The sequence below is a fragment of the Dysidea avara genome, chromosome 3 (assembly GCF_963678975.1).
Source record: "Dysidea avara chromosome 3, odDysAvar1.4, whole genome shotgun sequence".
Classification (NCBI taxonomy): domain Eukaryota; kingdom Metazoa; phylum Porifera; class Demospongiae; order Dictyoceratida; family Dysideidae; genus Dysidea; species Dysidea avara.
Window position 1 is genome coordinate 38265960 of NC_089274.1, and position 273170 is coordinate 38539129.

Genomic DNA, 273170 nt, shown 5'->3' on the forward strand with positions numbered 1-273170 from the left:
TCTACAGGGTGATTTGTTGTAGTAGAATTCTCTACAAGGTGGTTTGTATGAGGCTGAACTCTCTACATGGCGGTTTCTTTGTAGCTGAACTCTCTACAGAGTGATTTGTTTGCAGCTGAACTCTCTACATGATGGTTTCTTTGTAACTGAACACTCTACAAGGTGACTTCTTCTAGCTGATCTTTCTACAGGGTGAATTGTTGTAGCTGAACTATCTACAAGGTGACTTCTTCTAGCTGATCTCTATACAGAGTGATTTGTTTGTAGTTGAATTCTGTACAGGTGGTTTCTTTGTAGCTAAACTCTTTACAAGGTGACTTCTTCTAGCTGAACTCTCTACGGGGTAATTTCTTTGTAGCTGAACTCTCTATATGATGGTTTCTTTGTAAATAAACTCTCTACAAGGTGAATTCTTCTACCTGATCTCTCTACAGGGTGATTTGTTTGTAACTGAACTCTGTACAAGTGCGTTTTTGTGGGTGATCTCACTGCAGGTTGATTTGTTTGTAGCTGAACTCACTAAAGGGTGATTTTGCTTGTAGCTGAACTCCTTGCATTGTATCTAGTTTCTAGCTGATCTCTCTACAGGGTGATTTGTTTGTAGCTGATCTCTCTACAAGTTGATTTGTGTGTAGCTGATCTCTCTGCAGGTTGATTAATTTGCAGCCGATCTCTCTACAAGGTAATTTGTTTGTAGCTGAACTGTCTATAAAGTGATTTATTTGTAGCTGATCTCTCTGCAGGTTGATTTGTTTTAGCTGAACTCTCTACAGGGTGATTTACTTGTAGCTGAACTCCTTACATTGTGACTAGTTTCTAGCTGATCTCTCTACAGGGTGATTTGTTTGTAGCTGATCTCTCTACAAGTTGATTTGTGTGTAGCTGATCTTTCTACTGGTTGATTTGTTTGTAGCCGATCTCTCTACAGGGTAATTTGTTTGTAGCTGAACTCTGTACAAGGTGCTTTTTTGTAGGTGATCTCACTGCAGGTTGATTTGTTTGTAGCTGAACTCACTAAAGGGTAATTTGTTTGTAGCTGAACTCTGTACAAGGTGCTTTTTTGTAGGTGATCTCACTGCAGGTTGATTTGTTTGTAGCTGAACTCACTAAAGGGTGATTTGCTTGTAGCTGAACTCCTTACATTGTGTCCAGTTTCTAGCTGATCTCTCTACAGGGTGATTTGTTTGTAGCTGAACTCTCTATATGGTGATTTATTTGTAGCTGAACTCCTTACATTGCGTGTAGTTTCTAGCTGATCTCTCTACAGGGTGATTTGTTTGTAATTGATCTCTCTACAAGTTGATTTGTGTGTAGCTGATCTCTCTCCAGGTTGATTTGTTTGTAGCCGATCTCTCTATAGGGTAATTTGTTTGTAGCTGAACTCTCTACAAGTTGATTTGTGTGTAGCTGATCTCTCTGCCGGTTGATTTGTTTGTAGCCGATCTCTCTACAGGGCAATTTGTTAGTAGCTGATCTCTCTACAGAGTGATTTTTTTGTAGCTGACCTCTCTTCAGGGTGATTTGTTTCTAGCTGATTGCTCTACAGGTTGATTTGTTTGTAGATGAACTCTCTACAGGGTAATTTGCTTGTAGCTGAACTCCTTACTTTGTGTCTAGTTTGTAGCTGATCTCTCTACAGGGTGATTTGTTTGTAGCTGAACTCCTTACATTGTGTGTAGTTTCTAGCTGATCTCTCTACAGGGTGATTTGTTTGTAGCTGATCTCTCTACAAGTTGATTTGTGTGTATATAGCTGATCTCTCTGCAGGTTGATTTGTTTGTAGCCGATCTCTCTACAGGTAATCTGTTTGTAGCTGAACTCTCTATAAGGTGATTTGTTTGTAGCTGATCTCTCTGCAGGTTGATTTGTTTTAGCTGAACACTCTACAGGGTGATTGCTTGTAGCTGAACTCCTTACATTGTGTCTAGTTTCTAGCTGATGTCTCTACAGGGTGATTTTTTGTAGCTGAACTCTCTTCAGGGTGATTTGTTTCTAGCTGATCTCTCTACAGGTAGATTTGTGTTGATTTGTTCATTGCTGATCGCTCTAAAGGTAATTGATTTGTTGCAGTTGAACACCCTGCAAAGTGTTTTGTTTGTAGCTGATCACTCTAAAGGGTAATTTGTTTGTAGCTGAACTCTCTCCACAGTGACTTGTGTGTAGCTGAATTCTGTGTAACTGAATTCTCTAGAGAGTGACTTAATTGTAGCTGAATTTTCTACACAGTGCATGACTTGTTTATAGCTGAACTTTCTTCAGTGTGACTTGTAATGTTCTTTTTATTTTATTTTTTATTTTAACTGCTTTTTAATGCAGGCAAGGCCTGCATTAATGGTCTGTGGGCAACTGGTGTCCACAGCCAGAAAAAGTATACGTACAACTTACAATTACAATTGAATGTATAAAATTACAATCAAATTAAGTTAGCTGGCTAAGGTTATTACATACATTTACATTTGGTATATAGTTGAACTATCCTATAATTTTAAAACTTACATGTGTATTTAATAATAAACTTACTTATATAGCTAAGTACTTATTTTAAGAGAGAGCAAGAAGAAGAAAAAAAAAAAAAAGATTAATTACTGCTGAAGTTTGGTGGGCGAGGAGACTTGGAGCAGGTACTACAAGGGCAAACAAAGTGCATACTGTGGGGATTGTCAGAGTTAAAATTGTTTATAAAATGCTGCCAGAAGATCTTGAGTAACTGTGATTTAATGGTGGGAAAAGGTTGATTTAAGTCAAGTACTGGTAGACTGTTGTAGGTTCTTGGTAATCTGTTAAAGTAGAAGTTACTTTGTTTGTTGGTTGATGTAAAATTGTGTTGAAGCTTGTTACTGGTGGAGGATCTGGTAGGATTGCGGCAAAAGTTGACATAGTTACTGATATTGAAATGATTAGATGGATGCTGGATTGATTTTACGAAGAAGAGTATGTCATAAAGATCATAGGTGTACATCAGTGGTAGTATGTTAAGTTTGATAAGACGTGTTTTGTAATCGGTTACATAGTCATTAAGAATAAATTTGGTTGCCCGGCGTTGGATTCTTTCTAAAGCAGAGATGTCGCAAATAAGGTAGGGGTGCCATAAAAGAGAACAGTAAAGTAATTGTGATCGAACTAATGCTAAATATAAAGTTTTCTTGGTTGGAATGTCAACTGAGTGGCTGAAGGTACGTCTCAGTAGTCCAAGGGTTCTATAGGCTTTAGCTGATATATGGTTATAATGATTTTTCCAAGATAAATCAGTTGATAAAATGACACCGAGGTCATGGTGAGTACTACTAGTTTTGATTATAGTGTCGTCTATGAAGTAGGATGTAGGGAATTTTGTATTAAATGATAGATGTATAAACTTGCTGGTATTAAAAAATTGGTTCCAATCTCTAGACCAGTTTGCCATTGAATCAAGGTCTTGTTGAAGTTGTATGGAGTCTAGATGTTCAAGAATTTGTTTATAGCATTTTGTGTCGTCTGCAAAGGAGAGAGCATTAGAGGAACGGACAGATAAAAATAAGTCATTGATGTAGATAAGAAATAAAAGTGGTCCTAGAATACTCCCTTGAGGCACACCTGATAGGACTGGTAAGAAAGTGGAATATGTACCATTAAGGCGAACGCATTGCTGTCTGTTGTTGAGGTAAGATCTAAACCACCACCAAAGATTACCAGTGATACCGATTTTCCAGAGTTTTAAAAGTAATTCATTGTGGGGAACTCTGTCAAATGCTTTTGCAAAGTCTAAGTATATTACATCTGTTTGAATTTTACAGTGTTCATGAATACTGTTTAAAAATATGAGAAGTTGTTGTAAAGTTGAACAGCCTTTCATAAATCCGAATTGACACATAGAGATGACATTGGAAATGGAGGCTATAACTTTGTTGTATATTAATCGTTCAAGTACTTTTGATGCAACACAAAGCAGAGATATAGGTCTGTAGTTGGTGGCACTGTTTTTGTCACCAGATTTAAAGATAGGAGTAATACAGTGAATTTGCCATTCAGAAGGTAGTGAGTAGTAGTGGATAGCATATGAAAACAAATAGTGTAGAGGTTTGACTAGAACAGATGTACAGTGTTTTAGAATTGCTGGACTGATTCCATCGATACCAGTTGCCTTGTGAGGATCCAGAGATAATAATACATCGTAAACGTCTTCTTCAGAGATGTAAATTGAGTCGAGGGACACACTTGCTCGGGGCATATTTTCAAAATTAGGAAGGGAATAAGTACTTCGAGAGAACACTGAGTAGAAGTATTTGTTAAATAAATTAGCTTTGTCAAGGTCTTGAGAGGCAGAAGTATTGTCATAAAATATTGTGGAAGGGATGGAAGCAGATTTGGTAAGGTTTCTCACATACTGGAATATTTTAGAGTCATTGCTGAAAGCAAAATTGCTCACCAGTTTTGCTTCAAAGTTGGCCTTAGCTTGTTGGATGCTAGCCTGTAGGGTTTCTTCAGCTGTTTTGATACGGAGCAGATTGTGTTCAGTAGGACGAGACTTGTACTTCTTTCTTAAAGTGCGAAGACACTTAATCTGGTGCCGTATGTTGGATGTAAACCATTTAGGAGATTGTGAGGACTTTAATTTGAATTTCGGCACAAATATATGCATTCCTCTAATGATACTGTTCTTAATAAAATGCCATATGGAATCAATGTCTGGTAAGTGTTCACAAATAGAGAAATCAATGTGTGACAAAAAGTTAATAAGTCCAGGGTAATTAGCTTTGGAGCAATCAAAAATGACTTGTGAAGTGTTAGAAAAGTTGATATGTTCCATTGGAAACATAATAGTGAATGAAATGACAAAATGGTCAGTTGGTATAGGTTTGTAATGTTGAGGGTGAACATTCAAATTATCGATGATATCTTCATTGTTGGTAATTATCAAGTCAAGTATGTTTCCAAGGTTATGTGTGGGTTCATTTACTGTCTGGGTGAGATTAAGTTGAAACAGCAGGTCACAGAATTTGTTGGATCTCGAGGAAGAGCCACTGAGGGTGGTCCAATCAACATCAGGGAAATTGAAATCACCTAACAGAATTATTGGGTTTGTGTTGTTGTTTATCAAGTCTGTAAGGTAGTTGTATAGTAATTCATGATAGGTGTCATTTGAGTTTGGTGGAATGTAGACTACACAAATGATAAATGGGTTGTGAGAGGAAATGAAAACTGTGACAACTTCTACATCAGGTGGTGATGGCAATTTATTGCTAGTAATGTTATCTTTAATTGCTATGAGAACACCCCCACCTCTAGAATCTCTGTCATTACGATAGATACTATAACAATTAGGAAGAATCTCATTATCAAAAATGTCACTAGATAACCAAGTTTCAGTGATACATAGAATACTGTAACTAGAGGAATAGACAAATCCTTGGAATTTTGATAGTTTATGTACCAGACTTCTGGTATTCAAAAGACAGACATGTAGGCCAAGGGTTGTATAATCATTAGAAATAGTTGAAGGATCACTGTGTGTGCAATCTGGTGATTGGGAAAGTAGTCAATTGTTGGAGGTATCCATATCAGCTCTAGCTTGTGGTGATTGAGATGGAACAAATATTGAATTAGTGACTTCTCCAAACAACTTATTCTGAACAAAAAGTTTATTGCTACGTATTTTGATGGTTTTATGATCTGTTCCCTTTTGAATTAAGTGCCATCTTTCTTTTAAGAGAAGTGATTCGATATGTCTTTCTTCATGAGACATATCTGGTTTGACCCTTATATCTTTAGGTAACTTACTGGCTTTGGATAATAATAATGATGTGTCAATAGCTCGGTTAAATCTAATAAGTATAGGCCGAGGTTTCTTGGATTGCTCGCGATATTTACCCAGTCTTATAAGATCTCGTATGGATAGTGGGTTTATACTGCTTTCAGCTTCAGTGACTATGGTGGTAACTTTATCTAAATCATGATCAAGTCGCTCACGCCTAGGTGTTCCCTTACTACATTCATCTATGCCATATATTACCACATTGAACTTACGGTCTCCATCACTGGGTCTGTTGGTCAAATTGGTGGTAGTAGGTGGTTGGGTTTGTTTGCTTGTAGTAGAGGTAGCATTGTTAGAAGCCATTTGTATTTCCTTTTGAGGTTGCTGTTGAGAAGTTGAAGATCGAACTGGTTGATGATCAGATACTGAAGCTTTAAGTGAGACCACTTCTTTAGATAGGTCCTCCACCATGGTCTTCAACTCCCGCAGCTGTTTGTCTTGTGTGATCAGGCGGCAATGGGGACAGTAAAAAGGTTCTTCACTTTCCTCTAGTTTTTTGAATAGAGCTTGAGATAATCCAGCACATTGCCGGTGGATCCAGGAGTTACAAATACTTTCACAGAAAATTGCTTCCTGACCATCTGAATCTTCAGTGGCGTCTATTATGCAGTCCAAACAGACTGGGCATATTATTGAGGTTTCACCAGGTGAGCTCTGCAGTGGCCTTTTCCTTTTGGAGCGTGGCTGAGGAGTAGTGGTTGTCATGGTAACTCGTGCTCTTCAGTATTCTGGTAGGAGCAAAACGAGAACAGACAAAACGAACAGAACGAATTGTCTGACCTTTACTTGTACCGTTAAATGAGTTTGGCCACGGTACCACAGCGTAAACGTGTGAACTCCAAGTCAGGGCGATGGGCAGCCAACTAGCCCCAGGGTAGACTCCAGGTAGCGTCCTCGGGATTTCTTAGACACCTTAGAAGACCAAAACAAAGTAAGACCAGTCCAAACAAGGCGAGCGACACGAAGAATCACAGAGGACGAAACATAGCAACCTCCTCCGATCCCGCTTTTCTGAATCTCTATAGTGGTATATTTGCTTAACTCTCCACATGGTGACTGTCTTCTTGCTGAACTGTCTATAAGATTAACTGTTTGCAGCTGAACTCCCTACAGAATAACTTGTGATGTAATAAGATTCTATAATGGAGTAAATAAATTAGCCGAATGCTCTATTAAGGTGACTGTTCTATTAGAGTATCTCGATCTCGCATTTGCTACACGGAGTTGGCTTTCGAATCATAACTCAGTGGTTTGTAATCCGATTCTTCTGTACTACTGCAAGGACTTTCTATGAAGATTATTCCAGCTATACACCGATTTTCAGCTCATTGCTCTAAGCGGTTTGCCTAGTAGGCGTGAAAACTAATACTTTTTTATTCATAAAAATCGATCGCGTAGTTGTGACACAGGTTGGGTTTTGTGTCATATCTCCGTGGTCTTTATCTTGATTCCTTTCAAATCACCAAAAGGCACTCCTACGATGGTTACTCCATCTACATAGCAATTTTCAACTCATTCCATGAAGCGGTTTACCCTGTAGGCGTGACAACAAATCGATCTTGTTTTACGCGAATAATCGGTCATAACTCCTGAACCATTCATCGGATTTGTACCAAATTTGATGCTAGGATTCGCCTTTGGACTCCCTTTCTGTGTGCCAAATTTCAAGGCGATCGGAGTACGCGTTTGCTTGTTATAGCAATTTTTGCAAGTGTGCAAAAAGACGAAGAAGAAGAAAAAAAAAACGAAGAAAAAAAACGAAACTTTGGCAGCTCGTATCTTGGAAATGGCTGGAGCGATTTCCTTCAAATTTGGAATGTAGACTCCCTTGGCTGGCGGGCAACTGTGTAGCAAATTTGGTTCCAATCAGATAAGTGATCACCGAGATACAAAGGTGTGAAAATGACGTTTTCGTTCTTCCTGTCAATATACTCACGGTGTGGCGCGCCGGCTTCTTGGGCCGCACGACACACTACCGTGTGTCTTGATATAGCTACTAAGTTAGATAGATAATAATCCTCAAAGACTTGAAGTAGATACACTGGTATAAGATGTACAAGTTTCAGAATTGCAGATAATCATGCAGTTAAATCCCTGATGCTGGTTGCAGATTATTAACATGAAATGATCTGACTGCTCTATTAGAGTATTTGAGCGTTCTATTAGAGTATATCGATCTTTTAGAGGTTTTTCAGCTCCTTTCAGCCAGCACTCCTGTCAGCTTTATATCATTTGTAGTAGCTCAACTCTTTCTTCTAAGTAATCAAGAACAGACACGCCCCCTAATTCCACCGATTATTCCCGTGGTCGTCCGATTATTCTAAAATTATGCCTGTAATCATCCTATTATTCCGGAATTATTCTCACGAAATTGATGACCTATTATTCCCACGATTATGCCGGCATAATAGGCGCAGGCCTACAAGTCATGCACTGTGTAGAGAATTCAGCTACAATTAAGTCACTCTCTAGAGAATTCAGTTACACAGAATTCAGCTACACACAAGTCACTGTGGAGAGAGTTCAGCTACAAACAAATTACCCTTTAGAGTGATCAGCTACAAACAAAACACTTTGCAGGGTGTTCAGCTGCAACAAATCAATTACTTTTAGAGCGATCAGCAATGAACAAATCAACACAAATCTACCTGTAGAGAGATAAGCTAGAAACAAATCGCCCTGTAGAGAGTTCAGCTACAAAAAATCACCCTGTAGAGACATCAGCTAGAAACTAGACACAATGTAAGGAGTTCAGCTACAAGCAATCACCCTGTAGAGAGTTCAGCTAAAACAAATCAACCTGCAGAGAAATCAGCTACAGACATATCACCTTATAGAGAGTTCCGCTACAAACAGATTACATGTAGAGAGATCGGCTACAAACAAATCAACCTGCAGAGAGATCAGCTACACACAAATCAACTTGTAGAGAGATCAGCTACAAACAAATCACCCTGTAGAGAGATCAGCTAGAAACTACACACAATGTAAGGAGTTCAGCTAAAAACAAATCACCCTGAAGAGAGGTCAGCTACAAAAAATCACCCTGTAGAGATATCAGCTAGAAACAAATCACCCTGAAGAGAGGTCAGCTATAAAATAAAACCTTGTAGAGAAATCAACTACAAAAAAAACATTTTGCAGAGAGTTCAGCTACAAACAAATCAACCTTTAGAGCGATCAGCAACAAACAAATCAACCTGTAGAGAGATAAGCTAGAAACAAATCACCCTGTAGAGAGTTCAGCTAAAACAAATCAATCTGCAGAGAGATCAGCTACAAACAAATCACCTTTTAGACAGTTCAGCTACAAACAAATTACCCTATAGAGAGATCAGCTACAGACAAATCACCTTATAGAGAGTTCCGCTACAAACAGATTACATGTAGAGAGATCAGCTACACACAAATCAACTTGTAGAGAGATCAGCTACAAACAAATCACCCTGTAGGGAGATCAGCTAGAAACTACACACAATGTAAGGAGTTCAGCTAAAAACAAATCACCCTGTAGAGAGTTCAGCTAAAACAAATCAACCTGCAGAGAGATCAGCTACAAACAAATCACCCTATAGATAGTTCAGCTACAAACAAATTACCTTGTAGAGAGATCGGCCACAAACAAATCAACTTTCAGAGAGATCAGCTACACACAATTCAACTTGTAGAGAGATCAGCTACATACAAATCACCCTGTAGAGAGATCAGCTAGAAACTAGACACAATGTAAGGAGTTCAGCTACAAGCAAATCACCCTGTAGAGAGTTCAGCTACAAACAAACCAACCTGTAGAGCGATCAGCTAGAAACAAATTACCATGAAGAGAGGTTAGCTACAAAAAATCACCCTGTAGAGATATCAGCTAGAAACAAATCACCCTGAAGAGAGGTCAGCTACAAAAAATCACCTTGTAGAGAAATCAACTACAAACAAAACATTTTTCAGAGAGTTCAGCTACAAACAAATCAACCTTTAGAGCGATCAGCAACAAACAAATTACCTTGTAGAGAGATCGGCTACAAACAAATCACCCTGCAGAGAGAACAGCTACAAACTAGACACAAAGTAAGGAGTTCAGCTACAAGCAAATTACCCTGTAGAGAGTTCATCTACAAACAAATCAACCTGTAGAGCAATCAGCTAGAATCAAATCACCCTGAAGAGAGGTCAGCTACAAAAAATTACCCTGTAGAGAGATCAGCTAGAAACAAATCACCCTGAAGAGAGGTCAGCTACAAAAAAATCACCCTGTAGAGAGATCGGCTACAAACAAATCAACCTGCAGAGAGATCAGCTACACAGAAATCAACTTGTAGAGAGTTCAGCTACAAACAAATTACCCTGTAGAGAGATCGGCTACAAACAAATCAGCCTGTAGAGAGTTCAGCTAAAACAAATCAACCTGCAGAGAGATCAACTACAAACAAATCACCTTATAGAGAGTTCAGCTACAAACAAATTACCCTATAGAGAGATCGGCTACAAACAAATCAACCTGCAGAGAGATCAGCTACACACAAATCAACTTGTAGAGAGATCAGCTACAAACAAATCACCCTGTAGAGAGATCAGCTAGAAACTACACACAATGTAAGGAGTTCAGCTACAAATAAATCACCCTGTAGAGAGTTCAGCTAAAACAAATCAACCTGCAGAGAGATTAGCTACAAACAAATCACCTTTTAGACAGTTCAGCTACAAACAAATTACCCTGTAGAGAGATCGGCCACAAACAAATCAACCTGCAGAGAGATCAGCTACACACAATTCAACTTGTAGAGAGATCAGCTAGAAACAAATCACCCTGTAGAGAGTTCAGCTACAAACAAATCACCCTGTAGATAGATCAGCTAGAAACTAGACACAATGTAAGGAGTTCAGCTACAAGCAAATCACCGTGTAGAGAGTTCAGCTACAAACAAACCAACCTGTAGAGCGATCAGCTAGAAACAAATCACCCTGAAGAGAGGTCAGCTACAAAACATCACCCTGTAGAGAGATCAGCTAGAAACAAATCACCCTGAAGAGAGGTCAGCTACAAAAAAAATCACCCTGTAGAGAGATCAGCTAGAAACAAATCACCCTGAAGAGAGGTCAGCTACAAACAAGACACTTTGCAGAGAATTCAGCTACAAACAAATCAGCTTGTAGAGAGATCAGTTACACACAAATCAACCTGTAGAGAGATAAACTAGAAACAAATCACCCTGTAGAGAGTTCAGCTACAAGCAAAACACCCTGTAGAGAGTTCAGCAACAAAGAAACCACCTTGTAGAGAGTTCAGCTGTAAACAAATCACCTTATAGAGAGTTCAGCTACAAACAAATCACCCTGTAGAGAGATCAGCTAGAAACTAGACACAATGTAAGGAGTTCAGCTACAAGCAAATTACCCTTTAGTGAGTTCAGTTACAAACAAATCAACCTGCAGTGAGATCACCTACAAAAAAGCACCTTGTACAGAGTTCAGCTACAAACAAATTACCCTGTAGAGAGATCGGCTACAAACAAATCAACCTGTAGAATGATCAGCTACACACAAATCAACTTGTAGAGAGATCAGCTACAAACAAATCACCCTGTAGAGAGATCAGCTAGAAACTAGACACAATGTAAGGAGTTCAGCTACAAAGAAACCATCATGTAGACAGTTCAGCTGCAAACAAATCACCCTGCTGAGAGTTCAGCTACAAAAAAATCACCCTGTAGAGAGTTCAGCTAGACGAAGTCACCTTATAGAGAGTTCAGCTACAAAGAAACCATCATGTAGAGAGTTCGGCTACAAAGACACCACCATGTAGAGAGTTTAGCTGCAAACAAATCACCTCTAGAGAGTTCAGCTAGAAACAAAATACCCTGTAGAGAGACCAGCTAGAAGAGGTTACCTTGTAGAGAGTTCAGCTACAAAGAAACCATCCTGAATATAGTTCAGCTACATTTCAAGTCACTCAGTAGAGAGATCAGCTGCAAAAAAATATCCTGTGGGCATAATGGGCATGTAATAAATATATGTATATAATTTGTATAATTACTAATAAAATCAAAAATAATTGAAATACTAAAATTCTTCTTTAAGTTCTTTTCTTCTTCCTGTAGTAAAGAAAAAAACACATGGGTTAAAAAAGCCCCAAAGCCAGCCATAGGCCGGCTTTGCAGTATACAAATACAAAAAGAAGTGATATCTAATCAAAAACAGCCAAGCTGTAAAAAAAGGTGCGGCCTCCAAAAAGGCCATGGTGAAAAAAGATGTGAAATCCAAGGTGGCAGCCAAGAAATGGCTGTGATGGTAGGTTAATGGTTACATTTTAATAACGACAATTCAGGTGAATTTTGTGCCGCTTGGTCTTGGCAACAAATTCACCTGAATTGTTGTTATTAAAATGTAACCATTAACCTACCATCACAGCCATTTCTTGGCCGCCACCTTGGATTTCACATCTTTTTTCACCATGGCCTTTTTGGAGGCCGCACCTTTTTTTACAGCTTGGCTGTTTTTGATTAGATTATAACTTACAGGTATGAATACAGTAGAAATATATAAACTATGAACCTGAACAGTAAAAAGCCTAGCTGAAAACGGAGCTTTTTGAATGCTAAACTAGTTACTGCTATGCAATCACAGGATAAATAATGAATAAAATGTTCAGTTGACAGCAATAATGAATAACCCTGCGGGAAGAGAATCTGCATGCAGGCGGGAAATGGGAAACAATGAATTTTCTTGGAGTGGCCCAAGTCAACAAAGGGACGTACAGCTAGCTAGCTAGACCAATAAGGAATGAGGTCATCTTGTTTACTGTTACATAAATAGCTAGATTGTTAAGAGGTGTGGTCTCCGTACTCTATCACCTTTAGCTTAGGGTTCCACCGATACAGAAAAATACCTATTGATCCGATACCTAGTAGTAAATATTCACCGATACAGATACCGAAACCGATAATTGCCATACAATTTACACACCTCTCAAGTTAACTTGTGTGACTGCTCTATTAGAATATTTTATTGTGCAGTGACTGTTCTATTAGAGTATTTCAATCAAACATAGCAGTTGCTCAATGTTTTAAAAAGCAATTCCTGCACCTTCCTGCTAGAATAATGCTCAACACTATTTTCAGCTTGTTATATCTCATGTTTTGCTAGCATAGCATTTATGATGATAGTTATGATGAAAATTGGCGCAAGTAGCTATTAGTCGGTATCAGAATACCTAAATAACCAATACCGATCAATACCCAAAAACCCAATATCGGCTCTGATACCAATGTGATTATCTGTGGAACACTACTTTAGTCCACCTAGATCTTTATTTGATGGGTGTGGTCACGAACCTATCGCGAACGGGATCACAATGAGCGATATCCACAATGACATTTCTTTATTTTGCGGTTACGAAATTTGATGTCATAATTGACAAAATGGTCGTGTTAGTGCTGGGGCTTTAAAGACTTGGTGCACAATATTTGAAATGAATGTTGTCTATAGTGTTTTACACATAGATTAATGAGATAATAGGTAAGAAGTAGTTCACGTGCTGTAACAGTGCAAAACACGCTCCAACAAGGAAAGCAGACCGAAATTGTAAATTCGGACACAAATAGCCTTGCATTATATACTATATGCCTCACCTTCGCCCTTTTTAGAATTTATAAATGCTATCATAGGGAAACACTATCTCGCCCAATACCTCCCTGTACAAAGTCCCCACACTACAGCGGCCATTTTGTTTTGTGACATCATAGATATACATGAAATGTAACCGAAATTTCATTGTGGATATCGCTCATCACGAAGTTGCAAATATCTAGTAGTGCCGTGACTGAAGCGCTTCTGAAATCCAGCTGTAAAATAATTCTGTGGTGTCTAAATATGCTTCTGAAAGAAAGTGTTGATACAGAAAATTAACGCCTTGATATGGTTTTGTTGGATGCAGAAAAAGGCAAGCAGCCTGATTGAAAATAAAAGAAATGACAAGGCGCAGAGGGCCTACACTCATCAGATCCCCAAAAGGCACATCCCACTGGTGAGTTTATTATTGTGATGTAAAATGGTGGCCGTGTGCTTCTTCGTTTGGTCTCTAAGTTTTTGACTGTGGTGAATTAGTGAGTGTGTGGGTGGGTGGGTGGGTGAGTGAGTGGGTGGGTGGGTGGGTGAGTGAGTGAGTGGGTAAGGCAGACCAAATTTCAGGCTCTGGTGATTTAAAAAAATTCTGTATCCAGTCCGGTAAGTGTTTTCTTGTTTTTAGTGCTGTATTTCATATTAGATGGACTAATATTATTTTGTAAAGGTGATTTTTGTGGCATAAGATGTCTCTAGGATGATTTTTGAAGGTAGCATTTTAGGCGGCTCGCATCATTTTCTGGGGATTCCTACTTAAAAACAGTACTACCGTACTGTTTGATAATGAACAACTCCATGTTACTGTTACTTTAATTAAATATACTTTTAAATTCACAGCTCAATTAATAATGTGTCTTAAGAAAGATCCCACAAAGTGGAAATATACTATTATTGTACAAAAACTGGAATCCTACAGATTCCACTCTAATTTTTGTGTTATTGTACATACAGTTTCAATTGGTCAACAAGGACAGCTTCGTCAGTGCTATAATTTTCATCAGTACAGATCCTAACTTCAATGTCATCATTTTGAGCAATAGGAAACTCTCTGATGGACCATGGTAATCCAACGTTGGTACAACAATTGTTGTTAGGGTGAACACATCCGGCACCAGCTGAATCCTACAACAAGTGTGATATCAATGTTGAAGAATGAAAACAGTACATTTTTGAGTGAATATATTAGAGATCAGTTATCCGGTTATGAGAAAAAATAACTGATAACTGAATTTATAAATATAACTGGTCGATTAATCAGTTAACTAGTTCTCTATAAAAATGTGTAGTCAAAAGAACTGACATTTTGAAGTACCACTTTCAGAGGCCATTTTCTGTTTCATAGGTGATCTTTTACTTGCCAGAGTAGCACACAAAACTAACAGCAAGCAAAACTTACCACATGGGATGGCTACAAAAAATGGACATGGATACACATGGACACAATGTAACAGCTCTAAGACAAATTACAAAAATGATCAAACAAATCACACGAAAAAAACAATGGTCATTAATAGCAGCAGTAAAATTTTCTTATTACGTAAACCATTCCACCATTGTGAGGTCTTGTATCTGAAATGTCTTTGTGAAAATATTAGATGTAGTAGTACCCTAGGCACATTACCAAAGAAAGGAGTATCATGACAGTGATACCTACCAAACAAAATAGGTGATTGTAGTGGTATACACCACGATTCATGGAACTGGCAATGCATCATAGTATTAAAGACTCAAATGGAAGCCACCAAAAATGCTGGTAGTGCTCTGAGACATTGTGTATGATATACTGCCTTATTCTTCATCCTCTTGAGTCTCTGTAAAGATTGAATATGTAATGAAGTACCCCACACAGGAAGAGAATAATGAGAGGACAGAAACCATTGAACCTCTCCCAGAACCACACCTGAGTGTACTGCTACAGGAAACTGACATATGATCCCCAGTCGAGCTTAAAAATCCTATTTTTTTCATTGTACTTGAAAATAATGAAATGATAGGATACATGTTTATCATTTGTTTGAGCATCCTGTACTATTTAAAAAAAAAGTGTATCTCCGTGTTACCAAGAGTTAATAATTAACTCTTGATGTTACTGTTAACTCTCTGTTTACCTATTTTTGATTGTAAATTCACAGCTCAATCAATAATGTGTCTAAGAAAGATATCACAAAACATTACTATTATATGTGTTGTTCAAATGTGAAGTGAAAATATGCTATTATTACACAAAAAACTAGATGCCATTCTATAATGTTTGTGTTATTGTATATACAATTTCAATTGGTCAACAAGGACAGCTTCATTGTTGTTATATCCTGAATTAGTGCAGATCCTAACTTCAATGTCATCATCTTGAGCAATAGGAAACTCTCTGATGAACCATGGTAATCCAACATTAGTACAACAATTGTTATTAGGATGGACACATCCAGCACCATCCCATAATATGTCATCAGTGTAGTAAACATTCTCATATCCTCCAGTATTACCAGACTCACAATAATAGTGTTCACCTACAAATGAAGGAGGAGTTGTACCAGGGACAGCAGCACATGGGCAATTATAGTCTGGGTAATTTCCATCATCACTCAATCCTGCAACATAAGTCCACACATGCCTGCGAGGGTTGTCGATAGTGATAGATATTCCATCAACATATGCATCATTGATGCTAGTGCTCTTACTATTATGGAAACCATCTGTAGAATACTTTTGATATCCTCTCAGTTTAACACGTATCTTACGATAATTTGTTCCATTTACAGAGAAAGTTGTAGAATAACAACCACCTGTATCACTTGAGGATCGACACATATGAATATTATTCACTGTGATATCAGTTCATCCAGTGGGACACTTATCTCCTCTGCTAGAATCAAAATCAGCAACTTTCATCCAACCATTATCTTCCTTATCACAATGAGCAAGGAACAAGTGATCAGTTTTGATGAGGTAGTAGCCAGACTGGTCCTGAATGCTGGGGTTCTTTTTATATATGTCACTACAAGAAGTTCCAGGTTGATCAATGTCTAATCCATATCTCATACAGGTATCATCTACAGCAGCTGTAGTCAGTGTAGCCAGTAGAACTATACTTGTTACAGCACAGAGGGTCATCATCATTCTTGATCTTGAGTGATAACCATCTCGTAATAACTGCTCAAACAAAACTTATGCTTTTTATATGTTGTTATATTGTGGAGCTATGACCATATTTGGTGAAGTAACACATTGACTAACATCTACTGAGAAGATAATGTTTGTTCTGTGGATACATTATTAACATATGCTATAGTGGAGCTAACACTGCATGACCATATTTGGATATGTAACTCAACAGAAGTGAAGACCATGTAATGCACAATCTATTTAGTAATGTGCACATAACTGTGACAGAAGTCTGAAGAAGTCACTAACATGTATTGATTAGAAAGTATCCCTGTTCTATTGTTATAATACTAAGTAAATAAATAATTATTACAAAGCCACAAGCTATGGATATACCCATACATGTAGTTGGTATATTGGGCTTACCAGTTGGTAGGTATTTAGGTCAGGCAATTTGGTGCCACATCCAAGCTTTTTACCTGTAGTAACAGTAAGTACATTGTATATATATATATATTTTTTTTACTTGGTTAAATGCTACACCTTCAAATAGTAGCCACATTGAGTGGTGTAACGATCGATTTTGAAAATAAGGTCTTCAACTTTGTTTTTGAGCATCGAGTGGTAATTCGATTAGTCACTGCGTAATAAACACTGCGGTGTTTAACCAAGTAAATTGAGTTGTGATGATATGCTAGAAGAGTGTTAATACTGGTGTCTTCTTCTGTGGTTCATTTCCTAGATCTCTTTTGGGCATTGTGATCTTTGCTTTGCTCTCTCTTCTTCTTGACTCAGCTTTCATCTCATCTTTTCTTTTGTGTTCTTCTTTTCTCTTGTTTCTTTTCTTTTTTCAAGTTAAGACTTACAACACTTGTGAGCACTCTAGCCATACTTGCTGAAGTTTTATTCCACTTTTTTTCATTCAAGCTCTGTCACAAATATTCTAGTATTCGCTAAACTTGCTGAAAGACTGTAAGAAGGCACATTGTTAATTGACACTACTTAATTTAAAAGATTTGTCATATCTTAATTGTTACAGTTAGGTGGTGGTTCATTATGCTTCTCATCTACCAATGCCAAATCCTCAGGAAGGTAATCTGGGTGTTGTCGTTGTTGTTGTAGCCATGTCACATTCATTCACTCTTCACAGTGTTGTAGAATTTGCTGCTTTTGGTCCTCAGACTAAAACAGCTGATAGTCCTGCCTGGACACCTTTCTTAACCAGAAACCAGCCTCACAATACCTTCATTGCACCTTTGCAGTATTGGTTAGGTATAACCAAGCCCAAAAGTGCCTTCAGCACAAGCTGAAATGCTTTCAATAGGTTGCTATGATTTTTTTTTGTTTTATTCAGTGGAATTTTCCACTGACTGACAAACTGCTTGCCAACCTGATGCCTTCAAACAAGCGTAACTCTATAAATAGCTAAGATTACAGATAATTTTTTGCACTGTGACGATCAATTTGTAAAACTCATGAAAATATGCACTTTTCACCAGCATTTAGTACAAATTTACCTGAAACCAAAGTGAACCAAAGTGAGACTAGCTGTGAAATTCTAACCCAGCACCTTAGTGCGTACTAAGCGCCTCTAAAAATAATTATTGTGTTTGTTGTTTAAGACATTCATAGCAGCTTTTAAGACTTCACAACCATCTGCAAGGCCAAAATGGCAATAATTAACAGTGAGACACTACTAAGAGGTGATTATTTGCTGCTTCAAAACTGCAACAACTAAAAAGAATCTGGCTCTCCCCAACTACCTACATGCAACTTAGCCTGTTTGTGCCCCTCCCCTTGTCAGCTCCTGGATCTGCCCCTGCAGTAAGGAATTTCACTGATATCAATATCAATGTTTGCCATATTTTTTGCTTGTTAGTTGACTATAATTATTGTATTATACTACCTGTATTTACTAAATGCCTTCCAAGTTAGCTATGCGTGGTTGTTATTGTTGGGATAATTTATTTTGCAGTGACTGTTCTATTAGAATATCTCGATCTTTTACATGCAAATGGAGTTAGTCAACAGCACGTAGGTACACACTGTAGGTAGGCTTGTGAGCGCTGTCAAAATTTGTTTTGACCCACCAAACTTTTTGCTGTGTCCTGTGACCAAGAGACTTTTTCAATCTGTGATCTGTTAGTTATAGTATTCCCCTTTATTTAGTAGTAGCTAGTTATGTAGTTATATCATTAGTCTTTTGTAGCTATTTACATATCATTATACTTTTGTTGAATGTTGTACTATTAAAGCTTGGACACAAGGTATAAAAGTAAAAAATATTTGACCTGTGACTTAGCGATGATATTTCAGAACTTTGGATATCATTACCCTTGGCCACTGACTCGGCACAAATTTGGTGGCCTTGACCTTTGACTTAGAGTTTGACTGCAGTTGCAGATCTAAGTGCCTGTGTGTCACCCCCTTGGTCAATATTTTAACGAAGCTAGTCCTGCACCTTGTATGCTTGAATAATGCTCAACGTGATTTCCAGCCTGTTATGCCACAAGTTTACTATCATAGCATTTATGTAGATTTATGATGATGATGATGATGACAATTAGTGTGAGTGGTTATTGAATAGCTTTAAATGGCTGATATCAATTGATACCAAAATGGCAAATATTCGATACCGATCTGATTATCACTGAAACACTAATGGTTATGATTTATGATTCTTTTAGAAATGACGAAATATTAAAATTTGTTGACTTTCACATCTTTGCAGTCATTTTGACTCAAGTCACAACTTTTTGACATGGACACTAGATAATTGTGAACTCGAAAGTAGTATGTTGCGTGCCCTAAAGAAATCAGTATGAGGTACATAAAACGTGAACAGGTTATACTACTAGACAATTATGAAGCTTAGTTCAACAGGTTAGAGACACTTCCTGATATCATATACTAAATTTCAACTTCAGTGACCATAAATATCTCACCTGTGTATGTGTGTAATAAGCTGTACATGTGCTATGTTATTTGTACATAATGTACATACTAGTGTTGTGGAGACAGAAGAAATGTCGTTGAGCTATTTCTGCAGCCATAGTGAACTACTTGACTGTTACATGTCATGGCAGAAGCAACGATTAAGATGGTGGAGGAAGGTGTGTAAAAGCACACTAAAGTGTTCTAGTAGTAGATAGTGGTTTGTGGTGCAATAAGTACGAGAAGCACACAAAATTCAAATTTAGGAGGAGGAGGGTATATTATGTGATCGCATTCTGAAACAATAATGTGTAGCAAGTTATTTTCGAGGGTAAAATTTTCATGGATTGCCGCTATCCAGAAGTTTGAGATTTTGAGAGAGGAGGGATATAACACTTTTTATTGTTTTACTGTGATTTAATATCATGCACTACTCCAGCTTGTTTCAGTACTTTTTATTGATGTGCTATGGTCCCTACTCTGGTTGAAAATTCCAAAATTTTTGCATACCACATCAAAAGAAAGAAATGGTGCCGCGCGCCCCAGCTATCAACTATCGTCTTATCCACTACACTTCATTGTCAGCTATTTTCATCCAGTTACACAGCATTACAAATCAAGAACTGTTCGAAAAGTACCTCTGCAATCAAAGTAGCCACTATGAAAAATACAGACAATTTCTGTTACAAAGGGAAGCCATCACGTGCTACCACCTAATCGACACCATTCACTGTATCAGCAAAGATGAATGGGAGGACACTGGTAAGTCCATGAAGAATGCATTGTACGTGTGGTATGCCAAAAGGCACATGTCCGGCTGAAGCAACGTCAAACAGTGAAAAATCAAGCCCATAGTCTTAGCCGTTATCGAGTTACGCTTGTCTGAAGGCATTAGTCAGTCAGTCAGTTACTAGAAAATTCTGTTTAATAATTTTTTCATAGCAACTTATTGAAAGCATTTTGGGTCATCTCAAGGCTTGTTTGGGCTTACTTTTACCTAAGCAATACTGCTTCGTAGTCAGGGAAAAGTGAGGCTGGTTTTTGGGTGATGTTTTTTCATGAGCCGCGCCCAAACCTTTGTGGTCCCTACTATACAGTACTTGTGATTCATTCATTTTGTCCTACTTATATAATTTTATGGAAACTAAAGCAGAAGTGGGAGACTATTAGAGAAGATACAAAGTCTATTGCTGTATGGGAGTGTATAAGGAAGAGAATATTAGTAGCTGAAGCAGCTAAAGGTATTTTAGCTGAGATAACTGCGAAAGGAAAAGTTTGATTGTTTTTTTTTGTGAGTATAGAAGTAACACCTAGCTATTAAATTGAAGGTAGCAGGTTATAACTATGGTTGACATTTTAATTGAATGTTATGATGGAATACTGATAATTAGTAGGCACAACAGCAAACATGATTTCTTTTTTTATCGGGACAAGTTCACGACTTGTGCATGGATACCAGTAGGTGGGTAATAGTCAACTGAAATACTTTTAATGCATGATTTTCACAATAATGCATAAACAAACCTTGTAACAGAAGTAACTCAATGTGCACAATGTACAAAGAGACTCGTGACATTTTGTTTAAACTGTTTGTGTTCACAGATTGTTATCAGTGCACATGATACAATAGTCATTATTAATATGTAACAGTATTGCTTGTTAAAGTTTGGCAGTTCTTAGCACATGTTTGAAACTTTAATAAGAATTGTGTGTGGAGCTGTGGTGCAGCAGTAAGTACATTTAGCCAAATGTATCTATTTCAAATGTTGTTTATAATATCTGAAAATGTCCCACAATTATTGAGTAAATTTAATCATGTCATGTTGCAAGAAGATGTCATTCTGCAATCTTGATTTGAAGGAGTTCTACACATTGTGGAAAAAACTATGAGTATGTAGCAACATATATTGGTAGACACTAACACCTTAGCTGTAGCGAATGCATTATGCCCTCCATGTTAGTGAGCCATTAGATATGACTGCATAAAGATGGAATGTGGGTGGCTGAATTGAATTGCATGGAGTTGGATGCCAATGAAGTGCTTTACCAACTAGAGATAGTAGACCTCATGAATTGTAGATTATTGCTTTCATTCTTGGGGTATGCTGAGAAGCTTAATGTGGCCAAGGAAAGCCAATTCATTTGGGCATGTGACAAACAAGTGTGTATTTTACAGGAACCAAGAAAATTCGGTTTTCACGCGTTCGTACCTCTACAATGAAATAGCCTGTTGTTTTTTTCTATGCAACATCCCTCAAGGTGGGACATCGTTCATATCAAATTTGAGTTAAATCAGTGCTGCCATCTTTGAAATATTCTCCCTCAAAATTTGTCTTATTTTCTTCATATATTTCTTTGTCTTCTGCATTAATTTTGCACCACCTACAAATATTTCCATAATTCACACAAGTTAGATTGAATTCTTTTCAAATTTGGAAGGTATAAAGAGCATATTTGTCTTTCAATTTGTGAACAGATTGGTGAAAAGTTATGAGTGATTTTCAAAATTCCCAAGTGCAATTTTTTTGTCACGTCTGCAGGGTAAACTACTGACAGAAACAAGTTAAAACTTGGTGTGCACATAGGCTGACCATCATAGCACAAACCTTTTGTAATTTTGAAAGCATTGAGAGTATTAGCTAAAGAAATATAAAGAAAAAACCGAACATGTGAAAGAAACGCGATTGAGATACTTTAATAGAACAGTCACCTGGAATAAAAAACGTGTGCTAAAAACATTGTTCAAGGTTCAAACCACAACTAGTTGCTTAAACCCTTTACCATCAGCTGTCAGTTGTTCACCTCACTTACTTTCTACCTTATAAACAGAAGTTACAACAGAATACAATTTCATAGATCTATGAAAACTCTAGATTGTTAGAACATTTGTGTACATTTTATAAGTGCTCAGAAAAAAATGTGTGCTGTATTAGAGTACTACAAAAAATAGTCTAATGAAATAGGCTATATACCAAACATAAGAATCACGTGATTGAGATACTCTAATAGAGCAGTTGACCTTGATGCAATAAAATTTTGTTGTTTTAATCTGAGACAATTCAGGATTACTTTGCCACCAGTCATTTACTACTTTGTAATGCTGTGTAAGTAGCCTAGCTCACAGTAAAGAAGATAGCTCACAAGCTAGCTCAAGATGGTCATGCCATTGTCCGTAATATCAAGAAGCATCAGCTCTTTTATGACATTCACACTGATCACAAAGAAGTGCTGATTGATTGATTGATTGATTGTAACTGGGATAAGCAGCTTGTTGCTGATGGTATCCCAGGGAACTGAAACATCACAGCTCCAGTAATACAATGTACAATAACTTAGTAGGTACAAGTATACATAATTACATAAAATAACAAGTAGGTCCAGCCTTGGTTTGTCAGCAAAAATGTAAGTAATCAGAAAATTCATTGAGTGAATGCTTTTAGGTTTTGATGATACTGCAGACAATATGCTTGTGAATAGCTTCATCATGAACATAATTTGTGGTTGCTCTATTCATTTTATATGCTCTGTAGTGCATGTGGCTAAAGTGGTCAGCTCATCAATACTCGCGGTGCCAGCTATAAGTTGTTTATGGAAATGTCAAAGATGATTCCAGATGAGCCATCAGCAGAGTGTGGTGATGGAGACTTTTAATTTTACATTGCAAAAAATCTCATTCCTTAGCATTTTCACTACATGTCATATATACTGTGTAATGTAGACAGAAACAGGCAAGTGAACTGGTGGTTGAAATGACTACTGAGCACAAGACATTTAACAGCTTCTATGATGATGATGAATGGGAATACTCAACCAATCAGTGAACTATCACAGCATTCCAGGGAAAGTATATAACTATGTCTCTAAATCCATTATTTTAGCACTTTAGCTAGTAGACAAGCAAAATGGGCCAGATGCGACTCAATTATTATTTATTACAGGTAATTTATAAGGCTAAACAGCCTGTTACACCTGATCAACAGGTAAAAAAAGTACAAGTAGACTAATTACATACATTTATACATAGTGTTAGATGAATATTGGTCAATCAATTTCTTAAAATCATCAACTGATGCTGCACATGCTACTTCTTGGGGTAAATTATTCCATGGTTCAACAACTCTTCTTGTAAAAAAATATTTCCTGGCATCTGTTCTTGAAAAATATTTAAATAGCTTAAATGTATGACCTCTGGTATGGGTAATGGGTGAAAAAGTAAAAAAATCAGAATGGTCTATATCATACTTATCATGTAGCATATTGTAGACAGCAATCATGTCACCTCTATAACGTCTATAATGTAATGATGGCAAGTTAAGTACTTTCAATCGTTCCTCGTAGTCAAGATTTCTTATAGATTTGATCATTCTAGTTGCTTTCCGTTGGATTTTTTCTAATTTTTGGATGTCTGTTTTATAGTAAGGTCCCCAAACCAAGTTACCATATTCTAAAATAGGACGTACTATTGATTTGTATAAACATGTAAATGAATCTACAGAAATATCCGAAAAGGTCTGTTTAATAAGGCCAAGAAGTCTATTAGCCTTATTAACCACTGCCGAACACTGACTATGAAACTTGAGATTGCAATCAATCAACACCCCCAAATCCTTTTCCTCATTTACCTTAACAATATCCATCCCATCCATCTTATAACAATATCTTGCATTAAACTGACCTATATGTAGTATTTTACATTTAGAAATGTTGAAAGGCAACTGCCACATTACTGACCATTCAATGCAAGCATTAATATCATCTTGCAGGGAGGATATTGGGTTAGCACGACTAATGCTGGAATATATTTTTGTGTCATCTGCAAATAAAAGAACTTTATTCCTTAATAATGATGGCAGATCATTGATGAAAATTGCAAAGAAGAGAGGACCCAAGACTGATCCTGAGGTATTCCACTTATTACATCACTCCAACCAGACATTGAACCATTCACAGAAACTCTTTGTCTGCGTCCTTTCAAAAAGTCTTGTATCCAATTAAACAGATCACCTCTAAAACCATATGCATAAATCTTTTTGAGCAACCTTTCATGAGGAACAGAGTCAAAAGCCTTCTTAAAGTCAAGGTACAAAACATCTACTGAATTACCACTGTCCAAAGTCTCTGTCCAATCATCAAGTGCACACAGTAACTGTGTCATACAAGACTTGCGAGGGAGGAATCCGTGTTGACATGGTGACATCAAATTGTTGTTAAACAAATGCTCTAACATTCCCTCACGAATAATAGATTCGAAAACTTTGGAAACAACAGATGTTAAACTTACAGGACGGTAATTACAGGGTGAAGATTTGTTTCCTTTCTTGAAAATTGGGATAATAGTTGCTACTTTCCAGTCTGGGGGTAGTCTACCCTCGCTTAATGACTTCTTAAAAATTATAGACAGAGGTATGCTTATTTCAGCAGCAGCTTCCTTCAACACTCTGGGGGGGAGCTCATCAGGTCCAGTAGCTTTGCTAGAATTTAAATCACACAACTTTTCTTTTACATGCCTACATCAATTGCTATGCCATCGAGACTAGTTACAAAGTCACGGTCTTGAAACTCAGGGATGTTATCCATGGATTCTCTGGTAAATGTGCTGGTAAAAAAACTTGTTCAACATTTCCGCTTTACCTTCATCAGTTGCTGCTTCAGTATCATTAAGTGACTCATCAACCAGGGTAGGAATGGAGGGTTTAACTCTGACCTTAGAATTTACATATCGCCAAAAAGCTTTAGGGTTGGTCTTCACTTCCTTAGCAATTCTCATCTCGAACTTAGATCTCAAGTCACGTGTAAGGCGTCTAAGCGAATTTCTTACTTCAGTAAACCTAAGATGATCCAAATGATTTCCAGTTCTACGGAACCTTTTTCATAATGTTTCCTTCTTATGTTTAAGATCAATTACTTTATGATTAGTATATGGTAATTTTCTACATTGGGGTTTATGGTACCTTGGGATAGAGCATTCCATAGCAGATTTAAAACATTGCATAAAAAAATTCCAAGACTGACATACATTTAGATCCTGTAATTCCGTCAACCAGGCAGTTTTGTTAAGGAGGCTTTTAAGCTTCATATAATCCCCTTTATTAAAATTGTAAGATAGTACATCACTGGACTGGTTGATAGTTATTGGAGAACATGAAAGAGAAATATTCAAACACAAATGATCACTCAACCCCAGCCCAGAAGAATATTTGATGGATTTTACTATGTTCTCTTCATTGGTAAGTACTAGGTCTAGTACATGGGGGGATGAACCTGGTCTGAAACGTGTTGGCTCATTAACATGCTGAAATAAAACACATTCTTGTACTGTATCATAGAATTCCTGCTCATACGAATTGCCAGAAAAATTATCATCACTCCAATCAATGCCAGGCAAATTAAAGTCACCAGCTATCAATAAATATGGTGGTCTTGACTCTAAAACCTCCTTAAATACACAACACAATTTGGATATGCTAACATTGGGATCAGTAGATGGTGAACGATAAATAGTACCAATTAGTAAATAGCTGTAGTTTAATAACTCTATTTTAACCCACAACTGCTCTTGAAATTCAGTAGTAAATGATACCTCCTTAGAATTGAGTGAATCAGTAATATAAATGATTATTCCTCTAGGGCTGTTTTGTAAAGGTACATCAGGATTAAAATTAGTATAGGAAGTGTAGTTGGGAATTTGAAGTCTAAGAGATAGGATTGGGGCCTTTAATGCTTTAGGTATGACTTCAACTAACAGTATGATATCAGGTTTATCTAAATCAATAGTTGAATTTAGCTCATCAAATTTATTTAATAATTGATCACAATTAGTATAGAGTACTTTTAGGTTTCTTGACGCATTGAAGGAACTATCCTGAAGTCATTTTTGAGTGCCGCCCACCAAACGTGGTGGACGTGGCACTATCCTTCCAAACTTAATGTACAAGTCTTTTTCTCCTGATGCTTTCCTGGCTCTCAACTCTTCACGCAGTTGTTTGCTTTGCTCACGTTCTTTTAGTGTTAAGTCAGGTGAAACATACACATTACTCCACTTAGAGCTAGCACGAAGCTTGGTAGCATTTCTAAGTATTTCTCTTTTAGCAGCTAGGTCCCCAATTTCTACTCTCAATAGGCGGGGCTTGTTGGCTTTAGGTGCCCCCAGCCTAGTTGGCTTTGATGCAACATTCTCAGGCACTCCAAATTCAGAAGTTAACAAGCTGGAAACTTGTTGAAGATCATTAGTTAAGCGTTGAGTATCAGGACAATCTGAAGGCTCAGGGAGATTATGGATAATGAGATTCTTTTTGCGCCTTTCCCTGTCCACATACTCATCAACTGCTGCAACAACACTTCAGTGAGCTGGAATTGGAGCCGGAGCTGAGCCGGATGGAACATCAGAAGCATCCATAGCTTCCACAGTAGGTATAGACGTCTGAATAGCTTGTTGAAATTGTTTTGTTTTCTCTGTTAGGACTTCGATAAACTGGCCCATGGCTTTGTCCAGTGATTTATGAATGGCAGAATCAATAACATCGCCAATGGAGCCACTGCCAGTGGACTTACTAATAATACCCATTACAGAGCCATCACAGCCAGTACAAAACCAGTGGAGGCTCTTGATACCAGAGATACCATTAAAGAGATCCTCAGGGATATCACAACATACATTGCAGAACCACGAACAACAACATTCACACTGTAGGACATACTCACTAGAACCCTTGCACTTATCACATGTATATAACTCATCCTGATCAGCGTCCTTCTGAGAGACGGAAGGCCTTGGTGTAGGAACCTCGTAGGGTTTACCCGGGGCCTTCTTGTTCTTCTCTCCCGTTTCCCTTCGTCTTGGGCATTCCAAATAGTGCTTCCCATTGGTGATATCCTTAAATCCAACTGTCTTCAACGAGTAGATTCTACTGTGTGATGTTAGATAATTCAGAAAATCACTAGTAACGCAAATCCCTAGTCTCAGACTCTTCTTTTACGGAGAGAGAAAGACCCTAGCCAAGCGTGGCGTCACGTGAAGGGGGGTATTCTGAGGTTTGCAGACACTGGTCAAATAGAGCAGTCACCCAATCATGTAGCAATATAATATCACTGTCAAGGGGTCTAACTTTCAAGAATTTTCATGGGGGAATGTCCCCAAACTCTCTAGCTTGATATGCTTCACATGCTAGTCTGCTTGCCACACTTCAGTATGTCTTCCTTTCTACATAATTTTAGCTATAATGCTATGTAGCCAAGTTCTGGCATAGCAAAAATCTGGATTGGAATTCATTCATCAAAATTTCTCCATGTGGGTGCTCAACAGGTAGTACGTAGTGCCTATCTCTATGTCGTGAGAAAGCAAAAAGGTCATTCCATGTCAAATCAACAAGGGAATGGTAGGGTAACCACTCGGATTTTGATGAAACTTAGTGCTTTTGTAGTACCTATGGTGCTCATCACCCATACCAATTTTTAGCTCCATACACTACATGGTTTCTGATTTATGACCACAAATATTTTAATATTTCATGAAAAATTGGTCCATTTTGAGTTACAAAATCAACTGTAGATCATCACTGTGTTAATATTTTAAAATAAAAAGTTCAGTGATTAAAGACTGTTATTGATCTTTCAAGTAATCAATAAATTATGTGATATCAACTTAATTAAGGTTTTAAAATGCTTCATGAAAACTTTAATCTTTAATATTTCAAAAAGTGCTGCTTCAAATTGTTTGAACTTTTTAGTGGATAATAATTGGGTCATGGTCTATTGTTGATAAAATTGTTGTGGTGGGGTTACGATGGGCTCAAGAGATATAATTAAATATGTTGTGGTATATAGTGGAATTTTGTAGTCTATTATTGCTATATGGGAGTGTACACCTCTAATAACCACTCCTGATAACAACTTTGTCTTCCACAATGAAGGTGTCCAAGTACAGTTCAACCTGTATTAGTGACCACCTTTATTGAAAGACCACCTTTGTGCTGCAATGTATAGTTTTCAAATGTAGCCAGCTTATATACCTTGCAAAGGCAGTGTGATGATCAGTTAATGACACCACATCAGTTGTTAAATTGAGCTTGACTGTTACTTTGGGTATTGTAGCAATGAAGATTATGTGAGAGAACAGTAATTTGGAACGTCGCTTTCAACTCTTATGTACAATCCCCGGTATGACTCTTTTGTGCCAATCTCAGGTAGCACAGTGGAAGTAAAATTTTACTCATCATCTGATGTTTCTAGGGAAGAGAGAGTTGCTCTAGCAAAGAATGAAGTTCCACCAGAATTGACTGCTGGGTTTGTTACTGGTTTATATGAAAAGAATCGGTAGTTAGCTTGTGTGCTTGAAGTTTGCAGTGACACTAGTAAGGAAGTGAAGCTGACGTTTCTACATCCGCATGGTCCATCAAACTCATTCAAGTACCCAGAGCCCCAGAATATCCACACTATACCAATGGATGACATTCTAACTCTCATAGAAACCCAAGGACAAGAAGTGGTTGTGTGTACTCTTTGACAAAAAAAGAAATGACTTGCTACCAAACAGCATCACACTGTATCACCACGATAATAAACTTGTATTACATGCCTTTGTCACAACTTGTTTATGCGTGCATTTAACTTGCAGTTGAATCAAAGGATTTTGTGTGTCTACAAACCTAAATCAGCAGTATGGGCTTCAAGGTGTGCAATACTGCATGGCAATAATACCGTACACACCGCTACCTATCTAATCCCATAGAGACCCCAAGTTGAAAATTTTGCAAGTAACAGTTGAATGTCTGACAAGTATCCACACAAATTCTAATCAGTACTTTTGGTAGGCCAAAGGTCAAAGATTAGGAGACGTGGCTATCAACTTTGTCAAATTAAGCTGTTAAATATACTGAATGAAAGCTTATTCTTTTAGCTTTAAAGTGGTGCAATTCATTTTTAAAAATGCCCAAGTTATGATGCTTAGAATACATCAAAATATTAAAAAGTAGAATACTTGATGAATGGGCTATTTCTGTGAACCCATACAAGCAATGGGGTGAAATTCCTATGGGACACATGACCATTTGAGCTACCCACACACCGAATTTCATCCAATTCTGAGGCCATAAGCAAAACTTTGGTGAACTGATATGGAATTACCTGTACAGTAAATAAATTGCAGGTCTTTCAATACAGGTGGTCACTAATACAGGTTGCACTGTACTTGGACACCTTGGAGACAAAGTTGGCATGGCCTTATCAGGAGTGGTTATTAGAGGTGTACACTCCCATATAGCAATAATAGACTATAAAATTCCACTACGTATATACCATAACATATTAAAGTATATCTCTTGAACACACTGTGACCCCACCACAAAATTTTAGTAACAATAGACCATGACCAAATTCTTATTCAAAATTCAAAGAATTTGAAGCAGCACTTTTTGAAATATCAAGGATTAAAGTTTTTAATGGAGCTTTTTAAAACCTTAGTTAAGTTGATATCCCATAATTTATGGATTACTTGAAAGGTCAATTAACAGTTTTTGATCCCTGCAAGTTCTATTTTAAAATATTAACAGAGTGATGAGCTACAGTTGATTCTGTAACTCAAGGTGGACCAATTTTTCATGAAATATTCAAAGTATTTGTGGTCATAAATCATGTAGAAACCATGTAGTGTATGGAGCTAAAAAATTGTATAGGTGATGATCACCATAAGTACTACAAACACACCAAATTTCATCAAAATCCGAGAGGTGACCCTACAATTCCTTGGTGATTTGACATGGAATGACCCAATTAAGTGAAGTAGAAGAGCTCCCAACGACTTGAGAAAGTTATCCAGTTGCTACTAACTGCCAAAAAATTACAAGGGGAAGCACCCTGGTGCATTCCTTGTCGAATCTTTGAACCACTTTTGATATTGGCATTGAAATAAGACATCAACTATTAATTCAAAATTTTATAATGCTTTTGCAGCATGTACAGTAGACAGTAGTGGTAGAATACTGATAATTTATGTAATGTTATTGACAGTTTGCGAATAAGCCAGAAAATTTTCAATTGATTGATCAAAACAAAAGCTCATCAAGTAAATTTATTAACCATGAAAGTACTATAGAGGTGAGTACAGTTTGTGTTTTGTGTTAGTTTGTTCGTTTGGGTATGTGCGTATGTGGAGGTATGATTGTCTGTGCTGTTATGTGTAGTGCATGTGCATAGTTTAAATACATGTGTAGTGTGTGGGTGTAATGTGCATACCCGCATATATTCACATGTACACATAGTCTCTCTATATCACACTGTACCTTTTACTGACAGTTACTGTGTTTCTTTGTATAGTATCAGTTTCCCTGGGGTAAGGGAGAAGTTGAAAAGATCATCTGCTCTTCTGAAAATATCTATCATCAGGTAATGATTGTGTAAATTATTACACCATCCAAACTTATTACTAAAGTTTGCATGTGGTTACGTAAGTATGTAGTTAAACAATAACATGTTTACTTGTGTAGTTAACAATAACAGTGTAAGCCTCTCCCTTGAGCTGAATAGAGCATTCTACCCTATGGCTGTGCTAAGGTTGAAATGGTTAATTGTATCTAGTTTCTTGAGAATACCTAAATGCCATGTGTCATTCAGGTGACCAAATAGGCTTAGGATATTCACCTACTCCAGGGTCATTTGACATATGTGGCCCAAAAGTCGTTCTAAAATGAGCTGTAACAACAGTTATGGTTTTCTTTTTATCTGTGATTTCCTCCCCAGCAGTTAAACTCTACTGAAGATATTAGGATTCCTTCCCTAGTACAGGCTTCTGCTCAGCTTGATAAAGGTGAGTATCACATGTGTGTATTCAGGCTTTAGAATTTGTTCGTAAATTACTCTGTGTCATGTAGGTATACAGGCTTATTTGTTTGATGGCTACAAAGAAATGGAAAGAGAAGAACAAGGAAAGCTGGTCACAGTAAGTGAATGATGTATGTATAGTGAAGACTGCATACTAATATATCTTTCTATAACACTCTCCATATGCTCTGCTGTAGCACTGATCAAGGCACACGGTAGTATGTCATGCAGCCCAGAAGCTGGCACACCACGCCGTGGGTAAATTGACAGGAAGAAAGGAAACATAAGTTTCATACATTTGTAGCTCTGTGATCCTTTTTCTGAATGGAATGAATTTTGTAGTAGAGTTGCCCACCTGGTATGGCAGTCCACATCCCAAATTTGAAGGGAATCGCCTTAGCTAATCCCAAGATAGGAACAATCAAAGTTTTGGTTGTTTATCTTCTTTTTTCATCTACTTGTGCTTCTTCTTTTTGCACACTTTTATCACTATAAAACACAAAGGCGTAATTTTGATCAAGCTGAAATTTGGCACACTTAAAGTGGCTATAAATGCAAATCCTAGTACCACATATCCAATGAGGATATGACCTTGAAAGATTGAACTTCTATTATATGCAGGGTAAACTGCTTCATGGAATAAGTTGAAAATCAGTTTATGGGTGGATTAACCACTGTGGGAGTACTTTTTGGTGGTTTTGGTGGCTTTCCATTGGTATAGATTAAACGTAGTGCATATATCAGTGTATACTCATTCGTTCAATGATTCAAAGGATGCATCATTCGAATGGCATAAGCGATGTTCAAATAAGCATATATACAAACTGGCTCACATTGGTAATTGAGTTTACCACAGAAGATTGTGAGAATCTGGCAATTCATCATGAGGTGACCATTTTCACCTTAAAAGTTATGCTTGAAGCTAGCAGTATGCAAAGCCACTGGTTGTCTGACACAGGCGGTGAAACAGACCAAGGAGTGAGGCAGCTGTAAGCTTGACCAAAAAAAAGGTAACTACTTGCTTACAATAGCTGCCCTCCACCAACTATATCTTCTTATTTATAACTACACATAGCAAAATAGCTTGCTTCACTGTTCTGAATACTGTGACTGTTCTATTAGAGTATCTAGATCTTTTCTTACAAACTTTGTCCCACAAAAGTGGGAGGGGCCATGCCTCCCCGTCTCCACTGCCTATTGGTCTGACAAGCTAATTAGCTTGCACCATGAGTGGACCACTAATGGCAAAATGCAGTTGTACATACTGCCAAACAAGCTGTATAGGAAGAATTCTTGTCACTACAGTTGTACTTGAGTAAGGTCTTGTAGCAGCAAGTATACATCTTGTGTTTGTGCTTTCTCCAGCTGCCAATGTTGTTAGATACACAGACAAATTATAGTGCGAAATTGGCAAATTTAGTTGCCAATGGGATGAGTTTATTTACCAACAGAATCCTAAACAACAAATTAAATTGTCAAAACCTATAACTCTTGTTTTGTTAAATTATGTAATTACCAACTGAATAACTGTAGCTACATGCAATACTCATCAAAGCTTTGAAGATTGCATCCAAACCTTTGAAGTTTGAGGTCAATGTTTGTTTATGCACTAATTAAAATCCAAAAAGTTATAATGTGAAAACCAAGTACGTGTAGTAAGTGTATGATCGAGACTCTAATAGTACAGTCACCCATTCAGCTACACTGGTGAGTTACTCTATTTGAGCATTCAGCAATGTAACAGGTCACCCTGTAGATTATATCACCATGGAATTCAGCTACATAACAATACCAAAACAGCCTAACTGTAAAAAAGTATGCAGCCCCCAAATGCTAGGGTAAAAGAAAGGTGTGAAGTCAAAGGTGGCAGCCAAGAAATGGTTGTGGTGATTGGTTAATGGGGAAAATTTTAATAATGACAATTCATTTAATAATGACAATAGACTCTTTCCAAAAATACGTCACTGCTTAGCAACACCTTTCCAACATTTTGATTGGGGCCACTGTCAATAATCACGATTGCGCTACATAAAATACGGTGGTGAAAACAGCTCGAGCAGAGTAGTATTGTTGAAGGACAGGCTATAGAAGTCTTTGAGGTTGCAAATTAGTGTTCTGGTTAGAGGCAGGTGGTTATCAGGGCTGAACAACACTAAATTTCTTGTCCGCTGGTACAAGAAGCTGTTAAATAGCATGTGGGAGGTCAGCCACTGTTACAGTTACTATCACCAATACAGTACTAATGATTACCCAGACTAAAATGCTATATAATAGCTTCTTGTACAGGCAGGCAAGGAAATTAGTGTTGTCGATGTTTCGCACCTTGTTCAGCCCTGTTATAACCACCTGCCTCTAACTAGAACACTAATTTGCAACCTCGAAGACTTCCATGGCCTGTCCTTTAACAATACTACTCTGCTCGAGCTGTTTTCACCACTGTATTTCTATGTAGCGCAATCGTGATTGTTGACAGTGGCCCCAATCAAAATGTTGGAAAGGTGTTGCTAAGCAGTGACTTTGGAAAGAGTGTATTCTGGTGAATTTGATGCCAAATCCGTGAAGGAGGCAACACAAATTCGCCTGAATTGTCATTAATAAAATTTAGCTATTAACCTACCATCACAGTCATTTCTTAGTCGCCACCTTTGATTCCCAACTTCTTTTACCTTAGGGGTAACATGCTTTTTTACAGCTCGACAAATCAATTTAAGCACCTACTTAGAAAGGGTCTATACTGAGCTGCTAGCACAAGCAGCTCAACCACACTCAATGTGGTACCTAAAACTCCTTTGGCACAGATTGTGGTCAAAGACTTGTTTGGTATTTTGATTTGTGCTTGCCACTCATATTTACAACCAGTGGTATTGTGATAGAAAAAAGTGGTTCTCCCGTCAACCTATGGATATAAAAAGTGTTTAAACATCATGAAGTCAAAAGTCCTAGATGCTTTCATGTCACTGGTCCTTGCATGGTCCCCAAGTCCATTGTTTGTACCCATTCTGAGGGCTCATATTGTATAGAATTTCTAGCAATGTTTTACTCAAGCTTAGTATGTGTACTATTGAAGGTGGACAGCCTTTGCACTCTTCTTGTTTAAAGAAGGAAGTACAGAGCTTCATAAACTTATGTATGAAAATTATACATACTTTTGTTCTTCCTGTTAACAATAGACTGGTGTGGTACACCAACTTTCCTGGTCACACTATATACTAACATGTGTCTCTTGATGTAGGTAAAGGATCTTGCTTATCTAAACATGTAAATACTATTTGCCAATGTTCAGAGTTACAATATTTAAATCACTGATGCAATTTTAATTAGCTTGCATCTGCTATCTACATGTACATATGTTACATTACAGGTGATGTGTATATATCCTTTGTTGGCACCTGTCAAGGTTGCTGTTATTCCATCTACACCATCTGAGCACAAGCTATGTGTGGTATGTAGCTGTATCAATGGTTGTCCATTAGTAAATGATTTGGTTCATCCTCAGTTTGGGCAGTACTTGGCTGAAGAGCTGAGACAACACAGAATGAAGACTGTGTTTTGTGAAGATGTGAACAAATCACTCAATGAGAACTACAAAGAGTATTTTATAACTTGCTGTATGTAACTTAATTGATTGGTAGACTGTGGTTTTGTTTAACTAGCAGTTCCTTCCACTGTGCTTACTGAACCTGTATAACTGGCTTGTAATTTTTTACAAGTGTATTACATTGCAGGTCAGATGAGGTTGGTGTACCCTATTGTATTGTAGTTGATCCTGTTACACTGGAAAATGGAGTGGTAGCTGTTAGAAGTAGAGATACCACTTTGCTGGTGAGCCAAACACATATACTCCAGTAACATGTGGTGTGACAGTGTTTCCTTTATAGGAATATGTAAAGAGCTCTGAAGTGTGTCGAACATTAAAACCACTTCTACGGATGTTATGAGTTTGATTACACTTTGTTTCTTGCAAAATTGTACATTACTTTTCATCAAAAGTGCATGCCTTTCATAAATAACAAATATGATATGTGGTCAGAATCACACTACATCATCAGAAAAGTGTAAAATATAAACATTTTGAGTTTCGTGTGTTGTTCATTATGATATCCTCTGAGTACATGTTGTGATTATCTGGTAGTCATATTCCTAAGTTGGCGGAAAGGAATTTTTGATAGATGGCACTAGACTTATAGTCCTCATAGGATGACTGGTTATCAAACTTAATTGTTAAAAACTTTGAATAGAGTAAACTCATGGAAATATTCTGCATGTGGTATGGTATTTTACCAATCTTCAAAAATTGTTTCAGTCATTGCATGATGACAGTAAGAGGTGATATGGTCTAAGACATCATGTGTACATATATGAAATTAAACTGAAATCTTGAACTACTTTCCATTATAAACCACAGGATAAGACAGATGGTTTGACTGATAGAGCAAGTGACTATAGTCTCCAAGGATTGTGTCTATACAAATTATATCATAATATGGTTTAATGGTTTTAAATGTAGTATGAATGTACCAATTGGTAGAAAACACTTGTGAGCGTTTGTGTATAAGGATGCATAAGTAAAGTTCCAAGAAAAATTAATAGACTATATAGCATTATTATATATGTCACCATGGGATCTGGCTTCACAGAAAATTGAAATTGACACGGCCTTGATAATCGTCCCAGGCTCCCAGCTGTCAACTGCTGAGACTATTTTTTTCACAGTAACAGTTAACTTAGACAGTATATTCTACATACCATACTATCTATGGAATAGCGGCGCAATGTGAAGATTGTGCACTTTCTTATAAAATCATGACACTTTCCACACAAATAGTACTCCTCATGACATAATTTTTTTAATATAATGCCATCGCAGATTTGCCAGAAATTTGATCATTTTTGTCTTTATCTCCCTGAGGCATTAATCAACTTGTTAAAACATGGTACCAAAATAAAGATCTTGTTGAACAAAACAACTTATTAGTTTTTATTTGAAGTTAATAGGTGATTTCATTCCAAAGTTATGATTATTTGTATTACCTATAAATTTTGAGATTTGAGACAATTTACCTCCCCATGGGTACAGTAATTTGCATCCCAAGGGCAGGTAAACTCTGAGAATTTTGCAGCTAATAAAAGCAATCGTTACTTTAAAATGGAATCACCTTATTAACTTAAATTAAAATTCAAGTTGTTTTTTCAACAAGACTTTTACTTTGGTACCACATTTTACCACATCAATTATAAAGACAGAAATGATAAAATTTCTGAGCAAAAATGGCCATAAAGATCATCAAAGGTCAAATTTGTGATGGAATTATATCAAAAAATGCATGTCATGAGGAATCAAGACACACGGTAGTGTGTCGTGCGGCCCAAGAAGCCGGCGCGCCACACCGTGAGTATATTGACAGGAAGAACGAAAACGTCATTTTCACACCTTTGTATCTCGGTGATCACTTATCTGATTGGAACCAAATTTGCTACACAGTTGCCCGCCAGCCAAGGGAGTCTACATTCCAAATTTGAAGGAAATCGCTCCAGCCATTTCCGAGATACGAGCTGCCAAAGTTTCGTTTTTTTTCTTCGTTTTTTTTTTCTTCTTATTCTTCTTCTTCGTCTTTTCGCACACTTGCAAAAATTGCTATAACAAGCAAACGCGTACTCCGATCGCCTTGAAATTTGGCACACAGAAAGGGAGTCCAAAGGCGAATCCTAGCATCAAATTTGGTACAAATCCGATGAATGGTTCAGGAGTTATGACCGATTATTCGCATAAAACAAGATCGATTTGTTGTCACGCCTACAGGGTAAACCGCTTCATGGAATGAGTTGAAAATTGCTATGTAGATGGAGTAACCATCGTAGGAGTGCCTTTTGGTGGTTTGAAAAGAATCGAGATAAAGACCACGGAGATATGACACAAAACCCAACCTGTGTCACAATTACGCGATCAATTTTTATGAATAAAAAAGTATTAATTTTCACGCCTACTAGGCAAACCGCTTAGAGCAATGAGCTGAAAATCGGTGTATAGCTGGAATAATCTTCATAGAAAGTCCTTGCAGTAGTATAGAAGAATCGGATTACAAACCACTGAGTTATGATTCGAAAGCCAACTCCGTGTAGCAAATGCGAGATCGAGATACTCTAATAGAACAGTCACCCTAATAGAGCATTCGGCTAATTTATTTACTCCATTATAGAATTTTATTACAACACAAGTTATTCTGTAGGGAGTTCAGCTGCAAACAGTTAATCTTATAGACAGTTCAGCAAGAAGACAGTCACCATGTGGAGAGTTAAGCAAATATACCACTATAGAGATTCAGAACATTACAAGTCACACTGAAGAAAGTTCAGCTATAAACAAGTCATGCACTGTGTAGAGAATTCAGCTACAATTAAGTCACTCTCTAGAGAATTCAGTTACACAGAATTCAGCTACACACAAGTCACTGTGGAGAGAGTTCTGCTACAAACAAATTACCCTTTAGAGTGATCAGCTACAAACAAAACACTTTGCAGGGTGTTCAACTGCAACAAATCAATTACCTTTAGAGCGATCAGCAATGAACAAATCAACACAAATCTACCTGTAGAGAGATCAGCTAGAAACAAATCATCCTGAAGAGAGTTCAGCTACAAAAATCACCCTGTAGAGACATCAGCTAGAAACTAGACACAATGTAAGGAGTTCAGCTACAAGCAATCACCTTGTAGAGAGTTCAGCTAAAACAAATCAACCTGCAGAGAGATCAGCTACAAACAAATCACCTTATAGAGAGTTCAGCTACAAACAGATTACCTGTAGAGAGATCGGCTACAAACAAATCAACCTGCAGAGAGATCAGCTATATACACACAAATCAACTTGTAGAGAGATCAGCTACAAACAAATCACCCTGTAGAGAGATCAGCTAGAAACTACACACAATGTAAGGAGTTCAGCTACAAACAAATCACCCTGTAGAGAGATCAGCTACAAACTAGACACAAAGTAAGGAGTTCAGCTACAAGCAAATTACCCTGTAGAGAGTTCATCTACAAACAAATCAACCTGTAGAGCAATCAGCTAGAAACAAATCACCCTGAAGAGAGGTCAGCTACAAAAAATCACCCTGTAGAGAGATCAGCTAGAAACAAATCACCCTGAAGAGAGGTCAGCTACAAAAAATCACCCTGTAGAGAGATCAGCTACAAACAAATTGCCCTGTAGAGAGATCGGCTACAAACAAATCAACCTGCAGAGAGATCAGCTACACACAAATCAACTTGTAGAGAGTTCAGCTACAAACAAATTACCCTGTAGAGAGATCGGCTACAAACAAATCAGCCTGTAGAGAGTTCAGCTAAAACAATTCAACCTGCAGAGAGATCAACTACAAACAAATCACCTTATAGAGAGTTCAGCTACAAACAAATTACCCTATAGGGAGATTGGCTACAAACAAATCAACCTGCAGAGAGATCAGCTACACACAAATCAACTTGTAGAGAGATCAATTACAAACAAATCACCCTGTAGAGAGATCAGCTAGAAACTACACACAATGTAAGGAGTTCAGCTACAAATAAATCACCTTATAGAGAGTTCAGCTACAAACAAATCACTCTGTAGAGAGATCAGCTAGAAACTGGACACAATGTAAGGAGTTCAGCTACAAGCAAATCACCCTTTAGTGAGTTCAGCTACAAACAAATCAACCTGCAGTGAGATCACCTACAAAAAAGCACCTTGTACAGAGTTCAGCTACAAACAAATTACCCTGTAGAGAGATCAGCTACAAACAAATCAACCAGTAGAAAGATCAGCTACACACAAATCAACTTGTAGAGAGATCAGCTACAAACAAATCACCCTGTAGAGAGATCAGCTAGAAACTAGTCACAATGTAAGGAGTTCAGCTACAAGTAAATCACCCTGTAGAGAGTTCAGCTAAAACAAATCAACCTGCAGAGAGATCAGCTACAAATAAATCACTTTATAGACAGTTTAGCTACAAACAAATTACCTTGTAGAGATATCGGCTGCAAATTAATCAACCTGCAGAGAGATCAGCTACACACAAATCAACTTGAGAGATCAGCTACAAACAAATCACCCTGTAGAGAGATCAGCTAGAAATTAGATACAATGCAAGGAGTTCAGCTACAAGCAAAATCACCCTTTAGTGAGTTCAGTTACAAACAAATCAACCTGCAGTGAGATCACCCACAAAAACGCACTTGTACAGAGTTCAGTTACAAACAAATCTCCCTGTAGAGAGATCAGGTAGAAGAATTCACCTTGTAGAGAGTTCATTTACAAAGAAACCATCATATAGAGAGTTCAGCTACAAAGAAATTACCCCGTAGAGAGTTCAGCTAGAAGAAGTCACCTTGTAAAGAGTTTAGCTACAAAGAAACCATCATGTACAGAGTTCAGCTACAAAGAAACCACCTGTACAGAATTCAACTACAAACAAATCACCCTGTATAGAGATCAGCTAGAAGAAGTTACCTTGTAGATAGTTCAGCTACAACAATTCACCCTGTAGAAAGATCAGCTAGAAGAAGTCACCTTGTAGAGTGTTCAGTTACAAAGAAACCATCATGTAGAGAGTTCAGCTGCAAACAAATCACTCTGTAGAGAGTTCAGCTACAAAGAAACCGCCATGTAGAGAGTTCAGCCTCATACAAACCACCTTGTAGAGAATTCAACTACAACAAATCACCCTGTAGAGAAGAAGTTACCTTGTAGAGAGTTCAGCTACAAAGAAACCACCATGTAGAGAGTTTAGCTGCAAACAATTCACCTGTAGAGAGTTCAGCTAGAAACAAATCACCCCGTACAGAGATCAACTGGACGAAGTCACCTTGTAGAGAGTTCAGCTACAAAGAAACCATCATGTAGAGAGTTCAGCTGCAAACAAATCACCTTGCAGAGAGTTCAGCTACAAAAAAATCTCCCTGTAGAGAGTTCAGCTAGACAAAGTCACCTTATAGAGAGTTCAGCTACAAAGAAACCATCATGTAGAGAGTTCGGCTATAAAGACACCACCATGTAGAGAGTTTAGCTGCAAACAAATCACCTGTTACAGAGAGTTCAGCTACAAAGAAACCATCCTGTATATAGTTCAGCTACATTTCAAGTCACCCAGTAGAGAGATCAGCTGCAAAAAAATCCTGTGGGGAATAATGAGCATGTAATAAATATATGTATATAATTTGTATAATTACTAATAAAATCAAAAATAATTAAAGTACTAAAATTCTTCTTTAAGTTCTTTTCTTCTTCCTGTGGTAAAGATAAAAACACATGGGTTAAAAAAGCCCCAAAGCCAGCCATAGGCCGGCTTTGCAGTATACAAATACAAAAAGAAGTGATATCTAATCAAAAACAGCCAAGCTGTAAAAAAAGGTGCGGCCCCCATAAAGGCCAAGTGGCACAAAATTCACCTGAATTGCCGTTATTAAAATGTAACCATTAACCTACCATCACAGCCATTTCTTGGCCGCCACCTTAGATTTCACATCTTTTTTCACCATGGCCTTTATGGGGGCCGCACCTTTTTTTACAGCTTGGCTGTTTTTGATTAGATACTATTTATGTGGAAAGTTTCCTGCTTTTATGAAAAAGTGCACAATTTGGTTAATGTAGTTTGCTCACCTCTAACATACTTGTCACCAATCTTTCTCCCACACAGGCTATACTGGTTGGTTTATCCACCACCATCATCTGATGGTCTGGTGGTGGTGGGTTTGGTAGTTGTACAAGGACTCTGTCTGCCGTGGGAAAGCCTAACCAAAACTTTAAGCTGGGACTTAAATCAGGAAGTTATATGCATATTAGATGGCTTGGTAAGTACTCTTGAATGGCAAAGGGGATTTTCAGACTTTTGACATAGCTTGGGTGTATCAGGCATCATGCACTTAGTATACAGGGAGGCAGACCCTATTAGAGTCCTCGTACTATCACATCCCAACTAGTCAGGATGGAGATGCTGAATCATGGGCAGGCACACACCTGCCACCTTGTATTCAGCCATGCCTATACTCACACTTAACTCTGACACAGGATACTGTTCGGGCATATAGGGAAGTATTAGCACTGACAGGCTCCTGCCAGACTGTACATAACACTGCAGCACTGCTTCTGTGACTTTGGGTAGCATTAGCACTAACAAGCTATTGCCAAAATTCACATCACACTGCTAGTACCCACTTATGTGGATATGGCTGACTCACATGACACCTGCAGTGAATATAAACTAATTTTGTAATTTCTAATTTTTCCTTATACTTATGATACTAAATTTTGACCATGCCTCCTTGATGTCATGCTGAAAAACAATGTATAATCAATAGAAACACACACACACAAAAACATGTTAATGTACACTATCAAAGAAAAGCAATAGTATATTACACCTTGTTTTGTTATACAGTCATCATTGTTCTGATGTGGGTGCTATTGTACATAGAGTTCCAGCTGGTCAACAAGGACAGCTTCATTGCTATAATCTGAATTAGTACAGATCCTAACTTCAATATCATCATCTTGAGCAATAGGAAACTCTCTGATGAACCATGGTAATCCAACGTTAGTACAGCAATTGTTGTTGGGATGAACACAACCGGCACCATCCCATAATGGGTCACTTGTGTAGATAGTGTCCTCATATGGTCCAGTGTTACCAGACTCACAATAATAGTGTTCACCTACAAATGAAGGAGGAGCTGATTTAGGATTAGCAGCACATGGGCAAACATTCCCTGGATTATCTTGATCATCACTTATTCCTACAGCAAAAGTCCACACATGCTTACGTGGGTTACCGATAGTGATGGATACTCCATCAACATATGCAGCATTGATGCTAATGGCACCATTAAAACCATCAGTAGTATACTTTTGGTAACCTCTGAGTTTACCACGTATCTTACGATAGCTTGTTCCATGTACAGGGAATGTTCTAGAATAGCAACCTGCTGTGTTACTTGGAGATCGACACATACGAATATTATTCACTGTGATATCAGTCCATCCAGTGGGACACTTATCTCCTCTGCTAGCATCAAAATCAGCAACTTTCATCCAACCATTATCTCCCATTTCACAATGAGCAAGGAACAAGTGATCAGTTTTGATGAGGTAGTAGCCAGACTGGTCCTGAATGCTGGGGTTCTTTTGATATATGTCACTACAAGAAGCTCCAGGTTGATCAATGTCTAATCCATATCTCATACAGGTATCATCTACAGCAGCTGTAGTCAGTGTAGCCAGTAGAACTATACTTGTTACAGCACAGAGAATCATCATCATTCTTGATCTTGAGTGACAACCATCTCGTAATAACTGCTCAAGCAAAACTTATGCTTTTTATATGCTGTTATATTATGGAGTTATGACCATATTTGGTGAAGTAACACATTGACAACATCTGCTGAGAAGATGGTGTTTTGTTCTGTGGCTACATTGTAGAGCTAACATCGCATGTCCAATTGTCCATATTTGGATACGTAACTCCAACACAAGTGAAGACCATGAAATGCACAATATATTTATATAGTAATGTACACATAACTGTGACAAAAGTCTGAAGTAAGTGACCAACTTGTATTGATTAGAAAGTATCCTTGTCCTGTGGCTATGATTAAGTTGATTACTAATTCAATAAATTAATAGTACAAAGCCACAAGCTATGGATATACCCAAATTTGGTATATTGGGATTACCGGGTGATAGGTATTTAGGTCAAGCAATTTGGTGCCACAACCAACCCTTGCTGATACCAGTATGCTTTTTTTACTTGTGGTAACAGTACTACATTGTATATACTGTATTACTTAATTAAATGCTGCACCTTCAATAGTAGCTGTGCTTGAGTGGTGCAATGATCAATTTTGAAAATAAGGGCATTTTTGAGCATTGAGTGGTAATTCGAATAGTCACCACATAATATATATATACACACTGCAGCATTTAATTTAATTGAGTTATATAGGATCTTCAATGCTGGCTTGTCAAAATTGTGGGATCGTACGGAACTTTTAACTGTTTTTAGTTAATGTTGTAATTGTGTATGTGTGTTGTAGCTTTTGTCTTTCCAGGGATCCAGCTATCTGTGTTTCAGGTAGTTGTGCACCCCTGAATCTAGTTACCTTACCTTGTAGCTATTCTGGTATGTTGTTATTATTATGACGTTCATTATTATTATTGTATGTACACTGTTTCCAATTGGTAGAACTGTGCTAAAGTTAGTTTGCTTTTACTTATGGGCATGCTATGCTTACCCTGTGGTATTTAAAAATCTACGAAGTTCCATTTAATCCTGACGTGGAAGTATGAGAGGTAGGTAACAAGCCACTACCCTTAGTTCATCTTTCAAGACAAGTTTCAGTTCAAATATTTCCATATTCAGTAAATTCAAAATTACTTCCATCAGTTCCCTTTGAGTCTGTGTCAGGCCCTGCTTCAGTTTCAATTTCAGTACCATCTACAAGTTCAAGTGAGACAAGTTTAAGCTCTACTTCATCAACTGCAGTTGCCACTACATGCCAACAAATGGCACGCAAGAAATGTGGTAATGATATGACACCAGTGCAATTGCATGTGGTTGCATATTTTTCGAAACATCTTCAACAACAACATGACAAAGTCAAAGACAAAGACAAGAAAAGAGTGAAGCCCAGTTACTATGGGGAGGCCTTAACAAAAGACGAAATAGTTACTAGAATTGAAGAAGAGGAAGAAATGAAACAAGCCAAACAAAAAGCCAAAGGAAAAAAAGAAAGCGTACCAACGAACAAGGTAGCCATATCACTTGTAAAACCAATGTACATATTGATGTGATATACTGATCAATTCTGCACATACATATAGATGCAGAACCACAGACAAGTTCCCTGCCAAAAAAGTCTAAGAGAAAGGATGATGATACTCAAGGCATGCAAATAAAACACTGCATAGTGACAAAATATGATTGTTTCTGTTTAAACACATAGGTGCAGGGAATAGTTCATCAACAAAAGGAAGAAAAAAGAAGACTCATGGTAATTTGTGCATAATCATAAACACAACGTACATGCAATACACATGCAGATGTAGAAGTGAATGCTGTGAACTACGCACAACAGCAGCCCAAGCCAAAAAGAACAAGAAAAAGAAAGGCAGATGAATCTCAAGGTAAGCCTTTGTTCAAAAAGAAAAAAATTAAATGTGATGGTTAAAATTGCAAATAAATATACTTTATTTATAGGTCTGGAGGCAGACAAGGATAATGAAAACACTTGTCAAGGATGTGGAGGCAACTATGATGATGAGGCTGAAGATTCCCAGAGAGCATGGATAGGATGAGATCACCCTGGTTGCTGGAGGTGGTACCATTACTGGTGTGCAGGGTACAAAAGGAAGCCTCAGAAGAAAGCCAAGTTGTACCAAATGTTTATAGCATGTATATCAACACTGACAGTGATAAAATAAGACCCATGATCAAATATACTAGTTACACTATTTCAACTCACTATTTGATTATCCGATCCATACAAATTGTTCTCTAACTTGTCTTCAATTCTATCGGCGTAGAAAAGTACGGGGAACAAGCTAAGCATTGTGTGCAACTTCTTTCTGACAACAATAGTGGACTCTATAGGGAGAAACACGAGAATACGTAAATTCACGAAGTTACCCCTGAACGCGTTTTTTGACACCACCAGATGTTTAGTGCTATATCTCTTCAGCAATAAGCTCAAATCTCTTGTAAGTTGGTATGCTGAGAGTACATATGTGCGTGCTAAACATAACGAACATTGGTTAAAATCGATTCAGTAGATAGAAAGTTATAAACGAAAAAGCAAAGTATTCACGAAGTTACTCCCGCCTACCTTACAGGGAATTGTCAGTGAATGGAATTGTGCCTATACCAAGAAAGATGTTTTGGCATCTTTTAGGCTTGTTGGAAGGTTACATTTAGAGTCCGATTGGACAGAAGATGAGGTGAAAGACGAAGTTAAATCAACTTTCCATGATGCGATTATTGAAGACACTCCCTTTACATTCAAGTTTCTGCAGTTAACAGGTGCAGGGAAAAGTCACTCATGGTACCAGTGCGAGTACCAGTGATATTGAGTTCTTACTCTTACAAATGGACACCCAAGGAGGTGGTAGGGCATGCAGATAAAACTGTTTATATACTTTTAGAGAAACAACTCAGAGATGAGGTAAGCATGCATGCATGGCTTATTGTTATATGGTTGGTACACATTACCATAAATCAATGTAAAATATATTGCTACTTGCTTTGGTTGTCTATCATTGACGTACGATTACTTTTTATTCCTGTAATTAATTTTCTCAAAATGACGACTTAAATCCTAAGGCAAAACGCATTCTGTGGCTTCTTCATTGTCAACTTACCAGAAACAATAAGCGTGTTGTGACCCATATGCGTATTTGTCCCATACACGTATGGGATATCCCATACGCGTATACCTATACGCGTATGGGACATCCCGTATGTATCCCATACGTGTATGGGTCACTAGCTTAAATTGATACATTAACTAAATCCTTCATCCAAGGAGATGATTAAAAACCTTCTGGTTAACCAACTAGCTAGCTAGCTGACTCTAGTCAGCTACAGAGCTACTCAAGTCCTGACAGTTTCAGGCAGTGGCGAATCTAGATGGGTTTCTTTGGTTTCGACATAATCCCTTTCAAACTTAGCTAAGTACGTAGCTATAGCAATTCTAGTAGAGACTGAGCTGTGCTAGCAATTTATCATGGAAACACTACTGCTATACTAAACAGTATTTCAAAGCTATATGCATTCAATTACATTTAACTAGTATCCATTATAGCTATATTCAACCCCCATCAAAACTTTACTTTTGATTTTATAGAAAGTGATCAAGATACTCTAATAGAACAGTCACTCTAATAGAGCAGTCAGGAAGTACAACTCTCGCCCTACAGTTAGTTTATTTCACAGTCTAAACTGTTTACTTTTATTAAAACTTCACAACATAAAAGCTGAAGGTCTACAGGACTCGATGCATGGTCCTATATAGCCTGCATGAAAACAAAGTGAACTACATGTAGTTTTGCATACAGTGTGTGCATGAGTTAATTACAAGTAAATCGTGTTGAGTCACTGATCCGACTTAATTGTGTTAAAAGTATGGAAATTAGAATGGCTGAGCATTGATAACAAGGTTAGATAGTATGAAAGTTGCAGGGTAAATCAGGTTATGGATTCTTCCTGGAGATAGTTTATAAATGTTACTCAAATTGATGTACTAAAGAGACGTGTCAATTACAGGTAGAATGCTGCTTAGGGCACTTTACTGAAACATTAGTCATTGAGTTCATACTGTGTAGTAGTAGTAGTATGTGTACATTAGTGGTAGCAATTATAGCTGCTCAAGTTGAGTTTTAAATTCATAGTTATTTACACAGCAAAATAGTGCTCCAATACTACCTATGCATGTGAATCCCATCTTTAGTCAGAATTGAAACAACTATTTTAAAACACTCTTTATAACAAGACAAAGTAGACCTCAAATCTATAAATGACTCTAATGTTATTTACTATAATTGTAGGCTGTGGTCTGCTTTTGGTTGAGCCAGGAGTTGAACTTATGTAAAATATTTGAATTATTAATTCCATGCAACACCAAAACATAGATGGAATAAATACAGTCAGTATTTTTTTATAAATTATGTTGTGTTATAAATGATTTAATATGAATTTTGCCCTTGGTTAACTGTGGACTCCATAGCTGAAAACTATAGAGCAACTGAGATCTGACTAAGGAAATGTATAATTGTTTCTCACTAGGACAGTGTTTGTCCCTAAAGTACGATGGAGAAGTCCCAGGATTTGTTAGGCTTTTCCTGCAATGATTTTAAAGCTAGTGCCCTAACCATTGCATGGGGGTTGTCAGTAAAAGTAATACCAAGGTCTTTGTGCAATGTTTTGTTTAGAGAGTTGAAGTTCTTGGCCAGAATTTTAGATGATTAGCTAAATTCAGCTTTGTTGAAAAGAATAATAGTGTTGCAGCTCCAGAATGAGATGATGTTAATGTCCTCTGGAAGTTGGTTTATGTCATACGAATTGATAATCAGCAGTCATTTAGTATCATCAGCAAACAGAAAAGGAATTGCATGAAGAGTGAATACTCTCTGGAAGACCACTGATAAAAATGGCGACCAATGGACAGTACCTTGTAGTACTCCTGAGAGAACATTGCATAGCATTTTGACACGCTGAGACCAGGCCTGTGATAATAGAGCATGTGGGCACATGATTTTTGCCTACTTTTTCACACTTTCATCACTCATACCTCTTTGTACCATTATGTTATGGCATTGCAATTTTCGGCTCTTAGTAAGGATTTAATTGGCATCATGATGCAGGTTACAGAATGGAAATATACTTTTCTAGTACTGAGATATGACCTGTGGAGTGATGGGATGTAGTTTGTGCCACCATGCCCTGTTTTCGCAGGCCCGGTCACATATACTTTAATTAAGATTTGAGCCATTGCTACATTAAGTGCTCAGTAGTTGAGGTAGCCTAAGCTTTTCTAGGAATGCGTGTTTCCCTGACAAAAGCGCTAGTGATATTTGTTTCCCTGCCAGTTTATCAGGTTTTTTTTATAGCTAACATGTCCAACACCAGCGTTTATATGCCTTTCTGCTGCTGATATACTATGGCTATATAGTATATCAGCAGCAGATCTAGAATAGCTATATGGCTATATATCTTTTGTGTGCATCAGTTATTTACATTGAGCTAATACTAGCATACACATAGCTAATTATACTATTACATAAGTTCAAACTCGAGTAATATTTAACTATACAAGTCGAACAAAAAATTAGGAATATTCAATATGAGTAGGGATCAAAGTAATAAAAAGTACTGAAACAAGAGAGATTATCTACCACCTGAAGTCATGCTAGTACACACGTAATCGCTACTTCAGTTGCCAAGATTTAAGATATAATGGCACTGAAGTAGGGATTACGTGTGTACTAGCATGACTTCAGGTGGTAGATAATCTCTCTTGTTTCAGTACTTTTTATTACTTTGATCCCTACTCATATTGAATATTCCTAATTTTTTGTTCGACTTGTTTGTGTACTTTTTACAAACATTGCATGAATCTTATCTTTTATGTGCATGCAGTTTCTATTACACAGGACACTAAAGTTACTATTTCTTCAATGTCCATGGTTTGCTAGCTATGTTATAGACAACATTACCTGTGTTTAGATTCTTTGCACAGTTTCTCAATATTAGAAAAGTAGTACTTGCTGGTTGAGGATCTAGTAGCAGCACGGGATTTGGCAACATCCTTGCGGTAATGTTCTTTAGTGCTCTCTGCAGAATCCACACGAGACTTTTCCAAGTCTTGATGGTAGTGTTCCCTTTTCTTTTTTGCAACTTCAGTGCGAGACTTTTCCAAGTCTTGATGGTAGTATTCCCTTTGCCTTTCCGCTGACTCAATGCGAGACTTTGCCAAATCTTTGTTAAATGATGTTTTGGTGGCTTCAGCTGATTTCTCACGCGACGCTGTTACATTTTTGTAGTACTCATTAGCATGACGCTGTGATTGGCATTCACTGCTGTACTTGTCCTCTCTCTCTGAGAGTATAGACTCTCTATGAGCTTCATAGTACGCCCTGTTATTCTCCTTCTTTCTACTCTTCCGCGCCACTTCCTTTGAAGGCATTGCCGCACCCAATATTGCCTCAGAGAAAACACACAAAGCAATAATAACCACAATACCCTTAGCTAATGCTATTTTGCTACGAATTATTTCTAATATCGCTCAAATACTTGAGGTAGATACGTTGTTTACAGCAAAGAAATGCGTTTACAAATGCAAGCAATATTAATTTTGCCGCTTAACTTTGCCAGAAACAAAAGATATAAGTCGCTAAATATATTCACTTACACGTACAAAGCTTCCCGATTGTGAACAGCTCGCTCTTCCTGCTCAAAATCAACTTCGAACTTTCAACCACGTGTATTCGAATATTTTACAGCGAAGATTATGATTACTCTATTTAGCGAGCACTCTTATTGAAACGGACGGCACCGTACATTGAAGCCATTTTGTGGAGTTATTAACACTACCTGTAGTGAATCCAGGACGATGGCGACATTAAAGAACGATGAAAGGTAAGACCCTAGCACAAGGATTGTATTTCTATCGGTGTAGGAAAGGTTTAATCTATAGGCAAAGCGAGCCGTTTTCATGCAAGAAGTAGGACTGTAGCTGTTGCCATCTTCCCGCTAGGCCTGGCTGAAGGCATCAGTTAGGGAGTCAGTCACTAGAAAATTTGATCAGATAGAATTTTTTTTAAAATTCGTGGAAACTCATAGGATGCATTTCGTGCCGTTTTGAAGGCGAAATCGTGCTTCACTTTTGTAATACAATACTGCTGAATCGCCGAGATGGTTTTGCAAGTCTGCTTTTGGTGCGTAATTTTTTGGCGGGAAATCGTGAACCTTGACGATCCCTACCATTAAGTACTACCGTACTTAATGATACTTAAAAGAGATTTTCATCAGACAGGTTTTGCACTACTATAGGGTGCTTATATATAAATTGAGATTCCTTGAGTGATTTTGGACAACTCAAGAGATGTTTTACTTTCAACTGATAATGACAGTGAGACTTTCAAGTATTTATTTAGTTACTCAAACTGCTTGAGAGTCAGTTATGTACGGTGCAGGTAGTCCGAAATCCATCGCAAGATATCTGGATAAGATAATAATTATGTGTAGAGCATGCAGGAGATGAAAGTTTAAGTCATCCATACTATTGTGATTGGGTATGTAAGCATAATGTGAGTGTTTGATTTAGCAGTAGTTATGTTTTTATTGATTTCTCTTCGCAGGTGAAATGTTACAGAAGTAAAGCATGGGCAAACATGCTATTTGGAAATAGCTGAAGCCAAATTCTATACTGTTTATAAAATGTCATTAAACTATAGCATTAGACACTTTACTGCATAGTACTATATACTAGCTAACTTAAATTTTATTATTGTATGTGCGTTAGTTCTCTACTTCCATTCTCATACAGATTTGTCTTCACTTACTAGCTAATGAAATAATCATTTTTTTGCATCTTGCATGACTTTAACACAGCAGATAGCTTTATGTATCTGCAGCTGCATGTTCTCAGTTAAACATGTTCTTTGGCTCAATATTTAGTTAGCAATAGAGGGTTCAGTTTAGCTGCAGAGCAGTAGAAATAGCAAAAAAGCATGCAGGAGGTAGCTAGTAGTAGTAGCATGCAGGTATGGTTGCTATTAAAGTAGTAGCAGCAAGTATAGTAGCAAGTATGGTATAGCTGTACTAGCAAGTAGTTATAGTATAGCAGCAAATGTATAGCTGGTATATATAGTAGCAAGTAGTATAGCTATAGTGGTAGCAGCAAGTATAGTAATAATTTTCCCCTCAAAAATTACTACACATGAGTTGATTGCTGTTACCATTCCTTATATGGACATGTAGAACAACATTTGTCGGTCAAATAAAGAAGCCATATGGAGCTTAACTTTTGGATTTTATCTCTCAAGAAGATGTAAAACCCCTAGCCTGTGAAGATGAATGTTGTGATACTCGCAATTTATAGTGTGTTGAAGAAAGAAGAATCATCTTTTTGCCTTTTTCACAATCATGGCCTATGGATAGTAATCAGGATGTCAGATTGCTTCTGGTGAATTTTCATAACTGAGAATGACTAGTTGAATATTATGACAAAATAAGTGACATGTGCATGTGTTTTATTGTATTACAGTTTTTGTTGGAGTAACATGGGGACTAAAGCAACAAAATTAAGTTTACTGCAACTTGAGTTTGGTGAATCAGCTTGTGAAATAAGTTGGCAGATGACAGTTTGGCAAATAAACCGTACAGCCAATAGTGAACAGTATAAAGTACAGTAGCTAATTAGTAAATAAAATTTGGTGCATTTCCTTTGATTTGTCAAATTCGCCAAACTAGTTATGCAAAACTTCTGTCAGTTATGCTAGTTGGCAAATGCAAACACCTTGAGTCAACCCCCCACCTCTGTGGACCAATGTACCAATGTGCATGCAAGTTTTGGTTACAAATGTAAGTTTCTATAAATCATTTCTTTGTTCTTTTCGCAGTCTAGCAATGTAAATGCAAAATAATGTAGTTTGGCTATGAATACTGGTTGTATTTTTCATTGCATCTGCATGTTATGTGTACATGTACAACACACATACTTGTACCCAGATATGGATAGTCAGTTACCTAAAACTTAAAATCTATTTTAACTGTTATTATTAGTGACAAAAATTGTAATGTTTGTTTATATAGGATGATATTAAGCGTAAAATATTGGGAAACAGTATAGAAGTTGCTGAGGATTGGGTACCTCCACCTTCTCCATGTATACCATGCCATGAGTCATCCTACACTGAAACCCGTAGCAATTCAATTTCACAAAATTTGAATTCAAACTCATGACTTGAGTTGTCTATGGAACAGAACAATATCCCATCTCAAACAGATCCATACAAGTAATAATATATGGTGTTATATTGGGTTTTCTTTGTAGGGACTTTATCAACTTATTAAGTGACAATGACAGTGAGGATGCTATGGATGCAGAAACACAAGAGACTATTCAAGCAAGTGGACAACATTGCTGTCACTAGTCAGTCATCCTTTGGAGGAAGGTGCGTGAAAAATATTTGTTTGGTCAAATAGTATTAAAATGGACAGTTAATGTACCTTCATAATATACCGGTACCACTTAGCCAGAGGAGTTAGGAAGCGTAATAAGCGCTACGATTTTTTTTTTCGTGTTAATTACATTCTTGAGATTATACAATGGAACGTAGCATTGAAGAAGGGTTAACAGCATTGAAGAAGGGTCAATAGCATTGATTGGTGGCTGTAATACTCCTCCTCTAACCTTTTTTCATAGAGGACTATTGCTGGTTTTGTTTCTTGTGAGCTTTCTTCATCCTTTCAGTCTTGCATAATCTTGTAACAAGGTGCACGCCACTACAGCCTTCATAGAGTATGCCTTGTAGAGTCTACGATGACTTTTTGAGTGTCTATTCATACTATTTTCTTGAGTGGGACTCCTCTCCTCGCCTTCCTCGCTCATTAACAAAGACATTTACTGCATCTGTGGCCTTGCGCAAGATCTTGCGTGATTTCTAGGTTGTCAAAGTTTTAAAAACTACCCTTTTATGGTGGGGTTTAACAGGGTTTAACGTGCCATTCCGATTTACTCATTGTATTTCATCAATTAAGAGATATTTCAGTACCCAGAACGGTCCAGTACGCTTTTCAATACAAAACCATTGGGTTCACGTGCACTCTTCTGACCTCCTCTGCCACTTTAGCATGGGCATTCAAAGGCACCGCTCAGGGTTTAACTGGCATATTGCCTGGGCAATATCATGTTTGCTCTAGGCCAGAGGAGGTTGGACATGATACAAGCGCTCCTGAAATTTATTTCTGTTAATTGTATATTTCTAATATGTGACGAGGAGTAAGTGATAGAAGAAATGTTTAGCAATATCCACACCACGTTACCTTGTGCTTCTTAAGATGAACAGCAAATTCTTATTGCAAGGTGGGTGTGCGACTTTCTAATTCTCTTTTCAATTCTCTGTGAGGCCAAACTAGTGGTGTCCGCTCTTCTTTTTCAATACCCTGAGAGGCTTTTTTAGCATACTCATTGCTTTCTTTGACAATTATTGTGCTTAAATACACGTCCATAGGGCGTCCCTATAGTATTACACATGGATTCCACCCAGCAAACGCTTACACATGTGATCCCCATAGATTTCAAGAGCAATTTACTTGCCTGGAGTAGTGGGGTTGAATGTGTAGGTTCTTTTCTGTAGGTTATAAATTAATTTTTCAAATATTTTCTTAGCATTCTATAGAGATGTGTAAATATAAGACACCTTTAACACTACAGTAGCGTTTGTTATAGTTTTTTTTTTGTTTTTTTTTATCCTCCGGCCCTAATGGCACTCCCTTCCTCCCAAGATAGGGTTCTAAAAGACCGCAAAATAAATTAGCAATTAGCGTAGGCGACGTTATTGACCCTATGAGAAATTAACTCATCACTTCCCAGGAAAAACGGCAGGTCATAATTGAGTGAAACTACTCCATATGTTTAATTACATATCAAGATTGTCCCATGAAGTGCAAGAGTGAATGAATCAGAGTCTAACTTTGAGAAAATCGCTTATGGTGGCGGCTCTTGCAAGAGAGGTGGAGTTCCATGATTTGTACTGAAGAAACTTAATTATCCAAAGAACTTGTGATAGCAAATCCAAGGCTGTGTCACTATCACAGTATAAGATACAAGAGTTTTAAAAATGGGCGGCTCACGCTAACGAGTATGCAAAGAAGAATATGACTTTTTAGCAAAATTTCATGCAGTTTTACTAAATATAACAGGGATTACTTACTTGGTAATACGCTTATATAACAATATACCAAAGGTTTTGTTGTATACAGTGGCGAAGCCAGGAAAAATTTTTACCAAGGCAAAGTTTATAGCTACATTGGCATAGCTAATTGAGAGGGCCTGCTTCTGACTCAACTGATTCACAAACACTTTCAAGTTTGGGTGGTACAGCATTTGTAGGTTGACTCTCTGGTTGGATGGAAAAAAAACTGTTTCAGAGTGTTTTTTCTACATGTCAAAAGTACTGAATGCTCCAGCTTAGTTAATTGTTACAGTATACCATACTTCAATTATTAGACTATTAAACTCAACACAAAAACCTGACTTAATTACTCCATAGATATTTTGAGTGGTCAGGCCATCCATGGAGGTCATAGTCATGCACACTATAATTTTATTGATCGGCTGCTGTGATATTTAAGTCAAAGATTGTCTCTTTCATGTGATGCTCAACTGCACGTCAAGCTAGGGAGTACGGGGAAATGCTCCCTCAAGAATATTTTTGAAAATATAAGCAGTGTAACGAGAACCCTACATGCATGGCTATAATCTGTACTGAATGCTCTATTAGAGTATCATGATCTTTTTTATACAAATTTCAAGTAGCTGAAAAGTGGTCCAGCCATTGCCGGATCTTGTCATAGTGGGCTCCGGCCCTGCTACGGTACTACATCCATATAGACCTATTATGTGTGATGTAGTACTGAATGCTGTAGTAGTAACATTTGAGTAGAAAATTCAGGGTGCCACTAAAACTAACCATTAGAGACAGGACATTATCCATAACATGGATATAATATACTATATAGTATACTGAACAGCTTTATATAATGCCCACCAAAGTCTCAGTTGTTACTACTTCTCTACTGTCACAGCTATCACCACTGTCACTGCTGTCACTGCATGCTGCCACTACTGTCACTACTATCTTTCCTGTCACAGCTGTCACAATTGTTACTAATTTCACAGCTGTCACCACTAACACTACTGTTGCAGCTGTCACTGCTGTCTCTACTATCTCAGCTGTCAATAGTATCATGGCTGTTCCCACTGTCACTGCTGTCTCACTTATCTCTGCAGCGTAGTGTCAAGGCTGTCACAACTGTCTACATTGCCTGTGTTTATTGCTACATAGTTTAAACTTTTCAGTGCCTTTTACTTACTTATCATAATGGACTGTCATTCAATTATTAACATATGTGACTGGATCTGTAAAATGGAGTCTTCCTCACATGTCCAATTATACCAACTTTACAGACCATGACTTTACGCCACACAAACATACAAATTAAAAAAAATTCTTATTTATTTATCTATGTTGTTGCACCAATTTCAGGTTGATAGTAATCTTAGGTTATGAATCATCAAAGAGGGCATATTTGATGTGCTCTTTTCGTGAATCCAGTTACATATACAGCAGTTATATGCAGGTTCCTATTACTGACTCAAGCCTATAGTCTATGTATAGCCTTTCAATCATGATAACAATATTAATTGTGACTGGGCTTGCAAAAATAGGGCAAGTGGGCACATGATTTTTGCCTACTTTTTCAAACTTCCATCACTCAACTTTTTATACCATTATGCTATGGCAATGCAATTTTTAACTCTTAATCAGCATGTAATTGGCTTTATGTTGAAATTTACAGAATGCAAATATTCTGTTTCAGTGCTGAGATATGACCTTTAGTGTGATGGGATGTAGTTTGTGCCCACATGCCCTGTTTTCACAGGCCCAGTCACAATTAAGTTTAAAATTTTACAGCATTGCCAGGCATGTGAACTGAGCAACTACATGTGAACATGTTTTGTGTAGTATTCACGTGTACCTAGCATGGAATTTATTTTCGAAGAGAAGGGCCTCTTCGAAATATACGAAAATAAAAACCTTTTGAAAATTACCAGCTATACGGTAATGGCTAATATTATCTCCATATCCAATTTAACTCTGATACAAAACACTTCTGAAAAAATGCTAAGTGTTGCATTTTAGGGCTTCCAAAAGATTGCCATAATTTGTACAATTTTTTGGTAAAGACCTCTGTTCAATGTAACCACACACATGCACTAATTGATATAATCCAACTTACATACACATGGCTATACAATTATATAACTGTATAGCCATGTATATAATACGTATATTGTGTATCAGGGTACTTTTAAATTGCAGTGTTTTATATAATGTTTTTGAAGTAGTGAAAGCTTGTAAAATTTTTGCCACCTGCCTGAAATGATGTGTAACAATAATAACAAGTACAAGGAAAAATTAGGAATTCGATTAGGGATCATACATAAAAAGTAAAGAAACAAGGGAGACTGCCTACACCTGCAGTTATAATAGTGGACATTTAATCCATAATTCAGTTGATAGATCGGTCTATAGCTACCCATGACTAAATTAGGAATTAAATACCTGCTAGTATATCTGCAGGTATAGGTGGTCTCCCTTGTTTCTTTATGTTTTATTAGTATGACAGTTGCAAATCTAGGATTTCTAACAAGGGGTTTACAGTGGTAGTAGGACTCAGATACAGGGGTCTGTGGGCGCAGCCCCCAGACACTGGCAAATCTTTAATTTTATGCTGCTTGAAATCAATTTATGGCTTAAAACTACAATACACATTAGTTTTGGTTTACTGATCCTCACTATACTATCATCTCGTACCATCACTTTCTGAGTGTTTCTTGGAACTTCTGCATGGCAGAAATACAATGGTGTCTTGACTATATAGCTTGTCAATTTTACCAGGATCTTGGAAAGTGTACAATACTTACAGTACTTATATACACTCTATCTGGCTATGTGTTGGAAGTATGCAATCCATTCACACTCTCATTAAACCATGTTCAGGTAAAAGACTAGTGCCTTCCACTGATATTCTATATAACTAATCTTGTAGGAAACTATAAAAGACTAGGTAAAATACAATGGGACTTAATTTTGTTTTTTTCATCGGAGTTGAAGTCTCCTTCCAATAAAATTACTGATAGAAGTTATTTACTGAACCTACAAAATAAATTGCAGCTGGCTACTATAGCTAGTGCTAGCTGACTAACAGTTAATAGATTATGGATAGGTCAAGAATTCTTATATTGATAGTTTATTTAGCTAGCAATAGCTCACTAGACTAGCAAAATTATCTTGGAACATTTTAATCAGTAAATGCTCTATTAGAGTACTTCATTACAAAGTGACTGTTCTATTAGAGAGTGTTGATCTAAGGAGCTAATATTGACAGCAGTGATAGTAGTGACAGCAGTTGACAGTGGTGACAGCAGTTGACAGTAGTGATAGCTGTGACAGTAGTGGCAGCATGCAGTGACAGGAGTGACAGTGGTGACAGCAGTAACAGTGGTGACAGCTGTGATAGTAGTGACAGTAGAGAAGTAGTAACAACTGAGACTTTGGTGGGCATTAAATAAAGTACTATATAGTATATTATCTCCGTGTTATGGATAATGTCCTGTCTCTAATGGTTAGTCCACTAAAAATTCAGCGGGCCTGCTCAGCCTGAGTTGTTGAGCATTTTTAGTTGCCTCGGTTGCCTCAATGGTAGCTACGCCACTGGTATCACGAGGTTTTTTTTTACAAAAGAATAGTTTTAAAGGTAGGTTTTAGGTGTGCGTTCTATTAGAGTTAGTCGTTCATGTAAATAACTCACAGTAGTCGCGTGCCCTACTTTCCTTAGCCGCATGATTCACTACCGTGAGTCTTGATCCTCAATATAGTAAATCATGATCCTCGATTTAGTAAATCGTTGTGTAGATTTAGTACATAGTGATAAATCAGTGTATAATTTCATAAATCATACATTTTTATTGAGCAAAAATTTATGCCTAATTTTGGCACAAATGGCACCCCATAGTATTACAGTAGCCTGAGGTTCAGAACAATTATACTCACGTACATGCTTCCAACCTCCTCTGCATGAATCTGCAGAACTGTATAAGGACATAAGCCACACTTTCCAGATTACTTTGTAACTAGTGTAAATGAATTCTTAAGAGTAGATAGTTTTTCATGTACATGTATATTTCAGTAACACATTATACAGTCCAATATTTTATTTTACTATGAATTTTTGTTTGTAATTTTGTGTGATAAGGTAATGTTTGTCCATACAAAAAATTTAAATCACTGTGCGCATATATGTATATATATATATCTAATCCAAAACAGCCAAGCTGTAAAAAAAAGTGTGCGGCCCTCAGAAAGGCTATGGTGAAAAAAGATATGAAATCCAAGGTGGCGGCCAAGAAATGGCTGTGATGGTAGGTTAATGGTAAAAATTTTAATAATGACAATTCAGGTAAAGTTTGTGAAGCGGCACAAAAATTCACCTGAATTGTCGTTATTAAAATTTTTACCATTAACCTACCATCACAGCCATTTCTTGGCCGCCACCTTGGATTTCACATCTTTTTTCACCATAGCCTTTCTGAGGGCCGCACACTTTTTTTACAGCTTGGCTGTTTTGGATTAGATTTCATTTCTTTTTGTATTTGTATACCCCAAAGCTGGCCTATGGCCAGCTTTGGGACTATTTTAACCTATGTTTTTTTTCTTTACTACAGGAAGAAGAAAAGATGAAGTAGATGTACTTTAAATATTTTATCAGTAAATGTACAAATTATATATATAATACATATGTGACCGGATTTGCGAAAAAGGGGCCTTCCACACACATCCAATTTGCCAACTTTGACAATTGATAACTTCAGGTTGGAAGGAGCTATTGCCTTGAAATTTGGGCAGTGGTGATTTCTTTGCAGCTGAACTCTCTACATGATGGTTTCTTTGTAGCTGAACTCTCTACAAGGTAATTTCTTCTAGCTGATCTCTCTACAGGGAGATTTGTTTGTAGCTGAACTATCTACAAGGTAACTTCTTCTAGCTGATCTCTCTACAGGGTGATTTGTTCGTAGCTGAATTCTGTACAGGTGATTTGTTTGCAGCTGAGTTCTTTACAAAATGGTTTCTTTGTAGCTGAATTCTCTACAAGGTAACTTCTTCTAACTGATCTTTCTACAGGGCAATTTGTTTGTGGCAGAATTTTATACAGGGTGATTTCTTTGCAGCTGAACTCTCTACATGGTGGTTTCTTTGTAGCTGAACTCTCTACAAGGTAACTTCTTCTAGCTGATCTGTCTACAGGGTGATTTGTTTGTAGCTGAACGGTCTACAAGGTAACTTCTTCTAACTGATCTCTCTACAGGGTGATTTGTTTGTAGCTGAATTCTGTACAGGTGATTTGTTTGCAGCTGAGCTCTTTACAGAATGGTTTCTTTGTAGCTGAACTCTCTAAAAGGTAACTTCTTCTAACTGATCTTTCTACAGGGCAATTTGTTTGTGGCTGAATTTTCTACAGGGTGATTTCTTTGCAGCTGAACTCTCTACTTGGTGGTTTCTTTGTAGCTGAACTATGTACAAGGTAATTTCTTCTAGCTGACCTCTCTACAGGGTGATTTGTTTGTAGCTGAATTCTGTACAGGTGATTTGTTAGCAGCTGAGCTCTAAACAGAATGGTTTCTTTGTAGCTGAACTCTCTCAAGGTAACTTCTTCTAGCTGGTGTCTTTACAGGGTCACTAGTTTGTAGCTGAATTCTCTACATGGTGGTTTCTTTGTAACTGAACTCTCTACAAGGTAACTTTATCTAGCTCATCTTTCTACAGGGTGATTTATTTGTAGCTGAATTCTGTACAGGTCATTTGTTTGCAGCTGAGCTCTTTAAAGAATGGTTTCTTTGTAGCTGAACTCTCTACAAGGTAACTTCTTCTAGCTGATGTCTCTACAAGGTCAGTAGCTTGTAGCTGAGCTCTCTACATGGTGGTTTCTTTGTAACTGAACTCTCTACAAGGTGACCTCTTCTAGCTGATCTTTCTACAGGGTGATTTGTTTGAAGCTGAACTCTCTACAAGGTAACTTCTTCTAGCTGATCTCTCTACAGGGAGATTTGTTTGTAGCTGAACTCTTTACATGATGGTTGCTTTGTAGCTGAACTCTCTACAAGGTAACTTCTTCTAGCTAATCTCTCTACAGGGAGATTTGTTTGTAGCTGAACTCTCTACATGATGGTTTCTTTGTAGCTGAACTCTACAAGGTGATTTTTTCTAGCTGAACTATCTCTTTCCATAGTTGCATGAACTCCCTACAAGGTAACTTCTTCTAGCTGATCTCTCTACAGGGTGACTTGTATGTAGCTGATCTCTATACAGGTTTCTTATTTCTAGCTGATCTCTTGAATTCTCTTCAGGGTGACTGCTCTATTAGAGTATCTCGATCTCGCACTTGCTGTTGCAAGTTGGATTTCGTGTTATAACTCCGTGGCTTTAAGTCTGATTCTTCTACACCATTGATGAGCCTTTCTAAGATGATTACTCCATCTGTACAACGATTTTCAAAGCATTACCCTAAGCGGTTTATCTGATAGGCGTGGCAAGCAGTCGTTTTTTTTTTTATTAGCTAATCTCGATTGCGTATTTGTTACACACTGTTGGTTTTTTCGTTGTATCTTCCTGTTTTTTAGCTCGATTTCTTTCAAACCACAAAAGGTTTGAGGTTCAATAGTTAACCTATTCACCCACCGATTTTCAGCTTCTTCCCATACGCGGTTTACCCTGTAGGCGTGACAACATATTGGTGTTATTTTTCGTGAATAATCGCTCATAACTCTTTGCCTGTTTATCGTATTCCAGCCAAAGTTGGTACCGAGATGCACCTTTATATCCCCCTTCTGTGTGCCAAATTTCAAGGCAATCGGATATGGCGTTCGAGTTTTATAGCAGTTTTTGTAGGTGTGCGACAAGAAAAAGAAAAATAAGAAAAAAAAAACGAAGAAACTGAGCCAATTTTTGAAGTCGCATATCTCGGGAACGCGCTAAGTGATTTCGCTTAAATTTGGAATGTAGAGTGCTGCAGTTGGAGGGCATGTTCACAGCAAAAATCGTCTTGTTTCATCAAGGAAGCACAGAGCTACGGAGGTGCGAAAATTGCATTTTCTTTCTTCCTGTCAATATGCTCACGGGTGTTACGCGCCGGCTTCTTGGGCCGCACGACACACTACCGTGTGTCTTGATATATATATATATATCTATTCCAAAACAGCCAAGCTGTAAAAAAAGAGTGCGGCCCTGAGAAAGGCTATGGTGAAAAAAGATGTGAAATCCAAGGTGGCGGCCAAGAAATGGCTGTGATGGTAGGTTAATGGTAAAAATTTTAATAACGACAATTCAGGTGAATTTTGTGCCAAGACCAAGCGGCACCAAATTCACTGAATTGTTGTTATTAAAATTTTTACCATTAACCTACCATCACAGCCATTTCTTGGCCGCCACCTTGGAGTTCACATCTTTTTTCACCATAGCCTTTCTCAAGGCCGCACTCTTTTTTTACAGCTTGGCTGTTTTGGAATAGATTTCACTTCTTTTTGTATTTGTATACCCCAAAGCCGGCCTATGGCTGGCTTTAGGGATTTTTAACCTGTCATTTTTTTCTTTACTACAGGAAGAAGAAAAGATGAAGCAGGGTGATTTCTTTGTAGCTGACCTCTCTGCAAGGTGATCCTTCTAGCTGATCTCTTTACCGGATGACTTGTTTGCAGCTGAACTCTCTACAGGGTGATTTGTTTGTAGCTGAACTCTCTACCAGGTCACTTCTTCTAGCTGATCTTTCTACAGGGTGATTTTTTTGTAGCTGAATTCTCTACAGGGCGATTTGTTTTCAGCTAAACTGCTGAACTCTCTACAATGTAACTTCTTCTAGCTGAACTCTCTACGGGTGGCTAGTTTCTAGTTGATCTCTCTGCAGGGTGACTTGTTTCAAGCTGAACTCTCTACAGGGTGATTTGTTTGTAGCTGAACTCTCTACAAGGTAACTTCTTTTAGCTGATATTTCTACAGGGTAATTTGTTTGTAGCTGAATTCTCTACAGGGAGATTTGTTTGCAGCTGAACTCTCTACATGGTAGTTTCTTTGTAGCTGAACTCTCTACAGTGTAACTTCTTCTAGCTGAACTCTCTACAGGTGGCTTGCTTGTAGCTGAACTCTCTACAATGTAACTTCTTCTAGCTGAACTCTCTACAGGGTGACTTGTTTGTAGTTGAACCCTCTACAGGGTGATTTGTTTGCAGCTGAACTCTCTGCATGGTAGTTTCTTTTAGCTGAACTCTCTACAATGTGACTTCTTCTAGCTGAACTCTCTACAGGGTGACTTGTTTCTAGCTGATCTCTCTACAGTGTAACTTATTTCTAGCTGAACTCTCTACAGGGTGATTTGTTTGTAGCTGAATTCTCTACAAGGTAACTTCTTCTAGCTGATCTTTCTACAGGGTGATTTGTTTGTAGCTGAATTCTCTACAGGGCAACTTGTTTGCAGCTGAACTCTCTACATGGTAGTTTCTTTGTAGCTGAACTCTCTACAATGTAACTTCTTCTAGGTGAACTCTCTACAGGGTGACTTGTTTGTAGTTGAACCCTTTACAGGGTGATTTGTTTGTAGCTGAACTCTCTACAAGGTAACTTCTTCTAGCTGATCTTTCTACAGGGTGATGTGTTTGTCTCTACAGGGAAATTTGTTTGCAGCTGAACTCTCTACATGGTAGTTTCTTTGTAGCTGAACTCTCTACAATGTAACTTCTTCTAGTTGAACTCTCTACAGGGTGACTTGTTTGTAGCTGAATCCTCTACAGGGTGATGTGCTTGTAGCTGAATCCTCTACAGGGTGAATTGCTTGTAGCTGAACTCTCTACAAGGTAACTTCTTCTAGCTGATCTTTCTACAGGGTGATTTGTTTGTAGCTTAATTCTCTACAAGACGATTTGTTTGCTGTTGAACTCTCTACATGGTAGTTTCTTTGTAGCTGAACTCTCTACAATGTAACTTCTTCTAGCTGAACTCTCTACGGGTGACTTGTTTCTAACTGATCTCTCTACAGGGTGACTTGTTTCTAGCTGAACTCTCTACAGGGTGATTTGTTTGTAGCTGAACTCTCTACAAGGTAACTTCTTCTAGCTGATCTTTCTACAGGGTGATTTGTTTGTAGCTGAATTCTCTACAGGGCGATTTGTTTGCAGCTGAACTCTCTACATGGTAGTTTCTTTGTAGCTGAACTCTCTACAATGTAACTTCTTCCAGCTGAACTCTCTACAGGATGACTTGTTTCTAGCTGATCTCTGTACAGGGTGATTTGTTCCTAGCTGAACTCTCTACAGGTGATTTGTTTGCAGCTGAACTCTCTTACATGGTGGTTTCTTTGTAACTGAACTCTCTACAATGTAACTTCTTCTAGCTGAACTCTCTACAGTATGACTTGTTTCTAGCTGATCTCTCTACAGGGTGATCTGTTCGTAGTTGAACTCTGTACAGAGTGGTTTGTTTGCAGCTGAACTCTCTTACATGGTGGTTTCTTTGTAGCTGAACTCTCTACAAAGTGACTTCTTCTAGCTGATCTATCTACAGGATGACTTGTTTCTAACTGAACTCTTTACAGTGTGATCTGTTCATAGCGGAACTTTCTACTGGGTGATTTGTTTGCAGCTAAACTCTTTGCATGATTGTTTCTTTGTAACTGAACTCTCTACAAGGTAACTTCTTCTAGCTGATCTCTTTACAGGATGACTTGTTTCTAACTGAACTCTCTACAGTGTGATCTGTTCATAGCGGAACTTTCTACTGGGTGATTTGTTTGCAGCTAAACTCTTTGTATGATTGTTTCTTTGTAACTGAACTCTCTACAAGGTAACTTCTTCTAGCTGATCTCTCTACAGGATGACTTGTTTCTAACTGAACTCTCTATAGTGTGATCTGTTCATAGCGGAACTTTCTACTGGGTGATTTGTTTGCAGCTAAACTCTTTGCATGATTGTTTCTTTGTAACTAAACTCTCTACAAGGTAACTTCTAGCTGATCTCTCTACAGGGCAATTTGTTTGTAGCTAAATTTTCTACAGAGTGATTTATTTGAGCTGAACTCTCTACATGATGGCTTCTTTGTAGCTGAACTCTCTATTAGGTACCTTCTTCTAGTTGATCTGACTGCAGGGTGACTTGTTTGTAGCTGAATTCCCTACAGAATAACTTGCAATGTATACATGCAGCTGAATGCTTTATTAGGGTGACTGTTCTATTAGAGTATCTCGATCTCGCATTTGCTGCACGTCGTTGCCTTTCGAATCATAACTCAGTGATTTGTAATCCGATTCTACTGTACTACTGCAAGGACTTTCTATGATGATTATTCCAGCTACATACTGATTTTCAGCTCGTTGCTCTAAGCGGTTTGCCTGGTAGATACGAAAACTAATAGTTTTTTTATTCATAAAAATCGATCGCGTAATTTTGACACAGGTTGGGTTTCGTGTCATATCTCCATGGTCTTTATCCCGATTCCTTTCAAACCACAAAAAGGCACTCCTACGATGGTTGCTCCATCTACATATCAATTTTCAACTGATTCCTCCAAGAGGTTTACCCTGTAGGCGTGACAGACCTTCGACCTTATTTTACGCAAATAATCGGTCATAACTCCGTGAATGTTCATCGGATTCTTACCAAAGTTGGTATGGAGATCCGCCTTAATGAGTCCTTTAAGTGTGCCAAATTTCAGCCCAATCCAAGCACGCATTCGTGTTTTATGGCGAATTTTGCGAAGTGTGCGAAATGAAGAAGATGACGAAGAAATTAAAACGAAATTTTGTTCGCTCGTATCTCGGAAATGGGTGGAGCGATTATCTTCACATTTGGTATGTAGACTCCCTTAACTGGGCGGCACGTATCCAGTAAATTTGGTTCCAATCGGATAAGGGATCACAGAGCTACATAGGTGTGAAAATTGCGTTTTCTTTCTTCCTGTTAATATACTCACGGTGTGGCGCGCCGGCTTCTTGGGCCGCACGACACACTATCGTGTGTCTTGATATATATATCCAGGCCTGCCAACCTGGAAAGTAAAAAAATCTTGAGATTTCTGTACCTTTATTGTAGTATTGCAGTGTGTAGTAAAAAAAAACTGGTAGATGCTATGCTGAGACCAAAAAAAAAAAAAAAAAAAGGTCTCGACTTTTTAAACTTGAAATCCGTGACATTCGCGCTACAAACCGTGAGAGTTAGCAGGCCTCAAAACCCGTGAGATTCGATCTGCTGCCCTTGAGCAGGGTAGTGAAACCGTGAGACTCACGGTAAACCCGTGAGAGTTGGCAGGCCTGTATATCTAATCAAAAAACAGCCAAGCTGTAAAAAAAGGTGCGGCCCCCATAAAGGCCATGGTGAAAAAAGATGTGAAATCCAAGGTGGCGGCCAAGAAATGGCTGTGATGGTAGGTTAATGGTTACATTTTAATAACAACAATTCAGGTGAATTTTGTGCCGCTTGGTCTTGGCACCAAATTCACCTGAATTGTTGTTATTAAAATGTAACCATTAACCTACCATCACAGCCATTTCTTGGCCGCCACCTTGGATTTCACATCTTTTTTCACCATGGCCTTTATGGGGGCCGCACCTTTTTTTACAGCTTGGCTGTTTTTTGATTAGATATCACTTCTTTTTGTATTTGTATACTGCAAAGCCGGCCTATGGCTGGCTTTGGTGCTTTTTTAACCCATGTGTTTGTTTTTTTTTACCACAGGAAGAAGAAAAGAACTTAAAGAAGAATTTTAGTGCTTCAATTATTTTTGATTTTATTAGTAATTATATACATATATTTATTACATGCTCATTATTCCCCACAGGATTTTTTTTGCAGCTGATCTCTCTACTGGGTGATTTGAAATGTAGCTGAACTATATACAGGATGGTTTCTTTGTAGCTGAACTCTCTACAGGTGATTTGTTTGCAGCTAAACTCTCTACATGGTGATGTCTTTATAGCCGAACTCTCTACATGATGGTTTCTTTGTAGCTGAGCTCTCTATAAGGTGACTTCGTCTAGCTGAACTCTCTACAGGGTGATTTTTTTTGTAGCTGAACTCTCTGCAGGGTGATTTGTTTGCAGCTGAACTCTCTACATGATGGTTTCTTTGTAGCTGAACTCTCTACAAGGTGACTTCGTCCAGCTGATCTCTCTACGGGGTGATTTGTTTCTAGCTGAACTCTCTACAGGTGAATTGTTTGCAGCTAAACTCTCTACATGGTGGTTTCTTTGTAGCTGAACTCTCTACAAGGTAACTTCTTCTCTACAGGGTGATTTGTTGTAGTTGAATTCTCTACAAGGTGGTTTGTATGAGGCTGAACTCTCTACATGGCGGTTTCTTTGTAGCTGAACTCTCTACAGAGTGATTTGTTTGCAGCTGAACTCTCTACATGATGGTTTCTTTGTAACTGAACACTCTACAAGGTGACTTCTTCTAGCTGATCTTTCTACAGGGTGAATTGTTGTAGCTGAACTATCTACAAGGTAACTTCTTCTAGCTGATCTCTATACAGGGTGATTTGTTTGTAGTTGAATTCTGTACAGATGGTTTCTTTGTAGCTGAACTCTGTACATGATGGTTTCTTTGTAGCTAAACTCTTTACAAGGTGACTTCTTCTAGCTGAACTCTCTACGGGGTAATTTCTTTGTAGCTGAACTCTCTATATGATGGTTTCTTTGTAAATGAACTCTCTACAAGGTAACTTCTTCTAGCTGATCTTTCTACTGGGTGATTTGTTTGCAGCTAAACTCTCTACATGGTGGTTTCTTTGTTGCTGAACTCTCTACAAGGTGAATTCTTCTACCTGATCTCTCTACAGGGTGATTTGTTTGTAACTGAACTCTGTACAAGTGCGTTTTTGTGGGTGATCTCACTGCAGGTTGATTTGTTTGTAGCTGAACTCACTAAAGGGTGATTTTGCTTGTAGCCTAAATACCTTGCATTGTATCTAGTTTCTAGCTGATCTCTCTACAGGGTGATTTGTTTGTACAGTAGCTGATCTCTCTACAAGTTGATTTGTGTGTAGCTGATCTCTCTGCAGGTTGATTAATCTGCAGCCGATATCTCTACAAGGTAATTTGTTTGTAGCTGAACTGTCTATAAAGTGATTTATTTGTAGCTGATCTCTCTGCAGGTTGATTTGTTTTAGCTGAACTCTCTACAGGGTGATTTACTTGTAGCTGAACTCCTTACATTGTGACTAGTTTCTAGCTGATCTCTCTACAGGGTGATTTGTTTGTAGCTGATCTCTCTACAAGTTGATTTGTGTGTAGCTGATCTTTCTACTGGTTGATTTGTTTGTAGCCGATCTCTCTACAGGGTAATTTGTTTGTAGCTGAACTCTGTACAAGGTGCTTTTTTGTAGGTGATCTCACTGCAGGTTGATTTGTTTGTAGCTGAACTCACTAAAGGGTGATTTGCTTGTAGCTGAACTCCTTACATTGTGTCCAGTTTCTAGCTGATCTCTCTACAGAGTGATTTGTTTGTAGCTGAACTCTCTATAAGGTGATTTATTTGTAGCTGAACTCCTTACATTGTGTGTAGTTTCTAGCTGATCTCTCTACAGGGTGATTTGTTTGTAATTGATCTCTCTACAAGTTGATTTGTGTGTAGCTGATCTCTCTGCATGTTGATTTGTTTGTAGCCGATCTCTCTATAGGGTAATTTGTTTGTAGCTGAACTCTCTATAAGGTGATTTGTTTGTAGTTGATCTCTCTGCAGGTTGATTTGTTTTAGCTGAACTCTCTACAGGCTGATTTGTTTGTAGCCGATCTCTCTACAGGGTAATTTGTTTGTAGCTGAACTCTCTACAAGTTGATTTCTGTGTAGCTGATCTCTCTGCAGGTTGATTTGTTTGTAGCCGATCTCTCTACAGGGCAATTTGTTTGTAACTGATCTCTCTACAGGGTGATTTTTTTGTAGCTGACCTCTCTTCAGGGTAATTTGTTTCTAGCTGATTGCTCTACAGGTTGATTTGTTTGTAGATGAACTCTCTACAGGGTAATTTGCTTGTAGCTGAACTCCTTACTTTGTGTCTAGTTTGTAGCTGATCTCTCTACAGGGTGATTTGTTTGTAGCTGAACTCCTTACATTGTGTGTAGTTTCTAGCTGATTTCTCTACAGGGTGATTTGTTTGTAGCTGATCTCTCTACAAGTTGATTTGTGTGTATATAGCTGATCTCTCTGCAGGTTGATTTGTTTGTAGCCGATCTCTCTACAGGTAATCTGTTTGTAGCTGAACTCTCTATAAGGTGATTTGTTTGTAGCTGATCTCTCTGCAGGTTGATTTGTTTTAGCTGAACTCTCTACAGGGTGATTGCTTGTAGCTGAACTCCTTACATTGTGTCTAGTTTCTAACTGATGTCTCTACAGGGTGATTTTTTGTAGCTGAACTCTCTTCAGGGTGATTTGTTTCTAGCTGATCTCTCTACAGGTAGATTTGTGTTGATTTGTTCATTGCTGATCGCTCTAAAGGTAATTGATTTGTTGCAGTTGAACACCCTGCAAAGTGTTTTGTTTGTAGCTGATCACTCTAAAGGGTAATTTGTTTGTAGCAGAACTCTCTCCACAGTGACTTGTGTGTAGCTGAATTCTGTGTAACTGAAATCTCTAGAGAGTGACTTAATTGTAGCTGAATTCTCTACACAGTGCATGACTTGTTTATAGCTGAACTTTCTTCAGTGTGACTTGTAATGATCTGAATCTCTATAGTGGTATATTTGCTTAACTCTCCACATGGTGACTGTCTTCTTGCTGAACTGTCTATAAGATTAACTGTTTGCAGCTGAACTCCCTACAGAATAACTTGTGATGTAATAAAATTCTATAATGAAGTAAATAAATTAGCCGAATGCTCTATTAGGGTGACTGTTCTATTAGAGTATCTCGATCTCGCATTTGCTACACGGAGTTGGCTTTCGAATCATAACTCAGTGGTTTGTAATCCGATTCTTCTGTACTACTGCAAGGACTTTCTATGAAGATTATTCCAGCTATACACCGATTTTCAGCTCATTGCTCTAAGCGGTTTGCCTAGTAGGCGTGAAAACTAATATTTTTTTATTCATAAAAATCGATCGCGTAATTGTGACACAGGTTGGGTTTTGTGTCATATCTCCGTGGTCTTTATCTCGATTCTTTTCAAACCACCAAAAGGCACTCCTACGATGGTTACTCCATCTACATAGCAATTTTCAACTCATTCCATGAAACGGTTTACCCTGTAGGCGTGACAACAAATCGATCTTGTTTTACGCGAATAATCGGTCATAACTCCTGAACCATTCATCGGATTTGTACCAAATTTGATGCTAGGATTCGCCTTTGGACTCCCTTTCTGTGTGCCAAATTGCAAGGCGATCGGAGTACGCGTTTGCTTGTTATAGCAATTTTTGCAAGTGTGCGAAAAGACGAAGAAAAAAAAAACGAAGAAAAAAAAACGAAACTTTGGCAGCTCGTATCTCGGAAATGGCTGGAGCGATTTCCTTCAAATTTGGAATGTAGACTCCCTTGGCTGGCGGGCAACTGTGTAGCAAATTTGATTCCAATCAGATAAGTGATCACCGAGATACAAAGGTGTGAAAATGACGTTTTCGTTCTTCCTGTCAATATACTCACGGTGTGGCGCGCCGGCTTCTTGGGCCGCACGACACACTACCGTGTGTCTTGATATATATGTGGTAAATTGTACTAGGCATGCATTCAACCATGCAGTAACAATATTTTTACACTTGATGTACCCTGGCAAATATGATTAACATAGCCAAGTGTGTAATCTTACTAAGTACACCGCATATAGCCTAAATATTTCAAGGGACAAAATTTTCGAGGTTGAGCAATGTTGCTAAAAATAAAGAATAAAGTTTTTGCGGATTTGCAAAGATTCCCAAGACTATATGAAGATTTAAATATTTCAAGGATAAAAATTTTGTTGGTAACCCCTAAAACCACAAAATCAACAAAAATTTTCCACCTTGAAATGTTTAGTCTATATGGTAGCAGGTCACCATGCAATACTATCCCTGTTTATCTACCAACTCAATGGTTGTGACCCATCTTTTATATGCTACTCAAATGTATCTACGCGTAAGTAACATCTGTACCCAAGTACCTATAATTTCAAGGAGTGCATGCAACCTTCGTGAGTGCTCTGAAGATGTCAATCCATGGCATACAGAAGCCTGGTGCATCCAATCTTCTTGTTTGAACACTCATATAACCAGTATATGGGACCCTTAATTGGACAAGAACATTCAGCGGGCTGCCTGTTGCATTGTGTCTCATAGCAGTACTATATAGCAGTGTGTCTGCCATGCTGAACCATCTAATTTAGCCAATTGTCATCTTTTTTTGACTATCAACATCTTACAAAACCGTTTATCATGAGCATACAATTGGTTAGTAGAAACTGGAATAATTAGAGGGAGGCGTAAACAGCATTGTTTATACTGACATACTTGTTTCAAGTCTGAGTTGCATGTAATCAGTAAAATGATGAGCTGTGGTGACTGTGAAACACCATATTCTATGGAATTTACAGGGATGAGGATATATAGTAACTGGATTATATCCAAATTCTTCAAATAAAATTTCAAAAACTGCTGATTTAGGTACTAAATGTTTTAAGTGTCAAGCCAGTTATGATTTTTAACTATGAAATTTGGATACATAATTTACTACACTATCCAGCGTAACTGTAACACTATACCCTGAAGTGTGCCTCATACCTGTTTATTTACTGCTGCGTATTCGTACTGGTCTGATACTGGGTCGATTGACAACTATGTAGTACAGCTACGTCTCAGTTACATGAATTATTTTAATGGGCGCATACAAGCATTACAAAATTCGTGCTTTAAATATTTGCACGACTTTGCAAACCAAGTCGATTTTGATTAAAATTGAGTCGGTTTATTTCAAAACTGAGTCGGTTTTAACCGAGGCTCTTTGCTTGAAATCGAGTCAGTTAGATTCAGAATCGAGTTGGTTCTAACTTGAAATTGAGTTGGTTTTCTTCAGAACCGTGTCGGTTTATTTTAGGACCGACTCGATTTGCAATCAAACCGAGTTGATATTATCACCATTGCCAGTGCATAATTTTGAAATGAATGGCACACCATACCAATTACACTCCCACTAACATTTTTATACTCTGAATACTATACAGTAGATGATCAACTGACTATTATCTCATGTAGCATAGCAAACATTATCTATATATTGTGGCAAAAACTGGGAGAGAGCTACAAGCAAATAATGCACAAAAGTAACTATGTAAAACAATAACAACAATAGTAACAAAGGAGTAAATGTCACTATTAAATACACAGAGCTAATGATACAATGGTTCAGTGGATTAAACTAATTCACATAAGCATACTGATTTACTTTTTAGCTTTCACACTCCCATAAGCTGGATTAGGAGTAATGGTAACATCAGAGCCTGGAGTAGTTTTGGTGCTAGTTCCCATCCTTGTGGCTACTCCATATGATGGGTTAGGCTCAATGGTAACATTACAACCCATACCCTCTCCTCTGATTACTCCATATGATGGGTTAGACTCCATAGTGACATCACCTTCTCTATCATCACGTGAAGGGTGTTTAGTTAATTCAGTGGGTCGGGCATAATCATACTGATCTTCAGATATTTTATTATTCTGTTTGTTCACACCATAGGATGGGTTAGGTTGTATAGCAATATTAGAACCCTGTCCTGTGTATGACCCATATGACGGATTAGAATCCATCTTGATAATATCATCTCGATGTAATTGAGGTAACATTATCTCACTGTATTGTTCTTCCCTCTGTTTCTTTTCTGTGGAACTTGCACTACCTGTAGTACATAACTCAACTTGTGAACATCACTAATGTTTACTAAAAGACACAAACTACACTATAGCAGTCTACCAAAGTATCATGCAAGTTAGTGCCAGTATATAAAATGATCACAGCAAGGACAGAGAAATTAAGACAATATATAACAATTAGAAAACTCACTGGTATTAGAAATCCCAGCCATAACAGAATTTGATTTCTTCTGATGTAAGTGTCTCATATAAATCAATACAAGTAGCACCACTATAATGATGACTACAATAACTACAACTCCTCCTACTGCTCCACCAATAACAGCACCAGATGATCCTCCACTGTCACTTGCTTCTGATCCTTATTGATTATGTAATAAACAAAATTAAAATTCACAAAAATGTACTATATACACATTGGTATATACTTACATTGAATTAGCTCAATCATGGTTATAAAAAGTAATCTTAAGAGATCATAGGGAGGTCACCTAAACCTGAACATAATTATACTAGTGGACATTTAATCTGCACAAAAATAGCCAAGCTGTGAAAAAAATGTGCGGCCTTAAAAAGCCTGTTGTGAAATCAAAGGTGACAGTCAACAAATGGCTGCAATGATGTTGCAGATATTATTTCTGCAAGTTCCAAAGCCAGCCTATGGTTGACCTCAGGGGCAGTTCTACAACTGGTTTCCAACTTTATGGTAGGGACGGGGTCCTTACAGTGACATTGGAATTAGAATTTAATATATACTGTAGTTTATTTAGTTAATGATGAGTGAAAAATCACTCTAAAATGTTGAATCTGCTCATTCTAAGCCTGTATCAAGTAGTTACAGAAGTTCTGAAATCAAGAATGATAAAAATTTTAGAGGTGCTTAATGCACTTGTTTCTGTACAAAAACTATTTTGGATCGTTTTGTGGTGGAGAAAGTAAATTTGGTCACTTGATAAACTACCCAAGTAGTTAAATGTTATTTTAGCCTTAAAATTCGTTGAGTGTTTTTTCGATCTCAAAAAGCTGACTGGTTTACAGAAACCAGTGAAACCCCCTTAGAACCACAACTGGTAGACCTTGATATTAATCGTCGAAGACTGTGTTGTAATATGAAGAACTTAAATAAGATGAATTTTGAAGGTATGCATACCCCAATGATAGCCTTGTGTGGCCGTTTTTTTCTCTTTGTCATTGGGTAGGGAGAAAAAAAGGATCTGATTCAGTTTTGTCTTGACACTACCCAGATAATTGGGTGGTGTTAACCAAGGAAAAGTGATGCATCTGTAAATAGTAGCTGCTCATGTCTTTGATGTATCACATTTCTTTGGTAAACACTACCCGATTATCCGGGTAGTGTCAAGACGAGTGTGGGATTCAAACCGGACCAGACCATTTTTCTCCCTACCCAATGACAAAGAGAAAAAAAGCGGTCTGGCCATGTGAGACTACCCCAATGATAGCTAGGCAGATTCAACTCAAATTAGGAAAGGGAGATGCCCTACCCTGAGGAAGCTTCCACAGCAGAAATGGTTAATTATACCATTAAAATACTATGGAGCTACGGATATATGAAAAGTTTAAAGATTTTTAAATTCAAAGTACATTGCTATTGTTCTGGCAGCCAAAAATGGAAATATTTTGCCAGGGCTATTGTTCCGGCAGTCCACCAGATTTCTCTCACTATTAAACACATACATGAGCTAGGAGTTGACATGTATCTAGTTGTATGCCCCAAGTATTCAACTTTAGGACATGAGACCAGTAGTTTGCCTGGGGCTTGTGTACTTTAGAGCACGTAACCAGCTAGTTTGCCTCAGGTCTTGTACTTACTGCACACAAAAGTAGTTCACAGGAAAATGTCACGTTAGGGTCAGGGTTAGGGTTGGGTTTACCTTTGGTTTCTTCTTCACCTTTAGTGCCTGCAATGCAGCCATGACACCACAGAGCTAAATGACAACTCCTTCTGAAAAGAGACAAGGAAAGGCAAGTCTTCTGTAAAATACAGCAGCAGCATGACCCATACGACTTGAAAATACAAGTGGGGTAAAAGAACCCATCTCAATTTCCTTAATACATTGTTAATACCTCCATTGTTTCTCATGTTCTAAACATGGCCATGTGTGAGGTATGCAATTTGTAAATATTAATCAGATAATACAATATTATTGTTAAAGTATTAATGAGAACTATGTGATGCTGCCAGTCTTTAAGTGTGTGAGCATCTTCTTAAATGCCACTCAAATTTTGATTCTCAAGAAAGCAGAGTGTATAGATTATCTGATAGAAATAAATAGTTTGAGTTTGGCCGCCTTTCCTAATTAATACTTTAACAATAGTATTGTATTATCTGATTAATATTTGCAACTTGCATACCTCACACATGGCCACACTATAATATCATCACTTTTTGTTGCAGTTAACTCTGCCTTACTTGGATGCGCACTTTTTTGACAGCTATAAGCTGTTTTGGATGGGATTTCAAACCTTTTTGTTAGAATAAGCATACGTTCACTGTTGAAAACAGTAGGTGAGTTTCATGGTTTGCACAGAAACCCCTTTTAATTTAGATTACAGTGACAGAATATTAAAATACAATTGTAATTTTAGTGGCATGCAACTGCAGTCAACTAACATCCGTTTTAACTAGTAAACCCTTAGTAACACTTTACCTTTCATCTCGCATGGCTGCCTGGAATTAAAGCGATCAAGATACTCTTATAGAGCAGTCACAAAACAGCTCTAATACAGCAATCAAAATTACAGCATAGTTACAACTTCTGTGTAGCATTGCATTGTGTAGTTAAAATGCTAGCTACTTACAGACTTTACAATATAAAAATACAACACTTGTAGAAACGTGACTGTTATATTAGAGTGATTGACTGCTCTATTAGAGTATCTCGATCTACTTCAAGCATTGACTAATTAAGATGGAGAAGCCATGCCCCTGCCATATTAGTACGAGCTCTTGTGAAAATGAAATGAGAATGGTAGAGAAATAGTGAGTATGTCCAGAGACAATAGAGAGGTGCATAATTATGTCCTATTGTAAATAAACACCTTTAAAATTTATATTACTAATAAATAGGTGCACCAGAATAGGCTGCGATCTTTGCAAGAATGTTAAGACTGTTGTCTCATCGCACGAAGGTTGTCTTTCTGTGTTTAAGAGATTGACAATATTGGTGAGTTTAACTGTACATGCATGTGTTGTAAAACTTAATTGTAAAAGGCGTAATTAGTGTATACCACGATAATATTAGTCTCGCGTGGCCAGACCGCTTTTTTTTCTTTTTCATTTGGTCGGGAAAAAGAAAAAGAAAAAAAAAGCGGTCTGGCCATGCGAGACTACGATAACATGTATTAGTGGCTAAAAAAACTATTTTATACAACTAGTCCAAACCTGAGGGGGAGGGGGGTAGTAGTACGTATAAACAAATCTTCTTTTGTTACATTATTTTATATTTTGCAATTGTGTTCTATAGTGTCACAATTGTTACGTAGCAAAATGTTAGTGAAGAGAATGAATGAAGCAGGGATTTCAGGAATTTTAAAGCAATTAATAGTGGACTGTGAAAATGACCATAACTATAGGTTACAATTTTAGTGGACCACAATTGGAAAAATTTTGAAAATGGCAATCTCAAGACTGGATCTTGAGGTACTTTTAGTCAAATCCCTGTAAACATGCACAGCAAATGTATGTAATTTTTGACTTTATTCTTTTTGTGGTGCAGCTTGCTAGTTAGTCTGACTTTTACGACTAGCCAAATCACCATTTATGACTAGCCTAAAGTTATTTACAACTAGCTTTTAGGCCACAACTGGCCCCCTTTTTAGCCCCTGACATGTATTTTGTACAGTGGAATCTCTATCATGACAGTATACAATTATTAGATATTGGATCAGGTGAAAATTTTACTGCTATATTTGGAGGTTGTCCGGAGATGACTTTGTAGCATATGTATCTCAGTATCATGATAATTAATCCTTCACTAATAGTACAGTGAAAACCGGTCATTATTTTAGGGAAAAATTTCTGACCTAGCGTATTAAGGAGGTGGCTGCAGTTTACAGCTGTAAGCAATTGGTATGTAAAGAAGCATCTGCAATGTAGCGTAACTGGCTATAGAGATGGATTTAGTGTGCGACAGTGTGTGAGACAGTGAATGCTGGCAGCAAGGGGGTAACCAATCTGTTAGAGTGCCAAAGGCACTGCTGATTTAGGTTATAGGATCACAGATGGGACATTTCCAAGTTGGGTGTTTACCCAAAGTGTAAGAATTTTCACTTTTGGTCCTTATAAGCTCCTGATGAAGAAAGTGACGAAGTCATTATCCATAGGATATATTTTAGAATATCCATTTCAGTTCAGGCACAAGACAAAAAAACAACATTCCAGTGGTTTAGTGGTGACCACAACACTACCTGAGTAAACTGTGGTGAGATTTCAGACTACCAGAAGCCCTGGAATGCCTTCAACACATGAAATACCAAATATCAAATGCCTGGCTTTCATCCACAGTGGACCTGCGGCCACTTGTACAGAAGGCTGCTTCTCTAAGAAGGCCAACTTTAAAATTCTCCTGTGAGACATCTATATGGTTAAATCAGTACCTTGCTAAAGCAGCTACCTGCTTTAACTGTATGTACTTATATGCATTTTTTACTTATCGTAACTTATTCTCTTCAGGTTTACTGATGGCACTATGCAGTATTGTTGACTGGTCTGTGCATAATGTGGTGATTTGGAATGCTAAAATGGTACGTAGCATTTCTTATCTGCACATGTTGTAATGTGTTGTAATGTGTCCACACATCTTAGAAATAAATATAATTGAAGGGGCCAGCGGCAAAAGGGGACAAGTGTCATTTGAAAGATTAGGTGACCACGTAATGGGCATTAAAAAGAATTTTGGGACATAATCGAGTTTTTGGAATATTTGCTAAAAGTTATATTAAGACTGCCATGAACTTTAAACTCTGTTGTTTACTTAGTGACAATATTATTCACATGTTTAAACTTTAAACCAAGCCATTCTAATTTTAGCACATGTCCCCTTTTCCCACTGACCCCTTCAACTATATATATACTCAGTTCCATTGTGCCACTGGGTCATAAGTGGGTTGAGTTTGGATCATCCAAGACATTTGGGTCACATTTTGTCCTGGCCAAGTGGATCTCATTCACTGACAGAAGGTACAGGATCAGATCATGTGAATAAATTACAGTGGACCTTGTCTATTGCCACCTTCGCTCAATAAGCAGGTAGCAGTGTATACATTCTCACTTTGGAATTGGCTTTTCGAGAGAGGTTGTCTTTCTATACTGGTGGCCATTAAGACACATTTCATTGATTGTACTGATGGAGTGTACATACTAGAGATGCAACAATATCCTCCACTTAGTGTCGTTTGATAGTGATCCAATGGAAACTATGTATCATTTTACTTAAATATTATACTGTAGCAACTCTAGTGCATATTACTGCAGTTGTGATCTGCATCACTCTTTAAATTCTTAAGCTGCGCCCCCTTAGAGAGTAAATTATGTGGGGGCGACTAAATTCAAATTTCAAACTAGCCATTCCTGAAAACAAATGTAACAATCTCAACAAAACTTTTAGAACAGTTTAAAGACACATTGCCCTACATGCCAATGTGAAAAACAACAATATGTGTTTTGTATATGGCCTCTAGGCCGACTGAGGATGACTGAAACTTTGTTTGGTACTGAAATTACGACTATAGGGTAATGATGCATGGTGAAATCAATGATGTGAAACTTGAGGTGATTGAGAGAATATGGAAGCGATAGCAGGGCAATCAATGTTCGGACTGCACAAAAGAATGCAGGGAATACACCTGCGGTTGTGTCTAACTGCATGCGGAAAAAAAACAAAAAAAAAAAACGAAACCTCCCCTTTGATGTCGGCAATCTCAATCTCGAAAGAGTCAACATAGATTTGCTCCACTGCTTATGTGGTAGTTACTAGTGACACGATGAGTTTAACTCCAGAGTTTCAGAGGGATAGCGTAAATGATGGGTGAGTTACAGGCAAGCCGAATTTGTCAATGTTCGTTCCTGTAAAATCCTCACATGTAGCGATCGCGTCATTTATTGTCTGTGGCACACGTTTCTGCTTTACTGGCACTACTGTGACTTGATCTCTTCTAAAACAAAAATTTTACAGTATGAATATGCACTTTGTTCACAATCTTAAGTTTCAAGGTAGCTAGTTTCATCCATTTGATCACATCTTACAAAGTGCTAACAAATTTTCGAATAGCATGTTAACGAATCAAATAATGCCATGAGGGTGCCGACCACACAGTCAAATATCCGAATAATCGTTTCAGTACTAGTCTTTATTATCCCAAGACTGAATTCAATATCCAAGTGTAGGTGACCACCCTTGTTTCACTACTTTTTCTTCTATGACCCCTAACTAAACTTCAAACTCCTAAATTTTCCTTGCTCTTGTTTATTTACTTATTTTTTTACTTTTTTGTAACATAATAATTATGACTGGTGAAAACGTGATACCACATCAAAAAAAGGCTCAAGATTTATTGCTTTTGTCTAAACACATGCGCTGACAATCAATTATTGGAAAGCGCTAAGTGGTCATTACATTTTTTGTTTTCAGCTGTGTTCCTGTTACACAGTAGTACAGGAATTTTACCAAGAATATTGGGTCAACCTCACACTAATTGCAACAAAAGCAAATTCAACAGATTTAGTTTCCATATTATGTCTTCAATGACAGAAAAAAAGTCCTAGGGAATCCTCATGGGGGAACAGTGTGAAAATCATTAAAATAAAAATCCACTTTTTTGCTCCTTAATGGTTTGATGTTTTTACAGCGTTTATAGTCATATCTCAGCTACGGTACTGCGTATATCAAAACTTACAGGTTTTTGCAATTGAATTCGGCGACTTTGCAAATGAATTCGTCTCGTTTGCAATTGAGTTCGTCGCTTTTGTAATTGAATTCGTCCCATTTGCAATTGAATTCGTCGGTTTTGCAATTGAATTCGTCCCATTTGCAATTGAATTCGTCGGTTTTGCAATTGAATTCGTTGCTTTTGCAGTTAAATTCGTCCATAACAAGAATGGCAGCTGGAGCAAACACGAAAACATGATGTAGCAGCTGCTACAATAACTTGTTCAAGTACAACAGTAGTAAACAACTCTTTACAAGGCAATGATTCTTCCTCTACAGCCTCTCCAGCAACATTCCAAACTCTACTATGCCATTCGCGATGGGTGTGGTCACTCGCGAGCAAGCTAATTAACTTGTCAGACAGCTATCAGCTTCGCGTACTACCAGCTTCAATTACCTTCTAGTATCTCAAGTGTAACTCTTCAAGGCATAAATAGTTCATCTCTTAATGAACGGGTTGGTTTCTTGGAGCCGTTTTGTTTATGACGAATTGTAATGCAAACACGACGAATTCAATTGCAAAACCGACGAATTCAATTGCAAATGGGACGAATTCAATTGCAATACCAACGAATTCAATTGCAAATGGGATGAATTCAATTGCAAAGGCGATGAATTCAATTGCAAAAACCTGTATTATACCATTAAAAAGCTCTCGCAAAGATGAATCTTTTGGTACTAAAATTATCACCTTAGGAAAATGTGTTAATGAGTTATGATTAAATATATCCTGATTTGCTTACTCTTTGTACATGTACATGTTTTGCAACTGTAACTACTGTAGTAATTCCTTTATGCATGTTTTTGCATGCTACAGAGTAGTATAGTGAGCTTGAGAGTTTTCAACCAGCAGGAGAAAGGTTATGTTGTGGATGCGCAAAACATTGCATCTACCAATGAGAATGATCAGGCCCAACATTGTATGGTATATAAGGCAGAGTAGTTGTAGTGGTTTTTTAATGCTGGTGATAGCATGAGAAGAGTACTTACTAACTAACTGAACAAGCCAGAGCAAACTTTGTGAATCTTGACATTAGGTGCTGAAACCCTGGAATCAACCAGGGACCTTTAGATAAAGGCAAGTTGATCATTCAGTACTCCAGCTCACTCAAATATTCTCAATTCTTCTTCTAGCAATGGATGCACAACCTGTATTGTGCACCTTCTACAAGACGTCTGCAGATACAGGTGTCCCATCTTCTACTCTAACAGCAAAGGGTAGTTCAAACATCAACCAGGTCAGTATTTCCAGCAATGGCAGGCCTGTACTTTTGTCATCTAAGGAGAGATTTTTGGTCAATCTTTGGTCATCTTCGAAGGGATTCAGGTTGATCCACTGCATCAAGCAATGGCAAGCAATGGTTGATCCACTACATCAAGCAATGGCAGGCCTGTACTTTTGTCATCTAAGGAGAGATTTTTGGTCATCTTTGGTCATCTTCAGGTTGATCCACTGCTCCTCTATCAGATTAGAGACTTACTACTGTCATGTAATCATCAGATGATCTGGAGTTAGCCTTCAAACATGAGCTGTGTAGAAGTTAGCCAGCACTTGCTGATGCAATATAGAAGATTTGTGAAAGTGGTGTCCTAGCAGATATCCCAGATGATAGCATCAGTATATCCTGGATGGTGGAACACTTCTACAATGCATCCCATGCATGGTCTCACAGTTCTACATATGGAGATATCTGCCACCAGTACACAGAATATGTAGCAAGAAAGTACAAGGATGCCATAGTTGTATTTGATAGCTATGAAAATATGAACACAAAAGATATGACACATCAGGCGCAATCAGAAGGAAAGGCTGGTGCAACTGTGACAGTTTCTGCTAACATGACCACCACGATGAAGAAGGACCCCAACTGAACAAATGAGCAGCAATGCTGAGCACAAAATAACTACAAAACTTACCATGCACCAGGAGATGCTGATCTTTTGATTGTTTAGAAGGGTGTTCAATCTGCTACCACCAGTACCACTGTGCTAGTTGGTAAAGACACTGACCTCATTGTTCTGCTCTGCTACCACACAAGTCTCGACTACCATGACATATTCTTTTGTATTGAGCCAAAGAATAACACAAAAAAGCTTCATGTCTGGAACATCAGAGCCACAAAATAAAAGCTTGGTCAAGACATCTGTAACAACATCCTCTTCATCCATGCTATTCTTGGGATCATCACGTCTCTATGGGATTGGAAAAACAGACATCCCTTATCAAGTTCATAGCAAGCAGAATGTTGTGTGAACAAGCAAAGGTGTTCCATTCTGATTCAGCCTCCACGAATGATGTGATAGATGCAGGAGAGAAAGCTCTAGCACTAGTCTACAATGGAATGCACTAGATTCCCTCTGATATAAATGGTTCTGTGAAAAGGTGGATTCAAAAACATCCCACATAAAACCACAATCCTTATCACCAACTTCAGCAGCAGCAAAGTACCACATCCTTCACGTGTACCTTCAAGTTCAAGAATGAAAAAGATCAGCTGTAGAACTTCATCCCAGAGACTGGGGATGGCAAGAGTGTGAAGAGGGGTTTGTGCCACTTCAAACATTGCTACCTCCTGGTCCTGAACATCTGCTACGGGTGATGAGATGCAACTGCCAGACTAACTGCAGTACACTAAGATGCTTGTGCAAGAAGCACAATGAGTGCACTCCCACTTGCGGTAACTACAAGGGAACTGGCTGTAGAAACATATCTCACGACAATGGTATTGACACACTTGAGTAGTCATACAAGGGCATTTGCTACAGTCTCTTTGATAGCACTGTATATTATTGATTATAACTCGTTAACACATTGTTCTAAGGTGATAATTTTAGTACCAAACGATTCATCTTTGCAACAACTTTTTAATGGTATAATAAGTTTTGATATATGCAGTACCCTAGCTGAGATATGACTATAAACACTGTAAAAACATCAAACCATTAAGGAGCAAAAAAGTGGGTTTTTATTTTAATGATTTTCACACTGTTCCCCCATGAGGATTCCTTAGGACTTTTTTTCTGTCATTGAGGACATAATAAGGAAACAAAATCTGTTGAGTTTACTTTTGTTGCAATTAGTGTGAGGTTGACTCACATAATGACTGTACTACAGCATTATAAAAGAAGAACAGCATGAGAAGCACCTCTGCAACACTACAGAAAATACGGATGATTCCCGTTACAAATGAGGGATCCCGTGCAACCATGAATTCACGCCTTGAGCTGTCAACAAAGATAATGTGATACCAAGAGATGTCATCAAAGAGAACTGGGACACAATGGGGGACAAAGGTGAGTCCATGATGAGTGCATTGTACATACTGCAGTATGCCAAAAGGTACCTGTTGGGCTGAAGCAACGTCGAACAGTCAAGTCCATAGCCCTGCCTGTTATGAAGTACTTTTGTCTGAAGGACTCAGTGAGTGAGCGAGTGAGTGAGTGAGTCAGTGAGTGAGTGAGTGAGTGAGTAAGTGAGTGAGTGAGTGAGTGAGTGAGTGAGTGAGTGAGTTTATATACTGTTAAATTTGTAGCAACTAATTGGAAGCATTTCAGGTTGTATTGAAGGCACTTTTAGGCTTGGTTATACTTGGCCAATTCTGCCAAGGTATTGTGAGACTGGTTTCTGGTCAATATTGTTAACCTTCTATGTGATATTAAAAACCCAAAACAAAGCTTAAGGTTTTTAAAGCTACAAAGATCAGAGTGGGCAGTCTCTAACTGACTTAGAAAATGGTGGGGATATAGAGATAAATAGTGGAATAGGTATAACATTATCATGTCAGCACAAAACGTAAACCCACAATCACTTTTCACGCTGTTTTTATTTAATGCTTTACAGCACAAGTGCTGAAGGTCTGTAGGACACCTGGTCCTACAGCCTGCTCAAAGACTTTAGCTACATAAGGTGTGTTTGAAAAGTTGGAGAAAGGAGAAAAAATCCATGACTGGACCTAGGTAGCCTCTGTTATCTATAAAAGAAAGCTCACTGATGTGCTATGCCTTTCTCAGTGAGATCTACAATGCTACACAGCACATCATCAGAGATCATTAGTGAGGTGTGCTGTGTGGCGCAACTCCCTTAACTGCTATCTACCATATACGTAGGAGATCTCTATCCATTTTAGAAAACCTTTCCAGAGGTCCCTTAGGGGTTTTAAACACCTCATTATCTCCCAAAAATCAAAGGATTTTATGCATACCATTTTCTAACATACAGTTACTACCATACTATATGTATATGTTAAAGCATAGCCGCGAGTGCTATATGAAAAATAAAGTACGAGGCACGCGGCCGAGTACTTTATTTTTCATATAGCACGAGCAAGGCTATGCTTTAAATGATTTATGGAACTTTCTAGTCGTGTAGCTTCACCATACACTAGGACTCGTAATTAACAAGCGTTGCACAAACTATTAGCAGCCTGAACGCACACAAACTAGTTTAACAAAGTAACTCACGCGTATTTCACCATAGTTTGGCATAGTAGACATTCATTGCGTCTTTTGGCAGGTTTTGCTCACAACCCACAATCGATTCTATTGCGAGTCACATGGTGAAGTATTTCCGTGATATCTCCAGGACTTGTCCGTTTACATTAACAAACGTAACAGCAACGTTATCTTCTCCCACCCATCATCAAAGCATTTAGGTATGTCTATAAAAGCAATCCAGTGGTGGAACTCATATCGGCTGGGGTGATTGATCACTCAGCGCGGCGAAGCTATCAGCATTCACCAGCTTGGGTGATTAGTCGTACTGGCGCGAGCCCCGTAGGCTATTAGCCTACACTAAGGCACGTGGGCAACTGTGCTTTATTGCCCACAAAGAGTGCTTTATTGCACCGCAAAGAGTGCTTTATTGAACGAATAAAGCACTCTTTGCGGTGCAATAAAGCACTCTTTGTGGTCGATGAAGCAGTTGGCCGGTTGAGAGTGTACTTTATGAAATTTAAAGTACACCTTTTCCTTTGATCTCACCCACGTAAAGTTCTATAAAATAATTTAATGCATGCAGTACATTAAAAAAGATTAGGAATAACGTTTCTATGCCTCTTTCTCAAAAAACCTCATTACACACTTGGTCAATCCAATAAAATACATGTTTTAGGATGCAGTCATACTAAGCTATTACCTCCACTTTGTCGACCACAGACTATCTCACTACCACTCCAGTTCCCATCACTCTGACAGTTCCTAGTGCCACTACCAGTTAGCTCATAACCAGTGTTACATGTGAAACTACAAATATCTTCATAGGAAAGAACTCCATCATCTCCCAGTGAACAAGTCATCACTCCATTATTAGGATTGGTAAGTGATGGACAAAGAACTAAGTCATACAATTAAGACACAATTATAATGACAACTTATGTGCAAGGATAATAACTTTAAGTACAAGCCTATCAAAATTTAATATGAATTATAGTAATCACATCATTTATGAGACAACTAGAATAACTATTCTGTTACTTACATGCTAGGTGCAGTATAAAATTTGCAGAAAAAGTTATTCAATTCAGTTAACTAACAGTTATGATCTAGTCACTAACCGATTATGATATTCTGTCCGGTTTTATAAAGGTGATGTGATAAATATCCAACCATGTTAAAAGTTAGGATGGAAAACATCAGCAGGAAATACCATGAAGCTTGCTGCTTTTAAAAACACCGGCATAGTCTTGTGAAAGGGTACTGAAATGATGCTAACCTGAACAAATTCTCATTGAGCCATGAGAACAGCCTAACACATTGTCACCAAATCTATCAATAGTAGAAAGCCAAGTGCATAAAGGAGAAAGAAGATGCAAAGAAATTCTTAACCATATGTGGTCCAATAACAAATATGGCTAGGAATGGCCAAGCCTCAGGTCATATCTTCACTGTTTGCACAAGAAGGATGCGCCAGAGCAGTTAAATGAGCTTGATCCCAAATGCTAAAAATTAGGTCATTAAATAAACATTGGTGTAATATAGCTAGGAGATCTTGCTGAGAGGCTGATAAAATGAACTGATTGCTGGAAACATCACAAGGGGAGATTTAGGATGGATGTATGGGGGCTGAACACCCCCTTTAAAATTAACAATGTGTTACCTAGAAAGATAATAGAAGCTATGGTACAGGTGCAGTTGCAACTAAAGCAAACATGGGCAATGAAAACATAAAAAGAATGAAAAGAGAAGAGCTAGTCTCTTCTAGGAATCAACAAGAGGGGATCAAAGGGGTAAAACTGCTGCTAAACATCAAAATACTCTAATAGAACAGTCAACTAAACCCCTTGAACTAACTCAAACCATACTGCAGCATTTGCTGTACCTTTTGTTATTGTTATTAGAACTTTACAGTGGCCAGCACTGAAGGTCTGACAGCAACATGTGCTGAAGCCTTAGAATTACCTAACCTAACAAACAGGAACTAGTGACTTAAACATTACTTAACCTACAGCAGCTACAGTAAAGTGAAACAGAAAATGGGCCAAAGAAAGGAAAAATTCCTCTTACGCCAAGGATTTGAACTGCAGGCCATCCGATTTCTATTCGAGCTCCACACTCAGCTTCCTCCAGAAGAGATGGATTTTCTTCCTTTAAACCCAAGTATATATTGTTACTATAACTTTGCAGTGGCCAACATTGAAGGTCTGACAGCAAAATGCGCTTCAGCCTTAGGATTACCTAACCTAACAAACAGGAATTAGAGACTTAAACATCACTTAACCTACAGTAGCTAGTTACTTAACATATGTGACCAGATTTGCGAAAAGGGGTCTTCCACACACAACCAATTCTATACATTTGGAAGACTATAACTTTGCATTCAAGAAACATATAAGTCTGACATTTTCTCCATTTATTAAGCTATGTTAGTGCTCACTACTTCCCAAATTTGAAAACCAATAGCTGCTTCTAATATGAAGTTATGAATTGTCAAAGTTGGTAATCTGGTTGTGTGTGGAAGACCCCTTTTTGCAAATCCGGTCACATATATGAAAGCTAAGTAGTTACCACTGTTAGAAAACGATGGTCTCACTTAGTTAAAGTGGCCCACAATGCTTAGTGCTTAATCAATAAGGTTCAGTCAATATTATTGCCAAATTCGGTATCATAAAGCTAAATTTGCAAAGTTTTCTTGTAAGGGCATGCCCATAGATTCCCTAGATAAAGCATGCTGCTGAGTGTGCTCACACTGCCGTACTAGTTGTATCAACCTGCCACATTTTCTAGCCCTCACTATAGATGCCCCTAGCTTACCACCCCCTTGGGGAATCCTAGACCTGAAGAAAAATATCAGCATCAGCCTCTTCATCAGGAATACTTAGCTGGTCAGCATCAATAGAAAGAAAGGTGGCCACAGACTCCATTAAATGAACCTAAATGGCAGCTGAAGCAGAAAAAACAGTTTCACATAAACCTAAGCCCCAAGGTGAAAAAGTAAAGAAGCTTGGCACCACGAAGACTTGCAAAGTCTACACTACATGATATGACCAAAGCAAGTACAAAGGCTACCATCAAATTGGTAAAGAAATGGCTTCAAGATGAAAAAAGGAACAGTGCGAAGTAGGTGAATAATTTAGAGACAGCTACGTAAAAGATGAAGTTCTACTTGAGGGTCATCCTATACAGTAAGTTTGTCCTACCTTGTCCGTGCAGGAAGAAAGAAACTCCCATAAGAGACTGTCATCACCCCATTGTGGAGAACCCAATAGTTCCAAACCAGTGACTTGTATGATGTCAGGGGAGAATTGGGGAAGGAGTAGTCAGAAGGCTAAAACAGATCACACTTAGACAGGTCCAGATGAAGTCCAAGGTCAGATTCTCAAGTTGAACCAAGTTTGGTTTGAATACAATAACCAGTCACAGAGTATTCAAGGAAAATTACACCGATATGTTGTCACACCTAGAGGCAAATCGATTACGAGAAGAAGTTGAAAATCAGTAGGCAGATTATAAATTAACTATTGAACCTCAAACCTTTTGTGATTTGGGAAGAAATCAAGTTAAGGATCACAAAGATACAGTGTGAAAGCCAATAGTGTAATATTACATGATCACGTTTTGCTAAGAAAAAAAACAAATACTTGTCATGCCTACCAACTAAGGAAATATAAGCAAAAATTAAGCTTCAAACAAGTCATTCTGTAGAGAGCTCAGCTACAAACAATACATGTGCACGTTGTATAGAGTTCTGCTACATTACAAGTTACTCTGTAGCTAGTTCACCTATAAACAAGTCAATCTGTAGAGAGATCATGTGATAATTTTATAGTAACAATTGCAAAATTGTTGTAACTGTAAATGACAAAATAGTTTAAATGTACATATGTATATACTACAAATAAAACAATAAAACTCTGCTCATTCTTGCAGTAAAGAAAAAGGACAAACAAAAGGGAAGCCCTAAAGTTGGCCATAGGCCAGCTTTGGAGTGCGCAATCATAAAAAGAAGTGATATCTATACCTAAACAGCCAAGTTGTATAAAAGTGTGTTGCCATCAAAAAAGCCTGGATGACAAAAAGATGTGAAGTCCAAGGTAGTACATGCATGGCCAAGAAATGGCTGTGATGGCAAAAATTCTAACAGCAATTTGGATGAACTTGGTACAAATTCTAGTGAAATTTTGAGAAGGAAACACGAATACACCTGAATTGTCATTATTTTGCCATTAACTTACATGCCATCACAGATATTTCTAGGCTGTAATTTAGGATTTCACATATTCCCCCAGGCTTATTTTAGCCGGGTTGCACTCTTTTTTTTACAACTTGGCTGTTTTGGCACAGATTTAGGTTTACAGCTAGCTTGTTTGAATCCACGCTGACTTTTAAACATATTGCTTTGGAGAAAACTGCTCTGTTATGGCACTGTAATTACTAGGGCTGAGCAATAATATCGATAGTTCGATACTCGCGATCAAAAAATCATAATCGCGATATGATTATTACAACTTACTATCGCGATATTGCTGTAAGATTACTAGAAACATTGCTACCAAGTTTATTTAAAGTAACTCTTCAAGCTTGTATATTCGCGAAATGTTTGGTTGCAAGGCTATAACAAGCTGTGTATATTTATCGGCCGCCCACGCAATTAGTCGATTGCTTCGCGAAGGGTCTAGAATTCCACTAAAAATGCTACTTGAGAAGCTGGCTTAGCTGTTTTATAACTACTTGGCTTGCTTTATCATGGAAAAGTTTGGCTGCAAGGCTGTAACAAAAATTGTAGAAAAATCGGGTGCCCACGCAATTAATTACCTAATTGATGCACTTACAAGAAAACCAAGCAAATAATAATCTGTGATGGTGTTAATTATGCTTAACATGCATTGAATACTTGAAACTTGACTGAAGATCATTCAAAGTGTAATTATCGTGATATTATCGTATCGTGAACAATTTTCTATCGTTCAGCTCTAGTAATTACACACATTTATTTTTAGATTATAACGATTTCACTGTACATTAAAACTGTTTGTATCTTGATAACTAGTTTACCAAGTTATTAACTTGTTTCTCTAAGTGGTTAACAATGTCATGCTGATTTGTGCATTTACTTTAGAGCACCATGTTTGTTTGTCAAATTCTGTTGCATAAAATATGAGCATAATGACTACTTACCTCCTCTACACATGGTGTCACTACCACTCCAGTTACCATCACTCTGACAGGTCCTAGTGTCACTACCAGTTAGCTCATAACCAGTGTTACATGTGACACTACAAGTGTCTCCCTCATAACCCACTCCCATACTACCAGAACTACACGATGTTATCACTCCATTGGATGGAGATGTGAGGTCAAAACATTGAGTATCTGTAAAGAAAAAGTAAGGTATCTGATATCACTGCTTATGTGCAATTTCATGCTCTCATATAAAATGCATATTTATTTATTGCTACTTCAACAGTGTATTATGGGCAATAAATAAATTATTTATTGGAGTATTGCAAATAAAACTGATCCACAGTAACAATCCCACAATTATCAGCACCCATCTTCTACCAACACTAGTGTCCATACTTACATATCAGCAGGCAATTTACATTTTATTAGTGCAAGTTATCCTCTAATTAGCTAAGCAATTGTAGAATGTGGCTTGTTGTACTGATGTGAATGCCCGGCATGTATAGCTAAATTGAACATGTCATCATTGTCACAAATGGCAAGCTTTGGTTGTGTAGATACCACTTCTTTTAAACAGGTCAGTACTTTAAACATCTTGCAGCAAGTGAACAGTCTTTTAGTGCTGACGAATACCATTCTGTGGAGTTATAAGCACATTATAAACATATTTTGTGGTTTACATAAGGTGGAGCATTAGTACTTCTTAAGAGAATTTTAAAATCACAACACCATTCTATATTGTTTTCTAGTCATTGAATTTCATTTCTGATGTGTTGTTGAATTATTTCATTGGCATGGTAACTATTGTTGCATTACAGTTAAGTAGTGCTAAGTAATAACATTGATCTTACAACAGTATTGATACCAGATTTGGTAAACTTTAGGCTTGAGCCAATTATGCTTTGAAAATAGCCTACTGTGCTTTCGAACAGTGCTCAAAAATCCAGCCTATTAAGCTAAAAATTATACTTTCAAAATCAAGATTGTGTTCTAGTGTTGGCATAGGCAGCAGAAGGGGGGACTAGGGGGCTGAAGCCCCCCTCAGAATGATATCACGCTGAAATTATCCTTCTTGGAGTGGGGCTGAAAACTGTGATCAAGATCGAGATACTCTAATAGAGCAGTCACTCTAATAAAGCAGTCACAGTACTAGAGTAGTGTGTAGTGAGCTATGTAAGGATTTTTATGTAGTTTATCAGCTATAAATGCGTAGATGGTGAGGTGGGCAGCTATTGTAAGCTGGCTGTGACCTTTTTTTTTTGGTCTCACCTTATCAAACCAGAAACAATGTAGTGCCTCAGTTCATTTTGACCCCCCCTTTCCATTAGTCTGGATCCGCCCCTGGTCAGCCCCCCTCATATCAACTAAGTAGCTAGAGAGAAGAACTGACATGAACACCAAAATTAGTATTCAAATAGTTTGATGAGCAAATAATTCAAACAATTTGAGTATGATATTTTGTTGATATTTATGTAAATTTATAGAATTCTCTATTAAGAATTCCACTTCAAATACATTAGAACCAACTTTTACTATAACAACTTGAAATACACACAGAAATGTGCTAAATTATCAATACATTGCAGTATCAGTACCATGATATTTTGTTATTAACTATCATGATATTATGTCTGTACATTAGTGGCATTAAAAACATTTGTTTTGCAGTTTAGGTCAATAATTGGCTAGGAATCCTTGTAACTGACTAAGCACACCTACCTGGTTAACCATAAGGTTATGTTGTGATTTTAAGCATCACTACATAACCTTAAAGTATGTGTCACATACAATAGCTGTTACTGCAAACAAGGATAATATATTATAGTGGCAGTTATGTAGTACCTATAAAGGCTTCCTGTATGGGAATACTGAAGAATAGAAATGTAGGACCAGCAGTGAGTGACTATGTGTACGTATCATGAATAGTTGGTTTAGTATCTATTGTGATACTAAAATGGCAGCCCCATTACAAATTTAATTCCAATCACAAATACCAAAATTGATGTTAAAAGCTTAATTGCTAAATACTTACTAAGGTATTTGCATCAACTCAACTGAGCAAATATCCGAGCAAATATGGATGTTTGTTTTTTACATCTATAAGTGTATTCCATTCTTAAAACATATCCTACTGATCACTGAGCTGCATCTTGCTAACAGGTCCATGGATTAGACTATTAATTTTACACATTCTTCTGCTTAATATTTTTCATTCGCTTTCTGAAATTGCTGTTGTGACAGTTACTTCTGTCAGATATTAAAGACTGATCTAGCTACATCTGCTATACCATAATCCACTGCATACAGTCATATCACAAGGTTCCTGGTACAGATTTTAACACTAGTAAAAAGCAGAGGCTGAATATGCTATAACTACCTTATCAGATTGTTGATTACCAAAGCTACAGTTTTGTTACATATACAATAGAGATCTAGTACAAAATGTCACTTGCTATCATGACTCTCCCCAAATTAAGACAGCCAACATTTTGAAACCATACAATTCACTAAATTAAACGAAGCCATATAAAGATATTCTTGAGGATAAAGGAGCAGCCCTCTTCTAGAATAGTGTTAAGCAATAGGTATAGACATCATATTATTGTATTTTATTTTATTGTTTTATTTAGGCTTTACAGCACAAGGACACCTGGTCCTACAGCCTATCCAGAGTTGTTACATAAAGTGTAAGGTGGAGAAAGGAGAAAAAAAAAACCAGCCTCGAACCTGCAGCCATTCGATTAATGCTCGAATGCTTACAGGAGTCTGCCAGGCGGTCAGGATGTTTTCTCCTTGTAAATTTCAAGTATATATATCCATAGGAACTCTAGAGAGTGACTTATTATCCAAAGTACTCCTTGTGGAACCACATGGACATCAGTTTATTTATTAAAGGCTTTACAGCAAAAGTGCTGAAGGTCTGTAGGACACTTGGTCCTACAGCCTATCCAGAGTTGTTACATAAAGTGTGTTTGAAAAGGTGGAGAAAGGAGAAAAAAATCCATGACTGGACCTGGGAAGCCTTGAACCTGCAGCCATCCGATTAATGCTTGAATGCTTACAGGAGTCTGCCAGGCGGTCAGGAACGCTTACAGAACGCTTACAGGAGTCTGCTGTATACTTACTGACTTTCCACGATTTTGTGTTACTATGGCCAGATATTGGTTAATAGTTGAAAGGAAATGGGTGGGGGAGCTACAGCCTCTTTAGTACCCTTCACCACCTATTACCTCTGGCACCAAATTTCACAGGTTATTAACACGAATCAGAAGACATAAAGGAATAGTAGTATGTATTTTAAAAGCCATCATAGTTTTGTATTGTTACCTAAAGTATTGTATTGTGATATGCAAACTTCAGTTAGTATTGCACAGTACTACCAATGGTCTGCTGATAATAGCTGTATAATGCAGATACTGTAATAGTACTTACAATAAATTTATGTTACCATACGAATATGATTGGTTGTGAGGCTTAATAGATGATGAATGTCTTATCTCTAGACTTTCCTGCCAGTATCAATGCTAACTACTGTGAGCTACAATTGAACAATGTAAAGAAACCATGTCAAAAAGTTTTAGGACATTAGCAACACATTACCATTGAAAGTACACACACCCTAAATTGCGTAAAATGCATAAAATGGTGCAAAAGGATAGTGATTTCGTGTACTTTCGAAATGCTAGCAACATAACATGATAGTACCCACAAAAAAAACAGTCTTTTAATTACTCACATACCTCTAAGGAATACTCCAACTTGTTTTCATGGCTCTAGCCGTAGAGCATATAACCATAAGCCACAATGTAGTGTATATTATAGACATGCATACTTGTCCCTAAAGTATCCTAATAAAATGGTCACCATAAAAAACTGTGCCCATTGTTCATCATCTGGTCCCACTATTAAGTTTCAGTATTTTCATTAAATTCCACAACATAGATGCATGTTTTTGCTTCCCTATCACAATGTTGTCATGTGGTTTACCACATAATAATTTCTTTTTACCATTACTGTGCAATATATGTGAATATAAATGGTGTGTTGTGTGTATTGTATTTGTGTGAGTTGTATTTGTGTGAGTGTATTGTGTTTGTAGTGATGGTGTTAATTAAATTAGTGATGCATGTACTTTCAATTACACCAGGCTTGACTCATTGTGTGTGTGTGCGTGTGTGTGTGTGCGTGTGTGTGTGTGCGTGTAATGTGTGTGTGTAGTGATGGTGTTAATTAAATTAGTAATGCATGTACCTTCAATTACAACGGACTTGACGTATGTTGTGTGTGTGTGCATGCATGCGTGCGTGCTAACGTTCATTCATTCTTTGATAATTGATCAAAGTAATGTTTCTTTCCGTAGATGATCTCTGGACAGATAACATGATAGGCCGTATCTGGAGATAGCATAAAAGCTGAATATATATATTTAAAAAATAATTACTGCTAATCTATAATGTAATCATGCATTTCTTGTTGTTATCATGTACACAATGATTTATTCACTTGCCAGTTCCAACAAAATTAATAACGAGACCACGTGATCTGGCCTGCCTTATCAATTCCATCACACTTCCTATCTACTACCTGTTGGGTAGCATGGCTAATACGAGAGATGGTAAATGCAATGTAGCACTGGGAATATACTCATCTCCACCCCATGCGTATAATTACTGCATCACGTGATTTACACATTCCACTAGCTTGCAGTTTGCCATTACTCCGATTGATTGCTTAGTACCTTGTTTCTTTATTCTTTCTTAAAAAAAAGAAGTTTTTTGACGGTAGAATGAGCTAGCTACCCTTTGAATTCCATCATACACTAACATCCCCAAACAGCTATCATTTGCTGGATCGAGCTTTCATTTCCATGCCAGAAATTTATAAAATTGCATGTGCATCGTTATTAATGATAGTTCAGCCGGCCCACTAATGTAGTGTTCGATTGTGGTGTACCATTATACATGTGTTTACATCCAAGAAGTAAGCAGCTGGCCGCCACAAGAAGACTTGTAGATGACTTATTGTTGCTCTAAATGAGTCTACCGAAGTTAAGAAAATGCGAGGTGAATGCGGTACATTTGTTCGTACCATGTGACAGTATTGCAGGGTGCAAAAGCCTATCCTACATGTACTTTAGTAAGATACTTAGTTGGCGGTACATGGAAGGATATAATCCTACCATCCAGGGTACCAAAACCTCACTGGTGGCGTGTATTACTCCACCAGAGATGCGCATTTGTACTAGCATGGCTGTCCTTTGTGTGCTCAATTGGGCTCTGTACTTACAAATGATTAATGCTGCTTAATGCCATGTTGCTTAATAGTTGGGTATGACTGCCTTTTCATGATTTCTGCCACTGGTTCAGCTTTTCTCCCAATGCGTAATGTATTGTGGGATTCAGCAGTTACCAAGGAATTCACCCTACACCAATCAGTTTAATTAGAATATACATTCTGGAATACCGTATATATGAATTATTTCGAACGAATTGGACCAAGAGTCGCCGGGTTAGTATCCACCTTTGTAGTTTGAAGACAAAATATACAGAGCGTCACTTCAAGAAATGATTCACGTGAGTGATTTTGTTTGTATAAGTCTATATAAACAAAAACAGTGTTTCCCAGTCCTCAGTTTAGTGGGATTCGAGCCTACCGTGTCAGCTGAAATGCGGAATTCTGTTAAAATCTATAAAAATTAATTTTACTTTTTTAGATACCGAATCCAATGGACTATTTTTGATATGCAAAAACACAAAGTGGCTTACTAGTGCATCTCACTACCTTTTTGTCATACAAAAATTTATCACTCAAGCACCACATGTCTTGTAAAACATGTAATTTGCGAGACTCCTGTAATTGCAATGCTAATTATAGTGATGATGAGGGACACTCCATGATGGTACAGGACACTGGTGATCCGCTCCAACTACCATCAAACCAACATGTTCTCTGAGGACTACCAGTTAGCTCATAACCAGTGTTACATGTGAAACTACAAGTGTCTTCATATGAAAGAACTCCATCATCTCCAAGGGAACAAGTGATCATTCCATTATCAGGATTAGTAAGTGATGGACAAGAAACTATAAAGTAGCATTTTATATTGTTTCATAGAATAATGAGTGAGTGGATAAAATGTATTGCCTGCATATCAAGCACACTTTAACTAGTAGTATCTATAGCAGGATATTGCCATATGGGTGCATTGGTAATTTACAGTAAATGGAATTTAACAGTTTATTAGTGTATGGTAACTCACTATTCTCAGCAGCTATATATCAATGATGGAGTTATTCATGTCCTTCATGTGTATATAGTGCTAAAGGGAATGCCTATAAAGTTTCCTACTATTTTTCCTGAGGTTAGCTCTATCATAAATCAATCATCACATCCAGTTCAAATCTGGGTGGTGGGTGGCTTGCAGTTTGAATCCTGGGGTAAGAGGGATTGTTTACTTTTGCTTGTTTGTGGTTATGGTATACAGCTGATAAAGACCGTATAAAAGGAGGCCATAATGCTACCACAAGAATTCATCTAGTTGCATTGCATAATAGAGTTTATGGTATGGCCACACTGTGTGTCACAGCTGTGACCTTATACACAGTGTGGTAAGAAGAAACTTATTACTGATTTGTATAGTGAAGAATACATTCATAACTGTATATAAGTAGAGACAAAAGGGAATTCATAGCTTGGCACAAATCTTTGGCAGCAAGGATAATAAATGGACTTAGTATATATGGTATCCATAATGGCGAATACAACAAGCATCAGTTTTCTCTTGTATACTAGTGAGTAAGATGTCTGTATTTGTGCTAGGTTGGTTAATATATGTACTTGTGTGACCAGTGGTATAAGGAGACAGCATCATCATAGCAAATGGTACACACAATGTTTCCAACTTTAAGGATGCCTTGAAAATTAAGGAAATTAATAATTTCATTGTGCTGAAAGCTTCTGTGTTACCAGTTACTAACTGTAGCAGCCCTTTTTAATATACAGCATTGCTACTATGGCTTAATAAATGCACTAGCTAACATGTAGGGTCTGTGTGTGCTAGAACTGTAGTTTGCATTTATCCACACAACAACAGCCAAGTTGTGAAGAAGGGTGCAGCCTTCAATAGACTGGATGAAAAACTAAAATTTATTAGCATTAATATTATTGCAGCCACATTTCTTGGCTGCAAACTTTAATTTCACAACTTTTTCACCCGGCTATTGAAGGCTGCACCTTTTTTCATAGCTTGGCTGTTTTTGTGCTCTTTTTGTACTCTATATGACCCCAACCATACGCTTGCTTTGGAATTAATTTTTACCTGCATTTCTTCTTATCTTCAAACACACAATGATGATTATCAAATACAGAAATTATTTGATTTTTTGGCAATATTATTGTAATACTCTAATAGAGTATACATTATGTTGAGGAATTCTAATAGAACATACATAGAATTCCATTGGTAGATCTATGAAATTAATTTAGAATTGTATTTTGAAGTTATTCCCAATAGCGGTTTACCCTGTAGCTGTATCAAACGTTTGATCTTTTCATGTGAATAAATGTTCATAGCAACATGGACTCTTTTCAGATTCCTTGCAAAATTAATTTACTTTTATATGCTCTTTATCTGTACCAAATTTCAAGGTCAGTAATCAAATTGCACATATGCGTTTTATAACAACTCACGAATGGCTGGAGTGAATCAATCAGATTTGCTGTGTGGCCTACCCTAAATGGCGGACAGCTATAATGCAAAAGCAAAAGTGGTGTGCTTTGGAGAAGGGAGCATGGAGCTATGTAGGCATGAAATCATGTTTTCTTTCCTCCAGTCAATAAATACACACAATGTGATGTGCCAGCTTGCTTGGCTGCACGACACACTACTGTGTGTCTTGATGAAACACCCATGACTAAACTTTACATCTGTATTGTGGTAGATCTGAGAGCATGCAAATTACACAAAAATCAAACGGGTGTGTTTTGTGATGTTGGCATTTAGGCTATCCAAAGTTGCCTATTTGAGGGAGAAGTTTTAGTATAAAATTTTAAACTGCCACAGTGGCTGAACCAGGGAGGCACATGCCCCACTCCCCCCCCACCCCATAAAAGAAAACATTTAAGATTTTGATACTCTAATAGAGCAGTCAGTCAAATGCTCTAATAGAACAGTCACCACATAATTATAACACTATTGAGAATATTCTCCATAGTTGCTAAGCATGAGAACTAATATCTGTAGCACTATCCCATTCATGGGCACACTTAGCCTGCTAAGAATATTTTGTAAATAAAGTACACATGGTCTTGCATGTGTAGCTATGCCATTCATTCTAGCTATAATATAGCTATCTGCACTTCTCATGGTTGTCACTTAATTATCCTTATACAATTCTTGATCAACGTAGTCCACTTAGAAAGTAGAAATCTGTGCGTGAAACCACTTTACATCAAATTTTCAGTCTGAAACATATGAAATAGCTTTAGCTTCCGAGGGACTACGTCCTGCTCCATACACCTATACTACCCTGGTGCACCCCCCTTACCAAACCCTGGATCCACCTCTGTGCCATTAGTATACATTTTAACCTGGTGGTAGTGCATACTCTACATGTTAACCACAATAGGTTAGTTATCATACGGTACGGTAGTATACTGTATATTAGGGATCCGGATCATGTATAACCCTGGGCTTTTCCAGCCAAAAATATCACCCTAAAACCAGCCTCAATTTCCCTTCATGACAACTTGGCGATATTGGTTAGGTACAGCCAAGCCCAAAAATGTCTTCAGACCAATCCCAAACCCTTCCAAAATGTTTCTATGGAATTATAAAAGTTTTCTATTTAACAGAATTTTATTCTCACTAACTGATGCGTTCAGCTGCCTGTATATAGCTACGGGCTTGATTTCTTCACTGTTTGACATTGCTTCATCCCGAGGTGTGCCTTTTCACCAACTGCAGTACATACAATGCACGCATCATGGACTTGCCTTTGTCCTCCTTTGTGTTCCAGTTGATTCACGATAGCGCATTGCGGCTTCCCTGTGGCTGTGTTGGTATCTCGCTCATATTTTCCATAGTGACTGGATTGATTGCAGAGACACTTCTCATACTGTCATTTGTAATGCTGTGTAATGAACTGAAATAGGTGAAAGTGAAGTGTAATGGCCACCGTTCAATCTCAAGTAGTTAGGGCTCGCGAATCGTCTGTATTTTCATGGTGACTGGATTGACTGCAGAGGTGCTTTTCCTACTGTATAATGGAGTGAACATAGCTGATAGCGAAACGTATGGCTACGAGTCAGTAATTGACACCTGCAGACGAAAACATCCACTCTGGTACCATCCTTTCTTTTGATGCGGTATGCGTGGGTTCATCAGTTATAACAAGAGTTCATATTATATACCCTGTAGAAGGGCGTATCATGAAGTTATGATGTAACGACAAGATGTTGTGCTTTGTGATGTACGAGCAGCCTTAAAAGTAGGGCCGCCCACAGGGGGGCAACTGGGGCATTTTCCCTGGGCCCCAGCCTGAAAGGGGTCCCAGGAGGCCCTATAAAGGGCCCTTTGAATATCTGTTTAAAAGATCGATATACTCTAATAGAGCAGTCACAGTATTTTTCAGAGGAGCAGTGTAGCAAGCTTATAAATAAGGAGATATGGTTAGTGGGGGGTAGCTATTGTCATTGTCATCATGTAATAATGACCTTTTTTTTTTGGTCTTCAACTTACAGCTTGGGTGAAGTTGTGATTCAGAATGGAAACCTCCTTGCTCCTGGGGCCCCACTTTAACTCTTTGCCCTGGGCCTCTTAATTTCTCTGGACGGCCCTGCTTAAAAGTGTAAGAATTGTTAGTACCATTCCGCACTTGCAATGCTCAGGATAGCCGTATTCTCAAATGGCTTAGCAAGAAATGCCCACGAAGCGGTCTGAACCCATGAAGGAACGATTGTAGTTCGGTGAGAAACACTTACAGCTGGAGTTAATGTGGTTGCTAGCGATGTTGTTAGGCACGCGTTCAGTCGATATCATGTTCAACTAATGACATCATTAATTATACAAAGAAAAACGGGCAAACTCAGAAGTGCTACATCATAACTTCACAATACACCCTTCTACAGGGGCATATGAGAGTAGGATACTCTCCTCAGTATATTATTATGAACACTTGGTCATAATAATGTTACAAAAAAAGTAAACAAAACAATTAAGGGAATTTTAAGTTTGATTAGGGATCATAGAAATAAAAAAGTTGGGAAACAAGGGAAGTCACCTACACCTACCGATATATCAGTGGACATTTAATCCCTAATTCAGTCATGGGTATAGGCTGAAGTAGTAATGTCCACTAGTATATGTGGAGGTGTAGGCGACCTCTCAACTTTTTATTTCTATGATCACTAATCAAACTTAAAATTCCTCGACGTTAGTTACCATGTGAGTGCACAGTGATGGATCCTCTTACAGAGCGGTAGCTATGTATCATGAACCATGGTAGTGGTTCATAATAGAGATTGCTTATCTTTTCCAAAATCCTAATAAAACACTCACCTCAGTGCCACCTTAGCAACCTCTTCCAAACTCAACAGAAACCTTAGAATTTAATTTGGAAGAAATTTAGGTTCACTAGCAAATATGAAGTCAAAAGGAACTGATAAAGTACTTTTTAAAAAAACCAAAATCTGCTCATCTTATTCTTGTTTTTTTCCACAGGCCTACAGCAATTTAAATTATTTTTACACTAGTTCAATTTGACATATAGTACTTATAGTTAATCTATCTAGCTATTTGTAGAGTGTGATAGCTCAGCATTGTTTTTTTTGTCAATCAAAGTCTTACATGGCTATGTCAGTAAAAAGCTACAAGAGTTTAGCATTCACAAAATCATTATATTATTTTAAAGACACATAGAAGGTGCTGGTAAGGCAATATCAAGTGATGGTGTATGATTTAGTTACACACGTACAAGGAAACATTAGGAATTTTAAGTTCGATCAAGGATCACAGAAATAAAAGTAGTGAAACAAGGGAGGTTGCCTACATAATACACCTGCAGATATGCTAATGGGTATTTCTTCAGTCTATACCCATAACTGAATTAAGGATTAAGATGTCCACTAGCATATCTCCAGGTGTAGGTGACCTCCCTTGTTTCACCACTTTTTATTTTTATGATCTCTAATTGAACTTACAATCCCTAATTTTTCCTTGTACTTCTCTGTTTAATTTACTTTACTTTATGACTGGTGAACCTGCGCATACTGTATCAAAAGAAACAATGGCACCATATAGACATATCACAAAAAATTAATTTTATGTCTATAAAATTGCATCTCAACTATCAACTATTAAAAAGTGAAGAGGTTATTATACTTCTTCTCTGCTTTGTTCAACCCATTACATACCATTCCAAACAAAGAACAGCACGATAAGTACCTCTACAATCAATCCAGTTACTATGGAAAATATGCAAATGGAAGCCATTACACTTTAGCATGAATTGACACACATTTTGCTATCAGCAAAGGAAATGGGAGGACAAAGTCTTTGATGCATGTATATACTGCAGTATGCCAAAAGGCACCTGCTGGGCTGTGACATCTAACAGTGATAAATCAAGCTCATAACCTTGGCTGTTATTGAGTTACGCTTGTCTGAAATCTGAAAGCATATTATTAAGTTAGTAAGTCAGTCAGTAAGCAGAAAAATCAAAATTTCATAGTAACCGATTGGAATCATTTCAGGTCACACTGAAGGCACTTTTGGACTTGATTACACCTAATCAACAATGCCAAACTGTAATGAAGGTATTGTGAGGCTGGTTTCTGGTCAATATCCTTTTGTGAGAAGGTGCAAACCTCCATGAACCCTAATATACAGTACTATTGTACTGTATGATAGGCTTTTTGTGCACATCATGTCCAGCACATGACTACTTCATTTTAGCTTCAACAAACGGCATAGCATGCACAAAAACAAAACAAAAAGGGATGGTGTATAGGAAGTATCCTTGAGAAGGTTTAGATACTACAAGGTTTATTTCCATGGGTGAATTACATGACAGAAACACACCTCACTTGTATTGAGTAGGCTGAGTGTTTATCAAGACACACGGTCATATCAAAACTTGTGTAAGATATTCCGGATTTCCGAATGGGTTACGCCCGTTTCGTATAAAATAACACCGTCCTCTAAACAAGGCGCCATAACTTCCACGTACTCTGGTTGACAGACACGAAGTTTGGTTTATCAGATTCCTTGATGAAAGGTTTGGTTTATCAATTTGTTTGCAGCTGAACTCTCTACATGGTGGTTTCTTTGTAGCTGAACTCTCTACAAGGTAACTTCTTCTAGCTGATCTTTCTACGGGGTGATTTGTTTGCAGCTGAATTCTTTGCATGATTGTTTCTTTGTAACTGAACTCTCTACAAGGTGACTTCTTCTAGCTGATCTCTCTACAGGGCAATTTGTTTGAGCTGAACTCTCTACATGATGGTTTCTTTGTAGCTGAACTCTCTATTAGATACCTTCTTCTGGCTGATCTGACTACAGGGTGACTTGTTTGTAGCTGAATTCCCTACAGAATAACTTGCAATGTAATATAATTGAGTAAATTACAAATGCAGCTGAATGCTTTATTAGGGTGACTGTTCTATTAGAGTATCTCGATCTCACATTTGTTACACGTAGTTGTCTTTCGAAACATAACTCAGTGGTTTGTAATCCGATTCTTCTGTACTACTGCAAGGACTTTCTACGATGATTATTCCAGCTACATACTGATTTTCAGCTCGTTGCTCTACGCGGTTTGCCTGGTAGACACGAAAACTAATAGTTTTTTATTCATAAAAATCGATCGCGTAATTTTGTCACAGGTCGGGTTTTGTGTCATATTATTATTATTATTGTTAATTAGCAAAGCCCACTAGGGGCAACACGCTAATGAGCATTACAATCACATATTATATTATATTACTTACAGCGTTCTTAATTATTTCAAGATCTATTGTGTCGATGTTAGGAATTTGAAGGGAGTTCCATTGAATAATTGTTCGAGGGAGGAAGGAGTATTTGTACACATCAACTCTTGTTTGCAATTGAGTTAGCTTGAGAGGATGTTGAGCACGGGTGGAGGACACTGGAGTTGGTGACGGTAAGCAATGATCAGGTATTGCTAGTAAGTTCCTGACAATCTTGAATAGGAAGGTGAGTCTAGCAATTGTTCTTCTGTTTTGAAGTGTAGGCCATTCAAGACTGGTTAACATGTCTGTGATGCTATCATGGTTTTGGTTAGATCTGTGCCAGGGTTTGTTCAAAACGAAACGAGCAGCGCGGTGTTGAATCATTTCTAGTTTACTAATACTAGTGTGATGATAGGGGTCCCAGATGGTTGAGCAGTATTCAAATGATGGTAATAGCAATTGTTTGTAGACGTGTTCTTTAATTTCTGATGGTGCATTGTGAAGATTTCTTTTTAAGAATCCAAGGAGTCGATTTGCCTTGTTACAGATGTAATTGATGTGAGGATCCCATGATAATTTGTGGTGGAGACGGATTCCAAGGTAATTGTGTTCTAATACTGTAGCCAGTGGAATGTCGGACATTTTGTATGTGAAAGTACTCTTGTTATGGTGTGTTGTTATCTGTAAAATTTTACATTTGGAGATGTTGAATTCCATCATCCAGTCAGTTGCCCATCTTGTCAGTGAGTTTAAATCATCTTGAAGTATTTTATGGTCTTGTGGTGTTTTAATGGTTTTGTAAATAAGGATATCATCTGCAAAAAGACGGATCTCACTTTGGATGTTGGCAATGATGTCATTGATATAAATCAAGAATAGAACTGGTCCAAGAACAGACCCTTGGGGAACACCAGATGTTACATCACAAGTGGATGATTTAGAACCTTCTACTATAACTTGCTGTGTGCGACCATGAAGAAAGGATTCAAGCCAGTGTAATATATACCCTCTTATTCCATAGTGCCTTAGTTTGTAGAGGAGTCTTGAGTGAGATACTTTATCAAAAGCTTTAGAAAAATCTAGTATTGCAGCATCAACTTGTAAATTTGTGTCTATTTGTTTGGCAATGTCGTTGATGGTGATAAATAATTGTGACTCACAGGAGTGCTTAGACCTAAATCCGAACTGTCTGTCAGAAAGAATATTTTGATCTTCCAGATGCTTCATTATTTGACTTACTATAATGTGTTCCATTGATTTGCATATTACTGATGTTAATGAGATGGGGCGATAGTTTTTTGGGTCAGATTTTTGGCCTTTCTTGAATATTGGACTGACATAGGCATGTTTCCATTGGGATGGTACAGTTCCAGTTTCTAGCGATTGTTTAAATATGTGAGTAAGCATAGGAGAAATTTCAGCTGCTGTTGTCTTTAGTACAAGTGGATGTATGGAGTCTGGACCAGGAGATTTTGATGGATCACAGTTGGTTAGAATGTTGTAAACTCCTTGTTCAGTGATTTCAAATGCTGGTAGAGATGGACGTAATGAAGGACCTTTGTCAGGAATGGCACTGCTGTCGTCATCAGTTGTGAATACAGATTTGAAATGATCATTTAAAACAGTTGCCTTTTCAATTGGGTGTATTAAAGCATTGCCATTTTCGGGATGTATCAATGTACCAATGCCATTGTTATCTTGCTTACGGGTTTTCAGGTAGTGCCAAAGAGATTTTCTGTTGTGTGATGATGATACAAGATTTGTCACATATGTTTTGTGCTGGTGTTTAAGTCTAAAGTTTACCTCTTTCTGCAGCAATTTGTATTCGGACCAATCAGTGTCACGATGATAGCGCCTGGCTCGATTATACAGTCTTTGCTTCTTTCGGATTAGCCGTTTCAAAGTGTTAGACATCCATGGTAAGTGAGTTCTAGTACTTGATGTTTTGGTAGGAGTGTGGTCTTCAATAATTTGCTGAAGATTCTGCATAAAAAAGGTCCAGTTTTCTTCCAAGCTTGGAGATGACATGCGATTTAATTCAAAATAGGTATGAGAAAGGTTGCATAGTTTTTCTCTGATTGTGTCCCAATCTGCCAATTTGTAAAGGTAGATTGTTCGAGAAGGTTTCTTCGAAATATGATAGGGAATTTGAATGGTTGCTAATACTGCATCATGATCACTTAACCCTGGTGCTGGATGACAGGATAGTACAGAGTCAGGATGAGTAGTAAACAATAGGTCTAATGTATTATGGGCTCTTGTAGGAAAGGTGACTAGCTGTGACATCTGGGTATCATGTGCTAGTGTAATAAGTTTTTGACGGAAATGACATGAAATATATGATTCAGTTAGAGTACCATGTTCCCAATCAATACCAGGGCAGTTAAAATCACCACCGAGGATGATACGGGCATGAGGATATTTCTGCTTTATGGACACTACGGAAGATTGCAAGTCCTCAAGAACTGTGTCAGTTGAGTGGGGAGGACAATAAAAGCATCCAACAATGACATCACTGTTTTTACCGACATTTAGATATGTCCAGATAATTTCAATAGATGAATCGGTATCTATTTTTAAATATCTCCATGGTCTTTATCCCGATTCCTTTCAAACTACAAAAAGGCACTCCTACGATGGTTGCTCCATCTACATATCAATTTTCAACTGATTCTTCAAAGGAGTTTACCCTGTAGGCGTGACAGACCTTCGACCTTATTTTACGCAAATAATCGGTCATAACTCCGTGAATGTTCATCGGATTCCTACCAATGTTGGTACAGGGATCCGCCTTAATGAGCCCTTTAAGTGTGCCACATTTCAGCCCGATCCGAGCACACATTCGTGTTTTATGGTGGATTTTGCGAAGTGTGCGAAATGAAGAAGTAGAAGAAGAAAACGAAGAAATTAAAACGAAATTTTGTTCGCTTGTATCTCGGAAATAGCTGGAGCGATTTTCTTCAAATTTGGTGTGTAGACTCCCCTAGCTGGCCAGCACATCTGTAGCAACTTTGGTTCCAATCGGATAAGGGATCACAGAGTTACATAGGTGTGCAAATTGCGTTTTCTTTCTTCCTGTTAATATAGTCAAGGGTGGCACGCCGGCTTCTTGGTCCGCACGACACACTACCGTGTGTCTTGATAGAGCATTCAGCTAATATATTTACTCCATTATAGACTTTTATTACATTGCAAGTTATTCTGTAGGGAGTTCAGCTGCAAACAGTTAATCTTATAGACAGTTCAGCAAGAAGCAAGTTGTAGCTGAACTCTCTACAGGGTGATCTGATCTCTCTACAAGGGGTGATTTGTTTGTAACTGATACCTCTATGGGTAGATTTGTTTGTAAGTGAACTCTCTACAAGGTGATTTGTTTGTAGCTGATTTCTCTACAGGGTAATTTGTTTATAGCTTAACTTTCTACTAGGTGATTTGTTTGTAGCTGAACTCCCTATAGGTTGATGTGTTTCTAGCTGATCTCTCTACAGGATGATTTTTTTGTAGCTGAACTCTCTACAGGGTGATTTGTTTGTAGCTGATCTCTCTACAGGGTGATGTGTTTGTAACTGAAGTCTCTACAGGGTGATTTGCTTGTAACTGAATTCCCTATATTGTGTCTAGTGTCTATATAGCTGGTCTCTCTACAGGGTGATTGTTTGTAGCTGATCTCTCTACAGGGTGATTGTTTGTAGCTGATCTCTCTACAGTGGGTGATTTGTTTGTAACTGAAATCTCTACAGGGTAATTTGTTTGTAGCTGAACTCTCTACAAGGTGATTTGTTTGTAGCTGAACTCTCTACAGGATGATGTGTTTCTAGTTGATCTCTCTACAGGGTGATTTTTTTGTAGCTGAACTCTCTACAGGGTGATTTGTTTGTAGCTGATCTCTCTACAGGGTGATTTAGGTTGTAGCTGCTCTCTCTACAGTGGGTGATTTGTTTGTAACTGAAATATCTACAGGTTGATTTGTTTGTAGCTGAAGTCTCTACAAGGTGTTTTGTTTGTAGCTGATCTCTCTACAGGGTGATTGTTTGTAGCTGATCTCTCTACAGGGCGATTTGGTTGTAGCTGATCTCTCTACAGTGGGTGATTTGTTTGTAACTGAAATCTCTACAGGGTAATTTGTTTGTAGCTGAACTCTCTACAAGGTGATTTGTTTGTAGCTGAACTCTCTACAGGATGATGTGTTTCTAGCTGATCTCTCTACAGGGTGATTTTTTTTTGTAGCTGAACTCTCTACAGGGTGATTTGTTTGTAGCTGATCTCTCTACAGGGTGATTTAGGTTGTAGCTGCTCTCTCTACAGTGGGTGATTTGTTTGTAGCTGAAGTCTCTACAAGGTGTTTTGTTTGTAGCTGATCTCTCTACAGGGTAATTTGTTTGTAGCTGAACTCACTGCAAGGTGATTTGTTTGTAGCTGATCTCTCTACAGGGTGATGTGTTTGTAGCTGAACTCTCTACAGGGTGATTTGCTTGTAACCAAATTCCTTATAATATTGTGTCTAGTGTCTATATAGCTGATCTCTCTACAGGTTGATTTGTTTGTAGCTGAACTCTCTACAGGGTGATTTGTTTGTAGCTGCACTCTCTACAGGGTGATTTGTTTGTAGCTGATCTCTCTACAGGGTGATTTGGTTGTAGCTGATCTCTCTACAGTGGGTGATTGGTTTGTAATTGAAATCTCTACAGGTTGATTTGTTTGTAGCTGAACTTACTGCAAGGTGCTTTGCTTGTAGTTGATCTCTCTACAGGGTAATTTGTTTGTAGCTGAACTCACTGCAAGGTGATTTGTTTGTATAGCTGATCTCTCTACAGGGTGATTTGCTTGTAACCGAATTCCCTATAATATTGTGTCTATAGTGTCTATATAGCTGATCTCTCTACAGATTGATTTTTTTGTAGCCGAACTCTCTACAGGATTGTTTCTTTGTCACTGAACTCTCTACAAGGTGACTTGCTTCTAGCTGATCTCTCTACAGGGTGACTTGTATAGCTGAACTCTCTACAGGGTGATCTGTTTATAGCTGAATTTCCTACAGGGTGATTTGTTTGTAGCTGAAATCTCTTGTTTCAAACTGATTTCACTGTAGGGTAATTTGTTTGTAGCTGAACTCTCTACAGGATGGTTTCTTTGTAGCTGAACTCTCTACAGAGTGATTGCTTTTTGTAGCTGAACTCTACATAGGGTGATTTGTATGTACCTGAACTTTCTACAGGGTGATTTGTTTATAGCTGAACACTCTGCAGGGTGATTTGTTTGTAGTTGATCTCTCTACAAGGTTTCTTTGTAGCTGAGATCTCTACAGGGCAAATTCTTCTAACTGAGCTCTCTCTTGTTTCTAGCTGTTCTATCTACACAGTAACTTGTTTGTATAGCTGAACTCTTTACAGGTGGCTTTTTGGTTGCTGAACTCTCTACACTGTGACTTGTTTGTAGCAAAATTCTCTACAGAGCGACTTGTATGTAGCTGAATTCTCTACAGAGTGACTTACTTGTAGCTCAACATTGTATAAACTATAAAGTGACTTGTCTGTAGCTGAAATCTCTACAGGGTTACTTGTTTGCAGCTGGTCTCTATAGGTTAACTTGTTTGTATAGATGAACTCTCTACAGGGTAGTTTCTTTGTAGCTGAACTCTCTCTACAGTGTCTTGTTTGTAGCTGAACTCTCTAGAGAGTGTATAGCCGAACTCTCCACAGGGCGCATGACTTGTTTATAGCTGAACTCTCTTCAGTGTGACTTGTAATGTTCTGATTCTTCTGAATCTCTACAGCGATATATCTGTAGCTGAACTCTCTATAGGGTGAACAAATCACCCTGTAGAAAGTTCAGGTATAAAAAAATCACCCTATAGATAGTTTTGATACAAACAAATCATCCTGTAGAGCGTTCAGCAAGGTAAACGTCACCGTGCAGAGACATCAGGTTACCCTATAGAGAGGTCAGCTAGAAGAAGTCACCTTGTAGAGAGTTCAGCAACAAAGAACCCACTCTGTAGAGAGTTCAACTAGAAACTAGTTATCCTATACAGAGATCAGTTATATGTGTAGAAACAAGTCATCCAGTAGAGAATTCAGTTACAAACAAATCACCCTGTAGAGATATCAGCTACAAACAGATCATCATTCTGTAGATAGTTCAGCTACAGATACAAGTCACCCTGTAGTAGGAGAAGTCACCTTGTAGAGAGATCAGCTAGAAACAAGTCACCTTGTAGAGACCAGCTACAAAGAAACCATCCTGTAGATACAAACAAATCACCCTGCATAGAGTTCAGCTGCAAATAAATTACCCTTTAGAGAGTTCAGCTACAAACAAATCACCCTGTAGAGTGTTCAGCTAGATAAAAGCCACCCTACAGAGAGATCAGGTCACCCTATAGAGAGATTAGCTAGAAGAAGTGATCTTGTAGAGAGTTCAGCTACAAAGAACCCACTCTGTAGAGAGATCAGCTAGAAACAAGTCACCCTGTAGAGATTTCAGTTACAAATAGATCATCCTGTAGATAGTTGAGCTAGATACAAGTCACCTTGTAGAGAAATCAGCTAGAGGAAGTCATCTTGTCTTGTAGAGAGTCAGCTAGAAACAAGTCACCTTGTAGAGAGTTCAGTGACAAAGAAACTATCCTGTAGAGAGTTCAGATGCAAACAAATCACCCTGTAGAGAGTGCAGCTACAAACAAACCAACCTGTGAGAGTTTAGCTACATTTCAAGTCCCTTAGTAGAAAGATCAGCTGCGAACAAGTTATCCAGTAGGGAATAATAGACATGTAATAAATATATTTATATAATTACTAATAAAATCAAAAACAGTTGAAGTATTAAAAATCTGCTCTGTCTTTTTATTCTTCCTGTGGTAAAGAAAAAGAATAGGTTAAAAAAGCCCCAAAGCCAAGCCCCAAAGCCGGCCTATGGCCAGCTTTGGGGTATATATACAAATACAAAAAGAAGTGATATCTAATCAAAAACAGCCAAGCTGTAAAAAAAGGTGCGGCCCCTAAAAAGGCCATGGTGAAAAAAGATGTGAAATCCAAGGTGGCGGCCAAGAAATGGCTGTGATGGTAGGTTAATGGTAAAAATTTTAATAACGACAATTCAGGTGAATTTGGTGCCGCTTGGTCTTGGCACAAAATTTACCTGAATTGTCATTATTAAAATTTTTACCATTAACCTACCATCACAGCCATTTCTTGGCCGCCACCTTGGATTTCACATCTTTTTTTACCATGGCCTTTTTAGGGGCCGCACCTTTTTTTACAGCTTGGCTGTTTTTGATTAGATACTTTGTATCCTGGACTTACTGTTACTTTGCGAAATTGATATATGAGTACAAAAGCCAGAAATGCCAGCACCTGTACTGCATGTCTATCAGACCAACCATTTCCAAAGTAATCTGGACAGGTCTCCTTATCTATACCGAAACCAAATCTTACCATCTGATTTTTAATCAAGAGCCATGGGATAGATGCTTTCCATTCTAAACTAACTGTGTATTAACTATATGTGATTTTACCTCTTTCACAAACATTATCACTACCACTCCAGCTCCCATTACTCTGACAGGTCCTAGTGTCACTACCAGTTAGCTCATAACCAGTGTTACATGTAAAATTACAAGTGTCTTCATAGGAAGGAACTCCATCATCTTCCAGTGAACAATTGATCATTCCATTATCTGGATTAGCAAGTGATGAACAAAGAACTAAAGAATATACAATAAATCCTTTAATGATGAAATAAATAGACAACTAACAAAAACGTTAATTGTCGTTACAAGTGCCAATGTACAACACACCTCTTCTACATACATCGTCACCACCACTCCAGCTCTGATCACTCTGACAGGTCCTACTACCATTACTACTTAGAACATAACCAGTGTTACATGTGAAACTACAAGTGTCTTCATAGGAAGGAACTCCATCATCTCCCAGTAAACACATTGTTAATACTGCACCATCAGGAATAGGGCAACGGACTGACAAAAACAAATTAAATAAATTGCCATCAAACACAATAGACATACCTCTCCTACAAATGGCTTCACTACCACTCCAGCTCCCATTACTCTGACAGGTCCTAGTCTCACTACCAGTTAGCTCATATCCAGTGCTACATGTGAAACTACAAGTGTTTTCATAGGAAGGAACTCCATCATCTCCCAGTGAACAAGTCATCATTCCATTATTAGGGTCAGTAAGTGGTGGACAAGGAACTGCAACAGTTTATAATTGATTACTGTAACAAATTATTATAATTACTTACTTCTACAAATGGTCTCAGTACCACTCCAGCTCCCATTACTCTGACAGGTCCTAGTGTCACTACCAGTTAGCTCATAACCAGTGTTACATGTAAAACTACAAGTGTCTCCCTCATAACCCACTCCCATACCACCAGAACTACACAGTGTTATCACTCCATCAGATGGTGGTGTTAAAGTATCACATTGAATGTCTAAAGTATTCATGAGTATGCTAAACACTTGCTATGTACAGATAATAGGCAATTTCAGATACAAATTGTTACTAGAGCATTAAAGAGTTATATAGTAGGAATCATCATGGCATGCCCAAACAAAAGCCGAAACTATTGAACCCTCACTAGCAGGGCTTCATTACAATTACTTGAATAAATGATACAATTCAATTTTAATTCATTAATAAATTATCTGTCCCACACAATAATATGGTATTAAAGCCTGGTTAAAATCTCTTATGATTTAAAGAAAACACAATTTGAGCAGATTAAAGCAACACAGTATAGGCGTTTCCTTAGTCCAGTATAGGTACGTATAGGTCTTTCTTTATAAGCTTCCTCAATATAAGCCTTTCTTCATATCCACTTAAGAAAATTAACCACCGTATTGGTCCTTGGTATACTGTCATTATCAACAACAAGCTATTTTGCAACCTTAAAAGTAATGAACGTATCAACCTGTTTCACTATACAAATTAATAAAACAGTAGGGCTGCACCAATTCTAATACTGGCATCAGGATATTTCATGAAGTATTGACATTGGCTATTGTATTGCAGAATGTAAGTAGCCCATCATGTGTGAAAGCAAAATGGTCCCCATTTGTAATTTTTGTACCTACTTAGTATGCTGTCATAATGAGTGCCCAATAGCATCAAGCATAAATCTAGTACCGTAGACAAAAATAACTTTTTACATATGCACTCAGCATAGCACTCAGCAGCAAAAACTTCTCTGTATAAATACATATCAGAGATCTTGTATTATTGTATTGTATTAATGCTTTACAGTGACCAGCACTGAAGGTCTGCAGCAACATGTGCTGCAGCCTTAGGATTACCTAACCTAATTTCAAGGACTTAGACTTAGTGGCTTATAACTGAAAAGGTGTAACAGAAAAGGGGCCAAAGTAAGGAAAAAAAATCCCTCCAGCCCCAGGAATCGAACTGCAGGTCACCCAATGTCTAGTCGGGGCCACACTCAGTCTCCTCCAGGAGGGATGGATTTTCTTCCTTAATCCTAAAGTATTTATTGTATTAATGCTTGATCTGCATACTAACATTGCTAATAATTAAGTTTCCATTTAGGAAAATTAGCATAAATACTTTTACTAACAGATACTTCCCAGATGAGTACTTTGTACATGAAGTGCAATAAGAAGTACATACGTATAATCTGTGTAGCCCTAATGAATGAACTATGATTATAAAGGCTGACAGATGTACAGTCCCATGTACAGTTTCTTCTGAACATTTTATTTTGCATGGGATAGTCAAAGTGTAGATGTATACTTTATTTCCATACCATAGCAAGGGTTCTATACGGAAAATATAGTACAGTTATGCAGTAGATACAGCACAACTATGAAAACAAGTTAACGTATTTATGAAAAAGCAACACAATTATGAAAAGTACATACAGAAAAATACACTATGGTTAATTACATGTGTGGCATTACAAAATGCTAAAACTAGCCAGACTAATCCTAGCTATATTATGTGTACATGGAAACTTATCTGGCAGCAGAAAAGTGAAGTGGTTTGTGTACTTGAGATTAGGGATGCTGAAAAGCTTCCAGTATAATGAAGAGGTAACAGAATTTTCCAGCATTTTGAAGCTCATCTATAGCACAGTAACTAAGCAGTATGGTAATCAAGACACATGGTAGTGTGTCGTGCGGCCAAGAAAGCCGGCGACCACACCGTGAGTATATTTACAGGAAGAAAGAAAACAGCTTTTTCACGCATGTATAGCTCCATGGCCCCTTCTCCAAAGCACACTATTTTTGCATTATAGCTGTCTCCCAGGTAGTGTACGCCACACAGCAAATTTGATTAAATTCGCAACAGCCATTTGCGAGATATGGGCGTCCAAATTTTCGTTTTAATTTCTTCGTTTTTTTCTTCTTATGCCGTACGGGGGGCTTCGATTTATTTTCGCACACTTTGCAAAAATTGCTATAAAATGCAAACGTGTAACTCGATTCAGTGCCTCGATCTTTGGCACAAATGAAGAACGTGTAACGATGGATTCACGTACCAAGTTTGTTGTAAATCTGAATAATATTCAAGGAGTTATGGACGTTTATTCACGTAAAAATACAGGGGCGAATCCAGAGACTGAAGAGGGGAGGGGCACAGAAAAGTTCAGATTCACACCATTTAAAAGGGAAATAAACTACTAGCTGCAATCTGATAATTATACACATATATAGCAACAACGAATAATCACCTCTCAGCATTGTTTCACTGTTGAATTGTGCCATTTAGGCCATTGAAGAAGATTGTGAAGTCTTAAGAACTACAAAAGCTAAAACACATGTCACACGGTAATTATTTTTAGAGGCGCTTAATACGCACGAAGGTGCTGGATGACTGTTTTGTAGTAAAGAGAGGTAATATATCTGCCTTTTAAGCCAAAAAGTATTCATTTATTGAGTAATAGACTGATGTTGGCCTCATCAAAGTGATAGCTATAGCTAGCTATTCTTCCTAAAAGGAAAGGGCATGCAATGGAGGCGGGGGGGCATTTGTCCCAAATGCCCCATCCTGGATCCGCCATTGAAATAAATCAAACTTCTGTCACGGCTACAGGGTAAACCAAGTATAGAAATAACTTGAAAATTGGTGTGTAGATAGGTTGATCATCGTAGCAGTGTAGTTTGAATAGCAATAGAGTTACAGCGACAAAGTTATAAAGCAAAAACTAGGTAAGTGTAAAATAGCGGGATCGAGATACTCTAATAGAGCAGTCACCACGGGGTAAAAAAGGTGTGCAAAAAATGTCGAAAAAAAAACTTACCAAGAGTTCGAACCAGGGACCTCCATACCTAACACCTGCATCCTTACCACTGAACCACTGCTACCTTGACTGACCACCTCACTTAATTTCTGCTTTATAAATGAAATTTCTAGTTGAAATCTGCTTATAATCAAACGTTTGTAATTTTCATAGATCTACCAATAGAAGTACTAGATAGTTCTAGAACATTCTGTGTATGTTCTATTAGAAGTCCTCGAAAAAATGTGCACTCTATTAGAGTATTACAATAATATTATCAAGTATTGAATTAAATCATGCAATGAAATACATTTATAAGTCTGTCTTCAATAATCATCATTGTATCTACATAGAAAAGAAGAAATGTGAGTAAAAACAAACCTCAAAGTCAGCCATAGGCTGGTTTTGGGGCCTTATAAGTACAAAAAGGAGTGAAATCCACACAAAAACAGCCAAGCTGTGAAAAAATGGTGCAGCCTTAAAAAGCCTGGGTGAAAAAAGTTGTGAAATCAAAGGTGATGGCCAAGAAATGGCTGCAATGATGTTAATGCTAAAAAATTTTAATAATGGCTGTGTGCATTGTTAAAATTTATTAGCATTAACATCATTGCAGCCATTTCTTGGCCACCACCTTTGATTTCACAACTTTTTTCATCCAGGCTTTTTAAGGCCGCACCATTTTTTCACAGCTTGGCTGTTTTTGTGTGGTACTGTATAACAAGGGTCATGAAGGTTTGGGCTATCCTGCTCTAATACATCACCCCAAAACTAACCGCAATATTCCCTTCACGATAGCTTGGCAGACATAATCAAACCCAAATAAGGAAACCATTATGCACTATGTGCAAATCAATATGTGCGTGGTAGTGGAGAAAGAAGTGGGACACAAAGGAAGACAAAGATAAGTCCATGATGCATGCATCCAGTAGACACATAACAACATTGAACAGTAAAGAAATCATGCTTGCAGCATTGACCATATTTGAGTTGTGCTTGGCTGAAGGCATCAGTTAGTTAGTTAGTCACTTAGTAGAACATATAGTATTAAAGTGTAATGTCCACTTTTATGAAATCAGTGACTGAAATTTTGACATCTAGGTGGAATTTGAAACCTTGATGATAATGAGTTTGTATCATTTGCTAAGGTTACTGCCCTTTGTAAATTCTTCTACTTCCGCTCTAGTAGATATGTATGCCTTTACTAAATGCAACTGTTGAATCCTTCAATATATAAGGATGAGCTCTTTAAGCTGTCCCCACCTAGCTGTGAAGTGCACCACCTGTTAAACAGTAATTTTCATCCTAAGACAAAAAGAAAGGCAAGACAAGAAAATAGACAAGAAAAGACACCTTTAGACAAGAAAATTCCATAGTTTCAGCTCACAAAATCATTGAAATATCAACTTGTTGGTATCCTGAAGATAGAAAAAGGTGGAAGACTGAGCTCTAAACAACACCCAGTATACAGTCTTATGGGACAGTGAAAAGCAAGCTATGAGGTGATGATACAGTATCATGGAGAGCAACAACAAGACATACATATGCAAGCATCATCTTCACATTTGACTTGAACCTCATCATCTGACTTTCTCTTCTTTCTGCTTTCTTCCTGGCAAACTTCCAGTTTTTGTTACTATATTGAATTAGCAAAAGTGTTACATACATTTGTAGACTACAGACATTACAAGACTTAGGCATGGTCTGTCACATCATAGATGGTGCATGCTGCAAGTGGTCTGGCCGGACAAATTACAGTGTCTCAAACTGACCGGCTAAACCACATAACGTTGCTGCAGTTGGTCTCCTTTTGCTACAGATGGTCTCCCCACTTACTCGCATAAAATATAGAATGACACAAACCAAATAGCCATACATCAGTGGAGATTTTATGCAGACAGGATATGTATCTCTTGAGATACTCTAACAAAGCAGTCAACAGACTACTCTAATAGAATTTTCAGTGGAAATCTACTACAGTATGTAGATATGGACCTTCAAAGTCATCTTACTTTCTTCATGCATTCATCATCTTCTTCCGCTTCTTTTTTTGCAACACTTGGAAAAATTGCTACAACTTGCACATGCTTTAGTTGATATACTTCAAATGTGCAGAGCAATAAGAACGTAATGCAGCATATTAAAAGTCAAATTTTCATACACATCAGATAAAGAACAAGATAGTTAGGGAAATAAAGATTGTTGAAAAAAGTAAAGAAACAATAGTCAAACAAGCCAGCATGTTAAACAAACAGATCTTTGTTTATACTTAAATAAATATTTACATAACACTTTGTGTGGGCAGATCAAAGGAAACTGCTGTAGTACATATCTCATGGCCAGGGCATTATCTGTATAATGCCCTGTGGGTAGGGCATTAATTTACAGTTGAAGGGTGGAAGTGGTACACGTGATGCTCATACAACAATACAAATTTCTATATCAAAATATTTGTGACAAACAAATAATGTCAATGAATCCTTTGATTGATACTTAATGTACAACTGTAGTGATCATCAGTGATCATGATCATTTTCATACACAAGCAGCCTCCAAGAAACAGAGAGGTCATGTAAGACTCCACACAATGGCGGACAATTGCGCGAGATCTCCAATGGAGAGTAACTCAAGATTCAAGCCTTCTCTGGTGTCTGGAAGCAAAGTGCTGAGGATGTGGAGTGGCTGTTTAGTCAGAGTGTGATAGACTGGATGAAAGTGAAGAGGTATCAGTGAGGCAGAATACATCCAATGCATACGCAACTGGAGGCGTGCTTGTGACGAGAGAAGCCTGACAGATGACCAAAGGAGTAAGTTCAATAAGGAGCTGATGGATTATATGTTGGATGATCTATTTCCATGGTATAGTGAGATTTGAGCTTGCTTGAAGTTAACCGGTATGCATTATTTTCAGAGTTAGCTAGAGTTTGTAAATTGTGTGTTTTATTGGTCTGTTTAACCATTTACAGGAGCATTAGTGGAGTCAGGAGGTTCGACAGACATAGCTCTTCCAGCTAACATTGAATCAAGAGAATGGAGGAGAAATTATAACCATGAGCTCAATATCCCTGTTGAGCACCCTCAAGCTAGTTCCACTGATGATGTGGGAATGCTTTTTTAGTGTCCATAGGAAAGGATTTTACATTGAAGCAGGTATTTACAAGGCTAATATAATCAGTCATATAGATTGATGATTGGCAAACGTATATTATGGTTGGAGAAAAGTTACAGAGATTAAAAGAATGGATCCTGAACTACCCTTCTACTATCACACCACTAAGCAGGGCCAGTGTTATGAAGATTTAATGTCTGAGTTTAATGCTAAGCCTAAAATGGTAAAGACAACAAAATTACAAAGATATGAGTTACTTGGAACCAATTAAAGAGTTTCATTTTCTGTTCATGGTGACACGTCTATTCGTGCAAAGTTCCACAATGTTCCTAACAAAATAATAGTTACATACAGTATGACTTAATTAGACGAAGCATGATTTCTCATCACTGTATAGGACCATTCACCATGATTACGTGTGATATGTATTGCAGCATTCCAGGCAGGAATCTTAAAAGGAATTTGTATTTTATCCATTCGAATGATAATGCTAATATTTTGTTACTGCAGATAGCTTCAGCAGAGGCCTCTCTTACAATGTACTCAATCCTCTCCCAGCCAGAATCAGCTTGACATATGAAAGCAACAGCCTTGTTATCACATCTGTTGTTTGGCTCAGGCTCAAGTTTCACGGATACATTTATACCTTTGCCATGCTTCTTGGTTGCCAAGCACAACACTTCTTGATATCCTTGCTCCTTATCGGCACCTATACACTTGATACGATGGTATGTGTGATGGTTGGTATGGAACCATCATCTAACTCTAATGTGTCATCCAAAAGTTGTTGAGGGGAGTTGTTAGCTGCAAGTTGTTGGTTGTGGTGAACTGCTCACAGATAAGTTATCGAGAGTCCCAGAGCTTGAATTTTCTGTCAAGTCTTCAACCCATTCCCACAGCACAAACACTTTGAACACTTTATTCCCATTATGCAAGTGGTACTTCTCAATGTTACTACAGGAATTCCTGAATTCTGTTCTCTGTAGGCACAAATAAGCTACATTAATTCAAGTTTGTATATTATTAATAGTAATATTTACTATGTAGCTACACATTTATTTAAAATCCAGCACACCTCAATTACAAAAGCATGTTGAAAGCTGTACAAGATGATGAGATCAGCAGGAAGAGCATGGTTTAAGGCAGTGCAATAGCAAGCAAAGCTGTCAAATGCTTCCACCTCCCCCTGGCTATTCACCCACTCCAATTTCACCTCCACTAGTCTTGCCTTAACCATGGGGAAACTAGGAATAACATAATCGATAGTATTGCCCTTCACTGGAACAGATACCCTTGTCATCACATTATAATCAGTTCTTCCTCATCTTCACTCTGGGCTTCACCCAGGTCTTGACTCCTCATGTCTGCCATATTCTCTCTCTGAAAACTATTTTAAAAATGCTATTAACTATTAATAATTTTGGTAGCACTTTTATTGCTTCCACCCTCCTTTGCCTCTAACTCATGAGCAGACTCAGAGGAGGTTGGTCATGTGTCATAGTCCTATATATGACATACTACTATGTGTGATTACACAATAAAACATGGCACCTGAAATTAGCATTGTTATTATGAAGTTCTTTGTCACATTCACAAGGAGTATGCATAATGTAGTGTTTGTTTCTTGGTTATAAAAGCTACACAAAGTGTTGGACAGCTGAAAGAAGGGTCCTGGGAACTGTAATTTATCAATATCAATTTGCGCATTAGAATACTTTATGTCGATACTGAGTTGCCGGGTTGAACTTTTCTTTGAGATAACAAGATATTTGATGATGCGTGACTAACCTCCTCTGACTCATGAGGTAACGGTACCACCATGTTTGTTTTATGAAAGCTCAGACTGAAATCAATTATGGGAATAAATTAATGCTTACGTGACTATTATCACAAGTTGGAGTTTGGCCATAAGAAGCACTCAGATGGAGGTGTTTCAGTATCCTTTCCATTCTACAAATTGGGAAACATTAGTTGAAGGTGAGAACTAGTCTACTGTGCATACACACACATTTTTGAATACAGAGTACACCCATGTTACAGATAGCACGAGTTAACCATGCTACAATGAAGTTTACCCCTTTAGGCCTTTAGTATATGTTGTAACTAGTATTTTTTAAAAATCATCAATTTGAAAAAATGAAGTAGGGATCTATGCAATAAAAAGTAATGAAACAAGAGATGAATGATGGTATTACAGCACAACTCAGTTGGAAAGTCCCTACTTTGGCAGTGAACAAAATAATTGTTACAGCTAATGTGCCAAAGTAGGAACTTTCCCACCGAGTTATGCTGTAATACCATCATTCATCTCTTGTTTCATTACTTTTTATTGTATAGGTCCCTACTTCACTTTTGTTAATTGCCAATTTGTTTAAATACTAGTTTGTTCAGTTTTTGTTGTAGCTAGGGACTGTTCTATTAGAATATCATAAATGCATAACTGCTGTATTAGAGTGACTGTTGTATTAGAGTATCTCGAGTCGGACAAGAGTTGTATAGCTAGCTACACCAAGAGTTTTCTGTTTAGCAAATAGCTAGATTGTGAAGAGGTGTGGTCTCTGTACTCTATCGTGATTAGTCAACTTAGATGGGTGTAGTCGCAAAACTATCGCGAATTAGTCTGGCGGCGCTTGCTCTTTTGCATGGTGCATATCCCAATAGTGAAGTTGCAGATATCTAGCTAGTGTACCTCTTATAGTAGCACCAGGACTGAAGTGCTTCAAAAATCCAACTCTGTAATAATTCTGCGGCGTCTAATGTGCTACTGAAAGGAAGTGTTGACACAGAAAATTAATGCCTTGATATGGTTTCATTGGATGAAGAAGACAAGCAGCCTGATTGAAGATAAAAGAAAAGACAAGGTGAAGAAGGCCTACACTCCTCGGAACCCCAAACGGTACATCCCACTGGTGAGTTTGTTACTATGGCGTAAAATGGTGACTATGCGCTGCTTCATTTGGCCTCTAGCCTTGCAACTGTGATCAGGCAGTGAGGCAATGAGTCTAAAATTCTAATTTTGGCATTTTTTAAAAAAATTCCATATCCAGCCACCTGTAAGCATTCTGTTATATTTTATGCTGTCATATGAACTAGTACTATTCTGTAAAGTTGATTTTCATCACATAAGATGTTTCTAGGGTGCTTTTCAAAGGCAGAATTTTGGGTGGCAAGCAAACTTTTCACCCCGATCCCTATTTAAATGATACTACCATACCGTTTGATTAGCCTTTAAACAACTCGATAGCATTAAAATGCTTCTAAATTCCCCACAATTTGTAAAAACTCTAATTTTCCATGATATCTTCAGGACTCGTCTGTTTATTATAACAAACGTAGCTGCAACGTTACCTGCTGCCAAGCCACTATCAAATCTTTCAGGCATGTATATAAAATGAATCCAGTGGTTACACTCGTATTGGCATGGTTGGTAATCACCCAGCAAGTGTTACATAATAGTTGTAACACAGGCACTCGTGGTCTGCCTGATACAGTATGTCCACCCTCAACCCTCACGCCTGTGGCCCCCATGCTTCAGGTGGACATATCAGGCAGACCACTCATGCCCATGTTACAACTATAAAACACAAAGCATTCTCGGTACTTTTCTACTCCTGATTTATGTAAGCTATTGCTTTTTTCCTTAGTCTCCATCCTCTACCCATATCCATTGAGTCTGAATAGATATCTCTGTGCATTTAACATTCTGGCTTGTTTGACTCTTGTTTCTTCCATCTTTATTTCCATATTTAAATTTTTTAATACAGTAATGCATTAATGACTTTGTGCAAAAGAGTGTCAGAATTGTTTATGCCATGTCTGCAGATTGATGGTCGGCTATCTGTCTGTAAGGCTGTGTAATGGGCAGAACTTAATTAGTCAAAAACTACACAAATGGCTATGTTTGCTTATGCATGTGTTTCATTGTATGACTGGTGCCATTTTTTTTCCTTTGGTACAATAGAAGTTCTATATTACAACATTATATAGCTATGAACAAGCAAGCACAAAATTATATTGGCTTTGGTATAGGTATTTTCTGTATTGGTAGAACAATAGTTTGTCTTATATCATCTTCATTGCACTTGTATATAGGAAGAACTATCATACACTACAATAGTAGTGTATAGTAGGGACCACAAAGGAGTAGGCATGACCCATGAAATAATATCACCCAAAAAACAGCTCAATTTCCCCTAATGATGATCAGGTAGTATTAGTTAGGTGAAACTAAGCCCAAACAAGCTTTCAGATTGATCCGAAATGCTTTCAACAAGTTGCTACGGAATTTTAAAAATAATTTATTTAACGGAATTTTCTACTGACTGAGTAAGTAAGTAAGTAACTGACTTACTGATGCCTTCAGACAAGCGTAACTCGATAATGGCTAAGGCTACGGGCTTGATTTTTTCACTGTTTGACGTTGCTTCGGCCCGACAGGTGCCTTTTGGCATACCGCAGTATGTACAATGCATTCTTCATGGACTCACCAGTGTCCTCCTTTGTGTCCCATTCATCTTTGCTGACAGCGAAAAGTGTCAATTTGGCGATAGCATGTGATGGCTTCCCTTCCTAACGGAAATTATCCATATTTGTCATAGTGGTTATTTTGATATCAGAGGTGCTTTTTGAACAGTTCTTGATTCGAAATGCTGCGTAACGGGTTGAACATAGCTGACAATGAAGCGTAATGGATACTTCACTTTTCAGACAATAATTGGGGCATGCGGCACCATTTCAGATGTGGTATGCGTGGGTTCACCAGTCATAATTATTATTTACAAAAAAAAGTTTACAAACAAGTACACAGAAAAATTTGGAATTTTCAAATAGAGTAGGGACCACAACACATCGATAAAAAGTACTGGAGTAGTGCACGATATTAATTCACAGTAAAACAATAATCAATAGTTATACCATGGCTACAAAGGATTTGCCTGATATATAAGCCCAAGCCCGAGGGCGCAGGCATATATATCAGGCAAATCCCGAGTGGCCATGGTATAAATAATATATACTACTCTGGTATGCTCACCTAATAGGTGAAGGAAGACAAACCTGCATTCAACACATTACTTTTATAAAGAGGTTTGCAAACATTGATTGTGGGTTTAAATTGTGGGCACAAAAAAGAAATGATTGTGGGTTTCACTGGTTGTAGTGATATTAAACCAAATAACCACTTCATGGATGAATAAAGTAACCTAAGGTGCTAAAATAAGCACTTAGACATATAGGTTGTGAATGTTTGAGGCATCTTTTCATGCAGTTGGAATGTACTCTGTAGAAAAACAATCCCCACATTGCAAAAATGATTGTTTAGTGATGCCTAGTAGCTAACTAACTATGCAATGCTGACTCACTCAATTCTTTTTGCTTCACAACAATGCCCCTAACTAAACCAACATGTTTAATTCAAACCCACAATGCAAAACTTTAAGCAGCTCTAATTCAATGCAAAACTTTAAGCAGCTCTATATAAGTAATCAAAGGGAACTGATGCTTTGTAACTGCCTCAGCATCAAAGGTAGTTGTGGTCAGGGCTATATCATGATATCGCCCCAACCACAGGGCGATATCTAGATATCACCCTGTGGTCAGAGCAATATGTGATTTATAACCCTGAGGTTTCCTTTGATCTGAGGTATCAAAGTGATATATGAAGTGTTATATCCCTACTGTGCTCAAGATACCATAATGGAAATGCACAGTAGGGATATAACACTTCTAACTGTTTTACTGTGAATTAATATCGTGCACTACTCCAGCTTGTTTCAGTACTTTTTATCGATGTGTTATGGTCCCTACTCTAGTTGAAAATTCCAAATATTTCTGTGTACTTGTTATTTATGTAAAAACAAACCTCAAAGCTAGTTTATGGTTTGCTTTGGGTATACATGTAAACTACAAAAAGAAGTAAAATCCATGCAAAAACAGCCAGGCTGTATAAAAGAGTGCGGCTTTCAAAAATACTGGGTGAAAAAGTTGTGATCAAAGATGACAGCCATGAAATGGCTGCAATGACGTTGATCATAATAAATTTTATTAATGAACAAAGTCGTTATTATCATCCACATCACATTTGTTTTTTCACCCAGGCTTTTTGAAGGTCACATCCTTTTTATACAGCTTGGCTGTTTTGTGTGGATGTTGTATACAAAAAATTCAACAAACAAATGTAAGGAAACTTGGAAATTTTATACTGTATACTAGCAGAGATCATTACAATGAAGATACTTAAACAAGAGAGATCAAAATTACTACCTAATTCAAATGTGCAAATTTAACCCTATATGTGACCTGGTCTGACAAAACCGGACTTTCGCCTATTTGCAAGTATTGAAGTATGCCGGTTTTAAGTTTTCAAAGTGTCGTATCTTGCCAATGGCTTTAGTTATGTGATGAAAGAAAATGGAAAAGGAAGGTGAAGGGATGAATAAGACCAAGTTATAGGCCATTCAGGGCTCAAACCTGGCTAAAATGAAAGTAAATGAACAGTACTAGTCTTTATCCAACACCACGAAGTTGTACAGCCACACATAGCCATACCTGTTGGCCAGAGCTCCATTTAGGCCTCACACCGCTCATACAGCTTGCCACTAGGCTTGTGACAGTGAAATCTGATAATGTATTCATGTAGCTTTGTGCTTGTGACAAAAAATCAAACTTGCGTGGGTGATAAGGCCAGTTTTTCCAGACCGAGTCACATATTAGCCATGCTGGTTTATTGCTAATCATATAGGGTTTAATTTGCACTTCAAACAATGATCCCAATTATTTAAGCACTTTTTATTGCAATGATACCTACTAGTTTATAAAATTTTCATTACACTTGTGTCCTTACACTAGAGAACCATGTAATATTCTGCCCTTATTCTTCATACAGTAAAACATGCATGTAAAATACATTATGTTAGTTCACCAAATATCACTTGAATCAATGGTTGTCTGTTTGCAGTACCAGTACCAGAAATTGTAACTGTACTATCTGGAGAAGATCTACCAGAAACATAAGAAGCATATCCTTCTGTTTCAATATTCCAGACATTATATCGTGGGGTAGAAGGGATATGATACCCGATGATGTCTCCTGGCTGAAACCCAATTCTTTCATTTCCAGTAAAAGACACATTAGCCAAGTGATAAGTTCCCATGTCAGTTATGTCATTTTCTTGCAACAAGTATTCATGTACCGCCATGTATGATGATGAGCTTGTAGGACGGAATACTTGAATAGTAGGATTACCACTCTCACCACTGTCAAACTCTAGACTTATCAGATAACCAGTTATTCTACCATTACAGGAAAAAGCAGTCATTGGAACTATTACTTGTCTACGATCATCCAATGTATCAGATCCTTGTTGTTGAGTATTAACAATATCAACACAACTCTGCCCATCTACACAAGAACACATGCATCGATGAAACATTTGGAGACTTTATTTTTATGCCATTCAATTAAAGACTACAATTGCATTACCTCGAGCTCTTCTGCAAATGGTCTCAGTACCACTCCAGCTCCCATCACTCTGACAAGTCCTAGTTTCACTATCAGTTAGTTCAAAACCAGTGTTACATGTGAAACTACAAATGTCTCCCACTCCCCTACTACCAGAATTACACGATGTTATCTCTCCATTGAATGGTGTGACACACCCTAAAACTAAACATATCTGTATTATATGCACTGCAAGTATTAACTAGTGTATAGTTACATGTACATATGTACAAAATTACTACAATGGCATGCTATCGTAATCTGCCATAGTAGGGATTTAGTTATGTTGTAATACTGTCATTCATATCCCTTGTTTCACTACTTTTTATTGCTCGGATCCCTACTTAATTTTAAAATGATAGTTAGACATCAAAACACAGGGTTCTACGGAATTTAGAAACCTGAAAGGCCCTGTGTTGTGGTGCATGAGCAAAGCAAGGTCACTACTACAGGGCCTGAGGGTTACTAAATTCCACAGAACCCTGTGTTTCAATGTCTAAACTCTCTTTTACAGTAGCATCAGCACTTCAAACAACTTTTAGCATCAAAGAATGCATGCCTCTAAAGAAAGTGTCAATTTGACAGTCAGAAGATGGCAACTAGGAAGATCAGGTAATAGTATAGTAGGGATCCCCAGAAAAATATAGTTCATAAAATGTTGCCATTAAGCTTTATCATATACAGTAAATATTCTACACAATGAAACACACCTTCACAGACCTTTACTTTTCATCCTTAATTCTTCTGTCACCATAATTTTCATGCAAGGGAGTCATCTCAAGATGTTCATTTTCTGTTTTGATACTTTCTTCACACATAGACACCGCAAAATTATTCGAAGTGTTTACATTATTTTGGGAAACGCATATGCTTACAGGATGTGTGAACATTGATAATTTGTGGGTCACTAAACTCATAATGAATTTGGCATTATATAGTCTGAATTGGCCAATGAAAACAAGCATGTTATTAACATATCCATAACCCTATTCACAAGAAAGTATTAAAAAGTGTGATTTATTCTACTATCAAGCTTCTCATACAATGTTATTATTCCCCAATTTTGTCAGTAAATTTTTCGAATACTATGCTAGTAAAAACAATGGGCAAAATACGTGAATATTTGGAAAAATGCACATTGAGGAATAGCAATTGAGTACATCTTGCATTAATAAGATCAAGAATTAATTTGATTTATAATTCAAACTCAAACCAGTAGGCTAATAGAACAGTCATATGCAGAATAGATCAACAGTATGCTTTTATAGGAAGGGTATAACTAGAGATCAAGATACTCTAAAAGAACAGTAGCTATTTATGAAATATAGACACACATGCTGAGATACTACAATAAATCAAACACAGTGCGGTCCAAGAAAACTGGCATTCCACACCATGGATATTTTGACAGGAAGTAAGAAACATGATGTTGGCATTTTCACAGACCCATGATCCCTTATCCAAATGGAACAAATTTTACAGTGAAGTTTCCACCTGGCATGCCAGTCAACATACCAAATTTGAAGGAATTGTCTCAGTTCATGCTGAGATACAAGCAACCAAAATTTCATTTTTGCACACTTTGAAAAAATCACTATAAAACACAAATGCATAATCCAGTCAAGCTGAAATTTGGCACATTGAAGAAAATCTAAATATAGATACCAATATCATTTTTTTACAAATCCAATGAATATTCAGAGTTATGACCAATTTTTGTGTAATATACATTGAATTTCTGCCATGCTTACAGGCCTCAAGGAATGAGTTGAAAAAGTGGTTTGTAGATAGATTAACTGGAAACATGAAATATGTATTGCATGTATTTCACTGCATGGGAGTTACAGTTATAATTCACAGATTTCATTTTAGTATCTTGGCCAGCATTACCAACTTTGAGTGTACAACAAGGGACATGGTTAAAGGCTTACAAAAGACTCTAATATAGCGCACGGTTCTGCATAATCATTAACTGTGTGTCTCTTTCTAATTTTTGCTGTTATTATTGTCATGTCTGGTGCCTTCAGTATTGATGGAATATACAATTAGCCATGAGTTTAATTAATTAATTAATTCATTACTTAATTAATCTATTTATTTCCTTGTATGCTGACAACTGTATTGCTTTTGCAGTACGTGCTGCTCTGTGCTGTGCTGTGCTGTGCTGTACTGTACTGTGATGTTATGCACTGTGCATGCGTGTGTGCGTGCGTGTGTGCATACGTGTTCATGTGCCTGCATGCATGTATTAGTGTAATAATGTTTTAAAGTATCATATTTTGACTTTTTTATAGGGCAAGATATTGAAGAAAAAAAAACTACTGATGACTGAACTATTAATACAATGTGTTTAATCGGAAAAAAATTTATTACATAGTCACGTGATCTCACGTGATCTGTATGAAATGACACTTGTGGGTTGGGGGAGGGGCTGATGTGGGGTGGGTGGCACAATGCCTGATGGGTGGCACATTGTCTGGTAATGCTACCCAGCTAGCTGATGGTATGGCTACATCCTCTCTATATGTAACAGGGCATTAACAGTGTTATAAAAATTAATGTTTCCTCCTTTTTTAAAAAATCAAAAAAGGCATGGGTTTCACCTAACTACCTTAACAATTCTTTTATACTCAAACAGTCCAGAATAACTGTACTTAGTTTGATTGAGCTCTGGAAGGTTTTCTGATTTTTTCCCGCTTTAATCCTTTGTAATAATCACTGAAACCGATTCTGTGTAGATCTTCATGATCTATGGGTTATGTTACAAGGCGAGGATACCATTCACCATACCAAGAAGCCATATAAGTGTCAGTAAAAGCGAAAAGATTGGTGAACTAGATTGTGCGTATTACCAGCAGTGGCAAGTTTAATACTTAAACAGTGTGTGTGTGTGTGTGTGTGTGTGTGTGTGTGTGTGTGTGTGTGTGTGTGTGTGTGTGTGTGTGTGTGTGTGTGTGTGTGTGTGTGTGTGTGTGTGTGTGTGTGTGTGTGTGTGTGTGTGAGTGAGGGTTTGTCTGTCTTGTAACATGTAAACTGTAACATATTGTGTTGTAAGCTATGTGTATTATAATGTATGCCTGTTGTTGTAGCCTCTATATGTATGGTGTGCTTTAATTGTAATGATAATCACGTGATCGACCACGCTATTCTACATGGTGTCAGAAGTGACTGTCGTTTCGTAATGTCTACAGTAAACCTACAGCCTCCAGCTCCGTTTTGCTTCCACAAGACAGATGAGTGGCCTAAATGGAAACGTCGTTTTGAGCAGTACCGCCAGGCGTCGGGGCTAGCAGACAAGGGAGACGAGCGTCAAGTAAGCACTTTTCTTTACTGCCTGGGGGACGATGCGGAAGACATATTGGACACTACAAGGATTACATCGGAAGATAAGAAGAAGTACAACAAAGTTGTGGACGCATTTGACGATTACTTCAAGTTTCGAAAGAACATCATCTTCGAACTGGCGCACTTTAATAAGAGATGCCAGCTGCCCAACGAGTCTGTCGAGCAATTTATTACTGATGTACACCGTCTGGCAGATAACTGTGAATATGGAGTAATGAAAAAGGAACTCGTGAGAGATCGTTTAGTAGTGGGGATTCGAGACCATGCCCTATCAGAACGGCTGCAGATGGAAGCAGAGCTCATGTTAGACAAAGCCAAAAGGTTAATCCATCAGCGTGAAGCAGTGAAAGAGCAACAAGAAGAGCTGAAACAACCAAGTAAAGGGGACACATCTCTAGATGCAGTAGCTAAAATGGGTCCCAGAAGGAAACTACCAGCGATACCAATGAAACAACCCTTATCTCAACAGATTTGCAGAAGATGTGGGAAAAACTCCCATCCACGACAATTGTGCCCGGCGAAAGAAGTGCTATGTTACCACTGCAACAGAAAAGGGCATTATAGCAGTCAGTGTTTATCCAACACAGTTGCTCCTCAGACTAGGGGCGTACACGAACTCTCCAGTCAGTCAGATCACTCACAACTGGAAACACCGGACAACTATCTGGACACTGTGGAAGGCAGCAAAAAGAACAAGTGGGCTATAACAATTCTAATGCAAGGAAAACCAATGATTGTCAAAGTCGATACTGGTGCTGAGGTTACTGCCATATCGGATTCTACTTGGAAGTCTTTAAACCTCACCAAGCCTTTAGAAAAGACAGGTGTGTCACTTTATGGTCCAGACCAGACCCATTTGAAGATCCTTGGCAAGATAAACCTGACCCTCACCCACCATGAGAGGTACTGCACACAAGACGTGTATGTTATCAAAGACCTGAAGAGTGATTGCCAGCAATTAAGGAACTGGAATTATTGTTGAATGTATGCTCTGTTGGAAATGGAAAAAGTATCATTTCACAGTATCCATTGTTGTTTACAGGGTTGGGAACGTTTGCATGTGAGTACACTATCAAACTAAAACCGAACAGCCAGCCATTTGCTTTAAATGCTCCACGAAATATCCCTCTCCCACTGCGATCAAAGGTACAAAATGAATTATAATGGATGGAAACTTTGGGGGTAATCTCACCTGTCCAAGAACCAACTCCCTGGTGTGCAGCAATGGTGGTGGTACCTAAGGACTCTGGGGCAGTCCGGATCTGTGTCGATCTTAAGCCACTAAACGAAAGCGTATTAAGAGAAGTACACCCTATGCCTAAAGTGGATACCACACTTGCACAGTTATCAGGAGCGACAGTTTTCAGCAAGTTGGATGCCAATAGTGGAATCTGGCAGCTCTCACTAACCAAGGAATCCAAATTGTTGACTACCTTCATAACTCCTTTTGGAAGGTTTTGCTTTAATAAGCTACCCTTCGGAATTTCTAGTGCTCCAGAAATCTTTCAATGCCATATGAACAATGTGCTTTCAGGTCTTCCAGGAGTACTTTGCCATGTTGATGACATTTTGGTGTATGGTAAAGATTTGACAGAACACGAATCCAGACTACATGCTACACTTAAAAGGATCCAGGCAGCTGGTATCACCTTGAATCAAAGTAAATGTTGCTTTAATCAGTCTCGTGCATCTTTCCTAGGTCATGTAATAGACAAGGATGGAATCTTACCTGACCCAAAGAAGACCACTGCTATACTTGAGATGGCACCACCATCCTCTGTTACAGAACTCAGAAGGTTCATGGGGATGATTAACCAGATGAACAAATTTTCCCCAAATATTTCACACATCTCAAAGCCACTCCGGGAATTGTTGAGCTCAAAGATTTCATGGACATAGGCAGCAGTCTAAGAAGAGGCATTTACTAAGTTAAAAAGGGAGATATCTTCGCCCCGGATACTTGCTCTCCATGACGTAGAGGCAAAGACTAAAGTCAGTGCTGGTGCCTCAGCTTATGGAATTGGAGCTGTCTTGATGCAACAACAAGGAGCATGGCGACCAGTGGAATTTGCTTCACGCACACTCAACGAAGCGGAAACTTGTTATGCTCAGATTGAAAAAGAGACACTGGCTTTGACATGGGCTCTTGAGAAGTTTGCTGAATATGTTCTTGGCAAATGCGTTATATTAGAGACCGACCACAAGCCTCTAGTGCCTATCTTAGGCAGGAAGAGCCTAGACATGCTTCCACCTCGAGTACTCCGATTCAGACTCCGCTTGATGCGTTTCCAATATTTCATTCAACATGTGCCTGGGAAAACTCTCTACACTGCTGATACCTTGTCAAGAGCACCACTTAAAGAAATCCCAGATGCTTGCAGTTCTTCATCATCTGAAGAAATTGAACAATTTATACAAGCAATCACTGCTGCTTTCCCCGCAAGCCCTGACCGTTTGGACAGTTATCGCAAGGCACAAGCTGAGGACAGTATCTGTTCAAGACTAATTGAGTATTGTACGTCAGGCTGGCCTAGTAGAAACAAATTGTCCAGGGAGTTGAAAGACTTCTGGAGATTTCATGGTGAACTTACACTTAGTGGAACTCTATTACTGTACCAATCTAGGATTGTAATCCCAGAAAGCCTGAGACAAGCTACTTTAGAAAAGATTCACCATGGACATCAGGGAATCCTACGTTGTAGGATGCGTGTTTCTACTTCTGTTTGGTGGCCAGGGGTATCTAAGGAAATGGAAACCTTTATAAAATCTTGTCCTGTCTGTCAGAAAACTACAGCTCCTAACAAAGAGCCCCTGATTAGTACACCACTACCCAGCTATCCCTGGGAACGTATTGCTTCAGATCTGTTTGAACTTAAGAATTCTACTTATCTGTTGACAGTTGACTATTACTCCAGGTTTGCAGAAGTACAGAAACTGAGTTCGACAACATCATCCAGTGTCATCACACATTTAAAATCTATTTTTGCAAGGTTTGGTATACCAGCTGAAATGGTATCAGATAATGGGCCACAATTTAGCTCACAGGACATGAAGGAGTTCTCAGAGACCTATGGATTCAGACATATAACAGCAAGTCCGCATTATCCACAAGCCAATGGGCTGGCGGAAAGAACAGTAAAGATGGTCAAAAGTCTGCTTGAGAACTCTTCAGACCCTTACAAGGCTCTCCTCAGCTATAGGGCAACACCTATGCCCTGGTGTGCACTTAGCCCTGCAGAATTGTTGATGGGAAGAAGAATACGGACAGACATTCCCCAGGTGAACAGGGGCGTAGCCAGGGGGGGTTCAAAGGGTTCCGATGAACCCCTTTTCAGAGTTAAGTTTTTTAAATCGTGATACTGGTTAACTAGAACTGAATTAACTTACACAAATCCACTGAAATGGGTAGCTACAGGTCTTCAGGCAGAGGAATTCAAGTACCTCTACTCGCTATTGCGAATGAATTTATAAGAATACACGTGTACACGTGTTTACATGTGCACACCTACGAAATAAATGAAGCATAAAAGTGCTACCTCAGGTGGCATTCTAAAGTTTTTTTCGAAAAGAACCCCCCTTTTGGAAATCCTGCCTACGCCCCTGAAGGAGAGCTATGTACCTGAATGGTCTCACATTACAAACTTTAGAAGACTAGATGAGAGATACAAACAATCACAAAAAGAACACTATGACAAACGCCACCGAGTAAGAACACTACCACCATTGCCAGAAGATCAGCCAGTCTGGGTAGGAACAAGAGGACTTCAAACACCGGGGCGAGTTTCACATGCAGCTGATGCACCAAGATCATATGTAGTCGAAACAGCTTCGGGCCAAGTAAGAAGGAACCATGCCAATTTAAGAACTCGCTCTGAAATTGAACAGGCTGTTATTCCTGCTGAGTCCATTGCTGGCCCAAGTAGACCAGTCACCCAATCCCAAACTGGAACTGTTGTAAACCCACCTGATCGTCTCAGGTATTGACCTAAGAGGGGAGATGTAACATGTAAACTGTAACATATTGTGTTGTAAGCTATGTGTATTATAATGTATGCTTGTTGTTGTAGCCTCTATATGTATGGTGTGCTTTAATTGTAATGATAATCACGTGATCGACCACGCTATTCTACATGTCTGTGTGTGTGAGTGTATGTGTGTGTGAGTGTGTGTGTTTGTGTGTGTGTGTTGTGTGAGAGAGAGAGATAGACATAGAGAGTAAGAAAGCTAAGTACTGTGTGTGAGTGTTTGGTCATATGAAGGGAATTCCCCTGGTTATGAGCAGAGAATTCCTGTGATTATGTGGTGTGTCAATGGATTATGACTTTGTTCCTGACAGAACAATCCTGTAGTAGTCCTTCAAGGCTTCATTATGTTGTCAATTGAAAATCGTAGCTTTCAAAATTCAGGTAACTAAAATTTGCCAGCCTATGTCAATATCAAATTAGCTAAAGTCAGGTATAATTTTGATGTTGAGGTGGCCACAGTTCAGATTGGATGCTATTCGTAGCTTGAAATGTTTTTACCTGTATGCAATGCAGTAGTATTACTTCAGCCCATACAAATTGTATAGGAAATATAATATTTTTTATTAATTAAATTGCCAGGCTTAAACAGCAGAACTTTTCTAATTTTCTAATGCTAAATGAGATATTATTAGGTGGCTGATAACTTTTGATGCTATTCAGCAGTAGCACTGTATTCGCTGCTGCGCTATGTTGCCTTATATTTACATTCCCATATGTCTTCAATACATTTTTTTGTGTCTTGAATAACAGCCTGATGACCACTGAAAGTTGGCAATGCCACTGTAGGAGTGGCTTTTGGTGGCGTAAAAGGAATCAACATGGAAATAATATTATCTGTAACACAAAAGCAAATGTGTGTAACAATTGTGTGATCAAGTTTCAGGGACATATCCAGGATATTTCAAGGGGGTTTCCAACAGCAACACTAAGTTACAAGCAGTGGAGGTCTGGGGGCACAACCCCATGTGAGAATTCAAATTTTTTTAATTGTCTAAAACTCCTATATTTGCTTGTGGAATTATACACACATAAATCCACAGAATAACTTGCAAACAATCAAAACGTTATTTTGATTTCTAATGACAATGAAGTGTATCAAGGATGTGTCTTGTACACCCAATTGTGTGATATTAATGCAGGAGGTCCATCTACATATTCCCATGGCTAAAATGCAAACTAGTAGTATAAGATCACACTCAGTTTTGCATCACCCACATCTACAATGCTACAGTGTCTGCTACAAAGTCTGGTCTAGCCTTATTTAATAAAAATACTGAAATTCAACACAGTACATAATTTCCAACAATAAAGTTCCTTCTCACATTAATAATCTGTTAATACATGGACATTTGTGTGAATGCTCTATTAGAGTACCTCGATCTTTTACAAGTTTCAAGAGGACTCATATTGATTGTCCCATCTGTAGATCCTTGATAAACGTAAGTTTCATGTTTCTGTTACTCATTCACTTTTGTGCTGCCAAACTTAACTTAGTGTGTGAGGTTCCTGCTGAAAACTTAAGAGTATAAATTTCAAACGAAGAGGAACCCTTGAAAACCCCCTCCTTGTGTGCCCCTGAGCTTCACAAATAAAATAAATCATTAGTTTTCTTGCCTATCAGACAAACCACTTAGGGAATTGAGGGGTATGTAGATGGATTAATCATCATATGTGGTATAGAAGAATCGGATTAAAAACCACTGAGAATGCAAAAACCAACTACATATAGCAAGTATGCAATCAAGATACTCTAATAGTACAGTTGCCCTATTAGAGCATTCAGCTACCATACTAAGTTACTCCATCACAACGTTCAACTATGTAAGATGCCACCCTCTAAGAAGTTCAGCTGCATAACAAGTCATCCTTCAGCTACATAGCAATCATCCTGTAGAGAGTTCAGCTACAAACAAGTCACCATGTAGAGAGTTCAGCTATATTACAGTTCACCTGTAAAGAGTTCAGCTACATTAAAAGTCATCCTGTAGAGAATTCAGTTACAGACAGATCTCTCTGTTGAGAGTTCAGCTACATTACAAGTCATCCAGTAGAGAGTTCAGCTACATAACAAGTCACCCACTAGTGAGTTCACCTAAAAACAAGAATCACCCTGCAGTATCTGAAAATCAACCATATCAATCTCAGCAACAACTTCAGCAAGAAACACAGATGACTTCCAACAATTTTACTTCTACTTTAAGCAAACAAACCCAGCCATCTACTACCACCAAGGTGACAAACAGACCCAATGAAGGCGACCGTAAGTTCAATGTGGTAATTTATGGCACAGATGAATGTAGCAAGGGAATACCTAGGCGTGAGTGATTTAGTCATGACTTAGATAAAGTTACCACTACAGTCACTGAAACTGAAAGCAGTATAAATCCTCTATTTATAAGTGACAATTTAAGACTGGGTAAATACCATGATCACTCTCTCAGAAATCTCGGCCAATACTTGTCATTCAACAGAGCTATTGATACATCACTGTTATCATCTAAAGCCAGTAAGTTGCCTAGAGACATAAGGGTTAAACCAGCAAGAAGAACGGCATATTGAGTCAGTTCTTTAAAAAGAAATATGGCATTTGATTCAAAAGGGAATGCAACATAAAACAATCAAAATACACAGCAATAAACTTTTAATTCAGAACAAATTGTATGGAGAAGTTATTAATTCAGTCTTTGTCCATTCTCAATCTTCACAAGCTAGAGGTGAGATGGATACCTCCAACAATTGACTAGCCTCTCAATTGCTAGATTGCACACATTAACAGCTAATAATATTTGCACACATATTTATTACGTATGTTTACACTCGCTTGTTGAGTTCTGTACATTACATATAATATATAGCAAGTGCATGATCAAGATACTCTAATAGAGCAGTCATCCTAATAGAGCAGTCATCCTAATAGAGCAGTCACCCTGAAAAGAAATCAGCTACCCCTGTATAGAGATCAACTATGTACAAACAAATCACCCTGTAGAGAGATCAGCTTGATCAAGTCACCCTGTAGATACATTTCAAGTCACTCTGTAGAAATTTCAACTAGAAACAAGTCACCCTGTAGAGAGATCAGCTTGATCAAGTCACCCTGTAGATACATTTCAAGTCACCCTGTAGAAATTCCAACTAGAAACAAGTCACCCTGTAGAGAGATCAGCTTGATCAAGTCACCCTCTGTAGAGAGATCAGCTGGAAACAAATCACCCTGTAGAGAGATCAAATCACCCTGTAGAGAGTTCAGCTAGAAACAAGTCATCCTGTAGAGAGATCAGTAAACAAGTCGCTCTGTAGAGAGATCAGCTGGAAACAAATCCCCCTGTAGAAAGATCTGCTAGAAACAAGTCACACTGCAGAGTTCAGCTAGAAAATCAAGTCACCCTGTAGAGAGATCAACTGGAAACAAATTACCCTGTAGAGAGATCAGCTTGATCATGTCACCCAGTAGAGAGTTTAACTACATTTCAAGTCACCTGAAGAGAGTTCAGCTAGAAACAAGTCATCCTGTCAGCTGGAAACAAATCACCTTGTAGAGAGATCAGCAGTAAACAAGTTGCTCTGTAGAGAGATCAGCTAGAAACAAATCACTCTGTAGAGAGATCAGCAGGAAACAAGTCATCTTGTCGAGAGTTCAGCTACAGTTCATTTATGTAACAAGTCACCTCATTACTTATGTGATAATTGTTCATTTTATTCAGTGTTAAATATACAAATATTTAATCAAACAAAAAGCTATGCACACATTAATATGATGGCTTCTCTTGTTCAACAATTCTTGTAGTAAAGAAAAAAAAACGTTTGAAGGAAACACCAAAGCCAATTTATGGCCAGCTTTGTGGCTTGTAATTAGAGTTGTACCGATACACACTTTTTGGCTTCTACCGATAGCCGATGTATTTAATCACCCGATGTATTTAATCACCTTACAAGCCGATATAGCAAGCTGATATCGATTGTCAAGTTATAAAATCTCTACAGATATAGATGCTGTGAAGACACACAATGATGACAGCAAATTGTTTGTAATTAACATTGTACAAAGTTATAAAAAATGTGTCAACTCTTGTACATGGTCATGATAAAGTGATAAGAGTTACTCTGTGACTTGTAAGTAATAATCAACAGCAATTACAAAAGGTACATTTTTACCTACTGCTTACAAGTTAAAGTTGTTTTTGATGAACAAAAGTATTTCGGCCTTTTCAGCATTTAGACGACTACGTTTTTCATCATAAATGTCACTAGCCCCAGAAAAAACTTGTTCTGATGGTACTGAGGTAGGTGGTGCTAGGAAGCGTCAAGCCATCTTGGCTAGTAGTGGGAATCTAGATTTAGTACTACTACACCAGGTAAGGCAGTTGTTTGACCGAAACTCAAGCAAGGGCACTGACAAGTATTGCTCTACACTGTTATCATTGCTCAGACCTTCAGCTGAGCTCCACTCTCTTCTAACATTTCATTAAAGCTTTGCCAAAGTTCAGTGGTCTCTCTATTTGCATGCTTTGACGATGGCTCATGTATTTTTTCAGTATCTGACCTAGCCTGCTCTTCTTCCAACTTTTCATTAGCATCTTTCTAGCTTCAGCCTGTTGACTTGTGCTGCTGAAAAATCTATCTTTAAAGCGAGGGTCAAGTAAACATGCGATCACCAAAGGAATGTTCTGCTCTATATCTTTAAATCTATGTGTCAATGATGCCAGCATTGCATTCTTCATTGTTCTAACGCCTAAATCATCATGGTGCTTTTTCAGCGTTCTGTCAAACATACTTACAAATGGTATAATAACAGATACAGAAGCACTAGAGGAGGAAACTAAGTTAGTTATTTCATCAATGAGTGACAGAGCAGCTATTATTTTCTCTGCAAGCTCAAGCTGTCTGGCATTCAAAGCAGGCAAGTCCGATTCAGTTGAGTATGCTGCCAAAGCCATTTTTTGTTCAGAAATAGATTTCACCATGTGTAATGACGAGTTCCATCTAGTCTGTACATCCTGTTGTAAACGGTGCTGAGGAACACCTAGACGCTCTTGTACGGACTTCAATCGATCATAAGCGACTACTGAGTGCTTACAATGTCCAATTATTTTTCTACATATAGCAAGAAAATCAGTTACAGCCTGCTGTGATAAAACGCCATCCTCCACAACTAATTGCAGTGAGTGTGCAAAGTACCCAAAAGAACAAAGTGAAGCTTCTTGCATTGCTTTAGCCATATTAGCTGCATTATCTCGCAGCACTAAATGAACTTTTTCATCACTAATACCCCACCCTTCTAACATTTTCTTATATACCCCACCCATAAATGGTTGTACCTGTAAAATAGCAGTTATTCTAGTAAAATCATCCGTTAGCCAGTGGGCAGTAAGACTAAGCAATGATGAAGTACCAGCACATTGCACTCCATGCATCTGTTGTGAAACTAAAGTAGTCCACATTTTCTATCTTTTCCCTTACTTTAGACATCACATCATAATGAACCGCAGGGAGGACTTTTTCGATGAGATATTTCCTACTAGGGACAGTATATCTAGGCTCCAGTGCTTTAACTAGCCAAATAAATCCCATATCTTCAACCACAGAAAAGGGCTGCATGTCAAAAGCTATCATCTCAACAATAAGTCAATGAATTTGCTGAGCTCGAACATCATTGATATCCCAAGGATGCAGTTTATCCTCTTCTCAAATAATGCTTGTTGTTTACTAGTAGTAGGCTTCTTTGCTCATTCCTCTTCAAGATATTTCTCGTGCTTATCTTCGCATTCCTTGTATAATTCTTTATGTAGAGACTTGAAGTGATTCACGAGATTTGGTGTAGTGTACACTTTCGTAGAATTTCCACCACAAGACACAGATTTATCACATTTGTTACAAACTGCAAACTTTGTGTCCTCTGCTATGGTAAAATAATCCCAAATAGTAGACTGCTTTCTCGACGATTTGTCAGCCATATTGAACAACATATCAAACATGGATAATTTCATTAACTTGTATTGCACTTATGCACATTAATTACTATCGGTTGTTTTGTGTGCAGAAACACCGATTACCGATTCTAGGAAAATAGCCAATTTATCAGCTGTTACTGATCACTGATCCCATTATCAGTACAACTCTACTTGCAATATAAAAAGAAGTGACAAAACAGCCAAGCTGTAAAAAAGAGTGCAGCCCCCAAAAAGCCAGGGTGAAAAAGTTGTGAAATCAAAAGTGGTAGTCAAGAAATGGCTGTGATGTACTGTAGCAAAAAAGTTTAATAATGACAATTTAGGTAAATTTGCATTGCCTCCTCCAAGTTTCCAAGGATTTGACCCAAAATTCACCTGAATTGTCATTATTAAAATTTTTGCTATTAACCTACCATCACAGCCATTTCTTGGCTTCCACTTTTGATTTCCCAACTTATTCACCCTGGCCTTTTTGGGGACCACACTTATTAATGCTTGTATCAACTGTACATATCATTCATTGCTGTTGTTGTGAACTAACAGCTGTTGTTAATTGTAGGCCTAGTACATTCATGGCCACCCCTCTTGGGTTGTAAGAAATGTAGTGTCTCCTAGCAACCAAGTGGTAGCCATAAACCAAATTGGTAAACTAGATTCCATCCTTTCCCTTTTGATAGCTAGGACATTATATCTGAGCAAACTGATTTATGGTCAGACATAGAGGTATTTGGACAGCAATGTCCAGCAACTGACTGTTATATCAAGAAACACGGTAGTATGTCGTGCGGCCCAAGAAGCCGGCGCATAACACCCGTGAGTATATTGACAGGAAGAAAGAAAACGCAATTTTCGCACCTCCGTAGCTCTGTGCTACCTTGATGAAACAAGACGATTTTTGCTATGGACATGCCCTCCAACTTCAGTACTCCACATTCCAAATTTGAGCGAAATCGCTTCACGAGTTCCCGAGATATGCGACTTCAAAAATTGGCTGAGTTTCTTCGTTTTTTTTTCTTATTATTTTTCTTCTTCTTGTCGCACACTTACAAAAACTGCTATAAAACGCGAACGCCATATCCGATTGCCTTGAAATTTGGCACACATAAGGGGGGTATAAAGGCGCATCTCTGTACCAACTTTGGCTGGAATACGATAAACAGACAAAGAGTTATGAGCGATTATTCACGAAAAATAACACCAATATGTTGTCACGCCTACAGGGTAAACCGCGTATGGGAAGAAGCTGAAAATCGGTGGGTGAATAGGTTAACTATTGAACCTCAAACCTTTTGTGGTTTAAAAGAAATCGAACTAAAAACCAGGAAGATACAACGAAAAAACTAACAGTGTGTAACAATTAAGCAATCAAGATTAGCTAATAAAAAAAACGACTGCTTGCCACGCCTACCAGATAAACCGCTTGGGGTAATGCTTTGAAAATCGTTGTACTGATGGAGTAATCATCTTAGAAAGGCTCATCAATGGTGTAGAAGAATCAGACTTAAAGCCACGGAGTTATAACACGAAATTCAACTTGGTGCAGCAAGTGCGAGATCGAGATACTCTAATAGAGCAGTCATCCTAATAGAGCAGTCACCCTGAAGAGAATTCAAGAGATCAGCTAGAAACAAGAAACCTGTATAGAGATCAGCTACACACAACTCATCCTGTAGAGAGATCAGCTAGAAGAAGTTACCTTGTAGGGAGTTCATGCAACTATGGAAAGAGATAGTTCAGCTAGAGGAAATCACCTTGTAGAGTTCAGCTACAAAGACACCACCATGTAGAGAGTTCAGCTACAAACAAATCGCCCTGTAGAGAAATCAATAGAAGAAGTTACCTTGCAGAGAGTTCAGCTACAAAGAAACCATCATGTAGAGAGTTCAGCTACAAACAAATCTCCCTGTACAGAGATTAGCTAGAAGAAGTTACCTTGTAGAGAGTTCAGCTACAAAGAAACCATCATGTAGAGAGTTCAGCTACAAACAAATCTCCCTGTAGAGAGATCAGCTAGAAAAAGTTACCTTGTAGAGAGTTCAGCTTCAAACAAATCACCGTGTAGAAAGATCAGCTAGAAGAAGTCACCTTGTAGAGAGTTCAGTTACAAAGAAACCACCATGTAGAGAGCTCAGCTACAAACTAGTGACCTTGTAGAGACATCAGCTAGAAGAAGTTATCTTGTAGAGAGTTCAGCTACAAAGAAACCATTCTTTAAAGAGCTCAGCTGCAAACAAATCACCTGTACAGAATTCAGCTACAGCTAGAAGAAATTACCTTGTAGATAGTTCAGCTACAAACAAATCACCCTGTAGAAAGATCAGTTAGAAGAAGTTACCTTGTAGAGAGTTCAGCTACAAAGAAACCACCATGTAGAGAGTTCAGCTGCAAAGAAATCACCCTGTATAAAATTCTGCCACAAACAAATTGCCCTGTAGAAAGATCAGTTAGAAGAAGTTATCTTGTAGAGAGTTCAGCTACAAAGAAACCATTCTGTAAAGAGCTCAGCTGCAAACAAATCACCTGTACAGAATTCAGCTACAAACAAATCACCCTGTAGAGAGATCAGCTAGAAGAAATTACCTTGTAGATAGTTCAGCTACAAACAAATCACCCTGTAGAAAGATCAGTTAGAAGAAGTTACCTTGTAGAGAGTTCAGCTACAAAGAAACCATTTTGTAAAGAGTTCAGCTGCACACAAATCACCTGTACAGAATTCAGCTATGAACAAATCACCCTGTAGAGAGATCAGCTAGAAGAAGTTACCTTGTAGATAGTTCAGCTACAAACAATCTCCCTGTAGAGAGATTAGCTAGAAGAAGTTACCTTGTAGAGAGTTCAGCTACAAAGAAACCATTCTGTAAAGAGCTCAGCTGCAAACAAATCACCTGTACAGAATTCACTCAATTCAGCTACAAACAAATCACCCTGTAGAGAGATCAGCTAGAAGAAGTTACCTTGTAGAGAGTTCAGCTACAATGTACAAAGAAACCACCATGTAGATAGTTCAGCTGCAAAGAAATCACCCTGTATAAAATTCTGCCACAAACAAATTGCCCTGTAGAAAGATCAGTTAGAAGAAGTTACCTTGTAGAGAGTTCAGCTACAAAGAAACCATTCTGTAAAGAGCTCAGCTGCAAATAAATCACCTGTACAGAATTCAGGTACAAACAAATCACCCTGTAGAGAGATCAGCTAGAAGAAGTTACCTTGTAGATTGTTCAGCTACAAACAATTCTCCCTGTAGAGAGAGCATCTAGAAGAAGTCACCCTGTAGAGTGTTCAGTTACAAAGAAACCACCATGGAGATTTCTGTAATCAATATTATGTATTATATAATTGTATATAATTTGTACATTTACTGATAAAATATTTAAAGTACATCTACTCATCTTTTCTTCTTCCTGTGGTAAAGAAAAAAAGATAGGTTGAAAAAGTCCCAAAGCCGGCCTATGGCCAGCTTTGGGGTATATAAATACAAAAAGAAATGAAATCTAATCCAAAACAGCCAAGCTGTAAAAAAAAGTGTGCGGCCCTCAAAAAGGCTATGGTGAAAAAAGATGTGAAATCCAAGGTGGCAGCCAAGAAATGGCTGTGATGGTAGGTTAATGGTAAAAATTTTAATAATGACAATTCAGGTGAATTTTGTGCCAAGACCAAGCGACCAAGCGGCACAAAAATTTACCTGAATTGTCATTATTAAAATTTTTACCATTAATCTACCATCACAGCCATTTCTTGGCCGCCACCTTGGATTTCACATCTTTTTTCACCATAGCCTTTTTGAGGGCCGCACACTTTTTTACAGCTTGGCTGTTTTGGATTAGATTAATTTGTCTCTGAAGCAATCATAGAATATCTTAGTTATTGACACCCCTCCCCTCTGCTTCTCCTCAGACTAGTGTCCATAATTAAGGTATTCTACTCCTCCTGTGATAGAACTATAACTTACAACTATTTTAACAACATACAGATCAGGACTATAGCCTTTTTGTTTCTAATCACAATCATGTTAATTATATAACTAAGAGATTATTACATCATAAAACAATGAATGGATGAATAATGAATAAATGAATGAACAAAACCAACAGTTAATAACACTGGAGGCCCTCCACTATTATTAACTCTTGACGAAACAGTATAGTAGAAATCTTAACTAAGGCCAATTATATGACCAGGTCAAACCTACGTATGTTATTTAAATAGTAGTGTGATTTCAATCTACATACATTATATCAAATTTCTATTAGGTACATACAAGTGTAAGAAAATATTTTGGAATTGCACAAGCTAGTATTTATTTATTTATGTATTACTGTGTAGAAACTATACAGAGCATGACACACAGATACAAAGTGGTTACTTAATGCTAAATCTACAAGTGACTATACAATAATTCTTTAAAATCAGAGAAATTGTTCCATAATTTAATAGTTGAAGGCAAGAAAGAGAGAAGATAAGTGTTAATCCTGGCATGTGGTGCTCTAAAACGTTGAGAGTGACCCCTGGACATTGGAGTTAATGATATAGATGGGACAACAATGAGATCATTAATTATTTTGTAAAACATAATTAGCTCGATATAGTGAATCAAGAGAAGGCCAATTAAGTGGGTTGATCATAGCAGTAATTACCACTGTGAGTTAATCAGGGATCATTATCTTAACAAGGGGGTCATCACTTAAAGATATCTTAGCCCATATTGATAATTAGCAATGAACATGCATAACTAAAGTAGGCATTAAATTTGGACCTCAGATATTTAAATTTATCATCATTCACACCATTGTAGCCATTTCTTGGCCGCCACCTTTGACTTCACAACTTTATTCACCCAGGTTTTTTGAAGGCTGCACCTTTTTTATACAGCTTAGCTGCTTTTGCGTGGATTATAACACACTACACTTTGGTTACTAACATTATTTTTATTTTTGGGTGTTTGGTAGAGAAAAGTGTTTTTGCTACATTTTTGGTTTATCTGTTAAAGGTGATAACCCTACTGAACTGCCACACAGCTTCAGTAAACTCTACTATGGTTTCACTGATATACAAATAATGTATTTTGTTTCTCATGTTTTACTTGATCTTGCCTCCACAGCATTGTGTTCCAGCCATTAATAAAAGTGTATTCAAGTTGATGCTGTGCTACTTCTAAACAACAGGCACCCAGTAAAGAATTTAACTCTCTTTATAAATTAATCCACAGCATGCTATTAATTTATTTCTCTCCCTTTTTGTAGCAATACAGACAATACATTAAAATTCAACATACGCATTTTGTAATTCACCAATTACTTGGTAATTCATCAATTACATTGCTATGTATTGCCATAGATAATAGAGTAAAGGGATAGGAAACGCAAGCAATTTCCGGTTTGATTTCCGTTACGCGTGACTTGAAAGGACAAGACAGTTTTGTGAGAATTAGTGTTCTAAGCAGCGTAAATAGTAATCCAACAGACTACAGTAAGTATTTAGGCCTATGTGAGAGATTTTGGCGAGAGAATTCAGACCGTAGATTTTGTAACAAAGCGTATCGCATTAACCGTGATTGTTACACGCTGTCACACTTTCGCTCATCGTACCTACATGCCTCGTCCATACCGCTTCTTTTATAGCCGGTTCCACTTTCGAATCTTGTGGTAAGCTAGGCGTGTCACCAACACAGTCTTTTAGCGTTGCGTTGTACTGCAAGGTGGTTAAAACTTTTGGTTAAAAATGGAAGATACTTAGTCGTTTCTTCAAGCAACAGTTCCTGTTTTGCTCCGATATTTCCTCTGGTTCCCTCTGTTAAATGGTAAGGAATAGGTTTATCACAGTTAAAAGGATAGAATATATTTACGAAGAAAGTAAAGTGGTTTAAAGTAATTTTTGGGCCGTTTTTTTCACTTTCAATCTCCTTTAATTTTGCGTATAACTTCCTTGAGGGTCGGTACCATCCTATTTCCCTCGATTACTTACTTGAGTTCACTGTAGCGAAGTTTCACAGTCGTTGGTTACAAAATTCTGTCGTTACAACAATTTGTTTCTCTTTGATACAAGCGCAGCAAGCGTAACGAGTATGTTCGTGACGTACTACATGGAATTCCAATAGAAATGTACGTATTTTGTGACGTCACGTTATTGCGTTTCCTATCCCTTTACTCTATTATCTATGGTATTGCTAAAGAAGTGTAACTCAAGCAAACCACTTTAAATCACAAAATACGCAAAGAAGTATGTTTATAGTTTGTCTATCATGTTTTTACACACAAATTCTCAACACAAAGCCTCATGGCTACTGCTAATTTTTGTTTGCATACAAAGGGGATACGCTCCCTTTCAACTCAAGAAGATACACCATTCCTGGTAATTTATGAGGCCTGTTACATTATTTTTCAGTTGTTATATGCATATCATGTTACAACACGTAGGCTAGCCCCTACTAAACTGTTTCACCTGGTTTCAGTTATCCACCACACCCCCTTCAAGTAAACATGATGAAAACAGAAAGTTAAGCTTTAATACAGTACACAAACAGCCTGTATTCATTGAATGAAGGTTTATTTTCTGTAGCTCAAAGCCTGTTTGCTTACGTGGGCGTTGGACAGACATACCTCCACACAGACACGTAGACACTCGGTTTTAGCCAAACCAAATTTCAACAAACCAGGTACGTGACCATAGCCGGCCTTCGGCCAGCTGTGGGCATACGCCAGTTTAAAAATGAATCAGGTATCCAAGTTGTATAAAGTAGTGAAAAAGAAATATGGATGATGGTAATCCAACATAGCTATGTGAGAAAATTAGCATGTTTTTTGTTCAACACCAAAGTAGGAATTTTCACACATAACTATATTGCAATACCATCATTCATGTCTCTTGTTTCACTACTTTTATTGCTTGGATCTCTACTTCATTTTTATTCTTTATAAGTATGCTACTTTTTTGTTATAGCATAGCTATGATTTCTGGCTCTCTGCATTCACAGGCTTAGCCTTCTCACAAGTCCCTAGTATGTAGGATAGCATCACCCACTTGTTGGTGAGAAAACAATGTACATACAAGTTAAATGCAGAGTAGGTTCCAGATCCCAGCTGTTGTGGCTCCTTTGGAGCATGCCTAGATTGCAAGTTGCTGGGGATCAAGTTGTTACTGCATGGGTCTGGGACTTTTTTTGCATTTCACAGACTCAGTTTTAGTTACATGTTTCTGACTCCCTGTATTAATCTTACAACAGCCATGCATAATAATATTATTCCAATAGAACAGTCAGTCACTCATGTTTATCTTGAGATACAGGGACCTGTGAGAAGGCTAAACCTGTTATGACTTGTTACATAGCTGAATTCTCTACAGGGTGACTTGTTACATCTACAGGGTGACTTGTAATGTAGCTGAACTCTGACTTGTTTCCTCTACATTATGTTATTGAATTCTATACAGGGTCACTTGTTACGTGGCTGAACTCTAGCTACATGGTGGCTTGTTACAGAGCTGAGTTCTCTACAACGTGACTTGTAATGTAGCTGAACTATCGACAAGGTGACTTATTTGTAGCTAAACCCTCTGCAGGGTGACTTGATACATAGTTGAACTGTTCAAGGAGACTTGTTATAGCTGAACTCTCTACAGGGTGACTTGTTACATAGCTGAATGTGAGACCACCTCCTTAGATAGGTCCTCTACCATAGTCTTCAACTCCTGCAGCTGTTTATCCTGTGTGATCAGGTGGCAATGGGGACAGTAAAAGGGATCTTCACTTTCCCATAGTATTTTGAATAGAGCTTGAGATAATCCAGCACATTGCCATATACACCAAGTTGGATTTCATGTTATAACTCTGTGGCTTTAAATCTCATTCTTCTAAACAATTGAAGGACCTTTCTAAGGTGATTAATCCATCTGTACACCAATTTTCAAATCATTCCACTGAGTGGTTTGTTTGGTAGACATGGCAAGTATTCGTTTTTTATTATAGCTAATCTCGATTGCATAATTGTTACACACTTGATTGTTTCACTGTATCTTTATGGTCTTTAGCTGGATTTCTTTCAAACTACAAAAGGTTTGAGGTTCAATAGTTAACCTATCCATGTACTGATTTTCAGCTTCTTCCCATACGCGGTTTACCCTGTAAGTGTGACAACATATTGGTGTTATTTTTCGTGAATAATCGCTAATAACTCCAAGTCTATTGTACTTGCCATAGACAAAGTCTACTGTACTTGCTTATATCACGGGATAGCTCAAGGATAGCTCTACCAATCACTACCACACAATTGCATATAAGTTGCATGGAAAGGGTAGAGATGGAGTAGTCTGAACGAACATTACTTTGTCAGAGTATTGATTTTTTTGGACAGTTGCTTTTGAACATCACTGCAGCCACACAATACAACTAAATCCTTTCAAATTTTATACATGGAGGTTATAGTCATAGGCCTTCATAATAGTGCCATAAATGATTGCTCTTCTAGGAAATATCACGTCCGAAAACTCATGGTGGTTGATAATATCTGAGTTGCTCTACTAGTAAGACCTACTCGCGCCAATCGTCATCATCATAATCATCATAATAAGTGCTATGCTAATAAAACTTGTGACAACAGGCTGTAAATTGTGTATTCTAGCATAAAAGGTGCTGGATTTGCTTTGTAAAAATTGAGCAACTGCAAATTATTACATTTTGCATGAAAAAAATCAAGATACTCTAATAGAAGAGTCACTGCAAAATCTTAATAGACAAATAGTACATCATGTATACCTAACTTGGGAAGGAATTTACTTGTTATAAAACACTATTGCAAATAAATACAGACACTACATATATATATATATATATATATTATCTAGCAGACCACATACAGTTACTTCAGATGTCTTGCAAGGGACGGTACTAGCTATTTCTACTATACATCAATAACATAACTACCTCTGTAAATAGTACAATCAGACTGTATGCGGACGATGACCTAATATATAGAGTTATCAATTCGAAAAACAACTGCCTCATCTTGTAAAATGACATCAACACACTAGAACATTGGGCTGACTTATAGTTAATAAAATTTAATCCTACCAAATGTGTGCACTTAACAATAATGAACAAGAGAACTTTCTTTAAACACAGTTACAGTATTTATGACCAACAGCTACAACAAGTTTCATTAGCCGGGAATTACTATTGACAGACATCTCACTTGGAAAGATCATATCAATGAAATCTGTTCCAAAGCTAACTCTGCAAAAGCATTTCTACAGAAAAATATATACCAGTTCCCAGAAGCCATTAAATCAAATTGCTATAAATCATTAGTCAGGCCATATATGCTGCACCAGTGTGGTGTCCCTTTCTACAATGCCAAATCTATCAAATAGAGAAGATACAGCACAGTATGGCATGCTTTGTAATGAACGATAATTCTCGATATATGTAGCAGTGTCACAAATATGATAAATCGTCTATCTTGGCCCACATTAGCCAGTAGACGAAATTACCTGAAACTAATTCTGTTCTACAAAATTAAAAAGAATTTGTTGAAACTACTGTAAACTTGATGCTGCTGACTACAGTTACACGAGGACAACCCTGTCATTACACCATTCCTCCATCAGAACTGAGACTTTTGCCAACTCCTTCCTACCCTCCACTACCAAACTGTGCAATAAACTACCTGAGCCACTAGTTATGATAGACAACCTAACTTTAAGGATCAGCTATATTGACATAGCATGTTTTGTCATGACTAGCACTAGTGTGTTTATACTCCCTGTGAGGTTTTACACAGTAATAATAATTATACAACCAAGTACTAAGAATAATAAGAAATGCGGTTAAAATTACATCATAAATAATAATGAATAAACAATGCTTGAGAAAACTACAAGGCCTAAGGCTTCGCACTCACCGGAAATAGAATCCATGTTGTATGAAAAGACAATCGTATAATGGGCAGGTGTTTTCATGGAGGTGATACAAACGTTATGACAATTCTATTTAATGCTGATCAAAACACCTTAGCACGTGACCTGTGTTCCACTGTGGGTACATGTTTGCTGCTCATTGATCAGAGAGAGATGACGGATCCTAGAGAGATGACGGGTTGGAAAGCAGATGAACAATGAGTTATGTTAATTAATCAGGTCACACGTATTTTATCAGAAATGGTTGTTTACAAGCGACTTATTAAATACCACTGATGGTAGGTTTCATCAGCCTGTTAGAGAAATGGCACTTGCAAGATAGTGGCTGGAAATAAGTCTCTTATACAATACTGTACAATCAAGATACTCTAATAGAGCAGTCACTTTAGCACACACACTTTTAATTACCGTGTTTGATTAGCTACCTTATAGTTCTACAAGAAATTAAATCACTAAAGTAGCTAAGTTGTGCGTGTTCATCTTGCTTGCAGACGTGCTTAGATTGAATATACTCTAATAGAGCAGTCACTTACCCTAATATAGTAGTCTACTTCTAACTTTTAATTCTGTTGTAGTAGTCACATTTATGGTTAATTACCAGCTTAGAAAACCATGCTGGTGCCATGTAATTACATAATACTGTTATATGACTGGTGTTTACATTGCACCACTGGGAGTAGCTTATTCTCCTGACCACAGTGTGTTAGCTACATACATAGTATATGCCTTTCCCTGTTGTTAGTTTGTCCCGTTTGTACATGTACTTGGTTGTATGTGACCCGGTCCTAGTTATACAACCAAGTACTAAAGATAATATGAAATGCGGTTAAAATCACATCATTAATAATGAAGAAATTAATTAATTAATTAATTAATAAATGATAAATAATGTTTGAGAAAACTACAAGGCCTAAGGCTTTGCACTCACCGGAAATAGAATCCATGTTGTATGAAGAGACAATCGTATAATGTGTGGCTGTTTTTGTGGAGGTGATAGAAACGTATGACGATTGTATTTAACGCCAATCAAAACATTTAGCACATGACGCCCACTAGACAAGCAAACTACTGCTGTTCATTTGTGTTTGAAAGTGGGTGACAGCGACTATTTCAATTGGAAGACGAGTGGTTGCTACGCCTGCTTAATAAACAGCATGATTGGAAGTTGCTACTAATCGCTGGAGGTTAGTTTGTGTTGGTTAAAACACTTTGATAGTTTTGTTTCTTTAGTCTCACGTAACTAGGGTACCTTCACTCATGTATGGGATGGGAGAAAGCCTCACCTGGCAGGTCATTGTGCGAAGAAGGTGCAGTTTCCAGCTGGTAAGTTTGTGTGATGATGCATAGCTCTCCACCTGAAGCCTTTTAGTGCCAGGAGTTCCCAGACTGATCACTGATATGGGTCCTGAGAAAACATACACAAAATGTGCCCTTAGCTGATAATTGCTGTGTGCATGGTTGTACTTGCTATTAACTACTATTATTATCTAATCCAAAACAGCCAGCTGTAAAAAAAGTGTGCGGCCCTCAAAAAGGCTATGGTGAAAAAAGATGTGAAATCCAAGGTGGCGGCCAAGAAATGGCTGTGATGGTAGGTTAATGGTAAAAATTTTAATAACAACAATTCAGGTGAATTTTTGTGCCGCTTGGTCTTGGCAAAAAATTCACCTAAATTGCCGTTATTAAAATTTTTACCATTAACCTACCATCACAGCCATTTCTTGGCCGCCACCTTGGATTTCACATCTTTTTTCACCATAGCCTTTTTGAGGGCCGCACAGTTTTTTTACAGCTGGCTGTTTTGGATTATATTTCACTTCTTTTTGTATTTGTATACCTCAAAGCCGGCCATAGGCCGGCTTTGGGACTTTTTTAACCTGTCTTATTTCTTTTCCACAGGAAGAAGAAAAGATGAAGCAGATGTACTTTAAATATTTCTGATTTCATCAGTAAATGTACAAATTATATATATAATACATATATTTATTACAGAAACCTCCATGGTGGTTTCTTTGTAACTGAACACTCTACAAAGTGACTTCTTCTTGCTGCTCTCTCTACAGGGTGAATTGTTTGTAGCTGAGCAATATACAAGTAACTTCTTCTAGCTGATCTCTCTACAGGGTGGTTTATTTGTAGCTGAATTCTGTGCAGGTGATTTATTTGCAGCTGAGCTCTTTACATAATGGTTTCTTTGTAGCTGAACTCGCTACAAGGTAACTTCTTCTAACTGATCTTTCTACAGGGCAATTTGTTTGTGGCTGAATTTTCTACAGGGTGATTTCTTTGCAGCTGAACTCTCTACATGGTGGTTTCTTTGTAACTGAACTCTCTACAAGGTAATTTCTTCTAGCTGATCTCTCTACAGGGAGATTTGTTTGTAGCTGAACTATCTACAGGTGATTTGTTTGCAGCTGAACTCTTTACATGATGGTTTCTTTGTAGCTGAACTCTCTACAAGGTAACTTCTTCTAGCTGATCTCTCTACAGAGAGATTTGTTTGTAGCTGAACTCTCTACAGGTGATTTGTTTGCAGCTGAACTCTCTACATGATGGTTTCTTTGTAGCTGAACTCTCCACAAGGTAACTTCCTCTAGCTGATCTTTCTACAGGGTGATTTGTTGTAGCTGAACTCTCTACAAGGAAACTTCTTCTAGCTGATCTCTCTACAGGGAGATTTGTTTGTAGCTGAACTCTATACAGGTGATTTGTTTGCAGCTGAACTCTCTACAGGTGATTTGTTTGAAGCTGAACTCTCTACATGATGGTTTCTTTGTAGCTGAACTCTCCACAAGGTAACTTCTTCTACCTGATCTTTCTACAGGGTGATTTGTTGTAGCTGAACTCTCTACAAGGAAACTTCTTCCAGCTGATCTCTCTACAGGGAGATTTGTTTGTAGCTGACCTCTATACAGGTGATTTGTTTGCAGCTGAACTCTCTACATGATGGTTCTTTGTAGCTGAACTCTCTACAAGGTGACTTCTTCTAGCTGACCTTTCTACAGGGAGATTTGTTTGTAGCTGAACTCTCTACAGGTGATTTGTTTGCAGCTGAACTCTCTACATGATGGTTTCTTTGTAGCTGAACTCTCTATAAGGTGACTTCGTCTAGCTGAACTCTCTACAGGGTGATTTTTTTGTAGCTGAACTCTCTACAGGGTGATTTGTTTGCAGCTGAACTCTCTACATGATGGTTTCTTTGTAGCTGAACTCTCTACAAGGTGACCTCTTCTAGCTGGTCTATCTACACGGTGATTTGTTTGCAGCTAAACTCTCTACATGGTGCTTTCTTTGTAGCTGAACTCTCTACATGATGGTTTCTTTGTAGCTGAACTCTCTATAAGGTGACTTCGTCTAGCTGAACTCTCTACAGGGTGATTTTTTTGTAGCTGAACTCTCTACAGGGTGATTTGTTTGCAGCTGAACTCTCTACATGATGGTTTCTTTGTAGTTGAACTCTCTACAAGGTGACTTCGTCCAGCTGATCTCTCCCAGCTGCAAACAAATCACTCTGTAGAGAGTTCAGCTACAAAGAAACCACCATGTAGAGAGTTCAGCCTCACCTTGTAGAGAATTCAACTGCAACAAATCACCCTGTAGAGAAGAAGTTACCTTGTAGAGAGTTCAGCTACAAAGAAACCACCATGTAGAGAGTTTAGCTGCAAACAAATCACCTGTTGAACTCTCTACGTGATGGTTTCTTTGTAACTGAACACTCTACAAGGTGAATTCTTCTAGCTGATCTTTCTACAGGGTGAATTGTTTGTAGTTGAACTATCTACAAGGTAACTTCTTCTAGCTGATCTCTCTACAGGGTGATTTGTTTGTAACTGAACTCTCTACATGATGGTTTCTTTGTAGCTGAACTCTCTACAAGGTGACTTTTTCTAGCTGATCCCTCTACAGGGGGATTTATTTGTAGCTGAACTCTCTACAAGTGATTTATTTGCAGCTGAACTCTTTATGTGGTGGTTTCTTTGTAGCTGAACTCTCTACAAGGTGACCTCTTCTAGCTGATCTCTCTACAGGGTGATTTGTTTCTAGCTGAACTCTCTACAGGTGATTTTTTGCAGCTAAACACTCTACATGGTGGTTTCTTTGTAGCTGAATTCTGTACATGATGGTTTCTTTGTAGCTGAATTCTTTACAAGGTGACTTCTTCTAGCTGATCTTTCTACTGGGTGATTTTTTTGCAGCTGAACTCTCTACATGGTGGTTTCTTTGTTGCTGAACTCTCTACAAGGTGAATTCTTTTACCTGATCTCTCTACAGGGTAGTTTGTTTGTAACTGAACTCTGTACAAGGTGCGTTTTTGTGGATGATCTTACTGCAGGTTGATTTGTTTGTAGCTGAACTCACTAAAGGGTGATTTGCTTGTAGCTGAACTCCTTGCATTGTGTCTAGTTTCTAGCTGATCTCTCTACAGGGTGATTTGTTTGTAGCTGATCTCTCTACAAGTTGATTTGTGTGTAGCTGATCTCTCTGCAGGTTGATTAATTTGTAGCCGATCTCTCTACAGTGTAATTTGTTTGTAGCTGAACTGTCTATAAGGTGATTTGTTTGTAGCTGATCTCTCTGCAGATTGATTTGTTTTAGCTGAACTCTCTACATGGTGATTTGTTTCTAGCTTATCTCTCTACAGGTTGATTTGTGTGTATTACTAACTGATCTCTCTACAAGCTGATTTGTTTGTAGCTGATCACTCTGCAGGTTGATTTGTTTCTAGATGATCTCTCTACAGGTTGATTTGTTTGTTGCTGATCGCTCTAAAGGTTGATTTGTTTGTAGCTGAACTCTCTGCAAAGTGTTTTTTTGTAGTTGATCTCTCTACAAGATGATTCTTTGTAGCTGACCTCTCTTCAGGGTGATTTGTTTCTAGCTGATATCTCTACAGGGTGATTTGTTTCTAGCTGATTGCTCTACAGGTTGGTTTGTTTGTAGCTGAACTCCTTACATTGTGTCTAGTTTCTAGCTGATCTCTCTACAGGGTGATTTGTTTGTAGCTGATCTCTCTACAAGTTGATTTGTGTGTAGCTGATCTCTCTGCAGGTTGATTTGTTTTAGCTGAACTCTCTACAGGGTGATTTGCTTGTAGTTGAACTCCTTACATTGTGTCTAGTTTCTAGCTGATCTCTCTACAGGGTAATTTGTTTGTAGCTGAACTCTATATAAGGTGATTTGTTTGTAGCTGATCTCTCTGCAGGTTGATTTGTTTTAGCTGAACTCTCTACAGGGTGATTGCTTGTAGCTGAACTCCTTACATTGTGTCTAGTTTCTAGCTGATGTCTCTACAGGGTGATTTTTTTTTATAGCTGATCTCTCTACAAGTTGATTTGTGTGTAGCTGATCTCTCTGCAGGTTGATTTGTTTGTAGCTGATCTCTCTACAAGGTAATTTGTTTGTAGCTGAACCCTCTATAAGGTGATTTGTTTGTAGCTGATCTCTTTACAGGGTAATTTGTTTGTAGCTGAACTCTCTCCACAGTGACTTGTGTGTAGCTGAATTCTCTAGAGAGTGACTTAATTGTAGCTGAATTCTCTACAGGGTGCATGACTTGTTTATAGCTGAACTTTCTTCAGTGTAACTTGTAATGTTCTGAATCTCTATAGTGATATATTTGCTTAACTCTCCACATGGTGACTTGTTTCTTGCTGCACTGTCTATAAGATTAACTGTTTGCAGCTGAACTCCCCACAGAATAACTTGTGATGCAATAAAATTCTATAATGAAGTAAATAAATTAGCCGAATGCTCTATTAGGGTGACTGTTCTATTAGAGTATCTCGATCTCGCATTTGCTACACGTAGTTGGCTTTAGAATCATAACTCAGTGGTTTGTAATCCGATCCTTCTGTACTACTGCAAGGACTTTCTATGAATATTATTCCAGCTATACACCGATTTTCAGCTCATTGCTCTAAGCGGTTTGCCTAGTAGGCGTGAAAACTAATACTTTTTTATTCGTAAAAATCGATCGCGTAATTGTGACACAGGTTGGGTTTTGTGTCATATCTCCATGGTCTTTATCTCGATTCCTTTCAAACCACCAAAAGGCACTCCTACGATGGTTATTCCATCTACATAGCAATTTTCAACTCATTCCATGAAGCGGTTTACCCTGTAGGCGTGACAACAAATCGATCTTGTTTTACGTGAATAATCGGTCATAACTCCTGAACCATTCATCGGATTTGTACCAAATTTGATGCTAGGATTCGCCTTTGGACTCCCTTTCTGTGTGCCAACTTTCATGGCGATCGGAGTACGCGTTTGCTTGTTATAGCAATTTTTGCAAGTGTGCGAAAAGACGAAGAAGAAGAAAAAAAAACGAAGAAAAAAAAACGAAACTTTGGCAGCTCGTATCTCGGAAATGGCTGGAGCGATTTCCTTCAAATTTGGAATGTAGACCCCCTGGCTGGCGGGCAACTGTGTAGCAAATTTGGTTCCAATCGGATAAGTGATCACTGAGATACAAAGGTGTGAAAATGACGTTTTCGTTCTTCCTGTCAATATACTCACGGGTGTGGCGCGCCGGCTCCTTGGGCCGCACGACACACTACCGTGTGTCTTGATATTACAACTTTATATAGCCATGAACAAGCAAGCACAAAATTATAGCACTATAAATTGGCTTTGGTATCGGATCAGTATATATAGGGCACTAGTTTGTCTAATATCATCTCATCTGTAGATAAGAACAATGATTTGTGTAAAAGCAAACCTCAAAACCAGTTTATGGTTGGCTTTGAGTATATATTTAAAATACAAAAAGAAGTGAAATCCAACACACAAAAAAACAGCCAAGCTGTATAAAAAGGTGCAGCCCTGGGTGAAAAAAGTTGTGAAATCAAAAGGTGGCGGCTAAGAAATGGCTGCAATAATGTAGAGGATAATAAATTTTAATAGTGGCATTGCGCATTGGTGACCTTCTTGTTTAATATAATGATCCCTACTAGCTTGCAAAGTTCCTAATTTTTCTTTACATTGTTTTGTGAAGTTGTTTGCATCATGTGTGAACTCCTATAGCAGTTACACTGGAAGGCATTATATTGGATACATGAGATTATAATGAAAGAATTGAATCATGATTTTCTGATTGATTGTATAACAAACACGCACCCATACTAAGTACTAATATGCAATGTAGCCGTTTTGCATAGTTTTTTATTTATCCAGCCCTTTCCACAGCCCTACTCAAGGAAAACGATACATGAAGCTAAATCCAATCTGCTTACTTTGACTGGCAGGGGCCTGTTGTGAAAATTATAGATAATTTTCAACATAAAACCATGGGTGTGTCACTGCAAATCAACACCTTGCACTGTCTGTAAAATGACATAGAACACAAAGGAGGACAAAGGTAAGTCCACTGTACATACAGTCAGAAGTGTAGCTAAGGTGGGGACTGGTAGGGCACAGGCCCAATCAATCAACTTTAGTGCCCTACCAACTCAATTTGCAGAAACTATTCAAGCGCGATCGAAATACCCTAATAGAGCAGTCACCCTAATACAAGAGTCAAGCATTATTAGTATGATAATGAATGATCAACTGTTTAAATTGCTCTAAAAGTCAACTTTAGAGGGTTTGACTTAAAACAATTTCCCCTAGCAATAAGGTGTCGACTTTTTATTTTTTTATTTTTTTTGGTCTTCACCTAAAATCCAACCAATCCTTCAGGGATAGCTACGCCACTGCATACAGTGGTATGTTAAAGACACCTGTCAGGCTAGAGTATTGTCTGATAGTGAAAAATCAAGCCCATAGCCTTGGCCATTGTTGAGTTACACTGGTGTGAAGTAATCAGTCGGTCGGTCGGTCGGTCGGTCAGTCGGTCGGTCGGTCGGTCGGTCGGTCGGTCGGATGGTCGGTCGGTCGGTCGGTCGGTCGGTCGGACGGTCGGTCGGTCGGTCGGTCGGTTGGTCAGTCAATCATTTCAGTATAAAATTCCACTAAATAATTTTTTATGAAAATTTCGTAGCAACCTATTGGAAGTATTTTGGGGGCAGATTTGGACTTGATTACATAAACCTAACCAATACTGCTTCAAGGTATTGTGAAGTTGGTTTCTGGTCAATGTTTTTTGAGGGAAGGTACAAACAAGCCTTCATGATCTCTACTATAGTAGAGCGGCACAGTGCAATAGTTGTGCACTTTTTAATACAATTATGAAACTTCAATATAAGTTGTACTCCTTGTGACATTCTTTTTTGACATAGTGCCATTGCATATTTGACCTTTGGTGACCTTTACAGCCATTTTTGTATTAGAAAATTCATTGTCGTTGTCTTCCCTGAGGCATCATTTTGCACAGTTTCAAATTAAAGGTGTTGCTAAAACGAAATACTCGGCTTTTATTTGAAGTCAATAGGTGATTGCAAATGCTCATTTTTTGGTGCTATGCCACTCTACCATATACAGACAGTATGGTAGTACTGTATCAAACCATTTATAGTTTGCCTTCTCAGACATATCTTTTCACACCCAACTTAAAGATATTCTTCATACGTATACCAGGCTTTGCAAGTGCAAGAGCAACTCATGGAAAAATATTACTTGTTCTAAATTTTGCCATCATGAAAATACTTACCTTTGAAGCCATACCTTGTATGCAGCCTATAGTTTCAAGTTAGCTACATAATTAATGCTCTATTTTTTTCAATTACTTGCATGTAAACTGGTGTGCTTAAGTACATAAGCTAGTAACTATTCAGTAATAATGATTCATAAATTTGTTTAGTCTACAAGATAAGATATTCAAGCAAACTCCCCTTAAAAACTATGCATGCACATGCAGTCACAACCATAATAAGTACAGTACCATAGTGTGGTAAGACTCTGTTAATTAAGGCACATTATTAGAAACATGATATCCTTATCATGACATCACAAATAACATTACCAAATATCAGTTGAATCAATGGTTGTCTGTTTGTAGTACCAGTACCAGAAATTGTAACTGCACTATCTGGAGAAGATCTACCAGAAACATAAGAAGCATATCCTTCTGTTTCAATATTCCAGACATTATATCGTGGGGTAGAAGGGATATGATACCCGATGATGTCTCCTGGCTGAATCTCAATTCTGTCATTTCCAGTAAAAGATACATTAGCCAAGTGATAAGTTCCCATGTCAGTTATGTCATTTTCTTGCAACAAGTATTCATGTACCGCAATGTATGATGACGAGCTTGTAGGACGGAATACTTGAATAGTAGGATTACCACTCTCACCACTGTCAAACTCCAGACTTATCAGATAACCAGTTATTCTACCATTACAGGAGAAAGCAGTCATTGGAACTATTACTTGTCTACCATCATCCAATGTATGAGATCCTTGTTGTTGAGCATTAACAATATCAACACAACTCTGCCCATCTGCATAAAAACAGTTGTACATGAAATTATACATAGCTGGAATCAGTGATCCATAATAATAATAACTAATGCAATTAAAAATAAAGTAGGGTTCCAGCAATAAAAAGAAGTGAATAAATGATGGTAACTATTACAGCATAGCTATGTGTGAAAATCCCTATAATATTGGCATGCTACCACCATCTGTTCAATGCCAAAGTAGGGATTTTCCCACATATAGCTATGTTGTAATAGCTAGCATCAGTCATATATCTTGTTTTAGTACTTCGTATCTTACTAGAACCCTATATACTTTATTTTTAAATTTGTAGCTTTTAATTGCACCAGTTTGTTAACTTTTTGTTATAGCATAGCTACGTTATACAAGTGTGGTAGCGTATCTCAATCTTGCTGCCTATCTCAAGTGAGCCATGCAGTAGATTAAGAGGCATGGCTGCCATATCTTGTTTTCGACAGCAAAACTGTGTAGGTGATTGCAGCTAGATCATTAAGAGATGTAGCAATGTGTTTAGATCATTTAAGGGAGTGGTCATACCATGCAATCATTTTACGTATAAGTGCAACTATACATGTATCTACTCCCTCTTACAGTAGCGTAAGCACTTCAAATAGGGTAATTCCATGTCAAATCAACAAGGAAATTAGGATCATCTCTTGGATTTTGATGAAACATGGTGTGTTTGTTGTACCTATGGTGTTCATCACCTTTACAAACCTTTAGTCCCTGGCTTCTGATTTACGTTTGTGTTTTGCTCTCTTGAAATAGTTATCTTTTTTATTAAGTCAAATTCTACCACAATGCACTTACATACGTAGTTCCTTTCCATGCTATTTCAGTTGTGTACATGAAATACATAAGTATGGTGGAACTCTATTGATCAAAAGAACACCTTGTAATGTGAACACCTTGATAACTAGGATACTTGTTCATGTCCTATGTTAATGGTGCAAGTACTTCTGGAACTTCTACAATATCAATATGCTATTATTTGATCCCAGGGTTTCACGTAGAATTATCATAACAATAGGTTTTTAATTCTAAATTAAACACCTCCAGGGACTAGTGTATGTCAGTTCTCTGCCAATTCAATGCAGTTCTTTAATGCCCACCTAGTGCTGTATTCTGTGTTTGCTGACACTATATTATACTCCTTTCATTGCTCTGTTCATTTCTTCTTCAGTGCACAGTATTGTAATTCTAGTAATTCTACTATGATTTGGTACCTTACACAGTGGCTTTCTTTTCTTATCTTCTTGAGGCTTAGCTAACTATTTCTGTTCTGTGTTTCACTGTTTCAAAGTTCAGTATTGTTTAATCTGCATGGTTACTAGATGCATGCGCTTATAGGGATTATTAAATTTACTATGCATACACATGCACTTATATAAGATGGTAAGGTGTTTTGCTAGGAAGGCACTATTCGTGCACACCACGGTTTTTGGATACCAGCATTCAGTCAAATAGTTTGCTTCAGTCATGGTAAAAGCAATCCTGAGCAGTTGAATGCAGCTGTTGTTATTACAAGCAGTACACTGTAAATTCAAATTGATACAAATGACCCAAATTTTTGGGTTGCTTTACCTGCAATTCAAATGACCGATTTTCAATTTTTTGGCAGTAATGACCCAAGGATGTACTTGTTTATTTTAAATTTGTAAGATATGGTCATATTACCCAGATGTCCCATGGTCTCTTCAACCTCTAGCTAAGTGGTTGAAATAATCATGCTCATTAATTTTGATCTTATAAAGTTTTCATATTGTATATAAAACCTATGTTCTCCATGTTCACTTTTGATTGTGGGATGTGTTATAATGACCAGTGTACCAATGTAAATTTAACTATGTAGCTGGTCATCTAAACTTTACTATAGTAGACTTGACAATATACACTGAAATTACCAAAATATGTTAATTCAACATCCTAAGTGAACAGTTATATTGATTTCCCTAGTTATTTTGACTGATTTAGTTCAAATGCCTACCCCGCGGCCGGTTACAACCACCTTTTAGATAGTCATTTTAACCAAATTTTTTGTAGTTTAAATTTACCCATGGAGGTCAAATTGATCCATTTGAATTTACTGTTAAGTAATAATCTAGACATGTGCCTGGTAAGGCATCAAGTGTGCTGTGAAACTTCTACTTTGTTCAAACAACAATTCTATGTTACATAAGGTTGCAGCAACAACTTCAAGTATATGTGCTTATAGTGTCCAGCACAATTATACCATATGCACTTAACAGCCTATATGTACTTATAACAACCATGTGCGCCTAATAACTGGAGTCTCAGTATGGTATATGTACTTGCTTTCAAAACATTCATGCAACAACATATCAGTATTGCCTAAAAGTCTGCATGTTCTAGCTCATTAGTTACACCAGCACCATTTAATTCTGTGTCATGTGAGCTATCTGTATAATTGATAAAAAATCTTTTGCATTGCTATCTACTTTAACTAATGAAGAATATGCATTACAATTATTGCAAATTCACCAGAAACCAAAGTCAAAATATATAGCTGTAAAACTGTTACCCAACATCTTTGTGTGTACTAAGCACCTCTAAAAACCATGTTCCTGGTGTTTAAAACATTCATAGCCTTTTAAACAGCTTTTAAGACTTCAATGCAAAGGCCAAAATTGCAAAAATCAACAGTGAGACAATACTAAGAGGTGATTATTTGCATACAGCAACTAACAAGAGTCCAATCACCTACAACTTAGCCTATTTTTGTTCCTCCCCTTACTAACTCCTGGATCCACCCGATACTAGTCATTGTTCCAGAATATGCCAACCAATTCTAAGATGGCTGGTAAGAAAAATGGATCCATATCTACAAACATGCCTGTATACATGCATCTACATTTGAATTAAATTTTAGTTGCATTCAATTGAGTGCATCCAGTACTGCTATTACAAGTATACTTAGGATATACCTGCTTTTATCAGAGTATATGATTTACATTATTTAAAAGCATCACTTTATAATATGCAGCATATAATATATACATACGTATGTGCTATACAAGACATACCACAGTGTATATTCCAACATGATGACAGCACCACAAAAACAATGATTTTCAGCACAATATTGCTCATAGTTTCCTTCTCAACAAATACCTATTCAAATATGCACAGCATACCATACCAATTACAAGACTGTACGCACAAACTAATTGTAAAAGTACATAAAAACTATACAGAAGCAGGGAGTTTACTAGAACAACATGCATGCCTTATAGCCATTGGCACAAACTGTTGCAAGTTACACATGTATGCCTTTTTTTCATATCCCCATAGTGACGCCTTGTAATTTTTACATACATTAATTAATTTATTTCCTTTTTTGGGATGCAACCTTGACCACATTTCCAATTCATAGTAATAGATTGTATTATAATTAAAAGCAAAGCATGTACTAGTTTCAACCCCTTGTAGAACAGAGTACAATAATCAACTTGTTTGCTTGAAATCTTACAGTGTCTTTGCTGCTCAAACAGTTGCTTCTGCAAGAAGACATATACAAAATGATATGTTAAAATGGATAAATATACCCTAATAGAGCTGCCAGCCAGTGACAAGTTTCACTCATTTTTGTGGTTTGTTGTCGACCACATGCATCTGAATTAAAATTAATAAGTTTATGCGGCAATGTAAAGTGAAGTAACCTTGAAGCTTACTGTGTTACAGCCATAAGAAGCAGCAAGTTATATGTGACTTGTTTGCAAACTTTCTTTTTTTAAATAGATCACACTGAAATACACTGAGTAAAAAATGTGTGCTGCAACAATAATTTTATAGACATTTTAATTGTCTCAGTAAACAGTGAAACAAGACTCATATTAATATAACCAATATAACTGATGCACCATCCGATAGTATAGTGATGGGCAGTGTACCACTGTTCATGACATTATATGATATTCAGCAAGACGATATTGACTATCAAGCCACAAACAGAACCAGTGTAAAAATAATTTTAAATACAAGAATAGAGATCACTGCATGAAAAAAAAACAAGAGTCAACATTTTAAACCATTCTAGAACTACGATGGACCACGTCAAACCCATTAAATCCTAACACTTGAAACTCTCACACATAGATCTGTATTCAGATATAAGTTCTGTAAGTTGGCAATGGATAAGCACTACAATTGCTCTGGTATAAAATTGTATACTGTATTTTATTCTAGCAAGCAATAGCCAATATGGGATTATTGTGTAGCAGCATACTCCTTAAAGTTTATCAGTACAAGTACACAGAAAAATTTGGAATTTTCAACTAGAGTAGGGACCATAGCACATCAATAAAAAGTACTGAAACAAGTTGGAATAGTGCACGATATTAAATCACAGTAAAACAATAAGAAGTCTACTGTGCCCAAGATACCATAATGGAAATTCACAGTAGGGATATAACACTTCTCAATGTTTTACTGTGATTTACTATCGTGCACTATACTCCAACTTGTTTCAGTACTTTTTATTGATGTGCTATGGTCCCTACTCTAGTTGAAAATTCCAAATTTTTATGTGTACTTGTTTGTTAACTTTTTTTGTAAATAATTATTATGACTGGTGAACCCACGCATGCCGCATCTGAATGGTGCCGCACACCCCAGCTATGTTAATTATCGTCTGAAAAGTGAAGTATCTATTACGCTTCGTTGTCAGCTATGTTCAACCCATCACACAGCATTTCAAATCAAGAACAGCACCTCTGCAATCCATGCACACCGAAAGAAATGGTGCCGCACGCCCCAGTTATATTAATTATTGTCTGAAAAGTGAAGTATCCATTATGCTTCATTGTCTGCTATGTTCAACCCGCTACACAGCAGTACGAATCAAGAATTGTTCAAAAAGCTCCTCTGCAATCAAAATAGCCACTACAAAAAATATGGACGATATCCGTTACGAAGGGAAGCCATCACATGCTACCACCAAATCGACACTTTTCGCTGTCAGCAAAGATGAATGGGACACAAAGGAGGACACTGGGTAAGTCCATGAAGAATGCACTGTACGTACTGTGGTATGCCAAAAGGCACCAGTCAGGCCGAAGTGATGTCGAACAGTGAAAAAAATCAAGCCCGTAGCCTTGGCCGTTATCGAGTTATGCTTGTCTGAAGGCATTAGTCAGTCAGTCAGTCAGTCAGTCAGTCAGTCAGTAGAAAATTCCGTTAAATACATAATTTTTAAAATTCCGTAGCAACTTGTTGAAAGTGTTTCAGGTCGATCTGAAAGCTTTTTTGGGCTTAGTTTCACCTATATTACTGCCTCATCGTCGTCAGGGAAAATTGTGGCATTTGAGAAAATTGAGGCAATTGAGGAATAATATCACCCAAAACATTTGGGTGATATTATTCCGTAAGCCACACCTACTCTTTTGTGGTCCCTACTATACAGTTACTATCGTACTGTATGATAGTTTCTAAGCCTCATGCTTGAAAGCATGGGTGGATATACGTAGGCTAAACACTGTACCATGATAAATTCCCCAGTTCATGGTGAATACAATGAGACAAGTCCCAACCATATAGACTGTTGCCTTGGTGACTTATGATCAATTTAATTAATGCTAATTTCCACCCATTGGTTTTGATACAAAAAAGCTCAATAAAATGCAGGTTTCACTCAGCTTATTAGGCTTGCACTAAAATATGCAATACGTGCACAAAAAAATATAGTGAAGCATAAGCACACTACGCATTATTGCTGCATTTCATATCAAGAAAATGTGCAATGTTATTATTTTTATTGTTTCTTGGCTCAATATTCACACTTTGCAGAAATAAGATTGCTATACTCTAATAGAACAGTCACTTACGCATATTATGTGAATATTTCAAACCATGGAGCTTAATTCCTTGAAAATAGATCGATACTTCCTAATAGAGCAGTCAGTGGAAAATGTAAACTGCAATAGAGCACTCAAATGTATTATACATAGCTCCTTAGATCAATACTCTACAATAGAACAGTCACTTTGCAGTGAAATATTCCAATAGAACATTCAGTGATTAAAATGTATCAAGATCATTGTAGGATAGATACATATGGAAATTGCCATACCATATATATTAGTCAGGCAGGCAGTCAATCAGTTGGCAGAAAATTCAGTTTTCTTTTTTTAACTTCATAGAAATTTGTTAGAAGGGTTTTGTGGGCTTGGTCATGCCAACCAATCTTGCCAAGCAGTTATGAAGGAAATAGAGGCTGTACATGTTTTTTTGGGATATATTCTTGGGAAAAAATCCCAGACCTTTGTTACTATGTATAGGTTAGGAACCCAGACCAAGGCTTTTCATGGATTTTGAGACCAAGGAAAGCGTGGTTTATAAACCATGAGGGCGTGGTTCCTAACCAACTTAGATAATGGGATCATTTTATATGTGTATATAGGTGGAGTCATTATGGGATTAGATATATCATTTTAAAGTCATCATACAATGTTAAAATACAGTAAGTACAGAAGACTGAACATGTATTTGTTGAAGAGCTGGAGAAATCGAAGCTTGCACCTTATTGCTGCTTCTTTAGTAAATTTAGTAGTGGAACTGAGAGCAGTGCTTTAGCAAAATACGTGGTTAAGTGTCAACAGGAAAGGTCATGAGTTGTAGAGTGTCCATAATGTCACAGTAGTGTACAGAACAGGTGTATAGAAACTGTTACAGTTTAAAGATGAGGCTTCAGTGGATAATGTTGGCGAACAGTTGTTGGCACAGTTTTGATTATGGACCACACCCACATTACAGATAACACAAAATAACTATTCCACAAGGAAGCTGACCCATCAAGGTCTTTGTTAATAGTTTAACAGAAAACAAAACACTTACAAAAACACATGCACTCTAAACAGAATTTCTGTGATATCTCTCCATTCATCATAAATGTAGATACAACAATAGACTCTACTTCCCATATTCAAATTCTTTTAGGCATCCTTATAAAGGAATCAAGTTGTTAAACTCATATTGACTTGGGAAACTGGTCGCCTGCTGTGGGCTATTAACATGCAATATTCTTGGACGAACATAGCAGATCAATGATAAAAAGTGAGATTTGCAATGCTCGAGGGTTTTTTGCTGGCAGGTTTCTAACCACTTTAAGGACCTGCTAGCAGGTCTCTTAATGGTTTTTAAAGAGCTCATTATCTTCTAAAGATCAAAGCACATTATGCTTGTATGATGAAAAGTGCAAGGAAAAATTAGGGATTTTAAGTTTGATAGCAAAAAATGTAGTAAAACAAGGAAGGTCGCCTACATCTGCAGATATACTAGTGGAAATTCAATCCATAATTTGATGGATTAGGGATTGAATGTCCTCTAGTATATCTCAGGTGTAGGCAACCTTCCTTGTATCACTACTTTTTTGTTAAACGATCACTAAGTGAACTTAAAATTCCTTAAGTTTGTACTTGTTTGTTTACTATTTTGTAACATTATCAAACGGTACGGTCGTACCGTTTAAGTAGGGATCGTGATGAATGTTTCGTGCGCCGCCCAAAATTCTGCCTTTAAAAGTCATCCTACAGACATTTTACGCAGCGAAAATCACCTTTATAATACATAAAATACAACAAAACACTTACAGGTGGCTGGATATAAAAATTATAAAATCGCCAAAAGCTCCAATTATAGTCTCACTGCCTCACTCACTGCCTCACTCACTGCCTCACTCACTGCCTCACTGCCTGACCACAGTCGCAAGCCTAGAGCCCAAACAAAGGAGCACACAGTCACCATTTTACGCCACAACAACAAACTCACCAGTGGGATGTGCCTTTTGGGGTTCCGACAAGTGTACACCCTGTGCACCTCATCTTTCCTTTTATCTTCAATAAGGTTGGTTGTCTTCTTCTTCAAGCATCGAAACCATACCGAGGCGTTAATTTTCCGTATCAACACTTTTCTGTAGACACCACAAAATTATTTCAGAAAACGCTTATACTGCTAAAAGAGTGAGGCGCTTATAATTTCAAGTGTTGCACGTGAAACATTGAGGCTGTTGAGTTGTCACTTCGACTTTTGCCAACGTCTGGACTGTAATCGACGAAGAGGTTTGAGACGGACAGGTACTCGACGGCTTGTTCCCCTGAACACACTGACTCAGCCACTCAGTGCCAGATGGCAAGATCAGCGAGTCAGTGATTCATGTGATTGGATAGTACTCGAGTGGAAATTGCATTACTTCATCCTGTTAGTTGAGACTAAGCTCCAGACAACTGAAAGGGCCTGTTTGTTCGAACAACTTCCGGCCGGGGTGAATAGAACGCGGACTATCGTACTGAGACAGGTCATAGATCTGAACGCCACTGCTACTACAATCAAAGGTAAGCTATGCACACTACTACAGGCCTATGTGCTTCCAATTTTGGCACAGGACATACTTTAATAAGCTGTAACTAGCTAGCTGTGCTACAACAAAAAACTAAACAAACTAGTATTTTAAAAATTGTTAATTAAAAATGAAGTAGAGATCTATGCAATAAAAAGTAGTGAAACAAGATATGAATGATGGTATTACAGCATAGCTTGATGGGAAAGTCCCTACTTTGGAACATTAGCTATAATTTTGCTCAATGTCAAAGTAGGGACTTTCCCATTGAGCTATGCTGTAATACCATCACTCATCTCTTGTTTCACTACTTTTTATTGCATAGATCCCTACTTCATTTTAAAATTAACAATTATTAGAATACTAGTTATACTGGTGAATCCATTTTTGCTGCATCAATAGAAAGAATGGTGCCAGATTTATTATTGTATAAATGTGCACCCCAACTATCAATTACCAGCTGAAAAGTGAAGTAGACATTACCTTTGCTTTCAGATATGTTCAGCCTGTTACACAGCATTATACATGAAGAACACTTTGAGAAGTGCATCTGCAATCACTACAGAAAATATGGATAATTTCCATTAGAAATGTAGAGAAGCTAACACGCACTAGCTACCATGAATTGACACCTTTGCGCTGTCAGCAAAAAGATAAATGAGACACAAAGGAGGACACAAGTAAGTCCAAAATGCATACATTGTACATACTGCAGTATGACAAAAGGTACCTGTCAGGTTGAAGCAATGTCAGACAGTGAAAAATCAAGCCCATAACTTAGTTGCTATCAAGTTACGCTTGTCTGAAGGCAATAGTAAGTAAGTAAGTAAGTAAGTAAGTGAGTGAGTGAGTGAGTAAGTAAGTAAGTAAGTAAGTGAGTGAATGAGTGAGTAAGTAAGTAAGTAAGTGAGTGAGTGAGTGAGTAAGTAAGTAAGTAAGTGAGTGAATGAGTGAGTAAGTAAGTAAGTAAGTAAGTGAGTGAGTGAGTAAGTAAGTAAGTAAGTAAGTGAGTAAGTAAGTAAGTAAGTAAGTTAGTGAGTAAGTAAGTAAGTGAGTGAGTGAGTAAGTTAGTGAGTAAGTAAGTAAGTAAGTTAGTAAGTAAGTAAGTAAGTGAGTAAGTAAGTAAGTGAGTGAGTAAGTTAGTAAGTAAGTAAGTAAGTAAGTAAGTTAGTGAGTAAGTAAGTAAGTAAGTTAGTGAGTGAGTGAGTGAGTGAGTGAGTGAGTGAGTGAGTGAGTGAGTGAGTGAGTGAGTGAGTGAGTGAGTGAGTGAGTGAGTGAGTGAGTGAGTGAGTCAGTAAGTAAGTAAGTAAGTCAGTGAGTGAGTGAGTGAGTGAGTGAGTGAGTGAGTGAGTGAGTGAGTGAGTGAGTGAGTGAGTGAGTGAGTGAGTGAGTGAGTGAGTGAGTGAGTGAGTGAGTGAGTGAGTGAGTGAGTGAGTGAGTGAGTGAGTCAGTAAGTAAGTGGTAAGAGAAAATCCTCTAAATAAATATATTCTTAATTTTGCATCAACCTATTGGAAATGTTGTGGGTCATACAGAAGGCACTTTTGAGCTTTGTTGTACCTAACCAATCAAGGTGCCATGAAGGCATGTGAGACTGGTTTCTGGTCAAATGTTTTTGTGAGAAATGCAAACCTTAATACAGCTACAGTTACTACCATACTGTATGATGTATCCACAATCTGAAAAAAAATTGACTTTTACAAATCGATCCCCCTACCATGGTGGGATGTTCATTGCAGTATCCCAGTGATCCACTGTGAAACTGAAGGCATGATTGTTGTCTTTACAGAAGTATCGCAATTAGTGTCTCACGAGGTGCAAAATTTATTTTAAACTTTCATGCTCCACACAAAGGACCAGATGAAACTTGCTACCATATCCAGAATTGTTGTAGTTTAAAAGTATGCACAGCAATAAGCAAATGATTTGCTGGGTACCTGGCACAGGGTTGCTTTCTTTGAAAAAACAGACAAACAAATGCAAAACAGACAAACAAATGCAAATTTTTGATTTCAAACTGCCCTAGGCAGGAGGAACCAACTCTTCCTGATAGTGTTTCGATACGGATGCATAGTCTGTCTATGCTGTTAGTCTGTAAACTTCTCCACATCTGGGTGATGAGCATCAAACGCTTTCTAGTCATTTCCAGTGCTTCTGCAGCCACAACAGTCATCAATTATTGGCTATAATTATGGCAAAAGATGTCCCTGGACATTTGGTTATTTTGGTACCAGTGGTTGTCAAGTATTATTTCATCCACAGCTTCCATGTGTCATTCTAAATTCTGCATCACGGGAGGCAACTCACCTCTAAAGCTTCACAACAACTTCAAATCTTTACTAGATCACCCTGCAACACCATCATGTTGCAAAATATCCAAAAACAAACCCAAAAAAGCATAAATTTCCTTTGTTTTCGATTCGAGCTAGGTGGAGCTTCTGGCGAGCTGCTGGTATACCACATCATATGAATCACAGAAACACCAACTGCTACTACTACTACCAAACATTTTGGAACATCAATTATCATCGTTATAAACAAATTTGGTGACCAATGTGGCATCAGAATTATTGGAATGGACTTTGGCCCCAATGAGAAAGTCCTGTGGAACTGATGACACACAAAAATTTTGATGCTCTCCAAATGGTGAGAAGTGTCAGATCCTTTCCAGACTAACAGATAGACTATGCATCCAACCTTATCATATAATTATGAGGAAGAGTTGGCTTTTGTTGCCTTGGCTGGAATTCAAAAATTCACTTTCCATTTCCTGATGTTTATGCACCATATCAATGTCATGCCCCACCCTGAGTAGGGTGGGGCCTACAGGGAATTTGAACAAATTTTGTAGTGTAAAATTTTCCAGTACTGGGGCTAAGAAGCTTGTCAAAACCCTACTATGTCCCTACCTCAAAACAGGGGGATTTGATTTAGTTTAATAATTTTTGGTTTAGCAAACTGCCGTCATCAAAAGCCCCAGGTGTAGATGTCAAATCCCCAGTAGGAGGGGTTGACATTGATAGGTGCATTAAAAGAAAGTAACCCTGTACCAGGAACTGACTGTATCATTTGCTTATTATTATGCATACTTTTAACTACAATAACTCCACATAAGATCTAGCTAAGTCAGTAGCAGTAAGTTTCATCCAGTCCTAGAGCACGAAATTTTAAAAATAAATTCTGTGTCTTGTGAGATACTAAAATTGATATTTCTGTGAAGATGACAATTGTGCCTCCGGTTTCATGGTGGATCTAATGGGATACTACAATCAACATCCCATAATAGGGGAATTGATTTGTAAAAGCTGATTTTCAGATTGCGACCCTAGTGTGTAACTGACTGATCGACAAAACAAACAAAAAAATTGAACTATAGACCTCTATGTAGAGTGGCTGTGGTAATTAAAAGTCACTTAAGTTAAAAGCACCGCTATCACCTAATACAGTGACCACACTAGCTTAAGCAACCTATTATCGAACGGTACCTATTATCGAACAGTACCTATTATCGAACGGTACCTATTATCGAACGGTACCTATTATCGAACAGTACCTATTATCGAACGGTACCTATTATCGAACATTAAAATCACGTAATGTATTTGGAAGTTTACAATATTATTCCACATACTCGTAAGGTGTTTATAATTATGGAGAATTCCAATAGTGTAGCCTATTCTTAATGAGCTTCCATCCTTTAGAGTTTTATGTGTGGACATTACAGCAGTCTTGATACTCATCACCACCAACGAAGAAATGAAGAGAAAGAACACAGGAATCATCATGAAAGGACTACAATTTGAGTGTGACTTTGGTGACAGGATTAGCCAACTGTTTATTGTTTTCCCGAGTGTAAGATGTATCTACGAAGACTGTACAGAAGGGGTTGTTGTAAACAAGGATGATAAAACTGTGTTATTGTTTGTAATGTGCTGATTTTTACTGTACGCATTTAACACTAAATGATTTGCCGTTGTAACTCACAAGTACATGCTTGTATCAAAACTATACTTCAGTTACAGTATCATGGTACTTCAGTTAACACGTTGATATAATAATTAAGGTTGCACTGAGGTCACCAGAGTAGAAAAGGTGCAAAACGTTTGATAATGGAAATTAATGGGTATTCAATAATAGGTACCGGTGTTCAATAATTTGTATTATACAGAATGCAGAAATCTGCTCATAACACGAAAGGCGCTACCTCCTGGTGAAAATTTGAGGTTGACACTGCTTTCTTGGAGATATTTATGAAGTCAAGTATAAACCTTGTTCAATAATCGGTCACTTACGCTATACTTGTAGGAAAAGGTGTAATCATATGCTAAATTATCCTAACATTTGTTTCTTTTGCTGAAGCCATGTAAGTGTTGGTATATTATGAGTCATATGGGGTATTATGAGTCACTATGTTCATAAAGTCATCATTTCATGTCGAATTATGGTAAATGTTATGGAAACATTTGCAGGAACTTTAAAGATTGTCAAAACACCTTAGTTAACTTATTACGTACACTTCATATCTTTGTGCAGCTTACTACATGGTAAGGAGTACAGGAAGCTAATCTGGAATGGTATTTCTATAGTAACATAGTTTAAAGCCATGTGTAACCTCTTGATTAGATTTGTGCGGGTTAGCTTATGATCGCTGACTTTTTGTGTGTGTGGTAACATCCCTTTCATCTTAAATCTGCATGATTCAACCTATTAAAATTTATATTTTAAGCTATGTGACCCACAATACCCCCTGACCCATAATATCAGCATCTATACTCTATATCAGCGTTGAAACCGGGTCGGGTCACCCGGGTTATATTTTGTCCGGGTCAGACCCGCTTTAAAAATTATCCGCCGGATTGGATCACGTACTAAGCAAATTGTTTAACTGGATGGTACGGAAGTGTATAAACGCGTCATAGTCAAGTCTTGATGCAACTCAACTTCTTTTGTGAGCCACGCCCACCTATCGGACGACTACCTGCAACCATACGTGCAGCCACGCCCATTTATCGGTGAATATAAAGTCTACAGGTATGCACGAAACCATAGATCCTTTATACCCTGGGATAGGAATCTCCGCATACTTGCTGTACTTACTTGTTGGACTATCCGCACCGTTAATTAATTGGTGTTGACTGGAAGGAGAAAACTCTGATCCATTGTTCTGTAGTGAATTTCGTGTTGTTTGATACAGTAATCTTGTTCTTTACTTCGAATAAGGTGGAAAGGTGATTGTGGATGCAAAAACAGTGACGAAACTCATTGACAGACCCAAGCGATTAAAACTTTGGCTAGCTGTAACTCTGGAATTATTCACTCTATGAGCGTCAAATTCAGTCCGTAAGTATAACTTGGGATAAGGAATCGAACCAGCGAAGTCATTAGTCCATATCTCCGTGTTCAAATTTTGCCGTTAGAATGGTGGCGACAAAAGTTGGCTAGCTCTACCCACCTGAAACAATGTCTTCTTAACTTACAATTTGTTTTGTGTACTTATCCATCCTTTGTTAATCGAACTGAAGTAAACTCATTACCCGTACTGTCCACTAAACAGAAAATTAATACGCTAAAGTCGAGTTACTGATGCATCAATTCATAGCCTTTGTAGAAAGGTGTCGACGGAGGTGCGGATGGAAGTGTTAAAAACAGAAGATTCCAATCCCGGGGTATAAAGGATCTATGACGAAACCATGCTTATAGCTGCCTGCTAGCTTATGGAAACATTTGATACAGTAGTAAGACACCAACTCTTAAAGTAAGAGGTACCAAAAAGAGGTATTTTGGTGTTTTTGTAACTTCAAAATTGAACTGGTCCGACCATTGCAAATATTGTGTGCATAAGGCTACGGTTTGTTTCAATCATCTTCGTCGTATTATGTTTGGTGCTTCATTTTCGGCTAAGAACATTGCGTATAAGTGCCTTGTGAGACCCCATCTTGAATATGCCTGTCCTGTTTGGTCTCCCTTTACTTCTTCTAACATTAAATTGATTGAATCAGTGCAGCGCAGAGCAGCACGCTGGATCTGTAGCACCTGGAATCCACGATCATATCAGTGGTCCAAATCATTGGATGACTGTATTAGTGAATTGCAATGGCCATCCCTGCAGTCTAGACAGCAATTCTTGTCACTGTCAATTTTGTATGATATTTGGAAGGGGCGTACTGGAATTACTTTTAGTGATTACTTTGAGTTTAATACACTGTGTACAAGGTCGCACTCCTTAACTTTAAAAGTGTTTTCTTCTACCATCAATGCTTTTCGTTATTGTTTTTTTTGTATCCGTGGCATTCTTGTGGAACACTATTCCTGAGGACATTTTGGCACGAAGCCAGGTTAAACATTTCAGATCCAGATTGAAACAGTTTATTTTAATATGATTGTTTAATTCTGTACTTGTATTGTGTATGTTGTTCTGTTTTTGTAATTGTATTTTTGTAACAGTAAAGATTGTATGTAAGGGTATCACCTTGTACAGGCATATGCCTTTTGTGTATCCCTTTAAACAATTTGATAATAATAATAATAATACCTGGTTCGATTCCCGCTGTAGGCAACTAAGGCCAAGGCTAGTTTCTTTCGTGAGCCACGCCCACTTTATATCGGGAATGTGTCATACTCTTTAAAGTATGGTTTATTTATTTTTTATTTAATAATGCTTTACAGCCCAAGTGCTGAAGGTCTGTAGGACACCTGGTCCTACAGCCTGCTAGTACTTAAGCCCCCTATTTGGTGATTATTAGTTTCTCATCCACCGCCCGCATCCTTCTTAAGCTACCACATGGTAAGCCATTATTTACTCTGTGCATGCTCAGAAGAACACGTGATACCAAACTGTTATAATTTTTTGTTGATGAATGCTAAAATGCGCTATGTATCGCCAGGAGAACTGTTGTTTCCTTAGCAAATTGCTGCGGTGCCAGTTGCAATCGTGCTCTATCGACTTCATCAAAGCAGGCTTTCAGTTGACTGTCTAAAAACAGTTGGCGATCACGAAAAGTAGAATCAGCTGGTGAAGGAAATGTTTGTAGTAAGAAAGAAAGACAATTTGGACAAGGTCTGTACATCAGTGTGTTAATATTATAAAATAATGGCATAATGGTATTACCCTCCCGCCCGCATCATAATAATTAGAAAGGCTGGATGAGAAACTAATAATCACCGAATAGGGGCCTAAGGTGTGTTTGAAAAGTTGGAGTGTGTTGCGGGAAACGTATCTTGCTTTTTTGCAAACTTACATGGAATCATTCCCACTGACTACCATAGTTAATTATGGACACCGTCGTGCTTAACGCGCTAGTCGACACTCAAAACGCAGCAGTTGGCGCACGCCTCACTTTAAATTAATCCGCTGGTCAGTGGGGACCCGGTTTCAACGCTGCACTATATTATTATCTGCCAGACCGCTTTTTTCTGGGGGATACATTAAGTGTACCAGACCCTTTTTTTCCCGCCAAAGGGAGCTACACGAGACTATAATGTGTGTGGTCACTTCAATGCTACTTACGTACGAGTTCTCAGGTCTGGCGTTCTAGGGCTTCCTGGGTTGGCTAATCTTCAACAACTACTTACGGTGGTACAACCTCAGATTTCTGCACGCACAAAGAACCAGGCACGGATGACGAAACCAGCACTTCTAATGAGAGTGCGGTAATGCACATGACCGGCACCTCCCTATTCGGAAGTGCACGATCCTCCGCTCTCCTCCCACATAACTGCATGCATGTGGTCCATACATGACCATAAAATATGGTAAAAATATTTGAATCTTGCCGGTCAGTATCAAAATAGCGGAACTTGTAGCTATAATTCTATCAGTTCAAGTAGCTAGTTTTGCATTTCAGCTATCTATACTATAGATAGCTGAAGGACAATATAGCTAGCTGGTAAAGGTGTTTAGTGAACAATGAACTCTTCACCCAGTGTGGTGGAAGGAGAAGCCTTTCCTTTGGGCTCAAAGAGGCTTACAGTGAGACATATGCAGCAGCTGGCAAGTTGCCTTATATACCAACAAAATTCTTAGACTACTCCAGCTCCCCCTGAAGTGTGGTGGACCATAATGAAGGCTGCAGATATTAAGAAACCTCACAACTATCTTATTTAATTAGCTGTTGTGTATATATTTAGCTGCTGCATATGTCTCACTGTAAGCCTCTCTGAGCCCAAAGGAAAGGCTTCTCCTTCCACCACACTGGGTGAAGAGTTCATCGTTCACTAAACACCTTTACCAGCTAGCTACATTGTCCTTGTAAATGTAAGTTGTGCTTATACATTTTCTGGCGGTGGGCACTAGTTGCCCACAAACCCTTAATGCAGGCCTTGTGGCCTGAATCAAGAAGCAGTTAAAATTAAAAAAGAATAAAAATATGCAGTATAGCTATGAAGAGTCACTTAGAGATTATGATCAATGTAAAGCTAACAGAAATGTTTTGTCATCCTAAATGTACTCAAGTAATTTTCACTGAGGTGAAATTGTTAGGGAGAGGGTGTTTATGTGGATGGAATATTCTTGGTCATTCTACTATTGTTGAAGATAGCAAGTAAGTCACCTACTCCTAGTAAGGGCAACTGGGGTCAGGAAGAGATGGACTTGACTGTTGTACTTACTAAGTTATGCAACTTACCACAAGACTTGGAAGAGGAGAAAATGTAGAGTTAGAGTCAACCACATGACAATGCTGTAACGGAGCATAGTTGAAGTTCCTGATGCAGCTAGTTGCATGGCTACTTGAGAGGAGGACCAGCACAGGAATGCAAGCTGTTGCAACCAGAATCTGTTTCAAGTTGATTAGAACAAGCTGTTTCAGGTCGATTAGAGCAACTGTTTCAGGCAGGATTTGTGCATGAACGATGACTATCCATTGAGACCAGAGAGATGCCTCTTTATGGCCAATTAAAAGAAGGGCTACTTTTAAATTACAATTAAAGGATGGAGTTACCTGCTGTTTTGGTGCTCAGAATTTGTTTAGCAGCACAAGAGAAAAGAAGATCGAATGAACTCAATAAGAAGCAGCAATACTTAATGAAAGCTGAGAAAGCACAGACCAGCTTACCCTACCAAGTCTTTTTCAATAGAACATACAGGAACCTTAGAGTAGGAGAGGACCCACTAGAAGCAGAAATAGCTGAGCGATGACAGAGAGTGGAGGTGGGAAATCAAGATCTCTAAAACTTCTGGACCTGGTGCTTTTGTGATCAGAGATAATTCTCACAGCAATGTTAAGGGTGGATCGATCCTGTTGTGTGGAAGTAAATATGGAGGGCGTTCCTATAACTGGTACTATTGATACCAGATCTGATATCACAATTTTTGAGGGGAGATGTGTTCTACATAATAGTTTCAAATTCTGATCTCAATGTACAGAATCTCAAAGCTGCAGAGCAACTTAAAGCTTGTACCTGTTTTTGGTGAGAAGGTATAATCACCACTACTGTTAACATCAGGCTAATTGCACTGGATAAGTTATTGTTATAGAGAAAGTGTGTCACCAGTTAGTTATCATCCCAGTGTAAAGTCTGTTGATAAATGTAAGCCAGTTGTTGATGCGAGTTGAGCTAAACAGCAACAGAAATCTATATCTTGTAAAGCATCAGTGCAGTGAGTCGACTGATCACAAAGTACCGGCCAAGGATAGAAATAATTCTGATACTTCCGTTGTTGAGAGTGTACTATCAACTGAGGCAGTCAAGTAGTGATGGACAAGCTTCAAATTTCTTCAATGTGTCAAACAAGGGTATTAGTGTTAATCAGTCTGCAGTAGTAAGTTTAATTTTAGAACAATACGTTTACCTGCATATCACTCAGCAGTTGTACCAGTGAAGGTTAAAAGATTTGTTTTGGTAGAGACAGACAAATCCCTTGATGATTGTCTTCAATTTGATCACTCATTAGGAACAGTTTATCAATTGGCTTCTAATTATAGGGCAGTAACAAAGCCTAATCTGTTTCACTTCCCAGAATAAATGACCTGTTAAACCAACTTGGGAAATCAAAGTTCTTCAGTAGCTACACGTGATCTAAAGCCAGAATAATGGCAAAAAAAGGGTCAATGCTGATAGCCAGGAGAAACAGCTCTTATCACTTACAAGGGTTCACATCACTCTAGAGTAATGCCATTTGGGTGCATTCCAGAAGTTAATGCTACGAGCTTTGACTGGATTACAGGCTTTGTCTGGAGTCTGGGGCTGATTTTGTGTCTGTCCACCTGGATATTGTGATAGCATTTTCAGAGACTTTACAAGACCACATTGAATGCCTTAGAGCTGCTTTTTACTGATTTAGAAGACCAGGATTAAAGGTAAATGTAAGATATTGTGTGAAGTAATGGAGTATCTAGTGGTACTGCATAGACTCCAACCAAATGACTGTAATTGGAAGCTGTAATAAGTTTTCCTCAATGTTCAACCTAAACAGTTGCATCAATTTCTAGGCTTGACATTATATTATTGCAGATTTATTCCAGGGTACATGTCTTTACTAGGGAAGGAGCAGTGTAGAATGTGAGATTGCTCTTGATACATTAAGAGACAAATCATCAACATCACCAATAAGGACTTCACACTAGAGACTGGTGCATGGAATGGGAGCAATATTGTCTCAATATCAGGAAGATCAGAAGCTTCACCCAGCAATCAGATCTATTTCTAGTGCTGAAACCAACTATGACTTGGAAACTCTGGCTGTGGTGTGGGCAGTTAACACACCTTCAGATATTATCTTTATAGCCACAATGTCACCATCATTATTGATCATGCCACAGTTAAGAGCACCAAACCTGACCGGAAGGCACGTGAGGTGGTGGAGCAGGTACTTTCACAGGAAGTCTGTGCTATCTGAACTTCAGTATTGGGGTTGCTAGAAAGACAATCAGCATCTCACTTTTCAAGTTCTAAGCTTTTGGTGCGAAGCTGGCGGTGGCCATGAATGTATTCTGATGCTTTAGATTATGCTAACAATTGCTCTCAATGTGCCATAGTACAAGGTACAGGGAGACGACACAAGCCACCACTACATTCCATTGTTACTGAGAGTCTTTATCAGATAGTCGGGGTGGACATAATGGAATTACCCAGAAGTAACCATTATGTAATTGTATTTCAAGACTTTTTTGCAAAATGGATTTCCCTATACCAGACCAAAACTAGTATGTATATAGCTCAGTTATTATTTGAACGTTGTACCTACCTTTGAGGCATTGTTATAGGCTAACCTTTCATCGTTTTTGATGAAGGGCATTGTTAAGATGTTTGGAATTGAGAATTTAAACACCACCACTAATCATCCCCAATGTAATGGAGTAGCTGAGAGATTTAACAGAACTCTTTAAGGTAATGCTAGGGAAACATGCAGCAAAGTTTGGGACCAGTATATCAGTGGTGTTTTGTGGGTTTAATTTATCAAAACACCTTACAGCTGAACTAGTGTAAAACCATCATTTTTTGCTACTTGGCTTTGATTGTCACTCGCCAACAGAAGCAGCCTTGCTACCAACCATATCACTACTGACATCAATGACTGCTGAGAGCAGGTATATAGTCTTATCCCTTTCATCAGTAAGACATTTAACAGAGCAAACTTGCAAAGTAATACAAGTACCAATAGCAACAACAACTAACTATAAGATTGGGGACTGGGGACTAGTTTACTTTTCACAAGACTGGCAAGAACAGGAAGTTGTCCCAGCCTTGGTGTGGACCATTTTCCCATAGTGATATTAATCCAGATGCTGTAGTGACTAACATCTATTTTCCTGAACACCAACAGATTCAGGTGCACCAGTCAAGAATTCAACATTAATATTTCCCACCATCATTCCCATCTGGTATGGCAATAAGAGAACTATAAACCTAGCAGGCCAACCAACATGTCCTCAACCAATTGGCTGCTATACAAGCAGACATGCACCAGTCAGTCAGCAAAGGCTGAGACTGTGCTACAGAACAAAAGTAAAAGTGACCCCTTCAAGCAGAATCAATACCAGTTACAACACAACAAGATAATACATGCCCCTACTATTCAAGAAGTAATGTTACCTCAGATGAAGCTTGAGACGAGCTTTCTCTGAGGGGGGGGAGAGATGTAAATACTAATCAAGTGAAATGCATAATGTTGATTATAGAAGCCTTATAAATTAACCAAGAAGGGCATAATTACAAATAATATTATATTACACAGCACCGGTACCATTGTAACCACAGAAGTAGCTGTATAAAATTAAATGATATTATGCAGCATCAAACACTCACATGTATATTTCAAAGTATTAAACTCAAGTATTGACAAGCATGATATTAATTTGATCTGTTGTAGTACAATTACCAGAAATAAATATCTTCATAACATTAATTCACATAATAAAAATTTCATTTTAAAAATAAACCCGAGCACATCTTTCAGCATACTCATCCCTGGCCAATATGGGAGGGTGTTTATTTGACCCATCAACACACTCTACTAGAGTATCACCATCAGGATGGACAAACAGTGGGATGGATAGACGAGCATCATTCTGTGTACCATCATCTGGCACAACCACTTTGTGTAGCTGTAGGACGAAACCAAAGAATATATAAATATTGTAATATTAGTTTGTTTGTTAGTTTGTTAGTAAGAATACAATTCTGTATATGCACACTAATTTTATAGGTTAGTTTTTTTTTTTACAATGATTCAAAAGCCTGTGACTGAATTTTGGAAATATGTTTCAAATCGCACATTAGAAGTTTTGAGATAAATGGTTTTAAAGAATGCAAGTCAGCATAACTTGTCAAGGATGGCAAACACGCATATGAAATTTACACAAAATGTGTATCAATCTATTACCTCAATCTATTACCTTTCAGACCTCTTCCAGTACTTGTAACTGCTTGTAGAGTTTCCCACCAAGTAAGATAGAAATATTATCACATAGGCAATATTTATCGCATTTTGTAATAATTATCGCACCTATCATCTAATTTGTGTCTATTCTGACCCTCGTATATGATGCAGTTTGTGCACACTATCACTGACCATGTCAGTTGGTTAACCTTTTAGCAAAGAAGTTCTGTTAGTAAACTAATTCGCATTAGAAACAATCACTTATATTGACATTGCAGACTTTTCAAGCTATGTGGATAATACATCATGCAATAATCGCAAGTTACAAAAAAATATATCACCCAACCCTAGTAGGATCATGCAGTTCTTTTTCCCAGTAAATTCTACTTTCCAGCACAACAATGCACTTTTAGAGACATACAAATGATAAAATAGATGTAGTGTTTAACATTTTTACTCAAAGCTGCATTTTGAAATGTGTACACAATTACAGTGTAAACAATAGTTACTGTGTCCCACTTACTGGAGCAATATACTGATCAGCAGTCCAACGCTGCATAACAGCTCCAATGTTCACCTGGACCGCCTCTGGCAAGTGGGGAACTGTTATGTACTGACCACTGCTATTTTTAACCTACACAGTAAGAATATACATATATTGTATATACAAACAATCAAAAGAAGTCACATGTACTACTGTGACAGCACAATAATAGAGAGAGCACAAAAACAAAACATAGGTTACCTGTAATCCACCAGGACAATCAGCAAACAACAATGTGATGCTTCCAAAGTCAATGTGTTCACCACACCTCAGCTGGCCTGGCTTCACGGTGCCTGGGGCTACCGCAGGATAATTGTGCACACGCATCGACCCATTGTTCTTCTTAATGTCTCTAGCAAGTTGATGACGTTTTACAAAGTAGAGTGGGTCCTATAATAGAGGATGCAGAGAAGTTATTGCCATACATGTGGCCATGTGAAGTTTTAAAAAGCAAAATTAATAAATTTTCAATTCAAAAATCAAATATTTGTGTGATTTGACAATAGCTGACATACGTAGTGACCATGTATTTCCTTGTAAAACCACAGTGTGTTACTTGAAAATACATCTTCACAAAATCACAAAAACTTTTCATACAGTGTCATACTACACTTCTTACTTATGCACATGATATATATTAAAGTTTTCCCTGTTGTACTTGTGTATCAACCAAACTTGATGAAGAAGCATCATACTCAGTTGGGATGCATCACTAAGGAAGCGTATACCCTAAATCTTTATCCCAATAATATTATTATTGTGTACTATCACATGTGAGCCTACTGCTACATATGCTTGCAATCATAAAAAAAAACAACGCAATTAGGGAAATGCTCAATTATCAGTGACAATGATTTATGCATGTGTGTCATTATGTCCTATTAGAGCAATCACAAGTGCTTGCTATAAAAACAACATCACACAAAATACTGCAACTTTAAAAATACCCCAACTTTAAAAATACCCCACAACTATTGAAGTACATAATTGTGGAGACATCTACCAGGAGGCTAAGCACATCATTGTTGTTACTAGGTCATCTATACCTGCAGCTATACTATAGTGGATATTGAATCTCTCCTTCAGTCATATCACAGGTTGTACGTGACTGAAGTGGGAACACACAAATATAGATGACCTCCCTTGTATCATTGCTTTTATTTCTATGATCCCTACATAAAATTAATTCTTCCTTACATTTGTATGATTAGTTTACAATGGTAATTCCCATAATTCATGCTTTTCCTTATGGAGACTGTAGGCTTATTATACCATGACATAACCAAATCGAACAAAGTGCTCACTACAACTAAACACGCATACCTCCAGTTTTAATGCTCTAGCCATACATTCAAGAATGATGAATGCTACTTGGTGCATAGATGAGTATAGTTCTTGCATAGCAGTCTTGAATGGAGCATGATTGGCTGGCCATACCTGTGTGGTGTAAAGCAACATATGTTGTACAGATGAGTTGTGAAATGCATGTACACACACACGCGCGCATGCAGCACGCACACACACAAAAGTAGTATGTATGTTCCACAACACGTACACCCACAAACATACTTGTGTTGACGAGTCATCAGTAATGTGGAAGAACTCCTTCAAATCACCAACGTCAGGTCTCATCCTGCAGTATAAATTGGTATCCTCATTAATTAGACCACTTATTCTCTATGGGACCAAAATATATAATGAGGTGATCTTATTAATGAGTACACCTTATATAAGGTGGCCACCATGATAATGAGGTGGTCTTTTTAAAGAGGTGGCCACTAAGTGAGGTTTAACTATATGGCACTATACTTTATATTTAAATAAACACAAATATACATATGTAAACTACATACACTGGCACATGACAACAAATTAAATATTTATGACTACATAAACTTCTTTGTTAGTTTCTCATCCCAACTTGCATCACTGTTTTCTTAGGATTTTTAGTAGCATTGGTACCTAATAGTAGCTACAGCATTAAACAACATTTTAAGCTAGTAACCAGCTAGAGCAAAATAAGACTAAACTCTCAGCTATCTTGTTAATAAAAAGTAAAATTTAAATCTGCCATCCACATTGTTCATTGATTAATGAGAAACTAATGTTTATGTGGCCTAACTACATGATACTAACTTTTCTTGTTCAACACGACCGTATCCAGTAGTGTTTGTTTCTTTAGTGACTTGTACTTTGACCTTTTCTTCCACTGGTTGATCAAAGAATTTTCTACAAACACTGAAGGCTGTCCTAGCCTGTATAACAACACAATCAACCATAACACTACACTTCTGCAGGACAGGAAGGCTTTGTGTATGAACATGTTACTGATGGCACTCCATTCTACATGTTAGTAGGATGGTTTTGTGATGGTGTACACTATTGAAGATTCTGGTAATGTTTATGAAATAAAGTATAAAATTTATTCAATAATAAGTTGTTTACTCAACTTAGTTAACCTAGTAGTTAGCTAATGTTGCTTATAGGAAAGTCACATCAACTTCAGTCTTCACGTACCTTCCTTGTAGAATATTTCACGTAACTTTGAGCATATGATTCCTCTTACTTTCCATGTTATGAACAGATTTCTGTACACTGTAATTTTACTAATTAGTAAAACACCAGTACCTATTATTGAGACCAATTATCGAATGGTTTGTATATACCTTTATACTCTGGTGACCTCAGTGAAATTTGTACAAACTTCATTATAGTGGATCCTCACTAATCCAAACACAGCTCTGTTCTCAAGTTGACATGTCCATTCAGATTAGTGAATTTGTTTAGATTAGTGGACCCATTGATTATATACAGAACCTAGTTCAATTACCCTAATAGAACATACACTTGTTTGCAAAATACTCTAATAGAACAGTCATTTGTACTATTCAGATTAACAAGTGTTCAGATTACTGGAGTTCGGATTAGTGAGGATCCACTGTATTATACCAACATGGTAACTGAGGTATCATGATATTGCAACTGAAGTATGGTTATGATACAATCATGCACTACGAGTTACAATGGCGAATATTTAGTCTTACACGTATACAGTACAGTATGAATTATTAGCTAATTCTACCAAGCAAAGTCATGCTCAAGTTGTAGTTTTTCATACCAATCCTATGGTGTTTTTCTTTATTTTATTGTCAGTGGTCATAAGTATCAACATTTCTGTAATGTCTGCACATGAACTCTAAAGTTCGCTTAGAAAAGGCTGCACAATTGGAATTCTCCATATAAGCACCTTAGGAATATATTGTAAATTTCTGAACTTGAATGGTTTACTAGCTTAATGTTTACCATTCAATAATATGTAGGTCATTTATGCTAACACAATTCCCACTGTACAAATACTATTTCCATGTGAGACTTTCTGTCTAAAGTATTGGGCTAGTCTTGCATGATCAGACCACTTTGTGATTGGGTAGGTCTGGTCTAGTTCAAATTAGTAGTTTGGTGCTGCCAACCCTTTTACACCACTCGCTTTGGATGGAACTTACTGCAAAAGGGTCTGGTCATAACCGCATACTGGGCTTGTGCAACTGGAATTTAAGTAACATGGGATTTTGTCATGGCAATACCATAGAATTATGGGTCTCACTCTGAGGTTCACAAAGTGGTGAAGAACAAAATTCATTTGCTGAGGTTTCAGTATCAAGCTTTTATATTGGTACACTTCATCCTCCTCCAGTAAGACCATGCATAGTTATCCTAGATATAGTGGCAGTGTGCACAAGTCCAATATGCAGTTGTGACCATCCACTATAGCATAGCAAATGAACATTATAGTGGTAAGATGTCACATGCCTTACTGCAGCTGTTATGTGGTTACAGTACACTAGAGGGTTGGCATTGGTACATTTGTGGTCACTCCTTTGGGTTGTAAGAATATATACTATCTCCTGGCAACCAAGTGACTGTTATTGTTGATGCATGCCAGCTCAGCCCTTAGGCTCCTTCCTTGTGCTTTGATGGGACACAGTGTCCGGACAAATTGCATTATGGTCAGACATCTATGCAATTTGACCGGATTTTGACCGGATTTTGTCCGGTGTCCGGACGTTATCATAAGCTCTGATACTTGTATTGGACCACCTCCAAATGTGATGTCATTGCTTCTGTGTATACTACCAAAGGAGGTTGGCCACGTGTCATCAACATCTTGTGATCTCAAAGAAATGTTCAACCCATTCACCTCAGTATTGATATAAAGTATTCTAATGTATGAATTGATATTGATAAATTACGGTTCCCAGAGCCCTTCTTTCAGCTGACCAACACTTTGTGTGGCTTTTATAGACATGTTTAACGAAGAGGTGTGGTCATAAGAATTTTTGTAGGGCAAAGAAATGTGATGTCAACTGGAATTAATCAATCAAGCAACGATAAAAACGGGTAGTTTGAGGACTAAAACCATTAATAAACTGAGGCATGGTAAGGGGTCATCCATTATTTTCAGCCTTTACGCAAGAGTACAAAGAGTATACTAGGGGGGAGGGGGTTAAATCACACGTACGCTTATAAAATGATGAATAATCATTGTGTATATACTGTACATAGTATCAACATTTATACAGTATGCTTTGTGAAGGAGGGAGGGGGTTAGAAAAAAGAGTACTCTTTGTATGCTTGCATAAAGACTGAAAATTATGGATGGTCTCTAAAATAAGTTACTTTTCAGACATTAAAGTAAGTTTTTAGGAGGAAATTTAAATTTCAGCTTCATAAACCACCTGTACAGAAAAGTCACCCCATTATTCTTTTTCAGCAAATCCTGAGTATTGATAAAGTATGACTACAAGGTAGTGATTACTTGATGCAGTATTGCAGTGCTCAGAAATACTTTGAAAATGTTTGTCCTACATTGATTTTCCCTATCTTTTTGCCCTACACAAATCTGGATTACATTATGCAAAAATGATGTAATATAGTGCCACACCTTCTTGTTAAACCTGTCTATTACCAAGAAACAAATGCTGCATTATGCATAATTCTTGTGAATGTGACAAAGGACTTCATAATAATGATGCTAATTTCAGGTGCCATGTTTTATTGTGTAATCACACATAGTAGTACGTCATAGGATTATGATGTGTGACCAACCTCCTCTGGTACGCTACCGTAAACCTCACAACCACAACCAAGATAGTAGAACAAGAGTGGGTATATTCAAATCAGACCAGACCCTATCTCCCTAACCAATGACAAGGCCCAGTCACATGAGGTTAATTGCCCAGCAATTGGGCCAGTATTACTTTACAGGGCGCCTATATACCCCACTAATAGCTCTGGCCCAAATCGAAAACCTACTGAAGGTAAAACAAACAGTCAACCAAAGGTGGTTATAATACAATGCCATCATCATTTAAATGGTAACACCACAGTATGTGAATACAGTAAATATGCACGATGACCCTGACCTTTTCTTCTACTCCATGATTCGTGATGATCACGAACCCGATGGTGGTGAACGCTTCGTGTAACTGATCTATCACAGCTGGAGTGATGTCTGCAGCTGTTCTGATGCCAGAAAAATCCACTACCTTAATGTCCATTATTCTTTGCTGATTTGGATTTAAAAATTTAGAGGCGTTCCGGTGGTAGTATAAATGCGGGCGCCGCCAAATGTAATCAATACCGAGGATACTGATTCGAGATGCTATACATTATACTAAGGTTTTTTTCTCTGTACTGGCCAAAAATAGCTAAAATTTAAGCCAAAGTTCTTTGTGGTGGTGCCACATTGCTAAACTGACTTGATAAAGTATTGAGCCATAAAGCCATACAAGTGATGAAGACTCAGACTCATTATTGTGCTGCAATCCATAATCCATACAATACTTCATACCACAATATTTTAATCCAATCCATATACCACCTTACTAATATGCAGCCACTGTACTCATCACTTCAAAGTACCATCAGCCAGATTACAACCATGCAAATTGTCATTTTCCCCTCGCTACATAAAATAGGTCAACTATTGTAATATGTGTACGTATGTGATATATACTCATCTTGAGTTTGTACATTATTGATAAATAACAATACATTAAGTGAATCACATGTATTCAATGCACTTCTATTATAGCCAAAATAGCTATTGCCAAAGTATCATCATATCACAGCAGTGCTACATTTTTGTAATTGCATCTACAGTGGAACCTTTCTTAACAAACTCCCCAAATTAAGTACACAATAGAAAAAACCTCCATAATAAGGACAAAAGTTTTAGTCCCAACAAGTCTGGTCAATACATTTTTTACCTCTGAAAGAGGAAAACCTCTATATTACAAAAATTCTTGGTCCCAAAATGTCTACAATAGAGAGGTTCCACTGCATACAGCAGTAAATAACATAAATATTTATCATACATAAATAGGCATTAACATACAGAGCACGCAACTTATTACAAATGTCAAACAAGATGTAGCAGTCCTTTCAATCTTCCCAAGCAATCTTAGGCTGACCAGGATGCCAGTACCTTGCAGTTTCCATCTCCATATCAATGGCCATCTCTTGTATGTCATCATCCAGCTCAGCCGCATCATTACAGCTTTTACTCATTTGGTAGATCTTGTTGGATCTTCTTGTCCTTGGAATCCAATCTTGTAAGCTGCTTAAATAGACTGGCAGGGACTTGATGCAGTATGGGCAGTGCTTGTTGATGTGGCTGCGGTAGTTGGCACTGCTGTACATTAGGATCAGAGGACTCACTGCTGGTAGGATGGCAATGCAGATGAATACTGACTCATAAATCGGTTGTGACTCCTTGGTGATGATGGAGATCATATTGTACATCATCGTGTAGCTTCCCCAGAGGCAGGCAAACATTGTGCAAATAAACTGCATCAGGAAAATTGGCAGAATGGACTTCACCCTTTCCCTATCATGCCCGGTGTTGTTAACAAGCAACATACAAGTATTGTTGGAGTCTCTATTCTGGACAGGATCGTCATACAGGACCTTGAAGTAGTTGTAGAGTGTGGTGATAAGTATACCAGAAAGTGTTATCACCACAATGACACCATAGATAAGGAAGATGGCTTCTTTGTCGGGATTATTGATGATGATGGGGGAGCACAAGTTGAGGTTGTCACTCTTCTCAGTATCAAAGTAAAGGGCTTCAATGATGCTGAGACTGACTGCTACAACAATCCAGGAAAACACAATGTGGAGTACGACACGCTTGAGGTTGGTCTTGTACTGGCAAGGCATTGTGGCCATCTTGCGTATTTCCTTGCTAAGAAACAGGTGTATTACAGGTGTGACAATAACCACTGTAGCCAGAATCTGCTTTTGTAGCAAACATAAGAATTCTCCATACATCCAACCACCTCTAGCCAGTGTAGACACAGTAGTACACATCATCAGCATTTCACACAAGTAGGAGATCTCAAATCCGGCAAGGAAAGTGTTGACTGTGGTCTGAACTTTCCTGTTCTTGTGAATCATGGCAATCAGGATCACATTGCCAATCAATGAGGCCACAAACTCCAACACGAGGACCACAATAAAGATGGCAGCCTGGTAACCCTTGATAGAGTAGCTGGTATCAGTAGTAATATTATCCATCACACAGAGCAGATGTAACAAACCACTGCTATGAGAACTAGCACAAAACTGAAGAGTCACTGAGCAATGATAGTGCAAAGTAGCAGCTTGCCACTGAAGTGCACACCCACACACTCAACACTTCAATTCAGTGAAGCTTCCAATGCCTTTCATCTGGAATAGCTGTCAGTGATGACAGCTTTAAATATCCTTTGTTCATTAAATTTAAAATTATTGTGATTAGCAGCAAATTCTCATCATGAGCATCTGTATAAATGATGATATAATCACCTTTCTCCCAGTCAATCCACGTTTTTAAAGCAAAATCCAACTTGTATATTGACATGATAGCATTTTCTGTTGGTCACTCCCATTCTCACTTTCCGTTCCCACCTATTAGAATTACACTTTACTGTCTTATAAGCCAGTTATATCACAGCAGTGGTAGATATTAACAGTAGTCCTTGGCAGTATATGAAACTATATACATCAAAGTAGCGACAGTCGTTTTACTTGGAAATAAGCCAGTTATATCACAGCAGTCCTAGAATATTAACACACCTCTGACTCATGTCAATAACTAAGACATTCTACTCCTGCTGTGATATGATAACTATGACTTAAAAATATTGTTTATGATAAAGCACAGTATCAATGTAGCGTTGTAGTTATTACCAACTGATATAGATGGTAGTTTACTGGACTCATCAACACTACCAATATCCACATGTAAAAGAGTCATTTCAAAATCAACATAACAATATGGTAGTGTTTAAAATTTAATGTTAAAACTTATTAGCTATGCATACCCAAAAAGGTTAATGCATTCTGCTAATGTGCATGTAAAGTTTATCAGAAAATTTATAGTACAACTTTAGTGGGACCACAATGTATCAAGCAGCCACTTACTCGTAAAATTATATCTAATCCAAAACAGCCAAGCTGTAAAAAAAGAGTGCGGCCCTGAGAAAGGCTATGGTGAAAAAAGATGTGAAATCCAAGGTGGCGGCCAAGAAATGGCTGTGATGGTAGGTTAATGGTAAAAATTTTAATAACGACAATTCAAGTGAATTTTGTGCCAAGACCAAGCGGCACCAAATTCACTGAATTGTTGTTATTAAAATTTTTACCATTAACCTACCATCACAGCCATTTCTTGGCCGCCACCTTGGATTTCACATCTTTTTTCACCATAGCCTTTCTCAGGACCGCACTCTTTTTTTACAGCTTGGCTGTTTTGGATTAGATTTCACTTCTTTTTGCATTTGTATGGCCGGCTTTAGGGCTTTTTAACCTGTCATTTTTTTTCTTTACTACAGGAAGAAGAAAAGATGAAGCAGAGTGATTTCTTTGTAGCTGACCTCTCTGCAAGGTGATCCTTCTAGCTGATCCCTCTACCGGATGACTTGTCTGTAGCTGAACTCTCTACAGGATGATTTGTTTGTAGCTGAACTCTCTACAAGGTAACTTCTTCTAGCTGATCTTTCTACAGGGTGATTTGTCTGTACCTGAATTCTCTACAGGGCGATTTGTTTGCAGCTAAACTGCTGAACTCTCTACAATGTAACTTCTTCTAGCTAAACTCTCTACGGGTGGCTTGTTTCTAGCTGATCTCTCTACAGGGTGACTTGTTTGTAGCTGAACTCTCTACAAGGTAACTTCTTCTAGCTGACCTTTCTACAGGGTGATTTGTTTGTAGCTGAATTCTCTACAGGGCAATTTGTTTGCAGCTGAACTCTCTACATGGTAGTTTCTTTGTAGCTTAACTCTCTACAATGTAACTTCTTCTAGCTGAACTCTCTTCAGGATGACTTGTTTCTAGCTGAGATCTCTACAGGGTGACTTGTTTGTAGCTGAACTCTCTACAGGGTGATTTGTTTGTAGCTGAACTCTCTACAAGGTAACTTCTTCTAGCTGAACTCTCTACAGGATGACTTGTTTCTAGCTGATCTCTCTACAGGGTGACTTGTTTGTAGCTGAACTCTCTACAATGTAACTTCTTCTAGCTGAACTCTCTACAGGATGACTTGTTTCTAGCTGAGATCTCTACAGGGTGACTTGTTTGTAGCTGAACTCTCTACAGGGTGATTTGTTTGTAGCTGAACTCTCTACAAGGTAACTTCTTCTAGCTGAACTCTCTACATGGTGACTTGTTTGTAGCTGAACTCTCTACAATGTAACTTCTTCTAGCTGAACTCTCTATGGGTGGCTTGTTTCTAGCTGATCTCTCTACAGGGTGACTTGTTTCTAACTGAACTCTCTACAGGGTGATTTGTTTGTAGCTGAACTCTCTACAAGGTAACTTCTTCTAGCTGACCTTTCTACAGGGTGATTTGTTTGTAGCTGAATTCTCTACATGGTAGTTTCTTTGTAGCTGAACTCTCTACAATGTAACTTCTTCAAGCTGAACTCTCTACAGGATGACTTGTTTCTAGCTGATCTCTCTACAAGGTAACTTCTTCTAGCTGAACTCTCTACAGGATTACTTGTTTCTAGCTGATCTCTCTACAGGGTGACTTGTTTGTAGCTGAACTCTCTACAGGGTGATTTGTTTGTAGCTGAACTCTCTACAAGGTAACTTCTTCTAGCTGATCTTTCTACAGGGTGATTTGTTTGTAGCTGAATTCTCTACAGGGCAATTTGTTTGCAGCTGAACTCTCTACATGGTAGCTTCTTTGTAGCTGAACTCTCTACAATGTAACTTCTTCTAGCTGAACTCTCGACGGGTGGCTTGTTTCTAGCTGATCTCTCTACAGGGTGACTTGTTTCTAGCTGAACTCTCTACAGGGTGATTTGTTTGTAGCTGAACTCTCTACAAGGTAACTTCTTCTAGCTGACCTTTCTACAGGGTAATTTGTTTGTAGCTGAATTCTCTACAGGGCGATTTGTTTGCAGCTGAACTCTCTATATGGTAGTTTCTTTGTAGCTGAACTCTCTACAGGGTGATTTGTTTGTAGCTGAACTCTCTACAAGGTAACTTCTTCTAGCTGATCTACTTTTCTACAGGGTGATTTGTTTGTAGCTGAATTCTCTACAGGGCGATTTGTTTGCAGCTGAACTCTCTATATGGTAGTTTCTTTGTAGCTGAACTCTCTACAGGGTGATTTGTTTGTAGCTGAACTCTCTACAAGGTAACTTCTTCTAGCTGATCTTTTTACAGGGTAATTTGTTTGTAGCTGAATTCTCTACAGGGCGATTTGTTTGCAGCTGAACTCTCTACATGGTAGTTTCTTTGTAGCTGAACTCTCTACAATGTAACTTCTTCTAGCTGAACTCTCTACATGGTGACTTGTTTGTAGCTGAACTCTCTACAGGGTGATTTGTTTGTAGCTGAACTCTCTACAAGGTAACTTCTTCTAGCTGATCTACTTTTCTACAGGGTGATTTGTTTGTAGCTGAATTCTCTACAGGGCGATTTGTTTGCAGCTGAACTCTCTATATGGTAGTTTCTTTGTAGCTGAACTCTCTACAGGGTGATTTGTTTGTAGCTGAACTCTCTACCAGGTAACTTCTTCTAGCTGATCTTTCTACAGGGTGATTTGTTTGTAGCTGAATTCTCTACAGGGCAATTTATTTGCAGCTGAACTCTCTACATGGTAGTTTCTTTGTAGCTGAACTCTGTACAACGTAACTTCTTCTAGCTGAACTCTCTACAGGATGACTTGTTTCTAGCTGATCTCTCTACAGGGTGACTTGTTTGTAGCTGAACTTTCTACAGGGTGATTTGTTTGTAGCTGAACTCTCTACAAGGTAACTTCTTCTAGTTGATCTTTCTACAGGGTGATTTGTTTGTAGTTGAATTCTCTACAGGTGATTTGTTTGCAGCTGAACTCTTTTACATGGTGGTTTCTTTGTAGCTGAACTCTCTACAAAGTGACTTCTTCTAGCTGATCTATCTACAGGATGACTTGTTTCTAACTGAACTCTCTACAGTGTGATCTGTTAATAGCGGAACTTTCTACTGGGTGATTTGTTTGCAGCTAAACTCTTTGCATGATTGTTTCTTTGTAACTGAACTCTCTACAAGGTGACTTCTTCTAGCTGATCTCTCTACAGGATGACTTGTTTCTAACTGAACTCTCTACAGTGTGATCTGTTCATAGCGGAACTTTTTACTGGGTGATTTGTTTGTAGCTAAACTCTTTGCATGATTGTTTCTTTGTAACTGAACTCTCTACAAGGTAACTTCTTCTAGCTGATCTCTCTACAGGGCAATTTGTTTGTAGCTGAATTCTCTACAGGGTGATTTATTTGAGCTGAACTCTCTACATGATGGCTTATTTGTAGCTGAACTCTCTATTAGGTACCTTCTTCTAGCTGATCTGACTACAGGGTGACTTGTTTGTAGCTGAATTCCCTACAGAATAACTTACAATGTAATATAACTGAGTAAATTATAAATGCAGCTGAATGCTTTATTAGGTGACTGTTCTATTAGAGTATCTTGATCTCGCATTTGCTGCACCTAGTTGCCTTTCGAATCATAACTCAGTGATTTGTAATCCGATTTTTCTGTACTACTGCAAGGACTTTCTATGATGATTATTCCAGCTACATACTGATTTTCAGCTCGTTGCTCTAAGTGGTTTGCCTGGTAGATTCGAAAACTAATAGTTTTTTTATTCATAAAAATCGATCGCGTAATTTTGACACAGGTTGTCATATCTCCATGGTCTTTATCCCGATTCCTTTCAAACCACAAAAAGGCACTCCTACGATGATTGCTCCATCTACATATCAATTTTCAACTGATTCCTCCAAGGCGTTTACCCTGTAGGTGTGACAGACCTTCGACCTTATTTTACGCAAATAATCGGTCATAACTCCGTGAATGTTCATCGGATTCCTACCAAAGTTGGTACGGAGATCCGCCTTAATGAGCCCTTTAAGTGTGCCAAATTTCAGCCAAATCCGAGCACGCATTCGTGTTTTATGGCGAATTTTGCGAAGTGTGCGAAATGAAGAAGATGAAGAAGAAGAAAAAAACGAAGAAATTAAAACGAAATTTTGTTCGCTCGTATCTCGGAAATGGCTGGAGCGATTTTCTTCAAATTTGGTATGTAGACTACCCTAACTGGGCGACACGTCTCCAGCAAATTTGGTTCCAATCGAATAAGGGATCACAGAGCTACATAGGTGTGAAAATTGCGTTTTCTTTCTTCCTGTTAATATACTCACGGTGTGGCGCGCCGGCTTCTTGGGCCGCACGACACACTATCGTGTGTCTTGATATGTAGTGAATGGTAAATAGGGACCTTAAAAAGGTAGCTATACTCTAAAGAAGTGTTTCTATTAACAAGGTGGTAGCTTCATGCACTGTACAAACACACACACACACACACACACACACACACGTAGCTGATGCATACAGACACTAAACTGACCACAGCTCTGTATCATTGACCTGTCCAATGTTTGTACCTCTAACGTTAACATGCAGCTCCTGGTATACATGTGGAACTGGTACATACAAATTTCTCATCTAATATCTTCACCTAACAACACATAAGAGTACTATTTGTGACTTTGAGACCAAATTTCCTAGAATCAATTGCCCAGTTTCCACTGCTATCATGCACTCTGCATCTGTTTTGTGTACTTCTAGAGGCCTGCAATACCATCAGTGATGACCTGCATATGGTACCCTAATTTAAAGACTATTTTCCCTGCAATATGGCCATAAAGGTCACCAAGGGTCAAATCTGTCTCAAAATACAGAGTAACATATAATTATTTGCGTTGCTATACTAAATTGTCATGCCTTAATGTATCACTAAGCACAAAATAGATTTTATAACATTTCAAAATACCAGAATCCCAGAACATACATAATAATATGTTGTACCAATGTGCAATACAATGCTAATCTTTGCCATGCAACAATTTCTAGTACTTACTAACCCCATTATGAACTTTTTGAATGTAAAAAAATACATGCTCTGTGCATGTTGGTGTTACTACATGACACTGCAGTAATTGCACTTATCACATTCAATTGGTCACCTTATTGCAACAATCACAAGTAGAAAATACCAGTACTGCTCAAGGATCAACATATAGGTACTCTAATGCTATAGTTTCACATAGCCATATACTTTCTTACTGCATAATAGACTGGTGCCTAATAATGCTCTACTTTATTTTATTGCCTCAATAATAAAAGCTGGAAGACTGCAAAGGTTGATGGGAAGGACGAACATAATTATATTGCAGCTGATTTCATGGAAATACACTTTGTACAAATTAGTGCTGCTAGCATTGTAAGTAGGGTTGACAGGCGGCTTTTTTCAGTATGGCAAAATCTATCCATTATGCTATAGCATTATGTTTGCCCAGTGTTACATTTGACTTACAGGATACATGAAGCTTTATTTTAATAGCTTAAAGTGCCTGTTTTCCTGTTGTATTACCTATTACCATGGTGTATGGATCAGACTAGATCAGGTTGGATAACTATTTACAATTGTCATAAGTGTAGTGAACCATACAAGTGCACAACACAGTACGAACATTGTAAATCATGGGTTTGCATTGCATGCAGTATGTTGTTTCGCAAAATTGACAGGGTCATAAGTATTGACTGGTTGTGTGCCAGCTGGTTGTGGGTTATACCTTTTCTATTAGTTCGGTAAATGATATTATTAATTTGCTATTACAAAACACTCGGTATAGTGCCATGGGTCAGCTCATTAAAGTTCTGACTGACACTTTAAAAATTGCCCACACCTCATGATCATAATTATATTCCATCCCACCACTAGTTTTGAAATGCATGATATGGCTATACAGATGAGTTAAGCTTTTGTTAAGATTCACCATTGTAATAAATAAATAAATAAAATAAATTCAATATTCCTTATGATAAAACACAGTATCCATGTAGTGTTTGTAGATATCACCAGCTGGTATAGATGGCAGTTTACTGGAGTCATCAATACTTGTTATAATAGTGTCAACATCCACATGAACAAACAGTGGAATACTCAATCGACCTCGTCTCTGTTGTCCATCATCAGGTAGAACAACTTTGTGGGGCTGAAATCAAGAACACACTTTAAAAATTAGTTGCAGTACAAAACTATTAAGAGGCTGATGCAATTACCAACAATTTGACACTCATTGTCCAGAGCTAACAGCTAAATAATCAAGTGAAATAAATATAGAGTAAAAGAAAATTGCAAAACTAACGACAGTGCATGGAGAGGTACGTATTAGTTACAAAATTGAATTGCATTTTTCTGTCTAACAGTCTTAGGCCATTGTGTCCATGTGTAGTTGTAAAATAATCTATAGCAAGCTTTACGCTCATCACTTTAATTATGAACAGGTCAACAGTGTGTTGTGCATTAGAAGGAACAATATCAACTAGTGTTAGAATGTGTGCAAAAAGATGGCAAGTGGTGACCTTCTGAGAAAAAACCCAACTAGTTTACGAGTCATTCCATACCAAATCAACAAAAAAAAATCTGGACCCCTTTTGAAATTTGGCACAAACATGGACCCTATCAAGAAACCTTCTCACGTGAAAATTTGGCCCATTTCATTGGTCTCCCTTTAAGTTATGACCACTTAAAGTTTCTGTTGAAAATTTCATTTTACTTACATGTCTTCAATAAAATGGCCATAACTTAGCTTGTGATTGACGTAGACACTTCCTGTAATAGCTAAACAAGAAGCCGATGCAGTGCTGCATATACAACAATGTGTAACTATCTCCTGTATGTTGTGCATGGCTGTATGCATAATATTATAGACTGTGATCACTGTGCCAATGCCACACCACTGATATACAGGTACACTTACCAGTAAAGTGGCGCCTGGCCTCTCCGCGGACGATTACTAATTTTCTCGTTCGAGCAATCTGTAATTAAACAAGGGCGTGGTGCCGGGCGTTATATAGAACTACACGTACGGTAAGGTCATCAGCACGAACAGGTGTACTTATTATACGGTTGTGCCTTCATTCACAGGCGGATCTATCCCCGCTTAGTTTATGTCTCTAGGCCTCGTAGTTTTCTCAAACATTATTTATTATTTATTTATTTATTTATTTATTTATTTATTTATTCATTATTAATGACGTAATGTTAACCGCATTTCGTATTATTCTTACTACTTGGTTGTATAATATAATTAGCGCTTTACAGTGACCAGCACTGAAGGTCTGACAGCAACATGTGCTGCAGCCTTAGGATTACCTAACCTACAATGTAATAGAATTCTATAATGGAGTAAATAAATTAGCCGAATGCTCTAGTAGGGTGATTGTTCTATTAGAGTATCTCGATCTCGCATTTGCTACACGGAGTTGGCTTTCGAATCATAACTCGGTGGTTTGTAATCCAATTCTTCTATACTACTGCATGGACTTCCTATGACGATTATTCCAGCTATACACCGATTTTCAGCTCATTGCTCTTAGCGGTTTGCCTAGTAGGCGTAAAAACTAATACTTTTTTATTACTAAAAATCGATCGCGTAATTGTGACACAGGTTGGGTTTTGTGTCATATCTCCGTGGTCTTAATCTCGATTCCTTTCAAACCACCAAAAGGCACTCCTACGATGGTTACTCCATCTACATAGCAATTTTCAACTCGTTCCATGAAGCGGTTTACCCTGTAGGTGTGACAATAAATCGATCTTGTCTTACGCGAATAATCGGTCATAACTACTGAACCATTCATCGGATTTGCATCAAATTTGATACTAGGATTCGCCTTTGGACTCCCTTTCTGTGTGCCAAAGTTCAAGATGATCGGAGCACACGTTTGCGTTTTATAGCAATTTTTGCAAGTGTGCGAAAAAACGAGGAAAAAAAAACGAAGAAAAGAACGAAACTCTGGCCACTCATATCTCGGAAATGGCTTGGGTGATTTCCTTCAAATTTGGAATGTAGACTCCCCTAGCTGGCGGGAAACTGTGCAGCAAATTTGGTTTCAATTGGATAAGGTATCACCGAGATACAAAAGTGTGAAAATGACGTTTTCTTTCTTCCTGTCAATATACTCACGGTGTGGCGCGCCAGCTTCTTGGGCTGCATGACACACTACTGTGTGTCTTGATATTTATATACACATATAAGACCAATTTAAAAGTATCATCATAATCTGTGGCAGCATAATTATTATGCAAAAAGACTGAAAGAATAGATTGGAATATCATTAGTTGCACAGTAAGTCCTCTATAAATATAGGTACCTCTATAATAAGACCACCTTGTTATAGTGACCACCTATATTATATAGGACACTGAACTTACAGCAAAATATATTAACTGATTCCTATATTAGGCAGCCTTATTATTGCACTATCTTTATTAGCTTTAAGAGTGGATTTGTTAGTGTGGTTTCACTGTAGCGGGCCTTTGTCAATACAAACCCTAACTATTTCAATGGATAAAATGATTTGTGACATACTAATAATTATAAGGTAACTTGCAATTGGTATTGGAAACTACTATATGCACATAATTATTTATACCATACAAACAGCAGTGATTACAAGGCTACACATTAACACTTATAACTCATGATCTACTATTGGTCCCAACCTGAGCAATTATAAAACATAATATATCACCTGAAAGAGAATTTAATAAGCATTTCAAAAACCTAAACCAGAAGTGTCTACATCACTCACATGCAAAGTCATGCCCATTTTATTGAAGACACATAAGCATAATAAAATTTTCAACAGAAATTTTGAGTGGTCATAACTTAAGGGGAGACTAATGAAATGAGCCAAATTTTGGTGTGAGAAAGTTTCTTGATAGGATCTATGTTTGTGCCAAATTTCATGAAAATCGAAAGGGGTCTGGATTATTTTTTGTTGATTTGGTATGGAATGACCCTTACATAATTTTGTCAAATCTTTATCTATTCTGTACCATGAAGTAATCGTGAGTTATGTATGTTTGATGATGTACTTTGTGATAAAGTTTAACTACACTGTTGCCATTTTTAAGCTTGAAACAGCCTTACTGTTTGAAGTGGACTGTTGCCATTTCTAATCTTGAAACATCCTTACTGTATGAAGTGGATATAGGCAAAAACACTGTACCTTGATGAACTAGTTCATGGTGGACACAATTAGACAAGTCCCAATTCCACAGCCTGTTGCACTTGAGACTCGTGATTGGTTAAATGAGCAACTGTAATTTAATATAGTCATTCTTCCTAGCTGCAGTCAATATTCAACAGATAAGGTTAAAACTTAAATATCCCATTGGTTTTTCCCTCTAGGCAAAAAAAAAAGACCAAGAAAATGCACACTTGTTGGGTTTTCACTCAGCAGGCCACATATTACATTCTTGTGGACGTTGCTATGTATAAACATTATCAAATTCTTTACACAATAGCAAACAGATTTAGGAAATTTCATGCTTTAACGTGTGATACTATATATGTTGGACAACCTACCATCTTAAAATAATATTAAAATATAGTTGGGTACGTATATGTACGTAGTACACCTTAGCAACACTTGGGACCTACTTTAAGTATAAAAATTGGTACAGTGGATCCTCAGTTATCCAAACAGCTTTGTTCTTATAGTTAGACAAAAGTGTTCAGATAAGTGAAATTGTTCAGATAACTATAAAGCCCATTGATTTGTATACAGAGCTTCGTTCGACTACTCTAATAGAACAGTCATTTACTCTAATGGAATACACTCTGATGACAAAATACTCTAATAGAACAGTCACATTTGGCATTCAGATAATAGAGGTGTTTGGATAGCTGAGGTTCGGATAAGCAAGGATCCACTGTACTAGCAACTACATGGTCAGGTTGCACACCTATGTAGTTGATACACTATACTGACCACAGCTCTGTATCGATGACCAGTCCAATACTCCATGGTACCTCCAACGTTAACATATACAGCTCCTGGTACACGTGGAACTGGTAGAAATTGGCCATCCCTTGTCTTAACCTAATAATGAATGTAACAAGGTTACAAGTAGTTCATAAAGTACAGAACATCTATTAACAAACTAATAAACATTTGAGAAGCTTAAAGGTGTAAAAGAGCTTTACCATCACCACTATCAAGGGAGGAAACGCATACACGTACACATGCACTCACACACATATGCACTAACCTGTAAACCATCAACACATTCTGGAAACAGTAATGTGATACTGCCAAAGTCAACATGTTCTCCACATCTGATCTGACCAGGTCTAATATTATAATCATCTGGGAGGGCTGGATAATGAAGTAACCTCAACGAACTCTTGTTCTTGTCTAAGTTTGTTATGTATTTTATATTCTTAGTGAAAAAGCACGGGTCCTGCATGAAATGAACAAAAGTACAATACAAATTATGTACACACTCACGTCTAACTTCAAAGCCATTGCCATACACCCAAGTATGGTAAATGCTAGTTCAAATGAAGATGAGTACAATTCCTTGACAGTTTGCTGGAATGATGGAAACTTCTCAGGCCAAATCTGCACAAGTAAAACCAAGAGTTTTAAATTTCATGAACTCTTGGTAAAGTACAGCCAACTATCAATATGTAAGTGTGTACATTGAGAGGTGCTCAATTTGATATAGACAGAGCATTTGTGTACAGTGGAACTTTAAGCTTTTAGGATAGTGGCAATGCTCAATCAGTTAGTTTGAGTATCGTTCAACTCCTTACCATTCATATTTCTTACTGTTTGTAACAGTGATACTAGTACTATATAGTATGGATACCCCAAATATGATGCATCTTCCACAAATTCCACTCATAAAATTATTATAGAAACATCTTATGCAACAAAGAGCACCTTTACGAAGAACCTTAGTGTTAGCAAGGTACTGAATTTTAAAAAACCCGCTTAAACCCACATTTCAGTCTGCCTGCCAGCCTGCCTTCTTGCCTGCCTGACCATAGTCACAAAACTAGAGGCTACACAATGCATCATATGACCACTATAATAACAAATTCTCCCATGGCATGTGCCTTTTGGGGTTTTGACAAGCTGTGCCTTCCTTCCTTTGATATTCAATCATCATCATCTTCATGCAATGAAACCATATCGAGGTGTTAATTTTCCATAGCAACACTTTCTGTATTTGGATGCAAAGCACTCATGTTGCTGAAAGAGGTATTATTAGTTAATGGACTGTAGTTGCTATGATCTAGCAGAACCAATAATGGTAGATCATATCAACCACACTTCTTGCTAGTAGCATGGTGGAAAAGATGCATGACAGACCACACCCTTGAAATATTGCATAGACCAGATACTCTAATAAAACAGTCACCCCTAATACAACAACCATGAACAGGTATACATACAAATCATAGCTACTGTATATGAAAAAAATATTAATATAAAATGATCTAAGCGATAAAACCTCGGGCATGCCAAGCTTTCAGTAAACTTTAACTGCTTCACTGCCAAGAAACAATCTTTTGCCAAAAAATTCTTGTCCTTGTGATTTGTACAGTATAGACAACTAAAAGCTAGCCTTCACTGAAGCCGCAAGATCTATTACCTAATCTGTTGTAACTTCTCATGATATGAAAAAGTGTACTCGAGTCAAAGAACTTGTGTACTGTTACTATACACATAACACTCACTTGGGCTGGACAATTTGATATGTGAAAATATTCTTTGAGGTCACCATGATCAGGAGATGTCCTAAAAGGCAACAGTTTTCATGTTCTCCAAATGACATAAACTTTTGGAACTTATAGCCTTACACATGTCATGAAATTTCTGCTTTTATTTGTTTAGAGGAATTATCTAAGAATCTGATCACTAAAATAAAATTAACAAAAATAAGAAAGAAAAAAAGAAAAAAAAGAGAAAACATGCATTTTAAGCCCATTAGTATAATCAAGAGTATATAGTACATGATTAATTAATATAGCACATGATTAATTAATATAGCACATGATTTTTTGAACAGTTCAGACCACTTTCATGTTTCAGATCCCCCACCTGTATTGCCATACCTAAATTTGGTCACTATTATGACATCATGCAAGTACCCACAATTATTTCACTACCACAATATCTGATGATTGTAAGGAAGTAACTAACTTGTTTACGTAGGCATGGAGGAAGGGAGGCTGGATGGAACCCACCATAATGTCAGGTAGGGGACATTAGATATTCTAATAGAACATTCAACTTACTTTAATAAAACAGTCTAAGAGCTAATTAACTGCTCCCCCTAGGTTAACTTTAAGCATATAATTAAAAACAACTGGCCTTGTATTTCTGAAATAATAACACTTTAAATTTTCCTAGAAGAAAGAAGGGATTATGTGTGGTACAGTAAAACACACACACACACACACACACACACACACACACACACACACACACACACACACACACACACACACACACACACACAACACACATTCTATTATTAGAAGGGTAGTTAATATATACATGTTAATTGTCTTACTTTTCTCTCTCAAGGTAGCTGTAGCCACTAGTGTTGGATGTTTCTCTGATCAAATATTTCAACTTCTCCTCCAGTGGATAAGCAAAGAACTCCTTGCACACTTTAAACACATCATCAACCTGTAATAAAGAATACATGATATTATTATCTACTAGATTAATGTAGGAAAAAGCATCCTTATTTAGTGCCATTACACTATGTGTATTTATACAGAATCCAGCAAGAGCAGACTTGGTTGCTGCCAGTCAATTTTCTGCAGTACCTTAATAATTTAGTGCAATAAGTCTTGCAAACATTGATCTTCCTTACAATAATGTAGGGAAGATTTAGTGCTTGTTGCATCAGTGTACAAAAGCTAGTCTCGCAAACATATTACTACACAAAAGAAGCTCAGAGTGACACAAAACTAGCATTAATCATGAACTATTGTCCTTCAGGACCAAGTAATAACCTCACAAATCATACTACGGCAATCATGTGAATTTTCAAATCAAGTTTCAAATCACAAATCAGATTTTAACAGTGGCATAGCTAGACTTTTAGTGATCTAGGTGGGGCATACCTTCGCATCAAGTCCACCCATGCAATTATAAATACATGAGATACGAGTCCATCTTACTGTGGACTCTTTATACATTTACATAAAAGCTTGTTAAAGTGCATGGTTGTGCCTAGCTAGCTAAATATACTGCTACACTGCTGTTTAATTATACCCGATTTCTTCTTCCACAACCCTATTCTTGATCAAATTCTTAATCAGCTAGCCACTTGTATTATCAACTCTACATTATTGACAATCCGCTAAACCATAGTGGGCATTAAAAGGAATGTGTACAGTGCACGTGCCTCATCACCTTGACTATCGCCTTAGTATTATTTACCCAATCTCAGCAAATTTTTATTCGTATCATTAGGCATTAGCATCACTTCTCAAAAGGAAACTTGATAAGTATGATTTATGCTAAAACGTATTATACGGAGTTGGGGTAGTTACTCTAAAAATGTAACTCGTTACATATTACTAGCTACTTCTATACAATGTAACGCGTTACAGTTATATATTACTCCCAGAAAAAAAGTAATGAGTTAGATATTACACACTACTCTGAGGGCTGTAACTAGTAATAATATTATTATATTTTACATTTGTTTGTTACAAGCTTTAATAACCTTCTAAATACAGGCTCCCAGCCTACAACTACACTCGTGTTTCTCTGGTGTAGTTCAGCCTCAAAAACATACTTTGTTGTAGTATCTTGGTCTCAAGGGCACTCCCCATACACTATCAATCTTTGTTCTTGCCTGTACAGTTGTTTTCAGTGCTGTCAGGGCCCAAAATGCAGGCAATCACGCTAGATACAATGCACAATAAAAAGAAGTAATGTGTTACAATTTCCGGATGTAATATTACTCGTTACTTTGTCATGTAATGTGTTATATTACTTTACAACATAATAATTATTATGTAACATGTTACAAATGTAACTCGTTACCCCAACTCTGAACATATAGCCTTAAATGGGTTGAATGCCATGATTTGTTCTACAAGTTGGAGATTCCTTACACAGTACCACTATGAATCTGTTACGTGTGCTTGGTCCATTTGCATTGTTCACTTTCGAGATGCTAATACAATGCCCCATACTTTGGATGCCCAACATAGTCCGGACACTCAGTTGTTTCACAGATAGTATGTGTTTTAGTATATGGCTTTTAGTAAATTCCTGGAATCCCCTATACAATACACAAAATGAAAATTACAAAAACGCGCAATAATTACTAACAAAACAATCGTTTAAAGGCCTTGAACAATCAAAGCCCACCTATTCTTAGGGACGGACGTCACTGGCTAGCTGATCTCCATTTTGTACCAATTGCTATTAGGGCTCATAAGACGAATAGTTTGAAGCTGTTCAGTTCACTAGATTTGGATGCTGCTTACCCTTTGAAAGCTTTGTTACCATGCATACTGATATGATTAATCAACTGCACAACTACTGTTACGTCTTGTAGTAGTAACACTATTGGTGAGTTACAGTATAAGCCTTGCCAAAGTGTAGGGACCTATACTACAGCATACACCCTAAATCATTAATATAGCGAACTTCAAAGTGATAGTGTGAAATAGCTATCCTTTAAGCAAGAATAATATTCAATGGCCTCACAGTATATGGAAGGGGATTACCCCCAGAGCAGGATTTCTATAGATTTGTTCTTGGGGATAAAACTTTCTCTACTTGCATAGATAATATGATAACAGTAGTTATAAATTTCTATTTTTGTTTTTATATGCTTTACCAGTTAGGGCGAACACTAGAAGCAAAGCCTGTACAAGGTGCATACCACGAGCCAGGGAATCTAAGGCCACTCCAAATAAATTCTCAGTTTTCCATCCACCACCCGCATCTGGTTACTGTCAGCTCTAAATATTCCATTATTCTGTATTCTTCCAGTTATTCTTGCATACTCACAGGCTCAGTAAAAGCCATCTTGTAACAGTGTCAGCAATGCTATCAACTCGGCACAAATGCACGTTTTTGTTATTTTTGCAACTTAAAAAGGAAGGAACAAGCTTAAGCATGCCTTTATGCAGCTTTGTAATGTTGTGCCAGGCTAATGGCTTGAAAAGCTACTAATTTACGCACTTGTCAATTTCATGTCCCACCCCCAGGGAGGGTGGGGAATACAGGGGATTTGACAAATTGTGGTGTCAAATTCCCCACTACTGGGGTAAAATCGGCTGTCAAATCCCCATCCCCATAGTAGGGGATTTGACAACACCTCAAGGATGACTAAGCGCATATTTCATGCATGCGACTAGTAATAAACCTGCCCTGTAGCTAGCAAAATTACAGCAAGTGCGATTTTATTGTTTAGAAATGCAACTACCGAAAATTGGTCAGTGAATTGGACAACTGTCAATTGCCCCAGGGGTGGGGACGAGAAGCAATGTCAAATCCCCACCTTGGGTGTGGGGATTCCCGGGGGTGGGGCATGAAATTGACAAGTGCATTATAATGAAATAATGGAAATGGCCAGACCTCCCGCCCGCACGCAGATATGCCTGAGTCCAGGACGGGAAACAGAGAATCTATTTGGAGTGGCCTAAGCTAAAATCGTTGACTAAAGTTATTAAAGTGCATACCTTTCCCTCTAATCCATGGGCTTTGATTATGACGAAGCCCAGAGTAGTAAACGCTTCGTGTAGTTCATTGATCACGGCAGAGCTCGCATCATTAGCACTCTTAACTCCTGTAAAATCCACCACCCTAATGCAATCCGTGTCCATTTTAATAGCAGTTATAGCTCCACTAGACTGTAGAGACCTCTACACAATAGTTCCGTAATCTTTCGTGCATTATCGACAATTAGGTATTGTTTTAAAAGTCTAGCGCCGCCCGCCCTTTCGAAGGCGAATCCTGTAAATCGCGGGGTAGGTAACGACCACAAATTTCGTAGATCATCTCTGAAATTATTTCTGAAAGATAAAATATTACCTGAAACTTGTGCAGTTTGAAAGATGAAATTAATGACGATCGAAGATGTAACGAAATTTACGGAATTTTACGGAGTCGAAAATTTATGGATTTACTAATTTTAAAATTACTGAATTTTACGGAGACGTTTGGACTGAAATTTGTTTTGAAAGTTGAAATATTGGCAGTCATCTTTTAAATATTTCGTAGATGATTTTGGCTCGTTACCTACCCCTCACTGTAAATCAATTATGTTGTCATAGAATGTGTTAACTAACTAATGAAAAAGAACAAATACTATAATGTCTAAATCAACTAGGTCAACTAGGAGAATTCAATGAGATTTCCAGTCCATGTGATTCCATTATTTCTCATCATCAGAATCTTCAACAGTACGCTAAAATTAGAAAAATAAAACACATGGCAACAGTATACCAAATTATTACCTTAGAAGTGGCCTGCTTGCGATTTGAGGCCCGCATTTTAGTTATGGTAGAATTAAGATTTGCAATGGTTTCCTCTGCATCACTAACTTCTCCCTGGAGCTTACGAATACGAGTACGCAGTCCCTCAGAATCACTCTCCTACAGTAGAGAACTCATAATGACAATGTCTACAAAATAATGAAGCTCTTACAGAATCATCAAGATTTCTCTTCAATGTCCTGTTCTTAGAATTCAGGGTGTTCACTTGATCTTGTAAGCGACTACTGTTACTCTTTTCTTCATCGTACATCATCTGACATTCCTTGTAGCGACGATCAGATCTGAGGGGGGAGGGGCATACATCGTAAGTAACATTTCTTATTAAGGTAGGGAAATCTTACCTCCTGAGATTCCTTTGGGCATCAGCTTTACCCTTTGTTTCAGTTTCCAATTCACCTTCTAACTCTGTGATCTAGATATGTGATATGTGGTGATATTCTAATATATTCATTACAGTTTGCTTACCCTTGATTGCAGTTTCAACACCTCTTTCTTCAAAGCCTTGCCTCCCTTCTCAATTTCCTCATCAAGCTTAGTCTGCAAATCTTTGCATTGACGATCAAGGGCAGACTATATGGATAAGATGTTTAGCATGGAGTCAGATTAAGGTACCACCCAACCTTGGCTTTCTCAGCAGTGGTCAAGTTCTCTTGTAAAGACATGCCATCTGACTGCAACCGGGCAACCTAAACAAAGAGAAGAAAAGCAAGACATCCACAATTGTTCATTTATAACCTTACCTGTTCCATGCTCTTACGCAGCTTCTCAGCATTTTCTTTGGACTCTCCTTCCATCTCATCATACTCTTCCTACAGTGCACATGTACCAAAGGGATCACACACATAAGTATCAGCTACCTGTAGGGTTGAGAACATTTGCTCTGCCTTTCTCTTGGCTGATTGTAATGATGAGTTCTGAGCGGTAAGCTCATTAACACGATCAGCTTGATCATTACGCTCAGCATCAGCTGCCTTCAGTGCTCGTTGCACCTATACACAGATGTGAAGATGAGTGAACCAAAAAGTTGTGATCACTTAAGGAACAACAAACCTGTTCCAACTGAGCACGGATCTCTTCAATTTCTAGTTGAAGGTCGTTAGCCCTCTTCTCAGCCTTCGTAGCAAGATCATGCTGTTCATCACGTAATTTTTGCTCATCATTGTATAGCCCTGTCAATTCCTAAAATATAAGAGGCAGACATTGTTAATAAGTCACAGACATGATGTGCAGTAGTCTTACCTTGACTTGAGCTTGTAGTTTTTTGTTAGTCTTGGCTTGATCGGCAGCAGCTTTTTCTTTAGCCTCCACTGCACCTTCCAAATCACTGATCTGTCCTTCAATGAGCTTGCGTTGACGTGACTGTTCATTCTTAGCCTTGGTCTCCTCATCCAAGCTTTGCTGCAAAGCATCCAACTGACGCTGGAGGTTCTTTCTACAATCGCATACGTGTTGTATTATATTTGCATTCTACAATGTGCAAGAGTTGCAGACCTTTGTGCTTCCATTTCTTCATCCTTCTCAGCAAGACGACGTTCAGTATCTTGTTTCAGCTGAGTCAGCTCTAGCTGCATGCGCAACACACGAGCCTCTTCACTCTCCAGTTGATTTTCAGCTTCCTAACATTAAAACGAATCATTGGTTATTCACCCTTTGTTTTACGATGGGTAGCTTACTTCAAGTGCCTGGTTGAGCTCTTCTTTCTCCATTTCCAATTTCTTCTTAGCCTTCTCTAAGTCATGAGCAGACAGGCCTCCCTCGCTCAACTGCTTTTCAAGGTCTTTCATCTCCTCTGTGAATTATAAGAGACCAATTATTTGTTTGTATTGTGCGTGTACAGCAGCACATACCTTGGAGATGTTTATTATCACGACGCAGGCCATCACTCTGGTCAGTGAGTTCTTCAAACAGAGATTTCAGTTTCAAGAGCTGTGGAGAATTTTGTGCATAAGTATTTTTAAAGATACTATCATACACACCTCTGTGTTGTAGTTACGAGCCTCTCTACGAGCATCCTCCAATTCACCCTCCTTTGCCTCATATTTGCTCTTGGCTTCAGCAATTTGTTGATCAATTTTCTTTTGCTTCTTCTCCAAACTGGCAGCATCATTACGACTCTACAACACATCAATATTTTTCAGGTCTAAAACATCCCACCAGAACATGGTAATTAACCTTCTCCAAATCAAGGTTGATATCCTCAAGTTCAGCAGCAATACGGGCCTTGGTCTTTTCCAAACTTGAATACTTGCTTTCTGTGGTGCCTAGAGTTTCTTCTGCTTCAGTAAGCCTCTGTTGGAGCTTGCGCCTAACAAAAGGACCAAAACATAAACGTAACATTGTTGTTACCCCCAGCAAAGATGTATGATGGCACACAAGACAAAACTTGCGTACTTTGCATCTTCAAGTTCCTCAATACGTGGTGTGGCCTCAGAGTCAAATTTATTCTTCCATGAGGCAGCCTCACTCTTAGCATTCACCAATTGTTTCTGCAGTTCAGCCTTGCTATCCTGTTCTTCTTCAATTGATTCTTGAGCATTGGCCAAATCTGCCTCTACTTGCTTCAGCTTTGCAACAGCATCCAACTTGCCCTAAACCACCAGACACATTTGATAGTGTTTAATGTACATCTTCTTTACTTTGTTTTCTATGTCCAGCTCATTTTTGGCTTCATCTAGCTGTGCTTGAAGACCATTTTTGGCTTTAGTCAAGGAACTGATCTTGCTTTCTGCTTCTTCTAATTGTGCAGCAAGTTCTGTGTTCTCTGATTGAGACTTGGTTTTAAAGGCACTCAACTCAGTCACAGCAGCATCACTGTCACGAAGCTACATTATATCAATAGAGAAAAGCATTACTACACATACAGCAGGCTTTCCAAATACCTTTGCAGTAGCATCACCCAATTGCTCTTCAGCAGCTCTTAATTTCTTTTCCAAAATACTCTTAGCCTTATTCAACTCTTCCAATTGAGCAGACAATTCTTCTTGATCTGAAGACAATGAACCACGTTCTTTCTCTAGTCTACACAATAGAACATATTACAGAACACATAGTTTTGCCATTATCTTTTAGTGTGTATGTACCTGGACTTTGTCTTTTGAAGGCTGTCAACCTTTTCCTCAAGTTCTGTGACTGCTTGAGCATGTTTCTTCCTCAGGTCACCTACTGTCTTCTCATTTTCTTCTGCCTGTGTCTCAAAGTCATTACGAAGTTGTGTCAATTCATTCTCTCTCTTGCGGTTCATCTCAACCTAGGAGATACACGGCAACATCAGATGGGTTAAGAATGCACAGATAACGAACCTGGGCACTGGCCATGCCTCCCTGTTCTTCAAGTCTATCAGTTAAATCTTCTAATTCCTTTTGTAAATCTGTTTTTTGCTTCTCAATCTAAATAAAGCACAAAACTGTTGAGAGAGATGTAACACAGGATAGTGCCATACCCTCTTTCTCATAGAACGCTCATTTTCAAGATCCTCTTCAAGTTCTTCAATCTTTGCCTCTAATTCTCTTATTCTACGCTGGAGGCTAGCTATCGTAGTTTGGTCCTCTTCAATCGTTTGTTGTAGACCAGTGATCTCCTTCTCTTTGCTGCACGCACAACACACAATGTGAGACATTTTCTCCACAAGTGTAAGTGTTGTACACTTCACCTTGCAATGTTTTTCTCCAGTTCCCGTTTATGGTTGGTTAGTTCTTCACAACTATTCTGTGCATTCTTATAGTCACCCTCCAACTTTCGTTTAGCCTTTTCTACTTCAGCACGACTCTGTTTCTCCTTAGACAAGTCATCTTGCGTCTACAACACAGATGAAAAACAATTCAGTGGCTTTATACACACAATTATCATACTTCTTGTAATGATCCCTCCAACTTGATTTTAACTTTTGAAAGATGGTTAGCTTTGTCTTCTTGTGTTTGAAGAGAATTTGATGTATCCTATCAGAAATAAACAAATACTAATGTTTGACTTTGTGTAAAAATATATACGCACTTGTAGCTTTTCCTCCAATAATTTGCGTTCCTTGCTGAGCTTGCCATAAGCATCGTTGATTTTTTCAATTTCAGTGTCCAAAACTAGATTGTCCTTCTCTTTTTGAGCCTTCTCTTGTTCAACCTACAGACACATTGCATACAATAGCCAGCAAAAGTTGATATCACTGCGTACCATTTGTATTTGTTGTTTGATATTTTCTAGCTGCTCTTCAGCATGTTCCAGAGCAGCTTCGACCTTCCTCTTTGCTGCCCCAATATTAGCATTATTGTCTACCTCTTCTTCAAGTCTTTCCTCAAGTTCCTAATTAAATAAAATTGAACAAGATCCCATTGTGAAAACACATAATAACCTGTATGTTACTCTCCAGATCTGATTTCTTGGTCAGTAAACGTTCAACATTGTCTTGTGATTCGGCTGCCACGTCTTGTTCCCTTTGTAACTGCATAAACAGTTGCTGTTTCTCAGCCAACAACTTTGATTGATGTTCTTCCAGCTGTTTGCGATTCTGTTCCTCCTTGGTGACCTTCTCTCGAAGTTTGTTCAACTACGTAAGCATAACGATGTATTTATATAATTTTCATAATCAGAATTATAAATACCTCTTCCTCTTTCTGTCGCAGTTCGTCCTCAGTACGGGCAACGTTCAACAGTGGCTTCACCTGTACACAAGCAAGACAAAATAAAATAAACAAAGGCACAGTAAATCAAGGTACCCCACCTTGGTGTAAAGCTTCCACCACTTCCAGTCACGAAGGAAGAGATGCTTGCGCACATTCCTCTGGATCACAGCAATGGCCAGTCTCTGGTCTTGCAGCTTGCGATATTGTCTTCTCATCAAGAAACCACGCAAGTAGGCTTGGAATTCAGTGATGATTTTAGACAGCCGTTCATCACGTAGATCTTCAAGACGACCAAGTACTCCAGTTCTGAAGAACACCTTGCTGAAACCAAGACGGTATTCACTGGACTCCAATTGAAGAGCTTCCAACAACAGTTCAACTGCCTTTCGGCCATCCATGAATCCAGCTGGAATAGCTTTGGGTGCTAAAATAGCATACCTACATATGGATAGGACAGCATGTCAAATCTAATATGAAAAAGATATGAAAACTATTACCTTTGCCTGAACTCCTGGTACAGAAGTCTGTTGGGGAATCCTTTACGGCAGATACGAATACCCTCAAGGACACCATTGCAGCGCAGTTGGTGCAGCACAAGCTGAGCATCGATCACTCCAGGACGCTTCACCTCGTTGGGGATGATGCACCGCACAAAGTGAGGTGTGGTGTTGCGAAGGTTGACCATCAAGCGATTCAGAGATTCCTGCATTAAACACACAAGCTTGTAAACCAGATGTTCTTTTTGTATTGTTAAGTTGAGTGATGAAGCAAATACACACCTTGTGACGTTGGCCCACAGTGATAAACTGAGATCCCTTTCCACGAGGACGTTCTCCTATAAACATAGCAATGAACACACTGTACACCAGTTTAATATCTTACATAGCCACTACATGATCCCAAAATTCACATGCAAATTTCATTACTGACTGAACACGTACCTTCACCAAGGTAGTCAGACCATATTGATGAGATGAATGCTTCAGATGATTTCTTCAAAAGCTCCACAACCGAATCATTGAGTGGGTCCTTGTTCTTGTCCAACCATCCTTCAACAGTGTAACCAACCTAAGTATTTATAGAAGTGAGTAACATATGATACATCTAAACTCCATGCACTTACAGTTCCAGCATAGTGAGCAACCTCAAAGTTATGTTTGGCCTTGAACGTTGGCTTGCTATAGTTAGGAGACTTGTTGTGATGGTTAGCATTCAGTTTGTTGAGGAATGAAGTGTCCGTAGCTTTGGGGAACAAACACTCTTCATCCAGCAAAGACAGTATACCCAATTGCTACAATATACAAGCACGCAACATTACCACAATCACCTTACTAACAACTTTGATGATCCACCTTCTCAATCAGATCAATACATGGTTGTAGATCAAGACCAAAGTCAATGAAGTCCCATTTGATACCCTCCTTCTTGTACTCCTCTTGTTCCAACACAAACATGTGATGATTGAAGAATTGTTGCAGTTTCTCATTTGTGTAGTTAATGCACAATTGTTCAAATGAGTTATACTGGAATATCTCAAACCCAGCAATGTCCAGCACACCAATGAAGTAGGACTTCCTCTCCTACCAAATAACACCATACTTCACTATGCGATATACATATACATATATATATACAGTCGTATACCTTGGTATCCAGTGTTTTGTTAACACGACTAACCAGCCACTTGAACATACGCTCATACAAACTCTTGGCCAGAGCCCCAATGGAGTACTCCACCTAATGACACACAAAACAAGTGGTGACGTATGTAACATTGCCCATAAAAGTGGTTACCTGTTGGAGGTTCCTGCCTTTCATCACATACTCACTGCCAACCTTGATACGAGGCCGCAACAAGGAACGCACCAAATCGGTAGAGTTGATACCAAGCAAGTAAGCAACCTTCTCTGCTTCTATAATGACCAATCATACAAAGAGTAAAACTGCATTCACTTTGTAACTACTGTGTACCTGAAGTACTAGGGATCTCAGCTTGTTCTTCACGTGGCCTCTGCTTCGCTACAATGTTGCCAAAGTGAAGGACAGCAGCAACCGTCTTGAAAAGTGAGAGCTTCTCATCATCAGTGAAACCCAATACATTCATTGCATCCTACAATAAACATAATTAGTAGTTGTATGTGTATGGTGTGTGTGCGTGTGTGCGTGTAGGCAAGTGGTTACCCGTGTCACTCCAAACATGTAAGCATCATCAACTCCATCAACCTGTGTCTCTCCATTGGACAAGAACTTGAACTGCTTCACTTGACGTGTCAACAACAAGTCATCTGAACAACACAATGACACTACTTGATAAACAGTTGTTAATGATCTGCTTCATGGGCATAAGGATCACGCAATCAATAGTGAGTAGTGTACTCTGTGTTATGTGCGTTTAGCGTGCCATGTGTGCAAGCGTTGTGCATGCATACTTGCACATTGGAGCAACACACAATGTTACTGCAAAACAACTCACTCAGCATATCTTGTGGTGCTCCAGCCAACAACTGATAGAACATGTGATAACATCTCTCCCCACTTTGTTGTCTGATCACACGAGACTTCTCCAACAAGTCTAATGTGTCAAGCATATTGTAGTAAACCATGTTTATGTAGTAATTCAACACCAGCTTGTATTTCCACACAGTAATTCAACAAGTACAGTATTTCAACCACATTGTACTACACTTGTGTATCCTCCATGAAAATATGCTAGTCAATTATAAACATTGACCTCAGGTATGTCTATATAAACAACATCAACTTCTACAGTACAAGGAAACAATGTGTAGGCAGCATTGGGAGTAAGTGTAAGTTAGTATATATACACTATAAGTGACCAGTGTACCATAACTACTAGGAATAACATTGAGGAAATGTACAGTGTAGTATATACGTGTTGTATATACATACAGTATTCAATATCAGCTCCAGCAATCTTGCCAGTGTTTCCAAAATGGATACGAATGAACTTTCCCTGTTAGTGAGGAACATGGTGATTATAAATTGTGCTCAATCTGAATACTTACAAAACGTGACGAGTTGTCATTTCTGATCGTCTTGGCATTACCAAATGCCTCAAGAACAGGGTTAGCTTGGATTACTTGATCTTCCAAGTTGCCAGTCTGTAAATAAGCATGCATGCATAATCAGCTTAGTATCTATTCCTAATATGTGTATTCACAGTAATATCTGATCATACTTTGATGACATACATTTGATAACCAGAAGCCACACAAGAAACAAAACAGAAGCCATACAAACTGTCATTGTACATAGCTGTGGCTACATATTGGGTCAACCATGGCGACCACATTCTAACATCATGGCTATACAGCTGTTTAATCATCAGTCAATCATTCAAGCAATGTATGCAACACATGCCTTGAGCATGCGTACCTTTTTCTGTGTGCTGCCTCTTGGAGCAATGTAGGCAAAGTACTGGATGACTTTCTTTGTGTTCTCTGTCTTGCCAGCTCCAGACTCCCCACTGTCCAGGTAATGCAAGGAATGTAATTGACAACAACATAACTAAGTAATTGGAATTTTTGTGACAATTACAGGAAATGTGATAACTACACAATGAATATACAGTAAATCCAGCAAAGGACTTCTAAGTGAAACCATTTAACACCCTCGCAACATGTATGTATGTGTGTATGTACACACGTGTGTAACTGTTTGACTGTGTAACTGTTTGACTCACGTGATCAATATTGACTGGTTCTCGCGGTCTGTTGCACAAAAAAGAACACAGGTATAAAATACATGCTTAAATTAACACTGTTAAATTTACACACAAAACTTGTAGGCAGATACTAGACAGATCTACAATTCATAGCTACAACATTCAACAAGGCATATCATTGGATAATTCCTTCCTACACAGTACAGCAATCACAGTAGACAAACATTACACTCCCGTGGTATAAACGTTATCAATCCATGGTCTAACCTTGCAGCATGTCAACGTAAGCATTGTCCGCCACTGCAAAGATATGCGGAGGCATCTCAGTACGTCTCTTGCCACGATACATGTTCACAACTTGCTCAGTATAAATCGGGAGGTTCCGGTATGGATTGATAACCACACAAAACAGGCCAGAATAGGTCTAACACAAAAACACAAAATCTACTGTCAATATTTGCTGCTAAATATTTCAATCATTATTGAACCACAGTGTAAATTAATGTGGCTATAATCAAGCAAGCTTTAGTAGTTGCAGATAGCACAAATTACACACTGGATTGTCAATACTCACATAGATTAGGCTAGAGTAGTAACGCTGTCGGAGATTGTGCAGTACACTAGCTTCATTTAGGTAGGTCAGGCTGGCCATGTCCTCGACCTTCTCAAACTTTGGTGGATTCATCTGTTGTGTGTTGTTGATGTCCACCTCAATGTCCTGTGAAGTAAACAAACTCAATTCATGTTTGATTTCAATAAACAGTTTTTTGTAAAATGCATCGAATTAGCCTGTTATCTTGCATAGCTAGTGGAGAGTGGATGCTAAATTTCCTTACACTTCCATCCACCAGTTCCAAGAGGATTTTGTCGCCTTTCTTTGACTTCACACAGGCCGACTTGAAGGCTTCCTCTTCGTCGGGGATCCACAGCCACTTTTTAGAGTCGAACATCCTCGTGTGCTCCATCAGCTGCAGGTTGTCCTGCTTGCGCAGGTACATACTTGGGTCTGAGTCAGACATTTTGTCTAATCGACAAGGTCAGATCGTCTTCAATCTGCTCGAGGAGATAAAATAAAGCATCTGCAAACTACAAAAGATGGATACGAGTATGTTTTACCTTTTCTCTTCGGTTTCCTCAAAAGCGGTGCTGGAGAAGAACCACAAACGTACACACTGCGGTGTGGGTGAGCCAGTAACCTCAAAGATAACCTTATATAGGTCTCGCAAACACGTATGGTATGTGCGCGAAAATGTTTGCATACAACAATTTCCGGTGGTAACCTATCAAGCGCCTTGAAAATAATAAAATGCTGTAGCGCGCTATTTCTCATAATGCTTTCTGTGAGCGTTAGGATTTGAGATTGTAGCGAAAGTGGTGTAGAGTTTACAGGTCGAAGGGAGTCCGCTATGTCGCAGTATTCGGATTACGAACAGTACGATGACAGTTTTTCCGACTCGGACAATGAAATTCTTCAGTCTGGCGAAGTTAAGAACCGCAACATGAAGGCAGGATACAGCTCTTTCGCCGACCAAGAAGATTTAATGGAAAGTCTGAGCAATGCTCTTGAGTACGTATGATTTATAACATGTAGTACGTGTATTTCTCCTCCACAAACACAAAGTTACAACATTTTACTTTTGTTTTATGAAGTTCCAAGTCGGACAGCCCTAAGCAACAGAGTAAAAAATTGAAGAAACTTTTAAAACAAGACAAGCCTAAAAGCAAAGCTAAAGCAGAGCATAAAGGAGGTGGATTCAAGTTGAAGAAATCTACGAAAGGCAACAAGAAAAGCAAGCCTAAAGGTATGCCAAGTTTTACGTATTATTTACAAACCAGGCTTCAACACCTGTGTGTAGTGTCATACGATTAGACCTCCTGTTAGTTCTGAAATAACATACAACAACTGAAATGACATACAATGACAAGTCTCGTATACAAGTGCACACACTTTGTAGAGCTTGATGGAATTTTTTTCAATAATGGATGTCTATTTATGCTTGCCCTAAATAATGCAATCTACAATTCTAAGTAGCAGCCCTGTATTCCCTATATGGGGAAGACCATAGGTATAGTATCTATGGGCAGATCTTATAGCACAACCCTGCCAGAAACAAGGTGCACAGGCACATGTAATCTCTTTCCCAACTATCATTGAAGCCCTGGTATATATGGTAGTGTAATTACAGCTCTTTTAATTTTACGTGTACCAGCACAAGGAGGTACCTGAAGCTTTACACTAGCGTACATTGATTGTCTCTGTTGGTTTAGCTTAGTACATCACATAGTAAACATTGTATCTATAAATCTGTATATCAATTAAGCTTTAGCAGGTGATTTGATTTGTAATTTGTCAGAGGTGGTAAATAATAAATAACCTTGTTATCTTACCAACATTGCTTGTCTTGCTCCTATAGAAGACAATATTGTGTTTGGAGTTAGTTTGTTGACTGCTGTACAGCGGAGCAAACTAGCTGCAGATGGTATTGAACTTCCTACAGTTTTTAGAGAATGCATCAATATCCTTGAAGATCGAGGTACGTAATTGTACATGCACATGTACGGTGTATATACTAAAACCTTTATGAAACCACCCTCAGAATGAATCAATATGTACATATAGCAACATTGTTGTAAAAGACCCTCTGAGACCTCTACCAATATAGTTTGACCTCTGAAAAATCCAAATTTTCTTTATAACTTAAAAAATTTTCATTATTAACCTTTGCCTCCATAATGAAGACATTATTATGAAGTGTTCCAATGTACACACATCCTGTGCTGTATGTTACGCATAGTTTAGTATGTCCCCGGCTTCTTTGTTTTGGAACTAAACACAATTATATAGCAGCCATCCAGTGATGCTAGGGTATATTTTGTAACATGATGTTGGCTGTTTGGCTTACAACTGTAGCTTTATTGGCTCCCTCCTGGTCTGTTTAGTGTGGCTTTGTGGTGATAGGCTTGTTTGTAGCTACACTTCACCCTTCTTGTTGTTGATGTAGGGCTAGAGCAAGAGGGTATCTACCGATTGTCTGGAATGAAGTCTAAAATTGATGAAATCAAGGCTGCCTATGATAGAGGTGTGTGTATGTGTGGTGTAGTGTGTGCATTTGTGCATGCATGTGCTGTAGTGTGTACTTGTCTGTATATACTTTTGGTGTGTGCCAACAGAATTTTAGTTAGCAGGATATTCATTTACAGACAAAAGCAAATATAGCAAATTTACAACCTATCTGTTGAAAGGTTTTGTAGCATAGTAACCTGCAGCCTGTACACGGCACTTGAGCATTTGCATTCTTGTTACCAGTAAATTTAAGAGGTAGTAGAGATGAAAGCATGTATGAATTTACCTAATAATATTACAGTATGTTTTTAATTCACGCATACAATAATAACAGTATGCTGTTGGTTAAGTGGGAAGCCAGAGATGTACATGTTGTATGTGACATGTTACAACTAAACTATGTGCACATTCACCGCTGGAATAAAATATTTAAATGGCTGTAGACATGCATACTCTCAATAGGGAAAGCTCTACAGTGAATACTAGAAAATGAGGAGACCTCTGTAATTTGGACACTTACATACGTAGTAGGCTCAAATTATCCCTTTAATCAGGACACGTTGATGATCAAGGCACTTTTGGTTGGTCCTAAAGTTTTCATGCAGGCTCCAGTGTATGTTATTTTACTACTTAGCCAGGTTAGTTGATAGTACAATGTTGAAAACAAGACATGCAACAATATGTTTAGTGCTAAAGACGTAAATATTGTGGTGTAGTGATGTTATCAATATTTGGCTTGGTACACATCCATGTGGCACTGTTTGTTACAGCCCAGTGAGTTTTAGTTTACCAAATTTAAAAACTTGTTTATAAAAGCTCACAAGTTATGCATATAATACCCACTACCTTCTTCAAGCAGCAAAGTTGTTTACTGTTCCTTGGTTATTGAATTATGGGAAGAAACAGAACGGTTAATCCACCTACTTAAAATGATGACTAAAGTACAGTGTGCATTGTCTCATCTATTCCTTACATCTCATTTTAATGTTTCATCTACTGCTGCTATGAAACCATTCAAGGTATATTTCAATGAATACAATAGGTATTGCTAGGATGCGAGCCTTCCATAGAGCAGTTGCTTGATATTGTATTCATTTCTCTATTTTCAATACCAAATGTGTACACACTATATAATAAGAATTGAAGTGTGTATACATGTACATGGGAAATTTTGACGAAGGAAAAATTTGACAAATCCATACTCATCAAAATGTTGCAAGAAATCTTAACACCTAGTTTTACAGGTGCTTGTGAATGTTTGACAACTTAAAATTTAACAACTAAAAGTTTGACAAATTAACTGATTCATCAACCTTTTCTTTTGTCAAAATTTCTTGTTGTACAGTACTGCAGTTTTTCAATGTCCTTTTCTATAATAATTTGTCCCATGTGGTGTTATTTCATGCACAGGGTAGTAATTTAAAAGTGCTTGCATATAATTAATAAAATTTTTACTTGCAATAGTGAAGCACACACGTAACACACAGTATATCCAGACTCTCTACTCCAGTGTTTAATTTAGATTAGGCTTTAGCACCCTGGTGTTTTTAAACGTATCATTTTGTACCTTGTAGTGAAATACTCGGCCAGCTCATGTGTGTACTTCAGCCTGGCTTTAGTCGGATTAATATTATAAAAGTTTAGTATTTGAAATAATAGCGACCTCTATAATAAGACTACCCATCATTGTGGCTACATCAAGTGGTCCCAAACAGTGCTGAGGTATAATTTATCACCCCTTTAATAAGGTCACTTCAAGTGTATTTCGTGACCTCATTAATAAGACCACCTCATTATAAATAACAGTGTCAAATAGGTAAGAACACAGCTAAAGTGTATTTCGTGACCTCATTAATAAGACCACCTCATTATAAATAACAGTGTCAAATAGGTCAGAACACAGCCAAAGTGTATTTGGTGACCTCATTAATGAGACCACTATCAAATGCATATTGATGGCCTGAATTTTGGCTATGGCCTGCTATTAGTAAAGAACAGTATACAGCAGGTTTGAATGTCCAGCACACTAGCAATACAGATAATTCTGCATTGCATCTTGTCTTCAATTGCCATATGGCAGGGACATTTATTTCTTTTTTAAACATCTTATTATACCGGCCACTGAACAAGACTGGCAACTATATGAGATTGACAGTTATATACAAGATTAGCAATCACGTATTCTTTAGAATGCATACCTCCAAGTTGTACTCTCCTGGATGTATTCCAGAAAGGCTAATAAATAGTCTCCACTTGAATCACTTCATTGTTAATTTCATCATTTTTGTCTTTACGACACTGTACAGAATTGTCTGCATTAGGCTTTTTTTTGACTCTGATTTAAGACCCAGTGTTTATTCTCAAAAGTCAGTATTATTTCTGTTGAAAATATCCCCGGGTGATTAATCATTTATATGGATTGATGATAATATCATTATATATGAATAGTGGTTATAGCTACATTCAACTGTTGTGTTCAATATACATAATATATAAGTATTCGTAGACTCCACTGAACTAGGAAGGTAACAATGTGGTTGTAAACAAATATTTATATTATGTACGAATGTGTGGCATCATGCAAGAACATTTGAGCTTGTATCGGCTTTTAATCACATAAGTTATTACCATTAAATGCTCAAGTGTTTGGTTTTATGCTCGGTTAAACACAGTTATGAAGCTATGTGTGTCTTTATCAAGTAGGTGATGATGGTTGGCCAGTAATTGGTTTGTTTATCTTGTGGAATTCTGAGCTTACTGACCATAAATCCTTACGATAAATATACTATGTAAACAACAATTCTTGAAATATCTTATCTACCACAAACTGAAATGATAGTTGATATGTTCTGCTGATCTCAACCCAAATTAGTACTTGAATTCCTCAATTTAGTGATACCATTGATCCCTCTATACTAGCCCAATGGATATTAGTCTATTGATAGTGGAAACCTTCCATGGAGTAATTTGTTGTGTGTACACTACTCTATCCCAGTACATCACCATACAAGGTCTGTACTAGTCTTGTAACTGGATTAATTAGGACACACGATGGTCTTCTAATTCACTTATTATAAAAATGACGGAAGTATAATTAGAGACCTTGTGTGGAGTGAAGTTGTTTTTCATTCGTTTAATATATGTATGGTTTCCTTCTTCATAAAATGTTATGCATATGTGGACATAATATTATGTATATTGAAGTACTGCAGTCTAATGGATTATGCATGATGTATATTAATGTGTTTCTGTAGGTGAAGAGGTGGATTTGGAGAGTGCTGATGCTAATGTAGTGGCCAGTCTATTAAAGCAATACCTCAGGGAGTTACCTGACTCCCTACTAACTAGTAGACTACAGGATAGATTTGAAATGATCACCAGTGAGTATCCCGGCCTGTGCTTGATATTGAATAAATTACATGTGCATGTGTGTTTAGTATAGTTTCATGACATACATACAGACAGACAGATACATATAATATAAGTCCATGGCATCCACAGTGATTAGGCACCAGCCTATTATGCTGGAATAATTTTGAGCATAATAGGTGCCTGAAAGCATCAAGCATTATGCTAGCATATGCAAAATAATTATGTCATACTGTAAGCAAAAATGCACGCCATTGAAAAAGGTGGACAGTACAGTTGATGCCGCAGTGGAGCATAGTTATTTGACGTGACTATTATTATAGTTTACAATGCAGCCAAATTCTTAATGCACAACGAGTGTTAACTTTCACATTTAACCAGTTGTTCATAAGCTAAAGTTTATCATTATCCATTGGAAAGTAACAAAACATGGGAACTGCAGAAAATTTTGAGCAAAATTATGAGCATAATAGGCAAAAATTTTGAGCACTGCAACATAGCATAATAGGCAAAATTAAAAGCATAATAGGCTGGTGCCTAACAGTGATAATGCAAATTTTATCAGTTTACAATATACTGGTACATTTATTGGTACACACTATACTGAAGCACCTACATGCATATATTCACAGATGGGTATGGCCATTGCCATAGAGATGGTTTAAATTGCTATTAGTACTCATATATAATGTTCAAGGGGTCACACAAGTGCACATACCAATGGTTGCTATATGATGCACAGCACTACTGCACTATACACACTACACTCACGTACACACTAGATACATGACACACCCATGTACTGAGAATCTACCAATGCTGTGAAACCATTACATGTACGCACGCGCGCACACACATACACACACACAATTGTTATTAAAATTTTGTTCTCTATCCCATAGAAAAGTCCAACAGTATACAACAGATCATAGCAATGAGAGAAGTACTGGCTGACATGCCATCTCACAATAGACTAATGTTAGGATGGTTGATGGTGCACATGAGCCACATTGTGAAACATGTGAGTACCTGTTGTATTGTTGGGTGTGCTTACATGTGCAACTGTCACTATTAATATGGGGAGAAATATTTGCACTGTTTCCTACCGTTAGTTATTTAATACAAAGCAACTGGCATCAATACAATGGTAACAGCTCTTAGAACCAGGATAATTTATCAACACATTTAGCAAGTATAGTGTATCTGTGAGTACTTGAGCTGGCAAGGTCCAAATGAATTACTTTAGTGACCATCTATAGTACACAGACGGTATGTAGACTCTTTTCCTAAAGGAGAGTCTATTAAATATCACTCTGGGACCAATACTGCCTTTATTAAGGAGAGAAGTACCACACATAGGCTGATTGAATAGATTAACTTTACTATAGTATAAGGTCTTTGTTAGAGCTTTCAATAGTACGTAAATTCAATAATATGTCAATATTATCTTTCCTTAGGTATCTGTTAACAAGATGGGAATACCAAACATCATAATAGTGCTCAGCCCCACACTACAAACATCTCCAGCAGTACTGGCCATCATGTTGAACAATGTCAAGGAGATATTTAGTGATGTCACAATCACTAAGTTAGTGGCCTGCATAATATCATCACATACCAGTCATACACGATAAGCTATATACTTAATGTGATGCTATTTCTGTCATTATTATTACTGTAATAGGCTTTGTAACATTATTCTGTACAATTGTCATTGCTATGGGATTAAGGCTTCATGAAATGTCACAATTCTATTGCTGCAGATATGTGCGTCCACAAGAGGAGGAGGTGGTGATTGAAACTACTCACGAGCCATCCAATAGCTTGGACACCTTCAACACACCAGAGTTAGTAAATGTGACTGTCTCAGCAAAAGTCCACATAGTCACACAATGATAATATCAAAATAGTGTAACGTAATACATTTACATACATAGTTTCAGTATGTATGTAAAGTTGCTGTTAATACATGCGTGTATCATAGAGGGTGGTACTTTTTCTGGCCATGTAAAATATCAAAATAAGTTCCTTAGTGGTTTCACTTCTCTAAATAGTTGTAAAGTAATGTCACTAATATTGAGTTGTTGTGTCTTTCTGTGATATACTGTAAAGTGTGTCTTTTGCTATGCAGGAAAGTGGTAGCAGAAATTGAGAGATTGGGTAGCATACTACAGAAACTACATGGACAGATGGCTGGCAAATTCAATGAGGCATGTGTTGGTTATGTTATTGTGTGATATGTATATGATGGAAAGGTTGATGGGTCTTTAGTTGTGTTAGAGATGTATTTGTTTGTGTTTAGAATGAGGAGAGAATATGGGAACTGCAACGAACCATAACTAATCTGAGAAGAAAGGTGTGTATTGAACAATGTGTAGTACTGTCCGTGTGTGTGTGCGTGTGTATTGTGTTGATGTCACAATGTAAATGTATTATTTCTCTGTAGCTGAAGTCAATGAAATCTCAGTCTCAACCAGCTATCCTTGATGTAACTAGTGAACCTGAAGGTGTGTAACAAGTAGCTACTGTATGACTGTAATATTGACTACTATTAGTAGCATAGTCCAGTATCATACAGTATGGTAGTACTGTATACTGTATATTAGGGATCAAGGAAGTTTAGGTTTTATAGGCCAAAAATATCACCCAAAACCAGCTTCATAACACCATCCTGGAGCCTTGGTAGTATATTGGTTAGATATAACCAAGCCCAAAAGTACCTCCAGTACGACCCCAATAGATTGTTACAAAAATTTTAAAATAATTTTATTCAATGGAAGTTAACTGATGCCTTCAGGCGAGTGTAACTCAATATAACGGCTAAGACTACAGGCTTGATTTTTTTCACTGTTCAACGTCGCTTTGTCCCAAGATGTGCCTTTTGGCATGCCACAGTACATACAATCCATGCATCATGGACTTACCTTTGTCCTCCTTTGTTTTAGCCCAAGGTGTCGATTCACGGTAGCACGATGCATGGCTTCCGTAAACAGTTGTATTTTACATGGTGACTGGGTTGATTGCAGAGGTGCTTCTAATACTGTTCTTTGTTTGTAACGGTAACGGACTGAAAATAGATGACTGCGAAGCATAGTGGCCACTTCACTTTCAAGTCAGCAATTGATAGTTGGGGTGTGCAAATTGTCCGTATTTTTCATGGTGACTGGATTGATTGCTGGGGCACTTCTGCTGTTCTTTGTTTGTAACATTGTGTAACGGCTGAACATATATAGCTGAAAGCATAATGGCCACTTCACTTTCGAGTCAGTAATTAATAGCTGGGGTGCGTGTTCAGACAAAAACATTAAGTCTGGTGATGTCCTTTCTTTTGATATGGTATGTGCGGATTCACCAGTCATAATAATGTTACAAAATAGTAAACAAACAAGTATAAGGAAAAATTAAGAATTTTAAGTTTGATTAGGGATCATAGAAAAAAGTAGGGGAAACAAGGGAGGTCACCTACAACTAGTATATCTAGGTGTAGGCGACCTCCCTTGTTTCCCTACTTTTTTCTATGATCCCTAATCGAACTTAAAATTCCTAATACTTGTAAGGTGTATGCACCCTTGTCTATACTGAATGGTTTTGTTACAGCCAATTACATTTTGTAGGATTTCTTAATACACTCATACATATGGAGACCACCCTATTGGCTGAAAAAGATGTAAGGGGAAACTTGTGTGTTTGCTGTTCTTATTATTTACTTGATAGGTATTGATGGAAGCTAATGAATTGTTGAAGGGAGAAATCAAGAAAGAAGCTGAACTGATAGAACAGTGCAAGGTAGGTACTGTATTTGTGTGTATGGTATGTTAAAAGTAGTTCTCTAGTGGGCAAAATTTATGTACATGTTGTATGGGTTAGTACTTCCCACTGTTTAGTGCTGTAGTCTCTTTTTTTGTTTTGCCTCCTTTTATGTGTGTTTTGTGCTAGCTTACTTTCTTTCTCTCCCTGTACACATCGGCTGATTTTTTGTGTATTTATATTTTATTGTGTTGTAATTGACTGTAGTTAAAATGTCCATAATATGGCTTAGGTCTTTACATCCATTTCCCTTGAAAACAAAATGTCTCAAATTGACATGCCATTGTATACTACTATACATTGCTGTGAACATCATTCTCTCTTATTAGACTGAGTTATCAAGAGTCCCTCCAGTTGAGGATGAATATGAGTTCTTTGAAGATGTAAGCTGCTAATTTATCAAAGTAATTGTACATGTGTCTACATTCTCTTTTACCAGGTGGATGTTGCTGAACTAGCCAAGCAGGTAGCAGCCTTGAAATGGCAAAGAAAAGAACTACAGGTACATACACTATTGGAATCATTGTGGTACAGTTCTTATTGCTCCATCACTTCAGGTTAATAATAGTGAATTAAGAGATGCTATTATCCAAGAGAGAGACTCAATTCGAGACCTCAACACCAAGCTAAGAATACATGCAGTCACTGAACAGACGGCTGCTGTGTCATGAGGGCGTTATAATAATCTACCTGTAAATTGATGAATGCCATTTTCAGATTTGCTTCTTTTTAAAACTGTCACATGTAAATATTTTATTATAATAACCATTGTGTGCTGTTGTAATGTGTTCATTGTGGACTTGTGTCTATTTTATTTTGTTGTAAATTAATATCATTTTGTTTGTTTATGTACATTACGTGTATGTGAAATTTTGATTATAATGTTTTCATTATGTACACAGATCAGGGAGATGATGGTACATGTGACTGTATATTAAAGGTTCAGTTCTCAAAGGAGCTTGCAAAATATTTCTGGATGGTAATACCATGGAATCCATCTCAACAAAGTAAAGGCTCTATATAGTTAGGGGCACTAAATATATCTCCATGTAAAAAACTGAGATGGTGGTCCCATGCAGTATTCTGGATTCATCATAGCAGCAAAAAACCTTTATTGTCTGTCCACTGTTTGACAAGCTGAAATTTCAATAATGCTTAACAAATTAATTGGATGTGATGTGATTTTTAGATGCCTTCTATAGAGTTGGCTACTAACCAACTGCTCTAACTAATATGCTGTCAGATTTTACCACAATTGGGACCGCCAATCATGACATCTAGCACTTATACATGTGCATGTATTTCTGAAGTCTATCAAGTGGTCAGAAAGACATATATAGCTATAGTTTGTTATAGGGTGGATATACCGTATGACAACAAATATTGGCGAAACTAATATTTGGCGATTTGCTATAAAATTGCAGTTGGCGAAATTTTAATTTGGCGAAATGCTCTCACTGAAAAATTGGCGAATGACTTTAGAATATTCTGGTCCTACTACTGTACTCGAATATCTGTGCTCCAATTTCTTTCATGGCCACATCTACTTTCAGGATTATTTGCTGTCTGTAGACATACTCCCCCATTTATCAATGGCTGCGCATTTATGTCTGCAAGCTTTCGTGGAGCTACACCCACTAATCGAGTACGAGTTTAAGTCTAGTCAGTAAGCCACACCCATTTCGGCATGCGTGGAACAACACTAATTTACCACTTTCAGTAGAACGTTTGTCGAAAACCTACTTCAACAACTGCTTGACCCAATGTTTGAAAATAAATATTGACGAAATTTAAATTTGGCGGTTTAGTGACGAATTGCCAATTCGCCAAATTTAGTTCACCGCCAAATTTAATTGGTATATGGGGGCTTTAATCTTGGGTAATATAATGCATAACCTAACCTTTCTTTAGTTGTTGTTTTTATAATAGCAATGCATGTATATAACAGTACATGCAGTAGTTATAGTGAAACTACAAAACAATTAACTATAACAACTATATACAAACTGCAGCAAAGAAAGTACAACTAGCTATGGGGAAAAGCAAACTGTGTAAACTCATCCTGGCATTGTTTGTGCATAAACACAATAGCTAGTGGGATCCACTGACAAAATAATTATTACTACAATCAAAACATCTTTGATTTCTAACTATGATCGTGTATTCTGCCCTTGAGAGCCATAAATTTACGGTGTGCTGCTAAACTAAACAGTATATGTCGGGTTAAAGCTCCCCATTCCCATTCCCATTCCTAGCTCCTCTCTTGAAATTGCTACTATCTTTGGCAGGAAGTTGGGACTCCTGTAAACATGTTTTATGTCCAGATGGCTACATCACAGCTAGGAAAATGAGACATGCTCTGTTAGATACTAGAACTAAATGTACCTCTGTAGTGATATATATAATATACATGGGATATAGCTATTTAACAAGGCTTCAAAGAAACTATTATTCTTCCATTGCTCTTTAATTACCAGCTGAACGAAAGCATGTCATCTTGCCCTTGCTGTTAGTTGGCAGCTTAGATGAGTTCTTAGAATCACTAATAAATCAGCCATTCGTTATTTCACCAGCATTTATATTTGTTTATTTATTCATTATTAACTCTACAGAGCATGACACACATGCAGATACCAAGTAAGTACTTGCTGGAGCTATATAGTACGTAGTTCTTGTTGAGTGATGGTCACATGGGTGAGAGCACTCAAGTAGTACTTCACATTACATTACTGGCAAGTATATATATATATATATAGCTATTACATAGCTAGCTACTTGCCAGAAAGTTTGGCAACGCTATATTATACACCCAGAATGAGCAGGAATATGATCACCCACAACAAATTTATTATTATTATTATTATAATTTTGGGGAAAAGGGCAGACAGCAAAGCTGATTAAGCCCAAACAATTACAAATTATAAGTGCTGTTCAATCAAGTTTGAAAATGTAGCTAGAGTGTTCAGTTCAATTATGTGCGGTGGCAGTGAATTCCATTCCCGCATGGTTCTTGGAAAGTAGCTTGTCATGTAGGTGGTGGTGTTTGTTGGTGGTACAATCAAGTGAAACGGATGATGATGTCTAGTGTGTCTGGTGGTGAAATGAATGTATTCTGGTAAAGATAAGCCAATTCCTCCATGCATTATTTGCTAGAACAAATTAAGCCTCTGTTGCTTCCTTCTCTTCACTAGGGGTAACCAGTTGAGCTGTTCCAGCATGGCACTAACACTACTGTGATAACTATAATCAGATAGAACCCATCTAGCTGCACGCCTCTGAACCTTTTCTAAGATTGATATCTGAGTCTGATAGTATGGGTCCCAAATCAATAGGTTGTGATCCTATATTAGACATTGCATGAGTTGTAATGGTATGATTATATAAGATAAACACAATAGCATACATTACACCACTCACACATACAAGTACACAAATAACATAGATAGTTGACAAAGCATGGCTTTTCACACAGCCATGAAAATCCCTAAATGAATGAAGTTCTTTAATATCAGATGGCAAGGAATTCCTGTTCAAAACTGAAGCGCTAAGGTAGCACCTATAGAGGTGCTATTTTTGACTGGAGCAGTCAAAATTTAGCACTCACATTTTAGTAATTAAATTTTGATCGTCGAAATGTCGCCTTGGTTTCACTTAAAAAAGAAGCTTGATTGCTTTTGCGGATGCCTTGATCGCTTGATTCACTGTACAGAAGCCCCTTGATCGCTTGATAGAATCTTGATCCTGGTCACAAGTGTTTCAACAGACAGTGTTATATAAACGTAGACAGTCCCGAGGGCAGTCCAGAAAGGGTGTCTGGATTCAGTGGAATGGAATGGTGGAATGGAATGGTGGAATGGAATGGTGGAATGGAATAGAATAGTGGAATGGAATGGAACGGTACTTAGGTAATTTCAATTAGTGGTCACCTCTTTAAAAGACCATGCACCTTCTAACAAAGACCACCTCTTTCAAAGACCGTTTAACTTTAATATCTGAATTGTTGTTTTAGAGCCCAATAAGACAGTCTTATTGATGAATTGTGTGCCACATGTTATGTCCCCTAGAAAAGCCAGTGATATCTGATTTATGATACAATACAGTAATAGACTAATAGCTATATACCCCATACAAAAAACAGCTTGGCTATACAAAGAAAAATGTGTCTACGAAACTAAAAGCAACTGGCAACTAAAGGAGCTAATATCTAGAAATGAATGTCAATATATACTGGCAACTAAGTATAATCTAATCAAAAACAGCCAAGCTGTAAAAAAAGGTGCAGCCCCCAAAAAGGCCATGGTGAAAAAAGATGTGAAATCCAAGGTGGCGGCCAAGAAATGGCTGTGATGGTAGGTTAATGGTTAAATTTTAATAACGACAATTCAGGCGAATTTGGTGCCAAGACCAAGTGGCACAAAATTCACCTGAATTGTCATTATTAAAATGTAACCATTAACCTACCATCACAGCCATTTCTTGGCCGCCACCTTGGATTTCACATCTTTTTTCACCATGGTTTTTTGGGGGCCGCACCTTTTTTTACAGCTTGGCTGTTTTTGATTAGATATCACTTCTTTTTGTATTTGTATACTGCAAAGCCTGCCTATGGCTGGCTTTGGGGCTTTTTTAACCCATGTGTTTTTTTCTTTACCACAGGAAGAAGAAAAGAACTTAAAGAAGATTTGTAATGCTTCAATTATTTTTGATTTTATTAGTAATTATACACATTATATACATATATTTATTACATGCCCATTATTCCCCACAGGATATTTTTTTGCAGCTGATCTCTCTACTGGGTGACTTGAAATGTAGCTGAACTATATACAGGATGGTTTCTTTGTAGCTGAACTCTCTACAAGGTGACCTCTTCTAGCTGGTCTATCTACAGGGTGATTTGTTTGCAGCTAAACTCTCTACATAGTGCTTTCTTTGTAGCTGAACTCTCTATAAGGTGATTTGTTTGTAGCTGATCTCTCTGCAGGTTGATTTGTTTTCTCTACAGGGTGATTGCTTGTAGCTGAACTCCTTACATTGTGTCTAGTTTCTAGCTGATGTCTCTACAGGGTGATTTTGTTATAGCTGATCTCTCTACAAGTTGATTTGTTTGTAGCTCATCTCTCTACAAGTTGATTTGTGTGTAGCTGATCTCTCTGCAGGTTGATTTGTTTTAGCTGAACTCTCTATAAGGTGATTTGTTTGTAGCTGATCTCTCTACAAGTTGATTTGTGTGTAGCTGATCTCTCTGCAGGTTGATTTGTTTTAGCTGAACTCTCTACAGGGTGATTTGCTTGTAGCTGAACTCCTTACATTGTGTCTAGTTTCTAGCTGATCTCTCTACAGGGTAATTTGTTTGTAGCTGAACTCTCTATAAGGTAATTTGTTTGTAGCTGATCTCTCTGCAGGTTGATTTGTTTTCTCTACAGGGTGATTGCTTGTAGCTGAACTCCTTACATTGTGTCTAGTTTCTAGCTGATGTCTCTACAGGGTGATTTTTTTGTAGCTGAACTCTCTACAGGGTGATTTGTTTCTAGCTTATCTCTCTACAGGTAGATTTGTTCATTGCTGATCGTTCTAAAGGTTGATTTGTTGTAGCTGAACACTCTGCAAAGTGTTTTATTTGTAGCTGATCTCTTTACAGGGTAAATTGTTTGTAGCTGAACTCTCTCCACAGTGACTTGTGTGTAGCTGAATTCTCTAGAGAGTGACTTAATTGTAGCTGAATTCTCTACAGGGTGCATGACTTGTTTATAGCTGAACTTTCTTCAGTGTGACTTGTAATGTTCTGAATCTCTATAGTGATATATTTGCTTAACTCTCCACATGGTGACTTGCTGCACTGTCTATAAGATTAACTGTTTGCAGCTGAACTCCCTACAGAATAACTTGTGATGTAATAAAATTCTATAATGAAGTAAATAAATTAGCCGAATGCTCTATTAGGGTGACTGTTCTATTAGAGTATCTCGATCTCGCATTTGCTACACGTAGTTGGCTTTAGAATCATAACTCAGTGGTTTGTAATCCGATCCTTCTGTACTACTGCAAGGACTTTCTATGAATACTATTCCAGCTATACACCGATTTTCAGCTCATTGCTCTAAGCGGTTTTCCTAGTAGGCGTGAAAACTAATACTTTTTTATTCATAAAAATCGATCGCGTAATTGTGACACAGGTTGGGTTTTGTGTCATATCTCCGTGGTCTTTATCTCGATTCCTTTCAAACCACCAAAAGGCACTCCTACGATGGTTACTCCATCTACATAGCAATTTTCAACTCATTCCATGAAGCGGTTTACCCTGTAGGCGTGACAACAAATCGATCTTGTTTTACTTGAATAATCGGTAATAACTCCTGAACCATTCATCGGATTTGTACCAAATTTGATGCTAGGATTCGCCTTTGGACTTCCTTTCTGTGTGCCAAATTTCATGGCGATCGGAGTATGCGTTTGCTTGTTATAGCAATTTTTGCAAGTGTGCGAAAAAAAACCCCCCGAAATTTTGGCAGTTCGTATCTCGGAAATGGTTGGAGCGATTTCCTTCAAATTTGGAATGTAGACTCCCCTTGCTGGCGGGCAACTGTGTAGCAAATTTGGTTCCAATCGGGATAAGTGATCACTGAGATACAAAGGTGTGAAAATGACGTTTTGGTTCTTCCTGTCAATATACTCACGGGTGTGGCGCGCCGGTTCCTTGGGCCGCACGACACACTACCGTGTGTCTTGATTTACAATGATCTTGGTCCTTTATCATTGACTTGTGCAGTCTGACTGTATTAATTCCAGGGGCGTAGCCAGCCAATATTTGATGGTTGGGCATAACATCAACTTAACTACACACACAAGAAACACGCTCACTTTCACACGAGACATTATCAAAGAAAAATATGAAAAAATGTATGCACGCAAGGCCTAGCTACCTATGCTATAGTGTAAACAAATGCTGCTTGCTTGCATGCATGCAACATTTACTAGCTATGCTATTCTATTAAACTTGTAGGGCAGGCATCCACCGACGAGTCGTAGCCGAGCATCACGTGACATCAAACTGCTGAACCTACGAAAACAAACAATATAAACAGTTCATCACATATTTACTACAATCAACTGGGAGTGTAGCTTACAGACCAGCCACCATGTAATTCTTTTCAAGTAAACGCCACATGGTCCCGAATGAAGGCCAGGGGCGCTACTATAGTGAGTCTCGTCACAAATATCAGCATGCCAAGAAAGCTTCGTCCCAGACTTATAGTAGCCAATGTACAGTTTGCATGAATCTGGTGTAAACCACTACTCGGTTAGAAAAATTGTGCACGTGACACTTTATAATGACTTGACCTTTTCTTCATTTCCAGCTCCATTTGCATATGCCATTATTGTTATCTAGAAGAATACGTTTTCCCGTTTTCTTTCATCAGCAGTAAGTTAGGCTATACGGTACTTTCCTTATCAAAAAAATATACTTGACAAGTCCACTGAAACGAAATGTTTTGCTGCCAGCACCATCCGCACTGAATCCTACTGACGATTATCACCCACTGTGACTTAGAGATACAGTACCTTGTACAGTACCACGACTATAGCGTATAGTGTACCACGCTTCGACTCCGGGCCATTTTAAATTTCGAATTTAAATCGCGCCAAAGAACTTGGCACGTGCGACTACATGAAGGGATTTCCCAAGGGATTTTCCGCGTAATGTATTTGTATTTTAAGGATAAAGGCTTATGCCTGTACATCCATAAACAAAATTAATAATTATTATGTACTTAGCTATTCTAATTACTATACAAAATCAAATAAGCAATTACTGTAGTGTCTGTCCAGCAGTGTTTTAAAATCATTGACAGAGGGAGAATCAACAATAGATTGTGGTAATAAATTCCAGTAATGGATCACGTGATACACCATTTATCTCAACCCTAGCTTCTTCGAAGTCATGGTTCAACAAATGAGGTACGTTTTTCGAGGGGTCCGCAACGCAGCGAAATCGCGTACGAGATTCAGAATCTTTACGGATTCACCGGAGATTCAGGGATTCCGAGGGATTCAGTCGAGATTCACTAAGATTCCCCGGGATTCATGCAGATTCGCTGAGATTCGGTGGGATTCACCCAAGATTCAGTGGGATTCACTCGAGATTCAGTGGGATTCACTCGAGATTCAGTGAGATTCACCCGAGATTCAGTTTATATTCAGTGAGATTCACCCTAGATTCAGGCAGTGAGGTTCACCCGAGATTCGAGGATTCACTGAATCAAATTTAGCCCGGCCAAAGCTCAGAGGTCGGCATTCTAGCGACTAAATATGTTCACCAGGATATATTAGTGTCAAAAGCAGCTCTATAACGGAAGTTTTGGATTCTGCTTCGCTGAAGTGTATCACAGCATCTCAAAGAATATTTATGGCTAGGGATTGTCGTGAGTGGTTTCCTGCCTCCCCAGACTGACTCTTTAGTTAGTTAAATGTACATGCATGTATACTTTCTTTATGTTTTGTACTCCCTTGCCATGCCCACCCATGCATTTTTAACCAACCCTGTCTGGTGGTCGCATGTGACCGAGGATTCCTTAATGTTAGTGTAAATGTTTGTGTCTCATATAATAATGATGGTTTTCTCTCTCTCTTCAGTTAGTGAATATAATAAGTTTGGCATTGTAGCTATGTAACTTGGACAACACTGATCAAGCAGCATGGACTCAGTAGCTAGCTAGCTCTTCATACTGACTCAGTGTGATGATTCCTTGTACCAAAATTTAACTACCGAATGTCCAGCTTATATATATATATATATATATATATATAGGCTGCGACTAGAGTGCCATTAGGCAATTTGCAGTTGTAGCTGCTCGTATCATACAAGTGTAATATTTCTTGTAGCAGATGTATCATGTATATAAATATACCTCACCATTTTTAGTACATGCCATGGAGATGGCTAAGTTGGACTGAGATTCAGAATAAAACTATGCACTATATGCATCTATACACTGACATCAAGATCATGCATGACAAGTAATCATGCCATGTGTACACTAACATAACATATTAACTGTAAGGATTTCACTTTTCATTTACAGTTTTTACAAAACCATTTTTGTCCTGGTACAATATTGTTATCAGTGCCTATGCACTCAAAGTGAAACCATTCTTTACACGTCATTTGGCCACATCACCATTTCCTTTTTCTTGTCATTTGGTGACCTACAGTAACACTAGAATACACTTGTTTTCACAATCTTTGATTGAAGCACTCTTCTCTCCCTGATAGTCAGAAATAGGGCCATTCTTTTAGTCTCAAGGCAAGTAAGTAAGTGTTCTCTCATCAAGCCTTGATTGTACACAATTGATGATAGATCTTGTCCATGGGCAATACTGGTAATATAAGCGGCTGCAAACAGTCCACAATCATTGTCTCCAGATTGTTTGTTAACATTAGCAATTCCAATGGTAAAATACTTGTTCTTGGTAAACACAAGTTGCGATAGCAGTAATCTTGTATATATATATATTTGTTAATGTACAAACACAATCATGAGTATATTCGTACATATGTAGTTAGCTACTTATTTACAAATTTATATAATTGTTAAATAAATCAAGAGATGGAGCTTGGATAATATGATAATCTAGTTGTGTGCTCATGGAGCAAAGAGTACTTAGAATCATATAGAATAACATCAGCACTATCAGCATTTCCACTAGCTGATGCTACTACCCAATGATTACGGTTTACCAAAAGTATCTGCAACGATGTAGATCCTGTGGGCATTGGTGTCATTTTCTGTAAATCTTGCTTGCAAAGAATGAATATGAGGAAATTGGCACTTCAACCTTGACTGTTAGCTTGACTGATAGCTAGGTATTATTGAAAAAACACAACATGGCATGCAATTCAGTCCTCAATTTAGTCTCAACACTATTAAGCCTGTTGATTTTATTCAAGGATTAGGCTTTTAACCTAGCTTGACAAAACCTCTTGATGAAACGTGGATTTAACACGATTTAACTGACAGCAAAGTTTTGTCCTCCATACGCGTCCATACGCGAAGTGGTTTGTTTTCTATGTGCCTGTCATCATTTAGTCTGCCTTCCACACCTCGCTCCGAGCTGCCCTCGCATCTGTCCAAGTCCTGAGCCAAATCCACTGCAGCTTCAGACATCGAGCTAGCACTGATCGAATAACCAACTATTGTACAACACAGTCAACACATGAGCTATTGCCAGCTATCACAACGTACCAGTGTTAACAACAGACAAAGGTGAGCTCTTGCGTTAGCCAAGTCAGTGCAACGACACGAGGTAACACCTACAGCTAATCGCGAATTTTTCGTAGATCACGTGATCAATATCCGGGAAATTATCGAAAATCTCCGGAAAATCTCGTGATAAGATTCAAAGATTCAGGCTCAAGGTGTACGAGATTCAGGTTGCGTTGCTGACCCCTCGACGTTTTTACACTTTACAGTATTAAAAAGGGTTGTTTTGTGGGCTGCTGTGAATCCTCGCGTGAATTTTAAACTAGCTACTTGTGATGGTTGGGCAAAAGTTTGTGATGGTTGGGCAAGAAACTGTGATGGTTGGGCAAATGCCCGCCCATGCCCACCCTTGGCTACGCCACTGATTAATTCCCTGTAAATCTAATTGGCTAGTAAATTGGTACCTTTCTCAATAGTCCGGTGTTGTAGAGGAGAAAAAAGGCAGCTAGTTCCAAGTCCTTGAATTAGGTTAGGTAATCCTAAGGCTGCAGCACATGTTGCTGTCAGACCTTCAGTGCTGGTCACTGTAAAGTGCTAATAATAATAAATTACTAGCCAATTAGAGTTACAGGGAATTAATTAGGAATGCAGCAAGACTGTACGAGTGAATGACGATGGACCAAATTTTTATAAATTATAGCAAGTTATTTTTCAGTATTTCTTGGCCTCACCCAAATAATAGCTCCTTTAGTTGTCAGTTACCTTTAGTTTGATGGGGACGTTACTTTATACAGCCAAACTGTTTTTGCATGGGGTATATTGCTGTATTACAAATCAGATATCACTCTGATTTTCTAGGCATGTGGTGCACAACTGATCATAAGACCATTCTATGGGGATAGCAGCATTTTAAACATTTAAGTTAAAACGGTCTTTATAAAGAGGTGGTCTTTGTTAGAAGGTGGTCTTTATAAAGAGGTGACCACCAATTGAAATTACCAAAGTACCGTTCCATTCGTCCATTCCATTGAATCCAGACGCCCGTCCAGAAGTGACTACTCCTTGGAGGACTGCGGTATCTCTTCGTTCGGTGGGGTCTATTCTACGGAACGGAACGATGGACTAAACCACGGAACGGAATGCTTTCTCAGACTGAAGCTTGCAACTTACCATTGCTGAAACTGCCCTTACAATTTATCAGTGGCACCTCCAGTGGGTGACTGCTAGCCTTGAATCAGGCTAAATTCCAGAACTCCAAGATCAATCAAATCTCAATTATAAGCCTTCTATGCATGTGAAACCATGCCCATAGCCACCAGGCAAATGTGATTTGGACCAAGGTGTGTGTCGTGTGTGTGTAATTTCAATGTATCTAGTCAGACCTGAAATGGAACACTCACATTAATTACATACCACCTTAGAATCCTAGGATTTCTTAAGTGTAACATTTCACATGTTTCACTTCATACAAAACAGGCTAAACTTGTTCGTCTATTTTCCCAGCCAGCTGCATGGTCCATGAAATTACAGTGGGATCACATGTATTATTTTGTTACAGTGCGGGCTGCTCTGTGTTGGATCTACTCGAGTTGATTTAATTTATTAAAGCTTTACAGCACAAGTGCTGAAGGTCTGTAGGACACTTGGTCCTATACAGCCTGCTCAAAGACATTAGATACAAAGACATTAGTTACATAAGGTGTGTTTGAAAAGTTGCAGGAAGGAGAAAAAAATCCATGACCGGACCTAGGTAGCCTCGAATCTGCAGCCATCCGATTGAGATCTCAAGGTAGACTGACAATGTACCGACACTGTTGTAGCATATTTAAGTGGAGGACAAATGAATACAGCAATGCTAGATTATTTATGTATACAATTTTTTTTCACAATGAAATTGATATCTTATTTTGATTTGTACTTCCACTTTGCAACATATTCAAGAAGTTACCACCCTTTGAATCTCCAACCACTGTCGTTAATTAACCAAGATCTCACCAGTCTTTGTTTTTTTTCCATCTACAAGGAGCAATAATTATCTAAAGGCTCTACTTCATATAATGTATTTAAATCTGTAATTCACCTTATTTTAGTTGTACTAATTTTATTGATTTGTCTGTATGTTTTCTTCATTTTCCTTTGCAGTTGTACAGTATAGGTAAGCAAAGAAATTTTCTCTCCCATCTTATTCTAGGATTTCTATTGACTAACAAAATTTTAATTATTTGTATACAGGCTCAAAATTGAGAAAATATAAAGAAAGTGAAGTAGTATTATACGTCAGTTTGCTTTTGGATAGTTAATGTCTCCACCACAACAAAATTCGATGAATCCATGCATCTCATCACTGGTCATCTGAACATTCTGAAAGTGATACCTCACTCAATCAACCATATAATATGCTGTTTACTAAAGTCATGACCACCTAGCCTTTTCCTGTCACCGGTAACTTTCTAGCAGGGATGGAGGATGCAATTTTGAGTTGGGTAGGCAACTCTGAGAGGAATATTTGAGCACATGTACTGATGATGGTGTCATTGTATGAAGCCAACTGAATCAGCATGCAAAGCATGCTCACACCAGAGGGAGCTCCCTCCCCAGGAAATTAAAAAAAAAATTGGACTGCTGAAATGGAGAATCTGGGAGTATGCCTATAATTCATGTATAATAATATTTACATGTACTGTATGACAACACAGCTAGCTAGCTGCATGAGCATGCAAAAACTTACTTTAGCAAATTTGAGGAATGGTGTGTAGAGTCCCTGGCATGGGTTTCAAGTTGACAACTTTCTTTAGCTATTTGATTTGTTGTGCTGGTCAAACTTAGTAGCATTGTGTTGTGCTAGTTTGAACTGGACATCTTCTGCAGAATTAGTCAGCGCTGCAGGTCTTGCAACATGTGCTGCACGAGATGTGCAACTCACGTGAATTGAAGGACATGGTGAACATAGCCAGCAGAGCATTGAGTCTTCTCAGTGGAATAAGAACCAGTAGAATTACACTACGCTGTATATATATACTCATAATATTATAGTAAATTAAGATACGTATAACAATTTGGGCAAATGCAGATATCAGATCACGAGACCGTACGAGGTCTCGTGGTTTTGATTTAGCTGGTCTCGAAAATTTGAGCTGGCTACTGAGGTAAGCGTTTCTTAGCTATGTCTTATAGCTATACTAGCTTTACAACTTGTTCAGTTTCAATCACTCAGGTACACTGGCTACACTAACAGTACAATATTGAATAACTCACAAAATACCTGGGGGCCGTGCAAGGCGTACGTACCCAAGGAATTAGTTGTGCATCTTAAACCGAGTGTTAAGCAGCAAAGTTGGGTAGGCTTTTGCTTACCCTGCCTACCCGCTTCCGCCGCCTCTGTCTAGTTAATTTCTCTGTTGTGGATATTATGCTCTGAAACTGAAGAAATTGAGTGGTCTTCTAAACTATTTACCTTGTCAAGATCAGCAGAAACAATTACAAATGACATCCAATCCGCTACTGTACTGCAGTAACAAAACTTGCCTTGGTCATGCAATAAATGAATTGAAGAGACCTGTTTGAAATATCAGGTAGTAGAACAATTACTGAATGAGACAGCTATTATTATCCTATTCCATTATCCTACTGATAAAATGCAATTTCAGCAATGATTATGATAGCGGCTAGCCAAGCTGCAAGCTTTGACTCAGAAAGCATTTCATTCTGTAAAATAGATCCCATCCTGGATTCAACTCACTACTCAGACTGAGATATCTGGCATTAGTCCACTACTCTGTTATTGAATCATTGATGTTCACACAATATAGTTTCCTTGAGGTATCTGAATGTTTGCTCCTCACACACTGCACAAAATTCCTTTAGATTCTGCTTAGACTGAGTTGATTCACCTTGTCACCATACTTGTTTCTTTTGTAGTGAAGCTACATACTGACTTATGCTGATTAGAAAGGCTGGGCTGGGTGCCAGTACATTCTAAAGTCAAAGTAAGCAAAAACTCACATAGCTACTATAGTAAAAACAAGTCATGCATGCATTAAGTTCCCTACTTGATACATTCGAAGATGAACACGTTGAGTCAGCTATGATTCCCACAATTAGTACTGCGTTACTAATGACAACCAACAAGAACCCACAATCGATCCTTAAAGTCGCTTTATCTTTCTTGGGGTACGTTTGATCATAGATAATATACGAACATTTTGATTCGTATATTATCTATGGTTTGATTACCTGCTGGAAGTGTCACCGATAACTTGTACAGCAATGGTAAGCTGCTAGTGCTAGCTTCAATTTGAGGAAGCATTCCGTTCCGTAGTTTAGTTCATCATTCCGTTCCGTAGTTTAGTCCATCATTCCGTTCCGTTCCGTTGTCTGCTCAGTAACAATAACATTTTTTTTTAATAGACCCCACCTCTTCGTTCTGCCCTAATCTCTCTACAAACTTTGATTCTTATAAATTTTCATTTTTTTCCTTCTGTAATTAAATTATGGAATAATTTACCTCCACCTGTAGTGATTTTTGTATTAACTTAGATACTTCTATGCATAACACCTGTGTGTAACACCTGCATGTGCGTTAGCTATAATCTGTCATTGATTCCTGCACAGTAATACTAATAGCTAATAATAATAATAATAATATTCGTGCTTTAAATGAGTATGAGTGATTTGACACACACGTGACGCACTGAATTTAAAAAAAAATTTTTTTTTCCCCGGGGTGCCTGCACCCCTTGCCACCACCCCCAGCACCAGATGGTAAAAGTGCTGGACAAAAAGACTGTAAACTCAAAAAAAAAAAAATCAATGAGATGGCAACACTTGTCCTTCCGAAATAGCAAGGTCAAGTGCTCCAATGGTCACAGGGCTGCCACGGTGTGACCTTGCTCCACGCAAGGTCACACCGTGACGCACTGAATACACTTGACGCACTGAATACACTTGACGCACTGAATACACTTGACGCACTGAATAACACGTGACGCACTGAATAACACGTGACGCACTGAATAACACGTGACGCACTGAACACACTTCTGCCAATACATCTGCCGAGACATCTGCCTGTGTTTAAAGACCAAGTTTAAGACGTAAGAAGATTTGAAATGTATACGTATAGGTAGTAATAAGTATATAGTTAGGTAATAAGTAGTAGTATGTTGTAGTTTTCAGTATGTACGTATCTTTCTGAGGGGTAGCAAGCTAGCTAGCTATATGATTTGAGCGGCGACTCCGAGGGCGACTCGCCCGAAGACCGCTTCTTCAGTCGGGGCCTCTGTCAGGCTTTCTCGCCCAATGATAATACGGTGGTCTAACTATGCGAGGTAATTATAAGCCTGTTGATCTACTTCATATGCTAGGCGGGGTAACTCGTGGCAGTCATTGACTCTGTGTGACTATTGTGATGGTGGGTAATAGATATAGCAAACACACTACAAGGGGACGACATATTATAGTAGTTTTATCCCCGATCTGCTCAGAGGCAGGCCAGACACAACTGTTATTGAGTGGCTGCATCCTTGGGGAGCTACCTCCTCAGGCCGCTGTTTACAACAGAGCAGTCTGAAGATTTTGAATCACTACAGGCACTCACAGTAGGTAGTTGTAACAGTAGAGATAATTTTGACTCTTTTACTGCAATTATACCAATAGATCTGTGACCACTGTCAAAGGTCAAGGCCACCAAATTTGTTTCAAGTCAATGGTAAAGGTAAAAATTTCTAACCCACAATTGAAAAGTATACTGACATATCATTGCTAAGTCACCCGTCAAAGTGCAAAAATGGCTCTTAGTCACAAAACTTTGGTCGGTCAAGACTTTGACTGCAGTTGCACTAGCTATAGCATGCACCCTTTGCACTACTTCTATAGTGTATAAGAAGTAGAGGTGTACCGATATAAGTTTTTGGCATGTACCGATATCCGATATTGACGTAACCAAAGAAGCCGATAACCGATAGTCGATCCGATATTTGCATTAATATTTTAAGTGTACATTTACCTACCCTACAACAACATGTGCATGTATTCATTGCTATACTCTGCCTGTGGTGGTACACTGCTTGGGTTTCTATTGTGCAATCCAGACAATTAGGCACCCACAAACATTTTTATGTACACTCCCATGAAGCCTAAAACGGATATTTCTGCATTACTGCGGATTCTAATGGCTTGTACAGCAAGTTTCCTTGGTTACTCTGACCCTTCTTTTATTACAAAGGTACTCTATAACTGCTTCATTTGTAAAGACTGTGATAGGCTTTGCAGCAACAAACACTAGAATCGTGTGTATTTATATGGCTTCTCGTAGCGTAGCGCTTGTTGCAGAGTGAACAATAAGCCACTGGCACTAATGAGCCACATGAATAACGTAGAAAACTAATGCATAATCCGTTTATGTACAAACTATTGCTACTGTATAAATATCGGTAGCGATATCGGTCCTCCTGCTGTTCTGTACCGATACCGATATTGGTAAAAAATGCCATATCGGTGGCCGATATTGTAGCCGATCCGATTATCGGTACACCTCTAATAAGAAGTGCATGATACAAAGCTTAAGAAAGTGTTGATTGTTGTGTAGTATTTTTGCTACTGATCTACATGTATAAAAAACCATTTATGGCTTCAGAAAAACTCCCTACATTCAACAAGCAAAAATTGTACAGGTTTTGACATTGAATTGGATGCTTTGGTAATTAAAGATAGTTAAGATTATGCACTTCATATACCTAATATCCTGTTGTAAAGGAAGTAATATAGACATTTTTGGCACCCTGTGTATCACTGCTTGAAGCAGTAATAAGCTACATTACACATTTCAATCTGTCACACCACTATAACTGAAAAGTGCAGTGGCCATTACACTTCATCTTTAGCTATGTTCCACCCATTACACAGCGATACAAATGAAGAACAGTACTAGAAGTGTCTCTGCAACCACTATGGAAGTACAGGCGATAGTGTAATAGCTACAACCTAGTTGAAAATCCCATACCATGCAACCACATTTTCAAATTCTTTATGCAATTTCTCTGAAATTGGCAGTGCCTACGCAGCCACAGGGAAGCCATATTGTTCTACCACAAATTGACTCCTTGCATTGTCAGCAAACTAGGACACAGAGGAGGACAAAGGTAAGTGTATTATATGTATTGTGGTTGGTGAAAAGGCACCTGTCAGAAGAAAGCAATGTCAAACAGTGCAAGCCTAACATGCATAGGTACATACATACATACATACGTACATACATACATACATACGTACATACATACATACATACATACATACATACATACATACATACATACATACATACATACATACATACATACATACACAGGGGCATAGGGAGGGGGGTTCCGGGGGGTTCAGGAACCCCCCTATAAAATTTTGACTTCTGCAAGCAGGATCCTAACACACCATTTAGTGCGGCAGGACAAAATGAGTGAGTAGTATAGTGTAATGGCACAGCACAACAATTGATAAAGCTTGCATTCATCTCTCAAGGAAGGATTTACAGAGGTAACATGAGCCTTAGGCTTCTTCAAAACTTGTTAAAAAGATCGATATACTCTAATAGAGCAGTCAGGTATATACTCTAATAGAGCAGTCAGGTATACTCTAATAGAACATGCATGTAAATATATCCATGTCCATGTGAAGTTTTTCAGACATTCTAACATTAAATGCAAAACTTAGCATGACCTTATACTGCTATAGCTTTGGTGTGCAGTGTTTAAAGATATAGAGCTCCAGTAGTTTATCACTTGTGTTATGCAAAATGAATTCATGCTATGTATATTTGTATAGTTATATTGTTTTGATTGTAAGTCATTCCATTTGTATCAGTGGATTCATGGCTCTTATACCACAGTGAGATAACTATCACCTACAGATTACTAGTATGTGTCTCTATGTGTTATGCTGTCTGTTTCCACTAGGTGGCTTTATCTAGTACTACCTTCATCGCGGGGCACTTATATGCATCACAATTAATGTACTTTTGCGTAAAATATAGCAATTTGCTGAGTTTTGATTCATTAAAATATTGAAAATCTCTCAGCGGCTGGGGGCTGCGCCCCCAGACCCCTGCTTCTGGTAACTCAATGCTGGTCTGGAACCCCCCTTCAAAAAAATCCTGGCTACACCCCTGATACACACACACACACATACATACATACATTCATACATACATACATACATACATACATACATACATACATACATACATACATACATACATACATACATACATACATACATACATACATACATACATACATACATACATACATACATACATACATACATACATACATACATACATACATACATACATACATACATACATACATACATACATACATACATACATACATACATGCATACATACCTACATACATACATACAATCTTTGATACAAACAAGAATAAATGAGTTATGAAGCTTTAAAAATATCCCATACATTTAGTATGGACATTTCAGGTGCGCAAACATGTTTACAACATGAAAACATGCTTGTTCCAGTACAAAACCAGTGGGATTGAACACATGTTCACCTTACTATATTTGGTGAGGGCTCAGGTGAACGCATACTGACAGGCCTGCACAGTCATCATACACTACAGTGAGGTTTATCCGCAATGACGTCATCCAATAAAATGGCGCCGTATAGTGGGGGTTTTTAATATTTTCTAGCATAGAAGTCAATGGAAGCCAAGAATGATGCTTCGCTTTCTACGCCCCATGCGAATGATGACAGCCATTTGGACTCTGGTATGGTTATAGATTGTAATAGCGAATACCCATAAGCTGTTTTTGTCTTTCAAAGGTGATTTTTGGTGTGACGAGGAAATGCCTGTGTTTTGCGATGATGGCCACTCGTCTGCAACGTCATTCGCTGTTGATTTTCCCACCGTCTCGGATTTATCTTTATGCGATTTAAGCCCCGAAGAATTTCAACAAACAGGTATGTTGTGAGAGTACCTTTGAGTTCAAGATTGTATGATTTATGCTTAGAGTCACAGAAGAACGGAGGCAAACTGCTTAAATCTGTTGGTTTTAACCAGCTTAAGGAAGCAAGTTGGAAAGGAAATTACTGCTGTGTACCAGATTGCAAAAATGCATCTGCTCAACAGAAAGAAAAAGAACTACTTGGACTTTCAAAGGTGTCATTTCATTCTTTTCCTACAGATAGTAATAGAATGAAGATGTGGATAATTAAAATAAAAAGAGACCCTGGTCCTGAATTTGTTATAAATAAGTACACAAAGGTTTGTTCAGAGCACTTCACTTCAAGTGATTATTTTCCAACCTCTGATAAACCCAACTCCAGATGTCGTCTCCTGCCCACTGCTGTGCCTTCAGTTTTTCAGTGGACCAGTAAATCATTTCAGCGCCGTAGTGTCACTTCAATGAAGGCATCATCTAGTTTAGAATTCAGTGAGCATGCCACAGATGAACATGATGATTCTGAATCAGATGTAGTCACAGATGATGCTTCAGATGCACACAATTTTGAGGATTATCACAGTAGAGATCAGGAAGATGTTGCCACTAAAACTGCTTTACTTGATGAAATAGAACGATTAAAGCTGCAAGTCAAGCAACTGCAGGATAAACTTGCAGAATCTCAAAGAACCTCTACAAAATCTCTGTTTCACCTTGACAACATAAAGGAGGACAGTGACTTAGTGAAGTTTTATACTGGATTCTCAGATTATGTAACACTAGCTACGTTTTACGAACAGGTTCTTGAATCTGATGCTAAAGTTATGAGACAATGGGATAGCAGGAGATGCAAGGAAGCTTGTGGTGATACCAAACATGGCCCATGTTGTAAACTTCCCTTACTAGAGCAGCTATTTATGACCCTTGTGCGACTTCGTCTTGGCCTGTATGAAAGGGATTTGGCTGTACGGTTTGGAGTGTCTCAGTCAACAGTATCTCGCACAACAACAACCTGGATTAACCTTATGTATCACAGCTTTAAAGCTATTGAACGTTTCCCACCCTGGCATATAGTCAAGAAGTATATGCCAGAAATCTTCAAGCGTAACTATCCAAACACCCTTGTGATCATTGATGCAACTGAGTTTGCCATTGAACGACCCTCATCACTTTCATCCCAGTCAAGCACATTTTCAACCTACAAAAATAAGAACACTGTAAAAGTACTATTGGGTATAACCCCTAGTGGAGCCATATCTTTTGTGTCCAAATGTTATGAAGGATCAATATCAGATAAAAGGCTGGTGGAAGTCAGTGGGCTGCTGGAGAAATTAGATGCAGGTGACGAAATCATGGCTGATAAAGGCTTTCTTATTCAAGACATATTAGCACCTCTTGGGGTACATCGGAATGTACCCCCTCTTTTGAAATCGGACCGTCAAATGGCAAGTGAGGATGTGATTTTAACTAAAAAGATAGCACAGTTAAGGGTCCATGTGGAAAGAGCGATAGGAAGAGTAAAGAATTTTCATATTTTACAAAATGTATTGCCTGCCGCAATGTGGGACACAATAAATCAAGTAATTTATGTGTGCTGTATGCTTACAAACTTTGATCCACCTTTGGTAGCCTAATCCTTTTGTACAGTACATTTATTGATTTCAAGTATTTCATTAAAATTAATTTATCACAATCAAATAAAACTCATGATTTTTTATAAATAACATTACAGTTAATTTAAATTTACAGCTGTAGTAGAGTCATAATGGTTTTGGCCGTTATAAATTATCAGCAGTGGTGCATGCTTCCATAACTTCCACTGACTGCAAAGATCTTCAGTTGTTAATGGAACAAAAACGCCTCCTTTCATCTTGGGTAGTGGTGGTGGTTGAGAAAAATATTTTCGGGCATATGTAGAACCATCATGTGAAGCAGTAACAACAATAATATCTCTTTGCAGTCCAGAGGAACTGGGTGATTTAACTGGTGGTACAGAGGAACTGGGTGATGGTCTACTAGTTGGTGGCATGATCATGTATGGTACAACTGCTGGTAAAAATTGTTCAAAATAGAATTTACCAGCTGTTGAAATGGCTGACTTCATAAAATCTGCATCATATTTGATTCGCTGAACAAACGGCTCATGAAGAGGTGACCATACAACAAAATCACACCACTGTAAGCTGGTCACATGCATCTGTGTTTGTAACTGATAAAAGTATGAATGAGATTTTGACAGGCACATGTTTCCATCTCTCTCCACAACCAAGCAGAATGCAGCCACGGTTCTGCAAGCCTTGAAAATAGACAAATTTTCACATGAAAGGGGACACTTAACCTCTAAGCACCCCTTACTATCCTCTTTTAGAGTTGGATCAGATACGATTGCATCAGGGCTAGCTGCTAGCCATGGCAGCAAAGCATCAACTACAAGTCCACACTTTTGAACTTCAACAGCTACCCCACGCTTGAATTGGTAGTTAACATAAGAATCAATGGCATGTTTCTCATGCTCTCTTCCGTAGTGAATTGCAGTCGTGTTTAAAGAGACACAGTTGATCCTTTTCTTCACAAAAGCTGTACAACTTGTGCTGACCCTTCGATGGCACACTTCCTTCATGATGGAGGCTGTAATCCTTAGCTTTCTTTGGCTGTGCCACAAGTCCGAAGATGCTTGCTCTCTGGTTTTCTCTTCTAACTCCTTAGCTTGTTTTCCATCTATAACTACTTCACTTTTGTACAACTGCATGCCATGCAACTGCCCTGAAGGAGTGTCGTTATTAGGAAATGTACTGTCTTCATTCAACTTCTCTGCTACAAGAGGCATAAGTATGAACATGGTTTACTTGATCAAGTTTGGCAGCTAGTTCATTTAAAAGCTTTTTTTTCTGTTCAGCAGCTCTTAAAACTCTTTCTTTCTTAGTTTCATCTAGATGAGTATCAACAGGAGCTGGTTCATCATCCAATAACTGAAGATAGCATGATGAGCTATATCTTTCAAGTAAAGATTTAGTTTGGGCAGCCTTCTTATTCTGTGCTGGGGTCTGTGCCATGCAAAGAGCATGGTTTGCACTAGCTATTTTCATTTGTTCAACATGTGACAATGTTTTTCTGAGATTTCTGGCTATATTAGGATCAAGAATTCTCCTGTGTTCGGGTCACTCATTGATTCTGTGAGTCTTTATCCGCTTTTTCACACCATACTCTTTTCTGACAAGACGTATATCATCGATTGGCATTGCTTCGGTGTTTCTTTGTCTAGGACGATTCCAGGTCTGCAGACATTCAGTACATCCCTTCCGTTCATCATCCTGCAACCCAGAGTGGATATAATCTTCCAAGCAATAAAGGGTGCCTGTAACATGGTTACAACATCCTGACAGACCTGCTGGGCATGAACAGCAAGCTTGTGCCACATGAGCTGTGGATTCACAAAAAAAATAATCACTTTGTAAACACGATCCTTTTTCATTGAAGGTAATACAGCAGCTGAAACACATGAGTGATCGGGCACTTGAGGTAAAGGATGGTATTTGATTTTCTGTATGTGCCCATCTTGATAAAAGCGGTACGCTTTATCGAGGGTTCTAGTATAATCAATGGACGTGGAATTGCTACACTCATGATCACCTGAAGCATGCTGCAACACTGCTTCAGCCCTTTCATCAGCAATATTCTCTAAATAACTGATCTTTTTCAATACAACTTTACGACCAATGAGATGGTCGTAGATTGTACCAAAGGTGATTCCTGGCAAATTATAGAGTCGATTTGTCCACAGGATGTCTTCTGGTGCTGGAACTGACTTCATTAACCTTATACATGTAGAGGATGAACCTCGAGTGGTGGCCAGTTTTCGCTGACTGTTAATACCATGATCTGGATCCACCAAATATTTGTCCCATTCATACTGAATGTATAACTTGACCCTATTAGAATGTTTTGTTAAATGCAACTTATGTTTTAATACGTACATTTACCTTTCGATAAGCTGGAGTTTTTTCCCTGTGACTGGAGCACCACGACAAGTAAGCCATCGTTTCAACTGCACAATGCCTAATTTGGCTAGTTCCTTGCCGCTTAGGGATGAACCAGGGACATCCTTTTCAGTCAACAATAAAACATCATCCCCGGGGAGGTCGATACTGGCTTCCAAATCGGCCAAAAATGATGTTCCTGAATAGTGGCCATCATCGCGAAACACAAACATTTCCTCGTCACACCAAAAATCACCTTTGAAAGACAAAAACAGCTTATGGGCATTCGCTATTACAATCTATAACCATACCAGAGTCCAAATGGCTGTCATCATTCGCATGGGACGTAGAAAGTAAAGCATCATTCTTGGCTTCCATTGACTTCTATGCTCGAAAATATTACAATCCCCCCACTATACGGCGCCATTTTATTTGATGATGTCATTGCGGATAAACCTCATAACAAACTCACATGTGTTTCTGGGTCTTGTGCGCTTTCTCAATTACATGGTCATGCAAAGAAACCATACTGAGGTTAATTTTCTGTGTTGGCACTTTCCTCAGAGGAATGTATTTAGATATCACAGAACTATTTGAAGTGCTTATGCTAGTGTAATACCTTTAGCTATGCTTACTGAAACGATCGCAAGGCATGACCCCATCCTTAAATGATCAGAACATGCTTCCACACCCTTAATGATCAGAGAATGGTTACCACGCCTTGTAATTATCTAGCTGCAATTAGCTGTAATTTTGCTGTGGAGAACATGGCAACCCTGCCCCTTAAGGTTACGGGATAGTTTAAAATGCGTGGGCGGAACAAATTACCAAACCTGCTTTAAACCAAGCAGGGATAAATAATTTCAACAACTGTGTTGTGTTAGCAATACAACTAATTGTGCTTGTTTGTTTTTACTACAGAACAACGACTGTTCTTGGGTGTGTGGTCTACAATAGAGCGATGTTTAATAAAAACGCACCGCCAAAAACCAGACTAACAGATTACTGAATCCTTATAATTTCAACACAAGTGGCTAAACAACTAAAATATCTAGGTCCTGTGGAAGCGATTTTTTAAGTTACTGATAGTATAGACGTTTTATTGAACTTTTAATAGTTTTTCAGGTGAAACAAGCTCTTTGAAGGCTTGTATCCGAGTCACTGGGGAGAAACACGCCAAAAACGCTTCCACAGGACCTAACAAATTTAATATACAGTATCACTATGCCCTAGAAATGCCAATACAACCTACAGCTTTTGCTGTATTTGGCAGCGGAAAAACATGGTAGTGACAGCTGGAACTGAGCGATGTACGGGCTGGCTTACTTGTGTTACTACAACAATTGTAGTGTTCACCTGCCTCAAACTACACTGTAGCTACATAAAAACATTAAATATGAAGGGCTTCACCTTCATTTGAAACTTTTCACGCTGCTGGACTGGTTTTATGGTGTTCTCAAAAAGAATCGATAGGCATTCAAAATTTTGAATGATTGCCTGTGACTATACCGTAACCTTAATCTATTCCAAAGTTCACTTGAACAGCAAAATCAAGATACTTTAATAAAGCAGTCGCAGCCACACGTGTATATCATACATAACATAACTATGCCATAACAAAAATGTTAGCAAACTAGTGCAATAAATATATAAAATGAAGTAGGGTTCCAGCGATAATAAGTACTGAAACATGATAATATATAAAAGATAGAGAATCTGGCATTGAACAGGCAGTGATACCAATGTAGGGATTTTCCCACAAAACTATGTGTAATGGCTACCTTCATTCTGTTTCAGTGCTTTTATTGCTAGAACGCTACTTCATTTATTAGATTGATAATTTTTAAAATTCTATTGGTTTCTATAATCCATACTCAAATTTAAAATTCATAGTTGTAGTAGTTGAGCAAATATTATTATTTTCTTGTTCTACTATTGTGTTGGTCCATTTCCTGGTTCCCTGATATAGTGTGTACTATGGAATTACAGGCATAGCAAATAAATTACAACAAATGTAGTGTGCTGATTGCAACTGTCATGTGTAACTGTCTGTTTCCATCTTGGTCCTTGTAAACAACAATCCTATTTATCATTTGATATGTTGTCATGTGCTGAATAGGTTTATTATTCAGCCTTGTAGCATAAAGGATAAAGAAGTTATCACCACTTTTATAACCAGGTACTGTGATAACTATGCAAGTGTACTGGGTGGGATATAACTAATTCATATCCCAGTGCAAATCACATCCTATAAACCATTGTTAAGTTGATTTTAGTCTAAAATAATTCGTTCATCATTGAGTGAAGTTGTTCATGGCCACTCTAAGTTACTAAACATTAAGCAATATACATCTATCTTACCCTAACTCTCCCTACTCACATGCCACCCATGCCCTAATCAAAAACCCATGACTGGGCCGAAGTGGGGGTGATAAGTTACCAGTGTGCAGTGTTGGGGTAGTTACTTTGTTTGGCAGCATGGCACTTTGATCATTCCACACACTGGAATATAAACACTGCCATGAATGCGGCGGGACTGAGACACTAATATAGCATGAGGTGAAAGCTGAGTGCTATACAATGCCCAAGGGTTATTTTTCTGCATAGTGGTGGTGCTTTAACTGGTTTATTGGCTGCAAGTGATGGGTGATGCTAAGTAGCAGGAGGAGAGTGCCTAGCTGCTATATCAGTAGGCTCAATACTGCATAAGCATAGTAATGCCAGCCAAGGGAAAAATTAAGTGACTACTTCAGTCGAGCCTTGGTTTGACTAACAAGGTTAAGTTTGTGCTATGTTAGTGTATTTATTAAGTGTATTAGAAGCCATTCCTGTGTTATGCTGGTGACAATGATGCAATTTGAAGCCAAGTTCCACTTAGCTTTAAAACATAAACAGGAGTCATCCTCCATTACTTTAAAACCAGAATATTGCTGTGCTTCGCGCTTTCCAGAGGAAAGCAGAAAAGTTTGATGTCATTTCTATTGTTTATAAACATGGTTATGATGCACATACACATGCATTACCGTAATCTGTTAGTTAATCTTTATCATGATATAAAGTTACGCTGATATACAGTAATCAATTATTCAGCACGTTACCATTTATAACAGTTTCATAGTCTGTCACACATACTTCCTAGGATACACAACTTATTACCAAGTGTCTTGATGTATGTTCATTATGTTTATGTATAATAGCTGGTGATAATGGCTGACAAAGAAGTATACCATAATTTCACTTCTGTGTTGGCTAATTCACTGCCAATGAAGGATGTCATATTCATATCAAAACTTGAACAACAGCATCTTCTACCTGGTGACCTTGTGGATGATCTAAATGCTAAACAAACACCTCAAGAAGCAGCAGAACATTTCATGAAAACAGTGATTGAGCCATGCATGTTTGAATAATGATGATGATAAGCCGCTACAGAAGCTCCTTACTGTGATGGAGCAATTTAATGAATCACTGAAAATCTTAGCTAGTGAAATAAAGCAAAAGTTAAGCAGTAGATTGTCATCTAATGATGAAAACTTGAGGCAACAATCTTTGAGCATGTCAGGTTAGTCAATAACTCCTCTGGTGTGTCTGTTTACTGTGTATTCATAAAGGTGGTGCTGGAAGAGGCAATTCTGAGCTCTTAGAATTAACAGTATTGCAGGAAAATTATGCAATGTTGTGTAATGCAGTAAGTGACATTGATAATCTTATGAAATATTTTTTGGAAGAGAGAATTATTGCTGCAGATGAAGCACAAGAGATTAAAAGCTCTGCTTTAATAAAATCTGAAAAAGTTAAGAAATTATTAATAAACATTTCAGGTCCATTAAGGGCTGGTGACAAAAATGGATTCTATGTTATGTTAAAGATAATGAACACACATGGTATAAAGGCTACTCAAAGCTTGGCTAAACTTATACAGGGCAGAGTGAGTGGTGATGAAATAGCTGGTGTTGATATGGATGAAGTATCTCGAGAGGAGCACATAAATAGTTTGTTACCATGTTGTTAAGTGTGGTGTGTGCTATCGTAATATGTTTCTGTATTAGAAGAGTACTAGTTTGTCTTATACATGTATATCATCGTCATTGTATCTGTATAGGTAAGAAGAACAATGATTTGTGTAAAAACAAGGCTCAAAGCCAGTTTATGTTTGGCTTATAGAGGTATTTAAAATCTAAACCAAAACAGCTGTAGCAAGCGGCCAACTGACAATACTCTCAATGAACTGTATTAAACTGTACACGAGGTCACACACCAGTCATATCATTACTACGCATGCGTTATACAACAAAATGGCACTAAATAGAATACAATACACAAAATTAATAGTCCAATGTGTTACACTATTCCCTCCTTTAGAAGAACTCGTCCCGAGTTCAGTGGCGAACAAAGTCAACAAGACAGGCAGGAGGGTGGTGTGAGCGAGCTGGGTACCTCCATGTTTCTCCAGAAGCCATAGGTAGGCTGTCACTATCTTCATTGTCACTGTCACCATCACTCACAATTTGCAAAGTTGGGGCTTGAAATTGAGTTGGATGAGGAGACTGGGTAGATTGTTCGATGCTGTCTTTACATTGCAGTGGGTTCACTCTATTACATGGCTTCAGACAGTCAAAATGTACAATACATCTCTTAGAACGTTGTTTAGTATGTTGGATTTGGTATGTTGAATCAGAGAGCTGCTTAACTATAGTGTATGGCCCAGTCCATGGTCTATGAAATTTCTTCGATTTTCCTTGTGGGACAACTGGATTGAATAGCCAAACTGAATCTCCTTTGTGATAAGGACACCCATGAGATTTCTTATCATAGATCTCTTTCTGTCGATGCAGGTTGTTGCTTAGATTATCTCGCACAACTTTGTAAGATTCTTGTAGCGTTTGCTGAAGTCTAGCAACATAATCATTGTGCGGAACAGGCTGCTTGTTGGGAAGCTGAAACGCTAAGTCCACCGGAAGCCTAGCTTGGCGTCCAAACATCAAGAAGAAAGGGGTGTAGCCTGTGCTTGCCTGCACACTAGAGTTGTAAGCATAACAAAGTGGGCGTAAGTGGTCTTCCCAATCCCATGGATGGTCTGCTACTGCAGTGGACAACATTGATAACAGAGTGCGGTTAAACCGCTCCACAAGACCATCTGATTGTGGATGATAAGGGGTCGTCCTAGTCTTCCGTATCTGCAAAAGGTTAGCAAGTTCTTTAATGACTCTTGATTCAAATTGTCTTCCCTGGTCCGAATGGAGTTGCTCCTGCAGAGAAAACCTAAAGAAAAACTCATCCACCAGCTTTTTTGCAACTGTACCTGCTTCCTAATTGGGTAAAGCATATGCTTCTGTCCAACGGGTGAAATAGTCGGAGACCACAAGGACATAGGAATTCTTCTGGGGGCTCTCTGGTAAGGGTCCTAGAAGGTCCATTGCTACCAACTGGAGGGAATAGCCAGGATGAACATTTATAAGCTGTGCTCTTTGTTTATGGGGCTGGGGTTTTCCTCATCACACAATCAGAGCATTGTTGGCACCACCTGTGGACATCTTCAGTATGACCAGGCCAGTAAAATCTCTCTCGTAACCGGTTAAGGGTTTTGTCTTCCTCAGATGACCACCAACAGCCCCACTATGTAAATCATGTAGGATCTCCTTTTGCAATACAAGTGGAACTACCAGCTGTGCCCATTTCTCTTCCCCATGGCAATCTTCATAGCGACGAAACAATACTCCCTGCCGGATGTAAAGTTGATTCCACTGCTGGAGAAGTAGATGAAACTTTCTGTCCTTTCCTTGAGTCATGTTGGGAGATGGTCTTTTGTTTTCAGTAACAGCCTTTAAGATAGGACCAACTACACCATCAGCTTGCTGCAGTTGTTGTAAATCTGAGGTAGTTCTTTCAGTAAGTCCATCAGACTGTTGCATAGTCACAGAACACAAGGTAGCTGAGTACTTGGGGAACAGCTCAGTGGTAGCAGTAGGATAAATATTCTCTGTTTGTGGATGGTCTGAAAAATGGGTAGGATGTCAGGAGAGTGCGTCCGCATTTTGGTGATGGTGTCCCTTGCGATGTTGGATCTCAAAATCATACTCTTGTAGACGTTCTACCCATCTAGCTAGTTGGCTCTCTGGTTCTCTTATTGTGTGCAACCATTGCAGACTGCCATGGTCAGTGCGAAGTACAAAGCGTCGTCCTAACAGAAATGGTCGGAAATGATGTATGTACGTAACTGCTGCAAGCAACTCTTTTCTAGTAACTGAATATTTCCGCTCTGCTTCGGACATAACTCGGCTAGCAAAAGCTATCACTTTCTCAGTGCCATCCTCGTGTGGTTGAGACAATACAGCACCAATACCGCATTGACAGGCATCTGTGTCGAGGATGAAGGGTAAAGTAAAATCTGGATATGCCAGAATGGGGGCTGGAGTGTAAACAAAGTTTTAACTTAGCAAAAGCATTATCACATTCAGTAGTCCACTTGAAATCTCTCCCTCTTTCTGTCAGACAATGTAGTGGCTGGGAAATTTCTGCAAACCTTTGAATAAATCTCCTGTAGTAGCTTGCAAGGCCTAAGAATTGTTGCACCTCTTTAACACTACAGGGAGTTGGCCAGTCTACGATGCGTTGTGTTTTACTAGGATCTGTAGCAATACCCTCAGATGAGATGACATGTCCTAAGTATAATACCTTTTTTTGAGAAAAGTACACTTTGCAAGTTTGGCTTTTAGACCAACCTCTCGCAGATGTCCTAACACTGACGCTAAATGTCCCAGATGTTCTTCATACATGTGGCCAAAAATGATTATGTCATCTAAATAAACCAGACATTCACTCCACAGCATACCTGATAGTGTGAGATTCATTAACCTCTGGAACGTTGCAGGGGCATTGCAGAGACCAAAAGGCATAACATTAAATTCAAACAGACCTTCTCGTGTGATGAATGCAGTCTTCTCCTTATCCTTCTCTGCAATGCCTACTTGCCAATATCCACTCAGCAAATCAATGGTACTGAACCATTTGGAACCTGCAAGAGACTTAAGAGTTTCATCAATTCTCGGGAGAGGGTAGGCATCCTTGTGTGTGACAGCATTCAACTTCCGATAGTCCACACAGAAACGTGTGGAACCATCCTTCTTTTTCACAAGAACAACTGGTGCAGCCCACGGACTTCTTGAAGGCTGGATGACCTTCTTCTCTTGCATCTCCCGTAACAGTTTTCTCACCTCTTCTTGTTGAGCTACTGGAATGCGACGAGCTGCTTGCCTAACTGGTGGTGCATCCCTTGTGTCTATAGTGTGCTGTATCTCATCTGTCTTACCAAGGTCCCCTGAGTTGTCTGCAAACACATCACCATATTGAGATAACACTACATACAACTGTTCTTGTTCCTGTTGAGTTAACTCTTCTCCTGCAGACTCCACTGCTTGCCACAAAAGGTGTCTCTTGCTGTCTGACAAGTGTGTTTCAGGTATGGCATCACCATCACTAACTCCAGCGACTAGTACTGAGTCTTCTTCCACAGAGCATGCTGTAGCTACTCTAGTATCCTTGTGAATGGTGATAGGATCTGGGGATAGATTCAACATTCGGATGGGCACTGCTGGGCTGTCTGTATTTCTCTGGGAATCCACGATTGAAGTTGCAACCAGAATAAAGAAGTGCCTTGATACAAGCAAGAACAAGTAAGTTATGAGTTTAGGTAGTAATGACAAGGACGATTCCTGCAGGCAAACATGTTTACAACATTCTAATACAAAACCATTGGAATGAATGGCTTACGAGGAAGCACAAACCGTTCCACGATCAGGGTGCTAGGGCCGATTGGTCCCTGCAGTACTGCACTAACTTCCATCTCACTAGAACCTGGAATACACACATCATTAGGTAACACTACACTCACATTGTCTACTGGGTCCATTTTGGCTCCCGCTCTGGTTAGTGTGATGGGTTTTCCATTTCCATTCAATGATATTAGTCCCCGGGGTAGATCAATGGCACATTTGTTAGCTTCCAAGAAGTCAATTCCCAGGATAGCCTCCGTCCTTAGATCAGCAATGATCACTTCAATAGAATACTGGTCACCACTTATTTCTAACTGTGGTGTGACTGTGCCCTTGACTCTCAACGGGACACCATTAACACCCACCAATCCTGGATTTACCCATGGCTTCAGCACTGATTGGCCCTTAACTCTACTCCAAGTGTTAGTGTCTATGAGTGAGACAGTTGCTCCTGTATCTATCATGAATTGCACAGGATAAAAGTTAATAGTACCATTAATGTAAAAGGCGGTATGTGGGTTGACAGCAAATAAATCAATGACGTTATTGGCCAAGTTCATGTCACCCTCCCCTGCCTGGCCTATGGCAAGGGGGGTCGCTCGTTTCCCTGAGGCCTTGACGGGTGGCGGAGAGCACAACCTCTAGCATAGTGCCCTTCCTTTCCACAGCAAAAACAGATTACGGCACTGGTGGACTCATGGTCTCCTACTTGTTGACGGTGGGATGGTTTGAAGGTAGCTTTCGGTTCATTGAACTTCTTGTGGGTCATACTCTCCTCTAGCTGTGACATTCGTAGGGCTAATTTGTCCATTGCCTGCACTAGGGATTGTTCCATAGAATGGGAAATATTAGCAGTAGCTTGATTTCCTGAACTACAGCTGACAGCACTAACAGTGGTCTCCTCTAGTTCTGAGGTTATGTTGCCCACCATAACTGGTTTAATCAGGCATGATTCAACTTCCAATGTAGCACGCACAGCTTCATCCAGCTTTTTGGGCTTTTGCTGTTTTACTGCAAATGCAACCTGGGGGTTGCTTAGCCTACTCAGATAATGTGTCAATGCCAGTTGTTCTTGGCTCCGTCCATCAAGGTCTGGAAATGCCTTCTTAGTTAGCCGTCGGAGGTCTTCAGCGAAGTCTGCCCATCCTTCATTTGGCTTTCTCGTTTGCACTTGCAGTTCTGCATTGTACAATTCGCGCTTACTCGCCGGCTCAAATCTTTCTGTTAGGGCTGTCTTCACGTGATCGTACGTGTCTCTCGATTCCTCAGGTAGTCCTTGGAATACTTTCTGTGCCCTCCCAGCAAGGCACACTTTAATCCAATTCAACTTCGCCGCAGCATCCCACTCGTTGACGGTAGCCACATTCTCGAATCGAGTGATCCACTCATCCCATCCGTCTCTTCCTTGGTACGCTTCCAGAATTATCAGTGGCTTACTGGTACGGGACATCTCCTCGCAGGTTGCTGTAAAAGAACGCGAACACAACAGCTACAATACTGAATCGCGTGGACTCGCCTTGTGGGGTACCGATTCAGACCACGGTACAAGGTATTATCGCCTGGGGTTAACAAGGATATTCTATTATTGACGATATATCCTGCTGACTACGCCAAGTGTAGCAAGCGGCCAACTGACAATACTCTCAATGAACTGTATTAAACTGTACACGAGGTCACACACCAGTCATATCATTACTATGCATGTGTTATACAACAAAATGGCACTAAATAGAATACAATACACAAAATTAATAGTCCAATGTGTTACACAGCCAAGCTGTAAAAAAAGAGTGTGGCTCCCAAAAGACCAAGGTGAAAAAAGATGTGAAATCCAAGGTGGCGGCCAAGAAATGGCTGTGATGGTAGGTTAATGGTAAAAATTTTAATTACGACAATTCAGGTGAATTTGCAATGCCTCCTCCACTAACCAAATTCACTGAATTTTCGTAATTAAAATTTTTGCCATTAATAAGTACTTCCGGTGATATATAATATACAAGCCAACGTCAATCACTCCTACCAAAACTCTACAATAGAGGTTTGGCAGGTTTGGCAGCTGGGTGTAGGTAAAACCCTTCAAGATAGGATTCTTAATTGAGGACCCCTCTCCTGTTATGCTTATTCTCTACCCTTTGCCTTGGGTAGAGAAGTGTACAAGGATGTATTTATCTCTATGACAAAGCTTAGCGCCTTCAGCTTGGGGGAGAATGAGTGAGAAGGGTCCCTTCCACTACACCCAGGGGTGAGCTCCTGTCCTTGGTTTTTTCGATATCAGGGCAGGAGTGAACCTCACCCAAGCTGACCTCCAACCTCTTTCTTATTGAATGTCTGTATTGTGATTAACTTATTATACAATAGGATCGAAAGCAATATCCATCCCAGCACACTGCTAGATTTGATGTGGACACCATTCCTTGCCTGTGTCTTCAATTGGAGTGCTAGTGTTGTATACTCTCTGAGTTTCAAATCACAACCTGCTTACCATCTACTCAACTATACAAGTGTTTGATTTAATTACATTAGGGAAGAACGTTCCTACATCAAGATCATGCAACAGGGATTACATAGCCAAGTGTGGTCTTTTACCTATTTTGTACAATTATGCCTTCTTGGATTTGCATTTCTGAAATTAATCTTGTGCAAGGGTCCTCATATGTTACAATTAACATACAAGCCTCTTGCCAAGCAATAAGATAGACTCTGTATCACATTAAATATATTATGCCTCCAAGGCTACCTAAGAGATGCACTGTAAGTACATGCATGCCATACTGTACACCACAGTATACACTAACTGAGGGGCAAATCCTGTAGATAGTATCAGTGTTATTATATTGTCAATTGCATCCACCACCTTTGACACCCAACAGCAGTACTCACTAGTCTGATTTGAAATAATCAGATATCTGCCTGCTAAAAAATAATTTTACAATGACTGGTTACCATAATGTATGACCTTTCTTCATTCTCTAAATAGAAATTGCACTTGTGGCCCCCACAATGGGATTACCTGGGGCCGATGCCAATAGTAGTGCACGCATTGCTTCTTGTCAAGCAAAGAGGGTGCTTATAGCACTATTGAACTCAAATTTTATGTAACACAAATTAATGGTCTATAAAGACAGTGAACTTAGGTTGGCGTCTGCTTAAAATTTGGGGTGTAGCTAGCTTGGGCTTACCGCAAACCATGAAATTGACTAAAATAACTGCCAGCATTTGTTACCTGTTTAGCACCGCTCCCCACAAACATGAAGGTATATACTACTATACATCCTGTGTAGTATTGACATCAAACTTTCAGCCCATACTTGTTAGAACATGTATGTAGCCTCTCTATGCAAGTAGCCCTCTGGGGGGCCTCAATTTGCTTATAAAATAGGGTTATTGCATACATGTAACATAACCTAATGCCATTGAAGTATATATTCTTTGGTCATTCTACTGATACTGCATACTATATATATTTGCTGTTATGTTGATATGTATTTGACCACTGTATGCTATTATGTTACCTCAGATGCACATAGTCCTATTGTATCAGAAAAATAAAAATGGCCTTCCATTGCATTAACCAAAGTCAAGACCCCCCTAGCACCTTTCTCATGCAATATAATAAACACTTCAGCCATATATTATCCTTGTCACTTTATAAAGGTACCATTGCTACTATCAGTTGATCTGGACTGTTCCTGCAGTGTAATACCATTGATACTTTGGTGGACATTCTTGCAATGCATTTCTTCTTGTAGAGGTATGGTTTCCTTCAATCAAGTGCTGTGGACCCATACTGGGAATTATACACACAGCCCACCAGTAATAGTGTTGTACTGATTCCCACTTTTTAGATATCCGATATATTTTACCCTGTTTTACTTATAGTTGACCGATACGTGATTGTAGGTCTCTACAGGTTATACTTGTGCATACTCCACTAAAAGTAGAGCTAGTAAGCCAATGCTGCAAGATTGTACACTTTTCTCAACTGAAAGTTGTTAGTCAGACAAGTGGGCTAGGGCTCCAACTATCACTAGTGGCTCCACAAAACATAAACAAATTACCTACTGTAAGTACATGCTAGAGCCTTTGACACCAGCCCTCCAGTGGTACTGCAGCTGCTGCATAATAATCTGCTGGCCACAGCCCATTACAGCTGATTTCTGATTATGGTAAAACAGCTGTTGATGCGATTATTGTACAACTGTAACCAGTAAAAACTGCGCATGCAACGCAATCCCCCAATTAAACAACGGATGTAGTTCCACTAGTGACTGCATTTTTGACAGTAGTCAGAACCATTGCAGCCAGTACAGTAGCATGACACTGGCGGACTATTAACCCAGAAGCCAGATACAGGCCCGTAATTTTTTGAAGTTGGCTATCATTGGGCACTGTGCACTTCCACGTTGCTCTCGGGAATTGATATCATCTTTATAGTAGAACAATCCAACTCCAGTAGATGGACACTGGTCCACCCAATCCTTAAAGCTCCTATATAGATTCTACCAGAGTAGAACCGTTTGCTAGTTTATTATTTTTTAAATTGATTTTTAGGGATTGCTAAATTAATCAGTTGTAGTACTCGCTATACTTGTAACCACTACAATGAATGCTTGTGGAGCTACGTAATATTGCGGTGTTGTGCTTGTCTCAGCTGAGTCCAAACAGACAAGCAGCTAGGCCTACAATTGTGACTGCGTGTCTAGAGGCTGGCTCGCTGTCACCATCAAACACTAACTTACCTGAATGTACAGCACTATGCAGACATACCTGTGTCCTTCTGCATACTCATCTAATTATCTGAGGATTATTTCTAAGGATGTTGGTCCCTTAACATCCTTGATACCAGACTAATGGCTGAATGTTGTTGACACCTTTATTCCAGTGGCTGGAATTTAACACCCTTAGACTACATCTGGCCAAACACTAGTTCCTTTCTTTTTTAAACCCTTTTATTTCAATTGACACCACCAATGCCAGTAAGTGGTTCATCAGGGCTGAGGGAAGTAACATTGGTCCTGGGTCACTGTTAATACATTCCTAGAGCACATCTCTCTTCTAGGTGGATGCTGGCCTCATCTTTGTGTATGGCCTTAGGATAACAACACCACTATAACTGGACGCTGGTCCCATTTTCTTTTTTACTTCATTCATTGATGCCTTCGATGCTACCATCATAATAAGGTAGATGCTGGTCCACCTTTTTAAATTTATTGTTTTTTTTTGCTGTCCTTCAGATAACACCACTACTGTACAGTCCACTTCAATCATTAAAGCCACCAAGTGCTACCATTTGCATAGCTGGATGCTGGACTAGTGTTACACCAATAATTGGATCAGTTATTGGAAAAACTGGTTCTTGGCTGTACTTTTGTGTATTGGTATTGGATTGGCACCAGGATAGAAAAAGCAGCAGATACAGATATATGTATTATTTAAAATACATGCCTGTGCACCAAGCCATGGAATTTTACTGCTGTGCAATGTTACTATATACTGCTTAAAAGTACTGTCAGCTATTGTTGTAGCAATATCACCACTACATTTGTCCTTTATAAACAATTTTATGGTAAAAATCACTTAAAGAGATATACATGTCAGAATATCAGCAAAATGTCATATCAGCACAACACTATGCTGGTCCACTTCAATCGTTGATACCACCAAGTGCTACCACTTCCATACCTGGACGTTGGTCCACTTCAATCATTAATGCCACCAAGTGTTATAACTTCCATAGCTGGACGCTGGTCCACTTCCATCATTAATGTCTCCAAGTGCTACCATTTCCAGCTCTGGACGCTGGTCCACTTCAATCATTAATGCCACCAAGTGCTATAACTTCCATAGCTGGACGCTGGTCCACTTCAATCATTAATGCCTCCAAGTGCAACCATTTCCAGCTCTGGATGCTGGCCCACTTCAATCATCAATACCACTCAGTGCTACAATTTTTACAGCTGGACACTGGTCCATATAGTAATACCCCTTGTACCACGCTGACTAAACAGGATATTATCAGTAATGCTTTTAGGTAATATAACACTAGTGACTGGGTGCTGGACCATTTAAGTACATATACTAGTGCCTTTAGCTACTACAGCAGTACAATGATTGGACCCTGGTTTGTTAAAGTCCCTAGGTACATACTGTTGGCTGGACGCTGGACCACTTAGTTCATTGGTGCTGTTAGGTACTATCTAATCAAAAACAGCCAAGCTGTAAAAAAAGGTGCGGCCCCCAAAAAGGCCATGGTGAAAAAAGATGTGAAATCCAAGGTGGCGGCCAAGAAATGGCTGTGATGGTAGGTTAATGGTTACATTTTAATAACAACAATTCAGGTGAATTTGGTGCCAAGACCAAGTGGCACAAAATTCACCTGAAATGTCGTTATTAAAATGTAACCATTAACCTACCATCACAGCCATTTCTTGGCCGCCACCTTGGATTTCACATCTTTTTTCACCATGGCCTTTTTGGGGGCCGCACCTTTTTTTACAGCTTGGCTGTTTTTGATTAGATATCACTTCTTTTTGTAGTTGTATACTGCAAAGCCGGCCTATGGCTGGCTTTGGGGCTTTTTTAACCCATGTGTTTTTTTCTTTACTACAGGAAGAAGAAAAGAACTTAAAGGAGAATTTTAGTACTTCAATTATTTTTGATTTTATTAGTAATTATACAAATTATATACATATATTTATTACATGCCCATTATCCCCCACAGGATATTTTTTTGCGGCTGATCTCTCTACTGGGTGACTTGAAATGTAGCTGAACTATATACAGGATGGTTTCTTTGTAGCTGAACTCTCTACAAGGTAACCTCTTCTAGCTGGTCTCTCTACAGGGTATTTTGTTTCTAGCTAAACTCTCTACAGGTGATTTGTTTGCAGCTAAACTCTCTACATGGTGGTGTCTTTGTAGCCGAACTCTCTACATGATGGTTTCTTTGTAGCTGAATTCTCTATAAGGTGACTTCGTCTAGCTGAACTCTCTACAGGGTGATTTTTTGTAGCTGAACTCTCTGCAGGGTGATTTGTTTGCAGCTGAACTCTCTACATGATGGTTTCTTTGTAGCTGAACTCTCTACAAGGTGACTTCGTCCAGCTGATCTCTCTACGGGGTGATTTTTTTCTAGCTGAACTCTCTACAGGTGATTTGTTTGCAGCTAAACTCTCTACATGGTGGTTTCTTTGTAGCTGAACTCCCTACATGATGGTTTCTTTGTAGCTGAACTCTCTACAAGGTAACTTCTTCTCTACAGGGTGATTTGTTGTAGTTGAATTCTCTACAAGGTGGTTTGTATGAGGCTGAACTCTCTACATGGTGGTTTCTTTGTAGCTGAACTCTCTACAAAGTGATTTGTTTGCAGCTGAACTCTCTACATGATGGTTTCTTTGTAACTGAACACTATACAAGGTGACTTCTTCTAGCTGATCTTTCTACAGGGTGAATTGTTGTAGCTGAACTATCTACAAGGTAACTTCTTCTAGCTGATCTCTATACAGGGTAATTTGTTTGTAGTTGAATTCTGTACAGGTGGTTTCTTTGTAGCTGAACTCTGTACATGATGGTTTCTTTGTAGCTGAACTCTTTACAAGGTGACTTCTTCTAGCTGAACTCTCTACAGGGTAATTTCTTTGTAGCTGAACTCTCTATATGATGGTTTCTTTGTAACTGAACTCTCTACAAGGTAACTTCTTCTAGCTGATCTTTCTACTGGGTGATTTGTTTGCAGCTGAACTCTCTACATGGTGGTTTCTTTGTTGCTGAACTCTCTACAAGGTGAATTCTTCTACCTGATCTCTCTACAGGGTGATTTGTTTGTAACTGAACTCTGTACAAGTGCGTTTTTGTGGGTGATCTCACTGCAGGTTGATTTGTTTGTAGCTGAACTCACTAAAGGGTGATTTTGCTTGTAGCTGAACTCCTTGCATTGTATCTAGTTTCTAGCTGATCTCTACATGTACTAGTGTAAGATGTGTCACATGGTCTACTATTAGCTACCACTGTTGTGATGTCAGGACAATGAAGAATGTTACACTGTGTACTAGTGCCACTCCACTCCCCACTAGCCTCACACTGTCTCATCACACTACCTTCTAATTCATAACCATCATTACACTGAAATGTACAAGTGTCTTGATATTGTAGTGGTTGATTGTTACAGGGTGATTTGTTTGTAGCTGATCTCTCTACAAGTTGATTTGTGTGTAGCTGATCTCTCTGCAGGTTGATTAATTTGCAGCCGATCTCTCTACAAGGTAATTTGTTTGTAGCTGAACTGTCTGTAAAGTGATTTATTTGTAGCTGATCTCTCTGCAGGTTGATTTGTTTTAGCTGAACTCTCTACAGGGTGATTTACTTGTAGCTGAACTCCTTACATTGTGTCTAGTTTCTAGCTGATCTTTCTACAGGGTGATTTGTTTGTAGCTGATCTCTCTACAAGTTGATTTGTGTGTAGCTGATCTTTCTATTGGTTGATCTGTTTGTAGCCGATCTCTCTACAGGGTAATTTGTTTGTAGCTGAACTCCTTACATTGTGTCTAGTTTCTAGCTGATGTCTCTACAGGGTGATTTGTTTGTAGCTGAACTCTCTATAAGGTGATTTGTTTGCAGCTGAACTCTCTACATGGTGGTTTCTTTGTTTACTGAACTCTCTACAGGGTGTTTTGCTTGTAGCTACTCTCTACAGGGTGATTTGTTTCTAGCTTATCTCTCTACAGGTTGATTTGTGTGTGACTGATCTCTCTATAAGCTGATTTGTTTGTAGCTGAATTCTCTGCAAAGTGTTTTGTTTGTAGCTGACCTCTCTTCAGGGTGATTTGTTTCTAGCTGATCTCTCTACAGGGTGACTTTTTTGTAGCTGACCTCTCTTCAGGGTGATTTGTTTCTAGCTGATATCTCTACAGGGTGATTTTTTGTAGCTGACCTCTCTTCAGGGTGATTTTTTTCTAGCTGATCGCTCTACAGGTTGGTTTGTTTGTAGCTGAACTCTCTACACGGTGATTTGCTTGTAGTTGAACTCCTTACATTGTGTCTAGTTTCTAGCTGATCTCTCTACAGGGTGATTTGTTTGTAGCTGATCTCTCTACAAGTTGAATTGTGTGTAGCTGATCTCTCTGCAGGTTAATTTGTTTGTAGCCGATCTCTCTACAAGGTAATTTATTTGTAGCTGAACTGTCTAAAAGGTGATTTGTTTGTAGCTGATCTCTCTGCAGGTTGATTTGTTTTAGCTGAACTCTCTACAGGGTGATTTATTTGTAGCTGAACTCCTTACATTGTGTGTAGTTTCTAGCTGATCTCTCTACAGGGTGATTTGTTTGTAGTTGATCTCTCTACAAGTTGATTTGTGTGTAGCTGATCTCTCTGCAGGTTGATTTGTTTGTAGCCGATCTCTCTATAGGGTAATTTGTTTGTAGCTGAACTCTCTATAAGGTGATTTGTTTGTAGTTGATCTCTCTGCAGGTTGATTTGTTTTAGCTGAACTCTCTACAGGCTGATTTGTTTGTAGCCGATCTCTCTACAGGGTAATTTGTTTGTAGCTGAACTCTCTACATGGTGGTTTCTTTGTTGCTGAACTCTCTACAGGGTGTTGTGCTTGTAGCTGATCTCTCTACAGGGCAATTTGTTTGTAGCTGATCTCTCTACAGGGTGATTTTTTTGTAGCTGACCTCTCTTCAGGGTGATTTGTTTCTAGCTGATTGCTCTACAGGTTGATTTGTTTGTAGATGAACTCTCTACAGGGTAATTTACTTGTAGCTGAACTCCTTACTTTGTGTCTAGTTTGTAGCTGATGTCTCTACAGGGTGATTTGTTTGTAGCTGATCTCTCTACAAGTTGATTTGTGTGTAGCTGATCTCTCTGCAGGTTGATTTGTTTGTAGCCGATCTCTCTACAGGTAATCTGTTTGTAGCTGAACTCTCTATAAGGTGATCTGTTTGTAGCTGATCTCTCTGCAGGTTGATTTGTTTTAGCTGAACTCTCTACAGGGTGATTGCTTGTAGCTGAACTCCTTACATTGTGTCTAGTTTCTAGCTGATGTCTCTACAGGGTGATTTTTTGTAGCTGAACTCTCTTCAGGGTGATTTGTTTCTAGCTGATCTCTCTACAGGTAGATTTGTGTTGATTTGTTCATTGCTGATCGCTCTAAAGGTTGATTTGCTGCAGCTGAACACCCTGCAAAGTGTTTTGTTTGTAGCTGATCACTCTAAAGGGTAATTTGTTTGTAACTGAACTCTCTTCACAGTGACTTGTGTGTAGCTGAATTCTGTGTAACTGAATTCTCTAGAGAGTGACTTAATTGTAGCTGAATTCTCTACACAGTGCATGACTTGTTTATAGCTGAACTTTCTTCAGTGTGACTTGTAATGTTCTGAATCTCTATAGTGATATATTTGCTTAACTCTCCACATGGTGACTGTCTTCTTGCTGAACTGTCTATAAGATTAACTGTTTGCAGCTGAACTCCCTACAGAATAACTTGTGATGTAATAAAATTCTATAATGGAGTAAATAAATTAGCCGAATGCTCTATTAGGGTGACTGTTCTATTAGAGTATCTCGATCCCGCATTTGCTACACGGAGTTGGCTTTCGAATCATAACTCAGTGGTTTGTAATCCGATTCTTCTGTACTACTGCAAGGACTTTCTATGAAGATTATTCCAGCTATACACCGATTTTCAGCTCATTGCTCTAAACGGTTTGCCTAGTAGGCGTGAAAACTAATACTTTTTTATTCATAAAAATCGATCGCGTAGTTGTGACACAGGTTGGGTTTTGTGTCATATCTCCGTGGTCTTTATCTCGATTCCTTTCAAACCACCAAAAGGCACTCCTACGATGGTTACTCCATCTACATAGCAATTTTCAACTCATTCTATGAAGCGGTTTACCCTGTAGGCGTGACAACAAATCGATCTTGTTTTATGTGAATAATCGGTCATAACTCCTGAACCATTCATCGGATTTGTACCAAATTTGATGCTAGGTTTCGCCTTTGGACTCCCTTTCTGTGTGCCAAATTTCAAGGCGATCGGAGTATGCGTTTGCTTGTTATAGCAATTTTTGCAAGTGTGCGAAAAGACGAAGAAGAAAAAAAAAACGAAGAAAAAAAAACGAAACTTTGGCAGCTTGTATCTCGGAAATGGCTGGAGCGATTTCCTTCAAATTTGGAATGTAGACTCCCGTGGCTGGCGGGCAACTGTGTAGCAAATTTGGTTCCAATCAGATAAGTGATCACCGAGATACAAAGGTGTGAAAATGACGTTTTGGTTCTTCCTGTCAATATACTCACGGTGTGGCGCGCCGGCTTCTTGGGCCGCACGACACACTATCGTGTGTCTTGATACCACTATAGTACCTGGACACTCGTGTTAAAGTCCTTAGGCGAAACATACTGCACCTGCTGAAACTTAGTTCGTTAGTGACATTTATTTATTTTATTTTTTTAAAGACAAACATTTTATATAGCTGAATGCTGATCCCTTCTTAGTAATCTATAGTACCACCTATATAGTTGCTGAAAAGAATGGGTTCTGTAGTACATCAACAACACACACCGAGGAGTTCCTTCACCTATTTTGGTCTAATTAAAATGGCAGTAAGGGTTGATGAAAGTGGAGGGAGAGACTACTCTTACTGAGCAGGGGCCTCTTCACTCATGATTTAGCAGGGACTTTGCCATCCAAATGGCCTGCATACTATGACTGACCTAAAATTCAGCTTGCTCAAACATAATATCCAAGGATGGAACCTAAACTATACAGTATACCTGTTTGGTTTATGGTTTGTACTGCTAAACATGACTACTGCTTGGTTGTTGCTAGATTAATAATATTGTTTTTAACTATGCAAAGCTAGCTCTCCGCTCATGGCTGACGTCCTACCATCACCAGTTGAGCCTGCACATGATAGGGCATTATGGGCACTCTAATGCAAAATGAAATATTTGCTTCTGATTATAGCTTTACACTATTTTAGAGCAACTTAAAGAATGCTTATGGCATAATTTATCCACAACATAAGAGGAATAAGCTTTCATTATGACAACACCACAAGTTGACAAAAACATACCTTTTACTCAAAAGCCATACCCCACCAAAAAAAAAAAAACAATGAGAGTACCACATTATAAGCATTCTTTGGTTTTTGGGATGCACGCCACTGAATAGCAGTAGTCATTGATACCCAGCATGGCTTCAGATCCCAGCACTCTTGTGTTACCCAATTGCAACTTATTTCACTGATAGAAGACTTGTCACATGCTCTAGACCAACAGAAACAAACCGATGTCATTCTCCTTGACTTTGCTAAAGTGTTTGATAGTATCCCACATCAAAGACTATTAGTTAAATTAAGAAACTATGGTATCAACGATCACATCTGTCAGTGGGTCAATACTTGGCTGACCAGAAGGTCACAGCAAGTAGCTTTGGACGGTACTTTTTCTGACTCGATAGCTGTTCACTCAGGAGTCCCTCAAGGGACGGTCCTCGGCCCTTTGATGTTTCTTCTATACATTAATGATATATCAGAACATGTAAATTCGCCACTACGGTTATTTGCTGATGACTGTTTACTTTACAGAATTATCACCACCAATGAGGATGCCATTCAACTTCAGCATGATCTTGATCAACTACACGAATGGGCAACTAAGTGGCAATTAAGATTCAATGTAACCAAATGTACTATTATGCGGTTTACCAGATCATTATCACCAATCATTTTCAACTACAAGCTAAACAATCACAACTTGGGTACATCAAACCAACACTCCTACCTTGGTGTTATATTGGACAACAAACTATCATGGTCTCCACATATTAGTAGTATAGCTGCTAAGGCCAATAGAACATTAAACTTCTTGAAACGCAATCTGAGTTGCTGCTCATCTAACATCAAAGCAACAGCCTACCTTACGATAGTACGACCGTCAATGGAATACGCTGCAGTCATCTGGGACCCATACCACCATAACAATATTCAACAGCTAGAGAAAGTACAGCGTAGGGCAGCTAGATGGGTCCTAAATGATTTCAATCGATTCAGCTCAGTCACAGCTATGTTACAGCATCTTTCTTGGCCAAGCCTTCAGCTGAGACGTAAAATATCCAGATTACAAGCACTTTTTAAAATTATACATCAAGATTATTCACTGTCAATTCCTCCTCATTTTATTTCAAAGACAGACTATATCACCCACATTGTTTTATTCTACCAAACTCATCCACCTATTCATACCAACAGAGCTTTTTCTCCAGATCAATTAAGGATTGGAACAACTTACCATCTTCCATCATTGAGAGCAACAATATTGACTCTTTTTCAGCGGAACTGCAAACATTGTATGGAACTCAATAACTGTAATCTTTGTAACTACGTAGCTAAATTCATTTTATGATTGCTTTTTTTCCTGAGCATATCAGCTGTGCTGTCTGCTCAGTAACAATAATAATAATAATAATAATAATCTCGCAATAACAAATGTTTACATGTAGTAAGCATCTCTAAAAATAATTATCTACTGATCATGAGTGGAACAGCAGGACCAGTTTAACTACGTGACAGCATGCTGGAGGTAGTTTGCTACAACTAGGTAGGTGTAATAATTAGTTAGAACTCACACTGTTCTAACAACGTGGATGCGGCACTGCATGCACTTTGTCGCTAGACGCTGGTCTCCCTTTGTGCACTTATGAGCTCCTGGTATTGATTTGTGACTGGGATAGGCAGCTTGCTGCTGATAGTATCTCAGGGAGCTGAAACATCACAGCTCCAGTACAACAATGTACGTGGTATCATACGCTGCTGCCACTTGCGCCTGAGCAGTCAGGCAAATTGCTCCAATATTTGCGTATTGTAGAGGCTGCTCTCCCTTGTAGCGGATATCAACCGCATGGTTTAGTTGTGGGAAACTGAGTTCAATGTTGAGCACAAAGGCTCTCACCCCATACGGGGGAAGGCTTCGTCAGTATACCCTGAGTGCTTACCATACCAACGCGACGTATCCCAAATTGGCAGGAAGATGGTTTTGGCGGGACGATGAGTGTCCTACTCAACCTGCCTCCTGGCTGCTCGAGGGTTGTGTCTCTTCTATCGCTAACTTCCCCTTCGAGGGTTGTGAGGCTGACGAAGCCCAAAGTGATTTCTAGTATCTGCCCATGAACTTAACGTCTTTAGTTTCTTTCTCCATCACCAAGAGAACTTGCTGGTTAGCTTTCTGATTTTCATTCCTTCTTTTGAATTCCACCTTCTCACGTGGTTCCCACAACTATATGCACGTGCGCACAATAAGATCTTGGTTGGTTATTCCAATAAATTCCCTCATGCAAGCCGCGCACCCCTCCATTCTTATTAACCTTGGTTAACTAAAGTTAACCTTCATTTAACCTACCATCACAGCCATTTCTTGGCCGCCACCTTGGATTTCACATCTTTTTTCACTTTGGCCTTTTTGGGGGGCTGCACTCTTTTTACAGCTTGGCTATTTTGGTTTAGATATCATTTTTTTTGTATTGCAAGCCACAAATTAAAGCTGGCCATATGGCTTTGATGCTTCCTTTTAACTTGTGACTTGTTTCTAGCCGATCTCTCTCTACATGGTGACTTGTTTCTAGCTGAACTCTCTATAGGGTTATCTGTTTGTAATCGAACTCTCTACAGGATGGTTTCTTTGTAGCTGATCTCTCTACAGGGTGACTTGTTTCTAGCCGATCTCTCTACAGGGTGAACTTGTTTCTGGCTGAACTCTCTACAGATGATTTGTTTGCAGTTGAACTCTCTACATGGTGGTTCTTTGTAGCTGAACTCTCTACAAGGTGATTTCTTCTAGCCGATCTCTCTACAGGGTGATCTGTTCGTAGCTGAACTCTCTACAGCGTGATTTGTTTGCAGTTGAACTCTTTATCTGATGGTTTCTTTGTAGCTGAACTCTCTACTAGGTAACTTCTTCTAGCCGATCTCTCTACAGGGTGACTTGTTTGTAACTCTCTACATGGTGATTTGTTTGCAGCTGAACTCTCTACATGATGGTTTCTTTTTAACTGAACTCTCTAGAAGGTGATCTCTCTACTGGATGACTTGTTTTTAGCTGATCTCTCTATAGAGTTATAACATGTTTGTATAGTCGAACTCTTTACAGAGTGGTTTTTTGATTGGTTGTTGAACTCTCCAGCTACACGGTAACTTGTTTGTACTACAGAGTGACTTGTTTGTAGCTGAACTCTCTACAGAGTGACTTACTTGTAGCTAAACATTGTATAAAGTAACTTGTTTGTAGCTGATCTAGACGAACTCTCTATTTGTTGTAGCTGAACTCTCTATGCAGTGACTTGTTTGTAGCTGAATTCTCTAGGGATTGACTTGTTGTAGCGTAACTCTCTACAGGGTGACTTGTTTATTGCTGAATTGTCTTCAGTATGACTTATAGTGTTCTGAATCTCTACAGCAACATATTTGTAGCTGAACTCTCTACAGGGTGACTTGCTTGTAGCTGAATTGTCTATAAGATTAACTGTTTGTAGCTGAACTCCCTACAGAATAACTTGCAATGTAATATAATTCTATAATGGAGTAAGTTATAAACACAGCTGAATGCTCTATTAGGGTGACTGTTCTATTAGAGTATCTCAATCTCGCATATGTTACACGTAGTTGGCTTGGAATCATAACTCAGTGGTTTGTAATCCGATTCTTCTGTACTACTGCAAGGACTTTCTATGATAATTATTCCAGCTACACACCAATTTTCAGCTCATTGCTCTAATCTGGTACGTAGGTGTGAAAACTAATAGTTTTTTTATTCATAAAAATCGATTGCATAATTGTGAAACAGGTTGGATTTTGTGTCATATCTCGATGGTTTTTAACTGGATTACTTTCAAACCACAAAAAGGCACTCCTACGATAGTTACTCCATCTAATAGCAATTTTCAACTCATTCCTTCAAGGGGTTTACCCTGTGGGTGTGACAGACCTTCGGCCTTATTTTATGCAAATAATCGGTCATAACCATAACTCCATGGATGTTCATCGGATTCCTACCAAACTTGGTACTGAGATTCACCTTAATGAGCCCTTTAGTGTGCCAAATTTCAGCCTGATTGGAGTACACATTCATGTTTTAAGGCGGATTTTGCGAAGTGTGTGAAAAGAAGAAAAAAATAAAGAAAAAAAACCAAACTTTGGTCGCTCATATCTCAGAAATGGCTGGAGCGACGTTCTTCAAATTTGGAATGTGCACTCCCCTACCTAGCTGGCACTTCTGTAGCAAATTTGGTTTCAATTGGATAAGGGATCACGGAGCTACAAAGGTGTGAAAATCGTGTTTTCTTTCTTCCTGTAAATATACTCATGGTGTGGCGCGCCGGCTTCTTGGGCCGCACGACACACTACTGTGTGTCTTGATACAAAAAGAAGTGAAATCCACACAAAACACCAAAGCTGAGGGTGAGGCCTTCAAAATCCTGGGTGAAAAAAGTTGTGAAATCAAAGGTGGCAGCCATATGATGTTAATGATAATATACTTTAATCATTGCAGCCATTTATCTTAAATTTCACAACTTTTTTCACCAGGCTTTTGAAATCCACACCATTCTTATACTGCTTGGTTGTTTTTATTTACAAGGAAATTATCAAGAATTTGATTAGGGATCATGGAAATAAAAATAGTGAAAGAAGGGAGGTCGCCCACACCTGAAGACATACTAATGGACATTTAATCCCTACTTTAGTCTATACCCATGACTGAACATCGGAAGATGCAGGTGACAAAAGTAAAGTAGCAAAACTCCTGGAGAAGTTTGAAGCATATTGTGTGCCACGGAGAAACATCATGTAGGAAAGACATGTGCTCAATTCTCATAACCAACACGACGGCAAAACCATTGACCAGTATGTTACAGACCTCAAGACCAAAGCCCAAATATGTGAGTTCAAAGACCTGACAGACAGCTTAATAAGAGACAGAATAGGGTGTGGCATACACTGTGACAAAACACGCAGCACACCCTCAGAGAACCTGATTTAATGCTACAGAAGGCAGATAACATATGCAGGGCAAATGAAACAACATCATCCCAAATTAAGTCATTCACCAATGATCAAACCAACAACCTACCAGCCATCCATGGAATACGCTCACAGAACAAACAAGTCCAAAATCTGTAATGTGACATCTGTACTGTGACTGATATGGCAATTGGCACACCAAGCAACAAGTCTGTCCTGCACTTGGGGCCAAATGTCGAAAATGTGGCCAAAAAAACCACTTTGCCAAATTGTGTTGCACAAGGGCAACTCAATTGCAGCCACAATTCCACTACAGTGTCCAAAAAGAGACACCTGACAATGATGACTTGTTAATTGGGACACTTGGACAACCCCGCAAAGTAAAGGACTGGTCAGTCACTATCCTAATGAACCACCAGAGAACCAGCTTTAAGATTGAAACTGGCGCTCAATGCATTGTGATATCTCAGTGGTAATACCACCAAGTGTGCAAAGATCCACTGCAACCATCTTCAGCAAGCCTGGTAATATTTGGCGGCCATAAGTTACGCACATGTGGTAAAGCCAAAAAAATTAATACCATGCCAACACAAAGATACTCAATAACATGTTGAATTTGAAGTCATAGACCATGACGTTCCAAACATTCTAGGACTTGTTACATGCATTGAAATGAACCTTGTACAACTGTTGCCAAAGATCATGTAAACTTGTTTGAACGATACTATGATGTGTTTGAGGGCCTGGGCTGTGTTACAGATGTACACTACCGTATAAAAACTGGTCCAACCAAAACACCCATAATCCATCCACCTTGCCGCGTGCCCATTACATTCTGTCCAAAGATCCAGGAAGAACTTGCACTCATGGAAAGCCTTGATGTAATAGAAAAGGTCACTGAGCCTACCAGCTGGGTGAACAGCATGGTGACAATCATCAAACCTAATGACCCTCTATGAACCCCGCAATCTGAACAAAGCTATTCAACAGGAGCACTTCCCCATGCAAACTATTGAAGAAGTAACAACACTGATTCCAGAGGCCGACACCTCCAATGAGCAGAGAAGCTCTACAATGTTTCCCTGGCATGCACACATACCTACCTAGCCAAATTATTTCCCAACCTCTCCCAGACTGCAGCACCTCTCAGAGCACTACTAGAAAAAGATGCAGAATGGCAGTGGCATAAAGAACATCTATAAAGCTTTTCAACATTAAAACATCTAGCCAGCAGTGCTCCTGTCCTTGCTTACTTCAATCCTAGCCAGCCAGTCAAACTCTTAGTTAATGCCAGCTCCAAGGGTTTATATAGGTGCCGTCCTTCTTCAAAACAATCATCCTATAGCATATGCTTCAAGAGCCCTCAACAACGGTATCCTCAGATTGAGAAAGAAATGCTTGCTGTAGTATTTGGATGTAGAACATTCCATGACTACATCTATGGCATGCCTAATGTTGAGGTAGAAAGTGACCACAAACCTCTTGAAGCAATTCTAAGAAAACCTCTCCATCAAACCCCACTAAGACTGCATAATGACCACACAAAAATATTCACTCAATGCCACCTACTGGCTGGGCAAACAACTTGTTTTAGCTGATATATTATCAAGAGCATACCTACCAGAGTGTGAAGAATCAATAGAAGAGGAATTTCACAGCAACATTTTACATGCCCTGCCAATTTCCAATACTAAGTTACACCAACTGAAAGAAGAAACCAAAAAAGACCTACCTCTACAAAAACTAGCATCAGTGATTGCCACAGGTTGGCCAGAGACAAAGCAAGAGGTACCAGCAAAATGCTTACCTTACTGGAACTATCGTGGCAAACTATCAGTCTGCAATGATATCATATTCAAAGGTGAAAAAGTTATAATTCTATGCAATATTCACAACTCTCATTTAGGGGTGGAAAATGCAAAAGAAGAGCAAGAGATGTAATGTTTTGGCCAGGGATGGCCGCTCAAATTCAAGACACCATTGCAAACTGCCATATCTGCAGTACTCACCAACAAATCAATACAAAGGAACCAATGATAGCACATGAAATCCCAACCAGGCCATGGTCTCAAGTTGGTGCAGACATGTACATAATCAACAACCAGAAGTATCTAGTCATGGTTGATTATTACTCAGGCTTTATTGAAATCAACTTGCTCCAAAACAACACCACCAGTAAGCAAATTGTTACACATTGTAAATTGCAGTTCTAAAGACATGGAGTCCCAGACAAACTGATAGCAGACAATGGTTCACAATTTCCTAGTACGATTTTCAAACAGTGTTCAAAACAGTAAGTCCACATTGCCCACAGTCTAATGGCATGGCAAACAAAGCCATCCAAACAGTAAAAAACCTGATTAAGAAAGCCATTCTAGACAAACGAGACTCATACTTAGCTCTACTTGAATATCGAAATACCCCCATCCTCAGACACATTAAGATCACCTGCACAGAGGCCCGGACAAAGACTCTGCTTCCAACCACAACCAAACTATTGCAACCAAAACTTGTCAACCCACAGGCTGTACACAAGGAACTCAGACAAAGGAAAACATGGCAACAATATTACTATGACCGCCACACAGCAACTCTAAGACCAATATCGGTGGGAGACACAGTGATGATGAGAGCAAAAGCCAGGGAAATGGGAATCAGCAACAGTCATTGCCATTAGCCAAGATGGGCCTCGCTCCTACATAGTTAATACTCCAGGAAGACAATAGTACCAATGAAACCGGCACCATCTAAAACCAACACCTAATAGTCTGAATGCAGGGCAGCAGGGTTTGCTGACACAAACTATTGATCCCTGACATGCATGCACATTTAAATGCACATATTTGTTGTAACTGTATGATTACATACTCAAACAAAAAGGGAGATGTAACATATATTAGAATACACACATGCACATATGTAACAGGTGACACATATTATGTATTTGAAGTCTTTCATGTAGCAACTATCACAGTCGCCACCATCAAAAATTTCTTTACATTGCATGGAAATAACCTTGATGCTTGGGGGTAGATTACAATATATATCAAGACACACGATAGTGTGTCGTGCAGTCAAGAAAGCCGGCGCGCCACACTGTGAGTATATTTACAGGAAGAAACAAAACGCGGTTCTTACGCATGCGCAGCTCCGTGCTCCCTTCTCGAATTGGAATCATTTTAATACTGCAAACGCCCTCCACCTTCAGCACCCCACATTCCAAATTTGAGCAAGAATGTCTAATGCAATTGTGAAATATAAGCCTTTAAAATTCAGCTTAATTTCTTCATTTTTCTTTCTTTGTTTAGGGGGCTTGGGAGGCTTAGATTATTCTTTTCACACACTTTACAAAAACTGTTGTAAAATGCAAATATGTAGCTCAATTGTTTTGAGTGTTTTAGTACACTTTAAGAATGTATTGTGGCACAATCACGTACCACGTTTGGTGCAAATCTGGTATATGTTCATAGAGCTATGGACGGTTATTTGCGTTAAAAAAGGCCGACTTGTTGTCATGCCTACAGGGTAAACCACTTATGGGAATAACTTTTTAAAAAATTGGTATGCATATAGGTTAGCCATCATAGCTCAAACCTTTTGTGGTTTAAAAGAAATTGTGTTGACAGCTACAGAGTTACAAGGCAAAAACCAAACAACTGTAAATCACTGAGTTGAAATACTCTAATAGAACAGTCACCGCGGGGTAAAAAAAGGTGCATAAAAAATGTCGAAAAAAGTTATTGACCAGCATTTGAACCAGGGACCTCCATACTGAACACCCAAATCCTTAACCACTGAGCTCTGCTATCATGGCTGATCATATCACTATTTCTACTTTATAAATGAAATTTCTAGCTAAAATCTACTCAATAGTCAAGTTCATAATTTCATAGATCTACAATGGAAAATCTAAATTGTTCTAGAACTTTCTACAAAAATTATGGAAGGATATAGCTATGTCGTGCAGCCAAGTACAGCCAGTGTGGGTTGGTGACATACCGTAAATGACGAAAGGTTGGAGTGACTACAGTTTGACGAATTTAGCGAATCAAGGAAATTCACCAAACTTTATTCACCAATCAGCTATTCTGTATACAGTTCCACTTTAGCTGCATGGTAAATTCACCAAACTTTTGTCTGCCAACCTGCTTTGCTTGCTGATTCGCAAAACTTTCATCGTTTACGGTATTTGTTTTACGAAACCAGAAAATGCCGTTTTCATGCATCTGTTGCAGCCTCTTTACAGGTGAGACTCGGCCTTCGATATGCAACAGTTAATAATGAGGATGAAGCTCATGTAGACATTTATGTTTCAGGATTCTGGGGAAGTAGGCAAACATCTGAAGGTATTTTTAAAAATCAAAGTTAAGGCTATTGCACCTTCATATCGTGGTAGCCACCCAAGTAGCTATCCTCACCATGGTTTATCGACATTTTGATCGTGAGCAATAACGGAAGTATGAACAACGAAATTGAGATGGGTTCTTTTACCCCACTTGTATTTTCAACATTAAGGGGTGGTATGGGCCATGCTGCTCAGTGCTGTATTTTACAGAAGACTTGCTCTCCTTGTCTCTCTTCAGAAGGAGTGGCTAGTGTCATATAG

At 38.3% G+C, this 273170-nt stretch overlaps 9 protein-coding genes and 1 long non-coding RNA gene across 12 annotated transcripts; 4 read left to right on the forward strand and 6 right to left on the reverse strand.

Moving 5' to 3' along the window:
• Positions 1-19524: 19524 nt before the first annotated feature.
• On the forward strand, positions 19525-35364 carry LOC136250896 (DNA polymerase subunit gamma-2, mitochondrial-like). Of its 3 annotated transcripts, none has more exons than XM_066043237.1 (9): positions 19525-19626; positions 30452-30538; positions 30758-30826; positions 31181-31247; positions 31312-31379; positions 34623-34703; positions 34758-34852; positions 34987-35083; positions 35140-35364. In XM_066043237.1, exons 1-9 carry the CDS (start codon positions 19540-19542, stop codon positions 35197-35199), a joined length of 711 nt encoding a protein of 236 aa, XP_065899309.1. In that variant the 5' UTR covers positions 19525-19539; the 3' UTR covers positions 35200-35364. The 3 variants fall into 3 exon arrangements, with proteins under 3 accessions (XP_065899309.1, XP_065899310.1, XP_065899311.1); XM_066043238.1 differs by having other exon boundaries at positions 31184-31247; XM_066043239.1 differs by having other exon boundaries at positions 35126-35252.
• Positions 35365-41610: 6246 nt separating this feature from the next.
• On the reverse strand, positions 41611-42842 carry LOC136248264 (uncharacterized). The gene has a single exon (XM_066040063.1). It carries the CDS (start codon positions 42558-42560, stop codon positions 41706-41708), a length of 855 nt encoding a protein of 284 aa, XP_065896135.1. The 5' UTR covers positions 42561-42842; the 3' UTR covers positions 41611-41705.
• A 1391-nt stretch (positions 42843-44233) lies between these two features.
• LOC136248265 (uncharacterized) lies at positions 44234-44705 on the forward strand. Its single transcript, XR_010697743.1, has 3 exons — positions 44234-44290; positions 44346-44423; positions 44497-44705. It is a non-coding gene; the product is annotated as an uncharacterized lncRNA (long non-coding RNA).
• Positions 44706-71019: 26314 nt separating this feature from the next.
• LOC136248501 (CUB and sushi domain-containing protein 3-like) lies at positions 71020-155894 on the reverse strand. Its single transcript, XM_066040278.1, has 13 exons — positions 155819-155894; positions 154975-155454; positions 122828-123010; positions 122267-122746; positions 109248-109439; positions 109009-109197; positions 108778-108960; positions 108496-108684; positions 93917-94096; positions 88008-88202; positions 83530-83727; positions 71639-71809; positions 71020-71474 (listed from the first exon to the last, which is right to left on the reverse strand). The coding sequence occupies exons 1-13, from the start codon at positions 155892-155894 to the stop codon at positions 71020-71022; spliced, it is 3171 nt and encodes a 1056-aa protein (XP_065896350.1).
• Positions 155895-176014: 20120 nt separating this feature from the next.
• Positions 176015-182773, reverse strand: LOC136250903 (uncharacterized). The gene is made up of 7 exons (XM_066043243.1): positions 182593-182773; positions 179306-179424; positions 178739-178802; positions 178493-178606; positions 177371-177559; positions 177149-177259; positions 176015-176350 (listed from the first exon to the last, which is right to left on the reverse strand). Exons 1-7 carry the CDS (start codon positions 182725-182727, stop codon positions 176174-176176), a joined length of 909 nt encoding a protein of 302 aa, XP_065899315.1. The 5' UTR covers positions 182728-182773; the 3' UTR covers positions 176015-176173.
• Positions 182774-183613: 840 nt separating this feature from the next.
• Positions 183614-184747, reverse strand: LOC136248502 (pyroglutamylated RF-amide peptide receptor-like). The gene has a single exon (XM_066040279.1). It carries the CDS (start codon positions 184745-184747, stop codon positions 183614-183616), a length of 1134 nt encoding a protein of 377 aa, XP_065896351.1.
• A 6811-nt stretch (positions 184748-191558) lies between these two features.
• Positions 191559-201505, reverse strand: LOC136250904 (uncharacterized). Its single transcript, XM_066043244.1, has 7 exons — positions 201293-201505; positions 198148-198266; positions 197309-197369; positions 196071-196184; positions 195832-196023; positions 195552-195662; positions 191559-191761 (listed from the first exon to the last, which is right to left on the reverse strand). Exons 1-7 carry the CDS (start codon positions 201434-201436, stop codon positions 191573-191575), a joined length of 930 nt encoding a protein of 309 aa, XP_065899316.1. The 5' UTR covers positions 201437-201505; the 3' UTR covers positions 191559-191572.
• Positions 201506-201872: 367 nt separating this feature from the next.
• LOC136250905 (myosin heavy chain, striated muscle-like) lies at positions 201873-211667 on the reverse strand. The gene is made up of 46 exons (XM_066043245.1): positions 211523-211667; positions 211243-211459; positions 210981-211124; positions 210674-210830; positions 210425-210452; positions 210118-210208; positions 209748-209843; positions 209632-209695; positions 209195-209293; positions 208903-209006; positions 208693-208831; positions 208516-208634; positions 208366-208458; positions 208074-208301; positions 207845-208012; positions 207663-207789; positions 207501-207556; positions 207219-207424; positions 206820-207159; positions 206701-206760; positions 206451-206645; positions 206273-206401; positions 206099-206221; positions 205957-206043; positions 205758-205903; positions 205548-205695; positions 205408-205494; positions 205189-205355; positions 204988-205126; positions 204745-204930; positions 204500-204696; positions 204281-204413; positions 204085-204222; positions 203956-204034; positions 203782-203897; positions 203600-203724; positions 203348-203540; positions 203159-203287; positions 202966-203097; positions 202849-202917; positions 202729-202794; positions 202574-202678; positions 202450-202520; positions 202260-202389; positions 202070-202207; positions 201873-202020 (listed from the first exon to the last, which is right to left on the reverse strand). Exons 2-46 carry the CDS (start codon positions 211423-211425, stop codon positions 201988-201990), a joined length of 5763 nt encoding a protein of 1920 aa, XP_065899317.1. The 5' UTR covers positions 211426-211459; positions 211523-211667; the 3' UTR covers positions 201873-201987.
• Positions 211668-211715: 48 nt separating this feature from the next.
• LOC136250906 (ralA-binding protein 1-like) lies at positions 211716-221547 on the forward strand. Its single transcript, XM_066043247.1, has 16 exons — positions 211716-211973; positions 212057-212208; positions 212821-212940; positions 213409-213486; positions 216725-216850; positions 217742-217860; positions 218297-218427; positions 218603-218686; positions 218971-219049; positions 219142-219195; positions 219286-219346; positions 220454-220506; positions 220554-220625; positions 220976-221029; positions 221086-221148; positions 221204-221547. The coding sequence occupies exons 1-16, from the start codon at positions 211813-211815 to the stop codon at positions 221315-221317; spliced, it is 1521 nt and encodes a 506-aa protein (XP_065899319.1). The 5' UTR covers positions 211716-211812; the 3' UTR covers positions 221318-221547.
• Positions 221548-239231: 17684 nt separating this feature from the next.
• Positions 239232-241708, forward strand: LOC136250907 (uncharacterized). The gene is made up of 3 exons (XM_066043248.1): positions 239232-239629; positions 239685-239822; positions 239873-241708. Exons 1-3 carry the CDS (start codon positions 239563-239565, stop codon positions 241435-241437), a joined length of 1770 nt encoding a protein of 589 aa, XP_065899320.1. The 5' UTR covers positions 239232-239562; the 3' UTR covers positions 241438-241708.
• The last annotated feature ends 31462 nt before the right edge of the window (positions 241709-273170 follow it).

What these genes read in the sequence shown, in the direction of transcription:
- LOC136250896 (XM_066043237.1), top strand. Translation starts at nt 19,540, where the DNA reads ATGTCGTTGAGCTATTTCTGCAGCCATAGTGAACTACTTGACTGTTAC. An exon ending in TTCTGCTCAGCTTGATAAAG is followed by an intron (nt 31,248 to 31,311) that starts GTGAGTATCACA and finishes TGTGTCATGTAG; the next exon opens with GTATACAGGCTTATTTGTTT. An exon ending in CTCAATGAGAACTACAAAGA is followed by an intron (nt 34,853 to 34,986) that starts GTATTTTATAAC and finishes ATTACATTGCAG; the next exon opens with GTCAGATGAGGTTGGTGTAC.
- LOC136248264 (XM_066040063.1), bottom strand. Translation starts at nt 42,560, where the DNA reads ATGATGATGATTCTCTGTGCTGTAACAAGTATAGTTCTACTGGCTACA.
- LOC136248501 (XM_066040278.1), bottom strand. Translation starts at nt 155,894, where the DNA reads ATGGCAGCCATGCCTCTTAATCTACTGCATGGCTCACTTGAGATAGGC. An exon ending in GAGCGGATCACCAGTGTCCT is followed by an intron (nt 88,203 to 93,916) that starts GTACCATCATGG and finishes TTTTCTTTACAG; the next exon opens with ATACTCAATGTTTTGACCTC. An exon ending in CTGTGGTCGACAAAGTGGAG is followed by an intron (nt 71,810 to 83,529) that starts GTAATAGCTTAG and finishes ATAATCAATAAG; the next exon opens with GATCAGAAGCAAGTGACAGT.
- LOC136250903 (XM_066043243.1), bottom strand. Translation starts at nt 182,727, where the DNA reads ATGGACATTAAGGTAGTGGATTTTTCTGGCATCAGAACAGCTGCAGAC. An exon ending in GGTCGTGTTGAACAAGAAAA is followed by an intron (nt 178,803 to 179,305) that starts GTTAGTATCATG and finishes TTTATACTGCAG; the next exon opens with GATGAGACCTGACGTTGGTG. An exon ending in CTAGAGCATTAAAACTGGAG is followed by an intron (nt 177,560 to 178,492) that starts GTATGCGTGTTT and finishes CCTCTATTATAG; the next exon opens with GACCCACTCTACTTTGTAAA.
- LOC136248502 (XM_066040279.1), bottom strand. Translation starts at nt 184,747, where the DNA reads ATGGATAATATTACTACTGATACCAGCTACTCTATCAAGGGTTACCAG.
- LOC136250904 (XM_066043244.1), bottom strand. Translation starts at nt 201,436, where the DNA reads ATGGACACGGATTGCATTAGGGTGGTGGATTTTACAGGAGTTAAGAGT. An exon ending in CCCATGGATTAGAGGGAAAG is followed by an intron (nt 198,267 to 201,292) that starts GTATGCACTTTA and finishes TCTTTATTACAG; the next exon opens with GTTGATGATGTGTTTAAAGT. An exon ending in AGCTACCTTGAGAGAGAAAA is followed by an intron (nt 197,370 to 198,147) that starts GTAAGACAATTA and finishes GTTGCCTTTTAG; the next exon opens with GACATCTCCTGATCATGGTG.
- LOC136250905 (XM_066043245.1), bottom strand. Translation starts at nt 211,425, where the DNA reads ATGTCTGACTCAGACCCAAGTATGTACCTGCGCAAGCAGGACAACCTG. An exon ending in TGAGATCCCTAGTACTTCAG is followed by an intron (nt 208,635 to 208,692) that starts GTACACAGTAGT and finishes TGGTCATTATAG; the next exon opens with AAGCAGAGAAGGTTGCTTAC. An exon ending in TGGGTGATGCTACTGCAAAG is followed by an intron (nt 204,931 to 204,987) that starts GTATTTGGAAAG and finishes GATATAATGTAG; the next exon opens with CTTCGTGACAGTGATGCTGC.
- LOC136250906 (XM_066043247.1), top strand. Translation starts at nt 211,813, where the DNA reads ATGTCGCAGTATTCGGATTACGAACAGTACGATGACAGTTTTTCCGAC. An exon ending in TAGATTTGAAATGATCACCA is followed by an intron (nt 216,851 to 217,741) that starts GTGAGTATCCCG and finishes TCTATCCCATAG; the next exon opens with AAAAGTCCAACAGTATACAA. An exon ending in GACACCTTCAACACACCAGA is followed by an intron (nt 218,687 to 218,970) that starts GTTAGTAAATGT and finishes TTTGCTATGCAG; the next exon opens with GAAAGTGGTAGCAGAAATTG.
- LOC136250907 (XM_066043248.1), top strand. Translation starts at nt 239,563, where the DNA reads ATGGAAGCCAAGAATGATGCTTCGCTTTCTACGCCCCATGCGAATGAT. An exon ending in TGACAGCCATTTGGACTCTG is followed by an intron (nt 239,630 to 239,684) that starts GTATGGTTATAG and finishes TGTCTTTCAAAG; the next exon opens with GTGATTTTTGGTGTGACGAG. An exon ending in CGAAGAATTTCAACAAACAG is followed by an intron (nt 239,823 to 239,872) that starts GTATGTTGTGAG and finishes ATTTATGCTTAG; the next exon opens with AGTCACAGAAGAACGGAGGC.